The sequence below is a fragment of the Dermacentor variabilis genome, chromosome 2 (genome assembly GCF_050947875.1).
Source record: "Dermacentor variabilis isolate Ectoservices chromosome 2, ASM5094787v1, whole genome shotgun sequence".
Classification (NCBI taxonomy): Eukaryota; Metazoa; Arthropoda; class Arachnida; order Ixodida; family Ixodidae; genus Dermacentor; species Dermacentor variabilis.
Genome location: NC_134569.1, coordinates 62,413,019 through 62,626,790, shown reverse-complemented (window position 1 = coordinate 62,626,790; position 213,772 = coordinate 62,413,019). Strand labels below are relative to the sequence as shown.

General features: G+C 44.5%; 1 protein-coding gene and 1 pseudogene across 3 annotated transcripts; both read right to left on the bottom strand.

The window, feature by feature from the left end:
• Nucleotides 1-4,916: 4,916 nt before the first annotated feature.
• On the bottom strand, nucleotides 4,917-133,906 carry LOC142572000 (neurobeachin-like protein 1). Of its 3 annotated transcripts, none has more exons than XM_075680776.1 (60): nucleotides 133,627-133,906; nucleotides 132,956-133,047; nucleotides 129,139-129,297; nucleotides 126,207-126,288; nucleotides 126,013-126,131; nucleotides 124,582-124,655; nucleotides 123,227-123,315; nucleotides 121,482-121,631; nucleotides 119,164-119,272; nucleotides 116,176-116,282; nucleotides 112,761-112,844; nucleotides 112,500-112,598; nucleotides 110,484-110,730; nucleotides 105,909-106,012; nucleotides 105,272-105,373; nucleotides 104,880-104,998; nucleotides 101,347-101,476; nucleotides 99,981-100,100; nucleotides 98,748-99,077; nucleotides 98,037-98,136; nucleotides 96,952-97,040; nucleotides 96,528-96,623; nucleotides 95,655-95,835; nucleotides 93,679-93,744; nucleotides 88,632-88,765; nucleotides 86,174-86,336; nucleotides 84,001-84,103; nucleotides 83,427-83,574; nucleotides 81,571-81,729; nucleotides 80,117-80,276; nucleotides 79,150-79,238; nucleotides 77,239-77,440; nucleotides 75,072-75,237; nucleotides 73,696-73,842; nucleotides 69,567-69,708; nucleotides 67,400-67,541; nucleotides 63,295-63,401; nucleotides 58,655-58,910; nucleotides 56,641-56,828; nucleotides 54,603-54,752; nucleotides 52,322-52,479; nucleotides 50,878-51,002; nucleotides 48,553-48,676; nucleotides 46,184-46,335; nucleotides 43,829-43,962; nucleotides 42,780-42,986; nucleotides 38,344-38,468; nucleotides 37,684-37,824; nucleotides 35,268-35,398; nucleotides 32,383-32,492; nucleotides 25,897-26,014; nucleotides 25,061-25,158; nucleotides 24,367-24,483; nucleotides 22,807-23,009; nucleotides 19,932-20,104; nucleotides 18,992-19,086; nucleotides 17,856-17,969; nucleotides 12,416-12,568; nucleotides 11,263-11,414; nucleotides 4,917-7,505 (listed from the first exon to the last, which is right to left on the bottom strand). In XM_075680776.1, the coding sequence occupies exons 1-60, from the start codon at nucleotides 133,675-133,677 to the stop codon at nucleotides 7,358-7,360; spliced, it is 8,133 nt and encodes a 2,710-aa protein (XP_075536891.1). In that variant the 5' UTR covers nucleotides 133,678-133,906; the 3' UTR covers nucleotides 4,917-7,357. The 3 variants fall into 3 exon arrangements, with proteins under 3 accessions (XP_075536891.1, XP_075536892.1, XP_075536893.1); XM_075680777.1 differs by having other exon boundaries at nucleotides 67,409-67,541; XM_075680778.1 differs by lacking the exon at nucleotides 93,679-93,744.
• A 4,465-nt stretch (nucleotides 133,907-138,371) lies between these two features.
• Nucleotides 138,372-139,189, bottom strand: LOC142570859 (stromal cell-derived factor 2 pseudogene; annotated as a pseudogene).
• Nucleotides 139,190-213,772: the final 74,583 nt, after the last annotated feature.

The window sequence follows — 213,772 nt, the reverse complement described above, 5'->3', positions numbered from 1 at the left end:
CTAAAACTGTCTAATAAATGAAAACTTCTGCGGACGCAGATGGTCAAATGATTGAATTACAAGCGGCTGCTTGCAAACGCACCTCTCAAGTCGCCCGCGGCGTGAGAAGAGCAGCGCCACAAGAGCGCCCACTGAAGTGAAGCTGCATCATGTTCCGTGTAAAATCCAAGTGCGATAAGATTCATCGCGGCCGGCGCACTTTGTGCTCTTAGGTGCGAATGAAAGTTTGCGAGGGTGAGACAAGAAAGATGGCGGCTTCACGAGTGCCGCCTTCCTGCGTGAGCGAAGCGAAAGAGATGGAGGGGAGCACGCTGGCGGTAACACCTTTTTCTCTAGGGTAAAACGCAATCAAGCGTGCGCGAGGGAGGAGTGGGTGTACTTTGCGATTTCTGGCGAGCCCCTCGGCCGTGGCTGCGCATGTCTGTAAGTGCAGCTGAGTGCATACGCAGCCGCCCACAGCTTTAGAAGTAATCTGCCGCACGCACAAAGAGTGGGCATGCCGAGACGGCGTGGCAATATGTTGGCTGTCTTCCCACGCGTTTAGTATGGAAAGTTGCGTAATCCGGAGTTTCGGTGAGTCGTTGGAACAAGAAGCAGATAAGTATTCCCTCCCCACTGCCGGCGCTTTTCATGATAGCGTCTTCCCAGTGCGGGCGACGCTATCAGCTGCGGGGACGGAGTGCACGCGATAGCGTGGCTGGCTTCACTCAACTCGTACCGCTGATGTTAAGGTATTGTTGACATAGCATGAAACCGTATCATCCGTCGCCGACTCCTAAAATTCATCAAAATAAATTGCTTTCTCATTCAAATTTGCTTTTTTTTTATTGTGCGATAATTCGCAAAATTCTGCAGCCCCTTGTAAAAAAATTGATCGAAGACGGTACTTATTTGCATAAAAGGTCGAATTTCAATACAACGAAATTTCGATATAACGAAGGAAATTGCCGATTTTTACCTACTTCGTTATATCGAGGTTTAACTGTACCACCTCAATGTATTTTCTCACCTTCATAAGTCTTTTTGCACAGTCAAACTTATGAGTGGCGTAGACAGGTATAATCAGGGCATAACACTTGCAGGAAACAAGAACATTAACCTAAAGCTTGTAGCCAGCAATGGAACCAACGATAGAGACCAGGGCTGGAATCAAACTATTCCAATTTGTTTTTATTCCAAATCTGCAAGTGATTTGGCCTGTCACAGGGGGCTAATGGCAGATTTGGAACAAAGACATAAAAATAGTTTGTTATCTCAGCCTAGTTTTTAACTTGTCTTTGTCAATCTCTTCATTGAACTTTGCCATCTCACAGAACTTGTATGTAAACTTAATGCATGTGCAAAGAAAATTATAATTCAATATGTAAAAAAAAAGTGTGCTGATCCCACACAATGTGGGTATCGATGTTATGCGAAGCATTTTGCAGGTAGCTGGCTATTTAGCATTGTTTGGAGTTCCGCAATGCATTACCAGGTTGACCAGTGTGTTTGTGTAAAGCCAATTTTTGTGTGTGCCATGAGTACAGTGAACTAGAATTAATGCGAGCAGCATGACTAGCAGCATGAAGGTGCAAGTTGGGCACGAAACATAGAAACTAAATGCTCACTGATGGCAGCATGTGGTATCACTTAGAGGACACAAATGGGTGACTTGATGGTGACACTGTAGCACAACCTTAAGAGGAAGCTTTAGCTCAGGTGCTCCTATCTAAATGCATGTCAAAGCAGAATTCGTTTTTCTAGGCAACCACTGCACCAAATTTGAAGAGGTCTGTTGCATATAAAAGAAAAACTTAAAACCTAGTGACAGTAGGTTTCAAATTTCTTATTTAGGTCGTCAATTGTTTATTAAAAATTGGCAAAATTGCTAATTTTCAGGAAGCGAAACTATCAAGTTTACAACTCTGTAACTCGGCAAGGAAAAACGATATCACAATTCTGTGAATTGCATCTAATAGTACATCTAAAGCGGACAAAATAAATATGTTATACATGAATCTCAAGAAATTTAGTAAGATGGAATTGCCGCTTTTGCAGAACCCTTGTACAAAACGTAAGGAATTCACATAAGATATAAATTTACATATTGAATTTGTCCACTTTGAATGATCTAATGGATGCCATTTACAGAACCGCAATATCTGTTCTTGATGCAAAGCTATTAATTTGTAAACTTCATGCTTCTATTGTTTTTGAACTTTTGAATTTTGAAATCTTATTAAACAATATTCAGGCCCTAAATTGAAATTCCGCTGCCAACAGTCACTAGAATTTCACCTTCTCTCTCAAGTGCAACAAATTTCATTAAAATTTTCAAAAAGTGGGTCAAAACGGGTTATTTCAAAAATTGTTTCTGCATTTTACATGTATTTGAATAGGCCACGTCAGAGCTGGGCCCGAGCTAAAGCTTTCTCTTAAAGGGCAACTCCGGCGTTTTTTCAACCATATTAGGATATTGACATATTCAAATAGCATTGACAGTCCTGTCACCAGTAGGGTGGTTCAATTTGCTTAGAAATTCATAAATAACTTTAAATAACCAATAAACGAGATAGCGACACTGAAACAGGTAGCTGCTTCGTGTGACATCACAATGAGTCGATGACATCAGGTCCTACACTACCATAATGTAAACACGCAGAATGCATGCTAAACACATAGTATATGTGGCACTAATGCCAAACAAGCGAAGCTGATGATGCCTCCTGATGACCCAGGGAGCTTTTACAGATTTTCCGAACTAGACTGCGGCGATTTCAGCGAGGGTGGCGGTGTTGTCTCCGACGTCACAAACACAGGATGGCCAGTAGAAAGTCATGAGTTGGAAATGCAACCAATCTTTAAAATTCATTTTCACGAAAACTAAATGACTTGCAGCCATATTGTTTGGCACATATAATCAGAGTGCAAAAGAGAACATATATTAAAAATTTCATTTAAGATCAGTGGACATCGAAAAATCACTGGAGTTGCCCTTTTATAGCCATTCGAATGAGTGGCGTGGCACAGCTGCTCGCCTGGCTGAGTCGTGATGACACTGCCATAGGTGGGATTCAGTGCAGTGTTGTCATACTCGGATACTATGTGCACCAGGAAAGAGCACACCTCAATGTTTGATTAAGTGGCCTGGCAATGACAAGAAGGGCCATGAAAATGCAGTACAAGCTTTGGGAGGGACGAAAAGGCAGCACGTTGCTATCTGGTGCTTATAAATCAATGCTTACTCGTGGGAAACTTTCTTTTCAATCGCTGTTTGAATGAATGCTACCATTACCTCGTGTTCTGCTACCAAGGTTCTGGGGCCATCTTACATGTACCACCTGGCTCGAGCGCAGATGGCACACGAAAAGCAGAGGTTAGAATTGTGTTAACAAAGCTGGAATGACGAAGTGACAATCATCACGAACATGAGCTCATAGTCATAGGCCCAAGTTAGTAGACAACTTAGTCCATTGGTTCAGCACAAGTTCTTGTCATGGTAATGTCATGCCATGCATGCATGCATGCATGTCACGAATTCATCTTGTTCCAGTCATGCATGTCATGACATTCATGGGAATCATGTCATGGATTGAAATAAACACCATGGCATTTCTTCCAATAATCTTTTGACATAAATGACATGACATAACATTAATGTCACACATGCATGCCATGACAGGCATATCCAGGATATATTGAAGAAATGCACGTCATTCAATCCATTATATACATCTCATTTATGACATTGATGTCATGACATGCATGGCATTTCATTCATGTTGTGACATGATTGTTATTCATGCCAGTTCCATTTTCGAGCAGATTATATATCAGGATATCCATGACATTAATGAAATTACATGCCTGTTACATGAGATGAAATGACAAGCACATGCATGTCTTGTCATTGATGTCATGTCATGCAATTCATGTCATGACAGGCATGCAATTAATGTGACATTTATTTCATGTCAGGTCATGTGCGTATGCCATGTCACTCGTACCTAGATATTTATTGAGGTAAAGAAACTACCCCGGAATCTTCATGTCATTCACAACATTCATGTCATGACATACATGCCAGGACAAGCATGTGATACCATGCATACCATAACATGATATGCTCTTGTATGTATATGATATGCTATTGGATGTATATGCTATTGTATGTATATGATATGTGATATGACCTTGTATGACATGACACACATGGCATGTCATGAAATCCATGTCAATCCATTTTAGGTCATGCATCTTATTTATATTCTTATATTGAGTTAAAGAAACGACCCTCATGGCATCATGTCGTTCATATCCTTTATGCCATGACATACATGCAATAAAATATGTCATTTTATTTATGCAACATGTTGTTCATGTTGTGTATGTATTCATGTCGTGCTGCCCTATACCTATTTTGATATATATCCATCTGAAGAAACAATCACGACGTAGGGCGCTAGCTAGCTAGATAGATTCAATATGCCTGAAATTCACAAAGAATGCTTCATGTTAATAGATTGTTTGGATGAAATAAATCTTATTTTTGGCTGTTTCAAACACTATGCATCGCTTACTTGACCATGTTTTCAGAGGGCTTATTTACTTGTTGGCCTATGTTTACATGGTACACTGACTCAAACAAGGGCAGGCTTTCAAATGTTTCCTGTTGAATATTGCTGTTCAAGGCTACCATACAGTAAACAAGGCAGGCCCATCTACTATTCTGGCTATGTTCCTTCTACTATATCTAAATATGGACATTTATCAACATTTTCTTCATTACAGAGCCCTTTTTGTTGTAAATGTTCACCTAAATATTTCATTCTGGTTTGTGTTGTATTCCATGTTTTTCTAGCTCCCTATGCACACAGTAAGACTGAAAAAAAAAAGGTCCAATGATTATGCAGGTATGAGCACAGGGAACAAGGACATTTCAGTTGCAATAGTTTTATTCAGATATGTTTCTATTAAATAAATTGCAGTGTCCGGCATCCTCCACGGCGTATTTACACAAATGTACAGAGTAAACTGTAAACAAGGCTTCTTCTCATCTTAGGAAAACAATAAACGCCAACTGGTATATGTATACATATATATATATATATATGTATGTAGATATAACAACCATTAGTATAAAAAAACACAACAATTAAACATTAGGTGCAATCCCTCTTTTTGAAGAGCTTGCTTCCTGTGAGCCTGTTCTGACTGACTCCCACATCAGACACTCTGCATGTGCATATAACATTGCATAATGTGACTACAACAATATACTCTTCTACAAAAAAAGCAGCCTCAAGCAACGCTGGCTCTTAAGCACTCTTGCTGTGTAAGTACACTGCCCTTTGTAGAATTCGTCTCAGCTTTGCTGACACAACATTCAACTTCGAAGAGTAGTGAAGCCCTCTTATATGTCTAACTCTCAAAAGCAAAAGTATCATTGGTGCACTAGCCAACACCCTGTCAATGACCTTGGAATGATGCAACAAAAGCTGGTAGCAAACAGCCTAGACCTTGCAAACACTAGAGTAGTTCTGTTTTCCAACATTCTCGTAATGCCTCAATTACATTTTTCTATGAAAAGCATTGCTGAACTTCGCATTATTTTCATTACTAAATACTTAGCACCATAGCATACATGACGATTCATTGACTTGCTGTGAGTATCCTAACATGCCTTGTTAGGCTACCACAATGAAAAGCTCCTTCATAGCCTTACATTATACATAGCTCACAGCAGTCCAACCATGTTGCTGAACTATTTTACCTTGCCTTAATATTTAATATACGTGGAATAGATAGAAAGCTAAGACTGTGCTACCGCATCCACAATAATAGATGTCTCTGCAAGCTGGTAATCCACAGGTGAAATTTCACTCAACCTGCTTCCGTTAACTATTATTAAAACTGTGAAAATTTTCCCAACAGGGTATGGTACTAAATTCACTACGCTACAGATATACACTGGCAATTTATGTATGTACAACTTAATTGTGTCGCAGTCTAGGCTATGTGTACTTGTGGTCTGGGCACTGCACTCTGTACAATAGAGTTGTAAACAGCTAGAACTTCACAGTTTGTTTTGTAGCCACTGCTTGAAACTATGGCATGTGTGGAACAACCCTATTCTTTATGAGAAAGATCACTGTGTACTGTCATCGCTATAATAGTTCCTCGCAGACAACATCCCACGCTTCCTCCTTACTCTCATTATTGAAATATTAAACAAAATAAGACAAAGAAACCTGTAACAGACCAAGCAAGGAAACTGACCCAACATCATAAATATGCAGATAAGTCTAAAAAGAAAAGCTAGTTACACCAAGCCTGAAATATATATGACAGTCAGTAGAAGTACTCACACAGAAAGGTTACATTAGTTTGTTTCCCTATTTTGTGCATCGCTAGTCACTTCCACGTAATCCAACAGAGGTGTGAACTTGGGCACAGTCTTAACAAATCTAAACTGCAAGCCATTAGCACAACGCTGACAACTGAGTCAAACTAATAAATGAGCACGTTTGAAGTGACGCAAGAGAGTTCATTCTCAATGCCCTTTCTTCAAAGGGCCTGCTTTGAAGAACTACATGCACCCTACATACAATTTGACACAACTAACTTTGCACAGCTTCACTTTAAGTGTGTGCTTTCACAGTACATGCCATACGAGTTCATTGTACGCAAGTGAGATAGTGTCAAATGTACGCAAGGTTCACGTGGCCACATCTGATACAATGTTTTGTCATTCCTGCTTGCATTAGTATAGTATATCAAATGTCAGTATATATATATATATATATATATATATATAGCTTCAAGCAATACTTTGCACCTGAAAATTGCTCTATGGTGCAGTGCATCACAGGAACAGCAAACAAACATTAAACTGCCTGCAGAGGGCACTACTGTATAGCACTTTCAAGAGCGACAACGCTATGCAATGTGCAATGCAACACAGCAAAACTCCTTGCCATTAAGCATCGGCCATCTTCTCAAAACAGTGAGAGAGAGTGTGTGTGTCTGTGTGTGTACACACACATATATATGGCTTTCACAATCTAGTAAATAAGTGTGCTAAAACAAGTGATCACACAGTTTCACTGTCACAACCAGTGGTGCCAACAAGATAAAAGCAACATTGTTAACAAAACTAGTGCAATTAATAATTAAAACCTTGCACGAGCCCTTGCAATGCTCTCTGTGCTACTCTGGTGCCCCTTGCAATATAGTAGTTACCTCTCTGTTTGTGCTTAACGTGGAAACCACAATAAGTGTACTTTGTGGGTCAAATGTTGGGGAAGATTGACAGTTCCCTTCCAGGCACCTGGGTCTTGAATGCAGAGGGAGCTCTTGAGTCGGGCGTCGGAATTACTCAGGAGGAAGAACGAAGTGACGATGTCGAGATTCCGATGACGACGAGTTTCCCATCACTTAGGCTGCAGATGAGGTGCGAGTTGGTGGGTGTGCGGGCTACCGTCAAAATGGAGGAACACAGTGGCAGCGAAACCTTCTCGGCCAAGCTGCGGACAAAGTGAAAAGAACCCGAAGCGTCATTTTAAAAAACTGTTTTAGTCAGGAAAGACAACGTATACAATGGTCATGCCCTTCACTTGAAGCATATTATGTGCAAGAGTGAAGACACTTTTGGTACAGTAAGCCACAAAAGTTTAATGAACATGAGTATTGGGAAAAGCCGTTATCTCGAAGCCTGGGCACATAGCCTTAAATTCAAGATTTTTATCCATAACTGCTTTTGTGACCTACACTGTGATCCATGAATATAAGCACTATACTTCAAGAGAACAGAAATCTACATCTGTAGTGGAAGCTGTGTCCCATAAGCTTTTGTGATAGACGGTTTTCTTTTTAACTTAGACTGGTATCAATACCACTCCCATTCACTGGAAAATGCCTAGTACTATAAGAAAAAAAGGCTCAGTGGTGTGTCTTGATTCAACTAAGCTGGAATAATTTTTCTGAAGGCCACATAATTTTTTAAAATCCTGTTACAACATACAGTAAACTTTTTACTACACTACTACTACTACTACAGTAAACATATTACTACTTTTTACTACTACAGTAAACATTTTAACTAAATTTTTTAACATCCTGTTACAACATACAGTAAAACCTCATTAAACTGTACCCGCTTAAACAGTAGTTTTATTTTAAATGTAGTAAAGTCAAATCCCCTACTCAGAGGCCATTGAACATAATGTGCTTTGTATCCGCTTAAACTGTACCAGCATATGTGTCAGTTAACAGGTAGTGTTTACACTTTTCGTTGCGCAAACACAGCAGTGTGTTGTCTCTATCGGGTGGCCCGGCAGAACAACAAGCCTCAGAGATCAGAACAACTGCCTCCAAGCGTCCTGTGCGTTTGCGCGTGAAGCCACATCAATATCAACATCATTTCGGCGCCGTGCCAGCGAGCATTGTGGCATTGTGCAAAGAAGGACTCATGTCATACGGAACCTCGGATAAAAAAGACACGGGGTGCTTAGCACAGAAGAAAAATTAGACATCGTTCGTGCTATCGAACGTGACACGAAGTCAGCGCTGGCACGTGACAGGGATCTACAGTTGACTACAGTATGTGGCATTTGAAATGCGAAGAAGGTGCTCGGCAGCGTTGCTGCGTACGCGAAGAGATGTTGGCAACGAGGTTCGACTTTTCACCATCATTGCTTCTGTTGTTGCCGAAGTGTCGACTAGCGACAGCGATGAGGACGACACGGAAAGCGACAGCACAGGCGACTTAGGCCTGACTGTGGCAGAAGCTGCGCGTTACATTAGCCTCATGAATGCAATCATCGCGACAAGAACAGCACCTCGCAATAAAAAAGGTGCCCTGCGACTTCTGCAGTGCTACCACCCGCATGCACGGAGAACATGCAATGCCAACGAGGAATCTGTCATGCGAGTGTCTGCCGAGAAGAGGGGGCTGGCTGAAAAGGCAGCTATCAGCTTCGGTAAATTTGAGGCTGCTGTCGTCGCTGCTAGGCCGCGGCGGCGTCAAACCAAAATAACACTTTTGCCGAGTGAAGTGAATAAATACTGCACTTTTTTTTTCCCTTTCATCGTACTCTCTCCGAGTTCCGTTTTTGACAGGTAAGTGGGTGATCTCATGCTATTTTGGTTAAGCAGTACTACCGTTTAGTATACACTTTTTCCGAGCTCAAGACAACTACGGTTTAACGAGGTTTCACTGTATCACCTTACCCACTACAATATAAGTCCAAGAGTTCAAAGTGGCTGTCACAAAAGATAAGCAAAAACATGTCATTCAGGTGTAAGGACAGCAACAATACCACCTACACTGAGCTCCAAAATCAAAACCTCATCATATTTATTGTAAAAGGCTTTTTTAATGTCACTTGTTTCATTTACCAACAATTCCAGCTATATACAGACACTTGCCTGGTTAAATGCTGCCAACACCCCCATAAAAATATTACTGAAACGAATGTGAATTGATATGTAGGGAAGGAAATGGAAAAACAAATCAGGCTTTGAATAATATCAGAACATGAGAATAACACAACATGCATTCAATAAGGCACAAGGACTTCTATGCACATGTAAGAGCTGCAGTTTGAAACAATATTTTGCCTAATACCATTTACTTTTGTTGCATGCATTAAGGGAAAAATTGCAGAAATTCACCCTGAATGCTACTTTTAGCTGAATAAGTCAATATGCTCCTGTTGCCTTAACTGCAGCAAAATAAGCAACAGATAGAGCAAGAAAGTGAGATATAAAAAAATTATGCCGATCTCATGCACTGTTGAAATCGATGTAAGCGAAGCTTTGTGTGCTGGTTGCTTTGATTGGTGATAATTAGCAGTGACGTTAATGGTGAAAGCTTAATTTCTTCAATGTTTGTCTGTGTAGTACAAAGAACACAGGCAGAGCCGTTTGCTAGAGGCGTTGTTGTGCGCCATATTTCATAACCTCTGAGAGGGTTTAGCATTGTTATTGCCTCACATGGCACATTGTCATCGTGGCAGAAGTATTAAACTTGAATTGCATTATGGGTCTGTATGTGTCAAAACCACAATCTGATCATGAGGCAAGCCATAGTGGCGGATTCCGGACTAATTTTGACACCATGGTGTTCTTTAACATGCCCCAAAATCTAAGTGCACATTTGCCTTCTATTTCGCCCCCTCGAAATGCAACCTCGAGCAGTGCCATAAGCAAAGCTACTGCGGTGGGCACAGAAATGTTTATTTGACGTGCGACTGCTTCCATAGTGTCGCCTGGACCCTGCAGTGCTTTTTAATGAATGTGGTTCTGCTTCTGCCCGCTCTGCGTAAGTTGCCCACTTGACATATTTGCATGGTGTTCGTTTTCCAGAAATAGTAGAAACGTACTGTACAAACCTTGAACTTAAGTTTATCTGGTGTTCCCGCAGCTGCTGTCATGTCTATAGCATTAGCCTTTCCTTGCCTTCTCACGTCACCTCAACCCCCCCCCCGCCCCCCTTCCCTTTTGTATGTGAACTGCCTCTTTTTCCCCATCCTCTCTACAGTTCTATCTCTGTTCCCTCTGGACTCGCACGTTAGTAGAAAGGTAAGCGATGCAGTTTCTGCAATGCTCTTTAGAGTGTCACGAATAATTACAACTGTCAAGAGGCTAATGTGGCGACAGCCCAAGAGCTCCAGAGGGCATTGTGCACATTCGATGCGGTGGAGTTCAAACAAGTTTCTCCCGTCATCTTTCCTCTCTGCCTCACCCTTGTCATGTATACACATGCTTTGAACCAGCCCCCAATGCAATGTTCCAGACAGCAGCAGCAGCGGCAGTGGGAAAGCTGAAGGAAGAGGCCTCCCCCCCCCCCCCAAAGAAAGCTTCACTTTAAAAAACAAAAGAAAAAAAAATGCAGACAGATTTGTGCACAAGAAAAATTTTGGTGCAATCTTGCACAAGACCAACCTAAACCTGAGCAACTTCGAAGCAATGTGCAGCAGCATGCCGTATGTAAAATCCCCACTGCCTCTCTGTCATCTCAATGGTTTGCCTAAATATGCTTTCAATACTTGCAAACAACTTGAAGTGCAAAAAAGAAAAAAAAAATATGCCACAATATTTCGGCAGTGGCATGCACTTGTAATCAAACATCTTCTGACCCTTTGCACTCATGCAGGCAGTACAGTGAACCGATATGAAGGCTTTGATACATCCCATGCATGAAGAGAACCCAAAAGCCATTTGTAGTGAATTCGTAACAGTTCACTCTTAGAGACATTGGTAAGACACGAGGTCACCCACCCAAACAGTTCATAGATGACAAGCAGTCCCTCTTCATCACCCGTGATGAGATAATCATCACAAACAATCATGTCCGAAATGGCCCTTGCCACCTCCTTCCTCAGCAAGTACTTCCCATTGATTGTGTACAGGTGGAGCACGTAACCAGATTTCTGAAAGATCAGGTGCAAAACACTAAATTCTTAGCAAAAATAATGTCATGTATGCTCTGCAAGAACTCACTAAGAATACAAAATACTTTCCAATGCTGTCTTCTGTGCAGAAACATGAACAAATATGCAAAGCAGGCCACTACCATTAAATTACACTGAAAATTCCAGGATGCAGAAAGACAACAGCTTCCCTACGTTTCTAGCGAGAGTAACTAAGCACTGTTACTGTTTACAGCCATCCCCCCAATCCCCAAAAATAAACTAATAAAAGCCATACTTTGCAATGTAAGAGAGAGGCTTTCGTAAAAAAAAAAAAATAGAGAAAGACTAAACAACTTACTAATAAAAAGTGCACTTCTAAAGAACTTGTTGGCAGACTAAAACTTGGCAAGTTGCAACTTCCAGAAGCAACATACTGATACCTTTAATGGTTTCAAGCACACTTCAATGTGCTGTAAAATAGTGAATGAAGTACACAAGACTTCGCCACAGAGGTCTTGAAAAATTTGTTGAGTAAGTTATGCTTCTTATAATAATTAAAGCATCAGCACTTTCACTTGCCAAGATGGCATTACTGAAGCCTTCAAGTAACAGACCGCTGCTTCTAGCAAAAGATTTGTCTGCAGACGTGCTGCAACATATTTCATGCAATAGCCATTGACAGTGGTTGATCAAGCAATAACTCTGGATTGAATGTCTCGACAAGGAGACTTGTCTTTGTCAAGACAACAACAAGAGTTGCTGCCTTGACAAAGAAAAGCCCCCTTGTCGAGATGTTACTACCAAGACATCCTTTGATCAGCTACTGCTGCTCAAGACTCAATCTTCCTGTGAACCTCGGTCTTGTTTGGACAATTGAGAAAGTGTAACACAGCTCAACTTCTTTAGTCCCTTTTTTCACAATTTTAATACAGGGACTTCTTATCTGTCCTGCTGTAAAATCTTAAAAAAGACAAGCCTTGCATATCCTTGCTATGCTAACTTCATGCGGGCACACTGACCAGGAGTGCTTGAGGATCCGGGCAGCTGTGAATGCAGATGAAGCCCAGGTGCGACACAGATAGCAGTGCCACCTGCTCAGGCATGTCACCGGGAAGCCGTAGGGTGTGCAAGAAGTGGCCCTCACGCACGCTGTGGACATTCACAGTTCCATCCTACAAGCATCACAACGACACGTTTGATGACAGATACGAAAATCTGATCCCACGGTCAGGCACACATTCATTATAAGCAATAGGGTCAAAGTACTCCTTAATCCATTAAGTTCCCAGTGTGACCATATAGTCATGCAATTCCATGCTCACCATTTCAATTTATTGTACTACATATAGTATACTATTCAGCTTTTTTTCCTTTCCCTTTTTCACCTTGTACAGCTACAGGTGAAAATCCAACATTAATTGATTGTTCAATTGCTTGATTGATTGATTGTGGTTAAAAAGGTTTTCATATTTCTTGGAGTTGTGGTGTTTAAAGGATCGTAAGTTACTTTTGCAAACTGCAAACTATATTGCAGGATATATCAATTGTTGGGTGGTAAGCCATTAGAAGCAAATTAAAAGGAACTTGACATTATAAATGTGTTTGTAAGTGCATGCTCACGTGGTTATCTTACTGAAATCCTGAGCTTATATAAAGACACTATGAGCAAGACTACAAATGTGTAGTAAATATGTTGCCTTTCAAGAATGTTTGGAGTAAATCAAATTAAGTTTTTTTCTAGAATGAATACATTACCTTTTGAGTCACCACATGGCCACAATGATCCTTAGAGCTTTCCTATATAATTAGAGTTGTGCAAATATGTGAAACGTTCTAAAATCGAATATGGTGCTATTTGATTGGCTCCTCAAATCAAGTATTCACCATTTGCAAGTGGAGACATTTTTCTAATAGTATTACAAGATTTTTCGAATACTTCACAATGCCAGCTGAGCCTGATGCATAGGCGGAAAGTTTTCATTTTTCCAGGATGGGGCGGGGGAGCGGGGGGGGCGACCAGCTTTCCGAAACCCACGCATGCACGCACACATGTATGCACACATGCGCACACACACACGCATACACACACATATATATATTTTTCACACTTGAAGAACCTTCATGTGACCTCAAAGAATTGTTCGCTAAAGTGACGGCCTTATATGAGAATTTACAAGACTTCATAGTAGGAGACAGCTCAATTTCACAGCCCAAGTCCTCTCACATCACCAAGCATCTGGCATCTCTCAATGGTGCAAATCTCCTTCATGTAACTGTCACATAATTTGCAATCACTAAAGCTGCTTCGCCTTTCTGGCAAAAATGCAGCCTCTGTATCTCACTCTTTTTTTTTCTTTTGCTATGAGTCCGAGTACAAGCACAGCTGTGCATGACTGCTGTTGATTCTGATTTCAAATGAATCCGGCTTTGCCTCATTTCGGTTACTGAGTGAATTATACAGGGTGACCCAACTATTATGCGTCAAGACTTAAAAAAAGAGCTATTGCGTTACTTGACGAAAACCAAGTGCATATTACAGCATAGCAGCCGCCAGTAATTTTTTCGTTACTGAGATTTAATTAGATAATTATAATTACTTATCTAACTCGAGAAATACTGTGCTAATCATCAAAGTGTCAATGAAGCATCTGTAGGCATAGCCAAGGGACATCTAACTGCGGTGTTTTCAGCGACATAATAATTGCATACTAATTTTTTGTCTGGTAAAGAAACTCCACAAAATCTGAAAATTACCATGCGACTGCCCTCCCACCTGCATCATAAAGCAGCGCCCTTAAATAAGCTGATTGGCAGCAACTGCGTTACTTGTGGTACAGAAGGAGCACCAACATCAGGTTTCGCAGCTTCGCAGCTATTTCTTCCTCTCATTTCTACGTCCCACTTACTATCCGTCTTTCAAGGCCAACTGACCCCATTAATAACAAAAGACCGTTGATAACACAGCTGAAGTGCCGCTCTGACCACGCACACAATGCGAAAAGCAGTGGAATAGGCATAGAATGTTTCAAAATCCCGCCTCTGCTCGCACCACATCAACAGAGTGTGTGCGCAGCTATATTTCGTGCCAGAAGCTTCCTTTGGAGCAAAGCCAAATTAAAGCGACGGTTTTATTTTTTATTAGAGTGTATACATGCTGCGAAACCAGTTTTGTGGCAAAAAAATAAGAGCGAAATAAACAGGCCAGGAAGTGATCCACATGTAGAGAAAAGGCAAAACTGATGCTTTCAGAAAACTAAGTACATGTATACCACTTCTAAATGAGACCAATTGGCAATCGGGATGGCTGCAAAAAAGATCACATTTCATTGTGCACTTATTATCTATGAATTAGTATGCGCTGTTTGACCCCAGCGGCTGCTTAGAGGACTTGTTAGAATAGGTCTCCTTCTGCAGCTACACAGTACTGAGTGTGCTTTAACACATCTTCAGTGGCTTTCTTGATGACCGACACTAGAATTCTGCGGCAGACACCCGTTATCCTTGCTTTGAGCTCATCTGACGTTCGTCTAGATCATATAAACACGATCTTTCACGTAACCTCAAACAAAGAAATCGAGCAGAGAGAGGTCAGGTGACCTAGCCGTCCAATTTACAAGCTCGTGCCTTCCAATCTATTGCGCATGAAAAGTCATACCTAGCCAGTTTCATGCTTAGCTCCTGCTGTGTGCTGGTGCCCCATATTGCTTATACCACAGAAGTGGGAGACGTGACAGCAGAACTTCGCTGAGAAACTCATCCATCACTCCTTCAAGGATTTCGTTCACGTAATGCTGTTTAGTCAGCGTGTGATTGAAGAAGACGGGACTGATTATAGCACCGGCATAAATTCCATACCACACATTGGACGACCTCTGGTACTGGTGCCTAGTGCGCTTTACCCAATGTGGATTGGAGTCACTCCAATAGTGTGCATTATGCAAATTTACCAGGCCATTTCTGCAAGAAATGGCTTCATCTGTGCACATGATCTGCTCAAAAACTCCGGTGACTCATCGGCTTTTGTGAGGGCCCAATTTGAGAAATCTACATGATTCTGCAAATTCCTATCTTCCAAGCATTGGTGCAAGTTAAGGCGGTACGGGTGAAAGGCCGAGTGATTTAGAAGCCTCCAAACTGATGACTCGGAAAATGGTACCCGGGCAGCCACGTCCCACATGCTAGCATGAGGGTTTGAGGCCATAAATGCTAGAACATCCGTGCATAGGCTAGGACTCAAAGATAAAGTTCTCCGCCACTGTTTCTGGAAGCTGCCAGTTTGTCTCAGGCTTTCATAATTTCTGATGATAGTCGATGTGTCTGGTCTACTGCCACACTTCCATGACTCATATATATATTTGTAGCCTTCCTCGTTTCTCTGCAGCTACCAAGGCAAGGATCATGCTTTCCTCCTGCTCATTAAAAAAATGACATGGCAACTGGGATGAAGCAAAACGCACCTTTAAACATTTGCATTTACATTATCAATTTGCTATTGTGGTGATAGGTTTCGTAGCAAACAAATATATATAAAAAATATAAAAAAGTAAGAAAATAAAAGCTACCATCTGTGCACTTTATCTACACTAAGACAACAGCTATCACAGTTTGCTTTCAACTAACAACAAACATGACATGTTACTTTGGCCAGGATGCGGCAGATAAGGCACTAGCTCGATCACGATGTTTTTTTTATTTCCTTTATTTCGTTCTGGCTAACTCAGAGGGAGCCTGTTCGAGCGCACTGCTTTATGATGCGGGTGGGAGCACAGTTATGTGGTATTTTTCATATTTCCCGGGGTTTATTTATCAGTCGGAAAAAATTTGTATGCCATTAATACGTCGCTGAAAATACCGCAGTTAGATGTCCCTTGGCTGTGTCTTCAAGTGCCTCATTGATGCTTTGATAATTAGGATAGTTTGTCTAGAGTTAGATAACTAATTGCAATTACCTAATTAAATCTCAGTAACGAAAGATTTACTTGCAGCTACTAAACTGTTCTGGAAACAATATGCACTACGTTTTCTTCAATAATGCATGGCTGTTTTTCTTTTATGTCTTGGTGCTTGATAGGTAATTGGGACACCTTGTATATATTTATGACCTCTGCATGCAAGTGACGATGTTTTCATCCCTAATAAACATTGTAAATTATTAGAAGTTTTATTTTTCATGAGTTGTTAGCATTGCTTACTGGAAAGAGAAGCAATACTGAGACCCATATCATTCACAGGCATTTCATACGCCATTGATAAAAGAGTTTGCCAAAGGGGTCACTGAAGTCTAAAGGTGTTTTTTTTTTTTTTCAGGGTCAAAGCCCACAAAGCAATTAAAAGTGAGGGGAACATACAGCGACATATTCATTCCCTAGGCATAAGCTATTCATACGTTTAGAAATAATTGCTAATTGGCTACCTCCTTCTCCTTCAAAAATGTAATAAACTTTGTCCTGTGTATATATTTAAATAGATTGTATACCTGTATGGTGTTTACAGTGGAAATTTAAAACAATGTTGAAGTGAGAAAATACAGATGAGCCAGCTTCCGCTGGTGCTTCTAATGTGCTTGTCCTCCTATTGTCAGGATTTGCAGAAATAAAGCAAAAATATGAATTAAAGTTCATGCATGTTCGCGCCAATTAATGATGCAGTAAAATATTAGCGAGAATAAAATTTTAAGTGAAAAGGTCGCGGCAAGTCAAAAGAAACTGCAAATGACGCGGGTGATATAACTCTGGTATTGTCGGCATTGCCGGGGGGATTAAGTTATTTTTTCACTCTGCTATAGCTGCATCAACATGCATTTCCGTTCTAGTCTAGAAAGTATACACAGAGGCCAATGAACTCGTAAGACTCTCTTTTAAAACTTCAATTTAATAATGCACAGTCACACATGCTCCGAAGAAACCAGATTATTTGTTTATAATTAAGGCTGCAGCCACTTGCTTCCATTCGAGCTTTTAATAAAATATATTTTATAATATGGAGTGCAATGACAGAAACTTGGTGATGTAGCTAATACTGAGATGTCAACACTGTTTTATTGTAATAGTGACAAAATATGTTCATTATTCGCAAACTACTCAAAACGTATTCTATACCTGATTTGATACAATTCCCTTTTGGCACTATTCAATTCATATACCATTTGGACTAAAAAAGTATTATTCGCGCACTCCTACTGTATGCTTTATGCTTTCATAGAGCCATTTGTTTCTCTAGCATGATTGTCATCAAGCATATTGCCAGTGTTGTTCAACCGGCCAGTGAAACTTTTTGAGCAATTTCTATAGAACTCTCTGAAGCTAACATATACTACTTACAAGTTTTTGCTTTCTGTATCATTCACACATTTTTTTTATCCCATCAGAATAAGCAGTATATCCCGTCAGAATAAGCACATTCACATTACGCACACACCAAATGCAGGATGCACATGTAACCTGCTATAAGCTCACTTACCTTCGATCCAGAGAGTGCCATGTCAAGTTCTGTAATTACTGCAACACAAGTCACTTCGCTATCATGTCCACACAGAGTTTGAAATGGCTTGTTGGGAAGGAAACTCCCTGATCCCTGCACAGAAAAACACAAACATGTTGATTCTGGAACAGAGTACAATACAACCAGTACAAGACCCTCGGAAGCACAATACTGTCATGAAGATGTCACTGTGAATGGGTTACAGGTTTACCTGCATTTCATTTAATGTCAAGAACAACTAACAAGCTGCATTGTTAAGCAGAAGAACCTCCAATTTCCTTAGATTTTGTGGCAACAGCTTCTTACAGCAAACTTCCTTTAATATGAACATGAAGGAAGGCTGCTGTTTGCCAAATCAGAATGTTCGCTTAACAGAAATGCTGTAAATGTTCTGTAATTGACATGAATTATTTTCTCCTTGTGACTTGAACAATTTCCTTCCATAATATTCAAAATACTTTACAACATACTTGCAACATACATTTTACAACACAGCTACGCAGCTGAGGGAGGGATAGGGATGGCATACAACTGGAGAAAATGATCCCAGGGTGGTCCACAAAAGCAATTTCTTTAATAAGTGGAAGCAATATGTCAAAATTATGAAAAATAGGTACCCATGAAAATCAAGTCACAGTATAAGCATGGGACATAAGACAGAAATTGCTCTCCCTTTTTTTGGAGGATGGGGTAACATCCCGAAGCTGCATGATGGGCTATGAAGGACACCACAGTGGATCACTCCAAATTAATTTTCACTAGCCTACAATTATTTAAAATACATGCAAAACATAGTATAGAAGCATTCTTTCATTCTTCCTCCATCAGAATGCGGTCGCTGGAACCAAAAATCGAACCCATGACCTCATGCTTGGCATGACTCCAGCCATCAAGTTCTTGCCACCGAGCAACTGGCTGACAGAAGTCCCCAAACTATTCATCTTATTGGATATGCAGATTTCAGTTTAACAGAACTCTGTCCTAAAAGGAGCCTACTGTATTTTTCAGAAATGTGTAGTCTAGTTCGGACCACGTTATAACCTGTGAGGCACAGATGCTTGGATTCCCCAGCACGTAGCTCAGGAAAATGGCATGAAACAAGATTCCTAGCTCACCAATTGGTTTAGCTCCCAGATGATGCAAGTAGTATCCCGAGAGCCAGTCATGAGATACATTCCACAGCTGTCTGTTGCGAGGCTTGTGACCACATCTACACAAAAAGAAGACAACACAAATACTAAAATATGAGGCAGCGCTAAAGACAGAGCTGCCTTTAGAGAAAGTACAGCGTCGCAAAACAGAATCTAACCTAAACTAATCCAATAGTAACCAGGTACAGCTGACTTGCATTTATTCAAACTCCTCAGGATACAAATGTTTATCTCAATTACTACCTAAAATCATCTTGAATACCATCCAACACAAACCTAACTTAAAGAAACAACTCACTTTTATTTGACTTGTGTTAATTAAAACTCCTTGGTGCCATAGATATTTGTCAGAATTATATGAAATCAAATCAAATATCGTTCACCGAATTCGTATATTTTATGGGAATGAACATACAAAATAATGTTTTTTCACCTCCTCCTATTAAGCACAAATAAAGCAAAGTAAACACATGCATAAAATAGGTGAAAAATATTAGAAACTGTTCTGTTATTTGGCAATTGTCATATGCTCCATGGCTGTACACATATGACTGACTTGTTGACACATGACACAAAAAAGCTTTTAAGCCTAAAATTGTTATCGGAGCCATGTTTTCAGCTTCCAGAACTCTGCAAGTGTCTTAATTTATATTTTCTTCCTCTTATTTTAGTTATATTTTTCCAGTTGCTTTTGACAGAAAGAAGCTGTGTTTTTATGTGCTCCTTTGCATGAGGAAGAAAGAAGTCCAAGTTAAACAAAAAGTACTACATCAGTTAAGCCGTGCTGACATTCATTGAAAACACAGTGGGTCAACACAAATATTGAGATCCACGAACTAGCCAACGTTACGGATGGCAAAACAGATTTATTACTAACCGCCTGTAGTGTGTTGATATTACCTACCTTTGTGCAAAATCACATGTGCCACCTGCTTTGAACGCAATAGGCTGTAGGCACGCACACTGTTGTCCCAATGGCCTCCAGAAACAAGGAACTTGCCATCTGAGCTTAGCACAAACAGGCGGCTGTGCACCTTGGCCCCTGGCTGGAACACTCCTGCCAATTTCTTAGCACTCCTGAAATGAAGTATTTTGATTAAATTAATTTCAATATGACAAGGGTAATACTGTTTGAATTAACTGATAAATTTTTAATATTGCAGATGCAGCACCACCTGGACGTTGCCGCATGGTAACAGTGTGTGCAGCATCCCACAGGTGCTGCCTCAACTATCTAACTGCAGTAGACTTCTGTTAATTCAATCCCAGCTGAAGGTCCCGGCCAGTGTCCGAGTATTTCTTTTATTATTTCGATCCTAAAATAGGCCTTTGCCAGATAGTTCGATCTTGAACAGTCAGCAGGCGCATGCCCTATGGTGACCACAACCCTATGGTGACCACAATAGCGACCACTCTAGTGGTAGCGTCTGTGTCGGCGGAGCTTAGGGGAAAGTGAATACATTGAACGCAAAGTCATCTCCCGTCGCAAATGCCTATTTTTAGCTTGCCCTAGGAACGTTTTCAAGCAATAACTGTAGCTCACAATGTCTGATGATGCTATTTACCTGATTCTAATGCGCCCTTTTGTTTTTCTCGAGAAAGCTTGGGTGAAAATTTCCTGCGCCGTGCAATCACACACGACTGCAAAACTGCCTTTGCGGAGTTTATATGTTTTACCGCGTAACGCGACGTATCGCGGCAAAGGTAACTTTAAAACTCATGCGGGGAACCTGACTTCCGGAAATCAACCCCCACTGAGCAACACATATTAGACCCTCGGCCATTTCTCTGCTAAAACATGAGGTGCGCGTTCAATTTATACTTTGTTTAAGCGCTTTAATGTCAGTTATATGTTTGTTTTCTACTTTGGACACATGGAAAGTGGGTGCCTGTTTGATTTAGGGACATGTTAGAATGAGGAAAATACAACAGCCAAATGAATCGGCAAGGTGTTTTAGAGTTTTTTTTTTCTGCATCTTGTTTCATTTGACCGGTCGGATAATTCCATCAGCTTCGCCGGTCCCATCAGGCTCAAATTAACGAACAGTGACTGTACTTAAAAGCGGTGACAAAACTCGGAGAAAGGTTTACAAGCTTGCAAATAATGTCACTTATCAACAATACTACCTGTAACTGTCCATAAGATACCTACCACTGGCAGCAGTACTACTTAATCACAAGTGACTAGTATAGGCTGAATGAGAAATTCTGGTTTTACCAACATGGCACACAACACAGATGACGGGGCCAGATGCTCAAAAAGAGGCAGCACATCAATCATGGGCCTGGATAGTGTAACGATTCTATTCAAATGCTATTCCTTCTTGCACTTATTCATGGATCCGAGCAGAAATTCGCCTACATTATCACCATGACCGACCAGCTAAAAATGGTGATCAGAAATAGAATCATCAGGAACTGAATCGCACAAAAGGAATCCTTACATTATACTGGTCCTGTTTGCGTACCTCTGGTCCTGTCGTCTGCACGGTTTGCTATGTTGAGTGAAAACCAACTAGCCCAGCTTAGTGCTTCTGCACAGTCTGTTATTACCAGCCCAGCACACAGAGATACGGATAAATGGACGAATGGGTAATCAAAGGTTGAGTCTTTCTCAACCATAAAGACACATTCTGCCAATTCTGCCAATAGTTGCAGACACAACTGCACTTTGCCAATAAACAGGTAAATTAATTTTGTCTCTAGGTAAATGTGCTAAGTGCAAATGAAATACAGTTAGATCTCGATATAACAAACTTTAATATAACGAAATTTTCAATATAACGAAATATTTGGCCCTACATTCATTCATGTGGAGAACTTTAGGAGCTGAGCGAGCGCTGGAGCGATGCAAAAGAGCAAGCGTCCACCAAAACGAGGCGGCAGAGTTTGTATCGCCATAGTCACCAGTAGAAATCGTATGTGACTGACAGCAACGCCAGAATGCTTCATGCTTATTTGTGTCTTTGAAGCCTTTGTTCTTGTGCTTACCGCCGTGCATAGCACCGCATCGGCTGCGTGCCTTCAGGAAAGTAGGGGGGGGGGTCAGATTGGCGCGTATCCCTTTCTCTAGCATAGCTGTGGGTGCACATGGCTGTCAGAGCAGTTGAGTGCAAATGCAGCAGGCTTGTACGGGAAGTGGAAGTTGCATAATCTCGAGTTTCGCACTGAAACGACGGGCAGACTAAGACTTCACTTGCCGCTGCCAGCACTCTTCGTGATAGCGTCGTCCCACTGTGAGCAACACTGTCAGCCATGGGGGCCTAGTGGATGTGAAAGCGTGGCTGGCTTCGTTTTGTATCACCAATGTGAAGATAACGTCAACACGGCATGAAACCGTGTCTATTGTCAATGACTCTCAAATTCCACAAAATGATAAATTTTTCATATTGCCAGATAATTGGGAAAGTTTTGCAACTCATTCCACATAGAACGATTCATCGTTGATGTACTTATGGGCCTAAAAGGTCAAATTTTAATACAACAAAATTTCGATATAACAACAAAAATTACCAATTTTACTGACTTTGTTATACAGTTGCAAGCCTCTACAACAAACACCTCTGCAATGAAATGACCGGTATAATGAAAGAATAATCTTGTCTCGGTTCTCTCTTGAGTGGTGCGGTATCCAACCTTTACAACAAAGTGACCTGTATAATGATTTCAAAGGCTCCAAGGGCTTCGTTATAAAGGCAGCCGACGGTATCGCAATTTAACTGTGCCTCCTCTTTCAGCTACAAGAAAAGGCAGTGCTGAGAAGTGGTGATCGATCTTACTTGGTGTTTTGGATGTTCGGATCCCGCTCAAAGGTGAAATAGTTAGGATAAGACCGGGTTCTGTCATAGGGCAGCCAGCCGTGCACCCCAAGTGAGCCATCACAACCTATGGTGACCAAGGTATCCATGAGGCCATGTTGCATGAAGGAACGTGCTGGCGATCGTGGGATGTTCACATGCACAACTGGACAGCTCAGCGGGGCCTGTAATGGTAACAAGAATCAGTACAACACAAAGAGTTAAAGCAGAAGTGGTAATCCTGCATTGACCAACACAGCAAACAATTTAAAGCACACAAGAAAAAAAAAACAGGAAGCAATTTGCGAGCAGACACTACTCCAGAAATATAGTATTTTTGCCCGAAAGGCATAGCATTGATTGTGATAGCAAATTACTGGACAACTATACGAAGTAGTGTTAGTAGTTTTATCAGCCATATGAACTGCTGTAAATGTTTGCTTACTAACTAAATTAACAAGCGTGGTGTCACATGAACACAGGCTATCATGAACACATCTCACTCGATGACCGCGAACACTCGCTGTCAGAACGTTGACACAATAAAGAGTGGTAGCAACAGCAACCAAGTTGCCCTTTGTGCTGCCTTTCACTTCAACGAGAATTAAGTGCGTGAGGAAACAGCGTACTCGAAGCCATCAGCTATTTCAGATTGCCAAACCTTTGCACTCACCACAGATTACCTCCAAGATATAGCACTTGCGGCTGCGCTCAGCTGTGCCATGTACAGGCACAGCCGGAGTGGAATAGGAGAAACAAGCTAACCTGGCCCCCTACCTCCTTTTCTAATGTGCGCACATCTCCCACTCCTCCCCTTGCAAATGTGAGAAGACAGCGTGCTTCCCTCCCACACTCCTCTATCGTGCATGTGAGATCAAGCCACCATCCTTCTCAGCTCACCCTTGTATGCTTTCCCTCACACTTACAGCATGCGGCACGAGGCCACGATGTTATTGCACTTGGACTCTACACAGAGCTTCACAGCAACAATGACAGCAGAAATTCAACTGGAGTGTCCATATAATTGATATTGCAATAAAAATGCTTAGCAGTGAAGCTGACTGTTTCCAGTTAGTACTTCTCAGAGGTGCAAAATGTGCTGGATGGCAATGATTTCAATTTTCATGGCCTCATGGCATACTTTATATACTATGCTGCCTAATGATAAGCCAATAAGTTGGCCTGTCAGTAACTACTAACAAAATGTATACTACATGTATGGTGCCTCTACACATCATTAGCAGATGGCATGTATTCTGTGAGGTTCCAACATGCAAGGTGTGCACGAATGTGTTGAACCAACTACAGTGGACTCCCTTTAAACAGAACCTCAAGGGACCAGAGACATTGGTTCCGTTTATCAGGAGTTGCATTTACCGAGAGACAAAGCTGAATACATGTGCGTGAAGACAAAACCAACCAACCATGCAGATGGTGCTACATTTAAGAGGCAGTTACGTTTAAGTTATTTCCATTCAATGAGATTCCACTGTATAGAACTAGCAACACCATTTGTTTTTCTAGAACATGCAAAGTGCTTACATCCACTACATAGGCCTTGAGGTTTTGCAGGAACAAGAAGAGGTTTGGGGGCTTAGTGTCAGACTTGGTCATTCGTAGCATGGCTCCCTCATAGGTAAGCCTTCTCGGATGAGGTTCCTGCAAGAGATTTAACTTTTTAAGCCACACGCTCAAAGAATTATCACATAAAAGAAATGCGCACACTTAGATACTGTGTTCATTTCATGTGTACCACACTGTACTGCTTACATTGCAAACACACACTTGGTAATAAGCATTGTGTAAGGTAATGTTCACTTTGTCCATATTCCCACTGTTGCCTGACTTTCCTAAACACAATGTAACAGTGAAAATTAAGGCACAAGAAATTCTTTCATTATGTCTACAAAAAATGAGTGCACTTATTTTTCAAATGACCTGTGTTCTGGAAGCAACACACACTTGCGTGTGAGCGAATAGCCCCACCTCGAAACAAAATTATATAGTGCTCACCAACTTTGTGCTGATTATATCACAACAAAATTTTTGAAAAATCTGCAAATTAACAAACCAGTTGGTGCTTTGACAAGTCCAGTCAGCAAAACACTGCAGAGCAACACAATGCATATCTGCGCTGCCAAACTCCACAAAGTCACAACTAAAGTGCTTTTTTTCCCCCATTTCTGCCCTTGTTTTGTGTTACGATTAGCATTGCACGTGAAGCTTGTGAGCACACCTTTAGCAGCTGGCAAGGCGTCTGGCCAAAGTTGTTGATGATTCCCTCTGTAGCTTCTCGCTGGACAGGGTCTTTGATCGCATCCAGGTCCACAGCCCCTGCACAGCACAGAAACGACACTTAATTTCAACTGGCCATGAAAGAATCACTGTTAGAAGAATACTAAGTTGAAGTTTTATTGGTAAGTTAAACTCTTGCAATAGCAAAACGACAACTCTTACAATAAGAGAAGGCTTTGTAAGTCATAAAAAATGCAAGAACTAAAGATGGGTAGCAACACCACACTGAGGTTTCCACACCATCTTGCCATGACGTCATAAATTCTAACATCTGTTTATGTGCCAAAACTACCCAAATACGAGAATATAACTTGAAATCTGTGAAGTAGCAGTCACATATTGGTGCTGAGGTTCTAGCTTGAAGTTTAACAGAAGAAGCATAAAAAAATTAAATTATGGGGTTTTACGTGCCAAAACCACTTTCTGATTATGAGGCACGCAGTAGTGGAGGGCTCCGGAAATTTCGACCACCTGGGGTTCTTTAACGTGCACGTAAATCTAAGTACACGGGTGTTTTTGCATTTCGCCCCCATCGAAATGCGGCCGCCGTGGCCGGGATTCGATCCCGCGACCTCGTGCTCAGCAGCCCAACACCATAGCCACTGAGCAACCACGGTGGGTAACAAAAAGAACTTCAGCCTTCATTTTCTCTAGTAATAATGAAACCTTCTCCTCCAAATGAATAAAATAGTTTTTAAAGAATACCAGTTTAAGCTTATATTTGTGCTGCTCTTTAGTGTTCTTTTAGAAAAAGAACCTCCAGGTATGAACACCAACCTTCATACGAGACGTAGTAAAAGACATTCAGGGCTTCAGCAGCTGCTGGGCCCTTCTGTTTGTAGCCAAAGATGAGGTCGATCCAGTCGTGCAAATGGAGGGATACATACTCCGATTCCTGTAAGAAAGAAGGTAGGATTAAAGCAGCACTGTGACAAAGGCACATCAAGCACCACTATAGGTGACAGACTATTTACAAACGATAGTTAATAAACACAAAAAAGCACCAAAAGTATTTATGTTGAAAGGTCTTTCAGCAAGGCAGAGTTATCAGAAACATCTCCAAGCAAAAGGCTCTCCTACATTTTATGCCCACCACAGCTGAAAAAGAAATCACATTCTTATTCAACTGAAATTTGCGTAAGACATGTTGTCTGGATTTATGATCAGTATACAGCAAGCTTGAGTGATCTCATCAGTCAAAAGCTCTGCTGACAAGACCATGCTACGTGTTTCCTGCTGCTGTCTTCTGCATTTCATATCCAATGTCCCCACATGCTTAGCACAGCCCTTTGTATAGCTCCACTCTACAGTACCAACATGATCAGCAAGAGTAACCGTGTGCCGAAGGAAGCAAAAGTTTATATCTAGGGGTGTGCGAATAAAGTAATTTCTGAGGCAGAATTAAACATGAATTAAATATAGTGGTAGAAGCAAATCAAATGGAATAGTACCAGAAACTAATCGAATCAAATTGAATACTTTTCGAATAATGAAGAGCCATTCTTACCTAAAGGTGGTTGAGTGCAAGGAAACACGAGGACAAAAGAAGACACATTGAACACACAGGCGTTTCTTGCCATCAATTTTGATATCCCAGTATATCAACAATGTTAGGAAGTTTCTGTCATTACAAAAGCATGCGACGTATCCCATTATGTGTCGGGAATTCAAAGTATTGCTCACTTGTAAAGGCAGGTCCATTATTGGACACGATGACAACCGGCAGTCCATGCTGCGCAAATGCTATACCCAATGCTGTGATGACAGCATCTGCTGATGTTGATACCACTGGACACACTTTGACCAATTTTGAATAGGCGTCAACAATGACGAGAAATGTATGTCCCAAGAATAGGCCTCCAAAGTCAATGTGAAGCCTTGACCAAGACCTCTGTGGAAATGGCCAGGATGTGTGCTGAATGCGTTGAGGTGTACGCTGGTATGCTTGGCATGTGGCCCTTTACGCTCTTTACAACCCTTTACGCTCTTGGCAATTTCACCATCAATCCCTGGCCACCAGACATGGCTTCTGGTAACCGACTTGCTTTTCTAAATGCCAGGATGTCCAGCATTAGTCAGGACTTTGCCCTGCAGTGATTTTGGGATGACAACTTTGGAACTCCACAGTAAGCAACCTTCATGGAGGTTGTGTTCACTACTCCTTGCTGTAAATGGATTGCTCTCTCATCTGACTGGAAGCCCTACTCTTCACAGGAGAGCAAGAATTACGTGACTCAGGAATGGATAATTTCTTGTAGCCTGTGCTACAACAGCTGGTGACAAGAGTCCTGAGTATGCTTGTTCAAGCATGAAGATTTCAGCAGGTGCAGGCAGATGAATGCTGTTTGTCGGCAGCAGTAATCTACTGAGGGCATCAGCATGACCTGAGTCCAGACCAGGCTTGTACATGATCTTGTACTTGTAAGCAGAAAGTTTCAGTTCCCATTTGACTAGTTGTGCTGAAGCTTGCACAAGAACGGGCTTGTCAGCACTCAACAATCCCAGTAGTGGTTTATGATCTGTATAAGCAGTGAAAGGAATTCCCCATCGGTACTGGTGGAACTTTTCAATGCCAAATATGAAGGCTAGTGCCTCTCTGTCAATTTGGCTGTACTTTTGCTCTGTATGAGACAAACTTCTGGATGCAAAGGCAATGGGCAGTTCCCAATCATCAGCTCCTCGATGTGCCAGAACTGTGCCAATCCCATACGGAGGTGCATCAGAACTGAGACACAGCGGCTTCTCTGGATCGAAATGTACTAGGACAGGAGCTGATGTTACCAGCTGCTTCACTGTAGTTAATGCTTCTTGCTCTTTTCCCCACACCCATTTTTTTCTCATTCATGAGAAGCGAATGCAGAGGGTGGAGGCGTCCAGAAATGTTTGGAAGGAAACGCCTGTAGAAATTCACAAGCCCACAAAAGCTTTGGAGTTCCTTGACGTCACAAGGTGCAGGTGCGTGAAGGATTGCAGATACCTTGCCCAAGATTGGAGATAGCCCTTCTCTGCTTATGATGTGCCCCAGGTACTCCACCCGTAGTACAACATAACGACACTTGTTGAACTTCAACTTGAGTCCAACATCACGAAGTCGAGAGAGCAGCACTAAGGTTGCGAAGGTGCTGTGAATCAATCAGGCCAGTGACAAGAATGTCATCAAAATATACTGCAACACACGGCAGTCCTCTAAAAAGGTTCTCCATTTCTCTTTGGAACAAGGCTGGTGCAGACGAAATGCCAAGAGGAAGATGTCTATATTAAAATAGCCCCATATGTGTGGAAATAGAAACATACTTTCTAAAGTCTTCATCAAGAACTATTTGCTGGTACGCATCCCTCAAATCCAGTTTGGTGAACTTTTCACCCCTAGACAGCATTCCCAAAGGTCCTCAATTCTTGGAATTGGGTACTTCTTCAACATGGCCACCAGGGTTAACAGTAATCTTGAAATCTCCGCAAGTTCTGATGCAGCCATCCTTCTTAGCAACTGGAACAATAGGTGCATCCCAAGCTGAAGATGCAACTAGCTCGAGAATGCCCTCTCTCCGTAGGCACTGAAGTTCTTCTGACACCTCATCCTTCAGGGCAAAGGGCAAGAAATGTGGCTTGAAAAACTTGGGTACCATACCTTACAGAACAGGAATTGTGGCTTTTGGGCCCTTGAAATTTCCAGGGCTCTGTTCAAATACCTCAAGAAATTCTTGAATAATGTCTTTAACATCAGAAACAGCATGAACATCTGCTTCCCGGAAAGCAATGCCAATAACCAGTTCTCGAATTTAATTGTGACTTAGCAGTGTTGGTGAACCTTCCCCAGTCAGGAACAAAGGTAGGACAGCTTCTCTGTCGTGGAACTGTACTGCGACATCTGCTTTGCCTTCAACTTGTGTGAGCTCGCCCGAGCAGCTTCGTATTAGCACATCTGATGGCGTGACAGCCACCAGTGGTAGTAACTTTTGAAGACGTTTTTCTGCAATGACAGAAACGCTCGCACTGGTGTTCAGCTTCATACGGAGCAGCTTGCCACAAACGCTGATGGTCACGGTGAAAGGCTGCAAAGGCTAGACAGTGTAAACTTGCCACATGTCAAACACATTGGAAGGTGTGTTGTTGTCAACAGCGTTGACTTGGTGCATTCCACTTGAAGTTTTAGAGCTGGAGGCACGAAGCCGTGTAGTTTTGTAGACTTGCCCTTCCACGACGAAGCGTGTTTTCTCTTTGAGCTTCACAATTCAGCAATTTTCCCTGCTTTTGGCTGTAGTTGCACATACTGCCCATGTGCTTGCACTCGGTCGCCAGGTGTTTCTCACCGCAGCGGTAGCACCAGACACGCCCCTTTGATGCCACAGTCTTATGCGTTGGTAGTGAACTTCTGTTGGAGCTGGCTATCTCACCGGCATCTTTCTTCGCAGCTTCCATGGCAGGTGCAGTTTTCATGGCATCTTTGCATGTAAGCTCTTTTTTCTCGAGCAGCTTCATCTGCACAGCTGTGTCGGTGATGCCGCACATGATACGGTCCCTCAACATATTGCCAAGCTCAGTTCCAAAGTTGCAATATTACTTTTGAGTGACGCCACAAACTAACTGACGAACTCGCCCTCTACGCGAATGCGCATGTTGAACCTAAAATGTTGAACAGCAGATGGCTTGGGGCAGTAATGGTCACCCCGAACAGAAATTATTTTTTGCAAGGTTTTATTTTGCGGCTGGGCAGGTTTAACGAGATCTCGGAAGGGAGCATACGTCTTCTGCCCATAGCAACTAAAGAAGACTGACTTCTTTTTTTCTGCTGCAATGTCATTGGTGATGAAGAAAGCTTCAAGGTGTTCAATGTAGCAGGGCCACGCATCTCCGTCTCCTCCATTGAATGCTTTGAGGTTGCCGAACATTGGCATGACAAAGTTCTGTTGCGTTGAATTCACTAGGCGAACGATGAACTCACATGCGTATAAGTGGGCATAGAAGGACGATGCACTTGAAGAAACTTGAATGAAAAGCTTGAATGCTTTTTTCCTCGTTGCCACTGGTTACAAGTGTAGCCGAGCAGTTCCGAGAGGCAGACCGACTCTGCAGTCGCTGTCAACTGTTACACCCAATGAACAGAAACCAACTACATGCACTGCATCACGACTGTACACTCGGGGATCCCACATGCAAATGATCCTGTGTTTATTTTCTCCGCCTTTACAGGGTGGCGCAAGTGGCACCACGAAACGGATAGCCATCAAGAACGAAACCATAACACGCTGCACATTACGAAGCATTGTTTGTCGAGAGAACAAATCGAGCATTAAAAGCAAGCAGGCAGTTTATTCAGATACTCAGGAGTCAGGTGTCATTGGGGAGAGCAAATGGTAGCGATTTAGCCAGAAAGGCCTGGCTCCCTCAGTGGCATATAGTGCGCTCCACTAAGTAACTTCTCATGTTTTATAAGTAATTCAAAGCACAGTTGGCGAATTGAAGTATTTGAAAGCTATTTGAAAGACATTCATCTTCACAAATAGTGATTACCATATTTTTCTGCCTATAACCTGTACCGTCAATTACGACTGTCCAAAAAAAAAAAAGACAACTGGGTATATAACATGTGGAAATAACTGCATACAACAACGCTCAAGTATTTCCAAAAACAGTCTCCCTTCGCAAATGCACGGCTGACCCACGTCATGTTTTCTGCCAGTAGCACTGTTTCCCCCATCTTCGGTGATGCTGATATTCACACAACAGATGTGATCGTGGACAAATCAGTCATGTGACATGAATCAGATCACTTCGAAGCTAGCATTTACATGACAGAGGATGACAAAGTGGATGGAGTAGCCCTCGCATGGGCAACAGCAATGGAGGAAATGCGACCGAGCTGAAAATACCTAAAGGAGGTTTGGCTCTCTGCCGTATCGCGCAAAGTTTGAATATAACCTGCACCCCGACTTTAATATTAAATTTTTTAAATTCTTGGTACGGATTACAAGCACAAAGATATGGTTTTTGATTTGAAGACTGAATTGAATAGAGCAATATTCAATTCATTATTTGAAAGTTTCCAATATTGGCCTACCTCATTATTTAATGTCTTTACATTTGTTCATTTCACTGCTTATTGGTGACCCAAACTCAAGTATGCATATGGGTCAAACAAGAATAAACTGAGAATTATTGCTACATGCTGCATACGAGGTGGTTTTACATATGCAAGTCAGTATACAGCTTGCCTGCACACAGATCTAGCTGAAATGTTTTAACATTTCAAGAGAAGTGGCTGCTTCATGATGGGACACTGCTTTGCATGTTGCACCTGACGGCAAATAAGGGTTATAACTGTAGTGTTGTGTAAGTTGTCACTGTTATATTCAACTACCTATGGTCCCATGGATGCACGACTTGGCCCATAATTTTACACATTTGCTTACAGCGCTGAAATGGTGCGATTTCTGTGATGGTACACAAATATTTGCTGCACTCAAAACTGCTCCAAGCAATATGAAGACTGAAACACTGTCTATGTAAGACAGTAAGACACTTTACAGCATGTGGACACTCAGTGCAATGCTCTAGAGAAGTGCACTCGGCTGTGTACATGCTATCACCTTTAAAGGAGCCCTGCAAAACCTCTAGCTCCTTCATATCTTTCACGTGTTTCCCTCTCGTTACCTTAATTAAAGCACACTGACTGCACTCTATGCTGAATGTATAACAACCAGGATCTTCACTCAGCTACACATACTCACGTGGTGCTTTTTCTTGCTTCCTTTATCCCTGATACATCTGTGAATGTGCTCCGCCCACCTACTTATTAAAAAACATGCCAATAGCAGCTATCACCATGAATGATGCAACAGCGTACATGACAGCTCAAAGGTGTTCCTGGCACGAAACCTGGGTTTGCCAGTGTTTGCTATGCTTCCATGCAGCATGCTATATTAGGTCACCCTCAAGCAAACCCACTAGTAACATGAGACGAAAGCAATAGTGTATATGCTGTTATCAGTAAAAAGTAAGCTCAGCTGCTTGGTAGCAAGAGAAACATATCCTTCACATCACAGCAGTTTTGATATCCTTCGGAACTGAATGCTAAGCTAGTCATATTAAAGAAGTGTGTAACTAATTGAGTGTCATGTGCTGGAGCTAATCCATGCCATGATTACTGGGTTGATAGCAACAAACTTCAGAAAATAACAAACAAGATTTTTGAAATAGGTCCTGCCTTCTGTGACAGATGAGATGAAAAATATTCTTTGAAATAAATTCACATCACAGACTCACCAGAGCTTTCCTGTGCTTGTAAATGAAGTCCTCAGGAGAAGTGGCCCAAGCAGGGAGCCTGACATCATCCACCTGCTCCTTCGTTCCCTGTAGCCGCCCCAGATCGAACGCTGAGGAAACACGGGGAGGGAGCAATGTACTTTCAAGCAATGTAAATAACAATCTGCCTTCTGCATGACCGGAGGCACATGCACAGTACCCTAGCAGTGAGCGCTGGAAACACTTTGTCTGGCGGCGGCGGTTCGTGGAACAAAACGACATGTGCACATGGGATAGCACAGGCAGCCTGCAGCACAGTCGATGTGGGGGTGAACTCATTGCTGCCGCAGTGCTGATGACGTGGTATTCAAGAAAGTGCTTTGTAGAAATTCCAGGTGTTTGCGACAATATTCAGTCTAAGTGCCGTCACAACGTAGGTCAACACGACACTGATGCTGACAAGAAGTCAACCTAATACCAACAGCAACACTCAGTCAACTGCAGTTGGCTGACCACGTCACTGAAAGACATAATGTCGTACTAGGACAACACCAATACAGCAAAACCTCGTTATAACGAAACAGCATATAACGAACTAATGCATATAATGAAGCAATCGTGATTCCCCTTGAAATTCCCATAGATTCCCACGTGTTAAAAAAATTGTTTTAACGAAGCTAAAATTTCCTCGCAATGGGTATAACTAATAAAGGGAAAATCAGACATCCACCCGTTCGTAGCAATTGCTACAAAGGAAACCTACCTTCAACTCTGAGGCCTTTCTTTCAAGGAACCCGTATGGGTTTCCTTTGTAGCAATTGCTACGAACAGGTGGATGTCTGATTTTTCCTTCATTAATTACTTCTCTCCAACTTGCGGGTTTCCGCAGAACTACTATGTTAATGGTTACAATAGACTTTTCTTTATGGCGCAGCTCTTTGGCACCCGTTCCTGCGTTTTGTGGCGCCGTCATGCCTTGCCATAACCAGCACCGTAGCCGGGGCCAGCGCACTGCTCTAGCTGCGCGCGCTCCTGGCGCCATCTCTCGCACATGGTGCGAGCCTTGCTCTCTTCTGTCCTCCTCCAATGCCACCAATGTGCGGCGGCAATCACAGCACCAGCTCTGTGGTGGCTGATCTCGATGATGTGCTGCTGCCCAAGTCAAAATGTACAGCCGCTGCCATTCGCCACTGCGTGTACCTCTTCCCCCCTCCTCTCCTCCGTGGCGGCGACCGCGTGAGAGCGCGCTGTGTTCTCCGGTTGCCGCTGTGCCGGTTCGGTGTCAGCAGATCACGGTGCGCGCTTACCAAGCTGAAACACAAAGCCACCTTCAGTTGACTCGCTAGCAGCGTCAGTGGCGTCAGTCAGTCGCTGCCACATCTTCGCCGCGTAACGTTCCTATGCCCGAATGCACTGCCTCCTGCAACCTCCCGATAAACGAGGCAACTGCACCAAGCAACGCTCCGTTTGCGGTGGCTGGTGCAAAATGTTCCGCACCAGATAGATTGTCCAAGGCTCACAGATGGTTTATATTATAATATAATTCGTCTGCCTATATAAGTAGTTTACTCTCAGCCAGTTCTTTCTGAGCCATGAGCAAGGCAACCGATGGAAGTCCTTTGTCTGCTGCTGCTGCTAAACGAGCTGCCTAAGCAGAGGCTCAGCGCTGTCGCCACCGGAATCCAGAGGTGTGCTATGCCGAACCAGGCATTGGTGCAGCAAGTCTAGCATATATCCATCTATTTCTCTGATCACAAAGCTACCTTCATGACAATCAAGAACTGGGAGTGGAGTGTTTCTTGAAAAAGTGAAGAATAAAAAGTTGTAACTGTACATACATGTCTTACTCGGATTACTTGCCTCAGTATATATAGAAAAGCTGAAACAGCTGAAAAGCTGCGCTCAAATTTTGCATGAAGAAGTAACGTAATCGTCTGCAATTTCTTTTTTCTCCAACGAGCATATACTGACCATTTTGGTACCTGTCAGGTCAATGCCTTATAGCGTGCGACGTTCGCGTCTCTCGTGCATGTCTCCTGGCCTCCCCTTTCCCATGGAACTGGTGGACCCACCCGCTTTTCTGCTGCATGCGTGGGTGCTCACTTCATGCTGCGTGCCTCTCTCTGTCCTGATGCCCACTACGGTGGCGCCACAGCGCAATGCAAAAGGTTCATTTTTACATCACAACTGCAAGAGCACTTATGGGCCAGCTACAATGCCGCTTCGCATAAGGTAAATACATCAGGGAATGCTTTTAAATGAATGCTGATGGCTGACTGAATTGGAAGTGAACATTAGCTGTCTGATCTGTGTGAAATTGTCCAATTTCTAAATGAAAGGCTGCAAGGCTAACATGTCATAAAATGTCATCACCAATTGACCAAAGATTTATGTCAATGATGGCACACAATATTGCTATCACAACTTTAACAACTAGCATGACAAATAATTCACTCGACTAAAGGACTTCTGCAAATAATACAGCAGGATCCTGGAATACTTTCTATAAGAATGCCTTAGCTGTCACATAGCATGAAGCCAATGAAAAATTGTGAGTGAAAGGACTTGCAACAGTAAGTTCACATATTTCTTGCACATGGCATTGAGTTTACTACAGTGTGACATTTTGACACCATATAGCATACACTCAGTGTACGACAGCTGTTGCCTCAGAGATCTAGGCACACACTGTCACATCTCTTACTTTTCTTTTTGTTCTTTTGCATGATTAGACGTGTCACACACATGAGTATTTATACAAAATCTCACAAACCAGTGCAAACATACTTACTATTGTGAGCAAAATTTTGCATAATTACACATCTCAGAGGCATCTATAAGACACATAAGAGGCTTCAGACAAAAGGTTTCATTGCAAGACATAAAACACAGGTGTGGGAACATACCATTCATGTTTGTCAAGAACTCTGGTAGATAGAAGAACTCTGGAATGAGCTCTTTAACATCGTTGGGACTTTCCATAAGCATCTTCCATGTGGCTTCCACAGAGTGGAATTGCCGGTCTGCCACATCAAACCTGGCCAAGAAAATCAAAGGAAAGCATATAATCGCCAATCTTTTGATGTTCTTGATGCTGTTTCATGATTAAAACTAAAAAAAAGATATCTAACTAAATGTGTCGCTACTAGGGCTTCACTACAGATTTAATTTCGGGATTATATAAGCACCCTTCAATATGGCTAGCAGAATGACAAAGGCAAACAACAGCGCAGGCATTCAGCAGAACATGAGAAAAATGCACAGTCCAAAACTGGAATGCACTGCGAAATTGTGCAGTGATAACTACATTTGAAATTTGCTAGGGCACGTAGCCGGGCTAGTTGGTTTGGGTTCACAGTAGACACGGAGCAGCGCAATACAACAGGGACCAAGAATGAGAAGACAAAGCACTGTGTATGTGTCTACTCATTCTTGGTCCCTGTCGTATTACGCTGCTCCGTGTCTACATTTGAAAAAAATTACTATGTATTGTTCCAGTTAACTAAAATCGAAGTAAATGTTTGCAATCAGGGTAAACAGGAATCTAAATTTTTGAAATTTTCTAACCTTATTATACCTAAATGAAATCAAACTAGACTAATATATAAAATTGTTTAGTTTGTTTTGCCACCAACTAAAGGGTATGTTTGCCAATGAACCAGAACATTGTTATCTTTCTCAATTCAAGCTGTCCCATTTAGAGGTCAAAGAGTCACTTGTAAGTGGTAGCTGAAAAACTGCAGATGGTGTGGTGTACCTGCAGCTACCTAATGCCTAGAGCTTGGATCCCAAGTTGGTCACTTGAAATGAATGTGTTTCTGGCATGTAACACAATGTAGTCCACTTGAAATGATGTCTTATCGTAATTGCTAATTATGACCATCATTGTCCATTACAACTATAACAATGTTATATGTTCACAAAATCAGACCAGATGCTTTTTTAACAATGTATGGCTACAGTGACTGAATCTTAAACATTTCTGTCAATCCTATGGCTGGACTGCACAACACCGCTGCCTTGGCTGGTGGTTTTAAATGTAACATGTTTGCTAGACTTAGTTATTTATACCGAATTCTGCCTTAACAAGAAGCTTTGGTCAAAAACAATCATTACAGGAGGAGTTCACAGTGTAGATGAGAGGTTATATTTGTGGTAAGCTCTGAACCTATGCTGTGTAAAAAGGCACAGAAAGGACTACAACAACTGTACTTGTTTGAGGGTGGTAGTAGACCCTTTCTACATATGTAGTTTGTCCTTGCTTGTCTTTTTTAGTGTACTAATACTATAAAATTCTGAATTGTTGAAATGAACAAACACTTATCAGTTTCCTTTTGTCACATTTTCTTACACCCTTGTCCTTTTTGTATGAAGTCATCTACTCTTAGAGGAAACACTGCAGAAGTATTTATTAACTTCTGGGGTTTTACATGCAAAACCACAATATGATTTTGAGACATGGTGTAGCGGGGGCCCCACATTAATTCTGATTGCCTGGTAACATACACCCAACGCACAGTACACAGACACCTTTGCATTTCACCCCTCCCATCAAAATGTGGTTGGTGCAGCCAAGATTTGATCTCGCGAATTTGTGCGCAGCAGCGCTATGCCAAAGCGACTACACCACCATGGCAGATCTACAGAAGTGTTAAACCCAGTATAACATCAACATTCTCCCTTCATTACAAATAAACAAAAATTTCTAACGTGATGCCCAATGTGGATATCTATTATACGACAGCGTGATTACTAGGCCTCCATCTTAAATTTAAGCTTTTTTAAGCACAAGGTACTGCCCATAAGGGTAAAGAACTTTAGCCTCCCTGTAAACGTATACCAGTTTATGTAATACTGGGTTACCGAAGACATGTGCATCAAGGGCAAACTAAGCATATTTTGCACAGCTGCTGGTATAAGGAGTCCACAGTGAAGTGATTGTTAACTTTCAGTCTGTTTTTCTTGATTTCCTTTGACAAGAACATCCACATAACAAAAAACATTTCCAGCACATTGCAGTTGGATAAAGCACCACAAGATGGCACTGCCCGCATTCCTACTGCCATCCACGACTTCAGTAATCCGGTAATCCGTAAAGGGAAAAAGTTTGCGGACAAGCTAAAGCTCGCTAGTTCCTGCAAGTTTACAGTGCTATTTACAGTGTCACACTGTTACTTACAGTGTAAGTGTTGCAACATTGCTCCCTGTATAATTAACGAGGTCAAACATAATGCAACAAAGAAAAACGTTTTTTTTTTTTTACAATTTCGTATGAATTGGCCCTAATAACTATAAGCTCAGCATAAACTGTGGGGACTTCACCTGCCACTCTGCAACTCAATGTGGAGGGAAGTGAATGGCTCCAGGCGCACTAGGTAGTGCAAGACGCCTGCCGAGTTGGAATAGTGGGTGCCGTAATGGAACTTCTCCACTGTGCCAGTGATGTCCACAAAGCTGTCGAACCTGCAAAGGATGCAGCACGAGCATCCAGTGTTATTTCTGGCTGCATGCTCAATACAAGAACAACAAGGAGTAACATTGCACTAAAAATTGCGCATCTTCTTCTACTAAAACAATAAATTTTCTCTAAGAACTACAATAAACAGCCTTTGCCTGGCTAAGAGTACCTTTAAGAGGAAGCCGGCACACACCCTCTGTTGTGAAAGAACCAGAATTGTACAAGAAAGCCAGGAGATGTATGCAACATGTAAAAGGCTGGTAGATCAAAAAAGAGCTGCTCCTACATGCAGATTGAAGCACAATAGGTCGCCCAATGCTCCCCTTGAACAACAATGTGGAAAACTAAAAATTCCTGAACTCTCGCTTCAATTTTTTAACTATTAATGAACAGAACACCGTTATGAAGTTTGACATTTCCATTTAGAATCTAACTAGATTTGGCAAACACAGTTTCAAACACTTAACTACTGTCACAGTGAAATTAAGAGGCTGAAGGCTAAGCTAGCTAATTTGTTAACTTACTTGGCCTTGACCACCTCGATGTTCTTTGGGTTGACGATGCCAATTGGACGTGACAGGTCTCGGTAAATAGAAGGGCTGTCGAAGTCTAGCTTGGGAGAGGTGTAGTCTGCCAGTACCCAGGGAAACTGAAATAGAATAAAGAGGTGTTCAGCAACACCAGGTTATGCCTGCCACACACAGTTAATTAGTAAAACTGGCTTCAGCACCACTTTTTCTTTTCTATGCTACTGGCATGACTGCACATGTCATTTAGTGCTTGCCATTAATTAAAAAAATTTAATAGATAATGCAGCAGCAAGCATGGTGCAAATACAAGATGCCTTGGTCTACAAAAAAAGAGAGAGAGAGAGAGAGAGAGAGAGAGAGAGAGAGAGAGAGAGAGAGAGAGAGAGAGAGAGAGAGAGAGAGAGAGAGAGAGAGAGAGAGAGAAAAGAAAATATAGCTACTATTTATGTAGCTGGGAAAGGTTGAAGAATCGGCACATAGCTGGAAAACCAAATACAGATGAACCCACATATCACGATCCCAGATATAATGACCTATCGGTTGTAATGACCACATTACAGTGCATTTATGATTTTCTGACCTTGCCTATTGAAACTGCTTCCAGATATAACAAATATTTTTGAACCACCATACTGTTATGATGAATGCTTCGAACCCGGTCAAGGTATAAAGAGGAAGCACGCGAAGTACCAATTAAAACATGGAAGTGTGACCAAACTGGGTGTATGGCAGTGCGCGGCCCACTTCAGTCCAACCGTGACGATAATAGCCAAAATGAGCAACTGAGCGAACGCCACACGTGGATTTTGCAAGCTACAAAGAAGGTCACTCGCTTTCAAGGCATGCCTCCACGGAGAGAGCGTACAGCATAAACAGCATGGCACAAGGAGGGCACCGGCACACGTGCCAGTGTGATATTCGATGCCATGATAGTGGCATTCTTGTTTCTGCACAAATGCATTACGCCCATTTCAACAATTTGCAATGACTACGTATGTCCCTCCACCATGGGAACAACGGCCACTCAAACGTTCCTGTCGTTACTGTCTACATTCACACAACCCGAGTACTCGAGAATGCTGAACCTGCGCTGCTGCCACGGATTGTTGCAAAAAATTGGCGGTTACTACACCGTTAGCAGACCACAGTTCGGTGGCACTTCGTTTACATGTTGCCAATTGCTGATAACACTTCGCGGTCATGTTCTACCCATCGAACATCACATTTTTTTCATCCAAAGCGACATAGATACGTAATTTTACAGCTCTTGTGTGGCTGACGCACAGTTGTAATGCCTGAGACTATGATGTTCAAGAACTTCACAGAATAGCGGCATGCCGCAGTAGTTTTCGAAGTTTACACTTCCAGCCAACTAGGATGCGTTACTCCTTTGCACAGAACACAGTCATGTTCCGCTGGTAGTACAATATATCACAAGCTCTCGAATAACAAATGGCTGCTGTGCTTGCAGTTTCAAAATGACAGGTGATAAAAAAACCATGGAGAAAGCAGTATTTGAGGAGAGGAATCTGCTAGGCCGCATCAGCGCGCACGGACAGCTCGATAAAGTCATGATTGGGTGAGGAGGAGATGCAGTTCTCGCTGCAGCACGACAAATGATGCGTCGGGCGCATTGCCATCGTTTGCATGTTCTTCTATAGACGCGCCACAGAAAAATAATTATAACATCTTGTATATTGTAATTTTTCACAGATTTCATTATGTAACATCAATACTTACAATTGGCGGACATTTTAGCAGCAGCTATTAATCAATACTGTCCTAATTACATGCCATACTGCATTTGAAACAAGCTACTAGTAGTAATGCCGGTGCAGACAACATCTGTCGAGGTCGCCACAGTTCACTAGCTAGCATGTGGCGTGAGTGCATGCGTAGGTGACCTTGGAAGGAAAAGCTCCCAATATGGACATGCAAGCTGGTTTCTTTCAGTCTGCAGGCTTTCTGTCTCTACTAGAGCTCTCATGGGCTTCCGCATTGTGCTGGCTGTGCTGGCTTCTCAGACTTTGCGCACGCTTTCCACGTTGCAACAAAGACGAGCCCTTTCCATCTGTGCTTTTTCTAGGATGGGGCAGAAATGCGTAGTGCCGAACTGCAGCAATGGCTACGCATCCTGCAAGGAAACGGTAATTACGTTCAAAGTTCCGAGTGACTCGGTACAGTTGGAATTGTGGGCTCATTCAATTCAAGAAAGGATCGAGAGCTGACGTCTCGTGACTATGTTTGTGAGAAGCACTTTTCAGAGACTGACATAGAGAGGCAGCGGTATTAAGGCTAGCGTGCCGGCGAAGTCCTTCTATACAAACCTAAACGGCCTCTCCTGTTAGCAGACGCTGCGCCGTCAATATTTACGCACTGTGTCAGGTACTTGTCTTCTGTTCGCAAAAAGAGAAAGCCAACTGGATCTGTCGTGAAGTGTGCAAAATATTCCAAGACCTTGGGCTGTTGACGATGCAAACATGCACACTGCTTGGGCATGTGCATGTCACATGCACATGCCCAAGCATGTGCATTTGATGCATCACATGTGCATGTGATGTGCAAGGACAGTATGTCCTGTCACCTCCAACGTTTGCCATCACTTTCAATCATGCATTTTAAAAAACATATATTATAGATTTGGCCTTCCAAAAAAAGTACATCATGCATGTAATTTCTCCGTAAATGATGCCTTTCTTTCGTTAATTTTTCAAGGCATTTGGAGCCAGCGAAGAGGTGCAAGAAACACACCCGTTCGCGCCGAAAGTGCTAGTGGCGAATTGCCACCGAACGACCTTGAACCGGTGAGCCTCTTTGGAGGGCCCGCTGTGCACATTCTGCCTTGTCAGTGAGCCGACTTATGACAGAGGGCGCTCATTAGGCATGCTTTGTGCTTGTGATGTGTGTAGTGTGCAACACGGTGCGGTGGTTGGAAAGGACAAGAAGCAGACGACAAGTAGTGCGCGTGTCGAGGTTAATTCCATGCTGGATGGAAAACGACAACGCCCAAGAGCGTCCGGCACGTGAACATGCGGCACAAGAAAAGAAACCAAAAGAGAAAAAGTCAATCCAATCAGAAGAGACCACGGAGCTTCAAGCAGCCAATGAGCAAACTATCAATCGGCCAGAGCGGGAGAAAAAGTGAGGCGCGCTGGCAGAAGGGGGTGACGCAGGAAGAGTTCCAGGAAGCGACGCCAGGAGAAGGTCGGCCACTGCACCGGGAGTTGAAGACAGGCCGTCAGGTCCCAGACCCGAGCCACCAGGACTTCACCCAACCGGGGCCTCCTGCCAACCCGTTCCTGTGCGTTGCCACTCTACCCAATCGTGAACTGCTGCTCGAAGCCGGTAAGCTTCTGTGCCCGTGGGCAGAACGAGAGCAATCGGGCTATAGGCCCGAGTTCTACACCCAGCTGCCTGGCCAGAATGCCACCGCCACCTGCTTGTGCCGCCAGCTGCCCAAGGCCAGCGAGCTTCTGCGCCCGTAGGCACAACGAGAGCAGTCGGGCTACGGGCCTGAGTTCTACGCCCAGCTGCCTGGCCAGGACGTCGCCACCATCTGCTCATGCTGCCAAGCCACCTGCCTTCCCTCTACATGCTAGAGCTGTCGCGCCCTGGTCGCCCGATCAACGGTCCAACGGTCCGGTCCGACTTTGGTGAGATTGACGCCACTTCTCTTGTCATCTAGTCGCCGCTTCTCCACGTCAAGACTATTATGCGCCCTTGCAGTTGTGGTCAGCCTGGACTCGCGTACTGTTAACACCATCCTAGCCCTAAGTGCGTTTCTTGACGTGATGCCTCTTTGAGTGTTTATTTTATGTTTTTATCCTCTTTCTAGTTTTATTAAAAGTTTGTGTGTGTGTTTTTGAAACAAACGGCTTCATCCTCAACTGGGTTCTCGGAGGCTCCGCCTCAGAGAACCATCTGAGAACCGTCTGAACTTTTAAACAAAAGAACCTGCATCACAGTGGTATAGTGCCTGGATGAACTGTTCTGCAGCTATTTGATGAGGTGAAAACTAAAATTCAATGAACAGCTGTTCAGCTTGCCAGCGTCAATGTAGGGCCGTCAATAGCCGGGCCTGTCAACAGCAGGCCCGGCTATTTGCCTAATTAGATAATCATCTTCAAGAGTTTCTGCTTTAATTTTCTTTCTCTGGTTTTAGCACATGCCACTAGTCTACAATGCCAAAATCCATGGCCTACACTATCTGTAGGCGTCAATTTTCGACACCTGCCATCATGTAACACTGCCTACATTTCAGTGTATACACACTCGGATTGGTGAAGGCACAAAAATCTATGCCTGACTTTTCCAGGCCGTTATACAGACTATAGACAAATTCCGTATAGTACACAGTGGGTATCAATTAGTGCTCCTATGAATGAACACTGCTGGGACACCATGCAGTGAAGTTTGCTTGCTCAACTTACAACAGGGTACTGGCTGAGGTCGTTGTAGGTACGTCCTGCAATGGTGTTGAGGTGCATGAGGTACTCAAAGTTGGAGATCTCCCGGTTCACCCAGCGCTGGGTGAGGCCGGACGCACGGAGCAGCTCTGCCGGTGAGCGTGTTCCGGATGAGTAGAGCAGGTTGGGTGGGTGCAAGGCCACCACCCGGCCAAATATCTTGTTTCGAGTCTGCACAGTCATAAACAGGGAACAAAAGAAAGTTGCTGATCAGGTAGCAGAAGTTTCAAAATTTGGTATTCTGTTTATGCATCCTACGAAATCCATATGGTTTATGTCTCATGCTTGTGAAACCCAACTGTTAAAGATGAAAGAAATTAATTAAGCTAAATTATGGGGTTTTACATGCCAAAACCACGAGCTGATCATGAGGCACTCCATAGTGGGGGACTTCGGATTAATTTTGAACACCTGGGGTTCTTTAACATGCACCTAAATCTAAGTGCCGCGGAAGTTTTTGCATTTCACCCCCATCGAAATGCAGCTGCTGTGGCCGGGATTTGATTCCGCAACCTCGTGCTTAGCAGCGCAAACTCAAAGATGAAACATATAAAGGCTCTATACTTTAAAGTAGAGGTTGGGATTGGCTTTCTTTCAACAATTTGATAAAAAAAATGGCAGTAAAATCAAGCCCCCTGGAATTCTTTAGCTGTATTAAATAAGTCATTTATATACAAACACAATGGAAGCTACAGTGTTAATTCCAGTCACTGCACCCCTACTCACTTCTGTTTGCTTTCAATGGAAGCATGAGACGCATGCAATGCAAAAGAGAACAAACTAATAGTTTCGTCATTGTGCTGCTGTTTGCTCTTTTTGGCACCCTTTTATGAAATAACTTGCCACAGAATGCCATTTGCCGTGGAGAGAAAAAATTCTTAAAAAGTTTCACCACAAATCGCATATCCATGGTACTTATCATGTCAGTACCATAGCAGTCATTGTTGATGCACAATGAGTTCAAAACATTAAAGTACGAGACGTATCACAATGTAGCTGAACACGCCACTAACCTTTGTTGTGAAGTTCAGGAAGAAGTTGGTCTGGTCAACAAGAAAGAACTCCAGGGCTGAGCGACGCAGATTGTAGCGTCGCAGGTGTACCTCCCGCAGCATGTGCAAGGGATATGTGAAGTCGTGCCTTTCACCTGAAAATGAATTGTTTTTGGTACTTCAGCTAAGCAACATGTTCCTCTGGAAGAGGGTTGATTCCTAGAGCCAAACAGGCAAGCAGTTATTTATAGATATAGCTGGCAAAGTTCCAAAGCGAAATCTTTATTCAAGAGTCATGTGCAGTCCTGCCTGTTTTCTTACTCCAATACTCGGTGAGGATTGTTTTTTAGCAGCTGCGGGGATGCTCAACTCTCACGCATCTGCTGCTGTTGTTTTCCCTGCATGGATAGTGTGTCTCCTGCAATCCGGCTTCTCTGTGTAGCTAAGTGCCTGTGGCGGGTGGTGTGGTTGCAAATTAGCATGAAAGATGGCACGAGTGTTGCACTGTTAATGCCACCTAACATCAGGGCAAAAGGGAGTAGGAACAGCTCTTTGGCTTCGGGTCAGCAAACCCTACGAGCCCCCCCCATTCTGAACATGCACCGACACGCTTAGCAGGACCATCCTGAGAAAGGCTTCAGAGAGAGGCACTGGGACAGACAAACATAATAATTCGAATGTGCCACCATTCGCTTGACCATACCAATTAGGCATTGGTGTCCAGCATGGGAGGGAACATATTCGCTTGCTATTTGGTCACGGTGAGTCAGAGTTCTTCAATTTGTTGTGCGCCCATTGGCATGTTCCATGGGTAACAATTTGGCTGACTACGTTGGTGTACAAAAGGTACAATAAATGTCCTTGTGACTGTCTGCATTACTGTGTTTTCATTCCTTCATTCCAGGAGCATGTTTGAGACCCCACACAGTATGCACTGAAAGGCTCAAAAATGGAATAGGAAGTAGTAGTTCCCTCGCAACACAAAATCGAAGTATGCAGACATTATTTCATGACTGTGGGCAGTGCAAAATAACAATGACCTCAAAGCATTTAAACAGGAGAATTTCTGAAGAAGTTGATTCTACTGGTCTGATGAAGGCTATCAGCACTTGCCTCGTCTGTATTACCTCCCTGCCTTTCCTTCTTCCCTTCTCTCTCTCTCTCTCTCTCTCTGTATTATTCTAACCATATTGCAGTGCATGAAATCATGAAAGAGCATTAACTAACCCAATTTTATGCTATTTCAAATGGCCCTCTCTCCACAGAGCTGTGCAGCAGAATATTATGCAAGCTTTTACTTAAACCTACAGTACGTTGGAGCGATTAGTGAGACCCAGTATGGGTCAGCTAAGAAGCAAGAAGCAATAGAAATGGTGTACAAAGCTGGGATGACTGGCACTTCTGTTTGAAAGATGACAAACAGTACAAACGAAGCAAGGCAAACAAAGTGAACTTAGCCTTACAATTGAGCCTTGCTCTATTCTTCAATTATATGAAGAATTTCCCTCTTTAGGGCTATCACATTGGAGAAAAGAACATCGCATAGAAGTCTTAGCCTGCATATCCAGCATGCTCCACAAGAGGTCAACCTTGTTAGCTTTTTTCTGGTAGCTAATTTCTCGATATTGTGCCACGTAATTGATTTAACAGATCTTACATGATTACTCTTGAGAAAGTGTACCCTGTTCAGATTTTGGAGTGCATATCCATGTTCTTTATTTCTAACACAAATTACTGCTTTAACTACACCTTGCAAAGATATGTTAAAGGTTTGAACCACATTTCCCACTCCATCGCATGGGCAAAGAGACTTCCTTCAAGATGACATTGGCAAAATTCCTTTTTAGATAAATTTGTACTATTTTAGTTTTTCCTCGATATATGTTGATGTTTCTGTTTTCCTTGGTACGCTTCAGTTTTTGACTTTCTGACAGCCATTGTGCCCATCTACTCTGTAATGACATTTTGGCATTAAGAGCAATCAAATTAAACGAAATGAAAAGAATGAATGAATGTAAGACAGCAGCTACACTTTACTGCAAGCATAAATTGGCTCAAATGATGATAATGAAGCCCTATTAACATTATTTCACTTCCTAATCTAATAACACCGCCTTAAAGCTGAATTGCACGAGCTTAGTAGCCCTGCCAGAAAGCTACGCAATGACTAATCAAATATGCCATCAGAATAAAGCATTTTAGCAATCCCAGAGGCCACTTAGAGGTTTTATATATCATTACGAAATGTTTTCAAGCAGTGGCACTAGCCATTTTTCAGATACAACAGCCTTGTGATCACAGTATGTCTTTCACGCAAGTATGTCGAGTACACAGAGTTCAACAATAATTAAATTTGCTGAAAATTCTCGCACTTACCTTCTTCCCTCACTGGTGAGAGGTCAATGAAGTAAATCTGAGTTGCAGTGACCTCAAACCGGCCTTTGACAACCTTCATAAGTGTCACAAGTTCACAGTCTTCCTCAATCACGGGCTTCTTCTTATCAATGATGCCATCAGGATTTTCCAAACTGAAATAAGACAAAGCACCAGTCGTTGTGGTGTGAGCCTCTCCTCTTGTCTTTTATGACTGGTTTTTTTCCTTCAACAAAGCACTCTCCATTAAATAAGGAGTGGCCATATAGGCAATGGGTAATTCACAATAGCGATAAGTAATAGCTCATTTCACAAAATGTCCAGTTATTAACGTATTACATTATGACTACCATTACCGTATTTACTTGAATATAACATGCATTTTTTCCCCAATAATATGGGTCCAAAAATTGTGTGTGCATTAGAATCGAGTACGACCCTAAATCTGTGTTACCATATCGGCATCGGCATTTCAAAATGGCCACCTCGTATGCACTTCAAACCTAGCTGCCGTAGCTTTCTCCAGGCAATGCTTTCTTTGGCTTAGGTTAGTGCACCATCTGTCTTCTCGTTTTCTGCGTTTGCTCTATCAGCATGGAAGTTCTCAGTTCTCAAAACTTGCGTGTGGGACTGGCGCAAGCAGGAGAGGCGTTCTACACCGGCGCCTGCTACGTACATCATGGCCGCGCAGCCCCCATCTTGAAAGCAATGTGCGACGGAGACAAGAGTCTACGCATCTAGCTGCACCACGCTGTGTCCTCATCGCTTCGTTCACGTTGAAGCAAGGGGCCGCACAAAGGTCAATTACCTCGCACCTGCTACCGCACTTCTTCACCCCGGCGTTTAAAGAGTTTCCGCGGTCATTGAGTGAGATGTGTTCATGTTTGCTTGTGCATGCATGACACTATGCTTGTTAATTTAGTTAGTAAGCAAATGTTTAAAAGCTTATACAGCCGATAAAACTACTATTCTTACTTTCTACTAATTTGCTATCATAATCGATGCCTCGCTTTTTGGACGAAACTGCGACTTTTTTATTTATCGTAACTTTAGTGCATTGGGGAGTAAATCTTGTTTTTTTTCCAAATGAGAGAAAGTTGTATTTCTGTATGAAAGAATGAGGTGCGCGATACTGCAAAAGACTTTTCTTTTTTTAGGTCACGGCAAACGGGTAACGTTACAATCGAGGGCAGTTTATTATTATTTTTTTCTGGTCACAGAAAACGGTGCATGTTACAATTGAGGGCGCATTAGAATCAAGTAAATAGGGTAGGTCAAGGTCACTAACCAACCGAAGATGATTGTTACAGTACAAGAAAGTGACAACTATCAATTCTGTCCCTAACCTTTGGCAAACTTGTTGGTGGATAAGAGTGCGGCACTTAGCCCCATAACACATAAGTAATGCTTACAGTCACTCCTAAAACCAATTCAACTATGCCAATGCTTGCCCAAAAAGGTGAAGATATTGTTGATTCACTTTGCTCATATAAATATCATGATCAAGCCATAATATAAATACCTAAAGGCATTCTCTTACAGTCACAAATGTCAAACAGCTGATGAGATGCTACCCAGATAGAAAGGCAGATTTTGAAAGCAGCACTGCATGTTAACATGTGACTTCAAACAGAAAGCCCGTTTGAGAGGTTATAAGTGAAACAGAAAAAAAAAAAACTCGTGTATTCTGACAGGCAACTATTCAGTGTGAAAAAAAAAATGTTTGGTAACGTGGCAGATGCACGTGATTAACGACAAAAGCTTGATTGACCAATATGTTCAAATGACAAATCATAGATTAATTTAGTTCCATTTCTGTACAACGTACAAAATGGAAGGAGCTCAAACAAAAAGTGAAATCTAGTTCACCTGACGAGGGTTCGTTTGCGAGGTTTAAAATCCCAAAGCAGCAGACATGCTATCAGAGATGTCTTAGTAAAGTGCAGAATTTTTACTGCCTGAGCTTTTTTAACATGCAACAAAGATACGATACAAAGAGAAATGTATTCCAACCCTATCGAAATGCAACTGCTGCATCCTGGAATAGAGCCCACAATGTCACATTCCATAGGAGAATGCTGCGACCATTGAGCTACCATAAAGATCGACACAAGCTACAACCCAAAGCACTCTTTCATTCAGTCTCGTACAGTGCAATCGTGCAGATTGAAAACCAAATGTTTTGTTTAGTCACTAAATTCATGAGGAATTGAAGCCATTAAGCAGATGGTCTTTTAAATGATCTTATCATTATTACAATCAATCTGGTAAGCTGTCAGTCCTATTATAAGTAAGGAGTATCTGGCCATAGAAAAAAAAAAAGGAAAGAAACGCAGGATCTCTGCATGGCAGAAAAAGACCTATCAACTCACTCCTGCACTTGTCCTTGCAGAGCTTGGATGTCTTCTTCAGCAACAATGTCTTCCTTTTGCTGCATGGCTCTGGCTTCAGCCGTGATTGGCGGAAGCCAGCTTGTGTTTTGATTTGCCAGTATACCTGCCAACACCATGACAAATATTAATCTATGCACTGTTTTGTTCATTTCTGTAAACAAGCTCTGCATTGTTTTTGCCTAACAAAATGTTCCATAATTGCACGACTATTCTTGTTGAATAATGTTCAAATGGCTTTCCCGTATACAGGCGCTGCTCAAGACAAGGTGGTGATCCCTGAAACCATAAATTCTGTGGGAAACAATAACACAGTGCTGCAAAGTGGGCAACTAGTAATTTCAAGGGCTACATACATAGAAAAAGTTTGTTCCAAGAAAAGCTACTAGCTGCACAATAAGCCATTGTGCCAAATCTTTTGGCTGCAAGTTTAAGAGTAATAAAACTCTGCAGAACATGAACTTGCCATTTATTAATGGGCTCTATACATTTGTGCAAACTGAATGACAACAAAATTATGACAGAACAGTCAATCATCACGTAAAAGTCACAATTACAAAAAAGGTTGCTTTGTTTCTTGCTTTATAAGAACAATTGATAAGTGTGGGTAGATTCAGCAGAATTTAGGCAGAACAGAATGACTTCAAGGGCATTGTGAAGTTGTCTATGCTATAAACAGATACAGTGGAACCCTAATCATAAGAATTTCTCAGGACCACTCGAAAGTTTTGTATAATCCAATAACAAGAATTATTTTTATAACACAAAGTACATTGTGACAGAGTTGCAAGGAGTTTCAATTTTAAATATAGGCTAATGGTCTGCAGGAACTGCGTGCATGAACATGTGTATCCAATATGATCTGCATGCCTTCTGGTAGCCGATCGGTTCGACCTTCGCAAATGTTTTCAAGCTTCAGGTGATAAGTTCACTTTCGAGATATGTGTCAATGTATATGGCCGACAGTGCTCTGGCGCAGCGAAGATAGCAATCTTGGCATAATGCCAAAAGCGCTGTTTGCCTTGTATGTGGACATGTTCCGTGATGGGAGCAGGCACCGTGAAAAGGTTGAGAAAGAGAAAGTGCAGGGAGATGGCAATGAAGGGGCAAAGGTGGGTAGCTGTTAAGCAAGGCGAAAAGGGGGAATAGTCACAAATGATGAGATACAAATGAGCATATAAAAGATAAGGAAAAAAATAACATGCAGAAACCATTGACAATGACTGAATTTAAATGAATAGCCTGAACAAACTAACAAACAAGTGAACGAGCGACAGTTCCCCCTCCTTCCTACAGATTCCCACAACACGGCTGCCCAAGAGCATGTGGCCTTCTTTTTGGCACCTTCCCTCACTTTCCTGCGATGACCGAATAAGTAACAGCCTCCCCTCCTTCTCATTCCCCCCAAACACACATACACTCCTCCTCCTTCTCGCAATTTGTTAGCCCAGGAGCATGTGTCCTTTTTTCAGCGCATTTCCTCACCTTTCCTCTCTAAAGTCCAACCACCTACATCAACTACCAACCAACCATGAAAACGGCTGAAATAGCCTTTAAACAACCTCTTTAAAAGGCAAGGAGCGAGCCAGGAAACCAGTTGGAGCTTTCCGCATGTGGAAGGGCTCTCTCCCTCTCCTTACGGAGGGGACAGCGAAGCAAGGGAGCTGCCAGAGGCTGGTGGTGCTTCTGGTCTGTCCGCCAGTGGGTTCACACTTACACACGAGTCATTTTTTGAGAGGGGTTGATTACTGTGGTGTGCCCCATCAAAACAAAGTTTTATCCCTCGCTCTCTCGTCTTTTGAGACGAAACATGCATAAACACACATTGTATAATCGAGGTTTTTAATGCCTTGTCTCTATGGGGAGTTCACCGGGACTGCATTAATCCGTCATAAAACCTGAGATCTCGCAACATCAGGGGATGCAGGACAGGTGTTCCACTGTACTAGGAAAGCTGGAAGAGTAGCTGTACAAGACAGTGGCACCATCAACAATGCTGTAGGTGACAAAAATAATTTGCACCAATGTGTCAATGCCATAAAGCTCTAAATACCTACAGCGAGGATGATGAGTTGGCATGAAAGTTCAAAGCAACTATGCATCAGAGGAATGAGTCAAGGTCCTGAACATCGCAGGGAAGGTCTAAAGATGAACACTCAGACAGTTTGGTCACACGGAGAGAGTCTCACCCATAGAAAGTTAATTAATGTTTAAGCTGAAGGCAAGAGGCTCTAAGGCTCAAACAAATAAAATCCCTTGAAAGTTTTTGCTAATAAAGACACAAATAACCACAGCAAATGTCCACACCTTGGTTGTCCCGTAGACAGCTAGCCTGGTAGTGGCTGTCGAAATTATGGTTAAGGGTCAATTTCAGCCGCATCCTAGCAAAGTTCTCCTGCTGGGACAGCTTCCAGTAAAGTGGCTTGGTGACACTGCCAATGGACAAGACAACAAACAGTAAAGTGTAAAACATAGCATAAAAAAAGGGCTGAATTTCTATGCTGCTATAAACAAGCGAGCGACTGCTACTACTTGCTGTTCGGTGCCGTGTTTTTCATTAAAGCCATTCGCCGCTATTAGCAATTGTGCCGACTCTGCCTTAGCAATCCTCGCCAATGGCTTTAAGAAATAAAACTTTATTGTTTCCTTGATGGGGTCCAGGGGTGGCGGGGTTTGGGAGACTAACCCCCAGTCCCCCCTACTTCCTCAGACAGTGGCCAGTCCTTGCTTTCTTGCTTTCTGGTGTCTTTGGCTATCTGGACAGCCCAGAGCTGCTCTTCTGGGTCTAAACTGAGCAGCAAGGTCTCCCACTGCTCGGCTGTAGTTATGATGCGTCTAGTGTTAGTGCGGTGGGTGTTGGTGGGCGAGACTTTGGAGCATGCCCAAATAATGTGATCGAGGTCAGCGCGGGCCTCACACGCTTTGCAGAGTGGGGAGTATGCATTCGGGTAAATGTGGTTGTATAGCACGAGGTTTGGGAAAGTTCGCACCTGAAGTAGTTGCCAAGTGGTGGATTGAGATATATTCAGTGTTTTGTGTGTTGCGTAACCACTCTCTGTGGTAATGGAGGACGATTTCTCGGAATGTGACTATTCGGTCTGACTTCGAGGCTCGAAAAGCACGACGCGTTGCATACTACCGGTTCCAAAAAGCCGGCTTCGCCTCAATACGGTAGTGTTACGCGGTAAAGCTTATACAAGGTATTGCGGTGAAGCGTATTAAGCGTGCGAAGGGGCAGTTGTCATTGGACATGGCATGTATTCCTTATTATATGCTCGTGCACACGCTGTCTCCTATCACAGTATGAGCATAATAAATGTACTGGCAGGCCCTCAGAGCTATTTTGGATTTGCCTGTGGCGAGTTGAGTACTTGGGGGCAGTAAAAGGGACACATTCATTTTTTCGGATTGCCCGATTTTTCAGACAATTTCGCGACCCCTAGGTAGTCCAAAAAATCGGTGTTGACTGTAAAAGTAGTAGTAAAAGGACACGGTCAGCAATATTTAAAACTTATCAAAGATTACACGAGATGTGTCACTTAAAGCTTTGATAAGTATTTGACGAATACTGCACAACTTCTTAACAAATCATCTTAATACCCAATATTTGTGTTACCATGCTTCTTTTGCACTAGTTTTGCACTTTTCCCTTAAACGATTCTGCAAACCTAACAGCAACAAACAAAATGAGGTCTCTTGAGCCTACATAACTAGTCTACTTGCACACATATATAACATACACAATACTAACCTTGATGCCCAGGGACCACAGGGTCCAGTGAGGAAAAGCTTGGTGGCTTTCCACCGTCGGCAGATGAACAAGTGTTGATTTCGGAGGTTTGTTTGCATTGCAAGTATCCGTTGCTGCTCCTCCACCAGCCGGGCTTGAAATGCACTCAGGATCTGTGACTGTTCAAAGCATAAGCATATGCAATGATAAAGTGTGCTTTATACAACATAATAGGGGAGCGCGAATAGTAATCTTTTAGACCAAATCAAATACGAATCGAATGTGGCCAGAAGACAATAAAATTAAATAGCTTTTGAATAATAAACAGCCATTTTCACAATTAATAAAAGACTATGTTCACATACTAGTATTCATAACATTAGAAAGTTTCTTTCATTACATTGCACGTTATGAGGCATTGTATATGAGAAGCACAAATAGACCATTAGAAACAAATAAGCAGTTTGCATACACAGGACCTTTCGGAGAATGGGAATGATTGCTTGTTTGGCATATTTGCTGAGGAGCAGAGTCCAGGGTCATTGTGGTACGAACATCAAACAACATTCCACCGAGTCAACATGGACAATAAGATACTGACAGTGACCGCAAGTTAGAGGTCAGCGTGAGAATGAGACGACGGAGGTTTTCCAAGAGCTGCAGCGAAAGACACCAGAACCTGCAGAAGCTTTACCTTCTGGCACACTTGGGCCATTGACCTCTCTACAGTCATTGGTGAAACACTAGGTCTGGCATGCTTGCTTCCCCTTTTCCAGGTTTAACTCAGGGGCAGTGCGTGTGCTTTATGTCAACCTTCACCTCCTCGGAGGTGGTGTGCTGTGCCAACACGAACCACTGGACTGGTCGATTGGAATGTTACCCGTTTCCTAAGCGAGTGATATAGGGAAGACGGAGTGTTTTCAAGTGAAGCTTGTATTGCCTCACTCGTGTCGACGTCAGTGTTGGTGTTGCCATACTAAAAAACCCAAGATGTGAAAAAATAAGAATTGCTTGTTGGGCTGCAGATTCGAACCACCGACCTCCGGGTTACAAGACCACCATGCTAACTGATTCAGCCACTGTTGGTTCATCATACGCAACCTTTAAAGTGGGGTTTTGTATGCATGAAGAAGTAGACGCAGTGCAAAGCACGAGCCAATCACAGGCGTCCCCTCCTTTCAGAGGAGGGAAAGAGTGTGATCGCGTGTTCGCTCGCCTCGCGCCCGTCACTTCCCACCAGTTTAGACCCAGCAGTCAGATGGGGAGGACGCGTTTTGTTTGTTCTGCCCAAGAGGAAGCTGCATTGAAGAAATGGCAGCGAAAGCAGGCTATGTGGCTTGCGTTCGGCCGAAGAACAGGCGGTGTTTGATGAATGCCACCAGGAACTCACTTGAGAAAGGACTTGCTGTCGATGTGTCAACCTCGCCATGAGAGAGTGCGAAGCCGAGGCGTTACGACAGCAAAGAGCCATGGATCCCGAGCTTCACTTGCACCGCCCTTCACATTAGTGGAAGGGCGGTCATGTTTAAACACATCTTAAGGGTGTGGGGTGTGCTCTCCCAGAACGATGTAGTCTACTCTGAACTGTAGCTCATGCTACGAGAATGATGCACTGCACTTGGTGCTCTTTCCAGTACCGAGTACAGTATCTTATGGCTTTCCCTGTAAATAAGTTTGCCCTTTTCCTCCGATGTGAATAAGCCCCCTGTTTAATTCCTCCAACCTCCTGACCTCGTAGTTAGCAATTCTCATCGTGAAAATTCGGGCAACGACATGGGCCCACTTAGCCTCCGTGTGGGGGCGCTGGTAGCACAGGCCAGCTACCAGTTTCAAGATGCACTGGTAGCACAGGCTGGAGAGTGACCTTCAGTGTGATGCCAGACTCGGAGACCACGATCCCCGAATCCAACACTGTATAGCTGATAAAGTATATGGCTCCCTGAACGATATAGCCTGCTACATTACTTATATTCTCATGTTTTATACTTACATTATGCCTGTGGGGAGGAAATTTATTATAATTTTGCTTCAGTTTTACAATTGATTGTACATCGTTGATATTTTGAAATACTTAAAAATTATTCGCACTTACGAAGAAGAACTATTTGGTTCGAAGACTGAGTCAAATAGGGCACTATTCAATTTGTTGTTCGAAAGTTTTGAATGTTTGCGCACCATGTTGAACTAGCTGTGTCATGATCAAGCCAACATGCCTTCTAAAGGCCTCTTTAACTGGGTATAGTGGACCTTTAGACGTGTGTAAGTTGGCAATGGCAGCGCATTTCCAAAACACCCAACTCACTTGAAATCGAAGCTTGCTCTCACCAACCCCTCTGCTTCGCCGATGCATGGCAACCATGATGCCTTCATAGCACTGATTCCAGAAGCCATTCATGGCTTCATGTTGCTCTCTAATAAGCATTGAGCTGTACTGCTCTTGCACTGGTCTTACCTGTGCACAATACAAAGAGATACATGTCAGACAAAGCACTTACTATGGCAACGCATTATTACCAGCAAAAAACAAAAATGCATAAACACTTACATATAGTCCCAGATAATCATAAGAAGCAAAGTTAAATTTGGAAGTTCCATCATAGTAGCGAAGCAGCAAGAATGCTATTATGGACATTTCTCAAAAAAGAAGCTTTTCCTTTAAGTGAGCTAAACATTGTTGTATTGCATAAATTACTCTTACAGGACTAAGAAAGTATGCTACAAATATGGCCACCAATAATGATTATAAGAAAAAATAATGAACAGCAGCAATGCCAGCTTTTTAAAGCCTCTCTGCGATAACTGTGCAGAGGTGTTAATTTAGCAAGGCCAACACCAACTACAGTTGCACCAACTTATAACAATATTCAAGTGCCACGAAAGTTTAGTTTTTATAACCGATAATTGTTATAACTGGGTTGCATGAAAAAAATAAATCAAAATGGGGATGTCATAGCTGTTATGAAAAAACTATAATGGCGGGGAGGTCAGTTCTCCCCACCGCCTTCATCCATCCAGCTTCTGATTGTGTCGACTTGTTTAACTGCTTAACTCTGCTTCCTGGGCGCTGCGATCGCATGTTGTTAAAGAGCCACACCTGCCGGCGTTCCAAGAATGGCACTGCTATAACAACTGCAAACAGGGGTCATGGGCGGCAAGTGACATATGAGCACCACCGAGGCATCACTTTGATGGCCCCAAAAGGAGCCTTTTTAAAAATGAAGGAAGGGTGCCGCAGCAGTACATCAGCTTGAGAAATCCAGAAGAAACGCTGGGACTAGATTGCCACAAGCATCTCGCCACGTACTTCCCACTGGCTTGCACGAGAAAACCGCATGTCCATCAGCCTTGCTCGATTTATGCAAAGCTTGCCGACATCCTTCTCCAATGCTCCACGTGGTGAAACGGAAGGTACTTCTTGCAAAAACAAGCCCCTGAGGGACTGAGTCATCTACAGGACCTCCCAGAGGGAGAATGTTGAAGCAGCCTGCCCTACCGCGTCAGCGCTGCCATCGTAGCTGTCATTGTTGCTATCCAAGGTAAGCACGTTCATGACACTAACCTCATCGATTAGAAGCACTTTGTTGCGCTTTCTTTTCACTGGCAATGTCGTGCACTGCCGATAATCAGTGGGTGGATCAGCCATGTTCTGCTTCAGCAGTGAGATAAACGAAGCTGAGAAACTAGGTGGACAGGAACGACTTCGAAGCAACGAACAAAGACAAGCACGAGCAACTTAATCTGTTAGCATAATTGCGCAAAATGATGGCCCAGCCATAGAGGTCTAGTGAGCAATCTGGGAGCAGAGCCGGCATTTTTACACAGGCAGCATTGTCAATGCAGTTGGGGCAGTCTATTCATGTTTTGGAGGGTGGCGCAGCGCCGAGCTATGGATGCAGCCCATTTGTGTTCGAAGGCGTGGAAGGCCAACGGATGAGATGCGCGCAAGGTTGGCGTGGATATCTCATGGAGAGAAGTGTGCGGCGGCAGTTGGTGCAGCGGCTCGCATTTTACTTTTTCATTTTTCTTTTCAAGGGTTTCTCATTCCACTACCTTTCGGCATGGACACCTAGCAGCAAGACTTCATCATTATAACCGATAATGCAGCATGAGGCCATTGTAGTAAGCGGGTTAGCTCTCCACAGAAGACACAAAAGTTGACGGTGCAGCAGCTCTTCATTGTTATAACCGATATAGTGTTAAAACCGGTATTGTTATAAGTGAGTTCGACTGTAGTAGTAATGCTTGCTTCTTTCTTCAGACGCAAAACCCTCTGCTTTTAGCAAGTAAGCCAGCATCAATCTTCAGCATTCAGCTTAAACCACTATTCAAGAATTACTAACCACATTAGAGACAAATGAAGTCCATTCTGGTGTGAGGGCATATTTCTGGAACTGGTCAAAAAAGGCTGGGCCAGCATCCATGTTAGGCTGCGATGGCAAATGCTGCCAGGCCCGTAATCTCAGGCCAACTCTCTCCAACAAAGCACGCACCACGGGAATCACAAACGAGTATTGCTCCTGATCTCCGTCTAAAAGGAAAGAAGACAACAACAGCATGCATCTGTGTTCAGCCTCATAATGTAATGGTTATGCTATAAAAAATCAGGACCCCGATCGGCAACGTGATTTATAATAATGGTACTACAGAAAAAATCCTAAGTCAGCACTTATTAAATGGACACCAGTTTGAAGATGCACATGCTATAAGGCTGCACACTAACCTGTGAGATGGAAATCTGCCTGTAGAATTGTTTAGCCACTGAAACACTGATGAAAACAAGTCTTAGTTCATTCATATCAGTGTTACTGAGATTATTGTTTTGTTGCCTTGTATTCAGTACTACAGATTCCACTCAATGTGCTAACTTTGATTCAGATCAGTATGTTCATCTTGTTACAGCTCGTAAACTTTGGGTAACTGCTTAAACATCATGGTGAAATGTGCAAATTGTGGTGTATACAGCTACATCTCTGTGAAAGCCCATTCTAAAGCATTTCTGCAACAAGGCAAAACATACAAAATGCACGCAAGATTGTAGAGAAAGCGCCTTCCAGCTTCCTGCGGCCTTCATAACAACATGGGGGAACATGCTTGCCCCTTAATGGAGTTTATGTAAAGAAATGTGCATGGGCATACACAGAGATGTATATACAGTAGACTTCCATTAATTCAACTTTTCAGTTAATTCGATTGCAATGGAGCATACCAGCTGGCACCCATGCATTTCTCTGGGCCCAGACTTTTGGTATTTCAATCTTAAAATTGGTGTTCGCTGTATAATTCGAACTTTACCAGTCAGCATGGACTCACCTGACCCTTGTAGTGACCTAGTTGCGACCCCTTTAGTAGCATTACGTCCCGGCAGAGCTAAGGGGACAGTGAACACACGTAATCTCTCATAAATGCCCATTTTCTCCCTGCCCTGGGAAGATTTTCAAGCAATAACGGTAGTCCATAATGTCCAATTGTGGTATTTACCCGATTCTAATGCACGCCTTTTGTTTTAGAGCGAAAGCTCTACTCCTCGAGGTGCAACTCCCAAGGTCAATCTTGGTGCACATTTGACCATCAGCTGCCGGCACACAAGTGTGAAGGTGTGACGTCACGTCATGTAATCTGCTGCAGAGATACATCGCAGCTACGCTCGCTCGAGCCTCACCACTATGTACCGCATGGCTAGGCAAGGGTTTATATGCTGCTTCGCTGGCACTTGATCACTCAGTCTCACCATGTATAAAGCACACATCAGGCTGAGTCTAAGCACCCTGCCAATATACCTTGCCGGGAAGAAGTACTGAAGCAATGTGCAATAAAACATTAAAATAAGCAAAACCATGTCTAACCATGCTTAACAGAGCTTTCACTCGTATAACTGTAGGTTCAAGCCATGCTGAACCCCAGCCACTTTTTCCAAGAAAACTTTGATGAAAATTGTCAGCATGGTTCAATTGGCTACAAAAGCAAGGCTGTGTTCGCGGCATTTGTATGCTTTACCACATAACACAGCTGAATTGCGGCGAAGCTGGCTTTAAAAATCAACCATCATTGTGCAACACATATTATACCCTAGAAAGTGGGCACACGTTTGATTCGAGGGAATGTTAGAACCAGGCAAGTTCTGCCAAAAGAATCAAGTGTGCGTTTTGACGTTTTTTCTTCATCTGGCATAACTCGGCTCGCCAGATAACCCAATCAATTTCAACGGCCCTGTCAGGGTCGAATTAATGGGAGTTTACTGTACATATAAGATGCAAAGGCATACATGTACACCAAACAATTGAGGGTTGCAATAGGTGCACTTCAATAAGCTACTTGAAGACTGAAAAAAGGCTTAGAGCTCCACAGCCAGCTCACCTTTGACTGCTTTGGCGAGGACAGTGTTCACTCCAGTGAGCAGGTAGCAGGACTCCTCCAGTGATGCGAATGGGCGCGTCTGCACAAGTGTGTGCAGCCGAGCAGTTGCCATGGCACAAAGCTCAAGCTTGTGGCTCGCAGCACACACCAGCAGGATGCCCAAGGCCAGCTTGGACATGTCCTCCCAACCTTCATCTCCTGGTGACTCGCCAAACACCATCAGCAGGTCCATCACCATCAGGACGTGCTCCAGGAGCTGAAAAGGTTGGTAATAGAAGGGAGACACACAAAGTGACTGTCGATGCAAAGCAACACTAGATGCTTCAAAGTAAATGGCACAAACGTTTATGTTGGAAGCAAGATAGATGGCGTCTCTATGATAATAATAATAATAATAATAAATTTTATTTCTGCCTCAAAAATACATGGACAGAGGAGCTGCAGAAAAAGCTGTAAAAATACAGCTTGACAAAGCCGCAGCCCCCATTTTACAGGCAACAGCAGAAGACAAACAACGACTCAACTTCAGGTGTCGTATAAACGAAACAAAAGAACAAAAATGTAATGCTATAGATCGCAAGAGCACTTCAAGCGTACTGACTAAACACAGGGATAAAAAGATTGTTATTACATATCACACTCTCATACATGAAATATGAGATACAGAAGCAAAGACTTATTTTGGCACAACTGAGGATAAAAATTGTTCGGAGCTACTTTCTATATGCAAACAAAAAGAGAAAATCCATCTTTTTAATTAGTTTGATTTTATCCATCTCGGCCTAAATGTACAATTTTTAAAATATGTATCTATACATGAATAAAAAAATACTTAAGAAATAGATTGCTATCAAGTGCATTTGCTTTTCTATGTGTATCTTCAAGCCACTCTATATAAGAGGACAAGAGAAATTATCTGCCTAATCAATAATTAATGCAGTACAATTCAAAGAATTCAGCAGATCATGATGAGATCATCACAGGGAACAAAAAGCACTGTCGTGCTAGTGAAACATACTCACAGGAAACAACAGAAACCACAAGAGACTCGTGATATGTGGTGCTTAGTTTCCTGTTAGTACAAGGGGGACTTGAACACAAGAATATGGCATTTTGCTAATATTTCAAAGGCCACTAATGTGCTACCTGTGAAGCTATTGATGTTAAACCACAAGGCACCCTGCATGACATGAAGAACACATGCAGCTTAATTCTTTCCTTAGCAGGCCTATATAAGTGGATTAATTTTATAGACAGTTATTCTACACATAGTTAATGAAAGGAAAAATTGACGTCAATTGTAGCAAAAATTAATAGTTAATAGGAAAAATTGTAGCACAAAGCTACAAAGGAAACCCACACAGGTTTCTCTGAAACAAAGCTTCGTAGTTGAAAAATTCGTCTCAGTCTGGGATTCGAACCTGGGACCAATGTCCTTCCGGGGCAGTCACTCTACCATCTGAGCTAACCAGGGGGCTAGCAGATCACAGCACGAAGGCAAATTAATTGACAACTCGAAGCACAAGGATAACTGTCACACAAAACTCAGGTGGATTTCCTTTGTAGCTTTTTTCTACATACAAGTGGATGTCACTTCTTCCTTTCATCAAGTTTCCTCCACCTTACAGAATTCTGGAGAACTGATTTACACATAGTTAAACATTTCCAGTGTAATTCTACTAGCATCGTCATTCACAGTATGAAATGACGGCTGAACTATAACTATTGGTCACACTTTATAATTTTTCCCAGCTTGAAGAGTCTGGAAAAAATAAAGCTTCGGCTGAAGGTATTGTAAAAGTTAGCATGCAATGCTCCTAGCACTTAAGTCCTCAATCAAACAATGCAAGATTTGCGCTTTGGTCACTTCAGCAACATAATTTTTAAATGACAGCACTACTGAAGACAAAGAAGCTTCTGTCAGGTTGTCTAATTTTCCAATCTGACATTTAGGCTGTTTTAACAACGTCTCAACCAGCGGCATACGCTCACGAGTGCGCATTATTTTGGTAATCTTGCCTGAATAATACCAAGTGCAACTTTATATTCACCCGCCGTGGGTTGCTTTTATCCATCAATGCTTCCATAGCGTATGTACGCCTTCCCGTCATGTGAAGCTTTTGCTCACATAAGAGCACACAGTCGAATGCAGAACAACCTTCGGCAGAATCTTGACTGGCAGTCTTATTTCTTAGTTTTTTAAAACTGGCTGTGCAGGAACCTTTACTCAATACTGTAATATACTATGCAACACTATACGTTACCGCCCAGTACTGTACAGGAACTAAACAAAGCATGTAGAGGCTCTAGCACCAGTTGAATGTGCACCATAGACCAGCCTGCTTGCACAGAAAAGCTGATTGAATGCAATAATCAAGTATAAGGAGGTTTCTGCATTCTCCCCGACCTGACAACCATTGCTTCGTGATCCTAAAGAGTGCAGCAAAAAAATGAAACAGGTGCCTGTTGTAATGAGTAAAAATGAGTAAATTGGCAGTGGCTTAGCTCGGCTATGCCAGAATATACGTAGCGAAAGCTAAGGATAGCATGGTTAGCCTTGGTTAATTTTGATTCCAAGTCCAGGTTAGTCTGGTTGTCTAGCTATGTTGCGGCGTTTAGCCAGTAGTTCGGCGCGCTGTTAGTCTGTTTCCTGTGCGATTCGTTTCCTCTTCATCTCGTTCCGATGTCGATTCCCGGCCTCCTCCTGCTTATCAGAATTGTCGCCGTCCATACTGCCACCTCAACTGCGGTTGCAGTGCACGCAAGCTCTCCTTTTCATTCCTCCGACAGGTAATCAGGCATGTGATGCAGCTGGCGAAGCGAGAGAAGGCGAGCGCAACGACGAGGAGCGCGGTGTGACGTCATACCAAACGGCAGCGGCGGAAAGGCACGGCGCTGCGCAGCGGCAGAACACCTGTGGCTCGGTGCTACTAGTGACGCATGCGCAGTAGTGACTCGGGAGCAAGAGAGAGAGAGAGATGTCCGTGGCGAGGCGCGCATTGCGACGTCATGTGCCTCCTCGGAGCACCGCCACGGCGAAATCACAAGTTCGCAGCCAGTAACGCTTTCGTTTTAAACACAAATGCTTCCTGCTGTGGGGAGGCGCAACTCGCACACATCCCCTGATATGTTGTTTCCTCGCACAGCCCCTGTCTCCTGTAATCCGGCTTCGCCGCATGGCTTTACTGCGACAGTGGGTATGCTTGCAGGGTAGTACGAGAGATGGCGCGAGTGTTGCTCTGCTAACGCCACCTAACGGCGGGGTTACTCGGGCGCAAAAAGGAGAAGGCTCTTTCTCTTTGGCTCGGGGCCGGCAAGCACCGCGGACGTTCTGCGCATGCGCCAATCCACGCTTCTGCGAGACTGTCTCGTAATGCTTACCCGGGAACAGACGAACACGATCGTTCGAACGCGCCACCGTTCGCGTGACTGTACGCGCGAACGACCAGGCATTGGTACCCAGCATGGGGCAAAAATATTCGCTTGTTATCCGGTCGCGGTGAGCCGGACTTCCGCAATTTGTTGTGCGACCATCGGCATTTTTTGTGGATAGCAACTCAGCTAGCAGGCATTAGTCTATGAAAGTTGCAATAAATGCTCTTGTTCCCTTGTTATTGTTTGCACTACTGTGTTGTCTTTCCTTTGTCCCAAGAGAATGGGTGAGAATCCCACATCTGTCGTGCCTTTGTCCCAAAAGCACGGGTAAGAACCCCACACTGCCAAATAGGAACTTACTCGTTCTCACATTTGCAAAGCTACTGCTTTACCGCATAGCATGGGCACCACCATGGCTACTATTGATGCCAATCAATCCGCATAATAATTTTTTTGCATGGTATGACTTACAAAAGTTGGGATTTGGAGCCAGGCACATATTTTGTATACTTAGATTTTTTTTTTTACTCAGTATTTATACTAAAAATATCCAAGTATTTTGTTCATGTTCCTTGAGGTGCTTCTTTGAAGTTTCATACAAATATTCTTGAAAACTGTCTGAGCAATTATTACTGCTCTCTATCCATTTAAAACGCCAGTTACCAAGCTATAATTTCCTGTATCACGATATACACTGCGACCACTAGGTCTTGAAATAAAATGTTAAAACATAAAATCACTGAAAATGGGCACATTTTTAGTGGAAATAAAAAAGGTAATATCATCTTATCACACATTTCTTTTAAACTTTCCTTCCTGCTGCACTATGCAGGAAGCAAAGCAGCTGCAAACTAGTCAAGAACCTGAAGCTTAGACTTATATTTACTATCATGTTATAACCAAGTCGCACATTTCACGAGGACACACATTATGTAACAAAACTAGGCATAATAATAATAATATTTGGGGTTTTACGTGCCAAAACCACTTTCTGATTATGAGGCACGCCGTAGTGGAGGACTCCGGAAATTTCGACCACCTGGGGTTCTTTAACGTGCACCTAAATCTAAGCACACGGGTGTTTTCGCATTTCGCCCCCATCGAAATGCGGCCGCCGTGGCCGGGATTCGATCCCGCGACCTCGTGCTCAGCAGCCCAACACCATAGCCACTGAGCAAAACAAAACTAGGCATTATATATACATCAGCACAAATATAAAAGAAATGGTTGCACATTCACGACACAAACTTAATAGAGTTGCTCACCTTCTCACTCAATCGGCTCTCGTCCTCGACATTTTCATGGCAGACAAAGTCAAAAACCAGCTTCATAAGCTCGGATGCATTCTCAGCATAGGTGGCATTGGCCTGTCCTGAAGAAAGAGGAAACAAAGAGGAAATGTCAGTGCTGCATTCACATCACACTGAAAGGCTGCCTCATCAACAGTGAAGAAGCTCAAAACGTGACAATGAAAATGTACTTAAGTTTTGATAATGAAACAAAAAAGTACTAACAGTTTCTCCTGAAAGGTGAAGCATCGATTGTGATAGCAAACTTGTATGCAGCTATACGAAGTAAGTATAGCAGGTTTATTGGCAGTATAAACTTGTAAACATCCGCTTACTAACTAAATTACCTTACTTGTAAGTCTTTCTCTAAACGCTATTGCAGTGCTTTGTGTTTGAGTACATTTATGCAAAAAGGTTTTTTGTTGTTGTTTTTACCGGTTATGTTTTGTTCCCCCCTACGTAATGCCTTTATGGAGATGTAGGTATTCTGTAAATACATAAAAAACAAGTATGGCGTCACATGTCCACATATAAACATAAACACCCATCACTCGATGAGTGCGTAAATTTTCTGTCAAAACGCTGGTATGAGGAAGAGTGGCAGCAGCAGCAAGCGAATTGATCTTTGTGCTGCCTCTCCCTAGAATGCAAACTAAGCGGCGAGTACACAGCGCACACGAAGCTATCTGCCCTGGGCCTACCTAGACTCTGTACTCATTGCAGATTGCTTTCAAGATAGGGCTCACGCAGACGTGCGGCAGACTCTGTACTCACTGCAGATCACTTTCAAGATAAGGCCTGCACGAGTGCGCTCAGATGCACCATACGTGGCCACCACCAGAGTAGAACCACCACCCCTTCCCACACTCTAATGCCTTGTGCGTGGTGGAAGATGGCATGCTTCCTCCCTGCCTTCCTCCTTTACGCATACAAGATCAAGTCGCCATCCTCGGCACCCTCACACGCTTTCCCTCGCACCTACGGCATGTGACCATGGTGTTACTACACTTGGACTTTATGCCGAACATCACACCAACGCCGACTGCAACAATGTGCTTGGAGTGTCCATATAATTGCTATTGCGATAAAATTATATGGAAATTGTTCCTTTCTTCAGATGATGAATGGCCCAAAATGAAACCAGCAGTAAAAAATACAAAGCTTACTTTAAAAGCTGTCGATGTATAAGCTTGTCTACTCAAGCAGAGAAAACTCAATCATGACTTGCCAAGCTAGATCAGTAGCTATGGAACTGTACTGTGGAGTAAGAGGTTGTGGGTTCGAGCCGGGCCGCCGCGGCCGCATTCCAATGGGGGTGGAATGCAAAAATGACCATGTATTCAGTGCACACTAAAGAATCCCAAGTGGTCAAAATTAATACAGAGTTTCTTCTATGTCATGCCTCATAATTAAGTTGTGGCTTCGGCACACAATTCCCAGAACTTAACTCAATCATGCCAGCTTTCACTTTATTTAATGCAAGGCCAGACTTCCATGAGATACTAGCAGTACATGAGACGCAAAGACTGTAGCTGACAAGGTGAATGTTCGTTTATTGCATCTTTATTGGCAGCATCAAAATTTCCTTCAGTATTACTCAGCCCTTATTCCTGCTGCAGTGCTTCAAGTGATGAATATGTCTTCAAAACAACAGCCCATTCATTGTTACTATCTCTGTTTGCAAAGCCATGACAAAAAAATATGTAAAGTTTATGCAGCTTAAATTGACTAGGCCTAACCAAAGAACAACAAATGCCCTGTATCTTTTTAGATAGGATCATGTCTTTCTTAGCTAGCGTCTTCCTTTTCTTTACAATGAAAAGTTTTGTTCACTTTCCTTTCACTTGAATGCTCATGAATGCTCCTTGCAGACATGAAGTCATGACATACAAAAATCTCCCTGTGATATGTGCACTTTACATTCCCGCCTAAAGTGACGAGTATACACCTCCTTGGTCTTCATTTGGCGGTTTGCACAATGGTTGATGAGTTTAAAGGGCCCTTCACCAGGTCTGGCCATGTTGAGCTGACAAGCGCAGAGCATACATTGCGCGAAATACGATCGTGTCTGCAAAGTATTACATCGCTTTGGACTGGGGAAAGACCTGAAATTTCAAACCGAACACCGTTTTCCCTTCTCCTCGCGGTCACCGTGATCCAAATCGGAGGATGACATACTCGTGCTAGTGCGCTTACATACACGTGTTTGTACTGTGACGTGGCTCGTCGTGACGCATGATTTCGCGAACTATTCAAGGCAACATCGTTACTTGTGTAATATGTTGCTTGAATAGGCTAATTAAAGCTTAGAGAAAAAAATGGCTTTGGCTTAGCTAAGGTTAAGCCCAGGATGCGAAGCATACTAGCCTTTATTTTAACGCGACAGCGTTAAGGAGCTCGTGTCGCAGAAAAGCCGGTGCCGTCGGCGTCGGCTCAGGCGTGCGGCGCTTGCTCAGGCGCACATTTCGTTGTCGCGCCGAACGCTGCGTTGCTCGACGCTCACCGCGTCCGATGCGGGGCGCGTAGTCGCTGCGCCGTAGCAAAGCCACCTAGAAACAATCTCTGTAGCACGCCGCAACCTTCGCTTCTCATTCCAACGAGCAGCTCTGTCTCCAGGAGGCATCTCACCTCGTGAGTGTCTAGCAGAGGCAAGCGCAGCTGCTTATATACCGCCGCGACGCCGCGAGCGACGGCGCGAGTTGGAGCCCCGTTTCTCCTCTGTCGTGACGTCACGGTGTCACGTGGTCAGCATTGAAGGCGACGCCGCGAGCGACGGCGCGAGTTGGAGCCCCGCTTCTCCTCTGTCGTGACGTCATGGTGTCACGTGGTATTGAAGGCGACACCGCCGCGCCTGAGGAGCTGGGTTGAGCTCTAGTAATATGCTTCGCATAATAATAAAAAACACAAACCGCATGTCTGCATGTTTCTGTTTTACTTAGCACCGCAGCAAGAGAGCTGTACTTCGGCTTCGTCTGCTTCTTCCCACGTCATGCAGTCACGTGTGCAGACACCGAAACTATGTCATTTACTATGTTCCAGCGCGGGATCATGCTCTGTGATGTCCACCTGTGTCTGCCTCAGTATTCATGTAGCACTGACTTATACCGCTAGTCAGGTGTCCTTGTGCACAGCGTGCAAAATCGTGTGCTGCGTGAAACGAGACAATCACAACAGCTCACACGTGACGCAGTCAGCGGAAATGCCCCACAAAAAAAAGGGAGGAGAAAAAAAAATGAAGGCGGGGCCCATGACGTGTGCTTCACGCGTATGGGAGAATCCAGGGATGAAATTTCGCTAGCGGAGGCTAGACGGGGCAAGTGGAGAGAGCGTCTTGCTTGGCAGTGAAGCTCGCCTTCTGAAATCATAGGTTTATGACATTGAAATATTTCTACCTCGGCTATTAATGAGCCGATGTGAAAAATTTTTAAGGCAGAAGGCTTCCTAGAAAACACATAACAATTTACAGCGTATAACCATTATTTGCTACGGGGCCTGGCGAGGGGCCTTTCAAAGCATAAATCATTTACTACAACTGAAATGGCAAATCTACTATGTATGACCAGCAAGCTTCAAAAGCATAAGGGCAACTGTTCTTGTCCCCAGAACTGGACAGCCACTGCCTATTAGCTGTGCACTAGCCTGCAATATGTGAGATCCGGCCCTTCACTACAGCTCACTTCAGCAGCAAGAGGAACTGTCTTTACTATATTGAGACAGGCAGTACATTGCCCACAACCAGCAGGTCCTCAAGAATGTGTTGTAAATGCAACAGTGACACTGCCATGCCTAATTCACATTTTCACTACAGTGCATTTTCTTAATGATGGGTAGGTATCCCTCTCATATGAGGTTACGAAATAATGGAAAGGTTTAGAAAGTCGAAACATATCCAACACATAAAGGCATACCCGGCACCCTTATCAGTGTAACATATTATACAAATGCACACACTATGCGTGTTAAATGCAGTTACTTCATGAACGCACAGGATATCTTATTCCACCCTTGCTTCCCAGCCACTCATGATGTTTTGCTTGCATGTTTCCATAATGCAGAGCAAAGAAATTAGAAAAAGGTTTACCATAGCTACCTGATTCCTGCAGGCTGGTGCAACAAGCTTGAAGCAGCCTTTCAAAAAGCTTCCGCTTGATCTCCAGGTGTGAGGCAACAAGTTCATTCGTCAGGGCAAGTTTGTTGACACATACCAGCACTTGCCCTCGTTCCTGGTATAGCAATAAAGGCAGACGTAATACACAACTTGTTAAATTGAGGCTTGAATTACCGAGAAAAAAGAGGTATTAAATGATATGAGCACCGTATGCCCAGTTAGTCCACCTTATTGAATCTTTCAGATTATTTCCCCTTTCTCAAAATAAAAGTCCACATCAACACAAGCAATCTTTTAAAGATTTCCCCACAAAATCAGCATACGTGAGGAAGAACTCAATAATAATGATAATTTTTTAATTAACATATTTTTCAAAAAGCCTCTAAAATTTGGCCAATCTCAAAGCACCCTTGCTACAATGCAGTATATTTCATTCATCACATCTTCCATTCAAGATGATTTCACTTAAGGTCAAAGTTAGAAAAACAAAGTTAAAGAAAAGACACCTCTTTAAGAGAGCAAATGGATGTAATGGCAATAGCCAAAAGGAACCCATGTTACCCCTGTATAATATGGTTCACAACTTCACAATGTGTTTATGTCATTTGCAACTTTGCTGATGCTGTATGATGATGTGTTGAGACTGCTCATTCACTGGCATTTCCTTGAACAAGTTTTTCAAGTTTATTATTCAACACACAAGAAAATTCGGCTGCACAAAGAAAGAAATACATATCTTCACACTGTGGTGCGTTAGCATTCCAGTGCTTGCAATGCCAGGGTCTCCTCACCAAAGCATCTACAGAGTAGCATGTCTGAACACCTCTGCCTTTTCACTGTCGTACATAGTACTCCAGCACTTGCAATATGTCTATTTCTCCATAAAGCATGCGCAAAGTGGTGTGCTATGTAGCATATGCTCTTTCACTGTAGTGTATAGCTTTACAATGCTTGCAAAACCAAGCTCTAGTTCTCTACAAAGCATGCATAAATTGGAATGTCTAATTTCTTAACAGTATTGTATGCTACTATTATTCTGCGATTTTAATGGGACTGCTGTGGCTACAGTGGTTAAAGCATCCGGTTTGCAAATGGAAGGCAATGAATTTGCTAGGAGACAAGAATTATTTCTGTTCAGGCATTTCCGATGGTAAGCTGACACAGACATTCTTGGCAAAGATTGTGTTTATGATCTCATAAATGGCTATCGCCATTAAGTAAATAAGAATAGCATGGCTCACAGTTCCTTTAAAAGCCTTTCAAAACACTGTGATAATTTCTGCTGTTGTTTCTTCCAAAAGAAACAGACCTAGACGCTCTCACCCATCATCACAGCAGGAAATGGAGGCCTAAGGACATGAATGCACTGGCCTAATGTGTGTTTGCTCGATTGGTGCAGCAAGCAGTGTATAGTACTATCATGCTCAGTATTAGCTACGACGCAAAAGTGCATGGCAAAGCAGTCGGGCATTGCAGCTCATACAGAGTGTGATAGTACATATGCAGCGCATAGAGGTGAACATCAGTACTAGCACTCCTTCCAAACACTGTAGAAACTTTAGTTATCTATGGCTGCTCCCTCATACAATGTGAGCTCTTTTATTTTCTTATCTGTCACATGGATCATCTAGCATTTATCACAATCATTAAGAAGAAGCTTAAGCCTGAGTCATACACCAATTTGTCTTAAAATGCACGATAGGCATAGGATGGGTGCGGATGACACAGGACAGAGGTAACAGGAGATCCCTGGAAGAACACCCTGTAGTGAACTTAAATATGCTGATTATGTGACAACAATGATGATGATGAATAATTTACCTGAGACTTGACCGTTTAACAATTTTGTTGTGTCCTGGAAAGACTCAATATGTGTATATATCTTCAACTATGTCTAAAAAAAAAGAATACTTTAAGGGGCACAGTCATTTAAAAAAGAGGTGCATTTTCTAAGGGATCTCAAACATAGTAATAAGTAAATTTATTGCTTTTCTGTTTTAGCTCCAGTTCAGCTTCGCCATAAGAACTATTTTTAGTTTGTCTTTTGTTCTTAGTAGAGGCAGTTATATAAGACAGTAACAATGCAGTAAGTCCCATCCTATAAAATCCTAGCACAAGTAGACAGTAAACGACAACACACCATCCAAGACTGCTTAGAAGAACCCTCGATGCCACGCCAAGCAAGGAGAAACGCTGCCTCCACGACACAGTCAATCAGCTGTTCCTCAGTGCCGCCACTCAGGCCGTTTTCTACAGGACTTCGCACCGGTGATGTTCCCAACCTACAGCATGACACAATGAGAATAATAAAATGAGCACAGGCTTCACACAAATGCATGAATGTATGCGGAAAAGAAGCAATAAGGAGTGACTATGGAACACCTTTTTGACAGCAGTAATAGAAAACTTGCATACCGAAGGCTTGAATCAAGTGGGTCTCAACAGCATCAAGTTGTCCATATATATATGTAATAAATGGCAGACAGTTTGGTGTGGAGGGAATGTCCCATAAACAATTTCCACTTTTTCATCTTAGTACAACTACGGACGTTCTATTTCGGTAAATTTAGTGCTTCATGTATTACACTGAAACTTATAATCAGGCAAAGAACGCTAAGTATCAAGATTGAGAATAGGGTTTTGTCTGTGGTACGCACCTCAGATTGTGATTCTCATTTCTCACATTTTCATCTAAGTGTGTAACCAAATTTCTCTTGCATGGACAGGCATAACACCAATGCACTACTTCATTTTGTGGCTTTTCAATTGGTAATCTGCTTTTCTCCTGCTCCTACAGAAATGGAGCCACTGTAACATCCTGATGCATCCGTGCATTCTAGATTATAAGTGCCACATTAGGGAGCTTTAACTGGTATGTATGTGCTTTAGTACAACTGTTTCTGTGGAATAGTGAGGCAGAAATGCAAAAAGCAGTACTACTGGTCACATTTAGTGATGCCATGTTTGAACCAGAATGTACTAAAGGCTGCAGCACTTAGAAGTTATCGTCACTGAAAATGCTATTACACTAGCAAGACAAGAACGCACAGTCACAGTATACAATAAAAAACCACCAGAATGTCGCCGAGAACAGGTGACAAGATAATGTGTGCTATTTGCGGCTCTGTCCCAACACTCCACTGGAATGGCGACGTCAAACCGTATTTACAGGGTCTGTCCTGAAAGTAATGTCAGTAAGGCCATTAAAAATCATTTATTGAATTTATTGTTACAAGTGTTTAGAAATCTTCAAAATACTCTCCTTTTGTGTCGATACATCGGCTCCAGCGAGACTTCCAGCTCTCGAATGTGTTGCGGTAGTCCTCCTCCAGAATGGCCTTTAATGCTGCGGTGCAAGCTGCTTTGATCCCGTCCACTGTGCCAAAATGCTCGCCTTTCAAGGGTGCTTTAAGGCGTGGCAACAGAAAAAAGTTGGGGAGAGCTAAGTCCGGGCTGTACAGGGGCTGGGGAATTGTTGGCCCCCCTGCTTTAACCAGGTAGTCGGTGACGATGAAGGCACTGTGGGCCGGCACATTATCGTGGTGCAACTTCCACTTGTCTGCGATGTCCGGCCGGATGAATTGAACCCTGCGTTTGTCTTTTGAGAACTTCCACATAAAATTTGGAGTTCACAGTAGTTCCAGGGTCAATAAACTCGTGATGAACCAGTTCGTGGATGTCAAAAAAAAAAGATGAGCATGACCTTGATCTTTGATTTGCTCATCCTGGCTTTCTTCTGGTGAGGGGATAAGTGCGCGTGCCACTCCGATGATTGCCTTTTGGGCTCCGGGTCATATTCAAATACCCAAGTCTCGTCACCTGTAATGACGCTGTCCAAAAATTTTCTGTCACGTTTGCACATGTCGAGGTTTTCTTGGCACGTTTCAATGTGGCGTGACTTTTGGTCGTCAGTGAGCACTTTTTGAACCATTTATGTGCACGCCTTCCGCATGCTGATATCGTTTGTAACGATTTCATGAACTTGAGTTTTCAGAATGTTTAACATGTCGGCCATTAAACGAACACTTAATTGTCGGTCTGAGTTCAACAGTTCCCTCACTCATGTCACATTGTCAGCCGTGGTGGTCATGGATAGCCGTCCGGCGCGGTCCTCGTCGTCGACCTCTTCCTGGCCTTCCAAAAAGGCCTTGTACCACAGAAACATTTGCCGATCTGACAGGGCATGTTCTTTGTAAGCAGCCTTGAGTATAGAAACAGTTTCTGGAGCAGTCTTGCCAAGTTTCACACAACACTTCATTGCAAATCTTTGTTCTAACAAGCCCTGCATTCTCACTTGCACAAGAATAAAAAACAACTCTCACGGACAGGCCCATCTTACACTCTCTTACGCTCAGAGCACATTGAGCGACGAAGTGCTGCTTAGCTGGGTTCCCCCCCTACCAGTTTCAACCATGTTTCAACCAATTAGACCATGCTTCGATGTACAGTCGCGGCACAATAAATTCACTGACATTACTTTCAGGACAGACCCTGCACATGACACCTATCACTAACTATCAAGTAGCTTGTTTCAGTCTAAGTCCACAGCCCCATCATTTCTCAAACATTTGTTGTATACAGTGGGTGCACAAATTGCCTTGTAAGAAAGCTACGAAATGAATGGAAAGTTAATACTGTGCTTTCCGGTTGATAGCCCAAAGAATATGCATAATCCAAATTTTTAAGATGGCTTCTTGTAGTCAAGCATGCTTACTACTACTATATTTACTTGTGTAAGGCCCGCACTTTTCTTTAAAAATATTTTACTGGGTGCATGCCTTGTGTGAGGCAGCCTTATGGCTACTCACTGAAGCATCGAACTGCACTCAGACTGCTATGCAAAAAAACATAACCACTGGCAACCGACTATGAAAGCATTTACAGTAGCTGTCCGATTTTTTGGACACAGACAAGACTGCGAAAATGTCTGAATAATCGGGCAGTTCGAAAAGACCGATTGCGAGGGTAAAATCAATTTTGGAGTTTTTTAGAGTGCCAACACAGCGTAAAATTTGTTTTCAGGCTTTCCTTAAATGTTCTGCTCAATTAACATAAAATTTACTTAAAATTTTGGGATGGCAGAGGGTGCGGGTGCATTTTGCATTCACTCGTTGCACAGCTCGACATGTTCTACACTGTCAGTTCAGGCTATGCTGCGCAAAATCATTTTGGAGCTTTATCGGCTTTATGCCCTCATGTGTGCTTAAGCCATTCCATCCAGTAAGCGCACACACAAACTTGGCAGATGTTCGCGATAGTTGCTGGCTAATCTCCCGTGTACCCAAACTCTGCTTCACGAACACAGCCATAAGTGCAGCCAGTGAGTGTAATTTCATGCCCGATCACTGATGTGGTCTACAGGTACGAATATCTTTTGGCGAACTTCTTACAATGACTTGTTGCCCGCTACACCCACTGGCTATGACTATATAGTAGCTCTCCTTCATTGAGTTTATTTTTATTGAGTTTTGAGTCTATTTTTAAGTTCACTCAAATTGGTGACTACAGACTTGAGGCAAAACCTGAATGTTGCTTCATGGACGACATTTGTGAGTGTTTATCATCAGAGTGTTGAACTTGCTTTCACCTTTGCGCATCCTTCTTGCTATGTCATCATCATCCCTCATCACATCTTTATGTCCCCGTTCCCCCTCCCCCTGTGCAGAGTAGCAGGCTAGAGCACCTTAGCTCAGGCCGACCTCTCTGCCTTCTTTCAATTAAATTATCTCTCTATCTCTCTCCTTCATTGAACTCTGCGACCAAAGTTGCAGTTTGGTGCCAAAAGCATGATACGGTGATGATGACGATGCCATCGTCAGCAGGACAACAAGCGCCATCTAGTAGCGGCTTGCAGAATCACTCACAAAGGGAGTATGTGGACCTTACATGAAGGTGAGCTTTTACAAACTTGTACTTGGCTTGAGGAAAACAAAGTCCATGCACACTATACAATTTTTTACTGCAACAAATCCCACAGTGAAAGTGCTCTACAGTAATATTCACTTCCCATGGGCAATGTTTCTAGCCATGATTTGCCACTGCCAACAATGCACTTGAGCGTGAGTTATCTAAGACAAAACTGAATTCTTATCTGAATTTTTGCCCTCATGGACATTAATAGCAGGCGATGACTACAGATGTGCACGTGCTGCCACACTGAACATAGAAATGCACAGAAGTAATGGTAGTGATAATAAGATCTGAAAGTACAAGTGAGTTGCATACAGCACAGTAATATGGCACCCATCAAAACAGGTCAAGCTGCTCACATCTTATGCGCTGGTGAGATGCGTGGGCTTTGGTCAGGAGCCCTACGCAAGGAGGAAGGAGTGACGGAAATAGGGCTGCTCCGCTGGGTCGCGTCGGACGCCAGGTCCTCCTGGCTTGAGCACTGGCTGTTGGTACGGGACCGAGCACTACACCCATAACGGTAAAAGAGATCAGTAAAAGAGAACTTGTACGCACAGCACCACAATGTTTCAGACTTAATACATTCGTACCAAGATTACCAGAGTTCAAGTAAGTTTGTGTTTTTATTGCATGTGAATAATATGTACAATACTATATGCAACGCGCCATTTAGATTCGTCTTAGCTCCAAAAATATCTGGGATTTATACTGTAAACAGAACAAATAATATATTCTGAGTGCACACACATCCATAGCTCAAAAGGCAACTGGCCTTCTGCTAACAAAATATAGAAAGAAAAAACTGCCCAGAGCTCCTCCTAACGTAGTACAACATGCATATGTGAAACATGCACATAGGATAGAGGCATAAATGAGGCCTACAGTTATGGCACACATGGATCACAGTAGACCACAGTAATACATCTTTACATTCTTAAATCTGGTGCTAGGGTCTACAGCTAGTGTCAGATAGGAGATGTGCCCTAGGGCCAAGAAACATTTAAAACTTCCTACTTTGATATCTTCGTCAAGGCTAAAAGTAAGTCAAGCCATCAAGCTTTTCTGTAGTCACCTCTGTCACCCTGTGGACATATGTAGATATTTGGACTACAAAGGGGGCCACTAGTTCTTTATGGACACCACAAAAATGAATGTGCAGAACATTATGCCCCTTGGTTGCTTTCAACAAAAGTAAATATAACTCACTGAATATGCCATGAATGATCAAGTACTGTACAAATGTTTATATACTGCGTGAATATTTAGATAAATCACTTGTTTTCCAAAGGTCTCTTGCATGGTGAAGATGAAAAAAGAATTCTTGAAGTGTAACTGCTATACAACATGCAATTACAAGATATTAAACATTACAGAAGACTCATGGAAATTATAAAAGCATACACTGCAAATGTTCAATTACTTGTTCAATGATTATTGCACTTTTGCCTGTCTGAAAACATCACAAAAATGTGCTGTAAGCTTTGTCACTACTGGTGCCCTTTTTGCAGTGCCTTTAAGCTCCTTGCAACATACCCCAGAACAACTTCTCGAGAAAGTAGCTAGAACTGTGCACCAAAAGATAAAGCAGGTATTTTTTACTCAAGAGGGCTAGGAAAATAATTTTTTTTTAAGTATTGTAAGCACCTTTTGTGGCGTCTAAAATGTTGAGCTAAGAAGGCAGGACATGTAGACACAAGATGTGCAAAGCTAAATCAACATCCACGAGAAGACCCACCTTCCAAGGAACTGAGTGATCTCAAAATCAAAGATGTGCTCCTTGAGGTGAGTGAAGATTTGGGATGCTTTGGGTGATCCGGGCAGGATTTCCTCTAGTGACTGCTGAGCAACCAGGGCCTTCTGGGAGAGGCGGTGAAGTGTGCCCCGCTTCAACACAGGTGACCCTGTGGAGTAAAAGGAATATTTGTTGCCAAGGGCCTCAGGATCACGAGGTTAGTGACACAGATGCCTCTATGATTTATGATGGTGGTTAAAGCACAGAAATAAAATGACGAAAAGAATGGTACGCAGCACAAGCCCTGACCTGTGGCGCACTGCAGCTGGACTGTTTGTGCAGCTGCTTATTCCTTTAACTGTAACTCTCGCTTCCTCAAAGAGTCACATCCCCTGGCAAGAATGAATGTCCATGTTCTCACAAAGACATAGAGAGGTTGGCTTTGCTACCTCGCTTAGTTGCTTAGTGGTCGAGTTTATCACATTTTCTAGTGGTGAGAAATTGCAAGTAAAAGAATGAGCGTGCCTTAGACTCAGAGTTCAGTTCATAATATTGTGCAAGACACTTTCTTGGGCTGATAACTTTATTTAAAGAAAGCTCATGCTATAATTGCGCAAAAAAAAACACGTAGCAACCTGCGCACCTTTCAATCATGATGACGGTCATAGCAAGAGAAGGAAGAACAGAATGCTAGTAAGAGGACTACTAAGAAGAGTGAGGAGAAGGAAGATACCTAGTAATGTTACGAAGATGATGACAATATCTGTCATGGTGTAAACAGAAAATTGCGACTGCCCGCTGAACATGTACAAATGCCTGTGCTCACTCTTTACCTTGAACCTCCAATGCTATGCCAACAGCTTGCCACACAGCAGCATGAATAATTTATGACAGAATAGGAAATTAGGTGCACTTACTGGTAATGTAGTTAGCAGCATATTATAAATACAGGCACCTGCTTCTGATTGCAGGGTGGGCAGTCATTTTTCATAATCATATGCATCAAAATTAATTTTAAAAACAATGAAGCACATGAATATGCATGACCCTTTAAATAGAAATCTCAGTCATTCCCCTCTACTGTATGCCAACATGCACTGTCAAAAGAAAGCAGCTCTCAGGGAAGGGATGAGTTCAGTGAATAAGCTCAGACCAGAGCAACTGCTGGAATGAGAGCAACAGTACTGGGAAAGCCTTTGAGCCTAGTTTCAAAGCCTCAATAAATGAACCCACAAACCTCACACTTTGATAAAGATGCAGTCACCGGTACCATAAACAGCGATCGTGGCTTTAAGATAAATGTCATAGTGCCCTCCTTCAGTACTCCTGAATGCACTTCCGTGTTTTGGCGCCAGTGCTGTAGCTAAGTGTGAAGTGTCCAACAGAAAAAGAAGTCTCAGTTTCACTCGAAAGGTGAAGCATTGGTTGCGATAGCAAATTAGCAGACAGTCAGACGAAGTAAGGATATTAGTTTGATAAGCCACATAAACTCATAAACATTCACTTATTAAATTAGCAGGCATGGTGTCATGCACAGAGACAGGGTGGCAAGAGTGTGTCCTTAGCCTCCTCATCAAGGATGTGTCCATGTTTACCTAAACATGAACACATCTCACTCTATGACTGTGGAAAGGCAACTCGCTATCAAAACGCTGGAGTGAGGAAGTGCAGCAGCAGCAAGCCAATCGACCATCATGCTGGCTTTCGCTTCAAAGTGAAATAACTGTCAAAAGAACAACGCATACAAAGCTACCAGCACTCGACGCACTTAATCCACATCGCAGATCACATTGAAGATGAGGCCTGCACGGCTGCGCACTTTGTCCAAGTAGCAGATAGCTTTCAAGGTAGGGTGCCCGCACTGCCACACCGTACGTAGCAGCAGCCATGGTAGAACACCCTCTCCCTCGGTGCCTCACACTCAATGGAAGAGAGTGCGCTTCCTTCCCGCTTTCCTCCCTCGTGCACGCGAGATTGAGCTGCGACCATTGGGTGAACCTCGCAAGTTTCACTTGCACATACAGCATACAGCGAATGGCAGCGATGCTGCCGTGCTCATGGACTTTATACGAAACATCACGGTAATGGCTACAACGACGAAGGCAGAAATGCGCCTGAAGTGCCCATATAATAGCTATCGCAATATAAAGAAATGAACAGGTCGCCTCACCTGGCTTTTCAGAGTCTGCACTGGCATCAGCTTCCAGGGAGTTGAGGTCAATCAGGTCAAGTGCAGGCACAGTAGCACGATTTGCACAACTAGATTCCGAGATGGGCTCCTTGATGAGGAGGCTAAGGACACACTCTTGCCACCCTGTCTGTGCTGCAAGCTGTGGTAGCAGCGCAGCACTGTCAGTGAGCACTCCAAGAAGCTGCAAGGACAAGGAACACAACATGACATTGACCACACTGTGATCATTTCAAGACTTCCCATTCCATCAAAAGGCAGGTAACCAAGTTGTGGCATGATTATACAGTAGAATCTCGATAATTCGAACTCGAAGGGGCCCGAAAATTTGTTCGAATTAAAAGAAGTTCGAATTAAGGGGGCTAATTTAATGGAGGACTTACCTGCAGTGGCGCATGCGCACTAAGCTAACACATGAATGGGAAGTTCCAGAAGATTTATCCACATGTACTTACAAATTACAGTCAGCTATTAGGCGTATCGGTATTCGTACTGTGATAGGAAACGGCGGGTGCACACGTGTATGATTAAAGGAAGCATACCATGGCCAGTGACAATTGCCCCTTCAAACTTTTGGCATGCTTCGCATCGTAACACTATTGTATTGGGGCGAAACTGACTTTCGAAAATCGGCATTATGCAACGCGCTATGCTTTCCGCGCTCCGAAACCTTTGGTGAGGATTACAAAGGCGGAGTCGGCGCCATTGCTAACAACGGCCAATTGTTTCAATTGCACCGAACAACAAGAATCTTGGTAGGGAACGTCGAAGTAGCCAGGCCTAACGTTACCGTGGTGTGGCTACGGCTACCAGCGGATAATCAGCAGCGCGATAATCAAAATGGCGGTGGCGGTGGCGTCGATTAATGCCGTTTCGGACCTGCAATCATGGCAAAAAGTCCAGAAAATCGGACGGCGAAGGTTTTTTGCGTCTGAAATTCTTATGCATTGACTCTATGGAGTACGTGGTGGCGCCGCGAAGGCGTCCGAATTATTGGGCATGTTCGAAAAATTGCGGGTCCGGAAAATCTGTCGTTGACTGCACAGGCCACCCGTCACTAACAGAAGTAATCGGTGATGCACGCCTGCACACACCTGTGCACAAATTTCCGCCACGAGTTTTCTTTTCTTTTTTTTTTTTCGCCTGCGGCAATGAGGGGTCCCTCCTAAGCTCTTCCTCTATGGCGGGGTTCAGAGGAATGCTGGTCGGAGGCGCTGCCGCGTGATATGGCGCGCTCCTGAGAGTATTGTCGATGCGCAATATGTTTGAATTAACCGTTGCAAATGCTTGCGCGTTCGAATTGCCGGGTGCTTTCCCCCACTAAAATACACATAACTTTGACGGGACCACAGTGTCAGTTCGAATAAACCGAAATTTCGAATTAAGCGTGTTCGAATCAATGAGGTTCGACTGTATACACATGCCAACAAGTTTTCGTGGACAGAATGCATCAACACGCAATAACTTTGGCAACAAACACTGCAATGCTGCATATAACAAGCTATACAGCAATCGGCACGCAACAGGCAGGCTGCATTCAATGTCAGTGGTGAAGGGCTATCTTGCAAGGCAAATTATGGTACAAATGCTGAGTTTAGCAATGAACAAGATTGGTGCAACCAACAAAATCCTTGCTGCTGTGTAGACTTCAACATCTTCAGTTACAAAGATTTACTTTCCAAGGACAAACAAGTAGCAATAAGGGCAATAAAGGCAAGGGTCATGCATATATGCAATAGTAATAGAGTTCTTCCACCAAGAAATGGGATATAGCTGACACAACCTGCATGCAAGTTGCAAGTGCAATGTCACTCAAAAGACTCTTTAATATCTATAACTACTGATCAGACAATAAGTAAACAAACTCTGAGGAGCTGTCTCTGCAGCATTTACCTTCTTTGCAGAATAAAATTTGAGTTCAATATCCATGTTCTTGATAAGATTCAGCACAGCAAGAAAGCCTGGGAATCCTTGGGAAATATCTGGAAAACATAACAGGTGTCACTAGACATACTTCCTGTCACATGGGTCTTTTGAGATCAAGAAATAAAAGGGGGGAGAGGGGGGTGTACACTGAAGGAAAACATTAAGTGAATCTAGATTGGCAAAATAGATTTTTGGAATTGTAAATAGCCCAGTCTTACTGTGAGCAAAGGCTTGATAAAAAAAGAAAGAAATGCAAGCTACATGGCGACACTGCCTAGAAATTGTTATGTGATCTTCACATAACATAACAAATGTTGACAGCACGTGCTCAGTGTCTGCTAAGTGTAGATAAAGAAGGACCACACTGCATCAGAAGATATGTAAAGCACAAATCTGGTAACTTATGACAACATTTTGAGCAAGAGAACAACCTGTAAAATGTGTGAACAGTGTGAAATAGATGATGACACACTAACATCATTGGTGCTGCAGTTGGAAAGGATGGCCTTTATTTTCTACTCTAATAATAAATGTTTTTCAGCCAAAGCATGCATGACAGAAAGAATATCTTATCAGTGTGCCTGACCTATTTTTTCCTCTTCAGTGTCCCTCTAACAACAGGACAGCAACACATGGGAATTTGGCAAGTCAGGAAGCATCATGGAGTCCCTAAAGTCTGTTGTATATAATTCCTTGCCTTGAGCATTTCCAGTTCATGATTAATAAGAATAACCTAGTCACTTTAAGCTTTTACGCTGAGTAATGCCTACTACATAACAACAATTTGGTCACACTATGCTTTGCTTTGGGGGTGAAACTACCTCTTCTAACTGTATCAGTACATGCCAGGGCTACATGTTATATATGCCAACTGCATGAAGTAAGAATAGTAATATACTTAATTAAGCAAGAATTGCTCCTCAGACACTCTTACCTGACATGAGTATCAAATTGACAAGCTCCCTAGCTACTTCACTAGTGACTTCATTTGGTGATAGTAGGCCAGTTAAAGATGCAAATCCTACTTCAGCAAGTCGTAGCCGTGATTTAGACTTTTCATACACCCTGTCAGACCTGAGTAGTGCTTGAATCACCTGAAATTGAGAGATGTTAAGACATGTTTAAAGCAGATATCGGTAAACATACTTTATAGGCTCGTGTAAGACTTGCCCTTATGTGAAATCCGTTCTCCCAACTTTGGAGATTTAAAAAGAATAGTTCACAATTTTTTTTTCTTGTAGAGCACCTACATCAATGCATGCACAGAGCAGGTTAAGTTGAGTGGAAGCAAAAGAAAAAGTTAAGAAAAGTACTAAATACTGAAAAGCTTCCCTAGTGGGTCATAAGAAGTTGCTCATTCTATGCTGTAACCACAGTACAGTATGCAGCATAATGATGCAACCATAAGACTTACTTTCGAAAGACTTGCACTCTGTCACAGTATTGAAAAACATTTGTGGGTCTTGCGGGGGTAAATACAGTACTCACAGTGAAGTTATCACCCACAACATGAATGATTGCAAAAGCTTGCAGCTAGATAATGTGTAAATTTAATGAACACATGCACTTAAAATACTCAGTAAGCCCACAAAGAGAAGTCCAACAACAACTGCACCTTGTCTAGCAAATCTCTCTTTTTCTTTGCTCCAATTTACAAAAAGTCATCAAAATTTCCACAAATATAGGATTTCCAGATAATTGTCCATATTGAAAACAGTAATAATGAAAAACTGCTGGAAATATTTTTTGTCCCAAATAACCATTAACTAATAAACTTCATGCTAGTATCAGACAAACTTATAGCATGGGACAACTAATAAACGCTATATTTTGCACAAATGCTTTAAATCTGGGTAAAGGCATGACTTGTTTTATAGAATACATATGAAAGTTCAATACTGTAGAAGTGCTGTATTTTCCCATACGTTATACAGAATTCTAGAGAAATTTGCATCATCATGCCTGTCATGACTTATCTATGATCCTAGTGCCTTTAGTCAGACAGCACCATTACTTGCAAAATTTAAGTTGGAGCTTTAGCCGCAAGAACAGTTGTCACCAGAGTTGTTGTTGATGATGATAGTGATGGTGATGATGATGATATAAGGTTTTACGCGCAAGGGCCAGGTATGGCCAAAGAGCGCCAAGCTAGGCTAAAGTTGATAAGATTAACCCAAGAATGTTACAAAGGATTCTCAATCAATGGGATGAATAGTTAGAGTAAAAGTATTATAATGTGCAAATGGGCCCAAAATATCACATTCCATCAAATCTTGGCACAATTCTTGTCTTCAGTTATTGTAAATGCAGAAAGCAGATACACATTTGACAAGTAAGGTCATGCCTTTTCAACAAAAGCCAGAAACAAATAGAGCATTAAATTCTTACCTTCAGAACCTTGACTTTAGTGCAACTGGAGAACTCTCTATTGAGTAGAATGCAGTAAAACAACTCAGCGCAGTTGGGTTCGTAGAGTAAAAGCACGAGCTGGTCTTTTGTAGATGGGCTCTCAAGTAGGTGCAACAGCATCTCAATCATTTCCTTTGCCTGAAAAGTCAGCAGCAGCCCCTTTGATCACTTCCCTCAGCCATATGCCTTTACTCTCATACTTTTTGTTATTGTTTTTACGCTTTTGACACAAGTAGTGGCTGGTCCTGTGAGGTCAGCTTTATTCTTTTTCTTTTTACGTAAGCAGGAAAAACAAAAGAACTCCTACTTTCACAGCAGCTAGGCTCCTATCTTTCCAATTACTATACTTGGGGAAGTAAAAAAAAAAAGGACATCCCACTCCTATACCTCATGCCAATTATGACCTCACACTTCCCCAAAAGGCACCTTCCACCCTCATTACCCTTTCCTGTCCCACTCGTTGCCTCACAAAACATGGACCTCACATCTAACCTGCTTTCTTCTCGTTCATTACAAAACAAGGATCTCGAATCTGGCAACAGTGGTGCCTTCAGAATGCACGTGTGGGTTTATTGACCAGTTGCCTCCAACATAAATGAACACATACTCATGATGCCTGCGGCAGAAAGGATGTTCTACATTTGCCGCCAAGGTTTGAGTGGTGGCGCTATCTAACACTCCCAGGATCAGTTCAGTTCTAGTAGTAACACATAAATACCCCAAAAAGTGGATGGGAAGACAGCGCCGCGGTAGCTCAATTGGTAGAGCATCGCACGCATAATGCGAAGACGTGGGATTGTTCCCCATCCACGGCAAGTTGTTTTTTCATCCACTTTCAGTTGTATTAATTTATAATTTCTTTATTTCAATTAGTAAGTACAAGTAATTTCCCCTGTGTTGTTCTTGGTGTCTTTGTTTGTTGGATTCTCATGATATGATTAATGAAAATCGGGCCCCTCGGTTAACCCCCTTTCTTCTTGTCCACACCCTATGCCATGTATCACAATACCACTAATCTGGCACCAGAGTGGAAAGGACAGCTCGGCATCAATCAATCAGGAGTGCAAGTGAATGCATGCGTCCTTACATGGCACATTCTGTACACGTTCTGTACAAGACAACAAGTTCTATACTAATAATCTGCCTTTATCATCTAGAAAACTTTTACTCCAGGCAAGATTGTAATAACTGTAAATTTTTAAAAATTTCTTTATGTTCACCTGCCCAGATCCACCTAGTGTGCCCTCCTTTCCCTTTTTCCTATTCCGTACAGATCGCGTGTACACAAATATATGCCAGCTAAAATACTGTGCCTTTCAATAAAGAGCTTTTTCTCTCTCTTTACATATGGCATATGCCCCTCTGTATCATCTGTATAGTATTGAGCACAGTTCTGAGTGCAATGTCTGATTGATTGATTCAATCAAACATCCCATAGCAACACCGGATCTATGAAGAATGACATAGTGGAGGACTACAGATTAATTTTGGCTGTCTCGGGTACTTTAAGATGCACTTACATAAACCAGCATTTTTGCATTTTGCCCCCTATAGAAATGCAAATGCATCAAAATGTCCCCATCGTTGAGAACTGAACCCCTGACCTCATGCTCAGCAGCAGAACGCTCATAGCCAGTGAGCCACTACCACCTTTGTATGAAAAAGCTTTGAGCCTCTTCTTATTTTTCCTACAGGCAACACTCGAGTTTTTCAGCAATAAGCTAAGCAAGCAAGCAAGTTCAGCATATGTATTATAATCTAGCTTGCCTTGTTAGCTTGCTTAAGGTTTGTACAAGCGTGTGGTAGAATAAAATGGTTAGCCAACAGCAACTCACCAGTTCTTCTTTTCTCTGTGACAGCACATAAGAAACAACAGCACTGACATCTTGGATGCTGACATCACGCATCATGTAAAATTTGACCAGGGAGAGGACGGCCATGCGGATGGTCTTGACATCATCAGATGTGAGCAGGCTGCAGTCACTGTCAACCAAGCAAGAACAGTTTTTGTTTGATAAGAACACGAAGTTTTATTCCTCCGTATGTTTATCACACCAAAAAGGATAATGCATCTTTTCAAAGCAAACTGAAAACAAATGACATGTTAAATATAATTTTAGATAATAATGATTGTGCTAGTTTAAGCTTACATAAAGCCAATATTAGACAGCATATATAGGTTGCAATTCAGCTTCAGAAAAGAAGTTTAGGGTGCGTACACAATGCAGCTAGGTTTCTAACCTGTTTATTGGTTTCTTGTGGTAGAGCAGTCATCACAGTCAATTAATCAGTAAAACATTTTTCTCGTGCCACTTCTGTTGCTGAGCATCATGCAGTGGCACCATAAACAGTAAACAACAGTGTTATTGACGATGTCTAAAATTCTCCGTACTGAGGGCAACAACTAACCTGTAAAACATTTGTACCATGTCTAGCATAAACCTGGGTCCATACTTCTTCCTGAAGTACTTTCGGTCCTCCTTGATTATAGTGGTTAGATACTGAATATGCCCTGTGAGAAATAGTTCACATATAGAATCCACAAGCACAGAAAATGACAGCTCAACAAGCTCATAATTTCCAATGCATAGTCTTATCTCAAGAATAGTAACAAGGAGCAATGGTATAGAATATATTATATGAAAAAAAAAATAATGACGGATGTGGTTTTTACATCTCAAAGCCACATCTAGGCTAAGGGAAATCCTGCACTGAAGGGCTGTGAATTAAACTTTTGTGGCACTGAGCTACTGTCAAGTAACATGCTTTTCCGGAAATTATACATGGCTGTCATTTTTGCTGGAGTGCCCAACAGCGTGTCACAATACTCACTGGTAACATACTAATTTTCTGACGTAGTTATTTTGAACTTTTCCCTTAGAATGTTGGTGAATGATTGCTTTTTGTATGAGGCAATAGCCACCGTGGTCTTTGTCGTAACTGTAAAGCCCGATTTTTACCACTGCCTTATTTTCTGGCCTTAAATGGCAGATAAAAATGTCAGCCAATGTGTCTGGCTGTTTAGAAGTGTTTAGAAGCACCTCCAGGAAATGAGCCACTCGTAAATGCTTTGCTTGACATGCTTGTGCTGTATAACTCTGCTGTGTCACCGAGCAGTAAAATGCTTAAATTTGAACCAAACAGTGAGCTGGGCAAGTTGGTAGCGTAACATCATAGAAAACAAACAACACAAAAAGAACAGTCAACAGATTCTTTCTGAGTCTTTCCTTTGTACATTGTCTATTTTTTCTTTCCAGGGGGTGGGGGGGTATGGTTGTTTCTTTATGATGTTAACCCAGATTTGGCTCCTTTGTTAAATGCTTGGAATTTATGTGCACTCCTATTGATGCAGTTGAATATTTCAAATATTTGCACACTCTTGCCTTTATGACACAGAAAATAACCACAAGCCAAATGACACCCATAATTTTTTCATGAGACTGAGGCATGGCAGAGCACGACATAAGAATAGAAAACTGGGTGAGTTGGATTACGTTTACGATGTAGAAGTGCATTACAAGTGGAATACAAGGGACAATTCTGTTCCCGACTTTGTCCTTTGTGCTGTTACATCATGAATGACATAAGAAGCTTTAGCACAATATGGTCCACTCTTAAAGAGAATGCCTATGTTCAACTTTACTGTTGAACAACTGTAAAGTTGAACAATCAATACTTGCTCAACTTTACAGGAAAAAATTTATCTTGTGTGAAGCATCTGCACATACTAGCTTAGCCTTCGTGAATTGATTATGCATATTAGTGGCAATCAATGACTAATTTTGAATGTGGTGTTTTCTTTAAGTGTGGAGAGTACTGTACATACAGGGCAAAAAAGTGATGATAATTATGTGCCAGGAACATTACACCTCGAAGCTCTATAGCTTAATAAAACAATGGCAAAGCAATTATATAGACTGCAACATTAAAGAGAATATATAAACAAGGTGCTTTCGAGAATTCAAGCTAACTAATGACTTAGAGGCAAATTTTGCAATAAATTACATCAGCCAATGTGCCAAGTGGTCAACTCCAGCAATAATGATTGCACACTGGCATGCCAGCCATTTACAAATGGTGGAAAGAACAAAAAAAAAAAAAAAAAAGAAGTATCACAACAAAGTCTGACCCCAGCTGGATGAAAAAATTCTGTTCAGGTTAGGTTAACTTAGGTTGGGCAAGCAACACAACATAGTGCAGCAATAAAGAGAAATAACATATTCCTGGCCTTCCATGCTTGCTGCTACATGGCAGACAACACAGAGCAGTCGCATGTGCCATGGCCTCAGAGACTGGCACCTGCTGATCACTAAAATTTATTTTGTTCATTGGGCCTCTTCAATTATCCATCCTGGCAGACCAAGACTGTCCAAGGTCTGTCCAAGGTGGTGCTTTCAGCAAAAGATGGTTGCGTATGCAGCACCTCAGGCAGTCCTGAACAGTCCGGGATGACAAATCAAAGAGGCCCATTGCTACATGGCGGACGATAAACAGCAGTCGCATGCGGACTGGTCTCCGAGATGAGAAGTGTGCAATCTGTCCCAAAATTCAGGATATCAAAGGAACTAAGATCTTAACTCACCTAGCCTTACAGCAAAACTTCCTTTGCTCCAAATTCTAAAGTCAAATAGGATGTGCTGATACACAAGCTGCAGCATTTCTTGAGCGTTCTCAACAGTGCTTGCATTCTCAACCAACAGCTGAACTGCCATTAGGACATTCACATCAATGCAATGTCCTGGAACCTGCAGAATAAGCAAGACAATTTTTTAGCAATGAAGAAAAATGACATATTATGCAACTGAACAAACTGTTCATTTGTAATAGTCAGTCTTAGCACGTTTTCCAAAATCAAACTGAACACGGCATGTCGTTTTTGATAGTGCAGTGAGTCAAGCCATGTGATACACTGAATAGATAAATGGGTGCCTTACAAAACAGAGATGCCCGAATTTCTTTTAAAATGTCTCTTTCTCACCAAGTTTGCTCTAGGTTAAGATCGCAAGCTCCCAGAAATACACTTTTCTCAGAAAGTGAAACACAGCTGGTATTGCTGTCAGCAGTTTCATGCACCTGTATGCTGCTTTTATTTCCAATCAGTACCACTGAGTGTTATTGAAGAAAAGCAATGTCATATGAACTCAAAAGCAGCATGTGGCTTTCACAATCGTTAATAACAACATACTCATTCATTGGTATTAATTACGAGGCCTGTACAAGCAAAACATGTCATCCTTTATTCTGATACAATGGCACACTAAACAGTGATGCTATATTTGAAACATTACTTAAGCCTGAAAATACCTTTCTGGAGCTTTAATCTTTCTTGCTCTTTTCTACTTGTCACTGTAGCTAAAAGAATCACAAGCAGATTTTCATTGTGTTATGTAGGAGTGTGTACACTATTATCAAGTGAGAACACTTACTGACTGAGAAGAACTGTCTTACATTATTTCACTCCTTCACATTTTATAAAGTAAAGTACAACAAAATGTATTCAAATTAACTGAATGTAGGAAAGCAAGAACAGCTATTTTATATAGCTAATGGTCAATATTACTGAGATTTATTTATTTATCAATTTTAACAACCCAACAGTCAAGCTATGAGATGGTGTAGTAACGGGCTCTGGAGTGATTTTCACCACTCGCAGTTATTAGAAGGGGCCCTTCAGTACCTTTCCTGAAATGTGTGGAATGGGACATCTCCACCCAAATTTATTTTTTCATGAACCCTCTATTAACGACCGTCCCTTCCTTTTCATTATTGTTATGACACTTATAGCTTTACAACCTAACAATCTCTCACAGACTTAAGAAGATAGGGAAAGAGCATTGTATTATGGGTTGTTTCCAGCAATAGGCTTTCAAGCCTGTGCAGATCAACTACATTGCAGAACAAGGGAAAAGGGTGCAAGACGGATCACAGGAAGTACTTTATACCCTGAGTGGGTGGCAAAGTCTACGAAATTCCTTTATTGTGTGGCAGGAGATATGTGGACAAGACGGGGCATTGAATAACAGACTCCGAAAGCACACAGTGTTCAGACACTATGCCTGGCCATCTTGGGATTCATATGTGAGATTGCGGGTGTAAGCCTGTCCTTTAAAACAGCATTGTCCTTGCACGAAGTCCCAATTGGACAGAACGGGAAATCATAGAGGCAATGGAGATTGCACACTCTGACATTGTATGTGTGAGCATGCCTTCCTTGCATCTACTGGATAGCACTATAGAGACAGGAGCATTCACTGTGTCTGGGTGACTTCACCTTTCGGATTTTTTCCTACATGTGTGGTTTTTCTTTTGCACGTGGCAATATTAAGTATTGTCCATTTCTTTTGCAAAGTATTGTCCATTTCTTTTGCACGTGACAATATTAAGCTTTGTACATTTCTTTTTTTTTCTTGTTTTTTGCATACATACACGCCTACTGTTGTCAAATAAAATTTAGTTGGAAGGCAGTGCTTGCTCTCCTTTCCTTCGTGTTTCTTCTCCCTCTTGTTCATGTAGTGCACCATTCGTCACTGTCACCCAGCCAATGTCAAGCAATGCCCACAAAGTGCTACCCATCACTGCGCCAAACTTTAGTACAAGCACACCTCAAGACTATGTGGCCCCACCTTCCATCATCATGCCAGGCATCTTGGAGGTCATAGTACGGCGCATGGGTATGGTCCTTCCCCACCAGACCGCAATCCTGGCTAATCAGTGATTGTGTTCACTTATAAATAACGGTGTGGAAAAAAAATGGGGGGGGGGGGCAGCAAGGAACTCAAGGGCAAACCTTTTGAGTGAAAATGTGGACTCCCAGTTACACATATAGGAATAATATTTTGCTCAAATGTTGCCTAGAAACTACTTAAGTTTATTTACCACATTTAGAAGTGTTTCTGGGGCACTTTAACAGACACTTGAAATAAGTGTTTTGGCATTTCACCCTTAGTGGAAAGTCGCAACAGTAGCTGAAAATTCAACACACAATATTTTGCTCAGCAGCAGAATGACATAGCCAGTGAGCAACAGAGAGGGGTACTGACCCTTTGCATGAGGGCCCCTATGGTTGGGATCCCGGTGCGAGCCAAGAGCTGCATTTGGTTCTCTGGACTTCCTTGCATGAGATGCTGTACAATAACTAGAAAGCTAGAGACTTGATTCTGAGCTAACCTCAAATCTGGAAATGAAAATATGAAGTGGGGGAACGAATCAGCGGGCCAAAGCATGACAAAAACATGAATGCAAACATATCCCCAGGGTGAATAGACACATGGGAGGTTGAGAGCGCCGAGAAAATGAGAATATTTTACAAGTGTTAACAGATCAATGTTTAGGTCACAAAAAATGATGACAGCCTGAATAAAAAAATAGCTACGACCGAAGAAAAAAAGGGTGGGTATTTTCAAGCATTATTTCATACCCTCCTTCAAGGTAAATATATACATGTGAGGGTAAGTGGGATCTGTGCAAAATCAGTGTTCTTAAAGGAAAATGTGCTCCGCAGTCCTACGACAAATATGCAAAGGTGTACCCCTTGCATGCAACTCTTAGCTCCACCAGGCATGGTTACTATATACAGTAGTACAGATATTTGGGCTCCTCTTTCTTGTCTGTGACGATTCAGCACTACGTCCTCAATTAGTATATAGTGGTCACATTACTATGAGTGAAACACAACTGTCTGTTTTATATAACCCCTTATAAGGAGACGCTCCTCGAAACAACTTTTTTTTATTACTTGTACTAGAGGTTACAAAATTCAGCCAATTATAGTTTTCTATGCAGATTTCAAATATTACTTTTGTGTATCTGTTATAGTTTTTGAATTATGTGATACACAATAACAAGATATTGTGATCTTTGCGGGCCCTTTTTTTTGCCTACTAAATTTTCACAAAAAGCATCATGCTGTAGCTTGTCAAGCTCTTTGTAGATCACAAAGTGCCAATACCTAGCCAAACAGCATGTACAATTACTGGAACTATGCAAAAAGATTAGTGCATCTCAACTATCTTTTTTTTTCCCCTTATTCCCTGAAATATAACCTTGTACTTTCGCAACTACAGCTGGGTGATATTGCAATTTCAAGTAGGTATCAGCACTGTACATATCTCCGAGAGTATGTATGCCACATCTTGTTAGTATGAGACAATTATAAATCCACAATGTTATTTTCACGTGATTTTGAAAAAAAAATTATTTGAAGTGTCGTAATTTTTTTTTTCATAGTTGCAGTATTGTAGATGCTGTTTGAATAGATATCGGCACTAAATATCGGAACTAAAAAAAAGAGCTAAATAAGCTATAGCACAAAGCTTTTTGCAAAAGTTTATTACACAAAGTGCCCACAAAATCACTCTATATTGCTGCTCTGTAGGACACAACTCAAGAATATAGCAGCTACACAGAAACTAATGACATATTTGACATCTGCTTGTAATGCTCTATAAGTGGGTGGATTTTCAAATCTCTAGTACAAATATTTGAGAAATCTTTTTTTCGAGGAGAGTCTCCCCTTAAAGGCCAACTGCAACAAAATTTCACTTTGGCTAAATTTGTTACAAATGAGTAGAATACACCATTGAACCAATCTTGGCAAAGCCGCAGAGCTGGTAATTGCATAGTTTTTTTTTTTTTTGCAGCCTTTAAATGGCATGTGAGCAAACGATGTGAGCATCTGGTGGGGTCACCATAATGCAAGTCCCAGCACGCCACGTGCAAGATTTTCCAGCATGCTGCAGGCAGCTGAAACACCAGGCGCTCGAGCTGGCTTGCAGTGCCACGCCTGGAGAACCACAGAGACCAATCAGAGCATGCGGTAGTTTGAGCGTCTCACACGAGGAAAGAGCTTGTCACAGCACCCCACAACAGCTGTGGCATCTACGCTATGCAGCAGTGTGGACTCCAAGATTACAGAGGCCACGCTGAGGAGCCGGGCGTTAGGTCTTGCATCACTTCCATCGAGCGCTAATGAAAGCCTCTTTCAGTTTCAGCATCAAAAATCGCTATTTTTGTTAACTTTTTGCAACACTCTTGCTCATATACAAAAACGTCAAATTTTGCACGGAGGCTTCGCTACATCTGCATTATCTTAAGCTAGGCTTTTTGCGCAGTCCTAAGTTTTGTGGCAGTTGGCCTTTACGCATTGCAGGAGAAGCTAGACTCACCTGTGAATAAACAAACTGCAAGGTCGAGCTCATTTTATCAAATTTTTTTTTTCATTGTTGACATTTTTGCTAATGTGAGCAATCTAAGCTAGCTCAACAACACAAAAAATAAACAAGACATGTTTCATTTTCTGGGTCGGGAATATGGGCAAGGCACGAGCCAGTTTGACCAATCATGGAGAGCTAATGGCAGATTTGGAATAAAAACAGTAGAATAGTTTTACGTTTTACACCCAAAAGCATAACAAGTGAATAGAATGAAAAGATCGACTGAACTTTATGACGAAGCCCTTGGCATTTTTCAGTGCTCTTTAAACGTGCTGAAATGATCATAGTCCCAAGTAAGATGGCTTATTCACATCCTCTCAATTCTGTAGCACCTTACTGTGACAACATTGGTCAAACTTGGCCCAATAAATTATTGAAATATCTCAGAGTTTATCGTCTCTATTCAACAATGAATTAATTTTATGTTTTGAATGTGCCTTTTCAGTTTTATAATTCGGTGTTTAAGGGGTCAACACAAGTATTACATACAGGAGACAATAAAACAATAATAAACACAGCCAAGATGCACAGAAAAGCCACATCATGCAGCCACAGAGCACCCCTGGACCCAGCATGACACGACACACAAAGCAAAGCTCACATAATGAACAATGTGACAAAGGTATATAGCATGTTTTGTGGGCCATCAACTACCAGCTGCATTACATTAAATGTGAGTGTTCAAATGTTACACTTGCAAGAAAACAGAAGACTTCTATAAGGTTTGACATGGAAAGTTCCTCTCAGTTATGTGCCACAAAACCCATCTTAAAGCTTCACAATTAGCAGAAATCCTGAAATGTTTTTATAATTACAACTGCAGCCCAAAACTATTCACAACTTCGAAAGTTTGTTATGGTCACAGATTATTGCCGAGTACTTCAGGTATTTACAGCACTTTTGAAATAGCTACTGCACTAAAACCACTGGCCAGTCCCACAACTGAATGATGGCTGACTGCTGTGCTCAAGATGACACTAAATAGTATGGGCTGATGATGCTGCATGCTCCTTAAAGGCACTAATACAGTTGACGTTCGTTAATTCGACCCTGATGGCACTAACGAACTTGATCAAATTATCTGGTGGGCCAAATTAAATGAGATGTAGAAAGAAATGGTAAGAATCGTCACCAATTTATTTGGCAGTAATTGCCCGATTTTAACGTGATTCCGAATCAAATGTGCACCCGCTTTATATGCATCTAAGGCAGAAAACTAATGTAGAAATCACACTGAAGCTCTTAAACAATGTATAAATCTAACGGGCACATGTTATTTTAGCAAGAAAAATGGGCAAGGGTCTGATATGTGTTGCACAATGGCGGCTGGTGTCCTAAAGTCAGCTTCACCGCACGGTTGTTTTTTATTTCGGCTTCGCCGCAATACAGACATGTTATGCGGTGCAACATATAACGCCCCCCCCTTCCCCCCCCCCCTGAATGCAGTTTTGGTTTCATATCTGATTGCACGGCGCAGGCAATTTGTGGCCCAATTCTCATGGGGAAAAAAAAGAAGGCCACGCATAATGGTCTGGTAAATATACCATAATCATAAATAATGAGTTACCGTTATTGCTCGAAAATCTTCGTAGGGCAGGCTAATAAAAGGAGTTTTTGATGGGAGATGATGTGTGTTAAACACATTCATTGTCCCCAAAGCTCAGTTGAGACATGCTGCCACTAAAGGAGTCACTATAGGGGTCACTATAGGGGTCAGACACATGCGTACCGACTTATCATGTTCGAATTATCCAGCAAAGACCAATTTTAGAACCAAAATAATGAAAGTTTTGACCCATAGAAATGCTTGGGTGCTGGCTAGGACCTTCAGGCAGGATCAAATTAACTGAAAAATTGAATTAACCAGAGTGGAATTGACATAAGTCTACCTATAACAGTAAATATGATTTCTCATTTTGCAGTGATATTTTGTTGCACATGGTGCATATAAATCATGTGTGGGCACTATGTAATCAACTTCAAAAGCAAAATAAAAAAAGAAACATTGAAGAACCATCCAAACTCTCCTGCGCTGTCAAATCTCTCAACAAAGCCTTATAGAACACTTAATTAGCTCGAGTACTGACCATAACTGAAAGGAAGTAGTGGTCTTATATTGGAAAATGACTTGCCTTTTCAAGACAACTGCATTAGTTGGACACATAAGCTGAAAGGCAAATCTGTGACCGCAACCTTCACCAAATTAACAGTAGATGTGGGACTGGGAGGTGCCATGTACCCCCATGCCACCATTCTTGCTTTGGCAGTTATGTGGCAGGTTTATGATCTAAATCAACACTATTACATTCGTTGGTCAGTTTTCAAACTCTGCTTTGGAGCATTGCAGAAATATGACACTTCCTTCTGCAGTTTGCCATTCCATGGACAAATTCTCCTGAGCTTGTCGCTACATGGCAGACAACACAGAGTGGTCATGTGTGGCATGACCTCAGTGTGACAGCTTCCAAGATTAAATGTGTCCAATCTAGAAGGTCATGTTGCATGTGACCCTTTTCTATTGTCTGTTGGCTTCGTATTGTTGCAACTAGAAATCAACCTTCTCAGCTCTTCCAAATCTTCTCGCTCTGTCTGTTGTCTGTCACGTAATGGCACATTCTATGTACTTAACTCAATAAGCAGGGAAGGCTGCTGTACTGCTGTACAGGCATGGTGCAGTAATCTAAAAGCACTGGTTGGAACATATTCCATCATCTGTGCTTGTGCAATACCGATATGTAAACATCATTTCAGAATCCCTTTGAGAGGCAGCAGCAGCAAGCAAGAGAAACACAAACAAAGCAAATGCAAACCCCACAACAAGCTGGGAGTATGAATGCAATTGCAGGCAGCAGTTAAGTGTAATGGCATGTCTGACCCTTGGCAAGTGTTTTAGGGTTGCCCTCCGTCTCACGCAGCAAATCCAGCAGCACGAACTGCGGTCCTAAGCAGAGAAACAGTCAGGTGTGCACGGTGCAGACGTGCTCGCATATCAACAAGGTGGCGAGCGAAACAGGGCCTGTACATGCTCTACAAACCATGCTGAACATTCACATACACTGCTGTCAGTAACGTTTCATGTGGTGGCTACCAACACTGATGCCATTGAGAGTGACTCGTGAATCTTGTACAGCCCTCATTATCGGTACAGGCATGCAACCATGCAAATCAAAATCTCACAAAGCACTACACTGTGGCCCTCATTTCAGTAGCCAGGCACAATTCTACTGCCATGCAAAAAATGTATTTTATTGAAGTATAACTGCTCAAATTATGATCCAGTAGTTGCTGTCACATAAATCCTGTATGCCTAGGTGGTTAGCATTGTCGGTATTCCTGTGTGTCTCAAAGGTAGCAGAGTCGGTTCAAAGCATGGTTGCATTTATAATATGCTTTAACTGTAAACATAAGGCTTAAACCTTTGTTATTCTTGTTGAAGATGTTACACAAAACACAAAAGAGAACACACAGATAGCTTACACAAACATGATAACTGAGGTTCACTCTTCTCCAAAATGAAAAGTACTAATGTCAAGCCTGTTAAAATAATAACTATAGCACAATTTATAAGGTTGTATGCTGCTTGCAATGCAAGAAACTGAATGTGCTTCAAGATAGATGTGTTTTAGGCCTTCATAGATGGAACTAAGTCCCAGTTTTGTAGTTTGCTCTGATAACACAATTCGCAGAGTTTAACATAACACAAAGATTCATGTGGGTTACAAGAAGCACTACAATGAAATAATCCTTTACATCCTCATTTACTGTGGCTATTACAGGTTTTAACTACAAGGAGTACTGAAAGCACTGTGAGATGAGAGGCCACCAATAAACGCAGCATGTTACCATATGGCATCATAAAATGATAACACTTATAAAATGGTTACACACTGCATGAGAGGAAGCTCACCATGTAGTATGTATATCTATGATTAGCCTAAGCCTGTTAAAGGGGGTTAAATACAATAAGCTATCACTTGTCTCACTCCTAAGTTCCTTTGCATTCCACACACAATAGGACTGGTTATCAAAGAGCAATAGGTGAGAAAATGAGAAGGCAATACACATATGAAGCAACAAAGAGCACATACTCAACACAAAATTGGCTCTTTGTCTTTGGCCACATAGGGACTGGTAGAAATTTTTTATGGATAGGGTAAAAGTACTCACGCTAGCTACCCTGCTGTCTCCTGCCTATACAGATACTTGCGCTCCAGTCAGCACAACCAAGAATCACTGAATATAGTGGATGGTAGAAAAATCTTGCCTATGTCACCGGATGCCCTTCATGTCATGCTTATGTGGCTGCAGTTTGAAGGTGCTGAGGTTTAAGTCAGTCAACCACATAGAGTTTACAATCATATTAAGTTATGTATGTCCAAACCTTTGCTCATCATTGATACTTAACCTTTTGTAGAGATGAGTTTGTTTGATAACATAGGTAGTACTTCAACTTTTACATTCTGTGACTCACATAGGAAATTAACTGTCACATACTAAAAACACAGCCTGGGAGTCTAGTTGTTGGTTTGGCATTTCGTAGATAAAAAGTACAAATTTATCATTAAGGAATGACCAGCAACAGTGTAATGAAAACAATGTCATTGTCTTCCTGCCCACTAAATTTTGTTGTTTATCTACAATATAACATTTACTATGCATCTTTAAGCACATTTTTCTGGGTCAAAAGATATCCATGCGACCTCTAACATAAGTGCCCTGAGCCACCAGTCCTTAAATTCCCATAGGCTAATCCAATATACGTAAAACCTTGGCTTGCAAAATAAATTTTAAGAACAACAAAAAACAAAAAAACAAAATGGCAGCTAAAAAATCCTCTAAGAAATGACTTGCCAGAGAAAGATGATGAGGATGATGGCACTACAATCCAGTCATCTACAATTTCCTCTGAGGCTTTGTTGCTGGAAGGTGTAGAAGCAGCCTCAAAGCTGGGAGAGCACTTGGGAATGGGCTTCCCAGAGTTCTCAAGAAGAACGTATAGTGTCGGGAATCCACCAATCAAGTTGACTGTATCCTGTTCAAAAAGGTCAAATTAGTTCTCATCGTCAGCCTAAAAGTACAGTGACTTGTAAAAGGGAAAACCTGGCATCTGCCTGAATGTTGCTTCCTGTGTACGATGTGTACGAATTGTGTACGATGGATAATAAAAAAATACATCACCCACAGCCATAATGCTAAACTTTGTTTTCTCATTCAGTATTCAGTATCCTTCACTCCCACCTGCTGACAAGAAACATACCTTTTCATACATACCTGAAACATACCTGTTTCATGATTCCCTCATTTTGTGGATTTCTGTAGCATCCTTTTCTTTAACACAAGCTTAGCCATCAGGCCATAAAGGGGCTCTTCTTTATAATAGTGGAAGGTACCCCTAACATTCATTTGGCTTGCCTTCCAGGACTGCCCAATTTCACTTTGCAAAGAACTACATTATTCCAAGAAGGCACAAATTTTATAAATTAAACACCCTTGTCCAATAATGGCAAATATGACGGCGCTACAAAGTTCAGAAAGCACTGAAATTGATCACCTGGTGTTTCAATATTCATCTTACTGATACTGTACTGAAAACACTAGCAAATTATTCACTGTGCAGTCACCAAAGGTCACAGTCTCAACACACAAGTACTCGCATCGTCCACAGCTACGAAGCTGAACTAATTTATCAATATGCTTCACTCAAACTGCTAATGCAAAACATACCTTGACATTCTGTGTATGACAGTAGCGGCCAGTGAATGTGCCATCATAAAGCGATGAAGAAGGGGCGAGGTTTGTACATGTTCCATTAACAGACGCCTGCATCAAACAACACATTTAATGAATATGTTATTACAAAAAATAAAGAGCAAGACTACTAACAATGAATGCAGCAAACACAACAAATCTAGGCCAAAGATGACAGGAGCTGATGAGACATGCACTCCAACAAACTTTCCTGCATAGAAATGTTAGTGCCTTTCTCTACTACATCAGTAGCTACTAAAGAAAGCTTGCAATGCTTCCACATAAGTAAATGCTTGTGAGAACTGAGAAAGGGAAAACACTGATAACAAAGACGGTTGCCAATGGCACTGAAAGAAAGATGTAAGGATAGAAAGACATACGACATGTGATTGAGCCATACCTTTGCATCATAGTAAAGAACTAGCTTTCCTAGTAGCTCTGCAACTTCTACAGAGTCTTCATTCTTGAATAACGTATAGTTCCTGGGGCCTGTTTTGAAAAAAAGAAATACGTATAATGTTCCAGGTTCAACTATACTTCACTTGAAGATACAGTAAAACTCCATTAACTCGAACTTGTAGGAAACGGGAAAATTTTTTAGAGAGGTGGAGTTTTGAGATAAGTGATTTCACAAAAATATAAGCCCCTGGCCACACACAAACGATCTAGAGCCTTTCGAAACAGGCCCCACCAGTAGCTGCTCAATTTCTCGCAGAAGATCAATATATCAGGAGTGGTATTTTCAGTAGACCGCTTTTGCGAGATATTGTGCAATTCAGCACCCAACACAGGAATCTACGAGCAACAGCGGTTGCCCCCCTCCCTCTCTCTTAATTTGAGCTTGATCACATTACTGCACGCTCACCTACGTCCATTTCCTAGCGCATGCTCGATCTCGTCATCTCTAACATTGCATACGCTATAGTACAGCACGTCAAGCCACCATCCTTTTCAGCTCACCTTCCCACATTTTCCCTCGAACCCACAGTAAAAGATGCGTGAGGCATGATCTTATCGCACTTTGACGACTTTATTGGAACCTAGGCTTCTTCTGGCACATTTCACACACTGATGGGGAAAAGGTAAGACTTTTTCAGTGCAAGCCCAGTGATATTTTTGGTTTTGCGTGCTGAACCACACAATTGACCAGGTGCTACATTGGGCTCTCCTCAGTTCAAACTTTGTTTTATTTGACTAAAGTTCCAGTCTTCCATGGAGTTCGAATTAACGATATTCTACTGCATGTGAACTGATGTGATTAGGAATGTTGCAGGTATGGAATGCCTGTGTTTGGTGCAGTACAGAGCAGTGTGGATCCTGCAGTGGACTTAAATAGGCTGATTATTTTGATAGCAACAGTGAAAATTTATACATAGCCCACAATTCTTGGCATAATGTTCAGTAGCCATCAAAGTATGATTAGAAGACTTAACAAGTTCTCTGTGTATCTAACTACAGAACAGCAGACGTTTTATAAATGTTCACCTCCAGTGTACATCATTTTCACTTGAGATGCCTGGAGAGGCTCGCTGAAGAGGCACAGTGATCCAATCTGTCCCTTGAGACCTCTGGACAAACCCCAAACCTACAAAAAGCAAGTCACAAGTGAACATAACACAATCTGATCATTGTGACCTTGCTACAAATTCCAAACATGCAAGGAAGGGATGTGAGTGAAAATCACCCAAAAGAGTCAAGTCAACACATAGGGGCAACTGAAAAACTGCATGTCGTAGGATATTGTGCTCCAATTCCTTGGCCACAATCCAGGGAGATAGAGGGATGTATTATGAGAGTAAAGCTGAGAGGTTGACCTGACCTAGGCCACAATTCATGTGTAAATGTCACTAATGCCAGTCCTATAGAGCTTTGAGGTGGTTTAGTCATTTGAGGTGAATATTTGTATTGCAGAGATGAGCCTTAAAATTTGCAAACACGTGTGTATGTAGGCACACCGCTTCCTCGGAATGGCCAGTCTCGTTTGAAAATACTTGTGCACTACTAGAACATAATCTTCCAAACAACAGACGGTGATGTGTTTTCGAAAAGCTACTCATAATGCGTAAAAATGCAGCTGTCTGTTGCTCATGCTCACTGCCCTGGTTTAAGAACTTAGAAGTGGTATGCAGTGATGTTGCAACTATTGACTAGAACTTAAATGATGCTGCAAGTGATATCAAGCGCACAACTCCTCACCTGCTCGTGTGACTCAAGTGGTGACACACAGATAGATGGGTCAGGGTCGGCATTGAAGGCACTTCTAAGATTGGCGGGGACACTCGGGGCCATAGAGAAGATCTTGTCTGTGTCCCAGCCACTGAGGAACGACCCAAGGGCACTGTTCTTAAGGAAGCCACCAGTTGCAGCATTTTGGCTTGGCTGCTCCTCTCCAGCCCCAGAGCTGTGCTCGACGATTGAGGTAGAAGTAGAACTGTCGCCAGAGCCCCTTCCACTGGCCGACCGCCTCTCACCAATCAACACAGATGCTTCGTTAGAGTTCCCACACGCAACATGACACTGCGAGAACTGCAACATGAAATTCCATTTTATGCAAGTATTCGTTGACCATATTATCATTCACTGCAGGTTGAAAGTCTCCCTCAGATATAGTGAACTAGACCTCGCACTACCTCAACCAAAACCACGCTATGCCTGCAAATTTCCTAATTCCATTACTCCATCTAATCAATGGCTGCCCTCACCCATGAATTCTTTCATTTATTTATTTATTTATTTATTTATTTATTTATTTATTTATTTATTTTCATACTCTCAGAACCCGAGGGTATTACAGGGTATTATGACATATGGTACAAGAGTATTAAAGTGCTGCAGTAAACAGTTTCTGAAAAGCTTGAGCTAACTGAAATTGTTGCGTAATGCAGGCAATGTCTAAAAAATTCTTCACCACCTGCAGTTGCTTAAATAAGACAAGAAAGCAAACAACAATTTATCCACCACCTGCCGCAAGAAAGCATTCAAACCATCTATACAGCTAATAAGTCCAACCATAGTGCTGATGCAGAAAGCTCATGGCAGCCCCTTTATGTCACTCATTCAATAACGCACACACATTCCAGGGTGACATGCATGCAGCTATGTACACATTATTTAGTTCAGCACTAAATTTATACCCAAAAGACACCCAAATGATGCTAAATGCCCAAGAGAAGCAAGATAGCTCGGATAGGCATGCATATGCACACTCACACCTGCATGCTATCAGAAGATGAAAAGATGAAATGCAATAATTACTGCGAGCCAACTAAATGCACTTGCAGCATTTCCATCATCTGAAAAAGCAAAGCAAATGCTATCGCAATGCAAGCATGCTGAAATTTGGATTGCATGCACTGAAAACATGTGTTTGTAAAATGTCAAGTGTAGAAAGTTCAGCTTTTGGACTAAACAGTCAATGCCACATCTAACCTCACTAAGTGAAGGCAGCTTCACTTGTACGCTGACACGCTGCCGTCCATCGATGAAAACTGTGGTGGTGCTGTTAGTGAACGGGCGACGAGCTGGTGTGTGGCAGACATCCACGCTGTGCTGAAAAGTTAAACAAACACCACTAAAAATGTAAAGAGGGAGATATTTGAATTTATTTTGATTACAAATCCAACAAACATACAAAGATGCGACAAAGGTTTAATGAACGTGAGCAGCTGATAGTGTACTTGACGGGTAGCTTGAATCATGCACAGAACAACGAAAAGTCAAGCAGAGTTTTCTAAAACACTAAAAAATAATTAGAAGTTGGTTTATAGACATGAATTAAACATTTGAGTGTATTCTCATGTATAATACAAATATGGGGGGGGGGGGGCAAATATCAGTTTCTTCAAATTTAACGATTAGTACTAGCCATCTGACTTTGCTAACAGATGCAGTGTTCTATGACATCACACATTTTTAATCTAGGAGGCATTTGGCAGTACATCAGTTATCGAGTGCCACATGACAAGCCCTGGAGCAGAGAAAGCACTGCAGAGGTAATGGCAAACAAGTGAGGCAAAAGTGATGCTAATGTGCAACTGCAATAGAGCTGTGTGATGCCAACTGTTGCGACCGCTGCTTTTTAAAAGGGCATGCCGAAAACATTTAGCTTTGTAATCGATTTTTTTTTTGTTGGTGTTTTGTTTCTTTTTTCAAATTTTTGTGTTTTGAATTGTGCGAGTGCGAGGCTCCTGTCGAATAGCAGATGCAGCAAGTACTTTTTTTGCTTTCTGGTCAGTGTGAGGCAACTGACCTGCTCAGCATTCATGAAACATATGAGAGGTGCTCTTGCCTTTGAAAGCAGGCTTGTTCAGATGAAGATGCACCTATCATATGGCTGCCTTTGTCGCACTGTGCAAGTTGTGAAGGCCTCAGTGTTCAGGAGGATATTTTTGCATTGCCGGCTGTTGGGAGAATTGCCCGCTGTGGCATAAGCCTCCTGGTTCAAGAACAGTAGTGTTTATGATAGTGTTTGCTACAAAAGCTGCTGCAAAAGCTACAAAGCCGCTGCATCACTGCCCTTAAGAGGGTGATTTGTAAACAACAGCAGGCCTCCACAGTTCATGCTAGAGCATGCACTCACATGTTCCTTTTCATGTTCCTCACAATAGAACAGCGCTGCTTTAATGTGTATATAATTGCCCATCTTTGAAGAAGAGACTATCAGTACAAACAGTGATCACCTGTCATCTACAGAGGGCAGGTTTTAACACTGAAAGTCTGATTCCAAGCTGGCTACTGCAAACGCCGGATGCACGAAGGCAATGTAGAAGCAATCAATACTGAAGGGATAACTGACCCACGTCTCATCATCCAAGGTGATACCTTCCACAGGAACAGCATAGTAGTCTTTCTTTGTTGCAATGGCAACCACTAGTTTTCCCTGAGCAGTGAAGAATGACTCCAAGGTCCCATTTGGGCTTGTAAAGCTGAAACAACATGACTCAGTAAGAAAAGTCATGCGGTACTAGATTTAGTATGACTAGCAAACATTTCTCAATATTTTTCTTAGCTTAGAACAATGTTAGTATGTGTGGTCAAAGTACAATCAAAAGGCAGTATTTTGACTTAAATACCACAGTTGATGACAGCAACTTCATAGCATGCATACTGCACACAGAAGGATAAGTGACAATGGCTACAAAGATATATGTGTGAGGCACTCAAACAATCTACATTAAGAAGAACTGCCTTATGCGGAGATGATCTTTAAGAAGTAAAGCCTATTGCAGAAAAGTAAAGGCTGGCCAGCCATTGGCGGCAACTGCCGGCTAAATTGCTCCAGCTGTACTGTTTAGAGCCCTTACTCATTAGGATATCTTTATAAACTGGGTCTGCTTCGAAAAACAATCTCTTGGAATTTGTAGCACATAAGCTGACAAAACCATTAACTTAGAATAAAGGTTATAAGCTGTAATTTGTGCAATTAAAGGTCCACGCGCATGGAGTTTCCGTTGTTAATTTATATACCTAACACGTGAAATAAATGGCATTTTGAAGCCAACATTTGTAGATTGGTGCACAAGGTCCTTGAAAACGCGACAATTATAAAACTGAATATATGATTTCCGGGCCGACTTTCGACCCAAAAATTGTATTTTTAGTTTATATTTGTATCGCTCCAATCGAAGACGAGCTGGATTCGTCCAAACTAAAACCTGCAAGCACAAGTTCAGCTTCACCAATTATAAGTTAGGTCGGCTTCACCACAGCACCTTTCCTCTGTTGCATGATAGCTGACTGACCAAAGCAGTATATTTTCAAAGTGGCAACCAGCTTTCCAAAATGATGTCATTGATGAAAACACCAGTCTTCAACCTCAAAAAAAGATGCACATCCTCAGCTGCTCACTTCTCAGCTTCTCGCTCGCCAGTTTACCAAGTACATTAAGTCAACTGCTGGAAGTAAAAAATCAACATGGATATGCTTCCTATGCTCAAGACGATCCTCAGGTAATCAGAAGAGAAGCACTCAAAAGAAAACTAGGGCTTGGTGCAAAGAATGGTGCACTATTCCATTCTTTGAAGGGTACCACACAGAGGCTGACTTTTAGAACAGTCGAAGCAATGTCATACAGGCATTTATCAGAGTGATAGTAGAGCTCTATTTTACTGCAAAGAACCCACCGACCTTTTAAGCTAACCTGAAAATTTTGAAGCTCCACAGTGAAGTTTTTATTAGTACTACTGCAGTTAAGCAAATATTTGAAGTAATTATTTTTATTTTTCAAGATATTCTTTATAGCCTTCTGAAATAACAATTTTCAGTAGGACTGTCAAACCTTGCTATAACAAAATTGGATATAATGAAACAATAGATATAAAGACGTAAATGAATGTCCCCTTATGATCCCCATAGAGATTGATATTGCAGTTTATGCAATAATGGATATAACAAAGTAACACGAAGTAATTCTTGTCTCCTCATTCAACTTCATTATAATGAGGTTTTACTGTATATTTCTGGCTCTTTCTTAATGTAAACATTTGTTAGGAAGAATAAAATCAATCAGTATATTTGAGTCGTTCTTGCAAAAAGTCCTTGGAAGCTAAAGGGTTATTTGCCAGGTACCCTTCTTAAGAAGACGAGTAATCACTGCTTGTTAATAATTATAATTTGTGAACTGTAAATCCGCAAATCGTGTAATCCTTAGTGCATAATATGCCTGCACTAATGAAGCTTAGGAAACTGCAAGATGTTGCCTTACAAAATCTTTAAAAGCTTCAAATGTCATGTACAATGTGTACAGTATGCTGTTACTAATTGTTACACTACACTGTTATGTGTACTGTAATGATTAGCAAGAGTATAACTTATAGTGCTACTAAATTAAAAGATTTGGGAGAGATAAGCCATCAGATTAAACAAACTGTTCCTATAGCCATTTTACAATATTTATTCAAGAATCAATAAATAGTTTTTAATCAGAGATAGAGCTAAATTGCAATCACCTGTGTTGTCTGATAGCAATAAATGAATCTACTCTAATTAGAGGCTTTAACTGCTCCTGCATGTGAACTGCTCCCCCAATTACAAACATCGGAATAGGAATATAAAAGATAGTCTGCATCTACAAAGCATACATAACAACATACTACCTGCAAACTCTCTTGAACTTTTTGCGAACTTTATGAATTTTTGCTCATTCTACTATTTTACTAATGTTGTGTCAAGTTTTACGAAAAAGATTCTCTTCGGAAAAAAGCTTTGAAAGTGTTGAAACATGAGGCTGCACACGCAAGAAAAAGAAAAAAAAAATTTGTCCAATAAAGACATTTTGACTGTACCTTTATAATTATTTGCTCTTTTGGGGCAGCACAAAATGCCATATACTAGAGGTGCACCTGCTTCAAGCAAGGATATTCAGACAAGTTCCTGAATCAGGCGGAAATGGCAACAGCGAAGTTGCTGAAAAAATCGCTGTTATCTACTGGATTGTTTTCAGGATGTTGGAACAAAATTCTGGTTCTGCTCCGGAACAAAAAAAAAATGGTCTGTAACGGTTCATAATGATTTTTGGTTCACATGCAAAATTTTTGAAACAATGTAATGATAAAAATGTACTATTTATTTTTCTCAATAAGTGAATTACGAATTCTGAGATCATGCTTAGTGCCTTGAGTCAAGGCACTGAGCAGGATCTCAGAAGCAGCACGTCATGGAGTGTACTCACCAAAATGCGAAATCACTGTTCTGATAAAACGAACTTAAACGAACATAAACGAATGATGGAACTTCGGTAACAAAGCATTGTACCCGTAGAAAATGAAACGATAAGCTCTTCAGCACACAGGCCCTGGGTTTTGTTATGATGCTGATTTGGTAGTGCACTGAGTGACAGCCTTAGATTAGCGGAGCGCTCGACCGGCTATCGCTCGAACTATCCCTGCCCGAGATATACATGCTAATTCTGACGTTGCCTAAAGTAGGTTGTTTCAGATTGCTGACTTTAACCTCGAACTGAAAACTGATCAGAAATATTTCAGTCTCACTCTGAAACAAAATAATAAATAATGTTTCGGTTACATTTTTCTTTTTTTCATTCTGTCCTGACACATTGGATGTCTGAGTTTCTACTGTTCCTAATCTTTTTTATAAATAATCGTTAATAAAGCATTTATGTGTCCCGTAAAATTATGTGCTCATTGCCAAATGCATGCTATTACATCCCCCTATCCCCACCTTTCGTCATGTTCACAGGATTTTTACGAATTTTAATGTTCCCAGGTTGGCAGGTATGCAGCATAAAAATCTTTATGACGGCCACCTGACGCAGACATAATTATGCTTTGAATGCTCAATCACCAGTGGAACCCTCTTGGATGCTCCTACCTGTAGAGCTGTCTCCTGAACGGTGCTGCCTTGCGAACATTCAGTTTTTCCAGGCGTACCCATGCATGGAATGCAAACCCAGACCCAGGCCACTTTTTAATGTTTGGAATGACAATTCCCTGCAAAACAAAAGTATAAGGATATGTTGAGAGGACCAATAAGTAAACACACAGCCCGCATTCTGTAGGATTTTGATTATTTGTCAAGGAGAATGGCAAGTTGTTTTTGTCAAGCAATGAATAAACGCTTCTACAAGAGAACTGGCAGCACAGAAACTTTGCCCAGTGCAAGTTTAATGTGGAGTTATACATTTGCTGCAGTGACAACATTTGCCCAACGTATGGCCAATACTGGTCCCCACTTACAGTGCTGCTCAGCGAAGCACCTCTCACCTCATCTAAGTCACTGAAGTCAAAGAAGTGAGATGCCCCAAGCCAGCCATCACTTTTCACCATGCTTGACAGGGCATACATCAATGGCAGTGTGTACTGGTGCTGAAGGGAAAAGAGAACAATTAATATCTAAGACGGGCAATATTTATTGGAACTATCAATATCATTATGTTTGAACCAACCTAAATTGAATGAATAATGATACATGGAGGAAACGATAATTTACTGCATATGAACATGCACAAACACAAACAAAATCTCTTGCACATGAAGTACAACATTTGTAGAAAGAAAATGACATCACCATGTGCATGACCACAATTGAATCAAGGACACCTGGTCGACCTTGTGCTATGGACTAGCAAGCCCATGTGTCTACAATACAGTAAATAGCCAATAAGGTCTACTAAGAGGCGAGGAATATCAATTAATTAGAAGTCCCACTGCCCCAACAAAAGGTTCCATTAAAAGACAGTGAAAAAGGACAAAAAAGTGAGTCGGGAAGACTTGTTTTAAACTCTAGCCTGTTTTCTAGATACAGAGGTTTATTACATACCATTTCTGCATATTGAAAATTTCTGTAATGACATTTGTGAGTTGCTAGGGTTGAAATCACCAAGAAGGCATGAAAGCTAACCTGTTCTCCAGAAGTGCTAGGCCGCAGCAAGTGGAAGAGTCCCTTCAGTTCCGATGTGCTAATGGAGCAGGATGCTAGCGTGACCAGAAACTTCAGGAGCTGCCCTGGTGGTGCAAAGAGAGGCATAAGCAAAACAAAGAATATAGGCCAAGTGAAGTGTAAGAATAAGTGTAGAAGTGTAGAATAAGTGTATTTTCTTTAATCAAGATGTAGTAATAATAATGAAAAAGGAAGGGAAGACAACTTGCCATCGGTGGAATCTGATACCACAAGGGCTGTAAGCAGGGCTTGCTAACTAGGTTACATATACAAATACCACATACACTCTAGTAAGAGCCGCACTCACATAAGAGTCACATCCCCAACATAATCACCTGAGATTTGAGAAAAATGAATAAATCAACAAAGTAGGATCAGAAAAAAAGTCACTGCTGCTTGTCTCCTCCCTGATTCTGAGCATGTGAAGGGAGGGCGGTGTCTTCAGATTATTGTTCTGAAACACTTTACAGCCACAAGCCTATCTAATGCCATGGATGGCATGGGGGATGACAGCACATATCCACGAATGTGCTGCCAAACTGAGCGTGATTAGCAGTGACAGCGATGAGACTAGGCAGGCACTAGGTGCATGATTGTGCATTTGTGAACAAATAAATGCATTATGAAAACAATATTGGTCAGGGTTTTGGCCACAATGATCAAGTGGATTATGCACGGCCACAAAAATTAGGCCAAAGTGGCCTACCCCTGTGTAAGCACTGCACCCTGTCGAGACTGTGAAAGAAAGTGTGGCCCCTAATGCAAGAGCATTTGGTACCCAAGGAAGTGGATGGGAGGACAGCCACCGCTGTAGCTCAAATGTTAGAGATTCGCAAGCATCATGCGGAGGTTGTAGGTGCAACTCCCACCGGCAGAAATATGTGTTTTCTTCCACTTTCATTTCTATTTTTGCTATTATTTCTATGCCTCAATTTGAGAAAACACAGCTATTTTTTCCCCCTATACTTCATTATTTGTTGGCTTCCCTTGGTTATTACAATAACAAGTTGGGCTGCTTGGCTGATTGGTTCTGTCATCCAAAGAAACTAAGTTTCTGAGAATGGCCACCTGATGTTGGCCTTTCGGTCTTGTGACGTCATGAAGGAAAGTGTTCATATGATGCAATTTTGTAAATACACGATCAATTGGAAGTAAGCGCTTGTGTTGTCCACTCCTCACTTTGTCCTTGTTTGTGCGCACTTGACCGTGATCGACTATGCGTAACCAACTAGACCAAAAGTCGGTGCTCTTGAGCTTGGTTCCCCCAATTCTGGTCGCTCAAAGGCTATAGGCAGTTTTCAAGTGAGTTCATGAATGAAGAGATCCTGGTGAGCCACAAGAATAAAAAAAGAATCACTGGGTCATCCAATATCCAGTACAGTAAAAGCTCATTAATTCACAACTCTTTAATTCAAAATTTCAGATAATTCGAAGTTCCCGCTGCGGTCTGTCCAACAATGTATTGAAAGCATTACGCAATACATCCCGCTGATTCACTAATCTGTACCGCCACTGATAATTCTAACTCCGTGCCATCGTGGATGGGGAGAGTGCTCATGCGCAAAAGCACGTTGGTGACGATTATCGCCACGCAGCTTTGCTCTTTCCATCTACGGCCGTCTGTTGCAGGTAGGTGCTCCCTCTCTCAAGACCTTCAAGATAAAAACACGGACGCAGTGCTGCGTGTTCATTTATCATCATCATCGTCATCATCATCATCATCATTATTAGCAACTATATGGACACTCCAAGCGCATTTCTGCCATTGGCATTGGTGTCGGCATGGGTGTCGGCGTCACCATGGCGTTCCGTATAAAGTCCAAAGGCGATAACACTCTCGCTGCGCACCCTACGCTGTATGTGCAAGTGAAAGTGTGCAAGGGGAGCCGACAATCGCGGCTCAATGTCGCTGATGCAAAAGGAATGGGTGTGAAGAGAAAGCGCACCGTCTCCTCTCACACGTGACGCACCCAACGTTGCGAGGCGCCGGGGTTACGTGTTCTCTCCGACTGCAACTGCGCATGTGGCAACTGCGCGCAGTCGCGCGGAAACATCTTGAGAGCGATCTGCGTTGGGGGCTGAGTCTAGTTGCAGCTTCTTCTTGCAACTTGCAGTAGTAGCTTTGTGGGTGCTGTATGTTCTCGGCGCTCACTTTGCGTTGAAGCGATAAACAGCACAAATGTCGCTTTGCTCACTGCTGTTGCTGCATTTCTTCACGCCAGCGTTTTGACAGCGAGTGTCCGTAGTTATCGGGTATGATGTGTTCGTGTCTGCTGTGCACGCTGACACCCCGCTTAGTATTTTAGTTAGCAAGCGAATGTTTACAAGTTCATAAGGCCGATAAACATACTATCCTTACTTCATACAACTGTCTGCTAATTTGCTATCGCAACTGATGCTTCACCTTTCGGGTGAAACTACGTATTTTTTTCCTTTAGTTTTTTCATGTTACATGTTGGAGGCTATGCTCTTTATCTACGAGGTGTTCTGCCAAGAAGCGGCACCAGCTAATGTCTATAACACAGCGGCCGTGAGGTTTACTGGCGCTCGCAGTACCAAAAAGGATAGCCTTTAAGATTCGTGGCTATTGCTCAAAGGAAAGCATTGCTGGGATATGTGTGTAGATGCCACCTATCCGTACAATGGAACTCAGCAGCGTGCAGCCGGTGCATCTACGAAAGTACAATGGAGACCAACTTCGCAGCAGGTTGAGATGCGTTTCGTGAGTGCAATATAGAGTGCAGCTGTTGTTTCTGCGGCGAGCGTCGGTACGTGTCGCATGCGGCCAGTCACGCTTCGTCGCTTGCGCTGCACCAGGTGAAAGGCCATCCCCTCTAGACTTCAATGTGCGCGCTGTCAGCTGTTCTCTTCGGAGAATGCGCAGAATGATCCCCAACCCACGCACCATTTCGAACGGAATTTTTAAAATTTTTTGTTTACCCTATTTTTTATTAGCCATAATAAGGTACATACAGGTAATTACGGATATACATGCTGTTCTACATACCTTGCACTATTTTTCCACATAGTCCCCACACTGGTTCAGATATTTGTCCCATCGAAGCATTAAATTTGAGATGCCCCTGTGGTCAGTCAGCGACGCACGCAGCCTCACCGAATGCTCACTGTCATGCAAGTCTTCACAGCCTTTTGCAAACTCACAATACCACCACCTCACACTTCTCAAAGCGAGACACCTTTCCCCATACGTGGGCTGCATTTCCCTGAGGATTTCAATGGGCGTTCATGCCTTGCTCTATAGAAAAGGAAACCCACTTCATTACCTGTGCACCGTCGATGTGTTCAGAACAACCATGATCTTCAACAACTTAAAGCAGCACGGTGCCGCCGTGCCGCTGAGCTACCGGCAGATAAAGCCGGGCCAATCCATGAAAGGTTCACCACTGGGAATGGATATGTTGACTTCGCATATACAGCTGTAATTTGGCTAAAAAAATAGGTGCAAAAACTTTCTGATCTACCCTCGTATTTCTTCAGCATGAGTACAATATGCACTCAACTTATCGTTTCTTACTTATTTTCCTAAGTCTAAATTTTCCTGTTAGTACAACAATGTATTCATTAGATTGTACAGCACAACTTTCACTCACTGTACTGTACACTGTATTGTACTGTATTGTTGAGTTGAGTTCTACTAATACGATCTTGACAGGACCAACGGAACTGACCTAATTATGCAGTTAGTCAAATGAAAATAGGAGGTACAAAAATGTCTAAACACACCCCAGACTCATCTGGCCATTTTACCCAATTCTAAAGTTGGCATTTTCATCGGCGAATAATATGTCCAACACATTCATTGTCCCCTAAATAAGCGCCACCGAGAAAGATGCTGCAGCCAATGTGGTTACAAGTGAGATCACCATCAGTGACAAGTGCATGTATGCTGACCAGTCAAGTTTGAATTAACCAGTGAGGATCAATTTCAGGATCAATAAAATCGAGTTTCAACCTAAAAAACTGTATAAGGAGGTGACCAGGACTTCTGGTCAGGACTGAAGCAATTGAAAAATCTAATTGGCTTAAGTCGAATTATTGGAAGTCTACTGTAATGGGGCCAAGGTTGCCAGGTTCAGCTACTTCGTGCCAAAGTGACTTTTTTTGGGACTCATTAAATATGAATGTTTGTGCTCCTACTTTAGCTTGATTAATTTGGAATGAATATCAGGTACCACAGTAGCACCAAAGAATTTACCTTGACTGAATCTTGTAGTAATGGTCGTGTTTTTAGTGCAAAACATGACACTGACATGCACTAAGCTACACTCCATGCTTCCGTGTTCCATGATGCCAACATGTAAACTAGTCATTGTCTGGACATGCCACTCATATCCATCATGAGTAGGGCAGAGTATGGGCTCCAGTGGTGACCATTTAGGTATTGTATGGCTCCTTTATTGGCCCCTCTTTAAAAAATGTCTGCTTGATACTGGCTAGTGTTTGGCTACTATGAGGAATTTTGTTGCTAGTTTTCGAGACAAAGATGCAGCAACCCTGTTGGAGACTACTCCTTACCTACAGCCTTGCCACCGATAGCACTACTCCTGCCCAGCACGTGAATGATGGCTGGGATGACACCGCCCCGTGCGCAGGCCATGCGCGACCTGAGCGACCCTTTCACCATGGAGTCGAGCTGCTCAGCCAGCCAGAGCTGGAGGGAATGTGACTCTAGTTGAGGGAGCCAGTGCAGCAGGTGAATCATCAGCTCTAAGTTGCGAAGCGTTGACGACGTCCCTGTCAGGCGCGGGGTCTCCTCAACCAGCTGCGCAGAGGAAAACCAGGAGAATGTGATTTACTTTTCCTCTTGGCAACAACTTCTTTGACAGAGGGCTCCCTAAAAACACCTACAGTCAATTTAATTCTCACGTAACAGTTCTAAGGCGCCATCTCAGAAACATACTTCTGCAAGGTTCAGAGTTCACTTGGAATTACGGAGGTCATCAGTCCAACTACTTCCGGCCACAGCAGCTGCACTTCGACAGACGTGAAACTCGAAAGGAACCATGAGTCTAGATTTCAGTGCACCCTGAAGAAACCGTGGTGGTTGAGATAAATCCGGAATCCTCTGCTACAATGCTTTTGATAGCTGATGGTGCAAATTCAAGACATATAATCACCAAGAGCAAACTAAAAATACAAAGAAAGGCAGTAGAGGTCACAATGCCCAATGTAATAAAATGTACACATGTTTACACATACACAGGCAGCTGCATGCATAAAGCATGTACAGTCACCATCAAGCTTAGCCCAAACACGCCTTAACACTAAATGCCATGCCCGAGTATACTCGTTTGGCCACCAATGCACACACTTAGCCGTGTGCGACATAATTGGTAAATGTGAAACATCCGCAGACTGCTTGTGCCATCTAATCAGAAGCTGGTTAAACTTTAAGGGAAGTACTATTTTTATACAACAGGTATAATGTTACAAAGCTTATCAACTATCAGTGTAGTTTGTGTCTCTCGTTTGCCAACATGGTGGACAGGCGCAGAAAGCCCACAAATTTTTTTTAATGATGCAGAAATTCAAAACATTTATCAATGCACAAATTTAGGAACTTTAATGAACTCTGGATCAGAACTCTCAAAAAGCTAAAAGCGAAATGTGCACTCTGCAGGCTTAACTCCAGGAACCTGAAATTTTTAACAAGTACTTTGAAAGAAATTTTCCACATTTCTTTAGCTATATTCAAACAACCTGCAAAGCTTATTTAGTCTCCTTACTGAGGATGCTAGAAATAATGATAAAGTGCTGCCACTACCGCCTGCAGTGTAGATCGTATCAGGGCCTCAACAGCAAAGTGGTCAACTTTCCCAGTCAATACTTGTGGGTGGCTCAAATTTTTACAAATTTATTGCTAAGATGTAACATTCTTTGCCATGAACAATACTGATCTGAATGAATCCCTGCAACCAGGTATCGCATGATAAAAAAAAACAGAAGTGCAGAGCATTCACAAGACTCCGTTATTGCATTCAGTCTTGCAACACTAACATATTTAAATTTCACTTCCAATTTATATTTGCATTTTGTACATGATTAATGCAGGGAGCAGGGTCAAAAAGCCTATCTATCGATAGCTTGGCAGGACAGTTGTGCCCTGACAGACAGTTGCTAGCACAGCAACAGTTGTTACTAACAGTAGTTCAACATTTTAAAATACCTGAAAACATTTACGTGGACAGGTTAAAGAACACCACTGACAAAATATACTAGTATGATGATGTGCACACGTATGGAGTGTAGATGATGAATTAGAGAAGAGGTTCCATACTTACAAGCTTAATACAAATTTGTAGCAGTACATGATAACCTTTTATTTAAAGTACAAAAACTGTCTAATAAATAAGCTTTATGTCAGTTTGCTTCACAAAACAATTACCTATACCAGAAGAAACCAGTTCACTGAAGTCTGCTTAAACAATTGACGATACTGGCATAGCCATGATTCTATTACTATTAGTTAAGTTTTAGAAATTCATTCTGCCTTAACCTTATGTTTAAAAAGAAATAAAAAAATCAGCTTACCCATTCAAGAAGTGTTTCCAGTGTACACTGCTGAGGCTCCCCCATAGTCTTGAGCGTGCTGATCAGAGTACGGTAACCTTGCATGCTTGAGAAGTGTTTCTGTGAAATGAAAGTAAGCAAGTTGACTAGGATTTCGTTTCTCGCATTCTGGCCTGACCAAAGGCCAGTAACTAAATTGCTAATTCTGAACATCCACAGTCAAATAAGTGTTTACTGCATGCAACAAAGGTTCGATAGTCTGTAGAGTGCATACATACGTACCTTTGCAAAAGGAACATTGGAAAGGAAGACATGAATCAGCCGTACGGAGGAGGTGGCCATTTTTTGGGCACTACCACTCTTTAACTGTCAAGATGGAAGAAACAAATCATGAATTATTCAGCTATCAGTGGATGTAAAAAGGACAAAAAGATGCACGCACATTAGTATACACATAAGCAACATGAAATCCAGTCTCCCTTTTTAACAAGCTTTAGTTAAAGCTTATGCATTTACCATAATCAGTGACATATATTTCTGTACACTCAGAGTGACTGAGAAGTGTATCCTCATGTTTAAACATGAGCACCATTTTAACGCAATAGTGATAAGGGCCCCATGTCACAGAAAATCCAGTGTTGGTGTTGGCATCCACCAAATCATCCCGAATCACGCATCCCAAACCATGAAGGCCATAATTTCTCAAAGTAAAATGCACCAAACATTTCGTAAAATACAATTTACATGCAACCTACAGACATGGTGGCGTTGGATTGTAATTTGAACATACGAGAAAACATAATTCTGTTATGCCAAAACTCCAACACAAACCCCTTTTCCAGCTGTTGTTTGAGGTCTGCTTTAGTAGCAGCAGCATGGTCCACTCGGCTCCTTGCAACACCATCAAAAATGTACCAGAAAGCTCGCCTTCGTGCATATTGTTCGCCACCAGCCTTTCCAGGAAAACACTGACACGTGTACTTGTTTATCTTTATCGGGTAACCACGTTTCACCGCCTAAAAAATTTTATCGTACTGCACAGGACGCACCTGCATGTATCAGAAGTTTCTCGAAAGTTATCGATGGTTCTATCTGCTGTCTGTTGTCGCTGAACATTGTGCAATCTCATTTCATGTATCCAATCGAGTCACCTTGCCGACCGTTTCAGCAGACCGGGATGGATATTTGTTGGGATCCTTTCAGATGTCAACATCTGGAAACAAGTGGACCGTCATGGTGACGGACTACCTCACCCACTTTGCTGAAACGAAAGCTCTACCGAAAGGTAGTGAAGCAGAAGTGGCGAAATTCTTTGTCAAGAACATCCTGCTGTGACATGGCGCCCCAGAAGTCCTCATCACTGACAGAGGAACAGCCTTTACGGTGGAGCTCATCAATGCCATTCTATAATACAGCCAGACAAGCCACAGGAGGACAACCGCCTGCCGCCCGCAGACGAATGGTCTTATGGAGTGGCTGAACAACACTCTCGCCGATATGCTAGCAATGCACCTCGACGTCAAACACAAGATGTGGGATGCCATTCTGCCGTACGTAACCTTCGCTTACAACACAGCAGTGCAAGAAGCAACACAGGTCATGCCATTCAAGCTGGTTTATGGAAGGAACCTGACGACGACTCTCAACAAGATGCTGCTGCATGTCATTGACGAAGAAAATGCTGACGTTGCCACCATCTCCAGCGCACCGAAGATAGCCAACAGCTCGCCCGCTTGTGCATCAAAAACCAGCAGAGGACTGACAGCCAACACTACAACCTTCGGCGCAGCTATGTCGAGTGCCAGCCCGGCGACCGTGTTTGGGTTTGGACTCCAATATGCCGACGAGGACTTAGCGAGAAGCTTTTACACTGCTACTTCGAATCCTACAAGATCATCCGATGCATTGGTACACTTGAATACGAGGCCGTGCCAGCCGGCATTTCGTTATCACACAACCTGGCTAACAACCTGAAGCAGGCCATGTTGTGCAACTTGAGCCATTCTACCAGCACTAACGAACTTTGAGAGTTTGTATATCTTAACTTTGGCCTTTCTTTTTTTTTTTGGACTGTGTTACTTTGGACTTTCTTTATTTGTTGTTTTGTTACTTTGGTTTAGTAAGTGTCATTTTGTGTTTCGCTCTCCTGTTATGTTTGTAACATCGGTATGATGCTTTTAAGAATAGGGTATTGACATGTGTACTTGTTTATCTTTATCGGGTGACAACGTTTCCCTGCCTAACAAATGTTATCACGCAGCGCAGGATGCGCCTGCATGTATCAGAAGTTTTTCGAAAGTTATCGATGGTTCTATCCACTGTCGGCTGTCACCGAACATTGTGTAATGTGATTTCATGTATGCGCGACGCGAATGATGTAGAACTTTCTGGAAGACACACAAGCACCAGCAATTACTCTGGAAGCTTCGATTACTGATGCATAAAAGCTGACGCTCTTGACCCGCTGATCAGATTTCGTCGATCGCCAACAATATTTTCCGCTATCGTGTGCTTTATGCGTAGCCCGTTTTTGTTGCCACAAGTTCGCCCAATAAAAGTTAGTTTCGTCATTCACAATATTGGTACTGTGTTCTTTACTGTCACTACTACATGACAACATTATGGTTACATAAGCTGCTGTTGCCAGGAAGCACGAGACACAGCCAGGAATCTTTAAAGGTGAAGCTTAAGCCTCCTTCCAAATTTTATTCACAAGTGTTCCAGCACAAAGACTGAAAACCAGCCCACAAAATCATTTCAACACTCCCATAATAACACTGTCACACACATGCACTTAAAGATCAGTAAAACCAAAGACAACTGAAATCTGTGCGCCCCACTGGCTCCCCTGCAACATTGTACAAGGAAACCATCATGGTAAAAAATTTTCATCCTAATCAGGCTCCATTCAAAAGTGCCTGTATGATGCTGGCATAAAATTAATATATCCATTTTGTTTATGTAATTATTAAACAGAAGCAGATTTTAGTGCATCAATCAATCTAAAGTGTGCAAGTCAAATTACTTCATGCAGGTGTAACTAACTTTTCTCATTAATCAAGATTTCACATATTTTGCATATGGCTATGGCACAAATAAAAAGCCAAGCTTTCCTTTTTTTTCCTTGAGGTTTGTTCATGAAAGTTAAGCTTTCTATAACCACAAAACGAGGACTCTGGACATGCTTGTAATGACTTAAATGCATAAAATTGACACTTTTGCCAAATGTGCATAAAACCTAAGCCCGACAGTACAAGTGGGACAAAACAAAATCCATGCCTGCGGTGTTGAACAGTGCAATCAGTGCACTCACTTAGTGCTTCTCTAAGTCTTAACTGAACCTTTACGTGCCATTTCAATTTTAAACTGTCCTTTCTAAGATCCCTGTTGGTACAAAAAATATAATCTCAAGTAGCAAGACAACTCAATAACTACCTGTGTTCCGCAGAGTTTCATAAATTTTTAGTCAATGTGACGATTTACTCAAGCTCAAAGACTTCCTTCTGCAAGCAGTGTTCTTTCTACACTCCTTTCAGTCAACAGTTCTCACAGTGTTAAAATTTTTGCTCTGTCAGACAAAAAATTGCGCAATGTAAGCACTTTCATGCCAAAGTTCCTTCACAATTTTAGATGCCACTTTTGTTAGCAACATGTAATAAAAGAAAGGAGGTCCCTACAAAAATGAAGTGTGCTTTACCTTGGTTCCATGAAGAGAGCGAATAAGGCGTACAACCAGTTCGTTGTCGTGAAACACTTTCTTCAAGGCCAAATTGCTGTTCGATGAAAAGAGTTCTTGCAGACCACCTGCAAAAGCAGAAATAGCTCAAACATGAAGTCCTAGTTTTTAAGTCTCCTTCTGAGGTACCCCACATCACAAATGAAGAGGGACAGCACCATATTTTCTTCGCGATACTGACACAAAAATTATTCCAATCCTACTGCTTCTTTTTTAATTATGCTGCAAGAAAAGCATATATAGTTCATCGAGCCACACGGGCACAAAAAGAAAATGACAATGATTCCTTAAAATTTGAAGCCATTTGCACAGTGGCAAGCATACAAGCAGGATAATAACATAATGCCACTTGCAACATAATGCATTCTCACAAACACATTAACTCCTTCCCTACTATGGGGAAAATGGCTGCTTTTTGTGGGTTACACAAGATTTTTTTTTCTAGAAGAACCATTACACTCAGAATTTTATGCTAAACACTAAAGGAAAGCAAAATTAATTTACTTTTCAGGCATAGAAGGTTTATTTACGAGTTCTATGCAGTAACATAAACTTTTAGTTACTAAAAACAAGACTGTAGAGTAAAATTAAACAAAACTTCTTAAAATATGCTTGTACCCAAGAAGAAACAAGTGCTGTAAAGATTGTGCAATATAAAAGATGTTTCAGCATCCAATAGCAGCTATCTGTGAAGAAAACAGTATTTTCTCTTGAACAATATTCCTGCTACAAGAACTTAGCTCCAAGGCATATAGTTCCGCATGCCATGCAGCAGAGCAGTTCCTTAAAGTAAAACACAAGGGAACGTGGCAAGTCTTGCATTAGATGGGTATTTTCGGCTGGGTTTTGCTGACGTTGCATTCTTTCAAATTTCAGTATGTATTCATTTTAGCTGGCTCGTGTTGAATGGTTTCAGATAGTAGAAGAGCCCAAACTTGCAGAGTACCCCCTGTCATCACTCTCCAAAGTAAACTCAGATGAAAGGGCGGCATCCTCAGACTTGCTGCTGCTCACTGTCGAAAAAATCAACCACAGACTCAGCAGAAGTGCAAGATTCACAATTTCTTAGAATGCGCACGAGGTATGCAGGGGCAGCCCCATTTTCACTGTCAAACTCCTGAGTCTTCTACACCCATTCTAAAATCGTCACCATACAGGATAAAAAATAGCTGTATCGAAAACGAAACTGTAGCTCTTATATTATGAGTTATATGGCGCAGTGTGCGTGTGTACGGCCTCCTTAAAACTCTTCGGTTCGGGGATAGCACGGGGAAAGTAAACATGTCCGCAACAGAGATTAGTAAAAGGTGATTGGAGGTTTGCTGGCAGAAAAGTAGGGAAAGTAAACATGTCCGCAACAGAGATTAGTAAAAAGAGATTGGAGGTTGGCTGGCAGAAGTGTAGGGAAAGTAAACATGTCCGCAACAGAGATTAGTAAAAGGAGATTAGAGGTTTGCTGGCAGAAGTGTAGGGAAAGTAAACATGTCCGCAATAGAGATTAGTAAAAGAAGATTGGAGGTTCGCTAGCACAAAAGTAGGGAAAGTAAACAGATCGGCAACAGAGATTAGTAAAAGGCAATTGGAGGTTTGCTGGCAGTAAAGTAGGGAGACCACAAACAACGGAGGCATACATAAAACAAAGTTCTCAATATTAGTTTTGAAAGTTTGATGTACAGAACGTTTTGTTTGCAAGGAAATTAATATAGTTAGGACATTAGGCAAAATAAGGAAAAAGAGTTTGGCGGTGCAACCCACCACCCCGTTTCGAAGGGGCACTCATAGAATCCATCCACCCATCCATGTCGTGAAAGGTATTGAAAACGGCAATTGAAACCATCACTAGTGGGCTAACAATGCTTAATGGGTGTGGTAGGGAAAGAGTTAAACCGTTCAATACCGACTTTCACTCCCAATGTAAGCAGTCACAGCCACACATGAAAAACACATAATTGAAGTAAACTGATGTAATCTACATAAAATATGCCTGTTAATGGTTGTAGTGCCACTTCTTTGGCTTTTGTCCACTTAGTAGTCTGTCTGATTATGCTATTATTATTGGCAAGTAAAGTTAATAAGTTAATCCATTCACTACAGCTATCATTAGCCCAACATTGATAGCCATAAAAACGTGCCTGATGCAGCAACTTCACCCATAATTGTATTAAGAAACTTACAAAGTCCTAGACATCTAATTGCATGTGAATTCCATTCAATTGACACAGGTATTAGTAACCTTATACCAATAATAATACTTGACGTGAATTCCACTGATAATTCAGTAGTAGTTGCTACTCAGATTTCGCGAATGTGAATCTGCCCAACGAAAACAAACTGCTCTACTCCAGATCACAATGGAAGTTATTGCATGCAAATGGTTCAAGAAACCGAGTCTCATTTTTGTGCGGTGCATTCCCATGTTTAGAGAAGTCGCTGTCCCAGAGCGCATTTTGACTGCACAAGTTGTGGCCTGCGCATGCCCAACATTGGTGTTGAATGCACAAGAATCAGCACGGACAGTGCCTCGTAATGGAGGCAACATCGAATGTTCAGTACGGCAACGTTTGCAACTGCTGCACACAGCTGACACTACCGCCAAACCAAACTCCACCTAAGTATCCCACCACACAGCAGTTGGAAGCGACGTGCGACAAGCCCTTGAAGTTCTGGCCAAATCTGTGCTTCGATGCGAAGCAAAAGGGAGCCCTCCACCATGTAAAGAGTTGATCCAAAATGATGAAGGCAACGTGTAAGAGCACCCCTGATGTACCAGAGAATATAGATTTTTTTTTTTTTGCTGCACAGAAAAAAAATTGCTCTCGACCTACCCGTGCAATTCACCACAACAGAGACTTTGAGCTGCAGATTCATACATGAGAATAGAAAAAATGTGCAAGAGGTTCAAAATTTTTGAACAAACAGTCATAGATGTGCACAAAAATAACCTCTTACTCATCATCCACTGAGCTGTATCCACTTGCGTGGGCTTCTCCTCTTCAGTCATCAGCTTGGACAAAGTCCCCAAGTACTCACACACGAATGCATCCAGGTCCACTTTTCTCTGCATGCAAACAAAAACATAAGGATATGCAGAACTGCTCCTTTCTCATACTAAACCCCATGCAGATAGACATTTCACACAGCATTTTTAATTATCATACAATAATTACTAATAAAAGAGTTATTGCTGACAATGACATTAAAGCCTTCCAGTATTGTATATACAAAATTACTTATAGGGTTGCCTAACTAACTGCTTGCAAACCAGGAAAAGGAAAGAAAAAATTGTGACGTAACAGTGCATCCCAAAAGTATTGACTACACATTTTATTTGCATGTTTTATGACATAGTGCATGTTACTATTTTCTACAGTAAAACCAAGCCCCAACACAGATTTAAATCTTAGTACTTGTTTTAACAACAATTACTGGTGGGCTTTGCTGGACACAGAAAAGCAGCCCAAGAGTTAACCCATCAATTAAAAAATAAAAAGCTGCATAACTCAAAAACAAATTGTCGTTTTTGAATGGGTTCAAAGATCTTTTGCACAGAAAAAATGCCCAGCATCTGCTTCAGCTGCACAGGCACAAATACTTTTGAATGCAAAGGACAGAAAGAAAAATAGCAGTTTTGAGTCTAAACACACAAAAAACATTGCTGTGGTCAACTACCACAGCTTACGGTTGTGGTGATACCTCAATTGACACAATGCCTAAACTTTACAGTGCAGATAAAGAAAAAAGGGAAGAAAAGCTTGCTCGGATGCTTGCATAGTAGCTTCAAAAGGCAGTAGCAATGACGACTCACACAGCAGGATTTTACTTGGACATCTTCCATATAGCTGACTTCGTCAATTCATTCTTAGTAGTACTACTACTTTTTGCCAAAGTTGTGTTGCCTTACATTATGTCAACTTCATGAAATGCCGATGCTCGGATATAGAAGTTCACTTCTATGCACCGGCTCATACATTATTCCATGTGGTCATGCTCACTGCGGTTGTGCTGAACCTATGTTACAGCCTACTGCAGTTACGCTCAATTACAAGGAATGCCTAATGTAATTAGGAGGTTGCCATTGTTGTTAGAGTACCAGCAATTCATTTTTTATATATCAGTGCACAGCTGCAGTACTAGTAACTGATGTTTAGCATAACAACATTAGTGGTCCTGTGTAATTAACTATGGTATCAGATTTGCACTGTGGTTTGGGCAATGACTTAGCTACCATTATTACGTGTGCACACAGTCCAACCAATTTGGGTGCGCATATAGTGATTTTTGAAATCGCATCAAATCAGAATGAAATAATAGTGGTGCCAAACCAATCATAAACATGGTAATAAAGTTAACATTCGTTAAATTGCAAATTGAATACCTTGCAAATAATTTTCCATTTCCAGTGTATTATGCAAACATTCTGAATAGTTTCATAATTATGCTGGCTAGCTAACATTTCCAGTCCACTGATTCCCCCTTCATAAGATCATGCTTACTTGTTTCAAACCTATTTCTCAATCATCGCCACAGAAGTGCAGATTATTTTATTACTATTTGAAAAAGAAAATTTTGAATAGCAGTTACTTGATTATAAGACACCATCAGGAAGCAACTATTTAATGCGAGTACCGAATCAAACCAACTTGGTAAATTTATATCGCTATGCATATCTCCAAACATCTACATGCTACTATTTCTCAATCATTTACAAATCCCTACTTCTCAGCCAAAAGGGGCACTCTCTCACCCCGACGCTCTGCACTCCCCCAACATTCTCGCAAAGTTGCAACCGTCAATGTCATGCGCAGTTGAACACGTTATACCATCTCGAGCCTCACACGTGACATCAGCACAATGGGAATGAAGAAACACCCTCCCACATGCGTGCAAAGCTGAACTAGATGCATCATCTGCAGTGTACAAGAAAGAATGAGGGAGGGAACTTGACATCATTCTCAAACACCTGCCTACAACTGGTTTTGTGGGTGTGGCGTAAAGGCTGTGGTTAAGGGAACGGCCTAGTACCACCTAGAGTACAAAACAAGCTCTCAACAGTCTTTGGGTGTCGCAATACACCCCCTAAAGAGTAGCAGAATAAAGCATACTTTCCTATTTTTAAATCAATATATGATCATCAGCTTTTGCAGTTACGGTACAGAGTGTGTGACTGAGTTTACCCGGACACCGTACAATGAGAAACAAAACCCAAGGAGCAAGCCAAACAATCCTTCACATAAAAAAAAGAAGGGAGGAGGGGTTAGTGTACTCACTGCTTCTGGTGGGGAGGCACACAGTGTGACGATACCTTGCAAGATGCATCGAACCGCTGTCATCTTCACCTCAAGGGGGCATTCCTGTTCCCGTAGTCGGTGGAACAGGATTTCTACTGTGTTTTGGTTTATTGCCACTTGAGCATTGTGCTGGATCACAGAAAATGCAGAAGACACAAAAGGCAGGACATGAGCTCTCTCTCGCATCTTTCAAGAAAGGTCCTTCACTGCCTCAAGACTTTGAAATAAAGAACCTCACCAGTCCTGCACCATTCCTGCAGAACACTCATGGCAACAGCAGCCTCAACCTGCTGATAAGCACTGCAGTACAGCCTATTGCAAAACTGTAAAGGTCAGTCGCCAGACAGCCATTGCTGGCAATGGGTGACTGGCCTTTGCTAGTGTATCTTGACATAGGGTGTACACACACCACAGAGAAAGGAAGACCAAAATGGTTGAAGACATGCATGTATGACAGCGACATTACATTTGAAAGAAAGCACTTCTTTGGAATGAAGTTTTGCATAGCATCATTCAGGACATGGCCTCCAATGAGTACCAAAAATTATTTTTCTATTGTGCTTTTACCGTCTAGCTTCCGCCAGAACTGATTCCTTGCTTTGCTCAATGGTGGCTAGAAGTACTTATGCTTCACGTTTTTACAGCACCATGAGCTTTAGTTTTGGTACAGCCATGCTATTTATTTATTTATTTATTTATTTACTTCTATTTATTAAGCTCATTAAAACTGATTACTATCACATTTCTGATTCCTCCAAGTGGTGCTGTCAGATACCCACGTGCTTGCTTTTCCCACAGGTGTGAAATTACATTGCTTATGAGCAGGTGCTCACATATGCACGAAACCGCCAACACATCTGTTTCTTTCCTCGAAACCCATAAAAGCTTATTGTATCTCTTACACTGACATGACAAATGATTATCGCAAGTTCCTTGCTCCATTTGTTTTTCATATGGAAGTCAACCGCCAAGTTTACTTACGGTTGCTTACGTCTCGCTGCTTTACAGCTATCTTGAAGATACAAAAATTTAGTTAATATTATTGTGTTTGTAAGGAATACATGCACTTATTTCCCTGTATCCATGCATTGTAGGGACGCTCGACTCTCACGAGTCCACTAATGTTGTGTTGTCATTCCTTTGCCTCAAGAGCATGTCTAAGAACTTCACAACATTCACAAATAAAATATTAATACAATATGCAAAATTTCTGTCACCTCAGTGTCCATTAAAGTTATGTTTACAAATTTGTTCTTGAATTACACCATTCTGAAAATTGGAAATCTGCAAATGTTCAAGTCAGTAAGCCATAAAGTGCTACCAGACCAGAAGTTTGTCCTCTAAATTTTAGTTCCTTGTGTTTACTTGCTTTCGACAAAGAGAGAATTATTGTGAAACACAAATCATGCATCCTTGATACATACTAGAACTGGAGCTTTGCAAGAGCAAGAGAGAAATTGTTGTTGCCACTGGACAAACAATTTGCACATGTTTACTTTATACATTCGAATCAAGTTATGGTGTTCAATGTCTGAGAGAAACCCATAGGCTATGAGGGGCACTCTAGTGGAGCTTTACAATGTACGCCTAAATCCAAGTACACAAGCATTCTTGCATTCCACCCGTGACGGAATACAGCTGCAGTGGCCAAGAATCGAAACCGCGACCTTGTGGGCAGCAGCAGAATGCCCATAGCTACACTCAGGTACACAGAAACAGCTCACCTGGGCTCCACAAATGATCGCACCAAAAACATGAATGAGCTTCATCTGTATTGAGGCAGGCAAAAAGCAAGGCTTTGAAGAGAGGCAATCTGGGAAATCAGAAGGAAAACGTGGTGTTACAGCTTGGGCAGCACAAAAGCAAATGTTCAACAGGAAATCGATGGCCCATTCAGAGAGTGCAAAACCATTCACATGCAAATATAAATGCTATCGCCAAAAAAGTGTGGCAGGACCACTTTATCTGCATATGTACCCAATCAATTGATTAATTTGTGGGGTTTAACGTCCCAAAGAAACAGTGGGAATATAAAAGACGTCGAAGCAGAAGGCTCCAGATTAATTTTGACCACATGGGGTTCTTTAAGATGCACTTAAATTTAAAAATTTAGAACATTTTGCCCCTATCGAAACACAGCCATAGCAGCCACGACTCAAATCTGTGATCTCTTGCTTGGCGGCAGAAAACTATAGCCACTGAGTCAGCATGGCCAGTACTATAAGTATAAGTTGGTACACAGTTTGGGTTTTAAATACGTTTAATAAGCAGTAATAGAGCACAAAACGTTGAATAAACAGACTAACAACAATAAACCGCAATTCAGAAGTGGTATAAAATAATGGGAAAAAACATTTACAAGAGTAATTCAGTTGAACTTGTTTTACTCAATGGTGTCAGTTTCAAACAAACAAATACGTTTATTACCCCATAAAATAAAATATTATAATAAAACTATGAGCATGAGGAAAAAAAAATAATAAGGTGGGCATTAGCACTTAGAAGATACCGTAGAAGGTCCCCACGAGGGTATTTTCTCAGGTATCTTCTAAGTCCAGATTACATTCCCGCTTTAGTGCCATTTTGCACTCAGGCCTAGGCTCCAAGAAAAGCAGATAAAATTGTCACCTGTAGTTACTATGACAGCGAATGGTGACCAACTCATACAAACTAAGTGTAAGTACAATAGGACAATCTGTATATGCTACTTTCTACAATGCCAATTTCTATTGATCTATCTTTATTTAATATTATTGCTTGCTTGCTTGCAGCAGAAATCTGCCACGATAAAACAAATGCAGTACAAAGTGAAATGAGGTCAATATCAAGTGCCTTCTGATGACTTGTGAAGCTTCAGTTCACTTATCAGCAACAGATACCAGAGATATAATGCCTAAACGCATAAGTGAATAATGCTCTGAGGCAAAGAAAGACATGAACATATCAGGGGCATTTCACTAAGACTTCAATTCACCAGCAATAACTAAATAACAATATGTTCCTGTAAATATTACACCTTGATTTATACATACATATTTAAGCAAAATGGGCTAAATAAATGTTTAATACACAAGCTCACCATAGAAAAACGGAATAACTTCAAGGTGAAGATGTGATGGGCTAACTTTACACTTTGTTGAGTCCAAAGGGACCCTGAAAAGAACACATGGAATTATTAGCATTATAGAAAACCAAAAGCTGTGTTTGCTCATTAGCACTTCACATAAACATCAAGAGCATGGAGGATACAACACATTTTTGTGCAGCTCGCAGTCAACAAAGGACAAAAAAGTTGCAGATAAGAATAGGCACATATGAAACAAACAGCATAGATGGAATTTCCAAAAGACAGCAGCAATATAGTCTTAATAAGACCATTTTAAAAATATAGTGAGAAAACAAAATCAAAATGCAGGAATTAGTACTGCTCTTTCTAAAAACACATGTATTTAAACGTCAAAATGACTTGCAAGATCAAAATTAAACCAGCCTACCCAATGAGAAAGACAGTGTGTCATGCAAGAAAACATGCCATAAGGATAGAGAATATTACAAAACAGCAATGTAGAGCTACCAATCTCACTGTGCATTTGTTCCCCACATTCCCAGACAAAGGCAGTCGCACTAATGCTTCACTTACTCTTTCCCAGTAGTAAATACAAAACAACCACGCAAAGTGGTGAGCAAGAAATGAGGACACTTATTCAAGCAATAAATATGTAAATAGTACAAGCATAGTTGAACACAATATAATGAGCATGAATATATTGAAATCAGATGCAACAAAGTAAATCTAATATGTTCTCGCCAGTATCAGCACATACTGGATGCGTGCTTATAATGAATACTGAATATAACAAAGGTATCCTTGTGTCATATGTAGCGTTGTTATAATGAGGCTCAATTCTATGTCAAATACTGCCCCCATAATTTTTACAAGCTTTCGCGAACTATTTCAACCTTCCAGTGACATTGCCGATGTGCAGTTAACCACAACAGCACAATGCAAACATGTGAAAGAATGTGGCACGGCACGGGAGGGTGAGTATGTCCAACATAATTTGACAGTTGTTGGCAGCACAAAACATTCAGGGTGAAGAAATAACCGATTTCTCTTGTCTGAACGCTTTCAAGGCTCACTCAGCCCCATCTTTGCTTCAGTATGTGTCCCAATTAAAACAGTCACAGAATAGATGCATTTCTTTTACAGATTTCAAGTTAAAACAGCACACAAACATAAACCACAATCGTAAGGCAATCTGATCAGCAGATAGCACTGAGTGAAAGTTCACAACTCACGTTCAGTGCAGACATCAACACTGACTACTGGCCACCAGTATCAGTACATCAATACAGCTAAAAATATTTCACCACTTGATTAAAACAATGAATACGTCTTCTGCACTTTCACAGGCACAAAGCACAGCCACGTCCCTTAATATTAATGACACAATTGAAAATTCTGTGCTTAGTGCTAATAAACTTCACTGCGCAGCAGCTTAAAACTTACTTGCTGCACATCTTCTGCCAGATGAGATGTGGGTCATACAGGACTTCAAGGAAGACCAGCACAGAGAGGAGGAAACTTGCAGTGTTCTGGTCGTTTGCATCTTTCGAGTGTTGAGTGTACTGAGAAAAACAAAATGAGATGGAAGAGATTGTAGTTTGAGAATGACCTTAATGGAGAAAGACATGACATCCCACCTGGTTGGCAACAGCTGATGAAATCACAATGACAAGAGGCACTGCATCGCTAGTTGAAACAAATGGAATGTTGTTGAAGTTGCTATAAAAATGGGGAGAGAGAGAGAACGAGAAATAATTAATGAAGTAATAAATTTATGTGCATAATGGGTTACAACACTTAAAAGGATGCTAAGGAGAATTTAAACTATGGATCTGTGTTGTAGAGCCCATAGAGTTGACTGATGCACCATTTTGCTGAGCGGCACAGCCCTAACTTATTTATGAAACAGAGAAAGCGAGGAGACAGCTGGCAACCCTGAGGGCAATGGCGTGAACTGATGCAAGCCACAAATCAGTAACAAGCATATAGTTGGTTGATACGATCATATTTTTGTTGAGTGTGACAGCATTCATTACAAAAGGGTTTCATTTCATTTTGATAGAATGTGTGCATACATTATAGTTGTACATTGTTACGTTTCGCCTACGATGCGCGGTAAAGCCGGCGCGGATGCAACGGACGCCGGGGCTTCGTTCAAAGCGGCAGACATTTTGGCCCGTTCGGCGCCGCCGCTACGCCTCCCCGCCAAGCGCGTCCAGGCATGTTCCAATGCCACGTGTCTTCATGTGCGTGTGTGTGTGTATGTGCATGTTGGTGCCCACGCTTGTCGAAGCGCGGCAGCCGGGGAGAGGAGCTCCCCCAACTGTGAAGCAAGGGGGTCTGACCGGCGCCGACACGACGTATGCGCCACCTTCTCTTCCCATTGTGCCCGAACGGCGCCGGCACGACGGCTGCTCCACCTTCTCATCCCATTGTGCCCGAGCGGCACAGTCACGTGCTCGTCTATAGAGGGGTTCCTTCTTGCCCTCAACTGCGAGCGTATAAAAGCAGCTGCCCCCGGACGCCAAGAGGGGCTCCGATTTCTTCTGTTGAGTAACGTGCTCTCCTGTCTCTCTACTTCGGTCGACCTGACCGCCAACTCTTTGCGATGTTAGAATAAACAAGTTGTTTTGTTGTTACCAGTCGACTCATGCTTTGCCGGGACCTTCGGATGCTTCCAGTTGTGCCCCAGGCCGCCAGGCCAACGCTACCCTTGGGGCTTGCGACCCAGGTGCAACAACGGGCGTCAGCGCCGAGTTCCCAACAACTCGTGCCAGCGGTGCGATTACAACAACATGTAAGGCTTCAAAGAAAAAAATGCAAGGATAAACAAGTTGCAGCACAGCAGCCATGACTGACGATTTCAAGCAAAGCTCAGCCTTGGATATTATGAATATTGTCTCTTATTGTGTACAGTTTGGACTCTAGGGGTGCCTCAACAACCACCTTGTTTCAAAAGGGATGTCATAACACCTACTCATCTATCCATTAAGTGAATCCAAACTATGTGACCGGCCCTGACACGGAAGCATGCACATGGGAATCTGCATTTGTATGCACTAGATTGAAATAGTTTGTGAGCTGGGGTTTTTCTTGGCATGCAGAAAGGACACTTCAACTCCCAGTCTCCTCTGTGAACTCAGGAAAGACTTCGCTCAAAGAGTAAGCCACATGTTGTGTCCTTTGTATGCATATGTCTCCTCATCCATCTCCATTTCCAAGGACACTAACAAGCTAACCAACAGTAAACACAATGAAGCCAAGCTAAGCCAAAGGCATTTGCAGCTCCAGTAGCACCTGTTTTAATAAATATCCCCAATACCTCACACACAATATGCTTTTATCTTTATATTATCAGAAGTGCAGATGTATGAACAGGCATTTGTTTTTATTTTTCAAGCCATGTTTTTTAATAAACACATATTTCCATGAACATAGAGCCCATGAAGCATGAAAAAGGTGGGGGGAGGGAATGTAGACTCCAATTTTCGGAAGCAAATGAACAGATTATAATATCGCTTTCATGCCCCTTTGAGCTGATGTAACAACATGCATGATAAAACTCACTAGGCTGTTGAAGCCATGCACTTTCAGATAACACATGTATATTACCAATTAAGAACTAAGAAGAAAGAAACTAAACATACCCAATGAAGGAATCAGATGAGCACAATTTAGTAAGCCAACAGCAATTTATGTACAAAGGAGCTACTAATAACACTCTAAGGAGAGAAACAAGCTTGGCACCACAAGATGAGGAATAAAATTTTGCTGTGTCTATATAGAAAGAAATATGGCTGAGCCTAAATAAGATTCTGATTTCACCCATAACCTAATTACCAAAGCTATTTAGTTCGATTGTTAGGATTTTATTTTCCACAGAGGCCATTCCAGAATTTCCTCACACCCAATAAGCACATAAATAGCTTGAAAATTATGTAATCGGAGGAGCATTAGATACTAAAAACCCGCTCTCCTCACTGTCTGTGTCACTGCTTTTCAGGCGGTTTAAGTACTGCAGCTATTAAAAAAACTCAGGTGTACTAAAATATGTTAATTTCTAGGTTGATCACACTCACTAAAAATCTCATAGTTTAGTAAAGGTACAGGGAAGTTCATCCTTGCATATCTGCTGCCATGTGCGCCCTCTGTGGATATATTCCAGTAAAATAAAAATGTCATATCAGGACTGAGTTGCAAAAGTTGTGTCCTCTATTGCATAAACTAACATAGATGTCTTCCACCTTGCTGCATTTGAGCATTATTTAGTTACAATGCACACCCTACAATACCATCAAAACAACTGAGATCATGCATGAGTGATTCAAGATCTAAGTTGTACACACAATAGAGCCTCCAGGAAACATAATATGTCTGCAACAACAATGCATCAGTCATAGTGTGAACATAAATTACTTTTCAATCTCTGCACTCGTAACATAAACCATGAAAGTCTTGGCCTGAAAATTAGGTCCCAAGTATCATTCTCAATAATGGGCATTACCACTTTACCCGAGCAACTTTGTATGACACTGCTTGCAAGAAATGTAAAACATCAATGCTGCTTACCGTGACAGTATGCTGAGCACTTGAACAGCCACACTGGCCTTTTGCACTGTTTCGACAGTAACGCCTGTGTTGCATTCATCGCTACACTCCCTCAGGTATGACTCCACCTCCTGAAGGAATCCTTCAGGAAGGTCTATCAGAAGAGGGCTAGCAACGGACCTTCAAGAAATCAAAATGATAAGTGGTATAGTAACACAATACTCAATGTTAGTCGCAGATTAAACAGATATAAATGCGACTCATAACCATTCACACTCAGATTATCCATAATTCCAGCTAATTAAAACTAACATAAAAGCTCTGGTTGACCCATTTGCTTTAAAGGTGCTTTGGAGCTGCTTGATTCAACCAAGGATTTTAGCTATTAGCAACCTATTAGCTTCTCTTGTCCAAAATTACAAAGCCCCCCCCCCCCCCCAAAAAAAAAAACAAAGGATGATGTGAAGGCATTTGTAAAGTACAAAGAGTCAAAACAAGCGCACATTTGATATTCAGGCTTCTGTACATGTCAATGGCCACCAATATGAAATGGTACGGCTGAATTAGTCATGTGCTCACGATTCTAGGTGAACATTTGCAAGGGCGGAGGTCCCCTTTCACAGTTCATCAAGGAACTCAGCGGTGGCGAGTCACTCACTGTCGTACTTTGTATGAAAGTGTTGTTTTTGTGTTTAGCTTCTTATATGTTAATTAAATGATGCTTAGCTAAACTCTTATCCTGGCCTATACATTATTTAACTTACAATTCAGACTCCTGATAACTGTGGTTTCTAGAAGTTTGACTTTATGCAAGTGAATTTGCACCTGGCAAATCATTAGGCAGCATAGTGCCAGAAATAACTGCCCAGGTCTGTTAAAAGGCTACGGATTCCACAAGACTCAAGGCTGTCAGCTAATTGTTAGCAATAAGCACACAACATGTGGTGAGCAAGAACATGAATACCATACATGCCATTGTGAGTCTCAAGTATGTAACAAATTATGTGTAATTAATTACTTGTAATCAGTTAGATTTTCTGTAATCTGCTAGTTTACTTATTACTTTATTTACTCGATAACGCTCACTATAATCCCATTACATTCTTCATTAACCAATTACTTCTAATAAGTTACATTTTCCAGCTTTGAACGCTTAAATTTTGTGGGAACTATACAATATTCAAAGCGATGAAAACATGTAAATAGATTACATCCTTCCCACCATTTGTGTCCTGCAGCTACTACCTCTCGATCTTGAATGTGGCAAGTTTTCAGATTTGCACACCTCTCTTGGAAGTCCGACCTCTGAGCTTTTCTCTTATAATAAAATTGACCTCCCTATCTCCTGGAAGCACTTTTAAGCAGCCTTCATAGGCTGTAAGAGCTGCTGTTCAAGTCTTCTTCACTTAGTGCAGTCCATGGCTTTTCTCATACAAACAAGTTATTGGCCGTTAAACACTTATGTTCTACCTGTTTGATTTATATGCGACTCAGATACTCCTATTTGTGCAACTGTAACACACAAATAGTATTTCTATGGCTGAATATTATGCAGCTTTATATTAAATTACCTTACAGATTTGGCCACCTTTTCAAGAACATGAACATTTGGTGGTATCTGTTACAATTGGTCATTTAAGTCTAAATGGCTAACGATTGAAAAATGCCAGGAGGAGGTGCAAGAGATGTTGGCCGACCAATTGAAACGGCGTTTCTACGCCTCGATAGTGACGGCCTCTTTGGGTATTGATGCCAGTATATAGCCTATGGATGATTTTTCACGTTTTTCACAAGCCCTTTCGAGAGCACCCCCATAGCAACAATTGAGCACTGTGCTTCATAGAGGATGCAGATCACGAGAATCACGTTACTGAGTAACCATAATCTTGTGATGGTGGTGGTAGTGAGCTGTAGCAAATAGTGTCTCTTTCAACAATTCTGCGGCATGTCCCCATGTCAAACAGGCCAGCCTCTCAGGAATGCAAGAAGAAGACTTGAAGCTTCTTTTCAGGCTACAACTGATGCTTCTGGGAACACAAGGTGTTGAAGGCACGCATGTGGAAAATAATTTTTTTGCAGCTTCTCAAGCAAAGCCTTCTTTTTATCTAGGTATTTTGGGCAAGACCACAAAAAGTGTTCATTGTCTGCTGTCTTGTCGAATGTAGCACAGTTCGAAGAATCTATACACCTCATATCGAATAACCATGCTCATTTATTAGCAGCTCCTATCTTGTGAGCAAAGTTTTTGTACATTGCGACACAGCTTTTCTCTACAGCGCACACATTTAGAGAGTTTTCAGTGCCGCTGCAGATGTCTTCACAATAAAACGAGGGAAGATTACCGCAGAATATTCTTAAAATAAATATTTAGTGAAAAATAATGTGTGTAAAGAGGATACATTGAAAGAGTCAGTCCAACTCGTTCTATTTACTGTATTTGTGCAATGTCAATAAAGGTAGGGTGCAAAGTAGCATTAAAGTAATATATTACTTTTTAGTAATTGCTTAGTTACTTTCATGGGGCTGTAAATGGAAACTGTAATCAATTACATATTTTAAAGAAGTAGTTGTAATTGTAATCAGTTTCAATGAATCTGTAATTTGTACAAGCCTGGTCTAAAAATTTTAAAAATAAATTATGGGGCTTTATGTGCTAAAACCATGATCTGATTATGAGGCGCGCCATAGTGGGGGACTCGGCATTAATTTTGACCACCTCTGGTTTTTTAATGTGCACCTAAATCTTGCATTTCGCCCCCATCAAAATGCGTCCGCCAAAGGCAGGATTTGATCCTGTGATCCCGTGCTCAGCAGCACCACGCCAAAGCCACTAAGCAACCACGGCGAGCCTCAAGTCTAGTCTGAAATGCTGTTGAATTTTCAGAAATCTTGAGTAGAATAAGTTGCTGATGGACTTTCACATTCAGCAGCAACAAATGGGCTACGAGAGATGCCACAATGATGAGCTTTAGCACTAATCTTGACTGCCTGGGTTTCTTTAATATGCCCACAAATCACCATTCACAATTGTTCTTGCATTCCCTCTGATCAAAATTTTTGGCCATGGATCAAACCTGCAACATTATACAATCTTATGTCATCTGCATGGAGTAGGAAAGTGTCCTGGCAACTTGTTCCAACATAAAGCATTTCATCTTGTTTCATAGAGAGGCAACGAAGAAACTATTCCTAGGTGGTACAAATGTCAACACTAAAATTGTATCTACACGTAAGCACACTGCAGGCCAGTACATGTGAAAAGTGCAATAAAAAAAGTAAAACTGAAAATGAGGTCATCCCAAGTCTCCAACCTAACGTAAGAACACAAAGAATTAACATCAAAGCCTTCTAGTGTCTGTTAGCATAAGAACAAGAACTTATTTTACAACCTGAATGCAACAGTGCTCATCACTTTATTGGTTTGTTCATTTCAACCTGTCTTCTCTCTCTCTCTCTGTTCATTTCAAAACATGTTAGTTGCAGGTGCCCCTATAGAGTTACTATGTACCATGCCCCATTGTCAGCTCACTTTGCAATCCACAACACATATATGTGTTGGCTAAGATATCATTCGAAGTGCTTCTGATAAAGAAAACAAAAGAGCATGCTCGTTTGGACTGTTAATGCAAGTACATACATAAACTAATGTACGAGGAAGCTATATATAGAGACAGTGACAGCTATATAAGTCATAAGGTGAAACGTAACAGTTTCAAATTTCGTACGGAACATCATATCTTCTTTTTTTATTCAGTTACGGTGCTTTGTCATTAATAAACAGGCACCCTAATTTGACATCCTTGGTCAGCCAAACGGTCTGGGAGAATTGTGCAGTTACCTGTTTGGGTTAGCTGCGAAATCCGTCTTCAAGCAGTCGCCGTACTGACGGCGAAACTCCACCATGTACTCCGAGAGTGTGGTGGAATTCCGCTGCAGAACACGTAGATGTCATGTGAGAGCAGCAGTGAGCCCTCCCAAATTCCTTTGCAAAATAAAGTTTTCTCCTCCTCCTCCTCCTCCTCCTCAAACAGCTGATGCAGAGAAAATTTCTCACGCGCACGCAACTGGCATTAGGCGGCAATCACCACCGTTGCAGGAGCTTCGATCTCGGCACATGCAATCTCCACAGCCGGTTAAAATATCCGCACTCAAACGTCGCAGGCACCCACCCACTTCAAGAACGATTCTAATTACACTATCAACCTGCGATAAGCCAGTAAAGTGGGTTCTTTGGATTAGTTTTCTCTGGTGTGACACATTTCTCTTTTATTAAATGGGTACTTCCAGATTGCGCAAGTTACATAGGGGAAGTGTAACATTCCGGTGTGCAAGCGTCATGAAAACAAAACAGAACAGGTGTAGTAGGAAAGGTGTATCAAATGAGATTGGTTTCGGAACAACTCTAAATGACTAACAATAGACACACACGATCACTTGTGTACAGTATAATGTGCTTAACGTTTTCCCTCTGGTATTTTAGGTGAGTAGCGAAATGGTAAACATTGCTACCTTGATTTGGTAGGCACTCCATAGGGCTTCAAGGGCTTCCTTCGCTGACATTTTAGCAACGATACCGCATCGCTGCCGGAGCCGCGAGTTGGTTCATACAGTCATAATGTTGGGCAGCCCTGGAGCACGTGGGTTCGTCGAGAATCACAAGCTCGTTATCACCCTTCCGGAACCGTGGAACCAGCCATTGCAGGTCGCAGGCTGCACTAACAAGCCCACACACGGATACGTAAAACGTCATGTCAGGTAGGCAGCATAGTACGACGGGGCTAGCGCCAGCGCTGCCGCATGTTTGCGGTTGCTCCAACGTTCGCCAGGTGCCGCCAACGCGAGAAAACTTTTTCTCGGCTTTTCTGCTGTAGTTCGTCACACCATCGTAAGATGACGCCTGCTGTCCGCTTTCTTTCCATTACCGCATTTTACTGAGCTCCAGCTGGCCCGAGCTGCCCGAGCACGTGTGGTATATCACACTTCGCCAAACGAATGATGGATTTGTATACGTGCTCGCTAAAACGAGGAGGTGCAAGGCGCCTTTCAGGACATGCAGTATGATTGATGTGTTTAAAGACAAGAGGGCCTGAGTCATGCCAAGCTCTTCCAGACAAGCTGCGCGTATCATTATAGCCACTTGCTGAGCTGCAATAAGGGAAGTGCTTAATTTGAGGACTGGGTATATTAGCTGTCCAGCTGGCACCCATTCAACACCATGGTGAGATGTGAGATTAGGCGCCAGCTTTGGACTAGAGTTGCGCGCAGGCAGGCTTTTCCTGCGGCTTTAATTTTTGCTCCAAAGGATTCGGCGCTTCAAACCTTATTAATGACCATTACAGCCCTCTGTTTCCTTCTTTTTCCTCGTAGGAAATCGTACCGTGCACGCATCCGGGATATGTGCGTAGTTTGTAGGTAGTTGCGGCAAGCAGCTTGGGCAAACACAATAGTATGCATTAGTTTATGCATCCTACACAGTGTTGTACTGTTTTACGTAATGCAGGCCAGGATTGTGCAGGAATTTTAACGCCAACAGTACGTGGCTCCGTAAAAAGCTTTCGTCGAAGCTGGCTTCTTCGCAGTAATAGCAGTTGTGCAGAGAAGCTGGCTTGCATCATTTGAACCAATATTACTGTAAAAGAAAGGAAAAATCGCGTGGCAAAGACGATAATTAATTACTAGCAACTCTGTTCATACAAAGCGCATTAACTTGTTGTTGTTGGAAAGGGTTCGCGAGGACATGCCCTGAAATGCGAATGCGTATACAAATCAGGGAGAACGGCCGCCCCAAACGGGATGGAAGGTTCTTTCACTCGCGGTTGAAAGATAATGAGGTGATGGCTTTCCTCCGGACTGAGTGGTACCTAAGGCGCTTGATGTTCGGCACAATTGAAAGAGGAGGAAGCCGCCAGCTAATTAGCTATTTAGAAGCTTCTCCATTTGTGGAAGCAGAAAACGTACATCGTTCGAATCTTGTGAGTCTACGATTGCGAGTATTAATTGCCTCATCCCAGTGATCCTAGTATTCGGAATGATTGTTTATGCAAACATTCTGACTAATAAACAGTGCAATGGCACGTAAGTAACCACTGCACCCTCTTCGCCAACTCTATACACGCGCACACACGCACGCATACGAGGAGGTGCGCGCTGTTGTCCTAGAGAGACAACAAAAGTGGTGCGACATGCACTTATGGACCAAGTCTCGTTGTACTTTGACATTTACTACATAGACGAAGTCACGCTGTAGCTTAGATATTAACAAACGTGAAATCGCAAACACGAGAGATTTTTTGTTGCGGTCGACCTGTCGGTATGTCGCCTGGTCCTTCGTTTCCTTCGTACAGACAGCATGTAAAGAGCTATATTATCAGGAATATTCATCTTTGCAACGATATCTACCTGGTCACCGCCATAATTTCATCTGGACTGCTGTTGTGGGCCCCTCCTCGAAAGGACAAAAAGGTACCTGCTTCACTGCAGTGTCATCGGTATACCAACATACAAGCTGATTCCTAGAAATAAGTATTGTGATCAATTATCTATAGGGATCTGATACTTCTCAGTGCTTTCTCCAGAATTTAGAGGAGTCAAGTCAAGCCAAATTTATTTGAGCACCGAGAGAGAAAAATAATTACAAGCGTATTGCTTCACTTATAAGTGACCTTCATTAATTCAAAGCAAAAAGATTACAAGTGCAGGTACATCAATCCGTGTTGATCAAGTAGCCGCGAATTGTTCGTTAAAACTGGTTTTCCCACAACATAAGGTATTGTGGGGAGAAGTCCACTACCGTGATTCGCTTTGTTTCACAGTCGAGTGTTCAACAGAGGCGTAGATATTTGGGGCGAGCTTCACCACTGGAAAGACTGGCGCTGCAGTCAGCGTGACATGGCATAAGGGATGTGGGTGGCTGACGACTCGGTGCGACCTAGGCCAATCGCGTGAGGCGAAACTGAACGCTAACTAAATGTGTGTTTTGAACAACGATCTCCGACCGCGCCCTCCACAGCTGCCGCGTCGGCTGTGTCGGAAATAGGGCAGTGGGATAAGAACGATAGTTTAGCAACGCCAGGGAAGCCTTAGCTGCGCTGTGCTTCGCAGCTCACCTTAGTAAATATTGAGACATGAAAAATAATTAACAAAATTCACGCAGAAACTACTCTGGGACTTGTCTAAGTATGCGTAAGCATTGTTCCACTTGCTCATCTCCACGCAACATGGTGTCATTATCAATGTTATGAAACTTGATGCGACCATTACAGACGACAGCGCTTCGGCGGCACGAACTGCTGCGGACAGCGGCGCAAGGTGAATTGATGATGCGAGAAAACTACTGTAGGTGGAGGCGCCAAGTGCGCCGAGGACGTTCTGATCATTATAAGCCGTTATCGCTCTTTAGCGCCTTATTCATCCGCGTCGAGCCATTATCTGCAATGGCGATCTGCATGCAATGGGGACAGAGTGCGCCGAGTGCTGATAGCTTCGTGTCCGTTGTGTACTCGCGGCTTCGCGTTGAAATGAGAAGCAGACAAAAGTAAATCGCTCGCTACTGCGACCCCTATCTTGAAAGTGATCGTCTTACGTGATGGACGGACGGATTTCCTCGTTGGGTAAGCATAAGACGTTTACGCATTTAAAATGATTCAATCGTTGTGAAAGGCTATCAGACCTCCCCGTGGGTTACGAAGTCTCTAGCTGCAGAGTGAAAGTATTTTAGAACAGCTCCGGATGCCTGTCTGCCTTTGCCCTGTCAAATGCTCAAACGCAGTAACCCAAAGCCTACGACACGGCGCAAGTACATGTTCTGCGTTTATATTGCGTTCATGTTTGAAAAAAGAGACGAATTATTACCCTACAAGTCACCCTACCATCCTTCTCTTTCTTGTTAGAGCGCGGCTGTGAGCGGCGGCGTCCCTCGTAACCGAGCGAACGAGCACAGCGAAGGGTGAAAGAGCGAACGCGGAGGGCAGCGGGGAAGGAAAGACGGCGATAGCAAAGAGAGCACGAGGAGCAAAGCATGCAGAGAAGGAGGGCGCAGCGGAACCATGAGGCGGAAAGCGGAGCGGCAGGGTATAGCGAAAGCGTGAGAAGAAAAGCCGCGCAAGTACCGCGCAGGACGGGCTCTGCGGCGTGACGAGATGCGCCAGGGTAGCGCGCGTTATCTCTTCACCAATGACGACACCGATACCATATATGGAAACAAAGCGTTGCATGAGTGGAGGTCTGTCTGCGGCAGCTGCTGTTAATCGCGCCCACGCGTCAACCACGCGCTGCCTCTCGCGATCTCCCGATTAGCGAGGCAGTCGCTCCACACTTCGCTCCGTTTGCGTTGTGCCGCACGAGACAGATTGTCCGCGCCATCCAATCTATCGCGAAATGAAAACGCGTTTAGAGCTGCGCTCAAATTTCGTATTAGGGAGTATCGTAATTGTCGGTGAATTTTTACATGCCATTTTTCCTTTTTCTTACTCCAGCGAGGAATAGGATCGGGACACGCTCCTCCGACTAACGTTTTCTCCTTTATACTTCTTTTGAGTGGGAGGACCAGCCCAAAGCCTCCTGCCCCAATAAAGAAGGCTTATTTACGCGATTTCATACACATGTAATGCCGCTCACAACTAGTCTTCCAATAAAGTGGGAAACTTGTAAATGAGAAATGACTAAGGTGACCGTACCTGCACACCACGAAAAGGTAACGAAAAACACAAACGGCACGTGCACCAGATTCTAAGGAGCAAAGTGTGATGCTACAGCACCGCACGTCCCATTAAAGTGATACAAAATGGTGAGAATGTCTAATAAAATGCTATGCCTAAATCGAGAAAAAAATTTGTAGGCCGCCATAAGGCGAGGCATCCTAATTGAATGACTAGAAATATTTAGCTGCTCCAAGCATTGCTCACCAGTTGGGGCCTCTGCGCAGCAACCAGGGCTCCCCTGCAAGAGTATCACTTAGAACAGTCACCACTTGCACGTGGCTTACAGGGTTTGTTGCTCGATATTTCAACAGAAACGAATATTCGATAACTTCGAATAATGAATTCTCGAATCGAGCGCGACTCGAATATGAAATACTATTCAATTCGTATCGGAAATGTTTATTCGCGAACTCCTAATAGAGACACCAAGAAAGACACCCACCTATGTGTTCGCATATCCCTCGCTCAAATATAATCGAGGGCCCTCAATTTCTAGTCAACTGGGTGCATTCGACACGTGCGTTCAGCACACGCAGCACTAATCAACAAACGGCATACACTTTACAGAAAAGCAGCTTTAATACTGGTTCTGCTTTTCCGCAAAGAAACCACGGGGGCAGCTGTGGCTCGACGCTCTTCAGAGTTCCGTGTGCTTGACGATGTGCAAACTTCCTTCGCTCGGCTTCATGAACACTCCTTCGGCCGTCCTCCAGACGCACGACTCGTCGTAGGGTGCCAGCTCTCCGCACACCTCCAGCTGACCGCCCAACTGCTGGCCGTAGGACTTGCCCGAGACCGAGAGCCAGGCCTCGGTGTCTGCGTGCTTGAGCCTGACGTCGCCGTCGCGTTCCCAGTAGCCCGTCTTGCAGACGACCCTCCAGAAGTCTCCCGAGTTGCCCTGCCCGTTCTCGCCGTGCGCGCTGATCTCCTGCTTGCTGGACAGCGGTGACGGGAAGTGGTGGCTGTGCAGGTTCCTCCTGGTCTTCAGGTGCTCGAGCCGGACGATTTCGCCGCACTTGATGGGCTCACCGCGCGAGCAGCTCGTGACCGACTGGCCCTTCACCATCCAGTGGCTGTTGATGTCGTCTGGCTTTTCGGTGGCCGTGACCGACTGCTGGCCGCTGCCGCCCGAGTAGCGGACCTCGTGCGAATGCAGCCGCACGTCCCAGCGACGATTCAGCAACTTGACCAGAGAGCCGCACGTGACGTATCGGTAGTGGACTTGGCCCTGGACGTCGACGACCAGGACGCATAGCGCGCCCGCCAGCAAAAGAAGCCCCCAGCACGACGAGTTGGCCATTTCGTCCTTCGACAGCAACGTTCGATTTGCGGTCCGTGCTCGCGCTCGATTTTCTGTTTTCTTTTTCTTTTTATTTTATGCCTACTGTGGTGCGCGCGCGATGCGTCGCGTGCACACAGCGGGTGACTGCTTCTTTTTCTTTCGAGACGGCCTCAGGAAAACGCCAGATCAGGATTCCTTGGTACGTTGCTCCGTTGAACCATTTTCAGGCGCGTTCGGCGGTTGTCAGAGATAAAAATGTGGCGTCGCAGAAAGTGAAAATGGAAAGCCAAAGTTACTCAAAGCAAATGACGGCAATGACGTTGCTAAGTAGCGTTATTGACGTGGCGTGCCTGGTTAATGCTTCATAGCTAGCACAAGGCCAGTGCACTTCGGTTGATGACGTCATGCTACCTTGACCCACTGCCGTATAATCTAATGGGGATGCTCCTGAGGCCACGGTGATTTTGACGTCGCCGCCTTCGTCACGCCGGGCTTGACAATGATAATTTCGGTCCAAGTTATAACATGGCGTCATAAAGCAGAGTGCACAAGCCTGTTATCTATAGGACGCGTTGGCCTGACGTGCCACGTCTCTCTCTCTCTCTCTCTCTTTTCTCCTGCGCGAAGAGGCGGTGGGAGGTGTAGTCGCCATTTGGCTTCATTTTCATAGGAATTAAGCGAACTTTTCTACAATAAACAATAAATTTTTTCGGCGAATCTTTGACACAATATACGCGATGTCGCGAGAGAGATACCCAATAGAGAGTTAAACAAGAAAAGGCAGTGAGGTTAACCCGGTAGACGTCCAGTTGACTGCCCTGCGTGAGGGAAAGGAAAAGCACTGCTCGAAATACTCCCCCCATCCCATCCTCGCCTCCCGGAAAAGTTGACGTGGAAATTAAGCCGCTGGAAAAATTTAAACGTGGCGCCCCTGCCCGCGCCTTTGTTTCAAGGCACACAACACAGTTTTCTATATATACTACTGAAATATGAAAGGAACACATGACGCTGCTATCGTTTAGCTACAATGGCAATGACGGGTAGTGCATGGGTTCACCCATCCTTCGTGCTTCTGGCTTGAGGCGTTCGTTTGGTGTTAATTAGTACGCTCTATCTTTTTAAAGTTTCAAGCAATGTTATTTGCTATAATCAAAGCACAATTCTGGTATTATGACGTTATATTTCGTTGAGAATGGCCAATTTGCGGTCATAAAGTTGCTTGAAGGCAGAAAACAAGTTTAGTCAAGTCCATGAACTATACATCATTATAGCGTACTATTCTAGTGTATACTATCCCATCATTTCCATACTGGCTTCCATGCTAGTTTCCCTCCAGTAGTTTTTGTAGAAAACTCTATGAGTGACACCGCCTGAGCGGCCCTACTTATAGCTGGAAGCTATAGCCAGTGCACAGACAATATAGCTTGGCGTCTTTAGTGTCACAATGACGAGCTGCTTGCGTTATCAGGTGCACTTATGTTCCTTCCGCGAGCGTTTGAGTCCGTATGCTTGCCAGCAATCATACTGAGTCACGCAACGCGATTTGAAGCACTTTCGTGACCAAAAATAGCATCAAGGCTTCGCTGACATCCAGGCACGCTACACCTTATGCGTGCTCGATCATCATATGTTTCATGCTCACTTTGGGGGGAAAGATCAAGCGTGTTAATTACTTTGGCGTCATCGGTCACTCTTTTGCGTTTCGAGCTTCACATACGGTATCATTTTGGTAACCGTACTTTCCCATGTTGCGCGGCTCTTACATGGCGCAGTGTACATAAAACAAGCCTATACTAAAGGAAGAGACGAGCGCTTGCATATCTCCTCATTTAGCTGTAGTATGTTTTACTATTCAGGGTGTGCCTGCTAACTTTAGCCAACGTTTAAAAATACGCCGAAGCACTCTAGGAGGGCGCGACCAAACACATATTGCTGGCTATTGTACGGAGCAAGTCACACAATTTTTTGTATTCTACCTAATTTCATAATTACGAAAGGATAATTAGCCAGCTTTGCAAGTATTAACTTTAAAGCGAAATCCTAAATCAGAAAGTTGCAGAGTGCTCTACGAAACGTAATTCTAATTGAGCATTTTATTGTTATAGCAATTATATGGACACTACAGGCGCATTTCCGCCATCGTCGTCGGCGTCGACGTGGTGTTCCGCATAAAGTTTCAAGCGCGATAACGTCGCGGCTGCGCGCTGTATGCTGTAGGTGCAAGTGGAAGCTCGCGAGGGTGAGTCGAGAAGGATGGCGACTCGATCTCTCGCGCGCAAGGGAGGAAGGCGCGGAGGAAGCGCGCCGTGTTCCATCACTCGCAAGGCAGCAGGTGGGGGAGGGGAGCGTTCTACGCCGGCGGCAGCTGCGTATGGCGTAGATGATCGCGGCCGCGCGGGCCCTGTCTTGAAAGCGAGCTACGGTGGATACAGAGTTTATGCGCGCCGAGGACTGATGGCGTCGTGTGCGCTCTGTGCTTGCCGATTAGTTCGCGTTGAAGCGAGCGACACGAGAGACAATTCGCTCGCCACTGCTGCCGCGCTTCCCCACTCCAGAGTTCTGACAGCGAGTGTCCGCGGTCGTCGAGTGAGATATGTGTTCATGTTTGCCTGTGCGCGCGTGACACCCCGCTTGCTAATTCAGTCAGTAAATAATTGTTTACAAGTTTATACGGCCGATATAGCTACTATCGTTACTTCGTATAGCTTTCTAATAATTTGCTATCGCAATCGATGCTTCGCCTTTCGGCCGAAACTGCGACGTTTTTTCTAACTTCCTACTTAATATATGTTAAGTAATTATTCTTGCTGCGTTCTAAAGTAAGCTCACAAAATACGAAAGAAATGAAATTGCCCCGCGATTGCAGTAGCCTCAAACGTGCCGCGTATTAACACACAGCGCGTGGAGCCTGGCGTGCTGCCGCATAAACAGTGACAGGGCAGCGACGCAGGCGTCGGCCGTGCGATTTACGCCAGTGACGTACTTCTCTATAGCGGCGTTTCACAATAGCATGGTGGCATAATGACACAGACAAGCAAACCATGCATGCATTTGTGCAGTTGGGCTAAATGCGTTGCTCGTTCATACGTGAGACGTTTGAGAACACTAATCGGCGCGCTCAAGCGGTCATGTCACATGTATTTTTTAATGCGATTAGCATTCTTTGCTTACTTCAGGCACAATAGCATCTTGCGCCGACCCAGTTACCAAGTTGTCTATACTAGGTTGGGCAACTATGTATGTTCTAGTGGTCGTTTCATCGCCTTCATTCTAGCTTCGTCACCCGACTCTCCCGCCGTCGTTATCGCGCAATCGTCGTCATACAGTCGTCGTCATCCCATTCCGTCGTGCCGTCGTCACGCTGTCAGCATGGTATTGTAATTTCGCAAACGTCATCCCATTGTCGCCATAGCGCCTTCATCGTTCTATCGACGTCACTCCTCCGTCATTTCATGGTAATCATGCTGCCGTAATTCAATCGTGATTATGCCGCCATTGTGATGTCATCGTTGTCATTGCGTCTTGGTCATACAGTCGTTGTCATGCGTTTGTTGTTATACCGTTGTCGTGATTTCACCGTGGTCGTTCCAGGTTTTCGTCATCGGATGGTCATCGTATTGTCGTCGTCACACCATCGTCGTCATACACTCGGGGTCATCCCATTGTCCTCATGCTATATTCGTCACGCTGTCATCGTTATATGTACCATCGTCCTCATTGCAGAATTATCATCCCATTGTCGTCATGTCCTCGTTCTCATACCGCCTTCGTCATTCCATCACCGTCTCTGTGTCGTCGTCATTGTCATCGTCGTGCCGTCATGATCATGGCCGACCAGGTTGGCGAGCGAGAGTAATAACAAGGTGGGCCTCCGGATTACAGAGACAGTGTATGTCGCATACAACCGAAGCAGTGCAAATGTAAGACTTCACTTTAAATGAAGGTGTCTTCAGCAATACAGTGCGTCGCTGCATTGTTTGAATGCTAATGACATTAACATCGACAGTCATCGCGAGAGGGATTCTGTTGGAATTTTTATAATATATAGACACTGCAGGATTTCTTTAGGACGCAGGAAACGTGATTGTGTATAACACGTAGGAAGTTCGTTGCCTATATATACAGAACGCTCTACAAAATTGTCATTGGAAATTTTGCCCCAACGTTATTACTTGCGAAGTTCGTTAATGAATCTCTGCTAATTACGTAATTAATAGGAATAAAAAAAACAGTGTCACTTACTCCGTTACATTTGGTCGCTAATTCCTAATGCCCTTCGACATATTTTTAACCTTTGTCTGAAGTTAGCTGGGAAAACCCTCTTTAGCGCAGCCGTCGGCCTCGCACACCTAACATCGGCATGGTGCATAAAAAATAAAAACTAGAAAAGAAATCGGCAATAAGCGCTGAAGTCACGTGCATTTTTGCCACCCAATCTATTGCACTGCCAAATTGAAATTCACCTGCATGCGATCGACAGTTTGGCATTTGCGGCGCTGACGAAAGTGACATTTCACGTGCACCATGACGCGGCGTATACGCGCAAAACTAGATAAACGGCGCCTTATTCGACCGCATACAAAGAAAAAAAAAACAACAAAAATAAACTTAAAATTAATGCCGATACGGTGATGAGTTAAAAGCGCATGCGCCCCCTGAGCCCATATAAGCGGACAACGCGAGCCGCAGCATGCGCATTCCGATCAGCCACCGCAAAGAGCCCGCACGGAGAGCTGGAACGATGGGATCCGTGGTCCGCCTGCTACACACAGCTGTCACCATGTCGATGGTATTGAGAGCTGCTGCTTTTCCAGGTTAGTCGAGAACAGATTTCTGACACGCGTCGTGCAGAGTGTTACGGATAGGCTATGATTGAGGCTCAAAATTACGGGGGATTAAAACTTTGTATATCCCGTGAGGAAAATTAACTATGGAGAGAAGTACGTACGCATGTATGCGTCCCTACGTATTAATTACCTCGTCTATGTTGCAACTTCGCGTCAGTTTTTATCTTTGTCTTTCTTTTTAACCTTGGATTAATGTCAGTCTCCGATTCATCGTTCGGGCTGTCCAGGTCTTTTCGAGGCGTTGCTATCGGCTAATGAGCGTCGGCGCACCTAGCGTACGTCACAGTCCTGGGCAGTCCGGGACTGCCCATCGAAGAGTCTGTACCGGAGCATTCGCTGCAGTGATCTCGCGTCGGGTGTTCATCCGCACTGCTATAATATGTCGGAGCGGGGAGATTCCCTATTTCGTGCCAGCAGCCAATTAATCGGAAACGAGTCTGCGTCAAGTGCCGCAACATGCCTTCCGTTGGTACGGTATATTCACCTCATTGTAGCATGCGGCGTCTCATCCATGTCTTTTACAATTGCCTGTTCTTTGTTCAGTTCCCAAACCGACATACTTTGGTAGCACACGGCACGCCGATATCTTAGTTCACGCGTGTCTTGATTCTCTACCAGTCACTCTTGGGGGGGCCCCTTAGGCGGGTACTCAGTGGTCTTTATTCATATGACGCCGAAGTAGCGAACGCGCGCGCTTTGAACATTGATCCCTGTTTATCAACCACTTAAGCGTGTTTCTGAGAACTAAGAACGTATACTCGCTGACAACTTAAGTTACGCCGTTTCAATGTCGGCGTATCATTTTACCATGCCTAAAGTTGCTTCAGCCATACTGTTAGACGTTAGCCCCTCCCCCCGCTTCCTTTATTTAATAAGGAAAGCGTTGTACTTGCCAGCATCACTCGCGTCGTCTGCTCACGTATACTTGTCGCTATACACATCGTATCCAACTATGCCGTATAAGCACGTGCACCCCATGCACGCGTAACCCTATATCCTTGCTCAAGGAACTCCGTTGTTTAATTTTTCACAGGCCTGTGCATTCCGGTGGACTACTGCGACGGCAACTGCGTTGCCGGCTACGACACTGCAGGATGCGAGGTTTGCGTCTGTCCACCTTGCCTGCCTTGCCCAACGGACTGCTACGATGCGGCGCCGGGTTGCCCCGTGTGCGCGCCGATACAAGACTGCTTTCAGTGGCCCCTGTCCGTATTCTTCTGAAAGCTCCATCTTCTATACATAACGCCGTAATGCAGACTATATTCATTGTAATGACCGCCCCTTCTACAGGCGATCGTTGGCGTTTTAGCATGTGACATACGTATATAAAGTTACCGACTGAGCCTGGTTACCTGACTTACGCATTATCCTTGCGCAATTACCGGGAATAAAAACTTTGCTCCACCGTTCGTGCCTCCTTTTATTTTGGGTCAGACTGCGCCATGGTATCCCTGGGCCGCATGTGCCCTTCCTTCCCCGCGTGGCGATGTAAAGCGCTCCGATAGAACCATGCGAGCTCACATTTTCTAATTTCCAAAACTTTGTAATCGTGAGTGCCCACGCATCCTCCTTTCATTACATAGTGGCGTTTGGTCATTTAATATTGCTTTCAATTAACATGACCGCCTGCTTGCTGTGCATGTCGCTGTGACCTGCTGCTAGATTTGTTGCGGAGATGTGTTCCATAGGCTACCGAAGGATCAAATTCAGCGCGCCGCATGGTAGAAACAAACACTTCATGCTATAGCTGGATGCACCCATAGGGCGCGAATTCCTCGAACGAGCACGGCGCAGCTCGGTACCATCGAATCACGCTTCACACAAGGACAATTAAAAAAATATCTGAGACGACGCATATGCGAATTAGGTGTATCACCGAGTTTATAGCGTTCGGGGTCTGCCACGTAGCTTCTTGCGTACCTGTGCTTCGCAGCACGTGTCGAAGGAGAGCCGCGGTGGAGTCTTCCCGCATGTGCCTCATAGATACGCGGATACTGTAGGGAAATATATTTATTAATGCGAATAGCTTTCTCTGACACTTTCGGTCGTTCTCGTAGTTGGCCGGACTCGGCAAGAAACTCGCTCGCTCTTTCATTTGGGCTATTAACTTACATCTGACAATCATAGCGTCGATGGGTTCTGCACTTTTTTTGTTCGATAAGATTAACCACGTGCGATTAAACCACTAACAGGTTGCGCTTATCTACCAGTTAAACGTGTAGAAATTAAGCTTACAACAATGCTTCTATAGGCGCTTCGGCAGCGTGGAGTTACCATTTTCACGCGCGAGGTTCCCGTCATTAGATTCTCTGACCCTGCTGACAGCGTATCATGGTAACCATACACATCAGCAACGACACCAGCAATCGCTGTATACACGCTTCTTTCATTCGACACACGTGACAGTTAAGATAATAGAGAGAGTATCAGTTGTTCATGTCTGTCGCCATGAAAGTACCCCCCCCCCCCCGACAGTCCATCAATCAATTTCCCTTCTATAAGAATTTTACTCAAATCCCTCTCTAAGCATGGTGGTAGAATCTCTTTAACCATCGCAGCCTTCGTTTCCGCGCCTTTCTGATGCCCCGGTGGTTCTCAGCAGCAACAGTAATGTATAAACAGTATGCTGAATACTTGAATGAAGGATGAGGACATCCCATCTCGCGCCACGAAGGTAAAACGGGAGCGTAATGTACAGGCATTCGCATCCCATTAGTTCACAGCGAAGGACTGTCCTGTAGCCACTCGATCTCAACTTCTAGCGCGACCTATAGCTTGAGAGAGACAAAAACAAGCTTTAATGCTATGCTGATGTTAGCCTGGCTGTTCGCCTGACATGCTACTCTAGGTGCTGGGTGATGATTGACATCTACAGTGATAAACAGTTTACAGCACGTGCAGTCTCTCTTTCTCTCACGCACACACACAGTTCGGACGTTGCCTCGTATTCCGCAGTGGGCTGGTAACTTCTGCAGCACAACGCTGTGACGCAGTTCGCAGGCTTTAATTGCATAGGCGTCTGATGTCCAATACGAGTTGTTCCGGCATGCGTGGCGACTTCAGGGACTGCAGGGCCGCTCTTGAGTTGGTGAATATGACCCAAGACTCAGCTGTATGCTCTGATGTAAATAAAAGCTGCCTGCAGTGCATCTAGTTCAGTGGCTGTATCTGAAGTGCGGTGACTGAGAGTGGCAGAAATGGTAGCACGCGCAGACGGAATCTACACAACAATGGCAGATGATGTAGGCGTAACGAAGCCATCAGTGCTAATATGACGGTGGGTCCTGTAGCTGGTGTTACAATGCTCTAGAGCAAAATATGTCAGCACTGCAGGACCAGCAGTATTCCTCTCGCTCTTGAACCCAGGCACGAAAGTGACAGTGGACCACGAAGGAATTTTCCACGGTGGTTCCGTCGGCATAGAAGGGCTTTGATAATTCAGCAGGAGCAAGCCCCGCACCATAGGACCACTGTCTGAAGCAAGCAGATGACTCGGCACTCTGGCAGCAAAGCGCTTGTGTGCTCGAAGAAACTCCTGCTGCAGAAGCACTGGAACCAGTAGGCGTCCGCTTTCTGCAAGGGTTCCTACACTTGACGTGTTTTTCCGTAGGCCGAGGCACAACCTCAGGACTGTTTGCGCACATGTGAGTGCTTTTACATTGGTTTGGGAAATGCCCTGTAGCGCAGGAAGGCTGTATTGTAGGAGACCTTCCTAGAGAGCCGCATATATGCGAAGCAGAGAATTTACGGAACAGCTCCCCGTGTTGCTTCATAGCACACGGAAGATGCTCGCATATTACCCAATTTTTTTCCCTTTAGTATTCGAATATGGGGTGTCCACGTCATTAGGCTGCCGATTGTCACACCCAGAAACTTCTGACTTGACACGTACCGAATGGGAGAGTGTGCAACCTTTAACGTGTAGCGCGAGACCTCACGCCTATAGTGAAAGCAATGACGACACACTTTTGTGGTGACATCTTTAGACTTCGTGCAAATAGAAAAGTTTCGATAGAATTGATAGCTTTCTGCAATCTTGCTTGTAGAACACGTCTGTTGCAACCACAGCTCCATATACAGATATCATCTGCATATAAAGATATTTCAACCGACGTAGTAAAGCACTTCTCCAGTCCAATAAGAGAGATGTTAAATGAGGTCGGGCTTAAAATACCTCCCTGGGGAAGTCCTCGATGCACTGTTTGTGGAGCTGTGTCACTTTCTTTTGTGGACATGTAGACTGACCGATCAGTGATGTAGTCTGTGACCCAGCGGTACATACGACCACCAACCCCAACGGACTTCAGAGCATATAAAATTGCCTCGTGAGTCACGTTATCGAACGCTCCCTCGATGTCGAGGATTACGCCAATAGTGATGTTGCATACAGTTCTAATGAGTTTTATGCAGTTGGCAAGACTGATCCCGTTGTAAATGCCACTGCGGCTCTTTCTGAACCCTGACATTTGCTGAGGGTAGACATTCACGTTCATCATCAGCCAGCCCAGGCGCGTCAATACCATCTTCTCCATAAGCTTTCCCACACAACTAAGAGAGCAATCGGGCGATGGAGTTTGTCTGTTGAAGATTTGACAGGCTTGAGGACAGGGATAACACGAGCTCATTTCCAGCAAGGTTCAAGACGGCCACTCTCCCAGCTGACCCTGAATATGGTAAGTAGGGACATCTTTGCCTTGTCGCCTAAGTGAGGCTCCGAGACAGTGCTCCAAGTGCCAGCGTCTTGGGCACGTTGCTGGTGCTTGCAGGTTACAAGCACGGTGCCCATGCTGCGGCAACCACGACCGATCTGCCTGTGGAAATGAAGAGCCACAGTACCTCAACTGCAGGAAAAAAAGATGAATCCACGTCCGCTCGCTGCGATATATATTTTGCGCAAAGAGAAACAGATACATAATTACAAGATAAAAAACGACGTTAACAGTCGGCAAAGGCTGCGGTACGCCATCAACAGGAGACTCGAGGCAGTGGCCAAGCAAAGACGCCTGCAATCGGCAAAGGTATGTGCCCCTAAAAAGGCAGTAGCTAAAACCTATAGCTTGAACTTACACAGTTAGTCAATGACGTCGTAAGGGTTTCTTATATTTAAGTAAAATAATGTCCAGAACACGATAATTTGTAGGGTGAGAACGTTTACGAACGTATTATATTTTGATGTATAATTGGAATTTTAGATGCCACTCAAAGAAAAAAAAAAGTTTTAGAAAGGTGGCGTTATATTGTTGAAACAAATTGACTGATTTCAAATACCGTCGAAAGTCGAAGCATACACCCCGTTTATAGTAACCGTTTTGATCTGAATCGACAAAGAGAACGCGCCGAGGTCGTCACAAGTGCGCCGCCAGAGGTGTCGTGCTTTCTCGTATACGCTGTGGTCGCCGGTGACACATCTCCATAAGCGTTCTCCCTGCGCAGACTCTCTCGTACACGATCTCTCGAGAACCCTGCATGGGGCTCCCGCGACCGCACTTTGGGAAACGCTGGTCTGCAACACCGCTGCAAAACTTGTCGCGAGCTAGCACCTGGCTTCTTGCCCCTGGAGGAGGAGGAGGAGGAGGAGGACGTGGTTGTGGTGGTGGCCGCGGAGGCGCACTGCAGAGGGCGAGTGATGTTGCGCACGCATGCAACGTGCGAGCGCCACCGCCAGCGCGTGTACACGGTGTTCGGGACAGGGCGGTTCATCTCGGCACTCCGTACGCCGCGTGCCGTATGCGCCCGCACTGGGCGAGAACACGAGCACTCAATTAGTGGCCGAGCAAGGAGCAAGCAGCGTCGTCGTCGGCGGCGGAAGTCACGATCGCCGCTCCGCAGTCGCGCCTCGATCTTCTCTCCCCCGCGGTCGTTCCGCGAAAAAAACGGAACGGCCGCAGAACGTCTTCATTACGGACCAGCATCGCCGCTGCCGCCGCGCGCACGAAGTGCCCACCGACACCGACCGGACCGTGGATCCAGCCGGGTGGTCCACGCGCTGCTCGTACACACGATGGTGGTGGGCTGGACCGCAAAGAGGCACGCGGCATCGATGGCCTTTTGGCGCCTTCGCGGGCCCTGCAATGCGACTGGAAACTACGGCCGCGGTTGTCGCACGCTGCCCCGCTTTTACGCTACATGCCCCTGCACCTAATTTTTTTTAAACTTTTTTTTTTCTCCCTATCGCACCCTCTAATCTCGCGCCGCTTGGTGTCGAAGAGGCGGTGACGGAGGAGTTCGGTGTTCCTCCCGCGGCGCTTGCTGTTGCTCCCGAAATGGAGGAGGCTATAGTTCTTTTGTGTACTAAAAAGTGCGGAGGCGGTGGCAGTCTGTGCAGTGCTTGTACACCTCTACATCGAGTCATTCGCTCATTTCCTATAGCCGGCCCTTCTTTTTGCTCGGCCTTTTGTCTGCCTGATGGCCCGCTTGCTCGTTTCTTATATACCGCACGCTTTCACGAAAAAAGCCTCCCACACTACCAATATGCCAGAAAAAACAGAGCCCCTTCTGCATGTGTACTGCAGTGCTCCAAATTACAGCTCCTAAAAGAGGAGGGGTTATGGTTTGTGGGGTGGTCTCGCCGTTCGTTCTACAAAAGCACGCCGACGGACGTGCGAATACCGTTACGCGCAGATTACTTCCGGAGGGCTTTCACGTAGCACTGCCCCTGTTTCCCAGCCTTTGTTCGACTCCTTTCACTGCAGCTTCTCAAGCGTCGATCGAAAGTGACCAAAAAGAGAAATAAGACGTATGGCCACGTGTACGTGGATGTTCATTCATCGTCTGCCCCTCTCTCCGTTCGGGTAGCGTGAACTAGAATGTGTACTCCTCCCAGAAGCGGAATGTTCTTTGTCTTCTTTCCCAGATTCGGAGATTGAAATCAGCGTAATTGCGCCGTTTCTCGTGACTGCCTGCCACGCAATTCGGGAGCGCTGAAAGGCGTGATGATGGATCGGCGGTTCCGTTCGGCTAGAGGCATGGGGGATGAGTCAGCTATAAAGAAGCTGACAGCGCATCTGCGCATGGCGAAACATTTTATTTGGGGAGCGCAGACAGGGTGGACACCCGTGGAAGTCAATTAGAGTGTTTGCCGTGGGCGTGCGTCGGATTGCGCTGCGATGTCGAGACCTATAGGAGGATGATGGGGCGAAAATGCATGGCGGAGGCGTTCACCAGCGACTCACCGGCGTTCACCCGCCCCCCCCTTTTTTTTTTCCATCAGTAGAGATGACGTGACAGGCGTAGCGTCCGCAGCGCGCAAATAGCCCAGCAGCAGCTTAAACAACGCGGGGATTCCCGTGGAACACAGGCACACAAAACCGCAGGTGCCATGGCCGCTTTATCACGACGCATGTCATGTGCTTTGATCAAGCTGCCGTGTCTGTGGAAATGGGCCACACATCGAGAAAGGGGAACAAAATGCTGGCTCTCTCGTAATCGAGAGTAGATGTAAGCATGAAATGGCTACCGGCAAAACAGATTGTTTGGAGATGATGCTAGCCGCAATATTAAAATGGGTGTAGCGCATATTCTCAACGGCACACCCCATCACACTGCACCATGCCATACCGCACCACGCCACACTGTGTACTGGACCATATGAACGCAATTGTTTCCTGTCACAGAAAGTGACAGGATACAACTGCGTCCATATGGCGTCTTTTGCTGCCTGTGGCGCCGCCGCCTTCCACCGCTTTTCTTCTTCCAACAGTGCAGCGCGCTCAGTGTCCGTCGCTACTTTTTTCTTCTTGTCGCGTCGAAGTGGCCGGCTGCAGATATGCAGCCTTAGGCGGCCGCGCTCCATGGCGGTGTAACCTTCGTGGACGGCTGCATAATCCTGGCGGTGTCGGCACAGTCGTCTTCCACCACCAGCCTCCGCTCGCGCTGGAAGACCGCACTGCTCAGCTCGAACCTTACAGCACAACTCTGGGCCGTCCAGCGAGCCGAGGAAACCGCTTCGTGACAATGCCTCGGAATCGCGTCCGCGGCGGGTGCCCAGACCCACTAAAAAGACGCCGGACTCGAATCTTATTGATTCGAAAGCAAAGCTTACGCTCTCTCTCGGCACAGTCGAACAGTCTTCTGCTCTGGCGTGTAACTCGCTAAGCAATAGGGACTCCACCCATTGCGGACTCTTTGTTTTCATTAAAGGCTTTCAAGCAAGCAAACAAGCAAGCAAGCGATAGGTTTCCGCAAAGCGCTTCCTATCTCTCCTTTCATTGCATTGCATTGCATTGCATTGCATTGCATTGCTCGGCTTAAGCATTTCTGACGGCGACCTCATCGAAACGAAGGACGATGCAGAAGCGTACGTGGTCACGACGCGACGCAGGCCTGACAGCTTATTGAGCCGAAATGAACCTGTTTTGAACTGAAGCTCACTGCAAGTGTCGTCTCAGCCAAACAACTATCCGCGGCGCGCCAGACCCTGCCGGCTAGGTCACGCAGCGTAGCGCCATCTCTCGAGGCGGCGCAAGACCTGCGCCGCGGAACTCACGCACCGCTGGCGTTCAAAAGAGCACAGGCAACCCTGTCTCAGCGCCAAGAGATGACAATCAAGTATATGGGTGCCCTGTATCTGCCTTTTGATCGTCGCTTGTGGGAATGACAAATTAAACTTCAGCATACTAGAAGTTACACCTTGAGTTATATTGTGAACAAGCACTAGGAAGAAATCGGATGCAATATTTTTGTAACTCGTTTGGGCAGTAATTAGCGTATGTAATGCGGTCCTGTACAAAGGGTTGGGGGCGAAAGACCACATTTTCTGAAGTTTTGATTGGTTTCCTGAATGATCTCGTTTTGTTTTCGCAACGATGCCCAGTGTTGTCGTTTCGTTCTCGCACCGCTCTTGTCTTGAGTGCCCGGATAACGGCTGACTTTTGGCTCAAGGTCTCTAGAAGGTCGCCGACAATGTGAGCTCAAAGCATTTCATGCTTAAAAAGGGAATGAATGAATGAAACCACGTTTATTCCACATGAAATAGGTCGAAGACGCTGCGGCGGAAAGAGGAGGGGTGTTGTTGGAAAAGGGGAAGGGTAAGGCTGCCTCCGTTTTATTAATGAACGTCCTGGGGGCAGCTAAGAGGGGGCGACATGACGCTTGTGGCTGGGAGACAGGGGTCGTGACATAAATGTCATGTGGACCTTCGGCTCCAATATGGGAAAAGACTTGATAGGAATGTCGTCTGGGTGTGCTGTTTGGTATAGAGGCAATAAGAAATAGCGCTTGCACATACACATGCAAGCGCTGTTTTCCATTGCCTGTATAGGCTCCCTACAACATGGCGGAGTGTCTCGGTTGCAGGGAGTGTTTAGGCCGCCTCCTGGCACTATCACCTTGCAAAATTTGATTTTCAGCTACTACTAAAACACCTATAAAAATATTGAGCTCAAATGCTTCCTGGATTGCGATTACGACTTCTAGCGTATAACCGAAAATTTCCACGAGGCAATCTCGTGAGGCCCTTTAAATATGATTACCTTGCTGTCCTTGCAGTACAAGATAACGAAATCTGAGTGAGTTGTTATCGGTACTGTAGCTCAGTGCCGCTGAAATCAGTACTACACTTTTCGTTGAGCGTATCTGTTTAAGCGCTTGTATTTATTATTTACTCCGAATTATATCGATCCTCCATTAAACACTCGTGTAATGCTCTCGCACAACTTATACTGTCGTGACCTTTAGTATCGCAGCGCCCTACAACACCTACGTAACATAACTGATATCGACAATGTAAAGGTGCGATCACTGATCCCCACAGGCGGCGATGGTACTGCGGGCGTCATTTATGACGTCGACGTTGCCATTTCTAATGACGACTTGCCAACGTTGATAAAGCCAACGACAGAAGGCACTTTCATTACAAGGATTTCCAGATTGGGAAACACACGCTGTGTGAAGATTTTGTTTGAAGGAGACAGCCTTCCTTCCCACGTCAAAGTAGGACATGTCCGCCATCCAGTACGACCATTCGTACCGAAGCCCCTCCAGTGTTTCAAATGTTGCAAGATTGGCCACGTGAAGGGTGTCTGTGTGAACAACGTCGTGTGTCCGCGGTGCTCTGAGTCTCATTCAGAAGACGCCTGCAACGCACATGTTCTAAAATGCCCTAACTGCAGTGGTCCTCACAAGGCCTCATCAAAGGATTGCCCGCGGATGCGGACGGAATTCACCATTCTAAAACGAATGGTGCGGGACAATTCAACGCATCGAGAGGCTGCTACCGCTGTACGGCGACGTCGGCATCGACACAGAAAACGTTCGCGACATTCCGAAACTGCAGATAGGTACACGCCAGCTACCGTCAGAAGGACTGCCGCATCACCACACTGCGCCACCAAGACAGATACAAGGAAAGAAAACAAAGCGGGGAGGCTCGCCCGTCCTGAAGAATGGCCTGAGCTACCGAGCGCACATCTCCCTGCTAAGTTACCTCAAAACGCACCGACTTCCACGGCTTCTGCACTTGTTGAAGCGACGCTGATTGATGATCTCCAGTTCATCAACATTCTGCGGTCGCTCATGAATGCCATTCGCTTTATACTTACCAACATGAAGTCTTCGTCTGCGCAAAGCGCACTACAGGTGCTGGACACTTTGAGTCCAGTACTTGCAGCTCTTGGTTAAAATCATGGCTCTCCAGAAGCCGTCGTTTCGTGACGAAGTCCGAAACGCGTCGATATTTCAGTGGAACGCCAGAGGACTGAAGTCGCGCCTGTCGGACTTTCGACAGTTTGTGTTCTCGAATAAGTTCCCGATCATCGTCATCTGCGAGCCCTTATCAGATAACATCAGACTGTCCGGGTATGAGTGTTTCATGTCAGCCACCCACGGAGAATGCAGCAAGATCATCGTATTCATGCGACGTGATCTTACGTATGTCCATCACCCAGTGTCGCCTGACCAAGAAAACCAATACGTATGTCTGACAGTAAAGAAAGGCAAGCTCACTTTCACATTAATTGGAGCCTACATATCGCCCTCAAGTCGGCTGGACTGCGAGAGATTACGGCGAATCACGACGGCGACTCCGCAGCCTTTGGTGATTACTGGAGATTTTAATGCCCACCACCATCTCTGGGGAAGTTCTAAGATGAACTCGAGAGGCAGAAAATTAGTGTCATTTGCCTCCGAACAAGAACTGTGCTTGTTAAATGATGGAAGCCCCACCTTCCTGCGTGGAACTGCCTACTGTAGCTGCCTGGACCTGACCTTTGTTTCACGCTCTTTCACTAGAAAGGTCAGGTGGTTTCCGGATATTGAAACGCGGGGAAGTGACCACCTACCCACTTATCTTAGGGTTGAAGGGTTGACGGACTCCAGGTTAGCCGGCGTCACACACTGTATGGACTGGCCGATGTTCAAGTCAATTGTCGAAGACGGCTGTCGTGATGACTTGTCCTCTAGCCTAGAGGACATCATAAAAGGTGCCCTAGAGGTTGCGAAACATTCGCTTCTGAGAACGTATACACGCACCGAATACGACATCGAGCTAGAGAAGCTTCGTGCGATTCGTCGTCGTGCAGAGCGAAGATACAGGCGCACGAAGTCTGTACATGACTTGAGGTTGGCCAGAAGAACTCAAAAGAAGATTCAGCGTCGCATGGACAAACTCGCATCGCAAAGATGGAAATCATTCTGCGAATCTTTGGATCCACGAAAACCTTTGTCTCACATATGGAGAACTGTTCGTGGTCTCCGTGGAACCCCTCAGCAGCGCCACCCTTTTAAGTCTTTGGCCCTTCACCAACAATGCAGCGAGATTGACGTAGCGGAAGCTTTCTGCAGGAGGATTGCTGGTGAAACTAGTTCCGCTGGAACATCGACGCTCCACCACTCACCGGTTTCACGCGACCCCCGTATGGATAGTCCTTTCTCCATGGACGAGCTCGAAGCTGCACTGGCCTTGTGCAAGCGTTCATCTTCACCAGGACCCGACGGTATAACCTACCGTGCCCTATGTAATCTTGGCGAAGAGGCTCGAACAGAGCTCCTGCTCTTGTTCAACAGCTCCTGGCAGACAGGTACGGTTCCGCAGGAATGGAAGACCAGTCGCCTAATTCCACTACTCAAGCCTGGCAAGTCGCCTGTAGACATTGCATCATACCGACCAATTGCGCTTGCCAGTTGCATCGGAAAACTAATGGAGAGGATGGTTCTAGCACGGCTAGAATGGTACCTCGAACATTACCAGGTATATCCAGATGCAGTGGCCGGCTTCAGGCGTGGCCGTTCTTCCATAGACAACGTTATCGACTTAGTGACGTACGTCGAGCACCAGAAGTCCTGCAAAAGATTATCTGCTGCCCTGTTTCTGGATGTTAAAGGAGCGTACGATAACGTAACGCACGAAGCGATTTTCAACGCGTTAGAGGCAGTAGGACTTGGCGGCAAAGTCTATCTCTGGATAAGTAGCTATCTACATAAGAGATCCTTTTTCGTGCTTACCGAGGATGGCCCGACCTCACAGCATTACAGTAACCGTGGGGTGCCTCAGGGCGGAGTACTCAGCTCAACGCTCTTCAGTCTAACACTCATTGGACTCTCCGACATCCTGCCAGGCACCGTTAGGCTTTCCATCTATGCCGACGACATTTGCATTTGGACGTCGGCTGTGACGCGACTGCAGCTTCGCGCGCGGCTTCAAAAGTCAGCCAATTTAACATCATCCTACCTTAGAGAACAAGGACTTCGTATATCATACGAAAAATGCGCAGCGGTGGCATTTACCAGGAAATCAATGTCTCCATACATGATATCCGTCGACAGACACATGATCTCGTACAACACGAGTCACAGATTTTTGGGGGTGGTCCTTGATAAAAATCTCTCCTGGACCCCTCATGTGAATTATGTGAAAAAGCGCCTGACAGGAATTTGTCATATGTTTAAGTTCCTTGCAGGAAAGACCTGGGGAGTACCAATACACTCTATGCTGCAACTGTACAGGGTCCTCTTTATTGGATTCCTACGGTACAGTCTACCGGTCATGTCCAACACCTGCAGAACTAACCTGAATATAATTCAAAGCATCCAAGCCCAAGCCCTCAAGATATGTCTCGGTCTACCGCGGAGTGCGTCAACGACTGAGGTTATTGCAGTCGCTCAAGATTTCACTATTAAAACGCACATTATCATTGAAACAATGCGTGTGCACATACGACACTTTGCCCGGACCCCTACCCACCACCTAGCAAGTCTCCCAGTAGATAGGCCCCACACGACATTCAGTGCGACTGTCTTCGCGCACTGTGCCTCTTTCAGGTCAGGTTACACACCTGCGGCAAGGCCTTCCATTCCTCCATGGTGTATGCGCCGTACTCAAGTGAACCTTACAATCCCAGGCCTTCAGAAGAAGTCGGACTTGCCATCATCAGCGCTCAAGCAACTAACTTTACTTCTCTTGTACGAGACATACAGCGACTGCACACACGTCTACACTGATGGATCAACTACATCAACCAGTTCCGGCGGCGCTCTAGTTATACCAGCAATGGGAATAACCAAGCGGTTCAAGACTTCCCATGTCACTACGTCCACAGCTGCAGAGCTCGCGGCTCTCCGCGACGCGCTTCAAGTGATAAACGCTGAAAGTCCTAGAAAATGGGCAGTCTTCTGCGATTCAAGGCCGGCCTTGCAATGTGTGCAGTCGTTTCTCCGACATGGAACTCACGATCAGCTCACGTGCGAAATCGCGGAACTTGTTCATCACTTAATAGCAAAAGGACATGATGTCTATTTTCAGTGGATACCAGGTCGCTGCGGTATCCTTGGAAATGATGACGCCGATAAGGCAGCTCGGACGTCAAACCAAGAAGACCGCTGCGTCCCCATTCCTCTCTCAAGGACCGACGCCGCGAGGCAACTTGGCATTCTAGCACGCACGATCTCCTTGGCAGAGTGGAACACCGCACATACAAGGCGCACAAGACTGCACAGACTAAACCCGTCACTTCAACTCAAACCTCCAGCGGGTCTACACCGACGTGAAGCGTCTCTTCTGTGTCGGTTATGGCTTGGAGTTGCCTTCACGAATGCCTACTCAGCACTAATTGGAATGGCTAATACTCCTGCATGTGATGTTTGCGGATGCGAGGAGAACATTGACCACTTATTGTGCCATTGTCCACAATTTCAAGCACAAAGACAGTCTTTGTCCAACACATTGAGGAAACTAGACGATCGTCCTCTTAGTGAACAGACCATATTAGAGCACCGTCCCGACCGATCATCGGCTCAGAAGGCAGTGAAGGCACTTTTGTGTTTTCTCAGAACTTCTGGTTTGCTCGAGCGACTCTAACTGAAGTGCTGTCCGTACGCGTATCTACACCTTCTCTCTCCCTTCTTTCTCTTCCCCTTCTCCCATCCCCCAGTGTAGGGTAGCCAACCAGACTATTGACTGGTTAACATCCCTGCCTTTCCTGCATTCTCCTCTCTCTCTCTCTCTAGTATGTCGAATGAATTTCCCACGTGTTTCACTGTTTGCTCGTTTCTTGCGTCAGTTTATCAGCAGCTGACAAGGTTGAGCGACGGTGCATACTACGTTGAAGCACTCGTCTACTGAGGCATCCGCAAAAGACGAAACGTACAGAACAGTGCCACGGTGGGAAATAACAATTCAATTCAATAATTAGCCTACACTGTTTCACGACATGCAAGGTTTAGTATAATAGGCTTGTGCAGGTGCGCCATGTAAAATCAATTACCCTGGCGAACGTGTTTTTCGAGTACATTTATCTGGCGTAAAAGCTTGATTAGTAGCGTAGAAAACAAAGGTCCACATTTTCTTTCTTGAATCTGACGCCCAAGCAAATGAGCATGCCACACGTCAGTGTGGCTTCACGGATATCAAAGCATTTTCCCGCGTTCGAACGGTTTCTTGCGCAGCAACAGTGTTTGCAACTTACCGCTTCAGTATTTAGTTTCTTAAAGATGCTAAGCAGAGCCCGCTTTGTCTTTCACCATTCTTTTTTCGTTTCTTGCACGCTGCTACTTTACATAAATTCCCGATTTGTACCAACTCACACACTTCATGATTGTAATGCAATTCTTGTTTATCGATAAACAATTATCTTCCAATAGACACTGTCTACCCCATGACGTCACGGGAGGCGCACACTCTAAGAACAGTTTACACCCTTTGGCTTGCCCCTTCTGCCACATAAAAATAATCGTCATCTGCCTTGATGCGTTTCCTTTCTTTATCGCTGCAAGCCCGGAACTTTCCAGTGACGAACGGCACGCGCGTTATCAGAAGGGGCACACCAAAGGGTGTTAACTGTTCTATGCTGATAACGCGCGTGCCATTCGTTACTGGAAAGTTCTGGGCTCGCAGCGATAAAGAAAGGAAACGCATCAAGGCAGATGACGATTATTTTTGTGTGGCAGAAGGGGCAAGCCAAAGGGTGTAAACTGTTCTTAGAGTGCAGGGAGTTCAAAGCCAGTCTGTGTAGGTGGCGTCGCCGCACCGTGTTTCGTTCTTGCGTCTTCTCTACCTGGACTACCAAGCCTGTACTCGTTGCTAGACAGTGCTGACTGATTTATCTATTTATGGAGCTTGACGTCATAAAGCAACACTGGGGCTACAATAGTGGAACATTCCGGATTAATCTCGGCCACCTAAGGATCTTTAACGCAACCGAGCTCAAAGTCGCGACTTCGATCCCGGCCGCATTTCGACGGGGAGCAGAAATGCAATGACGTTCGCGTATACTTAGATTTACGGACGCGTTAAAGAAGAGCAGGTATTGAAAATTAATTCGGAGTCCCCCCACTGCGGCGTATACCTCGTAATCGCATCGTGGTTTTGGCACGTGAAACAACACAGTTGGATTTTAACCACCAGCAGAAGCGAGTATGCGGGAAAAATATACTGCATCGCATTTGATGCGCATCAAAACACGAAACGATTTTTTTTTTTTTTTTTAGTCGATACGTATACAGCGCCCATACAATTGCCGCCATTCGCGTTGACCGGCGATTAACAGTTCGTGCGTAGTATAATAAAGAAATAAAGAAGCGCGGCTCTTCTCTCACGCGTCACGATCGATATTGGCCGATAACGCAACACGAGCACGGCCTCGGCCGCGTATATGAGAAGCGACTTCGCGCAAGCAACCGTCGGAACGGGAGACGTGATGAGACGAAGACGGAGCGCAGTCCCGGCAGGCCGGGACGGCGCGACAGGAGGCGCGCTGTGCTGCACTACACGCGTGTACTACGGCCGCGTGTTTACGGCCCGTTGACGGGTGCTCATCCATTTGCTGTCGCCACCGGTCGCGCGCTTTCCCATGCCTGCTTCTTATCGCGCCCTGTATCGCGTGCCCGTCCTTCTCTCGGGCCGCATACGCTGTTGCTGCTTTCGCAAGCATTCCTCGTTGTTGCGCGCACGCGAGATCGCTGGCCAGCATCTTTAGACGCAGCGCGCGCACGACGAGCTTCGAAGGCGCCCGTCGAAACCGATACGCAGCCGCCTGTGTTAGCGGACTGCGCGCGTGTGTGCGAGTGTCCAGACACTTATTGATCGGCACCTGCCGGAGCGCATGGCGAAACGCGCGAGCGCGTTTATGCTGTCTGTACATGCGGGCGCTTCGGGCCGGTGTTTTGTGCAGGTGTTACAGCTAAGTAAAATGGCTTTTTCTTCTCTCGGTGGCACTTTATTCGCGCCGACGAACATCTGGAATCGCGGTTTTGCGACAATCACTGATTATCTGGCGAATCCTAAGTCCTTATGACGAATTTATTTAAGGCACACGTTTCCGTTGCGGAGTTTAAATATAGCGAGAACTCTGTATATGTATATAAAAGAAAAGGTAGGAGAGGGTTGCAGGTGTAAAAGTATTCGCCTGCATGCGCCTCTGCAAGGTGTCGGAAGGGAGAGGTGATGGTTTGGGCTAGTTGGTGCAGCGCGAAGTGGGACAAGGGACACAGGAAAAAACGAGGACAAGCGCTTACTGCCAACTGAAATTTTATTGTGTGATACAGGGTGCTATGTAGAAGAAACAGAGGAAAAATGACATAAAATACAAGCGTTTACTGCCAACTGAAATTTTATTGCCTGAAACAACGTGTTATGTAGAAAAAAACAGAGGGAAAACGACATAAAAATGTGTTATGCAGAAAAAACAGAGGTAGAACGACATAAAAATATTTTATGTCGTTTCTCCTCTGGTTTTTTTTTTTTCTGCAAACACCTTGTATCAGACAACAAAATTTCAGTTGGCAGTAAGCGCTTGTCCTCATTTTTTTCCGTGTCCCCTGTCCCGTTTCGCGCTGCACCACACAAGTCTGAGAGAGATGTGCTAGAAGGAGGAGGGCAGAAGAAAGTTAATAACAAAACATTTTTCGGGTTGCGGAATTAGAAGCCCAAGCGCGTACATGCATGTCCATGCAATATGAATGCTGTGCGTGTGTGCGTGCGTGTAACGCAGAACCTGTTTCCATTCGTGCATGAGCTGGTAAAACAATTAGTGCTAATATACAGGCTGGACAGAGAGAGAGAAGAGAATGCGTGGAAAGGCAGGGAGGTTAACCAGAGGTAGTTCCGGTTGACTATACACTGCACGGGCGGAAGGAGTAGGGGGATAAAAAGAGAAAAAGTGTGGAAGGGGGAGCTAGACAGAGAGAGAGAAAGAGAGACGAGCACAAACAAACCGCGGTAGGAGGCGGCGTTCTTAAAGTCTATCGTGAAGGCCCGCAGAGCGCGGGAGCCTTAGTAGACAGCTTTAGTTGGTGATACGATATCCAACAGGTGAGGTGGCCGTCACGGCAAGAATCAGGAAACGACGACGAAGTCGGGCATAGTGATGATGAAAAAAAGTAGAAAAGAATTTATTAACTTCATTGGTACGTGGTTGTGGCCCTCATCCGAGTTTCGAGCGTTTCTGATTAACACGGGGGCCAGGACGGCCTTAAATAACCCCTTGCGGTTTTGTGGTCGTCGCTGTCTTCTTGGGGAGCCCGTGGAAGTATTAATTAGTGCTGTCGTCAGGTTCTGTCGTCGACGACCTCCTGCCCTTCGGTTTGTCTTCTCTTCGTCCTTCCATTTGCGTCAGCTCGGGGAATAAAAGGGATGACGCTGTTTCTGAGAAGAGGGCAGTTATGTCGACATGAGGACGCCCGCTTGAACGCTTCTCACACTTGACAGGTCGACGTCCAGGCTTACCGTAACAACCTTTTCTGGGACAAGGCAGGTCGTCTTGACATGGGAACGTACGCCTGAATGTCTCTCACACTTGACAGGTCGATCATAACATTGGGCGTCGCAATGGCTCTTCGTACGCAGGAAAGCGCGGAGGCGACAGTGCGCATATGTGCAGTACGCAGGATCACGCATGATCTCTTGCACGCGCCCGCAGCTTTTCAAAAGCTGCGCAGCGTCCGCTCCAGGCTGTGCGGCTTTTGCGGGACGTTCTCGCGTGTCCACGAGAGCGCATTTTTCGATATTGCTCCGGCTGAAGATATGACTCCGGCTTGCGGTTTGACTACGTGGCGGCTGATATTGGCTACGCAGTTTCAGAAGCTGGCATATGGCGGCGCTGAGTAGCACACTACCGAAATACGTACGCCCTACCTCGCGCGCTGCGTGCGTGGAGGGTTGCGGACGCCCAACTAAAGCTGTCTAGTAACGCGAATAAGGCCTTCAGCGCGGATGTTCTTTGAGAGCACTGGCCTTTTAGTTCTGATAGTGGACGATTGTCCAACTGGTCCATCACTCTGCAGATCACTTGTCGCTAGGCGCTATATCGCGGGCAGACACATATAATGTGTGCAAGCATCTCATAGTTGATGCATGTGTCGCACGTGGAGCTGTCGGCCATTCCAATAAGTAAGGAATATGCTTTCGTAAATGCAACGCCTAGCCACAGACGGTACAGTATAGTCTGTTCACAGGCTGGGAACGTGCGCGCGTGGTGAGAATAAGCTTACGTAAGAAGCGTATACACAAGATAGGAGTGCCAGGCTGAGTATATATGGTTAGCGGCACGGTCCACACGGCCGATGCATTAGCGTGGCGCCAGACTGTTCCAACGTCACCGGCTGGAGTCGTGCACAGTCACGCGGCAGCGGCGACTTGAACGCGGTGGGTCTCTGCTCGTCATAGCGGATGTCATAGACACGGCTGCGGCCGCTGCGGACAGATACGGCACGTTGCAGGCGGGCAGACGGCGAGCCAAAGGGTTTACAAGACCCTATATGCACGCCACTGCTCCGCAAATTGATGGAGGATAGAAAGTATGGGAGATGAGGGAAGGGGGGGGGGGGCGGAAGGCGGAGAAAGCTGCGAGGTACACGGGAGCACTCGTCCGAAACACGAACACACACAAGAGAGCGACATCGGTGAGAGAGAGAGCGGCGTCTGGCGGCGAAAGACGTGTGTCGTCGGCGCAGCACGCTCCGTCGGATTCCGCGTGGCGGGCCGTCCCGTCGCGTACACCGCCGGTGCGCGCTCGGATTGTATACGGTCGAAGCCGCCTTCATAAACAAAGCTGCTCATCGCTGCAGCGGCGGCCAAGGGGCCTGCTGCCCCTTCTACTTGCCGCGGTCGCCCCAACAGCCGCCGCGTTACGTCATAATCCGGGACACCATGGCCGTCGCGCCGCGAGCAGAGCCTCGCAGACTGGCTGGCTCGCTGATCGACTGGCGCCTCTGAAAGCAAACCTCTGAGTCGACCTACGCGACTCCTTGGGCTTCTGTCTTGCGCGCGAGCGTGTGTCTGTGCGTCGCTTATGTGTGTGTGTGTGTGTGTGCTTGCGTATGTGCATTTCTTTCTGCGTGTTCATGTCGTGTTTTTATTTGGACCGGTGTGCGCGCTTATTATTTGCCCTTTGTTTTCTTTCTTTCTTCGTTGCATGCTAGTACGGGAGACAAGCGGGCACGACGAGAGTGACCGGGCTTTTCCGTAAAACTCGACACGCTGGCGCCACGGATCCCCCCAGCGCAAGCGCGCGGCGCATGCTTCTGCTATATTGCACGTAGTACATGTGCGCGTTCTGAGGTTATAGTTCGCTGAGCGCGAACGGCAATATGCGAAGGGCAGGCAGCCGTACCGGAGGAAGCGGACCATTCTTCTTCCCGCCGTGGCGGATTGTTCTTTTGCTTTGGCCCTGCTTCTTTCTGCTTCCTGGAGCACCGCGATCGTCGCTTTGTACGCGGGGAACTTGCCTGCGCGCAGCGCGTCTTTTGTCTCTGCAGTGAGCTAGCAATCCCCCCTCTCCATCCCCCCTAGACCCCCCTCTCGCTGCCATGGCCTGCTGTATGGAGAGCGGAATACATATTTATCAGGCTCTCTTCTCGCTGAGCGCTAAGTTATTGCCCGCGCGGTTTTGTCATCAGATAAGGCGCGACTGCTGCAGCTCCTGAGATAGGAATGAAATAAAAGCCAGCCATCTCCGCTTGGCAGCCTCCGGCGCGTATAAGCATGTGGCCTTCTTCTCCATCGGAGGCATTATGATTCCTGCCTTGCTCCAGCCTCCTTTATACACTCGCTGACGCTCGCTGTTTATTTTTTGCGACCTCGTATTGAGGCTCCACAATTTCTTGTTGACGGAGGCGAAATGGAACGCCGGGGGGATTAAATTCCCCACGGTCAGACTAACGGTGCGATTTTGTTGCGTAAGCTGTGCTGTTGACAAATATTTGATCTATAATGTCCGGCCGACGACAATCACGCGGGTGGAGTCGACGTTTTTATGGGGCTGCCAAGAGTCTTCGGTTAGGCTGTTTGTCTTTATCACGCCTGCGGGCTCGGACGTCGAACCATCGCGCTGATTACGTATCTACTAGAACTTCGGGTATACGTCCTTGAATGCAACATGCTACAAGCGTTTCGCGCACGAAATACAGTTAAGAAGTGAAGTTAGACGAACGTGCTTTTTTTTTTCTTTAGAGCGCAGCTCTTAGGCGCCCGTTCCTGCTGCGAGTGTCGACATCGTTCATCGGCGTCGTCGTAACCGAGCCAACGAACACAGCGAAGGATGAAAGACTGGGATAGCAAAGAGAGCGGAGGGAGGAAAGCGGAGGAGGATCGACGGTATGGCGAAAGCCTGCGAAGAAAAGCGTAGTGCCGCGCAAGACGGGTTTTGCGGCGACAAGCGCTACGAGATGGCGCCACAAATAGTGGCGCGCCGTCGTCTGTTCGCCGATGACGTCATCGATACCATATATGGAAACAAAGCGCTGCATGAGCAGAGGTCTGTTCGCAGCAGCTGCTGTGAATCGCGCCCGCACGTCACCCACACGCTGTGCCTCGCGGTCTCCCGATTAGCGAGGCAGTCGCGCCACACTTCACTACGTTTGCAACGTGCCGCACGAGACAGATTGGTTTTACGTGCCGAAACCACGATCTGATCATGAGGCACGCCGTAATGGGGGATTCCGGAAATTTGGACCACCTGGGGTTCTTTAACGTGCACCTAAATCTACGTACACGGGTATGTTCGCATTTCGCCTCCATCGAAATGCGGCCGCCGTGGCCGGGATTCGATCCCGCGACCTAGTGCTTAGCAGCCCCACACCATAGCCATTAAGCAACCGCGGCGGATTAGTGAGTATTCGTAATCGTCGGTGAACTTTTTTTTTCTTTTTTGCGAGCAAGGCGATAACTCTACTTCAAGCTTTCAGTAACGCCAGCTCTAATTTCTCTTATGAGGCGTAACGGGGGACTTGCGCGTGAAATGCACGCCTTCGCAATTATGTGGGCTATATGCGCCAATAGAGACACGCTATTCACCAATCGAAACACAAGTTGGGCGAGTTGCTGTTCTGCATGGTTTCGCGAAAGTAGGGCACGAAAAAAAAAAAAAGAACATTAGGAATAAGGTAGGCGACGGAGACACACGGAGCGCTGACTTTCATATGCATTGCACCATTTTAGTATAATGTCGCCAGCACATGTTCAACGCATTCAATTGTCAGGCTCTGAAAAATGATTTTTTTTTTCATGTTAGCGCGATTGATGGCTTAGGCACACAAAGCTAATCACTACTAGCTATGATTTCCGCTTGAATGATCCCTCTCATGAGCTGGTTACAGCTTCCCCCGACGATACTGGTTTTATCAAAATTTAGTCGACAGCCGCACACTCCGCAATGAAGACCAAGAAAGCCGTCATACTTTTTGTCGCCGTCGTTGTCACGCATCCTCAGACAATCGTTCATTCGTCTACCTTGTTGGCCCACATAGTCCCGGCTACATAAGAACGCCGGAGACGCTCATCAAATCCAACAAACTTGTTATCGCGAGCTTTCTTTTCGTGAACAAAACAAATTCAAAACGGAGGGGGAAAGACGGTGACACTGCGGTTCACGATGGTCAGCTGTGTTTTCACCGTATGCAGTTTCTTTTTCTTTAGCTGCGCCAAATTTGTAAATATTGCCTGTGGCAGATAGCACAATTTGGCGATTACTTCGATGAGAAATCAAAATGCTTAATTGAATAAGGAACCCAATTCCGCTAATTAATATTATAATTAATTACTTTACGGCCCATATTTCAATCCACAAATTGTAGCTAGTGAGTTTGCAAGGTATATCCACTTGAAACGCCAATGCACGTTCTCGGACGCTGAAAATTAATATCTCGATGCTGGCGTAATCCTGAGTATTCGTTCCGAGTGGATACACCTTGCCAACTCATCGGTTACAATTCGTAAATTGAAATATGTGCCGTAAAGTAAGTCATTAGAAGGATAATTAGTTTAATTTTGTTAATTATTCAATTAAGCATTCGATTGCTTGGAGAAGTAGTAGGCCTCCTCATCAAGTAATTTAGTTCAATGGTTAGAATCGTGCTGCCTGCCAAGAGCAATAAAAAAATTGGTGCAGCTAAAGAAAGTGAATGGCAAAACGGCGCTGCGGTCGCTCAATTGGCAGAGCATCGCACTCGTAAAGCGAAGACGTGGCTTCGTTCCCAACCTGCGGCAAGTTGTTTTCCATCCTTTTCATCCACTTTCAATTACATTAATTTATCATCTTTTAATTCAATTGGTAATTTCCCCTGTGTTGTCCTTGGTGTCTTTGTTTGTTGGTTCAAGATATAGTGCGTGTGCGCGCGCGCGCGCGCGTGTGCGTGCGTGCGTGCGTGCGTGTGTGCGTGTGTGCGTGCGTGCGTGTGTGTGCGTGCGCGCGCGTGTGTGTGTGTGTGTGTGTGTGTGTGCGTGCGTGCGTGCGTGCGTGCGTGTTTGTGTGTGTGTGCGTGTGTGTGTGTGTGTGTGCGTGCGTGCGTGCGTGCGTGCGTGCATGCGTGCGTGCGTGCGTGCGCGTGTGTGTCAAGCCCTGCTGCCAGCTCAATGTTGTCAGCGACGCATTTTCTGCGCAAGGTGCAGAAAATTCGTTGTCAGCTTGTCATTGTCAAATAGCTATTGTCATTTTCGATCCCGTCAAACAGGGTATGTACTGCTGCAGCCAAAAGGACAGCGACGGATAACATTTTGTTCGTTGAAGGTGCCATAAATCTCCACTTTCCACTTTGTTAATTTCATATTGCTGACTGTTGCCTTCATTTTCGAGTTTGTGTGGGAGTGGATGTTCGTGCGATTTTTTCTCTTTTCTTTTTCTCTCTTTGTGTGATTTCTCGTCATATATTAAACCTGCCGTAGCATATCCACGCGTTTCACTTGGATAACCTCACCGGTTATCATTGACATTTATTTCACCAGCGCGCACGTATTCCTGCGTGTACCGGTTTACGTATACAGTTTCTTGTGATACATTCTAGGAACACGCAAGTTGTTTGCGCGATGGGTGGGCTATGCGGTGCGAATAACATAAATTGATTGGTTGATTGATTGATTGAATAATTGATTGATTGATTGATTGATTGATTGATTGATTGATTGATTGATTGATTGATTGATTGATTGATTGATTGATTGATTGATTGATTGATTGATTGATTGATTGATCTCAACACCGTGGATGGGGTGGGAATTAAGGGAAATGCTGTTCAAGAATGGCTTGAGTTAGTCCTTTCGCCCCCATGCTGGCAAAGACCGCAGCAGAGGTACAACCATTTTGTCTGCATTGTCGTACAGTTTGATAACAGATTCGTTAAACTAAATGAAACATTTTCATACACTTTGACGGAACCATCAAATTAAACACATCACAAGTTGCTGCCCTACACAGAGCGTCATGCATTAGCATACATCATTATACATCACGATCATACATCAGCATCATACATTATCACAAGTCCTCCTTGCAACGTACGCATTACAATTATTAGTGGCATTTCATTATATATTTAAATGCAAGCCAAATACCACTTAGGAGCCAACCTTATAAACAGCGCGTACACTTCAGATAATCTTATTTCGCGGATGTAATACATATTATTATAGTCATTTAGTAAAGGCAGGAGTTTGTTTTGAAGCATCTGCTTATTATAACCAGTGCGACGATTTTGAACGTTCGATGTTTCTATTGTTCTTGTGTTATTTGGCAGTTCTTTCCGACTGAGATTTGCTAACCACATAAAGAATTAAGACATTCCTAAATAATTGTGATAATCACACGACAATTTGTACTCACGTGTGTCTTGTGCTCTAAATTTTCTACTTTAAAAGAAGTTAATAGGATGCAAAATTGGCGCATTCTCAATTATTCTCAAAATTCCTTTTTTGTGTCACTAATAGTTTCGAGAGGTTCGATCCTGTAGTAGGTCCCCAGACCACATGACTGTAATATAACATAACAAGCCAGTGAATGTTAAAAGAGCTATTCCTCTAGGCTAGTGGTCTGGCATAACGCAGCGCCAAATTTCTTAGCAGTTTGGCTCAGAAGGCACAGAATTCAAACTGGCATATCGTTTTGTTCACTTAACTGTACATGATGTATACCGTTCATGGCCAATCTGTGAGTCAAACGAAATGCCGCACGTCTCATAAGGAGGGTAGGTAGGCACCCTTTTTTACTTTTGTGTGATTAATGCTGTTGAAATGGGGAATGCTATACGCTGTTAACCGAAGCATACCAGTGATATTCGGAGATGTCGATTGTGCTTGGAAAACCTGCTACACTTTCACGGGTTGGCAATAGTCTATAAGCTGATCGCGGAGCAAGGGATACCAGTCCTGTTTCTTCGCTTTTATGCCTTTGGAGGAGGCATGTAAGCACTAAGATACGAAGAAAACGGCATAGCTCTCCAGCCTCGCCTGAGCGCCAGCGCGAGCCAACACAAGCTTTCTCGTCTTCCGTGTTTCCCAACAGTGTACGTTTGTCTCCGCTCAGCACGGAGAGTTTCCTCCCGAACCAAGTCAAGCCAAATCAAACGACTCTATCGCAATTTGAAGAGTGCGGATGTTGAGGGCTGTGAAATAAAAGCCACAAAATGACTCCCTTGTCGAGGATCAGTGTCCCTTTAACGTCGCGCAGGCGGACAGGAACATAAGCGCAGAACAAAAATATTGGTTACGTTTACGAAAGACAGAAAAAAATAACGGAACAAAAGTTATAATGCTACACGCCAAATGCGTGTTAATATTCAAATTATCGTGTTACACTTGAAATACAACACAAACTAAAGAAAAGCAGGAATACAGAAAACAGAGACTTCAGTTTAAGCAACAATGTACGGCGGAGAAACACAAGCCCGAAAAGCGAAAGCGCGCAAGCCATTGCAAGCATTTCAGTACGCGACATCCAATTCAGCGGAGCTTAAAATTGCTCAGAACCGAAGTGACACACTGCGAGACGGGGAGAGCTCGTACGTATGCTGCTACGTGCGCATGCTTGCACTAACGTCGTGCGCCCGAATTGCGACTGCTGATCGGGACGGGACGCGAGCCAACGCCCGACACGCCGGACCCGCGTCGCGATGCGAGCATTCCGATCCGCCGTTCCGATGCCGCCTCGAAACGGCGGAGGCGACGTGCTCGCGATGCGCTCGCTCCATCAGGCACACGTCCAGGAGCGAGCGAGCATCTGTATCTGCGCGGAGATTGCGCGGATTAGAAACGAGACGCTCCTCTGGCCGCGCCATTCTTCACCGTTCTTATCGGTCTCTTCTGGTCCAGTGAGGATGTATCGTCCTTCATTTTCCCCGATCGACGGCGGTTATCAGCGCCTGCTCTCACGGCCCCCTCTACTCCCCCCCCCCCCCCCCTCCGGTCTGTACTACGGTGCTGTGCTCGCCACAGCGAGCCGAGAGCTATAGCCGATCGCCGGGGGTGTGGAACATCGCCCTGACTTCCTGGCTCGTCGAGGACTCCTTCGCCCGTGGCGTCGTCGCCGTCGTGTTCGTGCGTGCGTGCGCGCAGCACCACGGCAGGCTTATGTACCTGCGCCCAGGTATAGACCGTACACACACACCCGGCTTCGCGTCGTGTGCGCGACCGAGCGAAGGCGATGGGCTGTGAGCCTTCGTCCGTATACGCACGTATAGGGACCGGGCTCGCGCGTACACCGGGCGCACACTTGCTGGTCGTCGGGAAGCGTCGAAATCGCGATCGCATCTCCCGAGGAGCCGTACGGATGAGGCGGACGAGACAGAGAGAGAGAAGGAACATCGCCGCGCATGACGTGATTCAGAATTTCGTCTGGCCTCGTTCGTTCGCTGTTTCTTTTGCCTTCTGCGGGGACACTGGCTCTCGAGGAGGACTGGTACGCGCCTCGCCTTCCACGCTGGCCTATCGTCGATCCTGGAGGTGAAAGTGACGTGGCGTGCATTTGGCCCGTCGCCGTATCCGCTCCCGCTGTCTCCGTGTCGAGTGTATATGGCGCTTGCGTATATACAAGCTGCACTCACGGCGGATGCCCGGCTGCGCGGGGCGTGCGATTACGCGGCGCGATAAGCGTTTATACGTCGGTGGAGCCTTCGGGCTCGTGTCTACGCTCGGTCTTATTAATGAGCCTCCCTCCGATAAGAGGCCCCCGCGCGCGTGCATTGTTGTGGCGCGACCGTCGCTTATGCGCGCGGACGTGCTCGAAATGCGGTACGAGGCTTTCTGCCCCTGGTGCACGCAGACCTTGTTAGCCCCCCAGCTAATGGCCGCGTGGTTAATTCTTCATTCTGAATACCATGCGCGCGCGATACACGATCCCATTTAAAATCATTTACGTTAAAAACCGCGCGCGGCGCGCCTAGGAAATTGAGCGACCCCGATAAGAGGAGCAGTCTCCTCTCGGAAAGTTATCCCGGCGAAGAGGCTGCTGTGGTTTGTGTGTGCAGGACCAGTTTCTTTCTTTGTCTTGTTAGTACGAATGGCATCTAGCCGCGCTGTCTGCTCGTCTTTAGATGGCCGATCTCGGTAATGCCCATTCGCGCGCTTCATTGGGCGGCAATGTTTCTCTTTGTCACATTACTATCTTTGGTTGTACGTCAAGGAGGGAAATGCCTCTCCGAGTGCAGAAACACATGTCAAGGAGGAGCTCGTGTGCATGCACGGTCGCGCGCAAGCAAATGCTTGGCATGTCAGTGGCATAATGGGGTTTGAGATGCGTTCGATGTGTCCAGAACAAGCACAGCAGCGCTTCAAGTTTTTTTTTTCTTTGTATTGTGCTGGTTGGTCTTGTACTTTGTGCGTGCGTCTTTGTGCGTGCCTGTGTTCTTGTGTGTGTCGTTATCTTCTATGTATATATCATTACGCTTTCCTTCTCCGCTTTTCTATTTGATCTGTCTGTCTCGATCCCCTTACCATTTCCACAATTTAGGGTGGCGAACGGGTTGTTTATCTTCCGGTTATCCTCCCTGCCTCTTTGAATCTCATTTCTCTATCTCTTTTTCGTCACAGCTGCTCATTTATCCCGTCCCAGCTTACGCTTTGATTGCTGGGTCCATCCCGACGATGCATTTAACGAATAGAGCTGAGGACTCCTGGAGTTTCGCATTCGATTTGGGACCAAGAGTTACTGCTCTTGGCGAGATAACGTTTGTGTGCACTGACATTTCGCCACCCGTTGCGAAGGCTTGGCCTTGGTTAAGACGAAATACCGCGGGCGCCTTCACAAGTGTGTTCACCTGTGTTAGGTAGTTTCCTAGGCGCGGGTCCTGCACCTGTAAATTCGATGCTTGACTTCTTTCTATAGGTAGGTAGCGTCGAAATGTTCGTGACCTGATGAAAGTCACGCACCTGTTTCCCGTAACCTTCCCCAGCCCCCGTATCGCTCCCATGTACTTCCCATTTTCCGTATTCCTACCCAGGGCCCTAATTGTTTACGTCGTAACCTCGCACGCGCTTTACGGATAGTCTAACAGCCCGAATACCCATAGAGACGGAGTACTGCAATGCTTATTGTCACAGCGAAGTAAAAAAAGTAAAGGCGCAGTATCCGTGTTCTTAACTCCCACGGTGGCCGGTATAGTTATTGCGAGTGGAACACACATCTCACGCTGCCCGGTGCGTTCGAAGTGAGGAAGGAAACAGAACCGCCATCATAAAAGGAAAACGGGCGCCGGCTCATATTTTACAGCTACGCCCAATAACACCGAGAGCTGTTAAAATCGACACGACGCAACAACGCACGGCGTCCGCGTAAAGGGGGTCACGGCTGGAGGTCACGGCCCGGGTCATTCGAAGCAGCACCACAGTGCGCGCCAACGGGAAGAGAATACCTATAGGGGAACCCAGCGATGACTTTCTTTAGCATTTACTTTCCTTCTTTTTTTTTTTTTTTGCCCCTTCTAACTTCTACTCATGTATTGAGAGGCCGGGTGGGGTTAAAGATCCCGCTTACAAACGCGTCTTTCCCTCCCTTCCCTCCATCTTTCCTCCTCCCCATCCTGCTCCTATAGTTGCACGGGGGTCAACGCAAGGTCGCCGCTGGCCCCACACGAGGAGCGCGCCCGCTTGTAATGAAGTTGTGTGTTTGGGGCGTTACCGCGCGCCGAGCGACGCCGCCGCGGCGAGCCCCCGCACAACGACGCCGCATTCCAACCTAAAGGTGTTCTTTTCTTTTCGGGCCCCTCTCCGCGTCTCCTCCTCTTCCAATCCTGCTGCTCCTTTCACGTCGCGATTCTTACTCCCGGGTATCGTCCTCCCCCTCCTTCTCGACCCCCGTCGTACCCCCCCCCCCCCCCACCTGTCGCGCGTATCATTTATTACTGGCAGGAGCAGTCAGCCCTTCTGGCCCACGGTCTTTTCGGGGCCTAATTGCCACCTGTGGTCTCGCCCCTGTCGGGGGTTACGCTGCCTGCCGCGAGCAAGGTGCCTACCCGTCGCGAGTCCATAAAGCGCCGGCCCCGCTGCCACGCACTACCTCCCTTTCTCCCAAGTTCGAAAGCCGGCAGCTTACGCCCTCATCGAGCTGTCACGAGAGAGGCTACGTTTCTCTCTTTGTCATATTTCGTGCAGCGCATGCGCGCGTTCCTTGGTGCGAGGCGTCTCACGTGATGAGGCTCATCGCATCACAGAATTGCTTCGCCAAGTGTCTCTTTCGAGGATATAAAGTTACGTCACCGCGTGTCTGAAAGTTGACTGACACGAAGAAGCATAAGTAGATGGCGCAAGGTTTCTCTTAAAACGACGTTGTGACCTTCTGCACGGAAACACTAAACGGCGCACACGATCGCGTGCCCTTTTCACATGTCCCTCGTGTGTCGCGCTGCATTCCGCTAGTATGTATGGAATATCAACTCGCGCAGCACCCTTTCTTTTCAGTGACACTGCAGGCCTATTGCGGCGGCAAGTTTTGTCATTGTGTTGACCTGATTAGCTTTATTTTACCCTTGCATAGGAATTTCAAGAGCCAGATGCTAAGTCTAGAAGAGGCACATCTGTGGCTCGGGGAATGTATTGAAATAACTGCTTTCGCACAAGCACGTACGACGATCGCATCTATTTCTTTCAGCTCTGACGCGAGAGTGTTGCTTGCCGCTCTGCTGTCTCAGATCGCACGTTCGATGACCGACTGGTCGAGCAGCGCATGTCAGTCGCCATCAAGTCGATAGACTGGCGCCAGATTTCGACGTCCTTGCAAGTCAACTTTGTCAATTCTTGCGCGTGCATCCTGATTGCAGTCAACGTAGCCAGTATCAGCTGCAGTCATTGCCAATGACAATTTGCCTGCGAAACCTTATTGCTGGTACCTCTGACATTACGACGTAAAGGCGTTTCGGTGAAATAAGTGTTTCTATCTATGGGTATATTTGCATACGGTCTCTTCGGAGCACGGACACTTGGTGCACCTATATTCCGGTGTGCGTGCTGTTTGACGTATTGATACATTAAAACCGTCGGCGTTTCCTGCTTGTCAGTAAAGTTTTGTTGCGGAGTCAGACCTGACTACTGGCACGGGAAAGAGAAATAAACGGGCCTCCATCGAGAAAGCGGAACCACTGCCGTAATCACGTGAAAGGACCTGTTTAAATATGGAATTTCAGTTGTTTTATTATTACGGCTGTAGTACCAGGTGCTTGACAGGCTTGTCAGAGGTTTTCATGCATATCCATTTATCCTACAGCAAGACGTCTCTTCCGCGCGCTCAGCGGCGTTGCGGTGAAGGGCACCTTTATTGGCGTAAATACAGTGAACTCTCACTTGAGTGAACTTCAAGGGACCGAAGGAAATAGTTCACTTAACTGAAAGTTCACTAAACTGAATATTCACTAGACCAACATAAGACATGGCATACAGAGTCAAAAGTTTGAAGTGCAATTCACGGAGCAAAAGACAAGGCATCTGTAGTTTTAGAAATGTGTGAGATGGAATTTGTACATATCAACAAGTACAAGGTTTTTAACAGTTATAATGCTGCCTTTCTCACTTAGAAAAGAAATCTGTAATCTTCTTCTGCACTTGTACTTTTAAAGCACAGAAAGTAACAAAACTGTCCAAAGAGTCAATGTTTTTGTACACTTCTTCTGGCACAGCTTGCTGTTGAGACACAAGGTCTCTCAACTTTTCAATGTACCCTACAACTTCAGCTACAACCTCATCCCTCCAGGTTCTCGCTCCCGCTTGGTCGGCATCCTTGCTTTCGCCGCAAATCGTTTTCACGCGATCCCATGCCCATCCCGAAATCGTGTAAGCCATCCACTGCTTGCGTCGAAGCCGCGAACGTCCAGAAGAAGAGCAAATTCCTTCGCTTTGCCTTGTATCATCGGGCCGGACACTGGAATGTTTTGAGATCGTAGGTCGCGAAGCCATGCCGCAACGGCATCGTCCACTTCTTTGAAGTACCCCGTGCAGAGTGGTTTCCTGGCGGGACTCGCCAAAGTTTCTTCTTCAAGCTTCGATTTTTGTTTCACAATCGTTGACAACGTCGACGGTGCAATTCCATAGTGCTTTGCAACGTTCGCTTGCCTTTGACTGTTGTCCAGGCGCTGAAGGATTTCCAGCTTGTCCGAGAGAGACAACCGCTTCCGTTTCATCGCACTCATCTCGAAAGTGGGCACGCGAATTGCCGTTGTTACTTAAAACTGGAAGGCTGAACGGAGCCGATGAAAAACACACCACGTGGGTCGTAAAAATAAGCCTTGGTCCTCTGAGCGAGTTCGTTAAACTGAAATATTGACTGTTCCGAAATTCGTTTAAGTGAAACATTTTTGCATAGAATCTATAAGAAATCTGCCGGGGATCTTTAAAAAGTTCGGTATTCTGAAATATTCGATAAACCGACGTTCGTACAACTGAGAGTTTACTGTAGAATGATTCGAGGTGCCGCTCATGACGGGCCAGGGGAACCCGCAAACCCGGCGGCTCAACTACCCTTGTTCGATCACCCCCTTTAGCTTCGACCAAAAGTATTCGATGAAGGCTTACTTTCGAGTGCAGGTTATGTGTCGAACGAACCATTGTGTTCAAAAACAAAACCTTGTCACCATGCAACCAAATTATCCGAATAGTATGAACATGGACTGAAAATTAGGTTTACGTAATGTATAAGAGTCACTAAACACGGGTAGGAACTAGCGCAAGGAAAAGCTATCTATAACAGTAGCCGGTATTGTTGTTGTTGTTGTTGTGCCATTTAAGTTATGCAGGATGAGAACTACTGTCTTAAACTCCGCCAAGAAAACAGGTGCGAAATCTCCCAGTTGAAAAAGACAGCAGGAATTCCTGTCGCAACTACAGAAATTTCTGTCGTGACTGCAGAAATTTCTGTTGTACGACAGAAGTTACTGTCGTTTCTGTAGTTGCGACAGACATTTCTGACGTTACGACAGAAATTCTGATGTCACAACAGAAACATCCTGTTGCGAAGACCAAGAGTTCTGAAGTCGCAACAGAAACGTTCTGTCGCGACAACAAGAGTTTATGAAGTCGCAACAACAACTTTCTATCGCAACAGCGATTCTGACGTCGCAACAGGAACTCTCTGTCGGGGCTACACATTTTCCGTCGTGGCGTTAGAAATGTGCCACTTTCTGTCGCAGCGAAATAAGTTCTGACGCCGCGACAGAAGCGCTTTCCGTCGCGACGCTTTAAAGTTGTATGTCAGCTTCGCATCGGTGGTGTACACTGTACTTTTCTCTTGCACAGTATTCAATCGTGCTTTTCTAAAACCGGCAATACTGATAGCACCGACACCGGTATTAAAGTGGACATGACGAATTGTTGCAATTGTGCCGTCACGACGAGGCACCAGCAACGCCCTACCGGCGTCCTCAAAATCGGCGGCTGATCAAAATCATACCATCTGCGGGAATGGCTGAGTATCCGTATTGTTTTATTTGGTAAGATTTGGCACACATGCCTGTGGACTTACATGTGCCGTTACACTGACACAATAGTTAATTTCCCAGAAACATTGCATAAGCTTTTGCGAAGCGAAAAAGAAGTTTTGGGTTGTTCCACAAAGTTGCATGAAAAGCTGTCTCGCTCGGGTCTCATTATTCTGGTACAGCGCTGCTCTGAGAAGGCAGTATGCTGTCAGAGTGAACACTCATCCACGTATGTTTATGTAGCTATTTTGCATTGAACACACAACCTATATGCGCGTTCAAAAGTGTAAAGAGCGAGAGACAACTGTCGAAATTAGCAGTAACAACCCTAACAGTGTCCCCGGTCACCATTGTCCATTTCTGAATTTCTTATTTAATATGGATATCGTACAGCGAAATCCATGTTCTAACACCCCACGATGTACCTGTCGATGGTAGCAACACTTTCGCTCTTGTAGAGATGCGGCAGTTGACGCGTTGGAGTGAAAGCGCATCTTGGCTCTTAAAATGCAAATGTAAACATCAACGCAGACAGAGATTACTGTTGACATAAGCAAAATGTACACCGTGCGGAACGACTATGCTTGAAAATGCTCTCTGCTGGAAAGAGCGTAACGGCTCCAGGCCGAGGATCGTCGACCCCGTTTTTGAACGAAGATGCAAGTTACAAAGTTGTCCTCCCGTGTCTACCAACCGGTAACGATGTTTTGAATTCCATTTTCTTTAATTCGGACTTTAGTGGCAGACCATACCGTGCTCCTGACTTCCGAGACGCTCTGCTTGAAGTACTGAATACTGCAGATATTGTAGGTGTCGGACAGCATCAAATGAGCCATGTATGGATGGTTACTTGCGCTAGTAGTGCGGAAAAACAGACTCTCGTCGCCTGTGGTGAGCTCCGTGCCAAAGGGCTGAAGTGCATGGTGATAGATCCGGAGACAAAAAAAAAACATCAAGCTCAAATTACTATGGCTTCCACTCACCTTGAACCCCGACGCGTTGAAGAGGCGTTCCAGGCGTACGGTCAGGTGAAGTCGGTGGAGAGAGAAGTATGGAGATGCACTGGTATGGAACAGTGGGTGACAACAAACCGGGAGGTTTCCTTGGTGCTCAAGGATACTATCACCTTAAAGCTCAATACCGCACATTATGTCCATTTATGGACATCAGTGATTCGTACTTATCCCTGGTAGGCCTCCGCTGTGCCTTCAGTGCAAGCGTGTGGGACACGTTCGTCGACAATTCAGAACACGGAGATGCTTGCAGTGCCACCGATTTGGTCACTCGGTGGACGCCTGCGTGTCGACCTACGCCAATAAGCTTCCTTTTGGGCAATATAGCGCAGACGAACCACAACTGGACCATCTCATGGTTTCTACAGAGGTAGTAGATGCCACCGGAGAGACTACAGGTGGCATTAGGGACGAAGACCAGGAGTCCCCGAAGCCAATGCCAAGCAGTCACAACAGCTCAAGTAACACTAGCGAAGTTACAGGCAAGGATGACTCAGTTTGCTCACCTGCCTAGCAAGCCTTAAAGAAAAGCGCCCTGATGACAAAGAAGAAGAAGAAGAAGAGGCGACGGACATAAGTCAGGCAAGGAAACGTCCGGCACCATGCAACAACGAAGCAACAGAAAGTGCAGTACAGGTGCCCGAGAAAGTGTCTCTAGTGCTCAACGAACTCCCTCTCCTGGTGATAATGTGCCGCTCCGGTTTTATCAGCGTAGTCAGGAGAGGGACACAAAGAAGTCCAAAGGGAGCAAGACCACAGATTTACGTGTGGCCAAGGGCGATGAAAGACAAAAGCTTTAGGTGAACAAAATGGCTACCGCCTTCCCCCTCCCCTCATGTGCAGCGACACTCAACGTACGTGGGCTGAGGAATATAAGGCGTCAGCAGCAGTTACTACACGTGCTTAGGCAGCATGAAGTTGATGTTGGTGCAGTGCAAGAGACAAAGATATCGTCTACTGGTGATGTCAACCTTGCGCTGCAAACTTTTCAGCCAGATTACGAGGTGTGTATTAGACAAGCATATGGTGCTTCCGCTGGATGCTTTTTGTTAGTCAGAAAGCAGTTAAATCATTCTTCATTGTCGCTACGTGTTAATGGGGAAGGCCGCCTTATATGCTGTGACCTCTCTTTTCGTTCCCGTAATTGGAGGTTTATTTGCGTCTATGCTCCATCAAAAGTGAGTGACAGGAAGGCTTTCTTCCTCTCACTTGCTCCACTCCAAGATACTGACAGAGATTTGGTACTGTTGGGAGACTTCAACGGTGTTTGTCATTCCAGAGATTACTCATACCTAACTAATCGTTATGATGCAAGTGCTACTTTCCTGCATCAGTTAACAGAAGATCCCAATCTAATAGACGTGGGAGCCTACACACATTCTTGGGTGCGGTTTACACACTTTCAAGGCGTCTCTCATGCTCGACTTGATCGTGTGTACGTTTCGACGAATCTCTGGTCTCACATTCGCGACTACGCCGCGAAGCCTGTATTTTTCACAGACCACTGTTTAGTAGCTATTTCATCGGGTCCCCGAAAGTTTCGCAAGTTTGCTCCAAACTGGGAACTGTGGAAACTTAATACACAACTTTTACGAGAGGGACGTTTTGTAAACAAAGTGAAAGAATTACTAGAAATAATACAATGTCAACAGATTCCATTGTTTGCTCAACGGGAAATGTTCAAAAATAGAATAAAAAATGAGGCGATTGCCATTTCATGTAAGCTGTCTCAAAGAGAAAAAGCTGAAAAGCATTACCTTCATGATCTACTTCACAAGCTGCACGCTTTCGAAAGCCAGGAATCAGGGTTGTATAGTGATGAGGTAAATACAGTTCGTGCACAAATACAGAAATATGAGACGGAAGTATACAAAGGAGCAATGGTGCGTTCTCGCTTCACAGAGGAGCAGCCCACAAAAAGGCCTTTCGGCGATGAAAAGCGATACGCGCTTTCTAAGAAAATATTGGAAATTGAGTCTAGTGGGTCCATATACATAGGAACGTCCCAAATAATAACCGTATTTGAAACTCATAATGAAAATCTTTTAACTGCAGTTAAGCCTCAGAATGGATACGAATAAAAAGCTGATCAGTTTATTTCGCTTATGTCACACTTACAAGAAGATGATCGACTCAGCGTTGACGGGACAATAACTCGAGAAGAAATTAATTTTGCCGTCGAAACGCTGCAGAACAACAAGACGCCTGACCCTGATGGCCTTAGTGCTGAATTTTATATAAAATTTCAGGAATTCCTGTGTCCTTTTCTTGAGCATTTTTTAAGGAAGCCTACAAATATGGTGAGCTTTCTCCATCTTTCTGTCAAGGCCACACAACCTTAATACCAAAAAGCACTGATAATGAAGTAATAAAGAGAGTTAACAGATATAGGCCGATATCTTTATGTAAGGTCGATTACAAAATATTTGCAAAAGTACTGACAAATAAGTTGCAGACAGGCATTACCAAATTAGTAGGTGACCATCAAACATGCGGAATTCGAGGCCGCTCTACACATACAAATGGTCATATCGCACGTTCAGTCCTTGAGTGCATAGAAGGTAGCACGGATCAAGTAGCTCTTCTCCAGATTGACCTTGCCAAAGCCTTTAATAAGGTTCAGCACGATTTTTTGTTCCAACTACTGCGACATCTTCAGTTAGGGGATGTATTATACAATAGTATAACACTTTGTTATAAACATTGCAATACAAAGTTAATTGTGAACCGTACCCTCTCAGCTATAATACAGGTGCAATCATCCGTTCGTCAGGGTTGTCCGCTCTCGCCTTTACTCTTCGCCATATACTTAGAACCACTTTGCTTAAGCGTGCTTTGCGACTCGAGCATTAAAGGATACAGGTATGCCGATGAGGAAATTAAAGTTCTAGCCTATGCAGATGACATTGCCTTCTTTTGCGTCGATAAGCCAAGCATTACCAAGGCTATAAACGCTACCCTACGTTTCTGTGAGACTGCAGGAGCTAGTGTAAATTTTGACAAAAGTAGGGGCTTTTGGCTAGGCATGTGGGCGCTCACTCCCTCTGTATTCGCGAATATTCATTGGAATCGGTCTCCGTTGCGACATCTTGGTGTGCCTCTCGATAACTTCCGTAATAGTGGACCTCATTAGGCGTCCACGATAACCACTATCCGTCGAAAGGTGACAACCTGGCAGGGACCTGATCTCTCCATTTTTGTGAGCTAAGGCATGCAATGCATTTCTCGCTTCTAAGCTTCTTTATGTTCTGCAGGTCTTGCACTGCTCACGTGTCTATGTTCAAGCATTTCATATAATATTTGCATGTTTTATTTGGCATTCATCATGGGAAGCCATGAGAAGGGACAACCTTTTTCTTCCGCTTGAAAAGGGAGGCCTGGGTCTTGTGCATTTGTTTGTGCGACAATTGGTCATGCGCTTATTTTTCTTTAAAAATGTCCGTCATCCATTCCTTCTCGCAGTTAATCGAGCACGTCTTGCGTCACACCTCCCTTTTCTTTTTGTCACGACAAACATTGCCTAAGAACTACTGTTATGGGGCTTCCTAAAGGAACTTGTATACACTAGTTCATTCTTAAAAGCCAGATTCACCCGTGAATATTTGTTTACCGTTAATCGCACGTCGCTAAATGTAGCACTTATAGATAACCTATTCCCTGAACCTCTGTACCGAAAGCCGTATCTGTCTCTATTTGGTCAAGATGTTCTTTTGCCGTGTCCGTAGAATGTGCATTGCGCCAGCAGCGAAAACATTTTTCTTTAAGCTGCACACCTCCACACTGCCAGTTAAAACGTGGCTTCAGGAAAAAGAACTATGTGTACCCTGGAATACAAATTGTAGACTTTGCAATCAACCCGAGACAGTAGAACATTGCTTTATACTTTTGTCGTGACGCATCTAATTTTTGGGACCCCCCCCCCCCACCCCCATCTTACAAAGAACTATCAAAAAAAACTTTTCTCTCACATATTGTGGTATTCGGTTCCTTCCTTTCAAAAAGACAGCCAGTAATACACCATATGATTTGCTTATGTTATTAGGACTTTATTCATTATGGAGAAGTCGAATGATCGACAGACATGCCGAGCCACCCCGCTCGACAAGGTCTCTCTTCCGAGAAGAGACTGCTCAAGGGCGTAGTGTGGTTGCTGCATTTGATCCCGTATCTGAATGGATTTCGCGTCTGGACGCCTGTGTTTGTTTGCCAGAATTCTGAACTCTCATTTGACTGCATACCATGTGTGCATTTTTTTCTCATGCATCTTCATATGTAACGTAACTGTATTGGTTTGACACTACTCATAATTCCATGCAATAAAGAAAAAAAAAGTTCGGCGTGGTGCAGCAGTAAGATGCTAGGTTCGGGATCCTCAGATCCCAAGTTCCAAAGCCCGGTGGCGAATATTTTTGCTTTTTATATTTTTCTTTTTTTGTACTAACAAATTTGCATAGCCTTAAAGAGGTCTCTGACAATTTTTAATTAAATATTGATCAAGAACTGCAGAACTTTCGGTTTTCGGCTACAGGACGGCACTACAGACAACAGAGCGACAGAAACAACGTCCCAAAATACATCAGACTGAAATTTCCTGTTGTGGTTATCAAGTGGGCTGGGTCAACCGAAAGAAAAAAAAACCCAATAAAGTGCAGGACAAAAGGTGCTCAACGCCTGACTTCTGCTTTGCACTGCAACGCATCAGTCGCAATGGCAGTGTTTGCTGAAAGTGTCTCTAAATGATCTTGAAACAACCTGAGTTACGGAATGGGAGTATAGCTTCGCGTGATATGAACGTTTGTGAAATAGAACTCCGAGATGATCAGAATAACCATAAGTAAACATTCCAGCACACAACGTCTAGCACTGCCACTGCGGCCTCCGACTTCTGTTATGACAGCGTAATGATGATAGCAGCTGCAAGCGACACGAAGGCTGGAGAAGGTCCCCTCAACAGCCACCGTGTGCAATAATGAACACTGTCCTTTAAAACAATCAACCAGTCTTTGACACTTTTAAGTTCTGGAGAAGACTCGATTCCGCGCACGCATATTTATCTTAACCTACTGGAGCCACCAAACACCATCTAGGGCATGGCGCAAGTACGCTTGCTTGCTGCACTGCTCTCGCAAGAAATACGCACAGTGTGCGCCTAAAAGCAAGAAGAACGCATGGAAAAAAAAGAAGAGGTCATTAAAGCACCGCCGGTGTGCCAACCTGTACTACCACAAGTTATGCTAAGCAAGAAAAGGAAGCCAAGAGGATACATTCTTGCAATATTCGAAAAAGCCTAGCCAAACGACAGTATCTCCTGCAATTATTTTTAATTACTCGTCCTTACAAGCACAGGACGTGCGGCTGCTCTAAGATACGTTGTAGCTAAAATTCGTGAGAACGCGTTTGGCTGCCGAATCTTCAAGTAAGCAGGCCAACAACCGACATAGTTGACACTAATTAGCGTGCCGCTGCTAAGCGAACAAAAAAGGTAACGACCGAGGTTGTAAAGCCCCCCTCCATAAAATAAAAAAGAAATAAATGAAAAGAAAGATAAGAAGAAGAAGGAAAAAAGTAAAAAAAAAAGTTAACTACGCAATTTTTTCCCATGTACTGTTAATCCTAATATATGCTTAGAGGGGAAAACGCGATAACAAGTTAAAAAACAAAAACAGGTTCCTTGCTTGACTCACGAGTCAGGACGTACGAGAGCATGCATAAAATGCGATCGTAAAGAGGATGAATGACCGAGGCACGGTAATATTAATGCGAATGCAAAGGGTTACCTATCTGAATAATGGCCGGCTCACGAAAATAATAAATAATAATAATAAGAAGAAGAAATATAAAGAAGGAATAATGCAATTACATTGCAGTATTTATAAATATCAGTCTTTCAAAAAGAAGTCCACTAAGCAATACGTGAACTCGTGTATAATGCATACAGGTAGACTGATTTACTGTTAGAGACAAAAGTCTTGATGTCACTCTAGCGCAGCGACAATTCATTACTATAACAAATACTGATAGAACGAATCCCATAATGAATGTCGACGATATGCGATTAGCATTAAAGGGCCCCTCACCAGGTCTGGCCATTCTGAGCTAACAAGCGCGGTGCATACAATGCGCTCTAATGATCGCGTCTGCTAGAGTACTACATCGCAACGCGCCGCGGAAAGAGCTGAAATTTCAAACCGAACGCCGTTTGCCCTCTACTCCTCGCGAGCACCAGGCTCCGAGCCAGAGAGTCTACGTATATCGCACAAGTGCGCCTACGTACATCGCAATGCTGTGACGTCACTCGTAGTGACACGTGACTTCGAGAATTATTGAAGGCAACATCTGTTATTTGTGTAATCTGTTGCTTCAGTAGACGAATTAAAGTTTACAGCAATAATAATAAAACACACAAACCCAACGTCCGCGTGTTCTTGTTTTACTTCGCCCAGTAGCAAGATAGATGTGCTTCCGTTTAGTCTGCTTGTTCCCAAGTCGAGCAGTCGCGCGCGCAGACAACGAAAGTACGTCATTTTCTACCGTGTTCCAGCGCGCAGTCATCCTCTATGAACAGCTTGTGTCTGCTTTAGTATTCGCGTAGCACTAGTTTATACCGCTAGTCAGGTGTTCTCGTGCACAGCGCGCAAAATCGTGCGCTGCGCGAAACGAGACAATCGCAACAGCTCGCACGCGACGCCGTCAGCGGTAGTGCGCCACGCAGCAAAAAAGCAAGGGGGAAAAAATGAAGCCGGAGTCCGTGACGTATGTGTCACGCGATGCTCGAGGTCCGGTATGGGAGAACGCAGGGAAGGAATTTCGCTTGCTGAGGCTAGACGGGGCAAATGGAGAGAGTGTCTCTCTTGGCAGTGGCCCTCGCCTCCTGATATCATGGGTTCGTGGCACTGAAATATTTCAGTATCCGCTATTAACGAACCAAATTGAAAAATTATTGCGACAGAACGCTCCCTAGAGGGCACGTCATAACTTCCAGCGTATGACCGAAATTTGCCAGGTGATCTAGCGAGGGGCCCTTTAAAGCAAAGTAGCGACGACACACCGTATACTACCACCTCGGGCACACGAAGTGACACTCGCGTCGCCAACAACAATGCCAAATGATATACCACGGCACAGTATATCTTGTAATCAGCGCACCCCATTTGGAACTCCGTAGCAACGTCGTTGCAATGGCTATCCATCAAGCAGCCGCGCTCCATGCAGAAGCGTCTGTTGTGGATGGGAGCGCTATCACTCTATTATAGTTAAGGCTACATGTATACTCCTTGTGTCACCTTAGCACATCTATTCTGGGGGATTCACGAAGATTGGGAACATACGAATATCACATACGCAGTGCCGAAGTTGCCTGTTCGGGCACATACCCTGTGACACATCATACCGAGGGACCCAAGTTGTCTACTACGCCTGACAGCAATCAGTAGCCAGTTGTCTGCTCGGCCAGATACCCTCTAGCCCATGTCGTGTGCTCGGCAAGACAGCGGCCAGCTCATACCTAATTGTCCAAGCTGGTAGACAACTTATGAGTCACCGGGTATGGTGGAAGAGGTTAGATATGTATACATACCGCAAACTGGGCGAAGTTCCGAAAGAGTGCTACTCGCATTAAAACGGTCAATGTTTCTAAGCGCTTTTATATATGCCCACACTGTTCGAGCATCAAGCTCTACGAATGATAACAAACATTCACCGTATTCAGTGCCCCGTGAAACTGTGCAGTTCGGTTGCCGCTCTAGCGGCATCTAGAACTTTGCTCCTGCCTTTAGAAAAGCCTGGAAATGGCAGAACACATTGAGGCGTTTCACATTGCAATGAAATTGCGAACGTGAAAGGAAAACTTGTGGGTGTGATTGTGGCAATCTCAGTGCTTTCGGGCTCCTGATGCAAGATAAATATCGACGCACGATCCCTATATGTTACTGCAGTGCACACACTCACGACCTTCACCTCTTTAACGACAGCTGCCTCGTCTTCCCTACTGCATAATAGCTTAATTACTGCAGCGCGCACTCGTCATTGCATACGCTCCCGCGCAAATTGTTCACCTACGGCGCAGAAACGATGCAGCAAATGGGAAGCGGTAGTTTCGTGACGTCAGAGAGTGCCTTCTATGGAGGCGAGTATGGGTCATTGGTAAAGCAGAGAGGGAATACAATTGCGAAATCCGTGTCTATACGCAACGCGCACTCACCGAACTCGTCTACACGAAACGTTCGAAGTGCTGACTCTCGGTGTTCGTTTAATGCTACTCTATCTAAGATTGAGTATGTTTCGTTTGTCCACCTGATACGTGATCTGGAGCCCATAACGAGGAAGGAAGACGCATGGGCAGGTGAAGCAGTGTGCACAGGTAGAATACTAAAATAAGAGTCACGCAAAGCACTCGCCCAAGAAAGGCTCGCAACAAGGTATTTAGTGTTCACGCCGTCCATATATCGAAGGTAAGATATGGCGAATGAATCCCTGGTATGCGAGCTCGCGTGGTATAAAGAGGCGCCTTAGGCGGAGAACTGCAGCATATTGCTTACTATGCAAGGATAACATATACGTACGCGACTGTCGACAATTGCTAGCCGTCTGCTCGAACGTAGTGAATGCGAGTTCACGGAAGCTCGCCACACACTGTAGCGAAAGTGTTGATAGCATCGGCCGCGGTCACTGGAATGCGTGCGAGCCTTGTGGTTATAGTAGAATGAATGGAGAACGCTTTTAGAGGTTGCGATGACCCTGATGATCTCCACCGGATTTGCGCGGAAAGCACTTATGCGAGAGAGCCGCTATCGTTCCCACGGTACACGTACGCATTTAAGTACTTTCAACATTACTCATGCGCTGTCTGCCTTGTTGGGAGGTGTTCTGTGGATCTTTAAAAGGACATTAAAGACATTCATAAATATGAGGTAGATTTGAAGATTGTACTTCCGAAACAACGAATAAGCAACTTTTGCCACGTGGAGAGCGTTGGCCAGCTAAAGGTGACGCACAAGGAAAAGACAGGCGGCGACGCCACGGCGATCTCCCAGCAATAGCTCCCTGTGACGTCATTTCTTTTGAGAGCGACTTCTCACGGCTAGTTAATTTATTGTAAGCAAATAAGAGCTCCATGTCTTCTTTTTATGATTCAGGCAAATAATCAACTTGATAACTTTTGGAAACTCTCAGTGCAAATAAACGGTTCAGGTACAAGGAAATTTTGCGAATATGTGATCTCAGAGTGATGTAGACGCTGTTTGGGCACGAAATTCAATTAAAGAAGCTTCGTTTTCTCCCCCTATAATCATTTTCCATCAGAGAGACGAAAGTTGAGCTTTGAGAGGGTTGGATACACTATATGCAATGCTTGCCCATCTTTCCGAAGTAGCTATTGATACAATCTCGACCGGGTGAGGTGGGTCTTCACCGCAAGAATAAGGAGACGGTGACGAAGACGGGCATCGTGACGATGAAAAAAATTAGAAAAGAATGTATTCACTTCATCGGTGCCGTTGCCAGGTGGGAAGAAGACTTGGCCACCGGAGGTGCCGCGTCCCAGAGCTTACATGTACTCATCAACCCAACATCATTCGGTACATTGACCCCGGCACTTCTCCTCTACCAGGGTTGACTGGGCGGGGGGCTTTGGTTGAGGCCAACAGTCCTTCCCGGACAACGAGGATGCGGTGGTGCAGCGTGACTGAGCTACTACACTCAACACACAAACAGCCATGTCGGTCTTACAGGACACAAGCCTGACATACCCTCGGATTGCCTTAACACAAAAGAGTCAACGCATACAATCATGAAGACCACCAAAGCCATCCGCTGAGCACTGCGACCACACGAGGGTATGTGCGCCACGACCGGTTCCGGCTCTGGGTTCCGCCGATCCAAACAAAACCCCGTAGATCAACTGGCACACACAGCCAAGTCGAGCGACCTTAGGAGCAGGCATCGTAACTTAATGGACAGCTTTCTACCAGACTCATAAAAAATCACAGCAGGACGAGCCCACACTTCGAGAAGCTTCTTGTTGCCCAAGTGATGCTGGTACGTGGTTGTGACTCTCATCCGAGTCCCGAGCGGTTCTGCGTAACACGGGGGCTAGTACGGCCTTAAATAACCCCTCGCGGTCTGGTGGTAGTCGATGTCTCCGTGGGAAACTTGGGAAACTTGTGGAAGTGTCAGTGCCTCTGACAGGTTGTGACGTCGACGACCTCGTCCCCGAGAACGAGGGCAATTATCTCGACATGGCACGCTGGAAGGTTTCCCACATTTGAGAGGTCGAAGACCAGGTCGATCACAACAGCCTTTTCGGGAATGAGGGAAATTGTCTCGACAAGGGAAAGCACACTAGAATGTTTCCCACACTTGAGAGGTTGAATTCCCGGCCGATCGTAGCACTACACACAAGCCCTGCTCGATTTTTAAAATTTAATTTGAGAATCTGGTAAGAGACCCAAAGCTTGAAAAATTACTGTTATTGTTCCTTCCCCCAAAAACGGGCAAATCCCCAAACTCCCCTAGTAGCTGCCGGTTCATTGCACTCCCTAGTTGTCCAGCAAAGTCATATGAGAACATTATCCCCACAAGACTCGCTTTCATTCTTGAAATTAAACATTTATTAGGCATCAATCGGCACGACTATAACGAGTCTATAAAGAGACTATAAAGCTCAACAGTCGATAACCTTGTTCGCCTTGAGGTATGCAGAATATTTTTGCACAAATACCATCGCCTTGCAGTATGCTTTGACTTATAGAAGGCGTACGACGCTACTTGGCGCTATGGAATAATAAAGGGCTTGGACGACCTCAGGATCTGTGGCAGAATGCTGAACTGCATAGAGATTTTGTGTCAGACAGAACTGTTCAAGTGCGACTGCGGAGAGTGCTTTCACGTACCTGTGTTCAGAAAAACAGCGTACTTTAGGGCTGCATTTTAAGCACAACGCTTCCTTTCTGTTTTCAGTTCTGTTTTATGTTCTTCATGTAACACAAGTGCACCAATATTAAGGCGTAAGGCTGTCCTTGGGCACTTTAATAAAAGTAAATAAATAAATAAATAAATAAATAAATAAATAAATAAATAAATAAATAAACTCTTCGTCATAAAAATAAATTCAATAAACGCAGTCATGCCATATTCAGTAATGCACTCAATATATGTGCTTGACTTATATATAGCCTGCCATACCTCAAGCATATAAATATGGGAGAGGAAAACTCAAAAATAAGCGAACAGACTGGGGAGACAGAGACTGTTTCCGATTGTGCACACAGGAAACTGTGAGATTCTCACAAGAAACTGTAGCTGCGGGTTTTATTCCCACAAAAGCGGGGCATGCAGTCAGACGCGGCGCTCGAGTTAAATGTAGTTACTCTTCCCTCTTCTGATACAACAAGTACAGAAATTTCTAGGCTTAGTATTTGACAACAAACTGAATTTCCGAGCTCGCATGGGCTTGCTAAAAAACAACAGCGAAGAAAGCGCTCAACACGCCTGAAGTTCGGTCTCAGAAGCACTGGGGTTCCGACGACACGTATCTCTTACGCATATACCGATCTCTGGTGCGTAGAATGTACTACGGATGTGGGGTGTAAGGCTCAGCCAGACATTAATATTTTGAGCCCCTTTAGCCTAACACAATCATGGCTTGTGCTTGACGACTTATGATTCTAGAACTTCCACCATCGCCTGTATACTTTAACGTTTACTATAACGAACCCTCGTTACAGCACAGAAGAACATTCATCACGCTTTTATATGTACTAAGAATTAAAGCTTTGTCCGACCATGTATATCACAATCTTTTTAACGAATGTGATACAAGACTACACTACACAAATAACCCAAAAACTATAACACCGCTAATGCTTCGCTTTGAAGAAGTAAGATTTCAACGTCCTGAGCGAGGCACTCTACGTGGCTGACAAGCCGCGTAGAATATCTCCGTGGTGTGATTTGGCAAATTTTCGAGGTTTTAGACCAACACACCTAAAGAAAACAGATGCACCACGCAAACACATATTACGATAATTCTGCGCAATAAAACATCACACATATATGAAGGCTTCATTGAATATTATAGGTGGTTAATTCAAAGACACAAGAACACATGGCACATGGAGTTGTATCAGAACAGTGAGGAAAATGAGTGAATTAACCGCATATAGCGTCAATTTTCACAGCCTAGATATATGAGCGGTCGATAGCCAGGCAGAAAGTAGCCAACGGAAATGATAAAGAAATCTGTTGTTTACACAGACTCGTTAAGTGTAGTTAACACACTGCAGACGAATTCGGAGCTAGACGTCGTCACTGGAGACAAGAGACATTTTAAACATGTTAGATAGCATCACAAATAAAGGAAAAGTTGTCCGTCTTTGTTCGGTGTCAATCCATGTACGAATTTATTGGTAAGGAGAAAACCAGCTGAATGCGCCTCCAGTGCAATGAAACCCTCAAACGCACAAATAAATTTACAATTGAAAGATAGGATAAGAGCTATTCGCAACGCCTCAAAGTTGTAGAGTGAAGGGAATTCCACAACGGATAACAAGCTACGCCTCATTAAAACTGTACTCGGCTAGTGGAAGATCTGCAACCATCAGGAACGCTTCATCAAAGTCATCTTGTGCCGGCTACCCGTAATATACACAAATCTCACCCATACCTTCCTTATTAAAGAAGCGATTACAGCCGAAGTGCAATAACTTTAATGACTTATTGATGGTAAATCATATTCTAATAACATGTCCCGCCCTAGAAACAAAGATAAACCTATTTTTTAAAGATATATGTGTGCTCAAAGGGCGCCATTCCAGCTCACCACGATTCTAGGGCAGAATGCTCTAGTTGATCATGTCGTGCTTCTAGGTTTTTACACAAACTTAAAAAACTGACGTGGCTCTCTGGAAATATTCATAAGAAGTTTAAGTTCTAGCAAATGTTCCTTTTTTGTCTATATTGTATCATAACCGCAGCTGTCTTTCCGCAATAAATATCCTCATACCTAGCTATATAGTCTACACTTTATTCACTGACGTTATCAAGTTCCGTTCGTTTGCATTGACGAAAAGGCCCAAGTGCTTTGTGGCAAAACTCTTACGATAAACCAATATCCGCTTTCCATTGTATGGTTTTAAGTGCTTCGACTTTTCCAGAAGTGGAAAAACAAGTGCTCACAGTTCGCTTCGACATTCGCAGTCAGTTTCTCCACGAATATTTGTATTAAACTGGAGTAAAAAAATATTATTAGTGCATTATTTGTTACGTTTTCTGTCATCGTCGTAACGTATCGTACCTACACTTTTCTCCTCCTTTCGGCTCTTACACGCGCAAAGTCACCGGCCAGAGCAATGACTCTCAGGCTGGTGTAATTGCCTCTCAGCGTATGCTATAGCATACGCTTTCTGTTTATAAACGCTTTCTGTTTATCATACGAACGGCCACATGCCAGCGGACTCGCAACGTCTATAGCAGTAGCCATGCTGAAACTAACTTCGAGCGTACCTCGAGATGTTAAACAGTAATAGCGTTCAATGAGAGTTAAGACCAACGTTGTTTAGACCGCATTTGCAAGGCACTTGTTGGTTGGGGGGTACTAGAGAAGAACTTGTTAAATGTTAGGTCAACGTGAAAAATAAAATCCTCCTTCAAAAACACAGACAGTGCCTTAAAATAGGACATAGTTGTTGATTGGAAAAACGAAGGGGAAAGTTCATAATTACTACAGCGCCAACAAAGAAGAGGAGCCATGAAGCGTTCACTATCAACGTCAGTTGATATTTAGCGCATGTTCCCGTCGTTTCGCGTCTCCCCTTCGTCTTTGTTGTTTGCGCGTAGTAGTTATGAATTCCCCCCACCCTACCAACTAGCCCAATTCATAGTTTTCCTAAAGAAGGAGAAAAATTAGATGAACGCGCGTACTTTGGTTTATTAAGTAGCTTGCCCTATACGGCAAAATGGGCAGTGTATCTCATTTACAGATCAAAGAATGGGCACGAACATCGTTAAATGACAGTTTTCCTTTTGCCATTCTGGCACAGGAGATTCGCACCTTGCTTACAAGAAGGGAGCTGTTTCCTGCCAGCTCGCGGTTTTGATGGATCTTTGTAATGATGTGCTAAGTAGTTGACCCAATGCTACTTGCGGCACCCAATAAACAGCAAATTTAGTGTATTAAACAAACTCTATACAAATGATTCTTCTTTTTTTAAATATCAAGCAACTTGTGGTGATGCACACCAGAAGGAGTAAAAGAAAAAGAAGGACGGCGCGTCCCTGAAGGAATTGATGCGAGACATCTATAAACGGGTGTCCTCCAATAGGCTCCTAAGCCAGGTCAAACTCGAAGAAAGTAAGCCAAACCTATGTGGCTATACATGACGGACACTCGCACAAATCATTCGCAATCGATCATAGTCGGACAAAAAACTGTTGTTTGCAGCGCGATCCATTCAACCTTCTGGAGCATCACCGACAGCGAATCACCGATATAATTCAGAGGACAAGAACAGCATACGCACGAACTAGCACACGCAGAGAGAGTTACAAGCACGTTTGCCTCACAGCAAGCATATATATATGATGTCACATGTGAATATTTGGCACACAGCTCACCCCCCTTCGCCTCATGACGTGTACGTGCACTACCGACTACATGAAGTAGGCGACAGCTAACACACGCTCGGCATAAGACCGAAGCAGAGTTAGCCTTATCTTAGACCGCGATGCATGAATGAAAAAAAAAGAAAGAAAAAAAGAAAGGAGGGGCGTCGTCTTTTTTTTAAAGGCGCCGGGCCAGCCCTGCTTGACTAAGGTTTCCCACGGAGGATAAGACGGGGGCAGTACTGGCGGCATAGAGCCATGGAGCTCACTTGGGGGGCTGCCGTTGACTCACGTGTTCAGGCTTAGGGGTGGCATGCCACAGACGGAGGGAACGCAGGAATGTCACTTTAGCGGATTCGTAAAAGGTCGTATATCTCACCCGTGAGCGCTGGGTGCACCGTGGTCTCTTCCTCATCCTCGTTCTCCTCTTGGGTGATCAGGGCCGAGACGCAGGGGAGGGGGCCAACGCCGAGAACACGGGAGTTAGGCCTAAGCCCCCTGCGCAGCAGTCCAGTTCGCAGCTACCGCCGGCGCGCGATGTGGCGGGGGCGCACTGCTCACGATGGCGATCGTAAATATAGCGCCGCTGCCGGTCGGTCGGTGCGGAGCGCCAAGCGATGCCGTTTCGATGCCACTTCTCTGGCGTGGCCGGGTGAGTTAGGATCCTGCCCAGCACCCGTGTTTTTGTGCCTGTGCATGCGCGCGCCGGGGCCGGGGTGTTCGCATGCATGCTCTTGGCTGGGCCATCTGGAAGCGCGCGGAGAATGTGCGCCGCTCCTCACACGCGTCATCCATGGGAAGGTCTGTCCTCTACGCCGAGCCGTTGGCACGTGCACAGCTCTGTCCTCTGAAGTTCGGAGAGAGGTCTTCCGAGAATACAAGAGTTCCCGCCTCAACCCTTCTGCTATAAAGACACCTACCGGCTCATAGAGACAGAGGATTACGCTTGGCCTATGGCAACTGCTGCTTGGGGATCACACAGAGCAGCTCAGCCGCAATGCTACTTATTCGAAGAAATTGCCGCCCTACTGGCGGTTCTTTTTTATCAATGCGTTAGCATCCGTAGCCTGTGTCTTAGGATGTAGCAGCTGTGTCTTACCAGTACTCACGTACGAGGCAGAAACCTGGAGGCTTACGAAAGGGTTCTACTTAAATTGAGGACGAGGCAACGAGCTATGGAAAGAAGAATGACAGGTGTAATGTTAAGGGATAAGAAAAGAGCAGATTGGGTGAGGGAACAAACGCGAGTTAATGATATCTTAGTTGAAATCAAGAAAAAGAAATGGGGGCATGGGCAGGACACGTAATGAGGAGGGAAGATAACCGGTGGTCATTAAGAGTTACAGAATGGATTGCAAGGGAAGGGAAGCGTAGCAGAGGGCGGCAGAAAGTTCGGTGGGCGGATGAGATTAAGAAGTTTGCAGGGACAACATGGCCACAATTAGTACATGACCGGGGTAGTTGGAGAAGTATGGGAGAGGCCTTTGCCCTGCAGTGGGCGTAACCAGGCTGATGAAGAAGAAGATGATGATCCTTAGGATATTTCACACTTTGCTGGGGGCTATCTATCTATCTATCTATCTATCTATCTATCTATCTATCTATCTATCTATCTATCTATCTATCTATCTATCTATCTATCTATCTATCTATCTATCTATCTATCTATCTATCTATCTATCTATCTATCTATCTATCTATCCGTTTTCCCGCCTACACGGGTCACTGGGTAGTCCGTGGTCGAATGGTTAGCTCATCGGGCTGCTGTGCGGATGTAACGTAGTTCGAAACCAACCATTGGACCATCTTGGGCCACTGAGTATGTGCTGATGTGTACATACGTGCGTCCTGCAAGATAAAAAGCTGGCATATTTACGCATGCGCATATAATAGCTCGGACAGTACGTATATTTCCGTGAACCCTTCACAATCATGTGGTGGTGGTGAATTGTAGCAACAGGTGAGTTTCGCCTGGCGATCAAGTCCGGCAATTGCTCCGCCCGAGCGTCTCTTACAATACCGCTGAAGGGTTTCACCATATGTTCATCAAACCAGTCTCTCTTAAGAATTCGATAAGGAGACGTGAAGTTTCTTTGCGGGCTATAACTGATCCCTCGGAAAATATAAGGTGTTGCAGACACGCATGCGGAAGGTCCTTTCTTTTGCTGATTCTTCAGGAGAGCATTCACAATCATGTTGCTGGAAGTTAAGCGCTCGTTCTTGTCGTCCCGTCTATGTCCGTGTCTTTCTTTCTTTCGCTGCCGCCTTTTCAAACAAGCATGTTTCCTATCTCTCGCTTTAATTCTCGTCGTCGCCGTGATGTTCCGTGTAAACCCCAAAAGCCGTGAGCCTTTGTCTCGCATCCACACGTGGATGCGAGACAAAACACATAACAGTGAGCCGAAAAGCATGGCGGCTTGATGGGAACTATTTTCCCGCGCTCAATATTTGTGTTAGTTGGAGATCACGTGACCAAGCGCGCGCGTGGGAAGGAGAGCGGCGTCTTCTCCTCTATCCCTTCCGTGGCTGCGAATGTCTGTGCGCGGCTGACGTTTACGGGGCCCGCCGGCCGTATATAATTGTTGTTAGCCATGGGTGGGTGCGATGATAAAGGGCGAGCAGGGATGGCTGCTAACTTAAGCGTGCTGTCTTCCTTACCGGGCTGTCTTTCCGCGCCCCTAGTGTTGCAGATTGCGTAACCTAAATAGAGAGTTGTGATTGGAGATATCGCTGACAGAGACCGTCTTGTAGTGGACATAAAAATAGGCGGAGGATGATGATGATGCTGCTGCTGCTGCTGTTGTTGTTGTTGTTGTTGTTGTTGATGATGATGATGATGATGATGATGATGATGATGATGATGATTCTAAAGTGCGGAGTCGCGGTGAATCGCGCGGCTGTACGAACCTTTGCCTCCCCCCCCCCCCCTACCGGCGTGCTTCATAATGTCAGCGTTGTGACTGCGAGTGCTCGTGGTCATGCAGTGAGGTATTTAAAGGTTTACATGATCGATGCATTGCACTGTACTTGTTATTTTAATGAATAAGTGACTGTTTACTACAATTTATATAGCCGATATAACTAACCTATGGACTCGTGTAAATACCGCACTTTCTTGTCGAGATTTTTACGGGCCTTACATGGGACCGGTCCATTTGACCAAATTTTTCCAACTACGTGTATGAAATCTGCCGTAAGACTCCGCGATCGCCTAATCGTGCCATCATATTACGACGCGCGAACCTGCGCCGAGCTTGAAAATTCGCTATTGACCGTGACCGGAATCAGCGCGCCGAATGCTATTGCTTCTGGGCTGGATTCCTTATTTCAAATATTGGCTCTCAAGTTCGGGGTGCGGCCCTTACACGGATGTACACTGTAAGACTTTTCCTTCCTGGAATTGTTTTATACTTCGCTATCTCACCAATACTGATTCGTCTGTCCGGCGAAACTGCAGCCTCTTTTTCTTTCTTTCATTTTCCGAGAGTCCGGTCCGAGTACAAGCACTGCTCCGCATGACCATGACTGCTATGAAATCCGATTTCGAGTGACTCCGGTTTGGTCTCATTTCAGTTACTGAGTGAATGGTATATATATATATATATATATATATATATATATATATATATATATATATATATAGCAACGAAGCTAGGAAAATTCCAATTAGAACGTTGCAGAGCGGTTTGCAAAACGTCCGAAGAAACAGTCTCTGTCTTTCTATCTATTATGGTTTAGTGTTTTTCAGCTTACTGATGATGCCCGCGAGAAAAAAAAACACCAAGTGAAAGGCCCGCTTGCGCATCGTGATTACATTGCTCCCAAACGTTCCGCGCACAAACAGCCATAGGCGCGCTCCCGCTTAAAAGGCGACACGGCAGCGACGTAGGCGTTGGTTGTGCCATTTACGGCATGCATGGCAATGATCGAGCAGACGCAGCTGCCCTGTCTGCCCATGACCGCGTCAACTGCGTTGCCATTCCTCTTTCGAGAGCCGACGCAGTGAAAAAAACTTGACGTACTTGCACACGACCTGACATTAGCTCAGTGGAATTCATCCGATTTCACAAGTGCACACCTTCATACCCTGGACCCTAATTTACAACTCCGTATTCCGCCCGAGCTTCCTCGACGGGACTGCGCCCTTCTAGTTCGTCTATGGCTTGGAGTAGCATTTTCAAATGCGTACTCCTTTCTTATCGGAATGTCCAACAGCCCACTTTGTGACTTCTGCGGGTGCAATGAAACAATCGCGCACCTTTTTTGTCAGTGCTCTCGTTTCAACCCGCAAAGAGAAGTCCTCTCAGCCACCCTAGTCAAACTGGACAAGCGCCCAATGACAGAAAACAAGACCCTCGGAAAATGGCCTACGCGAACATCAGCGCGATCGGCTATGAAGGCGCTGCTGCGGTATTTAAAAGACACTGGACTTTGATAGATTGTGACTTCACTGTGTGACGCAGCATTGTGTGGTGACACTGCATAACACAAGTAACGCCTTTGCGGGCTGCGTGACAGTGCCCACAGAAACAGTTTGTGTGTACGTGCATGTGTGTGTAGTTTTTTTTCTTTCTTTTTTTAAATCCTTCTCTCTCTCTCTCTCACCTGTCACATCCCCTTGTCCCTCCCCCAGTACAGGGTAGCCAACCGGAGATAATCTCGGGTTAACCTCCCTGTCTTTCCTTCTTTCCTTTGCCTTTCTCTCTCTCTCTCTACGCCAGCAATGGGGCTCGCGAAAGTTGATTATCACCTTAAGCAGACACAGCAGTTATCGCTTGTGCCGCCGGAAGCAACAGGTCCGTCGTTTCGCGATAGCTGTAAGCAAATTTAACATTACTAAATAAAAAAAAAGTTTTCAGAAGGCTAGAAGTGGTAGAATAAGAATATCCTAAATGGCCAGACGCAGTCTTTCACTGAATTTACGTGTATTTTTCATGCGCTTTCACAGCAAGTGCTCGAAAAGGTCACCATCTGCAGCGATACAACACTGGGACCTTCTGAGAAGGCTTGCTGTAGCTGTCGTCAGCACCGTCGGTGAAATGCTGCAGCAGACTTTAGTTATTTTCTCCTATAAAGCTTCTGGAGTCGTCGTTTCCGTCGTGCGTACGTGATCCTTAATATAGCCCCACAAGAGAAAGTCAGTAGGGTCGGGTGACCTTGTCGGCCACAGGACAGGCCCGTTTCTCTCTATTCATTGCCCTAGGGAGGTAACATTAAGCCATGCTCGTGCTTGACTGCAGCTGTGGGCTGGGGCCCCGTCGCGCTGATACCACATTGCGTCAAGCCGGGCTAGTGGCATTGTGCAGCAGAAGTCTTAACCGGCCCTTTGAGGAACTCACTTACATACCTCTTGCCGGTCAGAGTGTTGTTAAAAAACACTGGGCCAATGATTGTGCTGTCATATATTCCGCATCAAACGTTAAAAGATCACTGATATTGGTGGCGGGATCTTCCTTGCCAGTGGGGATTTTGCTCACTCCAATAGCGTTCGTTGTGGATGTTAACTTGGCAATTTCGGGAAAAGTTCGCTTCGTCAGTCCAAAATACCTTGGCGAGAATTTCAGAATCCTGCTCCTCTTGAACCGAAATCCAATTCGCAAAGTCGATTTCTTTTGGAGATCCCTTGACTGGGGTGGTGGGAGGCTCGGCCCCCACTGGAAAACTTCGGAGGGGGCTCGGGCCCCAGAGCCACCCCGAGTCGGCGCCTATATAGCATGAAGTAAGGTTGTTATGCGCGACATAAGACATTAATATGCATACGGCTCACATTATTGCAATCTCGTCCCGGTCAATTAGCAAGGACCATTCCAAACAAGGTTGGATGATCTCCTGGAAGCAATCGACAATGAGGATATCAGCCATGAATTCTTGTTTGGTATTCGCTTGTCACTGCTGTGTTTAATTTTACCTGCTTCGCAGGCGACTGCTTCTGATGGGGCTTGCCACGAGCTTCAATAGCTGTCCCTGCACGCTCGTGTCTCTGAAATGCGTTCGTCATAGTTGGCTTCTCCACATTCAGAGGCTCTGTGAGGAGAAGCCTGCTTCCCTCATTCAGCTTATTTTACGGATGACAGCGGGAATAACAGAATAATTTCTTGTGCAAACCGCAGTAAACGTTACCGCCCCAACGACAAGCGTCATAATGAATGAATGAATGAATGAATGAATGAATGAATGAATGAATGAATGACATGACATGACATGACATGACATGACATGACATGAGACTGAACTGGGACTGAAGTTGAATACTTCCGATTTCGAGATGGCACTTGCCGACTGAACCATCGATAGCGCCAGACATCGGGTATAGGTCTCTGAGCAAAGTGGTGTAACACTTCGCGGTGTAGTGGGCTGCATGTATGACGCAGATGAACGCTTATGGTGGCTACAGCTTTCGATATTGGTTACTCCAGTGAAAAATAACGCTCGAGGGCATATAGTGCCGAAAAATATCACACGCGAAGAAGCGTACACCTTCCGATGACAGAAAGTTCGATTCTCCTTCAGGCTCTCTAATGTAAGCCCTAACAGAAAGGCGCAATTCAGGCATCCCTCTGCCGGCTTATAGGCATGTCTCTACGAGAGCTCCCTAGGCACCGTTATAGCCAAATCATTTACCTTCTCCTTTATCTCCCTGCCTTTCCGCCTTCGGGCTCTAGCGCATAGAAGTTTGTGTTAAACTTCAACGAATAAACACGCCACTCAAGTCCGTACATGATACACCTCTTACAACTTATGCCTTCTCAAGCGGGCAAGTTAACTGTACTTACGGGGAGTGCACTTAACGAGCTTGAGTGACTTTGTAGGCTACGCGGTGCTAAATGGGAAAACAGAGCGCACTCGCAGTAATAAAAAATTGGCGACAGCCTAAAAGCGGTTCTTTTTTAAGGTGTAGATTAAAAAGAACAAGCTTTTAAAAAGTTATTGTTTTACATTGTATTACAGATAAAAACAACCATAATGTACATTTTCTCAACAGACAATAACAAGATTCTTATTATAAGAGTGGTGCAAGTCAATGCCTGCCAAGCCAATCAAGAACAACATGGTGGCGTGCGACGAGACTGCATTTGATCCTGCTAAAACAGAATCTGAGCAAGTTCTGTTCTGATTATTTTGTTAAAAGCTGTTCAATAAATAAAATGAACTTATGTGTCCTTTTTTTATGCATTACATTTTGTACCATTCCAACCGCTGGCGGAGAGGCTACGCACTCGGCCAGCAAAGTGCGTTCCGTGCATTCTTCCCGACGGGAGTGCACTCTTCGCCAAGTACACTCCACTTGCGACGTTTAGATTTGGCAAAGTGCACTTAAACCAAGTGCCTCTATCCGTAAGCGCACTGAACTAGCCCGCTTGACAGGGGTGTAAGCGTCTAATCGAGCACACAGAATATTTTGTTGACAATGCCGCTTCGTGCACAGGAAACAACTGTTTGACGTTGACTCACTAATTGATTCACTCAGCTCATAGCGGTGACTCAAGAGCTATGGCGTTTCCTCCGAGCACAAGGCCACGGTTTCAAGTCCAGGCCCCTGGGGCCGCAATCTGGCGGAGGAGGAACGCAAAAACGCTCCAGTACCGTGCTTTCAATGTCCGTTTAAGAACCACAGCTAGTTCAAATTATTCCAGAGCTCTCCACTACAACGTCTCTCATAACACCTGTGTTGTTTTGGGACACCAATCAATCAATCAATCAATCAATCAATCAATCAATCAATCAATCAATCAATCAATCAATCAATCAATCAATCAATCAATCTTTCATATATTTGCACTTTGGTCACTTTGGATCCTGCGTTGAGTTGGTGAAATGGGGGCAGTAATTACACACATTGATGGATTGTACATAACCTGTAGAAACAGTATGGTACTCGAAAATGTTTCCAAGTACACCTACAGATGGCGTAAGTAGTTACGGTATTGAAGAAGCCGGTCTTCGGCGTTCCTGAGTCGGCTTCTGACGGTTCGGCACTGCTGAGTTTTGTTTGTTAAAACTTTGTGTGGGACATCGTCACCCATACAACACATGATGCAGGAAAATAGAACGGTAACAATTTCACACATCGAATTGCACGCAACATGGCAACCCTATAGGTAAGAAGGGACAGAAGGACGGGGACAAGGTGGCAGGAATAAAGCCCGCCTAAGTATCACGGTCGTCTGCGCGAGTCACCTGGAATAGAAAACAGAGCAGCCACCGTGACCGCATTCTCTTCTGTCGACTGTAGAGAGAGAGGCCGTCTCCTTATGGATGGCCTATAGAGTTTTTATAGACCATTATTCTCTTTCACGAAAATTGCGCGATGTAGCGTCAAAACTACACAGTGAGTTTCTAGGGATGCCGTAGTGAAGGGCCGCGGATTAACTTTTAAACACCTGCGATTCTCTAATGTTCACCTAAAACACGACAAGCGAGCAGTCTGGTGATCCCCGTCGGAATGTGGTTGCCGCTGCCGGCAATCGAACCCACGTCCTCGTATTCAGCACTAGGTTGCAATAGCCACTGGACCAACGCAGTTTATCGCTAGACTGCATATCGACATTACTTAGTTAAAAAGGAAAATTCTTTCCAAGTCTATATATACCGTCTGCATACAAAAATTGTTAACGAGTAAGTTCATTTGCGAGTGTCGTGTGTTCTTTGTGTTCCCTCAACATTGTCCTGTTTAATGCGCTGCGGCTTCACCGACACAGTATGATTATTTTAGTCGCCAACTCGCCCAACTGTCCACATCACTGGAGCTTATTTCGCCCATGGTGTAAATACACCGCGCGGAAACACAAGGACGAGAAGAACCTAAACGAGGACAAGTGCGGCCCTCCTGCTTTTTGCTACCACAATCCTTTTCCGCAATACTTTGATACCATGCATTGCTACAATAGCTTGCTACGATTATTCGCTGCTTAGACTTTCGAATGGCTTGTTTTCAGAATGTATATTAGCATTGGTCAAAAGTGCAGGGCCACCAGTGCACTGGGGTATATCCACAAAATTTAACAAAATAAATATTAAAAAGAACTCTGCACCCTCTGTACAGAATTGAAGCGAATTATTTCAAAAAGGCGCTTCAACCACGCCTGCTGGGCAGAGTTGGCATTCGAGTCCGTTTCTATGGCGACGAACTGAAAGCTGCAGGCGCAGTGTTTCTTACGATATTGCCAAGACGGAAATGACGACGCCCAGCGTCAAAGCGAGCTTCCTAACGGAATATATGTTGTGCTGAGAGAGGTTCTTTGCAGGGCGCTCCAGCTGCCGATGACAGCAGCAGGTCATTCAGAAGAGTATACGCTTCTTTCTTTCATGCTTCTTTCAGCGGGAAGAAATTTACATTTGCTGCGTGATTTGCTCTAATGAGATCGTTTATTATGCGAAAATGAAAATATTGCCGGTGAACGGAGTCCTCATTGGAGAGCACCTGCGATTATAACAAAGCCGGCGTCGCAGGGTCTCCAGGGCGCGCCCTATATAGGGGCAGTTATGAAAGAATCAACGCTATATATAACCAGTCCAGCTTCGAGCTTTGGTGTACGCATTGCCCCTTCGGCGTGCTGGAGGCGCTGCTAAAGCGTACCAAAATACTGATGCGTTATCTACTTGCACTGGCAACTCGATTTGCGCTCGGTGTGAAAGAAGCAGGAGGATAGAAAGTCCTGCACCAAATCGCTTCCCTGCGCGTGGAAGCGCGGAAGGCTTCTTTCGAACCTGACTTGGCTTAAATCACAATCACTTACCCCACAAATAATGCTTTCTTGGAATGGTATAATCAAATAAAGTATTTGGTTGAACTTATACTTTTCGCTATTGTTTACTCACATTTCATACAACAAACAAGTCAAGAAAGCACAAACAGTCCATTGAAACGGCTGGAGAGTGTACGAAGGCCTTATAGTCTTCATTCCAACTTTAGCGACTACGTGTATCTGTTCCCGTTTGATATAATTGCGTAATCCAGCGTGATTTCTCAGGATTTGGTAAAACAAAATGCTTTTACGTATACTAAAAGAATAATAGGCATTTTGCGAGCTGCTTTAGTAAACAATGAGCTATTGTGACAGACGAAACGTTGCTGATCGGACGCGTCGTCACGGTGTCCTAGCTTTCCGAGCAAGTGTCCAAACAGAAGCCATGCGTTTTCCGGCATTCCATACAACACAGAAGTCCTAGTTTTCCGTCTAAAGGTAAACTTAAGAAACAGTGAGTCATTGTAGCTTTGTACTTGTTAGTTTCTCATTTACCAAATCGCGAGACAGAGCAAATTCGGAACTGATATTCAAGTTGAACACTGAATGGTGCATTTTATGTCCTATTTTACTATAAGTGCTGTTTGTTTGTTTGATTGTAACATATAGGTTGTGTTTGTTATTTGTTCTCCAGCTTAAAGAAATGCGAATGAGACTGTGGGACAATTTTCGAGAACCCTGTCATGGGCATGCGCTTCGCCTATTAGCCTTCCCTTCACGGCGGCAGAAACTTCGCTTAGCAAGCGAAACTGCGGGAGCGAAGCACCTGCCGAAATCTCCTCCAACCTATAAGATTAGCTACTGAGCACGTTCTGGAAGACCAGGAGAGCAGGATGGTGGGCGATTGCGAGTGAGAGGGAAGGTACACGTATGCCTATATTGCTGGGAGGGTGCGCGACCCATCTACAGGCACTGCGCGCGCTTTAATTATTTATTTTTTTTGCCGGCACTTTCGAACGGGGCTCCCGGCATCGCTACGTTCATCGGTCATCAGCAATTATGATAATTAGACTCGCGGTTTCGCCCCCGTTCTCTCGGCGCCTCGTGCGAGCGTAGATGGAATGCGAGGTGCGCCGTCGGCTCTCTCCGTGCCATCTGCCGACCACGACCTCTGCTGGCATTTTTAACCCTGCGCCGGGTTTGATGCATATGAAGACATCTAGAGCCGGTGCAGGATGGAGTCGGTTAGGATGCACAGGTGAAAAAAGGAGGATGGGGAGAGGGAGATGATAATAGGGGAGGGGCATTCTTGAGCGAATCTGTTTATGTATATTATATATTCGTTCTCCGGTGATTGTTGCACGCGGCGACTGCGTACGTGCGTGTGCCCATAAAGAGATAGAGAGAGAGAGATCCACTAGAAGGCAGTGAGGTCGGCCTGATGCTCTACGCACCAGCCTGCCATTTTGCACCGGGAAACGGGATGAGTGATAAAGGATGTTGGTGAGGGAGAGAAGTGCTGTTCGAGGTGGACACGTGCAGCCCACCTTCGGAGAGGTGTGTGTCTCTTAATCAGACGAATGTGTAATGACATTCTTCGGAAAGCATTGGTCGAAAGCTGTGGTGTGCAGTGCAACAGGGGCTTCTGGGAGAGGAATGTACTGACAACGTATGTGTCGACGTACATTGACTCATTGTTGACTAATTGTGAGAATATATATATGTGGTAAATACTATTACGCGCATGTCTGTTCAACGCCCTTTTTTTAACGCCCACGCGGAATTGTGCTTAGCAGCTTAGTGAAGAAACGCGGAAAGCAGCGAGGCAGGGAGTAACAGAAATAAAAGAAATTTTCTGTGGGGTCCATACAATACGTAGCACGCATACAGTGAAACTGTAGCGAAAATTAGACCCGACGCACTCACGACGACGTACGCGGACGGTTATGCGAAGCTTTCAATATTTCATCGCCACCTGGCCACCACGCCGCCTTCACCTCGTAATAGGACAGACAGAGAGAGAGAGAGAAAAAAACCAAAACAAGAAAAGTGCCGGTGCGAGGTAGAAATCAGCTGTCGTGGAAACGGGAAGGAATTCCGGGCGTGTTCCTCTCGCCGCCACGCGGTCCTCCGGCGGGCCCGAACGAGTCGTTTCAATTTTTCATTCCTCGGCGCCTCATTGTTCATTCTTAAGGGCGTGCGCACAGGCATCGTTCGTCGTGCGTGCAATTGCGGGGACGAGGGAGCGAGAGTGCCGTGCACGACACACACACACACACACGGCGCGCCTCGGGGGTCAAACCGGAGGTAGGCCTCACACGTCGGCGGAGCTTTAATTACACACGCGAGGAGGGGGCGCGCTACCGCCTCGCCGCGTCGTCTGCCGTCCTCTTTCTGCCACCCCGTCGGTCGGCGCAGCTCTTCGATCGCCCAAAGTGGTTCGTTTGGGACGGCCGTGTTCACACCTCCTCTGAGAAGCCGCGCGTCTCTGTCGTGACGGCGATTGCCCTCCACTCCCCCGTCCTCGGGGGCAGCCGCCGCCACCGTCGCGGAAGCCCACGGGCACGGATGCCGCCAAGTAGCTCGTTCTCCTCTCCCTCCTCCTCCTCGCCAGCCATCCATCTAAATAGGCTAATTCAACGTGCCAATCTGCTGGGCTGCGCTTCTTGGCGGCACAGCCGCTGCCAAACTGCGCCTCCGCGCGTAGGCTCGGATCTCGCTGCCTCCGCGTGTGTGCGTGTGGTGCGCGGGGATCCGTATGCCCTCTGGGCTGCTCACCGGGGACCACACCGCGCTCTGCCTCGGCCGTTAACAAAAAACACTGGAGAATGATCCAAAGAAAAGAGTAAAAAGCGAGGAAGAAACAAGCCGCCGGTAGAATCTCGCGGCGGGGAAAAAAGAACACACACGAGCGCAGCGCACGCCAGCGGCGCGGTCCGTTTTACGATGGATGCGCAATTACGCTCGCTCGCTCACGCGTCTTGTTTTACACGTCCTCGGCGGCGTCACCGTCCTCTTCTCGTTCCAGAGCACGGGAGGACGAAGAGCGCGCCTTTTCTCTTTCTTCGCGACGACGCAGCGGCGGAAGGAGCTTTTTTTTTTTCTTCTTCTTTTCTCCGTTCTCCATGCACGTACGTGAGTGCACCGTGGGTCTTCCACATGGACGCGTTGTCGTCTTCAATACAATGCCCCTGTTTGTTTTTTCTCCGCCGCTTGTGTGTATACCTGTCGCTTCCTTACCGCCCTATCCGGTCGTTCTACGCGTCGCCTCGGTGGCCCCGGGGAACGGCACTTTCCGGAGGTCCGCTCGCGCTCGCGCATCGTTTGTCTTTGGCAGGTAAGGCGGCTATTGTGTGCGCACGACCACCGTGCAGCGCTAGTATACAGCGCCACCGCTCCGGGCGCAGCGAGCGCACACAATGAGCAAGCCGCGGCAAGATGGATGTTCGCTTACGGCACGACGCGAGCTAAGGTGCCGCTCGGCTCGCGAGCTATCTAGAGGTGTCGAGAAACCCCGCGTACGTACCGTTCGGCTCGAGTCTACCGCAGGCACGAGCTCGAAACAAAGCGTCAATGCGCGCCGCCGGGACTCTTAAAAAAAAAAAACACACAAGGGGGAGGGCGTTTCCGTACAACGCCCTGCGTTCGTCGAGCAGAACAGCGCCGGCGTACGCAGTCGCTTGCTGCGGTGAGAGTGAAGCGATGAAAGGAGCGGAAACGGCAGTGCTGACGCGCGGATCGTATTCACCTTAACTGTCGCGTAAAACACCTCGGGTTGTGCGGCTGATGGCGCGGTTCTCTTTGAAGAGTGTATACCCCAAAATGAGAATGTATTGCTTCGTCGAACGATGTCGCCGGGTTAGCGTGTGTGGTGGGGCTGTTGGCATTAGAAGACGTCCGCGGGCTGCGTGGGGCTCCCGCGCCTATCCTATATGGGTGAGCAAATGTCTTTCTCGTGGAAGGCAAACTCACGGCATGTTTGCCCATCGTATACCACCCACCTTGAGCAAGACTTTTATTATTCGGTAAAAAGTAAAACCGGAAGGGTCTCTTTCGTCTTTTTCTTTTTTGTCTTCGGAGGGATCGTGCATCTGCAAAAATAATGTATCTTAGCAAAGCCAATGGTTTCAAGTCTTTGTCTGAATATGCAGTGCAAGTGGCAAAAACGTCCTGAAAATGGACTGTACTTAAGAAAATTGAAGACTGAAAATTTGGGCATGCTATGGAATTCCTCGAATCCGATAGCTCTGCCGAAAACACAAAAAAAAAACCCAAAAAACACAAGAGTGTTATTAGGTAGTGATCATCACAAGAGCAGGACAAAGTTGCCCCTCAGTATCATTGAAGTTACAGCTTCTTCTCGGTGCAATGCGCAACCCGCACTACACCCCGGAACTTCTCGATCGGACCATTCTGTGCTGTTCGTCCGATCTTTTTGTGTGCGCTTACTTGTAATCGTGTAGGTTTGAACATTAGCAGGCAGGAAGCTAAAGTTCTGTTCAGTAGCAAGCGACAAAACGAGTCTGTAATTAATGGATGGCTTCTTGAAGTAGCGAGTGAGTTGGCTTGTCTATAGGCCGATCCCTCACATGCAGGGGACCTATATCATGAGAAAAAGGTTTTCAGAAGAATAAAATTATGTTAGATGAGCACATAGTCGTGAATGGGAGCTAATCGTGCATCGTCGAGTCGTCGAGAGGAAAAGTGTATAAGCAATGCATTCTGCCTGTGCTTACCTATATGGACGAAGCTCGGATGAAAGGAAAGAGTCGCAATTTCACGCGAAAGGCGAAGCCTCGATTGCGATAGCAAATTAGGAGACAGCCACACGAAGTAAGGATAGTAGATTTATCGGCCGTATCAACGTGTAAGGATTAGCTTGCTAACTAAATTAACAAGCGTGGTGTCGTCGCCCACCACAAACATGAACGCATCACACTCGATGACCGCGGACACACTGTCAAAACGCTGGCATTAGGAAGCGCGGCAGCAGCAGTGAGCGAAGCGACCTTCGTACTGTCTATCGCTTCTACGCAAACTGAGCGCCGAGAACACACAGCACGCACAAAGCTACGAGCTGTCGACGCACCTAGACTCTGCCCCCAACGCAGATCGCTCTCAAGATACGGCCGCGCGATCGTGTGCAGCCGCGACATACGCAGTTGGAGCCGGAGTAGAACGCCGCCCACCCTTTGCAACGTTGCTTGCAACGGTAGCCGATGACCGGCTTCTTCAATACCGTTACTCCTTACGCCATCCGCAGGTGTACTTGGAAGCCCTTTGCTTTGCAACTTTTGGTGCCTCGTGCGCGTTGGAGGACGGGCGCTTCCTCCCCGCTTTCCTCCTTTCCGCGCGAGCGAGATTGAGTCGTGACCGCCGGCTCCCCCCGCACGCGTTCACTTGCACATACGGCGTACGACGCGGGGCGACGGTGTTATCTCCCTTGGACTTTATACGGAACATCACGGCGATGCCGACGGCAGAAATGCGCCTGGAGTGTCCATATATTTGCTATCGGAAAAAAACAAAACCTTTGACTGAAGCTCAGAGGCGAGCAACAACCAACAGAGTAAAAAAAAAAATCGCGGACTTGCGCAATTTTGTCGAATCACAACCCAATATAAAGCGAAGCTGTCTTTATTTTTTTTTTAACAGTTGAAGCGAAAATTCCAGTTGCCTGTAATTGATCGAGCCACTTACTTTAAAACGTTCCTCGCAATTGACTGGTCCATTATAAACCTTCCCCGCGTATAACATTATCGAGCACTTATTAAGGATTTTTTCACAAGACAGTAAATTCTTCCGCGCACTTTTACTTCGCGAGAGCATGAGCATTATGCTCCTCCCATTTTTGTTAAATTTATCTCGATGGCCTTTCATACTTCTCCTTGGATAGCAGGCTGCATTCTACGTTGTTCGTAAAAAAACACTTAAAATGCTCTGGATCCCTTGCATACGTAATGTACTGCTAAGACCGCAATTAGCCCACACACTTTGAATTTCGCCTACTCATTAACAATAGCCTGCCCCTAAATTTAAACGCATATAAAGAAAGTGCATTGTTTAGCTCACCGAGGACACAAGGGAAACTTATATACAATTATTATACGAACGCCGTATAACGGATAAAGAATTAGGGAAAACGTGGACCGAGTAAACTTTTGCAATGTTTCTAATTAAATCAAGATCTTGAAATTTTCCTCACACGTTACACTTAACATGTCCCCCTCCCTCCCCTCCCCCTGATTTCCCCAATTATCACAGAATTTGAACTCTGTGTCCGTACAATTGTACAGGACACGTACAGTTGTACGGGTCCCGTACAATTCTGGGAAACGGTGCGGGTAACGACAGTATGACATTCTGCAAAGCTTTAATGAGTACTTTCCTGCAAAGTCAGCAATCACAGACTAAAAATTTTTCGTTCGTCGCTCACAACATGCTTGCTACTTCGATGAAATAAAAACAACACGCCTTGCATAGTTCACTGAGGAGAAGGGCACAAGCAACTACACGCCTCGTATAAAGCATGAAAACTGGGAGAAAACGAGTATTCGGTAAATATTTTCAAGGGACGGGATTAACCTGTGCACTTGAAACTTTCGGTGCACGTCACACATTGCATGGCATGTTTTTTTTTTTTGATAACCGTGGAAGAAGTCATTATTTTTTTACTTGCTGATGTAGTACAGCGGAAAACCGACTGTGCGGCGGCGCAAGAACGAAAGCATTAAATTGATGTTCGCAGTCGCTAAAACAGCACCTCTCTCTCGGTGACCTATAAGAGCAAGAAAATGCTGCCACGCGTAGATTCTTTCACTTTTTGCCGGTGACCATCTTTTTTTCACCTTTCTTCCCCGGATTATCGTTGTTATCACTTTTTCCCAGGGCGCAAGACGGGCCAACGGTTTCCGAAATGTCTTGAATGTTGTCGCCGATTATATAGAGATAGAGTCTCTTCTATAATGATATTACGCACGTGACACGAATACTGTTACACATTTTCAAATGTACGATACAGCGCTAGTGATTGCTTTGGAATGTACAATTATGAGCGGACGAGCTTGTGGATTCGGCCTGACTAATGTGCTCACCGCTGTCATTGCGATTTACGTGCGTCGCTTGCCTTCCTTGTGCACAAGTCCGCCCAATAAACTGCGATTCGAAATCGCAGTTTTGGCAGTGTCTTGTGCTTCACTGCAACGTGACAAAGCGATCTGTAATTATTCGTGTGTCGGTCGGATTTCGAAAAATGGCGGAGGATGTTAGCAAATTGTAAGCAAGAAAGTAGACTGGCTGTTCTTTATTCGTACGTCGTACAGCAGTCATCGTGTTTGCTGCCGTCGGTAACATCTGCTCGAGCAGACAGTGGGACGATTATGTATACGTACGAACGTAAGTATAGTCGATAGATTTGTAGCCCCACGTACGTCATATATTATATAGAAGTGTATCGCTTAAAAGCCTTCTGTCTTTCCAAAACAGCGCTTGCAGTCAACCGTTCCAAAGCAAGTTGTTCGTATACATTGCAAAACACTGTATACGTTTTTCATTTTAATGTGAATTGCATCCTTTGCCAACGTCAGCCGTTCTATTTTGTGAGTTTCGGAGTTGGTGAGGTTGCTCCGTAATTTTTTTAATGGTTAATAAGAATACAAGTAGCGATTAAATGTGTTGTGTGCAGATATCTCTTACTTTTACGTTTTCTTTTTTTTTTGTCGTTTCCTTTTAATGTTACCGTCTTCGTGCCGCAGCGTGAAGAGAAATTCAGAACGTCGTGTGTACTTCTTACTTTATGCATTTTATAATAACTCTGTAAGCAGGCATATCAATTTATTTGAGGCCTGTATATCTGAACTGATCTTTAAATTGGAGGATGTTGTAGGGTGCGTTGGCATCACAAAGCGTGCTGGTTGCATTAGATTCCAAGCGCGCTTGCGTGTCGAAACGTTCATATCGTGCCGTCAGTATAGAACGAGGAGACTGTACACAAAATTAGTAACAATCTATTTTTTTTTATGTTTAGGGGTTATATAGGGGCAACGGGGAAGTTCACGGCTCTGTCGACCCCAGCCACTCCCTCGCGCAAGATATCAATCACGCCAAGCGCTTCTCGCGAGGCCTCGCTTTTGAGCCTATTCTCGTCGACGAATAGAGCGAACAAGCGATATATACTCGCCAAGAGATTACCTGACCACTCGGATCAGGATAAGTGCGCACGTCATAACACTGATCTAGCAGTTGTCGCCCGTTCCCGCTTTTCTCTCTCTCTCTCTCTCTCTTCCGGGGCCGCATCGCCTCCGGGGAATAAACGACGGGAGAGATTTCTTCTTGTTGGCTGCCTCAGGTATAAATAAGCTTTCCTCTGGAGGGCTAGGCAGGCGTTTACGATATCCCGACAACAAAGCTCCCTGTCGTCACCGCAGTCCGAGCAGGAGTGTGTGTGTGTGTGTCCGTGTCGTTGGGCGGTTGACATGGGGGTGAACAGACAGGAGGGGGTGGCAGACATGCCTACTTCGCCTCCCCTCTCTCTCTCACCTTCCGCTTCCCTGATCACCAACAAGAGGAGGAACATCTTCACAGCCCTCTCACATAGAGGAGGCCGTGAAGAAGTTCACGAAGCGCTGAAAGCTGGCGCTCCCCCCTCCCTTATGCCCTGCAAGTGCTTCGAACCGGCTCCCAAACACTCGACTTAAAGTGACGACGACGACAGCGGTGCTACGACCGCTGCCGTGAAGGCATCCGACGCGGCGCCGCTGCCGAATGTGTCGTCGTCCACGGGTCAGACGCCGCCGCCGACACCGCGGCTATAGCGCGGGCGAAGGCCTTCCCCAAAGCGGGCCGCCGCGGCAGTCCTCACCCGGGCAGGCGAGCACGGACACGTACGCCAAACAACGGGGCGGGTCCCATTATGCGTCTTCTGTACGCGCCACGGACTTCTCAATAGATTCTGTCGGAGCGGCAGAAAAAACCTTTTTCCAAGCGAGAGAGAGATCCGGCTCTCGGGGACGTCTATCATTCACGGCGCGCAGTGCGAACCACGGGGCCGCATGCCGCCGCTTGCTGCCAACAGTGGTGGAGGTGGTGGTGCTCGCTGCCTTTCCCCCTACCCTCCTTCGTCGTTCCTCCACAGGAACGCGAGCTGCGTAGGATTGAAGAGGAAGGGGGGGGGGGCAATGTAGGAGGGTAGGGGGGGGGGGGGACAGTATCGCTTTACAAGCCAGGACAGGGATTAGGCAGCCATCGACGGGCCGCCGCGCCGGCCATTACCATGCGCTCTACGGAATGCGCTGACGCGGCGGCGGCGGCAGCGACGACCCGTTCTCGAGAGGGCCCGCGCGCCGCCCGGACACTTTTACAGCTGCTCGGATGACTTGCAAAAGGCGGCACAAATTGAGAGGATGATTGGGTCCCGGATTAACCCCCCGTCGGGCCAGCCGCCGCCAAGCCGGCCACAGCGAACACACCACAACAGTGCGTAAAAAGAGCGCGCGGAGACGCTTGACGTGCCGTACTCCTTCCATATATGCACCATTCCGCCCTGTGGTGCGGAAAAAAGAGCCCTTGTTCCGAGTCCGTGTCCCCTCGGTATTTTTCTGCTCCAAAGAGCATCTCGGACGCGCGTAGACTCCACTCCCGTTTCCGGACCGAGGCGAAGAGGACCGGCGCGAACAATGGACGCCTGCAGTGAAGAAATGTGCCTAAGGAGGCTTGTGCGTTAAACTAGATCGGATTTTGGGGCAAAAGAAAGACAGCGTACCAAGTTTTGCTACTCCCACTGGGAAGAGACGCCGAATGCATGGGGAAGGAAAACGTAAGCGCGCGTGTGCTGCAGTGCTTCCGGACTTCTATAAGATGAGACGCGGTCCTGGGCACGACGGACGAAACGATTTACGATGCCTGGCTGTCCCTTTGTGCTTCGCGACGTCGCATATCACTTACTTTCGTTTCTACTCGAAAGGTAGAGAGCGCCGGCTTCGTATTCAACCGGCAGAGCACAACCATCTATTCTAGTGAAGCACGGCGCCCCAAACACCTCCATTGCATTCAGAGTGACGAATATTCCCAATGGCCTGCAAACACTCGCATCAGCAACGCAGAATTCATCTTTTGTAACGGCTCTCATTTAACGTGTACCTTCTTTGTTGGATGGATGCTTCGCCGCCGTACAGGTATGTACCGCAAAAATGCCGCCCTCGGTTTGCGTTTCCGTTACTTTTTACGGCATCGCTAGCCCTATTATTCTTTCCTAAGCCGCTGACAGAAGTGAGCTGTCTGCAAACAGTTACAGTTGAAAGGCCTCGGGGTTGAAGAGCAGCGTTTTATGCTATTCAGTTGTCCTTACTTTCTGAGAGACCTCTTAGCTGGAAGGTCTTGATCTCTGCATAGCGATAGAATGCAGCGCCGAAGCGACAGAAACCCGTGTTGGCAGGCAGTTAAAGCCTCTTAAATGCGTATATAGTGCAAGTAGTATATTGGGTTAATGAGAAAGAACCAATGAATAAGAAACTATAGATCAGCAGCGAATCAGGAAGGTAGTGGCAAGGCACCGCGTTATAGAGACGACGAAGTGAACTGTGCATGCGTTCGGGTACAGGAATTGTTTTGCTGTTCCGAGACAGAAGATACGGAGTACTCTTTCGTATATGATTGGATGGATAGAAAGTATCCTGCCAGCGCAAGCAAATCAAAGTAGCTGCACTACAAACAAGACGATGCATTTGAGAAAACTTCGATCCATGAGCTATTTAAAGGGTGAACTGGATGTCTGCCTGCCTTGAAAGAAAGAAAGAAAGAAAGAACGTAAATGAAAAAAAGAAGAAAATAAGGGAAATAAATAAATAAATAATCTCACACCGGCGATTTCTGCTGCTCCGAAACTATTTAAAGCGAAAGCATCTCTTCCCCCTACTACCATCAACGTTCCCAACTTTGCGCAAAACACCATTCCTAGATGTGAAAAGTCTCCTAACTGTAAACGCAAGCTATGCCAATACAACAGTAATGGCAACGACGACGACAGTTTGCTTGATATCCAAGAAACCAAGAGCCGCTTTTGCAAGAGGAACGCTGATAATGATTGCTACATCGAATACCTACTGTGTGCTACATGAGCGTATTGCAACGAGGACGCATCGAAGCCATCACGGAGATTTAACGCGGAAAGCCCTCCTAGCCAGACATTGCGCGATGAGCACAACGTCTCCTACGTCTACTACAATACGGTATGGCATATTGCAACGAGGACGCATCGAAGCAATCACGGATCTTCAGTGCGGAAGGGCTTCCGCGAATGATGGAGCACATCGCTATGGTCTTGAGAACATATTCGCGATGCGTGGACTGTACTAATTTTACAGTACTAAGTGCAGTACTAAGTACAGTATAATACTAACTGTACAGTAGTACAGTACTATATAGTACTAATTCACAATTATACAATGCACTGTACTAACTGTACTGTAATTATGAGCTACGGCTCTCAGAGTTGCGCAAAAGCTCAGCGGTTAGCGCTTGCTCCCAAAGGCACAGTGCCATCGTTGGCGTGAGTTTGATTTCCAGCAGCGATTTTCAGTAGGTGGGCGAAATTTCGTTCATTCTTTTTTTTTTTTTTTTGCCCTGTGGTGAGGGTGAAGCTGAGGAGGTGTTGAGGTGAAGAGGGTGGCCTAACGACGACGGCACTATCATAACGACACTACGACGGCGGCCCAGCGTAGTTAGCGTGGAGCAACGGAATAGAAAAGAGAACACGGAGAAACCCAATTTCGAGCTCTTGCTGCATTCGTATCAAAAGAGAGGGCAGCATAAGATCTGAGTCCTCGTACGAAAGCACCACCTTTTCTCTCTCTTCCTCTTCTTTTTTCAATATGGCACTAATTCAAAAGTACGAGTACTGTTTCCTTTATAGTATCTCGTCCCTCGAAGGCTCATAGTCCGA

Excerpts from the sequence above, each read along its gene's own strand:
- LOC142572000 (XM_075680776.1), bottom strand. The coding sequence starts at position 133,677 with ATGTCAGCGAAGGAAGCCCTTGAAGCCCTATGGAGTGCCTACCAAATC. Across the intron at positions 48,677-50,877 it reads CTGTCTACGGGACAACCAAG|GTATACTGGCAAATCAAAAC; the intron begins GTGTGGACATTT and ends TGGTGTTGGCAG. Across the intron at positions 12,569-17,855 it reads TGGCACTCTCTGGATCGAAG|GATGGAACTGTGAATGTCCA; the intron begins GTAAGTGAGCTT and ends TGATGCTTGTAG.